This window comes from Sebastes fasciatus, chromosome 10 (genome assembly GCF_043250625.1).
Source record: "Sebastes fasciatus isolate fSebFas1 chromosome 10, fSebFas1.pri, whole genome shotgun sequence".
NCBI classification, from domain to species: Eukaryota; Metazoa; Chordata; class Actinopteri; order Perciformes; family Sebastidae; genus Sebastes; species Sebastes fasciatus.
Window position 1 is genome coordinate 263,988 of NC_133804.1, and position 288,358 is coordinate 552,345.

General features: G+C 39.2%; 1 protein-coding gene and 1 long non-coding RNA gene across 2 annotated transcripts; both read right to left on the reverse strand.

Annotated features, from left to right (window-relative positions):
* Window positions 1-60,267: 60,267 nt before the first annotated feature.
* Window positions 60,268-199,583, reverse strand: LOC141774782 (uncharacterized). Its single transcript, XR_012595453.1, has 3 exons — window positions 199,360-199,583; window positions 190,561-190,845; window positions 60,268-60,604 (listed from the first exon to the last, which is right to left on the reverse strand). It is a non-coding gene; the product is annotated as an uncharacterized LOC141774782 (long non-coding RNA).
* A 13,040-nt stretch (window positions 199,584-212,623) lies between these two features.
* Window positions 212,624-255,914, reverse strand: hdac3 (histone deacetylase 3). Its single transcript, XM_074647685.1, has 15 exons — window positions 255,725-255,914; window positions 254,043-254,125; window positions 251,132-251,274; window positions 246,101-246,182; window positions 244,350-244,406; window positions 244,191-244,246; window positions 243,946-244,079; window positions 223,789-223,869; window positions 223,580-223,653; window positions 223,286-223,350; window positions 217,739-217,828; window positions 217,586-217,644; window positions 216,890-216,969; window positions 215,911-216,068; window positions 212,624-214,288 (listed from the first exon to the last, which is right to left on the reverse strand). Exons 1-15 carry the CDS (start codon window positions 255,777-255,779, stop codon window positions 214,219-214,221), a joined length of 1,287 nt encoding a protein of 428 aa, XP_074503786.1. The 5' UTR covers window positions 255,780-255,914; the 3' UTR covers window positions 212,624-214,218.
* Between the last annotated feature and the right edge of the window lie 32,444 nt (window positions 255,915-288,358).

The window sequence follows — 288,358 nt, forward strand, 5'->3', positions numbered from 1 at the left end:
CATACCTTTAGGTACTCGGAATCTCATAAAATTTGGCAAAATGATAGACACCTGTGAACTTTATGTAACTGGATAGCCATTAGGCTCAGTTTGTTTTTATACGGCTCTATAGCGCCCCCTAACGCGTTGAAATTTTAACTTTGTCAAAGTTGATCCGATATTCATGAAATTTGGTATGCATATCCCACTCATCATTTGAAACATATTCCTCATTGGGTTTCATTAGCCCCGCCCACCCAGAAGTCGGCCATATTGGATTTTGATGTCATTTTTGCGTTTTATTGGCCGCGTACTTTAACGAACTCCTCCTACAGATTTGATCATATCGATTTGAAATTTGGTCAGGACCATCTCAAGACCTTGAAGATGAAAAGTTATTAAAATGGTGAGTGTTCACTTAACGAGCGGACCGTGGCGTGGCGGCCATTTTGAGCCATTCGCCATGAAACAGGGAGTTATTGTAACTCAACTGTACATAGTCCGATCTGCCCCAGATTTCTCAGGTATGATGGTGGTACAGTCTTGAGGACATGTATATGAAAAATTATACTCATAGCCCCGCCCCAAGACGTTAGCCCCGCCCCCTTTCATATCTCATGAACCGTTTGTCGTAGAGTCTTGCGGGAGGTGTCATATCACTCAGCAGAGAGTGCCTGTTTCATTGGTGAATGTTATGCCCGCCCCCTACACGTTAGCCCCGCCCCCTTTCATAACTCATGATCCGTTTGTAGTAGAGTCTTGTGGGAAGTGTCATATCACTCAGCAGAGAGTGCCTGTTTCATTGGTGAATGTTATGCCCGCCCCCTACACATTAGCCCCGCCCCCTTTCATAACTCATGATCCGTTTGTAGTAGAGTCTTGTGGGAAGTGTCATATCACTCAGCAGAGAGTTCCTGTTTCATTGGTAAATGTTATGCCCGCCGACTACACATTAGCCCCGCCCCCTTTCATATCTCATGAACCGTTTGTAGTAGAGTCTTGTGGGATGTGTCATATCACTCAGCAGAGAGTGCCTGTTTCATTGGTGAAGGTTATGCCCGCCCCCTACACATTAGCCCCGCCCCCTTTCATAACTCATGATCCGTTTGTCGTAGAGTCTTGTGGGAAGTGTCATATCAATCAGCAGAGAGTGCCTGTTTCATTGGTGAATGTTATGCCCGCCCCCTACACATTAGCCACGCCCCCCTTCATAACTCGTGAACCGCTTGTCGTAGAGCCTTGCGGCAGGCGTCGTGGCGCTCGTCAGAGTTTCGGTTTCGCGTCGGTCGGCGTCCCGCCAGCAACCCCGACCCGCGAGCAGGGGCGAGGGCCCTTTCATAGCTGCGTGCAGCTCTCGTTATTATTAGGGCCCGAGCACGAAAGTGCCAGGACCCAACGGTGTCCTGGCACGAAGTGCAAGGAACCTATTGTTTTTCTGCAGATTATTATTATTCTTTTTCTGCCACTAGATCGCGTTTTTGACGACCTTAGCCATCCCCAAAACTCACGAAAAGTGGAGTATGCGTCAGAACTGGTGGGAAATTCAATGTTCTGGAGTGACTGGGCTCGGGTGTCTCCAGGGGGCTCCATAGCGCCCCCTAGAGTACGCAGTTTTTCAGAGAAAGTTTCTTCGATCTTCACGAAATTCAAGTATGTCGTTGCTCGCGCCCTCATACCTGGATTAAATGATTTTGAGATTTCTTCGGCAAACAGGAAGTCAGCCATGTTGGACTTCCTGCGTGATTTTAGAATTTACGAACGCATATTTGAAGAATTTAGGATGCACAAAAATTTATGAAACTTTACACACACATCCAAACTGGTAATTACTTAATTTTAGTGGTGAAATTTTGCTTGGGCGTGGCATGTTGGCTCTCTAGCGCCCCCTTATGTCTTTCAGATTTTGAACATACCTTTAGGTGCTCGGAATCTCATAAAATTTGGCAAAATGATAGACACCTGTGAACTTTATGTAACTGCATAGCCATTAGGCTCAGTGTGTTTTTATTCGGCTCTATAGCGCCCCCTAACGCGTTGAAATTTTAACTTTGTCAAAGTTGATCCGATATTCACGAAATTTGGTATGCATATCCCACTCATCATTTGAAACATATTCCTCATTGGGTTTCATTAGCCCCGCCCACCCAGAAGTCGGCCATATTGGATTTTTATGTCATTTTTGCGTTTTATTGGCCGCGTACTTTAACGAACTCCTCCTACAGATTTGATCATATCGATTTGAAATTTGGTCAGGACCATCTCAAGACCTCGAGGATGAAAAGTTATTAAAATGGTGAGCGTTCACTTAACGAGCGGTCCGTGGCGTGGCGGCCATTTTGAGCCATTCGCCAGTTATTGTAACTCAACTGTACATAGTCCGATCTGCCCCAAATCTCTCAGGTATGATGTTGCTCCAGTACTGATGACATGTATATGAAAAAATATACTCATACTCAATGAGCTCCGCCCACCCAGAAGTCGGCCATATTGGATTTTATGTACGATTTTCCCAATTTTTGCGTTTTATTGGCCGCGTACTCTAACGAACTCCTCCTACAGGTTTGATCATATCGATTTGAAATTTGGTCAGGACCATCTCAAGACCTTGAGGATGAAAAGTTATTAAAATGGTGAGTGTTCACTTAACGAGCGGACCGTGGCGTGGCGGCCATTTTGAGCCATTCGGCAGTTATTGTAACTCAACTGTACATAGTCCGATCTGCCCCAGATTTCTCAGGTATGATGGTGGTACAGTCTTGAGGACATGTATATGAAAAATTATACTCATAGCCCCGCCCTAAGACGTTAGCCCCGCCCCCTTTCATAACTCATGAACCGTTTGTCGTACAGGCTTATGGGAGGTGTCATATCACTCAGCAGAGAGTGGGTTAACCCTAACTCAACTGTACATAGTCCGATCTGCCCCAGATTTCTCAGGTATGATGGTGGTACAGTCTTGAGGACATGTATATGAAAAATTATACTCATAGCCCCGCCCTAAGACGTTAGCCCCGCCCCCTTTCATATCTCATGAACCGTTTATAGTAGAGTCTTGTGGGAAGTGTCATATCACTCAGCAGAGAGTTCCTGTTTTATTTGTTAAGGGTAGCCCCGCCCCCTACACATTAGCCCCGCCCCCTTTCATAACTCATGAACCGTTTGTCGTAGAGTCTTGCGGGAGGTGTCATATCACTCAGCAGAGAGTGCCTGTTTCATTGGTAAATGTTATGCCCGCCCCCTACACATTAGCCCCGCCCCCTTTCATAACTCATGATCCGTTTGTAGTAGAGTCTTGTGGGAAGTGTCATATCACTCAGCAGAGAGTTCATGTTTCATTGGTAAATGTTATGCCCGCCCCCTACACATTAGCCCCGCCCCCTTTCATATCTCATGATCCGTTTGTAGTAGAGTCTTGCGGGAGGTGTTATATCACTCAGCAGAGAGTTCCTGTTTTATTGGTTAAGGGTAGCCCCGCCCCCTACACATTAGCCCCGCCCCCTTTCATAACTCATGAACCATTTGTCGTACAGGCTTATGGGAAGTGTCATATCACTCAGCAGAGAGTTCCTGTTTCATTGGTGAAGGTTATGCCCGCCCCCTACACATTAGCCCCGCCCCCTTTCACATCTCATGAATCGTTTGTCGTAGAGTCTTGTGGGAAGTGTCATATCACTCAGCAGAGAGTTCATGTTTCATTGGTAAATGTTATGCCCGCCCCCTACACATTAGCCCCGCCCCCTTTCATATCTCATGAACCGTTTGTCGTACAGGCTTATGGGAGGTGTCATATCACTCAGCAGAGAGTGCCTGTTTCATTGGTGAAGGTTATGCCCGCCCCCTACACATTAGCCCCGCCCCCTTTCATAACTCATGATCCGTTTGTCGTAGAGTCTTGTGGGAAGTGTCATATAACTCAGCAGAGAGTTCCTGTTTCATTGGTGAATGTTATGCCCGCCCCCTACACATTAGCCACGCCCCCCTTCATAACTCGTGAACCGCTTGTCGTAGAGCCTTGCGGCAGGCGTCGTGGCGCTCGTCAGAGTTTCGGTTTCGCGGTGCCCGGCCGCGTCGGTCGGCGTCCCGCCAGCAACCCCGACCCGTAGCGGGGGCGAGGGCCCTTTCATAGCTGCGTGCAGCTCTCGTTATTATTCTTTTTCTGCCACTAGATCGCGTTTTTGACGACCTTAGCCATCCCCAAAACTCACGAAAAGTGGAGTATGCGTCAGAACTGGTGGGAAATTCAATGTTCTGGAGTGACTGGGCTCGGGTGTCTCCAGGGGGCTCCATAGCGCCCCCTAGAGTACGCAGTTTTTCAGAGAAAGTTTCTTCGATCTTCACGAAATTCAAGTATGTCATTGCTCACGCCCTCATACCTGGATTAAATGATTTTGAGATTTCTCCGGCAAACAGGAAGTCAGCCATGTTGGACTTCCTGCGTGATTTTAGAATTTACGAACGCATATTTGAAGACTTTAGGATGCACAAAAATTTATGAAACTTTACACACACATCCAAACTAGTAATTACTTAATTTTAGTGGTGAAATTTTCCTTGGGCGTGGCATGTTGGCTCTCTAGCGCCCCCTTATGTCTTTCAGATTTTGAACATACCTTTAGGTACTCGGAATCTCATAAAATTTGGCAAAATGATAGACACCTGTGAACTTTATGTAACTGCATAGCCATTAGGCTCAGTTTGTTTTTATACGGCTCTATAGCGCCCCCTAACGCGTTGAAATTTTAACTTTGTCAAAGTTGATCCGATATTCATGAAATTTGGTATGCATATCCCACTCATCATTTGAAACATATTCCTCATTGGGTTTCATTAGCCCCGCCCACCCAGAAGTCGGCCATATTGGATTTTGATGTCATTTTTGCGTTTTATTGGCCGCGTACTTTAACGAACTCCTCCTACAGATTTGATCATATCGATTTGAAATTTGGTCAGGACCATCTCAAGACCTTGAAGATGAAAAGTTATTAAAATGGTGAGTGTTCACTTAACGAGCGGACCGTGGCGTGGCGGCCATTTTGAGCCATTCGCCATGAAACAGGGAGTTATTGTAACTCAACTGTACATAGTCCGATCTGCCCCAGATTTCTCAGGTATGATGGTGGTACAGTCTTGAGGACATGTATATGAAAAATTATACTCATAGCCCCGCCCTAAGACGTTAGCCCCGCCCCCTTTCATAACTCATGAACCGTTTGTCGTACAGGCTTATGGGAGGTGTCATATCACTCAGCAGAGAGTTCCTGTTTTATTCGTTAAGGGCAGCCCCGCCCCCTACACATTAGCCCCGCCCCCTTTCATAACTCATGAACCGTTTGTCGTAGAGTCTTGCGGGAGGTGTCATATCACTCAGCAGAGAGTGCCTGTTTCATTGGTAAATGTTATGCCCGCCCCCTACACATTAGCCCCGCCCCCTTTCATATCTCATGAACCGTTTGTAGTAGAGTCTTGAGGGAAGTGTCATATCACTCAGCAGAGAGTTCATGTTTCATTGGTAAATGTTATGCCCGCCCCCTACACATTAGCCCCGCCCCCTTTCATATCTCATGAACCGTTTGTAGTAGAGTCTTGTGGGATGTGTCATATCACTCAGCAGAGAGTGCCTGTTTCATTGGTGAAGGTTATGCCCGCCCCCTACACATTAGCCCCGCCCCCTTTCATAACTCGTGATCCGTTTGTCGTAGAGTCTTGTGGGAAGTGTCATATAACTCAGCAGAGAGTTCCTGTTTCATTGGTGAATGTTATGCCCGCCCCCTACACATTAGCCACGCCCCCCTTCATAACTCGTGAACCGCTTGTCGTAGAGCCTTGCGGCAGGCGTCGTGGCGCTCGTCAGAGTTTTGGTTTCGCGTCGGTCGGCGTCCCGCCAGCAACCCCGACCCGCGAGCGGGGGCGAGGGCCCTTTCATAGCTGCGTGCAGCTCTCGTTATTATTATTATTTTTCCGCTGCAAGAACGCGTTTTTGACGACCTTAGCCATCCCCAAAACTCACGAAAAGTGGAGTATGCGTCAGAACTGGTGGGAAATTCAATGTTCTGGAGTGACTGGGCTCGGGTGTCTCCAGGGGGCTCCATAGCGCCCCCTAACGTACGCAGTTTTTCCGAGAAAGTTTCTTCGATCTTCACGAAATTCAAGTATGTCGTTGCTCACGCCCTCATACCTGGATTAAATGATTTTGAGATTTCTTCGGCAAACAGGAAGTCAGCCATGTTGGACTTCCTGCGTGATTTTAGAATTTACGAACGCATATTTGAAGACTTTAGGATGCACAAAAATTTATGAAACTTTACACACACATCCAAACTAGTAATTACTTAATTTTAGTGGCGAAATTTTGCTTGGGCGTGGCATGTTGGCTCTCTAGCGCCCCCTTATGTCTTTCAGATTTTGAACATACCTTTAGGTACTCGGAATCTCATAAAATTTGGCAAAATGATAGACACCTGTGAACTTTATGTAACTGCATAGCCATTAGGCTCAGTGTGTTTTTATTCGGCTCTATAGCGCCCCCTAACGCGTTGAAATTTTAACTTTGTCAAAGTTGATCCGATATTCATGAAATTTGGTATGCATATCCCAGTCATCATTTGAAACATATTCCTCATTGGGTTTCATTAGCTCCGCCCACCCAGAAGTCGGCCATATTGGATTTTTATGTCATTTTTGCGTTTTATTGGCCGCGTACTTTAACAAACTCCTCCTACAGATTTGATCAGATCGAGTTGATATTTGGTCAGGACCATCTCAAGACCTCGAGGATGAAAAGTTATTAAAATGGTGAGCGTTCACTTAACGAGCGGACCGTGGCGTGGCGGCCATTTTGAGCCATTCGCCATGAAACAGGGAGTTATTGTAACTCAACTGTACATAGTCCGATCTGCCCCAGATTTCTCAGGTATGATGGTGGTACAGTCTTGAGGACATGTATATGAAAAATTATACTCATAGCCCCGCCCTAAGACGTTAGCCCCGCCCCCTTTCATATCTCATGAACCGTTTATAGTAGAGTCTTGTGGGATGTGTCATATCACTCAGCAGAGAGTGGGTTAACCCTAACTCAACTGTACATAGTTCGATCTGCCCCAGATTTCTCAGGTATGATGGTGCTCCAGTACTGATGGCATGTATATGAAAAATTATACTCATAGCCCCACCCTAAGACGTTAGCCCCGCCCCCTTTTATATCTCATGAACCGTTTATAGTAGAGTCTTGTGGGAAGTGTCATATCACTCAGCAGAGAGTTCATGATTCATTGGTAAATGTTATGCCCGCCCCCTACACATTAGCCCCGCCCCCTTTCATATCTCATGAACCGTTTGTCGTACAGGCTTATGGGAGGTGTCATATCACTCAGCAGAGAGTTCCTGTTTTATTCGTTAAGGGTAGCCCCGCCCCCTACACATTAGCCCCGCCCCCTTTCATAACTCATGAACCGTTTGTCGTAGAGTCTTGCGGGAGGTGTCATATCACTCAGCAGAGAGTGCCTGTTTCATTGGTTAAGGGTAGCCCCGCCCCCTACACATTAGCCCCGCCCCCTTTCATAAATCATGAACCGTTTGTCGTAGAGTCTTGCGGGAGGTGTCATATCACTCAGCAGAGAGTGCCTGTTTCATTGGTTACGGGTAGCCCCGCCCCCTACACATTAGCCCCGCCCCTTTTCATAACTCATGAACCGTTTGTCGTAGAGTCTTGCGGGAGGTGTCATATCACTCAGCAGAGAGTGCCTGTTTCATTGGTTAAGGGTAGCCCCGCCCCCTACACATTAGCCCCGCCCCCTTTCATAACTCATGAACCGTTTGTCGTAGAGTCTTGCGGGAGGTGTCATATCACTCAGCAGAGAGTGCCTGTTTCATTGCTTACGGGTAGCCCCGCCCCCTCCACATTAGCCCCGCCCCCTTTCATAACTCATGATCCGTTTGTAGTAGAGTCTTGTGGGAAGTGTCATATAACTCAGCAGAGAGTGCCTGTTTCATTGGTGAATGTTATGCCCGCCCCCTACACATTAGCCCCGCCCCCTTTCATAACTCGCGAACCGCTTGTCGTAGAGCCTTGCGGCAGGCGTCGTGGCGCTCGTCAGAGTTTTGGTTTCGCGTCGGTCGGCGTCCCGCCAGCAACCCCGACCCGTAGCGGGGGCGAGGGCCCTTTCATAGCTGCGTGCAGCTCTCGTTAGGGCCCGAGCACGAAAGTGCCAGGACCCAACGGTGTCCTGGCACGAAGTGCAAGGAACCTATTGTTTTTCTGCAGATTATTATTATTATTATTATTATTTTTCCGCTGCAAGAACGCGTTTTTGACGACCTTAGCCATCCCCAAAACTCACGAAAAGTGGAGTATGCGTCAGAACTGGTGGGAAATTCAATGTTCTGGAGTGACTGGGCTCGGGTGTCTCCAGGGGGCTCCATAGCGCCCCCTAACGTACGCAGTTTTTCCGAGAAAGTTTCTTCGATCTTCACGAAATTCAAGTATGTCGTTGCTCGCGCCCTCATACCTGGATTAAATGATTTTGAGATTTCTCCGGCAGACAGGAAGTCAGCCATGTTGGACTTCCTGCGTGATTTTAGAATTTACGAACGCATATTTGAAGACTTTAGGATGCACAAAAATTTATGAAACTTTGCACACACATCCAAACTAGTAATTACTTAATTTTAGTGGTGAAATTTTGCTCGGGCGTGGCATGTTGGCTCTCTAGCGCCCCCTTATGTCTTTCAGATTTTGAACATACCTTTAGGTGCTCGGAATCTCATAAAATTTGGCAAAATGATAGACACCTGTGAACTTTATGTAACTGCATAGCCATTAGGCCCAGTGTGTTTTTATTCGGCTCTATAGCGCCCCCTAACGCGTTGAAATTTTAACTTTGTCAAAGTTGATCCGATATTCATGAAATTTGGTATGCATATCCCACTCATCATTTGAAACATATTCCTCATTGGGTTTCATTAGCTCCGCCCACCCAGAAGACGGCCATATTGGATTTTTATGTCATTTTTGCGTTTTATTGACCGCGTACTTTAACAAACTCCTCCTACAGATTTGATCAGATCGAGTTGATATTTGGTCAGGACCATCTCAAGACCTCGAGGATGAAAAGTTATTAAAATGGTGAGCGTTCACTTAACGAGCGGACCGTGGCGTGGCGGCCATTTTGAGCCATTCGCCATGAAACAGGGAGTTATTGTAACTCAACTGTACATAGTCCGATCTGCCCCAGATTTCTCAGGTATGATGGTGGTACAGTCTTGAGGACATGTATATGAAAAATTATACTCATAGCCCCGCCCTAAGACGTTAGCCCCGCCCCCTTTCATATCTCATGAACCGTTTATAGTAGAGTCTTGTGGGATGTGTCATATCACTCAGCAGAGAGTGGGTTAACCCTAACTCAACTGTACATAGTTCGATCTGCCCCAGATTTCTCAGGTATGATGGTGCTCCAGTACTGATGGCATGTATATGAAAAATTATACTCATAGCCCCACCCTAAGACGTTAGCCCCGCCCCCTTTTATATCTCATGAACCGTTTATAGTAGAGTCTTGTGGGAAGTGTCATATCACTCAGCAGAGAGTTCATGATTCATTGGTAAATGTTATGCCCGCCCCCTACACATTAGCCCCGCCCCCTTTCATATCTCATGAACCGTTTGTCGTACAGGCTTATGGGAGGTGTCATATCACTCAGCAGAGAGTTCCTGTTTTATTCGTTAAGGGTAGCCCCGCCCCCTACACATTAGCCCCGCCCCCTTTCATAACTCATGAACCGTTTGTCGTAGAGTCTTGCGGGAGGTGTCATATCACTCAGCAGAGAGTGCCTGTTTCATTGGTTAAGGTTAGCCCCGCCCCCTACACATTAGCCCCGCCCCCTTTCATAAATCATGAACCGTTTGTCGTAGAGTCTTGCGGGAGGTGTCATATCACTCAGCAGAGAGTGCCTGTTTCATTGGTTACGGGTAGCCCCGCCCCCTACACATTAGCCCCGCCCCTTTTCATAACTCATGAACCGTTTGTCGTAGAGTCTTGCGGGAGGTGTCATATCACTCAGCAGAGAGTGCCTGTTTCATTGGTTAAGGGTAGCCCCGCCCCCTACACATTAGCCCCGCCCCCTTTCATAACTCATGAACCGTTTGTCGTAGAGTCTTGCGGGAGGTGTCATATCACTCAGCAGAGAGTGCCTGTTTCATTGCTTACGGGTAGCCCCGCCCCCTCCACATTAGCCCCACCCCCTTTCATAACTCATGATCCGTTTGTAGTAGAGTCTTGTGGGAAGTGTCATATCACTCAGCAGAGAGTGCCTGTTTCATTGCTTACGGGTAGCCCCGCCCCCTCCACATTAGCCCCGCCCCCTTTCATAACTCATGATCCGTTTGTAGTAGAGTCTTGTGGGAAGTGTCATATCACTCAGCAGAGAGTTCATGTTTCATTGGTAAATGTTATGCCCGCCCCCTACACATTAGCCCCGCCCCCTTTCATATCTCATGAACCGTTTGTAGTAGAGTCTTGTGGGAAGTGTCATATCACTCAGCAGAGAGTGCCTGTTTCATTGGTGAATGTTATGCCCGCCCCCTACACATTAGCCACGCCCCCCTTCATAACTCGTGAACTGCTTGTCGTAGAGCCTTGCGGCAGGCGTCGTGGCGCTCGTCAGAGTTTCGGTTTCGCGTCGGTCGGCGTCCCGCCAGCAACCCCGACCCGCGAGCAGGGGCGAGGGCCCTTTCATAGCTGCGTGCAGCTCTCGTTAGGGCCCGAGCACGAAAGTGCCAGGACCCAACGGTGTCCTGGCACGAAGTGCAAGGAACCTATTGTTTTTCTGCAGATTATTATTAGGGCCCGAGCACGAAAGTGCCAGGACCCAACGGTGTCCTGGCACGAAGTGCAAGGAACCTATTGTTTTTCTGCAGATTATTAGGGCCCGAGCACGAAAGTGCCAGGACCCAACGGTGTCCTGGCACGAAGTGCAAGGAACCTATTGTTTTTCTGCAGATTATTATTAGGGCCCGAGCACGAAAGTGCCAGGACCCAACGGTGTCCTGGCACGAAGTGCAAGGAACCTATTGTTTTTCTGCAGATTATTATTAGGGCCCGAGCACGAAAGTGCCAGGACCCAACGGTGTCCTGGCACGAAGTGCAAGGAACCTATTGTTTTTCTGCAGATTATTATTATTATTATTTTTCTGCTGCGAGATCGCGTTTTTGAGGCCTTTCCCATCCCCAAAAACTCCCGAAAATTGGAACATGCGTCGGGAGTGGCGAAAATTGCAATGTTCTGTAGTGTTTCGGAACGGGCGTCGCCAGCTGGCTCCATAGCGCCCCCTAGCGCGTTGAAATCGTAACTTTGTCAAAGTTCATCCGATACTCATGAAATTTGGTATGCATATCCCACTCATCATTTGAAACATATTCCAAATTGGGTTTCATTAGCTCCGCCCACCCAGAAGTCGGCCATATTGGATTTTTATGTCATTTTTGCGTTTTATTGGCCGCGTACTTTAACGAACTCCTCCTACAGATTTGATCATAACGATTTGAAATTTGGTCAGGACCATCTTAATACCTTGAGGATGAAAAGTTATTAAAATGGTGAGCGTTCAGTTAACGAGCGGACCGTGGCGTGGCGGCCATTTTGAGCCATTCGCCATGAAACAGGGAGTTATTGTAACTCAACTGTACATAGTCCGATCTGACCCAGATTTCTCAGGTATGATGGTGGTACAGTCTTGAGGACATGTATATGAAAAATTATACTCATAGCCCCGCCTTAAGACGTTAGCCCCGCCCCCTTTCATATCTCATGAACCGTTTATAGTAGAGTCTTGTGGGATGTGTCATATCACTCAGCAGAGAGTTCCTGTTTCATTGGTTAAGGGTAGCCCCGCCCCCTACACATTAGCCCCGCCCCCTTTCATATCTCATGATCCGTTTGTCGTAGAGTCTTGTGGGAAGTGTCATATCACTCAGCAGAGAGTGCCTGTTTCATTGGTAAATGTTATGCCCGCCCCCTACACATTAGCCCCGCCCCCTTTCATATCTCATGAACCGTTTGTCGTAGAGTCTTGCGGGATGTGTCATATCACTCAGCAGAGAGTGCCTGTTTCATTGGTGAATGTTATGCCCGCCCCCTACACATTAGCCACGCCCCCCTTCATAACTCGCGAACCGCTTGTCGTAGAGCCTTGCGGCAGGCGTCGTGGCGCTCGTCAGAGTTTCGGTTTCGCGTCGGTCGGCGTCCCGCCAGCAACCCCGACCCGCGAGCAGGGGCGAGGGCCCTTTCATAGCTGCGTGCAGCTCTCGTTATTATTCTTTTTCTGCTGCAAGAACGCGTTTTTGACGACCTTAGCCATCCCCAAAACTCACCAGAATTGGAATATGCGTCAGAAGTGGCGAAAATTGCAATATTCTGTAGTGATTGGGCTCGGGTGCACCAGCGGGCTCGATAGCGCCCCCTATAGAAAGCAGGTTTCCAGAAAAAGTTACTTCGATCTTCACGAAATTTAAGTATGTCATTGCTCACATCTTCAATGGCACATTAAATATTTTTGAGATTTTTTCGGCCAACAGGAAGTCAGCCACGTTGGACTTCCTGCGTGATTTTAAAATTTACGAACACATTTTTGAGGACTTTAGGATGCACCAAATCTCATGAAACTTTACACGCACATCCAAACTGGTAATCCCTTTGATTCAGTGGTGAAATTTTTTTTGGGCGTGGCATGTTGGCTCTCTAGCGCCCCCTTATGTCCTTTTTGCCTTTGAACATCCATTCGTATACCTTGGCATACTCGTAGACGCATGAAATTTGGCAACATGATAGACACCTGTGAACTTTATGTAACTGCATAGCCATTAGGCTCAGTTTGTTTTTATACGGCTCTATAGCGCCCCCTAACGCGTTGAAATTTTAACTTTGTCAAAGTTGATCCGATATTCACGAAATTTGGTATGCATATCCCACTCATCATTTGAAACATATTCCTCATTGGGTTTCATTAGCCCCGCCCACCCAGAAGTCGGCCATATTGGATTTTGATGTCATTTTTGCGTTTTATTGGCCGCGTACTTTAACGAACTCCTCCTACAGATTTGATCAGATCGAGTTGATATTTGGTCAGGACCATCTCAAGACCTTGAGGATGAAAAGTTATTAAAATGGTGAGCGTTCACTTAACGAGCGGACCGTGGCGTGGCGGCCATTTTGAGCCATTCGCCAGTTATTGTAACTCAACTGTACATAGTCCGATCTGCCCCAGATTTCTCAGGTATGATGGTGGTACAGTCTTGAGGACATGTATATGAAAAATTATACTCATAGCCCCGCCCTAAGACGTTAGCCCCGCCCCCTTTCATATCTCATGAACCGTTTATAGTAGAGTCTTGTGGGATGTGTCATATCACTCAGCAGAGAGTGGGTTAACCCTAACTCAACTGTACATAGTTCGATCTGCCCCAGATTTCTCAGGTATGATGGTGCTCCAGTACTGATGGCATGTATATGAAAAATTATACTCATAGCCCCACCCTAAGACGTTAGCCCCGCCCCCTTTTATATCTCATGAACCGTTTATAGTAGAGTCTTGTGGGAAGTGTCATATCACTCAGCAGAGAGTTCATGTTTCATTGGTAAATGTTATGCCCGCCCCCTACACATTAGCCCCGCCCCCTTTCATATCTCATGATCCGTTTGTCGTAGAGTCTTGTGGGAAGTGTCATATCACTCAGCAGAGAGTGCCTGTTTCATTGGTAAATGTTATGCCCGCCCCCTACACATTAGCCCCGCCCCCTTTCATATCTCATGAACCGTTTGTAGTAGAGTCTTGTGGGAAGTGTCATATCACTCAGCAGAGAGTTCATGTTTCATTGGTAAATGTTATGCCCGCCCCCTACACATTAGCCCCGCCCCCTTTCATAACTCATGATCCGTTTGTCGTAGAGTCTTGTGGGAAGTGTCATATAACTCAGCAGAGAGTTCCTGTTTCATTGGTGAATGTTATGCCCGCCCCCTACACATTAGCCACGCCCCCCTTCATAACTCGTGAACCGCTTGTCGTAGAGCCTTGCGGCAGGCGTCGTGGCGCTCGTCAGAGTTTCGGTTTCGCGTCGGTCGGCGTCCCGCCAGCAACCCCGACCCGCGAGCAGGGGCGAGGGCCCTTTCATAGCTGCGTGCAGCTCTCGTTATTATTCTTCTTCTGCTGCAAGAACGCGTTTTTGACGACCTTAGCCATCCCCAAAACTCACCAGAATTGGAATATGCGTCAGAAGTGGCGAAAATTGCAATATTCTGTAGTGATTGGGCTCGGGTGCACCAGCGGGCTCGATAGCGCCCCCTATAGAAAGCAGGTTTCCAGAAAAAGTTACTTCGATCTTCACGAAATTTAAGTATGTCATTGCTCACATCTTCAATGGCACATTAAATATTTTTGAGATTTTTTCGGCCAACAGGAAGTCAGCCACGTTGGACTTCCTGCGTGATTTTAAAATTTACGAACACATTTTTGAGGACTTTAGGATGCACCAAATCTCATGAAACTTTACACGCACATCCAAACAGGTAATCCCTTTGATTCAGTGGTGAAATTTTTTTTGGGCGTGGCATGTTGGCTCTCTAGCGCCCCCTTATGTCCTTTTTGCCTTTGAACATCCATTCGTATACCTTGGCATACTCGTAGACGCATGAAATTTGGCAACATGATAGACACCTGTGAACTTTATGTAACTGCATAGCCATTAGGCTCAGTTTGTTTTTATACGGCTCTATAGCGCCCCCTAACGCGTTGAAATTTTAACTTTGTCAAAGTTGATCCGATATTCATGAAATTTGGTATGCATATCCCACTCATCATTTGAAACATATTCCTCATTGGGTTTCATTAGCCCCGCCCACCCAGAAGTCGGCCATATTGGATTTTGATGTCATTTTTGCGTTTTATTGGCCGCGTACTTTAACGAACTCCTCCTACAGATTTGATCAGATCGAGTTGATATTTGGTCAGGACCATCTCAAGACCTTGAGGATGAAAAGTTATTAAAATGGTGAGCGTTCACTTAACGAGCGGACCGTGGCGTGGCGGCCATTTTGAGCCATTCGCCAGTTATTGTAACTCAACTGTACATAGTCCGATCTGCCCCAAATCTCTCAGGTATGATGTTGCTCCAGTACTGATGACATGTATATGAAAAAATATACTCATAGCCCCGCCCCAAGACGTTAGCCCCGCCCCCTTTCATATCTCATGAACCGTTTATAGTAGAGTCTTGTGGGATGTGTCATATCACTCAGCAGAGAGTGGGTAAACCCTAACTCAACTGTACATAGTCCGATCTGCCCCAGATTTCTCAGGTATGATGGTGGTACAGTCTTGAGGACATGTATATGAAAAATTATACTCATAGCCCCGCCCTAAGACGTTAGCCCCGCCCCCTTTCATAACTCATGAACCGTTTGTCGTACAGGCTTATGGGAGGTGTCATATCACTCAGCAGAGAGTTCCTGTTTTATTCGTTAAGGGCAGCCCCGCCCCCTACACATTAGCCCCGCCCCCTTTCATAACTCATGAACCGTTTGTCGTAGAGTCTTGCGGGAGGTGTCATATCACTCAGCAGAGAGTGCCTGTTTCATTGGTAAATGTTATGCCCGCCCCCTACACATTAGCCCCGCCCCCTTTCATATCTCATGAACCGTTTGTAGTAGAGTCTTGAGGGAAGTGTCATATCACTCAGCAGAGAGTTCATGTTTCATTGGTAAATGTTATGCCCGCCCCCTACACATTAGCCCCGCCCCCTTTCATATCTCATGAACCGTTTGTAGTAGAGTCTTGTGGGATGTGTCATATCACTCAGCAGAGAGTGCCTGTTTCATTGGTGAAGGTTATGCCCGCCCCCTACACATTAGCCCCGCCCCCTTTCATAACTCGTGATCCGTTTGTCGTAGAGTCTTGTGGGAAGTGTCATATAACTCAGCAGAGAGTTCCTGTTTCATTGGTGAATGTTATGCCCGCCCCCTACACATTAGCCACGCCCCCCTTCATAACTCGTGAACCGCTTGTCGTAGAGCCTTGCGGCAGGCGTCGTGGCGCTCGTCAGAGTTTTGGTTTCGCGTCGGTCGGCGTCCCGCCAGCAACCCCGACCCGCGAGCTGGGGCGAGGGCCCTTTCATAGCTGCGTGCAGCTCTCGTTAGGGCCCGAGCACGAAAGTGCCAGGACCCAACGGTGTCCTGGCACGAAGTGCAAGGAACCTATTGTTTTTCTGCAGATTATTATTAGGGCCCGAGCACGAAAGTGCCAGGACCCAACGGTGTCCTGGCACGAAGTGCAAGGAACCTATTGTTTTTGTCAGTATTATTATTATTATTTTTCCGCTGCAAGATCGCGTTTTTGACGACCTTAGCCATCCCCAAAACTCACGAAAAGTGGAGTATGCGTCAGAACTGGTGGGAAATTCAATGTTCTGGAGTGACTGGGCTCGGGTGTCTCCAGGGGGCTCTATAGCGCCCCCTAACGTACGCAGTTTTTCCGAGAAAGTTTCTTCGATCTTCACGAAATTCAAGTATGTCGTTGCTCGCGCCCTCATACCTGGATTAAATGATTTTGAGATTTCTCCGGCAAACAGGAAGTCAGCCATGTTGGACTTCCTGCGTGATTTTAGAATTTACGAACGCATATTTGAAGACTTTAGGATGCACAAAAATTTATGAAACTTTACACACACATCCAAACTAGTAATTACTTAATTTTAGTGGTGAAATTTTGCTTGGGCGTGGCATGTTGGCTCTCTAGCGCCCCCTTATGTCTTTCAGATTTTGAACATACCTTTAGGTACTCGGAATCTCATAAAATTTGGCAAAATGATAGACACCTGTGAACTTTATGTAACTGCATAGCCATTAGGCTCAGTGTGTTTTTATTCGGCTCTCTAGCGCCCCCTAACGCGTTGAAATTTTAACTTTGTCAAAGTTGATCCGATATTCATGAAATTTGGTATGCATATCCCACTCATCATTTGAAACATATTCCTCATTGGGTTTCATTAGCCCCGCCCACCCAGAAGTCGGCCATATTGGATTTTTATGTCATTTTTGCGTTTTATTGGCCGCGTACTTTAACGAACTCCTCCTACAGATTTGATCATATCGATTTGAAATTTGGTCAGGACCATCTCAAGACCTCGAGGATGAAAAGTTATTAAAATGGTGAGCGTTCACTTAACGAGCGGACCGTGGCGTGGCGGCCATTTTGAGCCATTCGCCAGTTATTGTAACTCAACTGTACATAGTCCGATCTGCCCCAAATCTCTCAGGTATGATGTTGCTCCAGTACTGATGACATGTATATGAAAAAATATACTCATACTCAATGAGCTCCGCCCACCCAGAAGTCGGCCATATTGGATTTTATGTACGATTTTCCCAATTTTTGCGTTTTATTGGCCGCGTACTCTAACGAACTCCTCCTACAGATTTGATCATATCGATTTGAAATTTGGTCAGGACCATCTCAAGACCTTGAGGATGAAAAGTTATTAAAATGGTGAGTGTTCACTTAACGAGCGGACCGTGGTGTGGCGGCCATTTTGAGCCATTCGCCATGAAACAGGGAGTTATTGTAACTCAACTGTACATAGTCCGATCTGACCCAGATTTCTCAGGTATGATGGTGGTACAGTCTTGAGGACATGTATATGAAAAATTATACTCATAGCCCCGCCCTAAGACGTTAGCTCCGCCCCCTTTCATATCTCATGAACCGTTTGTCGTACAGGCTTATGGGAGGTGTCATATCACTCAGCAGAGAGTTCCTGTTTTATTGGTTAAGGGTAGCCCCGCCCCCTACACATTCGCCCCGCCCCCTTTCATAACTCATGATCCGTTTGTCGTAGAGTCTTGTGGGAAGTGTCATATCACTCAGCACAGAGTGCCTGTTTCATTGGTAAATGTTATGCCCGCCCCCTACACATTAGCCCAACCCCCTTTCATAACTCATGATCCGTTTGTCGTAGAGTCTTGTGGGATGTGTCATATCACTCAGCAGAGAGTTCATGTTTCATTGGTGAATGTTATGCCCGCCCCCTACACATTAGCCCCGCCCCCTTTCATAACTCATGATCCGTTTGTCGTAGAGTCTTGCGGGATGTGTCATATCACTCAGCAGAGAGTGCCTGTTTCATTGGTGAATGTTATGCCCGCCCCCTACACATTAGCCCCACCCCCTTTCATATCTCATGAACCGTTTGTCGTAGAGTCTTGTGGGATGTGTCATATCACTCAGCAGAGAGTGCCTGTTTCATTGGTGAATGTTATGCCCGCCCCCTACACATTAGCCACGCCCCCCTTCATAACTCGCGAACCGCTTGTCGTAGAGCCTTGCGGCAGGCGTCGTGGCACTCGTCAGAGTTTCGGTTTCGCGTCGGTCGGCGTCCAGCCAGAAACCCCGACCCGCGAGCAGGGGCGAGGGCCCTTTCATAGCTGCGTGCAGCTCTCGTTATTATTATTATTTTTCCGCTGCAAGAACGCGTTTTTGACGACCTTAGCCATCCCCAAAACTCACGAAAAGTGGAGTATGCGTCAGAACTGGTGGGAAATTCAATGTTCTGGAGTGACTGGGCTCGGGTGTCTCCAGGGGGCTCCATAGCGCCCCCTAACGTACGCAGTTTTTCCGAGAAAGTTTCTTCGATCTTCACGAAATTCAAGTATGTCGTTGCTCACGCCCTCATACCTGGATTAAATGATTTTGAGATTTCTCCGGCAAACAGGAAGTCAGCCATGTTGGACTTCCTGCGTGATTTTAGAATTTACGAACGCATATTTGAAGACTTTAGGATGCACAAAAATTTATGAAACTTTACACACACATCCAAACTAGTAATTACTTAATTTCAGTGGTGAAATTTTGCTTGGGCGTGGCATGTTGGCTCTCTAGCGCCCCCTTATGTCTTTCAGATTTTGAACATACCTTTAGGTACTCGGAATCTCATAAAATTTGGCAAAATGATAGACACCTGTGAACTTTATGTAACTGCATAGCCATTAGGCCCAGTGTGTTTTTATTCGGCTCTATAGCGCCCCCTAACGCGTTGAAATTTTAACTTTGTCAAAGTTGATCCGATATTCATGAAATTTGGTATGCATATCCCACTCATCATTTGAAACATATTCCTCATTGGGTTTCATTAGCCCCGCCCACCCAGAAGTCGGCCATATTGGATTTTTATGTCATTTTTGCGTTTTATTGGCCGCGTACTTTAACGAACTCCTCCTACAGATTTGATCATATCGATTTGAAATTTGGTCAGGACCATCTCAAGACCTCGAGGATGAAAAGTTATTAAAATGGTGAGCGTTCACTTAACGAGCGGACCGTGGCGTGGCGGCCATTTTGAGCCATTCGCCATGAAACAGGGAGTTATTGTAACTCAACTGTACATAGTCCGATCTGCCCCAGATTTCTCAGGTATGATGGTGGTACAGTCTTGAGGACATGTATATGAAAAATTATACTCATAGCCCCGCCCTAAGACGGTAGCCCCGCCCCCTTTCATATCTCATGAACCGTTTGTCGTACAGGCTTATGGGAGGTGTCATATCACTCAGCAGAGAGTTCCTGTTTTATTCGTTAAGGGCAGCCCCGCCCCCTACACATTAGCCCCGCCCCCTTTCATAACTCATGAACCGTTTGTCGTAGAGTCTTGCGGGAGGTGTCATATCACTCAGCAGAGAGTTCCTGTTTTATTTGTTAAGGGTAGCCCCGCCCCCTACACATTAGCCCTGCCCCCTTTCATAACTCGCGAACCGCTTGTCGTAGAGCCTTGCGGCAGGCGTCGTGGCGCTCGTCAGAGTTTCGGTTTCGCGTCGGTCGGCGTCCCGCCAGCAACCCCGACCCGCGAGCGGGGGCGAGGGCCCTTTCATAGCTGCGTGCAGCTCTCGTTATTATTCTTTTTCTGCTGCGAGATCGCGTTTTTGGGACCTTTTCCATCCCCAAAAACTCATGAAAATTGGAATATGCGTCAGAAGTGGCGAAAATTGCAATATTCTGTAGTGATTGGGCTCGGGTGCACCAGCGGGCTCGATAGCGCCCCCTATAGAAAGCAGGTTTCCAGAAAAAGTTACTTCGATCTTCACGAAATTTAAGTATGTCATTGCTCACATCTTCAATGGCACATTAAATATTTTTGAGATTTTTTCGGCCAACAGGAAGTCAGCCACGTTGGACTTCCTGCGTGATTTTAAAATTTACGAACACATTTTTGAGGACTTTAGGATGCACCAAATCTCATGAAACTTTACACGCACATCCAAACAGGTAATCCCTTTGATTCAGTGGTGAATTTTTTTTTGGGCGTGGCATGTTGGCTCTCTAGCGCCCCCTTATGTCCTTTTTGCCTTTGAACATCCATTCGTATACCTTGGCATACTCGTAGACGCATGAAATTTGGCAACATGATAGACACCTGTGAACTTTATGTAACTGCATAGCCATTAGGCTCAGTTTGTTTTTATACGGCTCTATAGCGCCCCCTAACGCGTTGAAATTTTAACTTTGTCAAAGTTGATCCGATATTCACGAAATTTGGTATGCATATCCCACTCATCATTTGAAACATATTCCTCATTGGGTTTCATTAGCCCCGCCCACCCAGAAGTCGGCCATATTGGATTTTATGTACGATTTTCCCAATTTTTTCGTTTTATTGGCCGCGTACTTTAACGAACTCCTCCTACAGATTTGATCATATCGATTTGAAATTTGGTCAGGACCATCTCAAGACCTCGAGGATGAAAAGTTATTAAAATGGTGAGTGTTCACTTAACGAGCGGACCGTGGCGTGGCGGCCATTTTGAGCCATTCGCCAGTTATTGGAACTCAACTGTTCATAGTCCGATCTGCCCCAGATTTCTCAGGTATGATGGTGGTACAGTCTTGAGGACATGTATATGAAAAATTATACTCATAGCCCCGCCCTAAGACGTTAGCCCCGCCCCCTTTCATATCTCATGAACCGTTTATAGTAGAGTCTTGTGGGATGTATCATATCACTCAGCAGAGAGTGGGTTAACCCTAACTCAACTGTACATAGTCCGATCTGCCCCAGATTTCTCAGGTATGATGGTGGTACAGTCTTGAGGACATGTATATGAAAAATTATACTCATAGCCCCGCCCTAAGACGTTAGCCCCGCCCCCTTTCATATCTCATGAACCGTTTATAGTACAGGCTTATGGGAGGTGTCATATCACTCAGCAGAGAGTTCCTGTTTTATTCGTTAAGGGTAGCCCCGCCCCCTACACATTAGCCCCGCCCCCTTTCATAACTCATGAACCGTTTGTCGTAGAGTCTTGCGGGAGGTGTCATATCACTCAGCAGAGAGTTCCTGTTTTATTGGTTAAGGGTAGCCCCGCCCCCTACACATTAGCCCCGCCCCCTTTCATAACTCATGAACCGTTTGTCGTACAGGCTTATGGGGGGTGTTATATCACTCTGCAGAGAGTTCCTGTTTTATTGGTTAAGGGTAGCCCCGCCCCCTACACATTAGCTCCGCCCCCTTTCATAACTCATGAACCGTTTGTCGTAGAGTCTTGCGGGAGGTGTCATATCACTCAGCAGAGAGTGCCTGTTTCATTGGTAAATGTTATGCCCGCCCCCTACACATTAGCCCCGCCCCCTTTCATATCTCATGAACCGTTTGTAGTAGAGTCTTGTGGGATGTGTCATATCACTCAGCAGAGAGTGCCTGTTTCATTGGTGAATGTTATGCCCGCCCCCTACACATTAGCCACGCCCCCCTTCATAACTCGTGAACCGCTTGTCGTAGAGTCTTGTGGGAAGTGTCATATAACTCAGCAGAGAGTTCCTGTTTCATTGGTGAATGTTATGCCCGCCCCCTACACATTAGCCACGCCCCCCTTCATAACTCGTGAACCGCTTGTCGTAGAGCCTTGCGGCAGGCGTCGTGGCGCTCGTCAGAGTTTCGGTTTCGCGACGGTCGGCGTCCCGCCAGCAACCCCGACCCGCGAGCAGGGGCGAGGGCCCTTTCATAGCTGCGTGCAGCTCTCGTTATTATTCTTTTTCTGCCACTAGATCGCGTTTTTGACGACCTTAGCCATCCCCAAAACTCACGAAAAGTGGAGTATGCGTCAGAACTGGTGGGAAATTCAATGTTCTGGAGTGACTGGGCTCGGGTGTCTCCAGGGGGCTCCATAGCGCCCCCTAGAGTACGCAGTTTTTCAGAGAAAGTTTCTTCGATCTTCACGAAATTCAAGTATGTCATTGCTCACGCCCTCATACCTGGATTAAATGATTTTGAGATTTCTCCGGCAAACAGGAAGTCAGCCATGTTGGACTTCCTGCGTGATTTTAGAATTTACGAACGCATATTTGAAGACTTTAGGATGCACAAAAATTTATGAAACTTTACACACACATCCAAACTAGTAATTACTTAATTTTAGTGGTGAAATTTTCCTTGGGCGTGGCATGTTGGCTCTCTAGCGCCCCCTTATGTCTTTCAGATTTTGAACATACCTTTAGGTACTCGGAATCTCATAAAATTTGGCAAAATGATAGACACCTGTGAACTTTATGTAACTGCATAGCCATTAGGCTCAGTTTGTTTTTATACGGCTCTATAGCGCCCCCTAACGCGTTGAAATTTTAACTTTGTCAAAGTTGATCCGATATTCATGAAATTTGGTATGCATATCCCACTCATCATTTGAAACATATTCCTCATTGGGTTTCATTAGCCCCGCCCACCCAGAAGTCGGCCATATTGGATTTTGATGTCATTTTTGCGTTTTATTGGCCGCGTACTTTAACGAACTCCTCCTACAGATTTGATCATATCGATTTGAAATTTGGTCAGGACCATCTCAAGACCTTGAAGATGAAAAGTTATTAAAATGGTGAGTGTTCACTTAACGAGCGGACCGTGGCGTGGCGGCCATTTTGAGCCATTCGCCATGAAACAGGGAGTTATTGTAACTCAACTGTACATAGTCCGATCTGCCCCAGATTTCTCAGGTATGATGGTGGTACAGTCTTGAGGACATGTATATGAAAAATTATACTCATAGCCCCGCCCTAAGACGTTAGCCCCGCCCCCTTTCATAACTCATGAACCGTTTGTCGTACAGGCTTATGGGAGGTGTCATATCACTCAGCAGAGAGTTCCTGTTTTATTCGTTAAGGGCAGCCCCGCCCCCTACACATTAGCCCCGCCCCCTTTCATAACTCATGAACCGTTTGTCGTAGAGTCTTGCGGGAGGTGTCATATCACTCAGCAGAGAGTGCCTGTTTCATTGGTAAATGTTATGCCCGCCCCCTACACATTAGCCCCGCCCCCTTTCATATCTCATGAACCATTTGTAGTAGAGTCTTGAGGGAAGTGTCATATCACTCAGCAGAGAGTTCATGTTTCATTGGTAAATGTTATGCCCGCCCCCTACACATTAGCCCCGCCCCCTTTCATATCTCATGAACCATTTGTAGTAGAGTCTTGTGGGAAGTGTCATATCACTCAGCAGAGAGTTCCTGTTTCATTGGTGAATGTTATGCACGCCCCCTACACATTAGCCCCGCCCCCTTTCATAACTCATGATCCGTTTGTCGTAGAGTCTTGTGGGAAGTGTCATATCACTCAGCAGAGAGTTCATGTTTCATTGGTAAATGTTATGCCCGCCCCCTACACATTAGCCCCGCCCCCTTTCATATCTCATGAACCGTTTGTAGTAGAGTCTTGTGGGATGTGTCATATCACTCAGCAGAGAGTGCCTGTTTCATTGGTGAAGGTTATGCCCGCCCCCTACACATTAGCCCCGCCCCCTTTCATAACTCGTGATCCGTTTGTCGTAGAGTCTTGTGGGAAGTGTCATATAACTCAGCAGAGAGTTCCTGTTTCATTGGTGAATGTTATGCCCGCCCCCTACACATTAGCCACGCCCCCCTTCATAACTCGTGAACCGCTTGTCGTAGAGCCTTGCGGCAGGCGTCGTGGCGCTCGTCAGAGTTTTGGTTTCGCGTCGGTCGGCGTCCCGCCAGCAACCCCGACCCGCGAGCAGGGGCGAGGGCCCTTTCATAGCTGCGTGCAGCTCTCGTTATTATTATTATTTTTCCGCTGCAAGAACGCGTTTTTGACGACCTTAGCCATCCCCAAAACTCACGAAAAGTGGAGTATGCGTCAGAACTGGTGGGAAATTCAATGTTCTGGAGTGACTGGGCTCGGGTGTCTCCAGGGGGCTCCATAGCGCCCCCTAACGTACGCAGTTTTTCCGAGAAAGTTTCTTCGATCTTCACGAAATTCAAGTATGTCGTTGCTCACGCCCTCATACCTGGATTAAATGATTTTGAGATTTCTTCGGCAAACAGGAAGTCAGCCATGTTGGACTTCCTGCGTGATTTTAGAATTTACGAACGCATATTTGAAGACTTTAGGATGCACAAAAATTTATGAAACTTTACACACACATCCAAACTAGTAATTACTTAATTTTAGTGGTGAAATTTTGCTTGGGCGTGGCATGTTGGCTCTCTAGCGCCCCCTTATGTCTTTCAGATTTTGAACATACCTTTAGGTACTCGGAATCTCATAAAATTTGGCAAAATGATAGACACCTGTGAACTTTATGCAACTGCATAGCCATTAGGCTCAGTGTGTTTTTATTCGGCTCTATAGCGCCCCCTAACGCGTTGAAATTTTAACTTTGTCAAAGTTGATCCGATATTCACGAAATTTGGTATGCATATCCCACTCATCATTTGAAACATATTCCTCATTGGGTTTCATTAGCCCCGCCCACCCAGAAGTCGGCCATATTGGATTTTTATGTCATTTTTGCGTTTTATTGGCCGCGTACTTTAACGAACTCCTCCTACAGATTTGATCATATCGATTTGAAATTTGGTCAGGACCATCTCAAGACCTTGAGGATGAAAAGTTATTAAAATGATGAGTGTTCACTTAACGAGCGGACCGTGGCGTGGCGGCCATTTTGAGCCATTCGCCAGTTATTGTAACTCAACTGTACATAGTCAGATCTGCCCCAGATTTCTCAGGTATGATGGTGGTACAGTCTTGAGGACATGTATATGAAAAATTATACTCATAGCCCCGCCCTAAGACGTTAGCCCCGCCCCCTTTCATATCTCATGAACCGTTTATAGTAGAGTCTTGTGGGATGTGTCATATCACTCAGCAGAGAGTGGGTAAACCCTAACTCAACTGTACATAGTTCGATCTGCCCCAAATTATCATTTGAAACATATTCCTCATTGGGTTTCATTAGCCCCGCCCACCCAGAAGTCGGCCATATTGGATTTTTATGTCATTTTTGCGTTTTATTGGCCGCGTACTTTAACGAACTCCTCCTACAGATTTGATCAGATCGAGTTGATATTTGGTCAGGACCATCTCAAGACCATGAGGATGAAAAGTTATTAAAATGGTGAGCGTTCACTTAACGAGCGGACCGTGGCGTGGCGGCCATTTTGAGCCATTCGCCAGTTATTGTAACTCAACTGTACATAGTCCGATCTGCCCCAAATCTCTCAGGTATGATGTTGCTCCAGTACTGATGACATGTATATGAAAAAATATACTCATAGCCCCGCCCCAAGACGTTAGCCCCGCCCCCTTTCATATCTCATGAACCGTTTATAGTAGAGTCTTGTGGGATGTGTCATATCACTCAGCAGAGAGTGGGTTAACCCTAACTCAACTGTACAGAGTTCGATCTGCCCCAAATTATCATTTGAAACATATTCCTCATTGGGTTTCATTAGCCCCGCCCACCCAGAAGTCGGCCATATTGGATTTTATGTACGATTTTCCCAATTTTTTCGTTTTATTGGCCGCGTACTTTAACGAACTCCTCCTACAGATTTGATCATATCGATTTGAAATTTGGTCAGGACCATCTCAAGACCTCGAGGATGAAAAGTTATTAAAATGGTGAGTGTTCACTTAACGAGCGGACCGTGGCGTGGCGGCCATTTTGAGCCATTCGCCAGTTATTGTAACTCAACTGTTCATAGTCCGATCTGCCCCAGATTTCTCAGGTATGATGGTGGTACAGTCTTGAGGACATGTATATGAAAAATTATACTCTTAGCCCCGCCCTAAGACGTTAGCCCCGCCCCCTTTCATATCTCATGAACCGTTTATAGTAGAGTCTTGTGGGATGTGTCATATCACTCAGCAGAGAGTGGGTTAACCCTAACTCAACTGTACATAGTCCGATCTGCCCCAGATTTCTCAGGTATGATGGTGGTACAGTCTTGAGGACATGTATATGAAAAATTATACTCATAGCCCCGCCCTAAGACGTTAGCCCCGCCCCCTTTCATATCTCATGAACCGTTTATAGTAGAGTCTTGTGGGATGTGTCATATAACTCAGCAGAGAGTTCCTGTTTCATTGGTTAAGGGTAGCCCCGCCCCCTACACATAAGCCCCGCCCCCTTTCATAACTCATGAACCGTTTGTCGTAGAGTCTTGCGGGAGGTGTCATATCACTCAGCAGAGAGTGCCTGTTTCATTGGTTAAGGGTAGCCCCGCCCCCTACACATTAGCCCCGCCCCCTTTCATAACTCATGAACCGTTTGTCGTAGAGTCTTGCGGGAGGTGTCATATCACTCAGCAGAGAGTGCCTGTTTCATTGGTTAAGGGTAGCCCCGCCCCCTACACATTAGCCCCGCCCCCTTTCATAACTCATGAACCGTTTGTCGTAGAGTCTTGCGGGAGGTGTCATATCACTCAGCAGAGAGTGCCTGTTTCATTGCTTACGGGTAGCCCCGCCCCCTACACATTAGCCCCGCCCCCTTTCATAACTCATGATCCGTTTGTAGTAGAGTCTTGTGGGAAGTGTCATATAACTCAGCAGAGAGTGCCTGTTTCATTGGTGAATGTTATGCCCGCCCCCTACACATTAGCCCTGCCCCCTTTCATAACTCGCGAACCGCTTGTCGTAGAGCCTTGCGGCAGGCGTCGTGGCGCTCGTCAGAGTTTCGGTTTCGCGTCGGTCGGCGTCCCGCCAGCAACCCCGACCCGCGAGCGGGGGCGAGGGCCCTTTCATAGCTGCGTGCAGCTCTCGTTATTATTCTTTTTCTGCCACTAGATCGCGTTTTTGACGACCTTAGCCATCCCCAAAACTCACGAAAAGTGGAGTATGCGTCAGAACTGGTGGGAAATTCAATGTTCTGGAGTGACTGGGCTCGGGTGTCTCCAGGGGGCTCCATAGCGCCCCCTAGAGTACGCAGTTTTTCAGAGAAAGTTTCTTCGATCTTCACGAAATTCAAGTATGTCATTGCTCACGCCCTCATACCTGGATTAAATGATTTTGAGATTTCTCCGGCAAACAGGAAGTCAGCCATGTTGGACTTCCTGCGTGATTTTAGAATTTACGAACGCATATTTGAAGACTTTAGGATGCACAAAAATTTATGAAACTTTACACACACATCCAAACTAGTAATTACTTAATTTTAGTGGTGAAATTTTCCTTGGGCGTGGCATGTTGGCTCTCTAGCGCCCCCTTATGTCTTTCAGATTTTGAACATACCTTTAGGTACTCGGAATCTCATAAAATTTGGCAAAATGATAGACACCTGTGAACTTTATGTAACTGCATAGCCATTAGGCTCAGTTTGTTTTTATACGGCTCTATAGCGCCCCCTAACGCGTTGAAATTTTAACTTTGTCAAAGTTGATCCGATATTCATGAAATTTGGTATGCATATCCCACTCATCATTTGAAACATATTCCTCATTGGGTTTCATTAGCCCCGCCCACCCAGAAGTCGGCCATATTGGATTTTGATGTCATTTTTGCGTTTTATTGGCCGCGTACTTTAACGAACTCCTCCTACAGATTTGATCATATCGATTTGAAATTTGGTCAGGACCATCTCAAGACCTTGAAGATGAAAAGTTATTAAAATGGTGAGTGTTCACTTAACGAGCGGACCGTGGCGTGGCGGCCATTTTGAGCCATTCGCCAGTTATTGTAACTCAACTGTACATAGTCCGATCTGCCCCAAATCTCTCAGGTATGATGTTGCTCCAGTACTGATGACATGTATATGAAAAAATATACTCATACTCAATGAGCTCCGCCCACCCAGAAGTCGGCCATATTGGATTTTATGTACGATTTTCCCAATTTTTGCGTTTTATTGGCCGCGTACTCTAACGAACTCCTCCTACAGATTTGATCATATCGATTTGAAATTTGGTCAGGACCATCTCAAGACCTTGAGGATGAAAAGTTATTAAAATGGTGAGTGTTCACTTAACGAGCGGACCGTGGTGTGGCGGCCATTTTGAGCCATTCGCCATGAAACAGGGAGTTATTGTAACTCAACTGTACATAGTCCGATCTGCCCCAGATTTCTCAGGTATGATGGTGGTACAGTCTTGAGGACATGTATATGAAAAATTATACTCATAGCCCCGCCCTAAGACGTTAGCCCCGCCCCCTTTCATATCTCATGAACCGTTTGTCGTACAGGCTTATGGGAGGTGTCATATCACTCAGCAGAGAGTTCCTGTTTTATTGGTTAAGGGTAGCCCCGCCCCCTACACATTCGCCCCGCCCCCTTTCATAACTCATGATCCGTTTGTCGTAGAGTCTTGTGGGAAGTGTCATATCACTCAGCAGAGAGTTCATGTTTCATTGGTAAATGTTATGCCCGCCCCCTACACATTAGCCCCGCCCCCTTTCATATCTCATGAACCGTTTGTAGTAGAGTCTTGTGGGAAGTGTCATATCACTCAGCAGAGAGTTCATGTTTCATTGGTAAATGTTATGCCCGCCCCCTACACATTAGCCCCGCCCCCTTTCATAACTCATGATCCGTTTGTCGTAGAGTCTTGTGGGAAGTGTCATATAACTCAGCAGAGAGTTCCTGTTTCATTGGTGAATGTTATGCCCGCCCCCTACACATTAGCCACGCCCCCCTTCATAACTCGCGAACCGCTTGTCGTAGAGCCTTGCGGCAGGCGTCGTGGCGCTCGTCAGAGTTTCGGTTTCGCGTCGGTCGGCGTCCCGCCAGCAACCCCGACCCGCGAGCAGGGGCGAGGGCCCTTTCATAGCTGCGTGCAGCTCTCGTTATTATTCTTTTTCTGCCACTAGATCGCGTTTTTGACGACCTTAGCCATCCCCAAAACTCACGAAAAGTGGAGTATGCGTCAGAACTGGTGGGAAATTCAATGTTCTGGAGTGACTGGGCTCGGGTGTCTCCAGGGGGCTCCATAGCGCCCCCTAGAGTACGCAGTTTTTCAGAGAAAGTTTCTTCGATCTTCACGAAATTCAAGTATGTCATTGCTCACGCCCTCATACCTGGATTAAATGATTTTGAGATTTCTCCGGCAAACAGGAAGTCAGCCATGTTGGACTTCCTGCGTGATTTTAGAATTTACGAACGCATATTTGAAGACTTTAGGATGCACAAAAATTTATGAAACTTTACACACACATCCAAACTAGTAATTACTTAATTTTAGTGGTGAAATTTTCCTTGGGCGTGGCATGTTGGCTCTCTAGCGCCCCCTTATGTCTTTCAGATTTTGAACATACCTTTAGGTACTCGGAATCTCATAAAATTTGGCAAAATGATAGACACCTGTGAACTTTATGTAACTGCATAGCCATTAGGCTCAGTTTGTTTTTATACGGCTCTATAGCGCCCCCTAACGCGTTGAAATTTTAACTTTGTCAAAGTTGATCCGATATTCATGAAATTTGGTATGCATATCCCACTCATCATTTGAAACATATTCCTCATTGGGTTTCATTAGCCCCGCCCACCCAGAAGTCGGCCATATTGGATTTTGATGTCATTTTTGCGTTTTATTGGCCGCGTACTTTAACGAACTCCTCCTACAGATTTGATCATATCGATTTGAAATTTGGTCAGGACCATCTCAAGACCTTGAAGATGAAAAGTTATTAAAATGGTGAGTGTTCACTTAACGAGCGGACCGTGGCGTGGCGGCCATTTTGAGCCATTCGCCATGAAACAGGGAGTTATTGTAACTCAACTGTACATAGTCCGATCTGCCCCAGATTTCTCAGGTATGATGGTGGTACAGTCTTGAGGACATGTATATGAAAAATTATACTCATAGCCCCGCCCTAAGACGTTAGCCCCGCCCCCTTTCATAACTCATGAACCGTTTGTCGTACAGGCTTATGGGAGGTGTCATATCACTCAGCAGAGAGTTCCTGTTTTATTCGTTAAGGGCAGCCCCGCCCCCTACACATTAGCCCCGCCCCCTTTCATAACTCATGAACCGTTTGTCGTAGAGTCTTGCGGGAGGTGTCATATCACTCAGCAGAGAGTGCCTGTTTCATTGGTAAATGTTATGCCCGCCCCCTACACATTAGCCCCGCCCCCTTTCATATCTCATGAACCGTTTGTAGTAGAGTCTTGAGGGAAGTGTCATATCACTCAGCAGAGAGTTCATGTTTCATTGGTAAATGTTATGCCCGCCCCCTACACATTAGCCCCGCCCCCTTTCATATCTCATGAACCATTTGTAGTAGAGTCTTGTGGGAAGTGTCATATCACTCAGCAGAGAGTTCCTGTTTCATTGGTGAATGTTATGCACGCCCCCTACACATTAGCCCCGCCCCCTTTCATAACTCATGATCCGTTTGTCGTAGAGTCTTGTGGGAAGTGTCATATCACTCAGCAGAGAGTTCATGTTTCATTGGTAAATGTTATGCCCGCCCCCTACACATTAGCCCCGCCCCCTTTCATATCTCATGAACCGTTTGTAGTAGAGTCTTGTGGGATGTGTCATATCACTCAGCAGAGAGTGCCTGTTTCATTGGTGAAGGTTATGCCCGCCCCCTACACATTAGCCCCGCCCCCTTTCATAACTCGTGATCCGTTTGTCGTAGAGTCTTGTGGGAAGTGTCATATAACTCAGCAGAGAGTTCCTGTTTCATTGGTGAATGTTATGCCCGCCCCCTACACATTAGCCACGCCCCCCTTCATAACTCGTGAACCGCTTGTCGTAGAGCCTTGCGGCAGGCGTCGTGGCGCTCGTCAGAGTTTTGGTTTCGCGTCGGTCGGCGTCCCGCCAGCAACCCCGACCCGCGAGCAGGGGCGAGGGCCCTTTCATAGCTGCGTGCAGCTCTCGTTATTATTCTTTTTCTGCTGCAAGAACGCGTTTTTGACGACCTTAGCCATCCCCAAAACTCACCAGAATTGGAATATGCGTCAGAAGTGGCGAAAATTGCAATATTCTGTAGTGATTGGGCTCGGGTGCACCAGCGGGCTCGATAGCGCCCCCTATAGAAAGCAGGTTTCCAGAAAAAGTTACTTCGATCTTCACGAAATTTAAGTATGTCATTGCTCACATCTTCAATGGCACATTAAATATTTTTGAGATTTTTTCGGCCAACAGGAAGTCAGCCACGTTGGACTTCCTGCGTGATTTTAAAATTTACGAACACATTTTTGAGGACTTTAGGATTCACCAAATCTCATGAAACTTTACACGCACATCCAAACAGGTAATCCCTTTGATTCAGTGGTGAATTTTTTTTTGGGCGTGGCATGTTGGCTCTCTAGCGCCCCCTTATGTCCTTTTTGCCTTTGAACATCCATTCGTATACCTTGGCATACTCGTAGACGCATGAAATTTGGCAACATGATAGACACCTGTGAACTTTATGTAACTGCATAGCCATTAGGCTCAGTTTGTTTTTATACGGCTCTATAGCGCCCCCTAACGCGTTGAAATTTTAACTTTGTCAAAGTTGATCCGATATTCACGAAATTTGGTATGCATATCCCACTCATCATTTGAAACATATTCCTCATTGGGTTTCATTAGCCCCGCCCACCCAGAAGTCGGCCATATTGGATTTTATGTACGATTTTCCCAATTTTTTCGTTTTATTGGCCGCGTACTTTAACGAACTCCTCCTACAAATTTGATCATATCGATTTGAAATTTGGTCAGGACCATCTCAAGACCTCGAGGATGAAAAGTTATTAAAATGGTGAGTGTTCACTTAACGAGCGGACCGTGGCGTGGCGGCCATTTTGAGCCATTCGCCAGTTATTGTAACTCAACTGTACATAGTCCGATCTGCCCCAAATCTCTCAGGTATGATGTTGCTCCAGTACTGATGACATGTATATGAAAAAATATACTCATAGCCCCGCCCCAAGACGTTATTCCCGCCCCCTTTCATATCTCATGAACCGTTTATAGTAGAGTCTTGTGGGATGTGTCATATCACTCAGCAGAGAGTGGGTAAACCCTAACTCAACTGTACATAGTCCGATCTGCCCCAGATTTCTCAGGTATGATGGTGGTACAGTCTTGAGGACATGTATATGAAAAATTATACTCATAGCCCCGCCCTAAGACGTTAGCCCCGCCCCCTTTCATATCTCATGAACCGTTTGTCGTACAGGCTTATGGGAGGTGTCATATCACTCAGCAGAGAGTTCCTGTTTTATTCGTTAAGGGTAGCCCCGCCCCCTACACATTAGCCCCGCCCCCTTTCATAACTCATGAACCGTTTGTCGTAGAGTCTTGCGGGAGGTGTCATATCACTCAGCAGAGAGTGCCTGTTTCATTGGTTAAGGGTAGCCCCGCCCCCTACACATTAGCCCCGCCCCCTTTCATAAATCATGAACCGTTTGTCGTAGAGTCTTGCGGGAGGTGTCATATCACTCAGCAGAGAGTGCCTGTTTCATTGGTTACGGGTAGCCCCGCCCCCTACACATTAGCCCCGCCCCTTTCATAACTCATGAACCGTTTGTCGTAGAGTCTTGCGGGAGGTGTCATATCACTCAGCAGAGAGTGCCTGTTTCATTGGTTAAGGGTAGCCCCGCCCCCTACACATTAGCCCCGCCCCCTTTCATAACTCATGAACCGTTTGTCGTAGAGTCTTGCGGGAGGTGTCATATCACTCAGCAGAGAGTGCCTGTTTCATTGCTTACGGGTAGCCCCGCCCCCTCCACATTAGCCCCGCCCCCTTTCATAACTCATGATCCGTTTGTAGTAGAGTCTTGTGGGAAGTGTCATATAACTCAGCAGAGAGTGCCTGTTTCATTGGTGAATGTTATGCCCGCCCCCTACACATTAGCCCCGCCCCCTTTCATAACTCGCGAACCGCTTGTCGTAGAGCCTTGCGGCAGGCGTCGTGGCGCTCGTCAGAGTTTTGGTTTCGCGTCGGTCGGCGTCCCGCCAGCAACCCCGACCCGTAGCGGGGGCGAGGGCCCTTTCATAGCTGCGTGCAGCTCTCGTTATTATTCTTTTTCTGCTGCGAGATCGCGTTTTTGGGACCTTTTCCATCCCCAAAAACTCATGAAAATTGGAATATGCGTCAGAAGTGGCGAAAATTGCAATATTCTGTAGTGATTGGGCTCGGGTGCACCAGCGGGCTCGATAGCGCCCCCTATAGAAAGCAGGTTTCCAGAAAAAGTTACTTCGATCTTCACGAAATTTACGTATGTCATTGCTCAAATCTTCAATGGCACATTAAATATTTTTGAGATTTTTTCGGCCAACAGGAAGTCAGCCACGTTGGACTTCCTGCGTGATTTTAAAATTTACGAACACATTTTTGAGGACTTTAGGATGCACCAAATCTCATGAAACTTTACACGCACATCCAAACAGGTAATCCCTTTGATTCAGTGGTGAAATATTTTTTGGGCATGGCATGTTGGCTCTCTAGCGCCCCCTTATGTCCTTTTTGCCTTTGAACATCCATTCGTATGCCTTGGCATACTCGTAGACGCATGAAATTTGGCAACGTGATAGACACCTGTGAACTTTATGTAACTGCATAGCCATTAGGCTCAGTGTGTTTAGCCGGCTCTATAGCGCCCCCTAACGTGTTGAAATTTTAACTTTGTCAAAGTTGATCCGATATTCACGAAATTTGGTATGCATATCCCACTCATCATTTGAAACATATTCCTCATTGGGTTTCATTAGCCCCGCCCACCCAGAAGTCGGCCATATTGGATTTTATGTACGATTTTCCCAATTTTTTCGTTTTATTGGCCGCGTACTTTAACGAACTCCTCCTACAGATTTGATCATATCGATTTGAAATTTGGTCAGGACCATCTCAAGACCTCGAGGATGAAAAGTTATTAAAATGGTGAGCGTTCACTTAACGAGCGGACCGTGGCGTGGCGGCCATTTTGAGCCATTCGCCAGTTATTGTAACTCAACTGTACATAGTCCGATCTGCCCCAAATCTCTCAGGTATGATGTTGCTCCAGTACTGATGACATGTATATGAAAAAATATACTCATAGCCCCGCCCCAAGACGTTAGCCCCGCCCCCTTTCATATCTCATGAACCGTTTATAGTAGAGTCTTGCGGGAGGTGTCATATCACTCAGCAGAGAGTGCCTGTTTCATTGGTGAAAGTTATGCCTGCCCCCTACACATTAGCCCCGCCCCCTTTCATAACTCATGAACCGTTTGTCGTAGAGTCTTGTGGGATGTGTCATATCACTCAGCAGAGAGTTCATGTTTTATTGGTTAAGGGTAGCCCCACCCCCTACACATTAGCCCCGCCCCCTTTCATAACTCATGAACCGTTTGTCGTAGAGTCTTGTGGGATGTGTCATATCACTCAGCAGAGAGTGCCTGTTTCATTGCTTACGGGTAGCCCCGCCCCCTGCACATTAGCCCCGCCCCCTTTCATAACTCATGATCCGTTTGTAGTAGAGTCTTGTGGGAAGTGTCATATAACTCAGCAGAGAGTGCCTGTTTCATTGGTGAATGTTATGCCCGCCCCCTACACATTAGCCCCGCCCCCTTTCATAACTCGCGAACCGCTTGTCGTAGAGCCTTGCGGCAGGCGTCATGGCGCTCGTCAGAGTTTCGGTTTCGCGTCGGTCGGCGTCCCGCCAGCAACCCCGACCCGCGAGCGGGGGCGAGGGCCCTTTCATAGCTGCGTGCAGCTCTCGTTATTCTTATTATTCTTATTATTCATCCTTGTCTTTGCGCCTAAAAATGAGGTGCTTGGGATAATGAACGCGTTTTGAAATTTTGCACACGTGTCAGACGTGCGTGAAATAAATATCTGATATGGGTTTCGTGCTCGGGTGTGGCAAATTGGCTCGCTAGCGCCCCCTATTGAGTAGCCCCGACGACACGTTTCTCCTAAATTTACGAAATTTGGTAGGTAGATGTACCATGATGAGACGTAAATAAAACCCTCTTGGAGGTATACCGTAAACCCAACCGGAAGTCGGCCATATTGGATTTTATGGCGTTTTTTTACCATTTCCAGGGGCTGTACTTTAACGAACTCCTCCTAGAGATTTAACCCGATCAACTTCAAATTTGATCAGTAGTATCTTAAGACCTTTGGGATGAAAAGTTGCACAAAGATCAAAAAGTTATCGAACTATGTTGCCGTGGCGTGGCGGCGAATAAGCGCCTTTCGCCAAGAAACAGGAAGTTGTTGTAACTTTGTCGTACATTAACCTATATGCTCCAAATTTCTCATGCCTGATAAAGGTCCATGTCTGACAACATCCATATGCAAATTTTGACTCACAGTCATAGCGCCACCTAGTGGTAACAGGAAATATCATGTTTTACACATTGATGTACACTGCCTCAGAAATTAATCAGATCTACCTGAAACTTGGTCAGTAGTATCTTAAGACCTTTGGGATGAAAACTTATCAAAAGATCAAAAAGTTATCGAACCGTGTTGCCGTGGCGTGGCGGCGAAAAAGCTTCTTCGCCAAAAAACAGGAAGTTGTTGTAACTTTGTCGTACATAGTCCAATCTGCTCCAAACTTCACAAGCTGGATAATGGACCAGGCCTGAAGACATATATGTGGTATTATGCGTGATAGTCATAGCGCCCCCTACAGGAAACCGGAAATGGTTGTAACCCTCTCCTAAATTTATGAAATTTGGTGAAACAATGAAACAAAACACTGCCTGGGAAAAACTCTACATAAAAATACAATTTAAAATGAATATAATCTTTTCTTGTGGGTTAATCCGTGAGAAAAATACTAAGAACATATGAAGAAATACAAATCTTGTAACCTCCAATGATGAAAGAAATATTTTCCTTCGGCGGCTGGTTAGCTCAGCTTTAGCTCAGTCGGTAGAGCGAGCGTCTTAGACGCGGTGGATCGGGATTCGAATCCGGCCTGTGGTCCTTTCCTCATATCATTTCTCTCTCTCCCCCTTTCCAACACTCTATCCACTGTCCTACCAATAAAATACTTAAAAAATCACCCCAAAAAATAATAACTTTAAAACTTTTCCTTCTAACTTTTCCATATATATATATATATATATATATATATATATATAATATATACAATGTAAAGTTATATAAAAGTTAATGTCATGACGTTAATTGTAATATGTATAGTAAAAACACATCACGACAAGGACACATATTAGATTTGATATTAAAAGATCAAAAAGTTATCGAACCATGTTGCCGTGACGTGGCGGCGAAAAAGCTTCTTCGCCAAAAACCAGGAGGCTGTTGTTACTTGACTTTACATAGTCCAATCTGCTCCAAACTTCACAAGCTGGATAATGGACCAGGCCTGAAGACATATATGTGGTATTATGCGTGATAGTCATAGCGCCCCCTACAGGAAACAGGAAGTTGTTGTAAATTGGCTATACAATCTTCCCCAAATTTGACATGTTTTATAAGAGTCTTGCCCTGAAGACATGTACGTGCCCCGACGTGCGCGTTCCCCCGACGTGCGCGCATGGGCGAGGGCCCGATCATCGCTGCTTGCAGCTTTAATTATTATAATTATTATTCCTTGTCTTTGCGCGTTAAAATGAGGTGCTTGGGATAATGAACGCGTTTTCAAATTTTGCACACGTGTCAGACGTGCGTGAAATAAATATCTGATATGGGTTTCGTGCTTGGGTGTGGCAAATTGGCTCGCTAGCGCCCCCTATTGAGTAGCCCCGACGACACGTTTCTCCTAAATTTACGAAATTTGGTAGGTATATGTACCATGACGAGACGTAAATAAAACCCTCTTGGAGGTATACCGTAAACCCAACCGGAAGTCGGCCATATTGGATTTTATGGCGTTTTTTACCATTTCCAGCCGCTGTACTTTAACGAACTCCTCCTAGAGACTTAACCCGATCCACTTCAAATTTGGTCAGTAGTATCTTAAGACCTTTGGGATGAAAAATTGCTCAAAGATCAAAAAGTTATCGAACTATGTTGCCGTGGCGTGGCGGCGAATAAGCGCCTTTCGCCAAGAAACAGGAAGTTGTTGTAACTTTGGCGTACATTAACCTATATGCTCCAAATTTCTCATGCCTGATAAAGGTCCATGTCTGACAACATCCATATGCAAATTTTGACTCACAGTCATAGCGCCACCTAGTGGTAACAGGAAATATCATGTTTTACACATTGATGTACACTGCCTCAGAAATTAATCAGATCTACCTGAAACTTGGTCAGTAGTATCTTAAGACCTTTGGGATGAAAACTTATCAAAAGATCAAAAAGTTATCGAACCGTGTTGCCGTGGCGTGGCGGCGAAAAAGCTTCTTCGCCAAAAAACAGGAAGTTGTTGTAACTTTGTCGTACATAGTCCAATCTGCTCCAAACTTCACAAGCTGGATAATGGACCAGGCCTGAAGACATATATGTGGTATTATGCGTGATAGTCATAGCGCCCCCTACAGGAAACCGGAAATGGTTGTAACCCTCTCCTAAATTTATGAAATTTGGTGAAACAATGAAACAAAACACTGCCTGGGAAAAACTCTACATAAAAATACAATTTAAAATGAATATAATCTTTTCTTGTGGGTTAATCCGTGAGAAAAATACTAAGAACATATGAAGAAATACAAATCTTGTAACCTCCAATGATGAAACAAAAATTTTCCTTCGGCGGCTGGTTAGCTCAGCTTTAGCTCAGTCGGTAGAGCGAGCGTCTTAAGAGCGGTGGATCATAGATCGAATCCAGCCTGTCCTATCAATAAAATACTTAAAAAATCACCCCAAAAAATAATAACTTTAAAACTTTTCCTTCTAACTTTTCCATATATATATATATATATATATAATATATACAATGTAAAGTTATATAAAAGTTAATGTCATGACGTTAATTGTAATATGTATAGTAAAAACACATCACGACAAGGACACATATTAGATTTGATATTAAAAGATCAAAAAGTTATCGAACCATGTTGCCGTGGCGTGGCGGCGAAAAAGCTTCTTCGCCAAAAAACAGGAGGCTGTTGTTACTTGACTTTACATAGTCCAATCTGCTCCAAACTTCACAAGCTGGATAATGGACCAGGCCTGAAGACATATATGTGGTATTATGCGTGATAGTCATAGCGCCCCCTACAGGAAACAGGAAGTTGTTGTAAATTGGCTGTACATTGTCCAATCTTCCCCAAATTTGACATGTTTTATAAGAGTCTTGCCCTGAAGACATGTACGTGCCCCGACGTGCGCATTCCCCCGACGTGCGCGCATGGGCGAGGGCCCGATCATCGCTGCTTGCAGCTTTAATTATTCTTATTATTATTATTTGTTGTCTGCTGAATAGGCGCAATTTGCCGTGAGCTGGAATGAGCTAGAAACATGAAACTTGGCACACTAACTGGAAATGATGTGCAGCTGCTTCTCAAGAACTATGACCCCAATTGACCACATGGTGGCGCTGTAATTAACGCCCAAACATGCGATTTTGGCAAGGCCACGCCCCGCACACCGTAAGTCCGATTGACTTGAAACTTGACACACATGTGCAGCTCCGTCTGATCTACAATAAAGCCTCTGGGACCACTAAAGTCCGCCTAACTAGATTTTCCGCCATATTGGATTTTTTGAAAAACACATTTTTGACATCTCCTCCTAAACCGTTGGTCCGATTACTACCAAATTTTCTGCGGATCATCATTGGACTAATGTCATCTAACGTTGCATAAAGTGTGTTGATACCTCATTGCGTTATGAATCTGTTGACCAACGAACTTTTCAATGGGAGGAGCTTAGCAGGAAATTGGCCATAATTCATGGACCATTAATCCAATCATCACAAATCTTGGTAGATATCTTCAGTACGTGTTTGGGAATAGGCGTACTAAAGCATTTTCCGCTTGACCCATAGGGGGCGCCAAAACTGTCAAACATTTATAGCGCAAGATCCGGTGGACAGAATTTTATCAAATTTGATGCACATACTCTGGGGGCAAGTATTAACACAGACCTGAAGTGTGATATTGATCGGTGCATGTGGGCGTGGCCTATTCAGCATTTTATGCTAAATTATGCCTTTGCTCAATTTGCTGTGAGCTGGAACGAGCTAGAGTCATGAAACTTGGTACCATAACTGTACATGATGTCATAATTCTTCACATAAAATATGAAAACAATTGGCCACATGGTGGCGCTATAAAAATTTTCACGGGCAGCCCCCTCACACCATAAGTCCCATCGATTAGAAATTTGACAGACATGTGCTGCTGAATGTGATCTACAAAAAAGTCTCTTGAACCACGAAAGTCCACTGACAAGATTTTCCGCCATGTTGAATTCTTTGAAAAACACATTTTTGACATCTCCTCCTAAACCGTAGGTCTGATTGCTGGCATATTTTCTGCGAATCATTATTGGACCAGGCTCATCAAAAGTTGCATAAAGCTTGTTGATTTGTCATTGTGTTGTGAAGTTATTGACCAATTCATTTTTAAGGGGCGGGCTCAGCACATCAATAGACCTAACTTCCCAAGCCTTTGGCCCATCGTCTCTAAACTTGCAGCATACGTTCACAAGGAGAGCTGAAACATCCGCTGAAACGTTCATTTATATCGGCGACTAGGGGGGCGCTTTGAGCGCGAAAAGCTATAACCCGCGAAATGCCGCTTGCGGCTTTAATTATTATTATTATTATTTGTTGTCTTATGCCGCGGCTCAATTTGCCGTGAGCTGGAATGAGCGAGAAAAACGAAACTTTGCACACTAACTGGAAATGATGTGCATGTGCTTCTCAAGAACTATGACCCCAATCGGCCACATGGTGGCGCTGTAATTAACGCCCAAACATGCGATGTTTGCAAGGCCACGCCCCGCACACCGTAAGTCCGATTGACTTGAAACTTGACAGACATGTGCAGCTCCGCCTGATCTACAATAAAGCCTCTGGGACCACTAAAGTCCGCCTGGCATTATTTTCCGCCATATTGGATTTTTTGAAAAACACATTTTTGACATCTCCTCCTAAACCGTTGGTCCGATTTCTACCAAATTTTCTGAGGATCATTATTGGACTAATGTCATCTAATGTTGCATAAAGCGTGTTGATACCTCATTGCGTTATGAATCTGTTGACCAACGAACTTTTCAATGGGAGGAGCTTAGCAGGAAATTGGCCATAATTCATGGACCATTAATCCAATCATCACAAATCTTGGTAGATAGCTTCAATACGTGTTTGGGAATTGGCGTACTAAAGCATTTTCCGCTTGACCCATAGGGGGCGCCAAAACTGTCAAACATTTATAGCGCAAGATCCGGTGGACAGAATTTTATCAAATTTGGTGCATATACTCTGGGGGCAAGTATTAACACAGACCTGAAGTGTGATATTGATCGGTGCATGTGGGCGTGGCCTATTCAGCATTTTATGCTAAATTATGCCTTTGCTCAATTTGCTGTGAGCTGGAACGAGCTAGAGACATGAAACTTGGTACCATAACTGTACATGATGTCATAATGCTTCACATAAAATATGAAAACAATTGGCCACTTGGTGGCGCTATAAACATTTTCAAGGCCAGCCCCCTCACACCATAAGTCCCATCAATGAGAAATTTGACAGACATGTGCTGCTGATGGTGATCTACAAAAAAGTCTCTTGGACCACGAAAGTCCACTGACTAGATTTTCCGCCATGTTGAATTCTTTGAAAAACACATTTTTGACATCTCCTCCTAAACCGTAGGTCTGATTGCTGGCATATTTTCTGCGAATCATTATTGGACCAGGCTCATCAAAAGTTGCATAAAGCTTGTTGATTTGTCATTGTGTTGTGAAGTTATTGACCAATTCATTTTTAAGGGGCGGGCTCAGCACATCAATAGACCTAACTTCCCAAGCCTTTGGCCCATCGTCTCCAAACTTGCAGCATACGTTCACAAGGAGAGCTGAAACATCCGCTGAAACGTTCATTTATATCGGCGACTAGGGGGGTGCTTTGAGCGCGAAAAGCTATAACCCGCGAAATGCCGCTTGCGGCTTTAATTATTATTATTATTCGTTGTCTGCCGAATAGGCGCAATTTGCCGTGAGCTGGAATGAGCGAGAAACATGAAACTTGGCACACTAACTGGAAATGATGTGCAGCTGCTTCTCAAGAACTATGACCCCAATCGACCACATGGTGGCGCTGTAATTAACGCCCAAACATGCGATTTTGGCAAGGCCACGCCCCGCACACCGTAAGTCCGATTGACTTGAAACTTGACACACATGTGCAGCTCCGTGTGATCTACAATAAAGCCTCTGGGACCACTAAAGTCCGCCTAACATTATTTTCCGCCATATTGGATTTTTTGAAAAACACATTTTTGACATCTCCTCCTAAACCGTTGGTCCGATTTCTACCAAATTTTCTGAGGATCATTATTGGACTAATGTCATCTAACGTTGCATAAAGCGTGTTGAAACCTCATTGCGTTATGAATCTGTTGACCAACGAACTTTTCAATGGGAGGAGCTTAGCAGGAAATTGGCCATAATTCATGGACCATTAATCCAATCATCACAAATCTTGGTAGATATCTTCAATACGTGTTTGGGAATTGGCGTACTAAAGCATTTTCCGCTTGACCCATAGGGGGCGCCAAAACTGTCAAACATTTATAGCGCAAGATCCGGTGGACAGAATTTTATCAAATTTGGTGCATATACTCTGGGGGCAAGTATTAACACAGACCTGAAGTGTGATATTGATCGGTGCATGTGGGCGTGGCCTATTGGCCAATTATGCCTTTGCTCAATTTGCTGTGAGCTGGAACGAGCTAGAGACATGAAACTTGGTACCATAACTGTACATGATGTCATAATGCTTCACATAAAATATGAAAACAATTGGCCACATGGTGGCGCTATAAAATTTTTCACGGCCAGCCCCCTCACACCATAAGTCCCATCGATTAGAAATTTGACAGACATGTGCTGCTGAATGTGATCTACAAAAAAGTCTCTTGGACCACGAAAGTCCACTGACTAGATTTTCCGCCATGTTGAATTCTTTGAAAAACACATTTTTGACATCTCCTCCTAAACCGTAGGTCTGATTGCTGGCATATTTTCTGCGAATCATTATTGGACCAGGCTCATCAAAAGTTGCATAAAGCTTGTTGATATGTCATTGTGTTGTGAAGTTATTGACCAATTAATTTTTAAGGGGCGGGCTCAGCACATCAATAGACCTAACTTCCCAAGCCTTTGGCCCATCGTCTCCAAACTTGCAGCATATGTTCACAAGAGCAGCTGAAACATCCGCTGAAAGTTTCATTCAAATCGGCGACTAGGGGGGCGCTTTGAGCGCGAAAGGCTATAACCCGCGAAATGCCGCTTGCGGCTTTAATTAGGGCCCGAGCACGAAAGTGCCAGGACCCAACGGTGTCCTGGCACGAAGTGCAAGGAACCTATTGTTTTTCTGCAGATTATTATTCTTTTTCTGCTGCGAGATCGCGTTTTTGGTTCTTTTCCATCCCCAAAAACTCATGAAAATTGGAATATGCGTCAGAAGTGGCGAAAATTGCAATATTCTGTGGTGATTGGGCTCGGGTGCACCAGCGGGCTCGATAGCGCCCCCTATAGAAAGCAGGTTGCCAGAAAAAGTTACTTCGATCTTCACGAAATTTAAGTATGTCATTGCTCACATCTTCAATGGCACATTAAATATTTTTGAGATTTTTTCGGCCAACAGGAAGTCAGCCATGTTGGATTTCCTGCGTGATTTTAAAATTTACGAACACATTTTTGAGGACTTTAGGATGCACCAAATCTCATGAAACTTTACACGCACATCCAAACAGGTAATCCCTTTGATTCAGTGGTGAAATTTTGCTTGGGCGTGGCATGTTGGCTCTCTAGCGCCCCCTTATGTCCTTTTTGCCTTTGAACATCCATTTGTATACCTTGGCATACTCGTAGACGCATGAAATTTGGCAACATGATAGACACCTGTGAACTTTATGTAACTGCATAGCCATTAGGCTCAGTGTGTTTAGCCGGCTCTATAGCGCCCCCTAACGCGTTGAAATTTTAACTTTGTCAAAGTTGATCCGATATTCATGAAATTTGGTATGCATATCCCACTCATCATTTGAAACATATTCCTCATTGGGTTTCATTAGCCCCGCCCACCCAGAAGTCGGCCATATTGGATTTTTATGTCATTTTTACGTTTTATTGGCCGCGTACTTTAACGAACTCCTCCTACAGATTTGATCATATCGATTTGAAATTTGGTCAGGACCATCTCAAGACCTTGAGGATGAAAAGTTATTAAAATGATGAGCGTTCACTTAACGAGCGGACCGTGGCGTGGCGGCCATTTTGAGCCATTCGCCAGTTATTGTAACTCAACTGTACATAGTCCGATCTGCCCCAAATCTCTCAGGTATGATGTTGCTCCAGTACTGATGACATGTATATGAAAAAATATACTCATAGCCCCGCCCCAAGACGTTAGCCCCGCCCCCTTTCATATCTCATGAAACGTTTATAGTAGAGTCTTGTGGGATGTAACCCAGCAGAGAGTGGGTTAACCCTAACTCAACTGTACATAGTTCGATCTGCCCCAAATTATCATTTGAAACATATTCCTCATTGTGTTTCATTAGCTCCGCCCACCCAGAAGTCGGCCATATTGGATTTTATGTACGATTTTCCCAATTTTTGCGTTTTATTGGCCGCGTACTTTAACGAACTCCTCCTACAGATTTGATCATATCGATTTGAAATTTGGTCAGGACCATCTCAAGACCTCGAGGATGAAAAGTTATTAAAATGGTGAGCGTTCACTTAACGAGCGGACCGTGGCGTGGCGGCCATTTTGAGCCATTCGGCAGTTATTGTAACTCAACTGTACATAGTCCGATCTGCCCCAAATCTCTCAGGTATGATGGTGCTCCAGTACTGATGACATGTATATGAAAAAATATACTCATAGCCCCGCCCCAAGACGTTAGCCCCGCCCCCTTTCATATCTCATGAACCGTTTGTCGTACAGGCTTATGGGAGGTGTCATATCACTCAGCAGAGAGTTCCTGTTTTATTCGTTAAGGGTAGCCCCGCCCCCTACACATTAGCCCCGCCCCCTTTCATAACTCATGAACCGTTTGTCGTAGAGTCTTGCGGGATGTGTCATATCACTCAGCAGAGAGTGCCTGTTTCATTGGTGAAAGTTATGCCCGCCCCCTACACATTAGCCACGCCCCCTTTCATAACTCATGATCCGTTTGTCGTATAGGCTTATGGGAGGTGTCATATCACTCAGCAGAGAGTGCCTGTTTCATTGGTGAAAGTTATGCCCACCCCCTACACATTAGCCCCGCCCCCTTTCATAACTCATGATCCGTTTGTCGTAGAGTCTTGTGGGATGTGTCATATCACACAGCAGAGAGTGCCTGTTTCATTGGTGAATGTTATGCCCGCCCCCTACACATTAGCCACGCCCCCCTTCATAACTCGCGAACCGCTTGTCGTAGAGCCTTGCGGCAGGCGTCGTGGCACTCGTCAGAGTTTCGGTTTCGCGGTGCCCGGCCGCGTCGGTCGGCGTCCCGCCAGCAACCCCGACCCGCGAGCAGGGGCGAGGGCCCTTTCATAGCTGCGTGCAGCTCTCGTTATTCTTATTATTTGTTGTCTGCCGAATAGGCGCAATTTGCCGTGAGCTGGAATGAGCTAGAAACATGAAACTTGGCACACTAACTGGAAATGATGTGCAGCTGCTTCTCAAGAACTATGACCCCAATCGACCACATGGTGGCGCTGTAATTAACGCCCAAACATGCGATTTTGGCAAGGCCACGCCCCGCACACCGTAAGTCCGATTGACTTGAAACTTGACACACATGTGCAGCTCCGTGTGATCTACAATAAAGCCTCTGGGACCACTAAAGTCCGCCTAACATTATTTTCCGCCATATTGGATTTTTTGAAAAACACATTTTTGACATCTCCTCCTAAACCGTTGGTCCGATTTCTACCAAATTTTCTGAGGATCATTATTGGACTAATGTCATCTAACGTTGCATAAAGCGTGTTGATACCTCATTGCGTTATGAATCTGTTGACCAACGAACTTTTCAATGGGAGGAGCTTAGCAGGAAATTGGCCATAATTCATGGACCATTAATCCAATCATCACAAATCTTGGTAGATAGCTTCAATACGTGTTTGGGAATTGGCGTACTGAAGCATTTTCCGCTTGACCCATAGGGGGCGCCAAAACTGTCAAACATTTATAGCGCAAGATCCGGTGGACAGAATTTTATCAAATTTGGTGCATATACTCTGGGGGCAAGTATTAACACAGACCTGAAGTGTGATATTGATCGGTGCATGTGGGCGTGGCCTATTCAGCATTTTATGCTAAATTATGCCTTTGCTCAATTTGCTGTGAGCTGGAACGAGCTAGAGACATGAAACTTGGTACCATAACTGTACATGATGTCATAATTCTTCACATAAAATATGAAAACAATTGGCCACATGGTGGCGCTATAAAAATTTTCACGGCCAGCCCCCTCACACCATAAGTCCCATCGATTAGAAATTTGACAGACATGTGCTGCTGAATGTGATCTACAAAAAAGTCTCTTGGACCATGACAGTCCACTGACTAGATTTTCCGCCATGTTGAATTCTTTGAAAAACACATTTTTGACATCTCCTCCTAAACCGTAGGTCTGATTGCTGGCATATTTTCTGCGAATCATTATTGGACCAGGCTCATCAAAAGTTGCATAAAGTTTGTTGATATGTCATTGTGTTGTGAAGTTATTGACCAATTCATTTTTAAGGGGCGGGCTCAGCACATCAATAGACCTAACTTCCCAAGCCTTTGGCCCATCGTCTCCAAACTTGCAGCATATGTTCACAAGGGTAGCTGAAACATCCGCTGAAACTTTCATTCATATCGGCGACTAGGGGGGCGCTTTGAGCGCGAAAAGCTATAACCCGCGAAATGCCGCTTGCGGCTTTAATTATTATTATAATTATATCTGAAAAAAAGTCTGGAAAAAAAGCCCGAAAAAAAGTCTGAAAAATGTCGGACAAAAGAAGTCTGAAAAAAAAGATCTGAAAAAAAGATCTGAAAATTGTCGGACAAAAGAAGTCTGAAAAAAAAGATTTGAAAATGTCGGACAAAAAAAGTCGGGAAAGAATATCTGAAAAATGTCGGACAAAAGAAGTCTGAAAAAAATGCCCGAAAAAAAGTCTGAAAAAAATGATCTGAAAATTGTCGGACAAAAGAAGTCTGAAAAAACTGTCCGAAAAAAAAGATCTGAAAATGTCTGAAAAAAAAGTTCTGAAAATGTCGGACAAAAAAAGTCTGGAAAGAATATCTGAAAAATGTCGGACAAAAGAAGTCTGAAAAAACTGTCCGAAAAAAAAGATCTTAAAAAAAGTCTGGAAAAAAAGTTTTAAAAATGTCGGACAAAAGAAGTCTGAAAAATGTCGGACAAAAGAAGTCTGAAAAAACTGTCCGAAAAAAAAGATCTGAAAATGTCTGAAAAAAAAGTTCTGAAAAAAAGATCAGAAAAATGTCGGACAAAAAAATTCTGAAAAATGTTGGACAAAAGAAGTCTGAAAAAACTGTCCGAAGAAAATGTCTGAAAAAAAGATCTGAAAAAAAAGATCTGAAAAAAAGATCTGAAAAATGTCAGACAAAAAAAGTCTGGAAAAAAAATCTGAAAAATGTCGGACAATAGAAGTCTGAAAAAACTTCTATTGACTTTTGTTTTGGCCAATGATTCAGACTCATTGCCTCCACAAAGTACGGGCAGTGGAAGGTTTGAAAGTGGAAGTTTTACATGGAATTGAGGTCAGTGTGAAGGTTTGATGCAGAAAGGCCAACTATTATGTAAAAAAATTGTAAAAATATATTCCCTTTCATTTTCATCCTGTTTTGTATGTTTCCAATAAAAGAGATTTATTTTCTGAAGAAATCACATCATTTTCATATAAATGCACTTTTCAGTGTTTCTTGAGGAGAAATGCTTTTCTGTGTGTTTTTTTTTGAGAGAAAGAGATATTAACTGAGTTTAGTGATGAAAACAAGAGTTTTGCATAGAATTGAGCTCAGAATGAAGATTTGATACTGGGAAGCGAATTCTAATGTAAAATTTGAGAAAACAATGTTACTTTTCATATTCTGTCTCTTTTCTGTATGTTTCCAGAATAACAGATGTGTTTCTGTAAATAAATCACATATTCTTCATATAAATGCACGTTTCAGTGTTTCTTGAGGAGAAATGCGTTCCTGAGTGGTTTTGGATGAGAAAGACATATTAAGCGAGTTTAGTGATGAAAACAAGAGTTTTGCATAGAATTGAGCTCAGAATGAAGATTTGATACTTGGAAGCGAATTCTAATGTAAAATTTGAGAAAACAATGTTTCTTTTCATATTCTGTCTCTTTTTTGTATGTTTCCAGTATAACAGATGTGTTTCTGTAAATAAATCACATATTCTTCATATAAATGCACGTTTCAGTGTTTCTTGAGGAGAAATGCGTTCCTGAGTGGTTTTGGATGAGAAAGACATATTAAGCGAGTTTAGTGATGAAAACAAGAGTTTTGCATAGAATTGAGCTCAGAATGAAGATTTGATACTTGGAAGAGAATTCTAATGTAAAATTTGAGAAAACAATGTTTCTTTTCATATTCTGTCTCTTTTTTGTATGTTTCCAGTATAACAGATGTGTTTCTGTAAATAAATCACATATTCTTCATATAAATGCACGTTTCAGTGTTTCTTGAGGAGAAATGCGTTCCTGAGTGGTTTTGGATGAGAAAGACATATTAAGCGAGTTTAGTGATGAAAACAAGAGTTTTGCATAGAATTGAGCTCAGAATGAAGATTTGATACTGGGAAGCGAATTCTAATGTAAAATTTGAGAAAACAATGTTTCTTTTCATATTCTGTCTCTTTTTTGTATGTTTCCAGTATAACAGATGTGTTTCTGTAAATAAATCACATATTCTTCATATAAATGCACATTTCAGTGTTTCTTGAGGAGAAATGCGTTCCTGAGTGGTTTTGGGTGAGAAAGACATATTAAGCGAGTTTAGTGATGAAAACTAGCGTTTTACATGGAATTCAGCTCAGACTGACAGTTTGATGCCTGGAGTCCAAAACTATCATATTAGATTTTGGAAAACTGTGTTCCCTTTCATATTTATCCTTTTTTTGTGTGTTTCCAATGCAAGAAATGTTTTTCTGTGAAGAAATTTCACATTTTTCATATGAATCCACTTTTCAGTGTTTCTTGAGGAGAAATGCATTCTTTGGCTTAGTGATGAAAACTAAAGTTGTACATTGTGATCGTATAGTGGTACATTTCAACACAGGTTACAATTACATTGTAAAAGAATAAACATGAAATATATAAAACATATTTCCACATCCACATAGTTATATCAATTTAAAATGAATTAAAGCCGCAAGCGGCATTTCGCGGGTTATAGCCTTTATCGCTCAAAGCGCCCCCTAGTGGTCGATTTGAATGAAACTTTCAGCGGGTGTTTCAACTACTCTTGTGAACATATGCTGCAAGTTTGGAGATGATGGGCCAAAGGCTTGTGAAGTTAGGTCTATTGACGTGCTGAGCCCGCCCCTTAAAAATGAATTGGTCAATATCTTCACAACACAATAACATATCAACAAGCTTTATGCAACCTTTGATGAGCCTGGTCCAATAATGATTCGCAGAAAATATGCCAGCAATCAGACCTACGGTTTAGGAGGAGATGTCAAAAATGTGTTTTTCAAAAAATTCAACATGGCGGAAAATTTAGTTGGTGGACTTTCGTGGTCCAAGAGACTTTTTTGTAGATCACATTCAGCAGCACATGTCTGTCAAATTTCAAATTGATAGGACTTATGGTGTGAGGGGGCTGGCCTTGAAAATTGTTATAGCGCCACCATGTGGCCAATTCTTTTCATATTTTATGTGAAGCATTATGACATCATGTACAGTTATGGTACCAAGTCTCATGTCTCTAGCTCATTCCAGCTCACAGCAAATTGAGCAAAGGCATAATTTAGCATAAAATGCTAAATCCAATTTAGCCACGCCCACATGGCTAATGACACGTGTCAATATGACACTATAGATCTTGGTTAATACTTGCCCCCAGAGTGTGTGCACCAAATTTGATAAAATTCTGTCCACCGGATCTTGCGATACAAGTTTCTGATATTTGTGGCGCCCCCTATGTGTCAAGCGGAAAATGCTTTGGAACGCCTCAAGTTTGGAGACGATGGGCCAAAGGCTTGTGAAGTTAGGTCTACTGATGTGCTGAGCCCTGCCCTCTTAAAGTTCATTGGTCAACAGATTCATAACGCAATGAGGTATCAACACGCTTTATGCAACTTTAGATGACATTAGTCCAATAATGATCCATTGAAAATTTGGTAGCAATCAGACCAACGGCTTAGGAGATGTCAAAAATGTGTTTTTCAAAAAATCCAATATGGCGGAAAATATTTCCAGGTGCACTTTGGAGGTCCAAGAGGCTTTATTGTATATCACACGGAGTTGCACATATGGGTAACATTTCAAGTCAATCGGACTTACGGTTTGAGGGGCGTGGCCTTTCCAAAATCGCATGTTTGGGCGTTAATTACAGCGCCACCATGTGGCCGATTTGAATGAAACTTTCAGCAGATGTTTCAGCTACTCTTGTGAACATATGCTGCAAGTTTGGAGATGATGGGCCAAAGGCTTGTGAAGTTAGGTCTATTGATGTGCTGAGCCCGTCCCTTAAAAATGAATTGGTCAATATCTTCACAACACAATAACATATCAACAAGCTTTATGCAACCTTTGATGAGCCTGGTCCAATAATGATTCCAAAAAAAATCCAATATGGCGGAAAATCGAGTTAGGCGGACGTTAGTGGTCTGAGCAGCTTTTTTGTAGATCACACGGAGCTAGACATGTGTGTCGAGTTTCAAGTCAATCAGACTTACGGTGTGAGGGGCGTGGCCTTTCCAAAATCGCGTGTTTGGGCGTTAATTACAGCGCCATCATGTGGCCGATTGGGGTCATCATTTCCAGTTCCTATGCCAAGTTTCATGTTTCCATCTCATTCCAGCTCACGGCAAATTGCGATTATTCGGCAGACAACGAATAATAATAATAAATTCACAAAAATATGTATGTTACAAATATCCAACTGAGTAGAGAAGTCAAGTGTGAGTGTATTGTGGCAGCACGCTTCAATGTGTCTATCCAAACTAGCCTAATGTTCCAGAATGTGTGAAGACATCAAAGGACGATGACATCACATCAAAGGACGATGACATCACTGTAATACACAAAAGGATATGTATGAATATTCAAAATTACGTTTAGAAAACTAAATTTAAATGTCCAGAAAAGTTGGCAGTGTTGCTGTGCAGCAGTGTCTGATGTACGTTGTGAAGCTGTGTGTTGAGCAATGCGAGTTGCATCCAACTCATATTTACCTGGCATTGGAGATACATTGATCAAGTATTTTATGACAATAATTAGTTTTTAACGTTAAAAACAAATACAGATTAATACCAGCCATATTCTTGAAAAGAAGCATTATTTTGAAGAAAAAATGATGTATGTTACAAATATCCAACTGAGTAGAGATTGTCAACTGTGAGTGTATTGTAGCAGCACGCTTCAATGTGTCTACCCAAACTAGCCTAATGTTCCAGAATGTGTGACAACATCAAAGGACGATCACATCACATCAATACATAAAAGTATATGTATGAATATTTGAAAATACTTATGGAAAACTAAATTTAAATGTCCAGAAAAGTGGCAGTGTTGCTGTGCAGCAGTGTCTGGTGACTGTTGTGAAGCTGTGTGTTGAGCAAAGCGAGTTGCATACAACTTATATTTACCTGGCATGGGAGATACAATGATCAAGTATGTAGAGACAATAATTATTTTTTAAAGTTAAAAACAAATACAGATTAATACCATCCATATTCTTGAAATGAAGCATTATTTTGAAGAAAAAAATATGTTTGTTACAAATATCAAACTGAGTAGAGATGTCAATTGTGAGTATATTGTAGCAGCACGCTTCAAGTGTTTACCCAATCTAGCCTAATGTTCCAGAATGTGTGACAACATCAATGGACGATAACATCACATCAAAGTAAGATGACATCACATCAAAGGACGATGACATCACATCAAAGGACGATGACATCACATCAAAGGACGAAGACATAACATCAGAGGACGATGACATCACTGAAATAAATAAAAGGATATGTATGAATATTCTAAATGACGTATGGAAAACTAAATTTAAATGTCCAGAAAAGTGGCAGTTTTGCTGTGCTGCAGTGTCTGATATACGTTGTGAAGCTGTGTGTTGACCAATGCGAGTCGCATCAAACTCATATTTACCTGGCATTGGAGATACAATGATCAAGTATTTTATGACAATATTTTTTTTTAAAGTTAAAAACCAATACAGATTAATACCATCCATATTCTTGAAAAGAAGCATTATTTTGAAGAAAAAAATATGTATATTACAAATATCCAACTGAGTAGAGAAGTCAAGTGTGAGTGTATTGTGGCAGCACGCTTCAATGTGTCTATCCAAACTAGCCTAATGTTCCAGAATGTGTGAAGACATCAAAGGACGATGACATCACATCAAAGGACGATGACATCACTGTAATACACAAAAGGATATGTATGAATATTCAAAATGACGTATAGAAAACAAAATTTAAATGTCCAGAAAAGTTGGCAGTGTTGCTGTGCAGCAGTGTCTGGTGACTGTTGTGAAGCAGTGTGTTGAGCAATGCGAGTTACATCAAACTCATATTTACCTGGCATGGGAGATACAATGATCAAGTATGTTATGATAATAAATTTTTTTTAAAGTTAAAAACAAATACAGATCAATACCAGCCATATTCTTGAAAAGAAGCATTATTTTGAAGAAAAAAATATGTATGTTACAAATATCCAACTGAGTAGAGAAGTCAACTGTGAGTGTATTGTGGCAGCACGCTTCAATGTGTCTATCCAAACTAGCCTAATGTTCCAGAATTTGTTAAAACATCAAAGGACGATGACATCACATCAAAGGACGATGACATCACATCAAAGGACGAAGACATAACATCAGAGGACGATGACATCACTGAAATAAATAAAAGGATATGTATGAATATTCGAAATGACGTATGGAAAACTAAATTTAAATTTCCAGAAAAGTGGCAGTGTTGCTGTGCAGCAGTGTCTGATATACGTTGTGAAGCTGTGTGTTGACCAATGCGAGTCGCATCAAAATCTCATATTTACCTGGCATTGGAGATACATTGATCAAGTATTTTATGACAATAATTAGTTTTTAACGTTAAAAAACAAATACAGATTAATACCAGCCATATTCTTGAAAAGAAGCAATATTTTGAAGAAAAAATGATGTATGTTACAAATATCCAACTGAGTAGAGATGTCAATTGTGAGTATATTGTAGCAGCATGCTTCAAGTGTTTACCCAAACTAGCCTAATGTTCCAGAATATGTGACAACATCAATGGACGATAACATCACATCAAAATAAGATGACATCACATCAAAGGACGATGACATCACATCAAAGGACGATGACATCACTGTAATACACAAAAGGATATGTATGAATATTCAAAATGATGTATGGAAAACTAAATTTAAATGTCCAGAAAAGTGGCAGTGTTGCTGTGCAGCAGTGTCTGGTGACCGTTGTGAAGCTGTGTGTTGAGCAATGCGAGTTGCATCCAACTCATATTTACCTGGCATGGGAGATACAATGATCAAGTATGTTATGACAATACATTTTTTTTAAAGTTAAAAACAAATACAGATTAATTCCATCCATATTCTTGAAAAGAAGCATTATTTTGAAGAAAAAAATGTGTATGTTACAAATATCCAACTGAGTAGAGATTGTCAACTGTGAGTGTATTTTAGCAGCATGCTTCAAATGTCTACCCAAACTAGCCTAATGTTCCAGAATGTGTGAAAACATCAAAGGACATCACATCACATCAAAGGACGATGACATCACATCAAAGGACGAAGACATCACATCAAAGGATGATGACATCACTGTAACACATAAAAGGATATGTATGAATATTCTAAATGACGTATGGAAAACTAAATTTAAATGTCCAGAAAAGTGGCAGTTTTGCTGTGCTGCAGTGTCTGATGTACGTTGTGAAGCTGTGTGTTGACCAATGCGAGTCGCATCAAACTCATATTTACCTGGCATTGGAGATACAATGATCAAGTATTTTATGACAATATTTTTTTTTAAAGTTAAAAACCAATAAAGATTAATACCATCCATATTCTTGAAAAGAAGCATTATTTTGAAGAAAAAAATATGTATGTTACAAATATCCAACTGAGTAGAGATTGTCATCTGTGAGTGTATTGTGGCAGCACGCTTCAATGTGTCCATCCAAACTAGCCTAATGTTCCAGAATGTGTGAAGACATCAAAGGACGATGACATCACATCAAAGGACGATGACATCACTGTAACACATAAAAGGATATGTATGAATATTTTAAATGACGTATGGAAAACTAAATTTAAATTTCCAGAAAAGTGGCAGTGTTGCTGTGCAGCAGTGTCTGATGTACGTTGTGAAGCTGTGTGTTGACCAATGCGAGTCGCATCAATCTCATATTTACCTGGCATTGGAGATACATTGATCAAGTATTTTATGACAATAATTAGTTTTTAACGTTAAAAACAAATACAGATTAATACCAGCCATATTCTTGAAAAGAAGCATTATTTTGAAGAAAAAATGATGTATGTTACAAATATCCAACTGAGTAGAGATTGTCAACTGTGAGTGTATTGTAGCAGCACGCTTCAATGTGTCTACCCAAACTAGCCTAATGTTCCAGAATGTGTGACAACATCAAAGGACGATCACATCACATCAATACATAAAAGTATATGTATGAATATTTGAAAATACTTATGGAAAACTAAATTTAAATGTCCAGAAAAGTGGCAGTGTTGCTGTGCAGCAGTGTCTGGTGACTGTTGTGAAGCTGTGTGTTGAGCAATGCGAGTTGCATACAACTAATATTTACCTGGCATGGGAGATACAATGATCAAGTATGTAGAGACAATAATTATTTTTTAAAGTTAAAAACAAATACAGATTAATACCATCCATATTCTTGAAATGAAGCATTATGTTGAAGAAAAAAATATGTTTGTTACAAATATCAAACTGAGTAGAGATGTCAATTGTGAGTATATTGTAGCAGCACGCTTCAAGTGTTTACCCAATCTAGCCTAATGTTCCAGAATGTGTGACAACATCAATGGACGATAACATCCCATCAAAATAAGATGACATCACATCAAAGGACGAAGACATCACATCAAAGTACGATGACATCACTGTAATACATAAAAGGATATGTATGAATATTCAAAATGACGTATGGAAAACTAAATTTAAATGTCCAGAAAAGTGGCAGTGTTGCTGTGCAGCAGTGTCTGGTGACCGTTGTGAAGCTGTGTGTTGAGCAATGCGAGTTGCATCCAACTCATATTTATCTGGCATGGGAGATACAATGATCAAGTATGTTATGACAATTATTTTTTTTTAAAGTTATAAAGAAATACACATCAATACCAGCCATATTCTTGAAAAGAAGCATTATTTTGAAGAAAAAAATATGTATGTTACAAATATCCAACTGAGTAGAGATTGTCAACTGTGAGTGTATTTTAGCAGCATGCTTCAAATGTCTACCCAAACTAGCCTAATGTTCCAGAATGTGTGAAAACATCAAAGGACATCACATCACATCAAAGGACGATGACATCACATCAAAGGAAGAAGACATCACATCAAAGGATGATGACATCACTGTAACACATAAAAGGATATGTATGAATATTCAAAATGACGTATGGAAAACTAAATTTAAATGTCCAGAAAAGTGGCAGTGTTGCTGTGCAGCAGTGTATGGTGTACGTTGTGAAGCTGTGTGTTGAGCAATGCGAGTTGCATCCAACTCATATTTACCTGGCATTGAAAATACAATGATCAAGTATTTCATTACAATAATTTGATTTTAAAGCTAAAAACAAATACAGATTAATACCAGCCATATTCTTGAAAAGAAGCATTATTTTGAAGAAAAAAATATGTATGTTACAAATATCCAACTGAGTAGAGATGTCAATTGTGAGTATATTGTAGCAGCACGCTTCAAGTGTTTACCCAAACTAGCCTAATGTTCCAGAATGTGTGACAACATCAATGGACGATAACATCACATCAAAATAAGATGACATCACATCAACGGACGATGACATCACATCAAAGGACGATGACATCACATCAAAGAACGATGACATCACATCAAAGGACGAAGACATAACATCAGAGGACGATGACATCACTGAAATAAATAAAAGGATATGTATGAATATTCGAAATGACGTATGGAAAACTAAATTTAAATGTACAGAAAAGTGGCAGTGTTGCTGTGCAGCAGTTTCTGGTGTACGTTGTGAAACTGTGTGTTGAGGAATGCGAGTCGCATCCAACTCATATTTACCTGGCATGGGAGATACAATGATAAAGTATGTTATGACAATAATTTTTTTTTAAAGTTAAAAACAAATACAGATTAATTCCATCCATATTCTTGAAAAGAAGCATTATTTTGAAGAAAAAAATGTGTATGTTACAAATATCCAACTGAGTAGAGATTGTCATCTGTGAGTGTATTGTGGCAGCACGCTTCAATGTGTCCATCCAAACTAGCCTAATGTTCCAGAATGTGTGAAAACATCAAAGGACGATGACATCACATCAAAGGACGATGACATCACATCAAAGGACGATGACATCACTGTAATACAGAAAAGGATATGTATGAATATTCAAAATGATGTATGGAAAACTAAATTTAAATGTCCAGAAAAGTGGCAGTGTTGCTGTGCAGCAGTGTATGGTGTACGTTGTGAAGCTGTGTGTTGAGCAATGCGAGTTGCATCCAACTCATATTTACCTGGCATTGAAAATACAATGATCAAGTATTTCATTACAATAATTTGTTTTTAAAGTAAAAAACCAATACAGATTAATACCAGCCATATTCTTGAAAAGAAGCATTATTTTGAAGAAAAAAATATGTATGTTACTTATATCCAACTGAGTAGAGATTGTCAACTGTGAGTGTATTTTAGCAGCACGCTTCAAATGTCTACCCAAATTAGCCTAGTGTTCCAGAATATGTGAAAACATCAAAGGACGATAACATCACATCAATGGACGATGACATCACATCAAAGGACGATGACATCACTGTAATACATAAAAGGATATGTATGAATATTCGAAATGACGTATGGAAAGCTAAATTTAAATGTCCAGAAAAGTGGCATTTAAAGTGCAGCAGTGTCTGTGTCATTTAAAGTGCAGCAGTGTCTGGTGACCGTTGTGAAGCTGTGTGTTGAGCAATGCGAGTTGCATAAAACTCATATTTACCTGGCATGGGAGATACAATGATCAAGTATGTAAATGGTAAATGGTAAATGGACTTGGACTTATATAGCGCTTTTCTAGTCTTCCGACCACTCAAAGCGCTTTACACTACATGTCAGTATTCACCCATTCACACACACATTCATACACTGATGGCAGAGGCTACTAAGGTGCCAACTTTGCCCATCAGGATTTAATCTAAATACTCATTCATACACCGATGGCTATGCCTCCGGGAGCAATTTGGGGTTAAGTGTCTTGCTCAAGGACACATCGACATGTGACCCGGAGCAGCCGGGGATCGAACCACTGACCTTCCGATTCACAGCCACAGCCACCCTAATGTAGAGACAATAATTTTTTTTTAAAGTTAAAAAGAAATACAGATTAATACCATCCATATTCTTGAAAAGAAGCATTATTTTGAAGAAAACAATATGTATGTTACAAATATCCAACTGAGTAGAGAAGTCAAGTGTGAGTGTATTGTAGCAGCACGCTTCAATGTGTCTACCCAAACTAGCCTAATGTTCCAGAATGTGTGACAACATCAAAGGACGAAGACATCACATCAAAGGACGATGACATCACTGTAACACATAAAAGGATATGTATGAATATTCTAAATGACGTATGGAAAACTAAATTTAAATTTCCAGAAAAGTGGCAGTGTTGCTGTGCAGCAGTGTCTGATATACGTTGTGAAGCTGTGTGTTGACCAATGCGAGTCGCATCAAAATCTCATATTTACTTGGCATTGGAGATATATTGATCAAGTATTTTATGACAATAATTAGTTTTTAACGTTAAAAAACAAATACAGATTAATACCAGCCATATTCTTGAAAAGAAGCATTATTTTGAAGAAAAAATGATGTATGTTACAAATATCCAACTGAGTAGAGATTGTCAACTGTGAGTGTATTTTAGCAGCAAGCTTCAAATGTCTACCCAAATTAGCCTGATGTTCCAGAATGTGTGAAGACATCAAAGGACGATGACATCACATCAAAGGACGATGACATCACTGCAATACACAAAAGGATATGTATGAATATTCAAAATGATGTATGGAAAACTAAATTTAAATGTCCAGAAAAAAGTTGGCAGTGTTGCTGTGCAGCAGTGTGTGATGTACGTTGTGAAGCTGTGTGTTGAGCAATGCGAGTCGCATCCAACTAGTATTTACCTGGCATTGGAGATACGATGATCAAGTATGTTATGACAATCATTTTTTTAAAGTTATAATGAAATACAGATCAATACCAGCCATATTCTAGAAAAGAAGCATTATTTTGAAGAAAACAATATGTATGTTACAAATATCCAACTGAGTAGAGATTGTCAACTGTGAGTGTATTGTGGCAGCACGCTTCAATGTGTCTATCCAAACTAGCCTAATGATCCAGAATGTGTGAAAACATCAAAGGACGATGACATCACATCAAAGGACGATGACATCACATCAAGGGACGAAGACATCACATCAAAGGAAGATGACATCACTGTAATACATAAAAGTATATGTATGAATATTTGAAAATACTTATGGAAAACTAAATTTAAATGTCCAGAAAAGTGGCAGTGTTGCTGTGCAGCAGTGTCTGGTGACTGTTGTGAAGCTGTGTGTTGAGCAATGCGAGTTGCATACAACTAATATTTACCTGGCATGGGAGATACAATAATCAAGTATGTAGAGACAATAATTTTTTTTTAAAGTTAAAAACAAATACAGATTAATACCATCCATATTCTTGAAATGAAGCATTATTGTGAAGAAAAAAATATGTTTGTTACAAATATCCAACTGAGTAGAGATGTCAATTGTGAGTATATTGTAGCAGCACACTTCAAGTGTTTACCCAATCTAGCCTAATGTTCCAGAATGTGTGACAACATCAATGGACGATAACATCACATCAAAGTAAGATGACATCACATCAAAGGACGATGATATCACATCAAAGGACGATGACATTACATCAAAGGACGATGACATCACTGTAATACATAAAAGGATATGTATGAATATTCAAAATGACGAATGGAAAGCTAAATTTAAATGTCCAGAAAAGTGGCAGTGTTGCTGTGCAGCAGTGTCTGGTGACCGTTGTGAAGCTGTGTGTTGAGCAATGCGAGTTGCATAAAACTCATATTTACCTGGCATGGGAGATACAATGATCAAGTATGTATAGACAATAATTTTTTTTTTAAATTAAAAACAAATACAGATTAATACCATCCATATTCTTGAAAAGAAGCATTATTTTTAAGAAAACAATATGTATGTTACAAATATCCAACTGAGTAGAGAAGTCAAGTGTGAGTGTATTGTAGCAGCACGCTTCAATGTGTCTACCCAAACTAGCCTAATGTTCCAGAATGTGTGACAACATCAATGGACGAAGACATCACATCAAAGGACGATGACATCACTGTAACACATAAAAGGATATGTATGAATATTCTAAATGACGTATGGAAAACTAAATTTAAATTTCCAGAAAAGTGGCAGTGTTGCTGTGCAGCAGTGTCTGATATACGTTGTGAAGCTGTGTGTTGACCAATGCGAGTCGCATCAAAATCTCATATTTACCTGGCATTGGAGATACATTGATCAAGTATTTTATGACAATAATTAGTTTTTAACGTTAAAAAACAAATACAGATTAATACCAGCCATATTCTTGAAAAGAAGCATTATTTTGAAGAAAAAAATGTGTATGTTACAAATATCCAACTGAGTAGAGATTGTCAACTGTGAGTGTATTTTAGCAGCATGCTTCAAATGTCTACCCAAACTAGCCTAATGTTCCAGAATGTGTGAAAACATCAAAGGACATCACATCACATCAAAGGACGATGACATCACATCAAAGGACGAAGACATCACATCAAAGGATGATGACATCACTGTAACACATAAAAGGATATATATGAATATTCTAAATGACGTATGGAAAACTAAATTTAAATGTCCAGAAAAGTGGCAGTTTTGCTGTGCTGCAGTGTCTGATGTACGTTGTGAAGCTGTGTGTTGACCAATGCGAGTCGCATCAAACTCATATTTACCTGGCATTGGAGATACAATGATCAAGTATTTTATGACAATATTTTTTTTTAAAGTTAAAAACCAATACAGATTAATACCATCCATATTCTTGAAAAGAAGCATTATTTTGAAGAAAAAAATATGTATGTTACAAATATCCAACTGAGTAGAGAAGTCAAGTGTGAGTGTATTGTGGCAGCACGCTTCAATGTGTCTATCCAAACTAGCCTAATGTTCCAGAATGTGTGAAGACATCAAAGGACGATGACATCACATCAAAGGACGATGACATCACTGTAATACACAAAAGGATATGTATGAATATTCAAAATGACGTATAGAAAACAAAATTTAAATGTCCAGAAAAGTTGGCAGTGTTGCTGTGCAGCAGTGTCTGGTGACTGTTGTGAAGCAGTGTGTTGAGCAATGCGAGTTGCATCAAACTCATATTTACCTGGCATGGGAGATACAATGATCAAGTATGTTATGATAATATTTTTTTTTTAAAGTTAAAAACAAATACAGATCAATACCAGCCATATTCTTGAAAAGAAGCATTATTTTGAAGAAAAAAATATGTATGTTACAAATATCCAACTGAGTAGAGAAGTCAACTGTGAGTGTATTGTGGCAGCACGCTTCAATGTGTCTATCCAAACTAGCCTAATGTTCCAGAATTTGTGAAAACATCAAAGGACGATGACATCACATCAAAGGACGATGACATCACATCAAAGGACGAAGACATAACATCAGAGGACGATGACATCACTGAAATAAATAAAAGGATATGTATGAATATTCGAAATGACGTATGGAAAACTAAATTTAAATGTCCAGAAAAGTGGCAGTGTTGCTGTGCAGCAGTGTCTGATATACGTTGTGAAGCTGTGTGTTGACCAATGCGAGTCGCATCAAAATCTCATATTTACCTGGCATTGGAGATACATTGATCAAGTATTTTATGACAATAATTAGTTTTTAACGTTAAAAAACAAATACAGTTTAATACCAGCCATATTCTTGAAAAGAAGCATTATTTTGAAGAAAAAAATGTGTATGTTACAAATATCCAACTGAGTAGAGATTGTCAACTGTGAGTGTATTTTAGCAGCATGCTTCAAATGTCTACCCAAACTAGCCTAATGTTCCAGAATGTGTGAAAACATCAAAGGACATCACATCACATCAAAGGACGATGACATCACATCAAAGGACGATGACATCACATCAAAGGATGATGACATCACTGTAACACATAAAAGGATATGTATGAATATTCTAAATGACGTATGGAAAACTAAATTTAAATGTCCAGAAAAGTGGCAGTTTTGCTGTGTTGCAGTGTGTGATGTACGTTGTGAAGCTGTGTGTTGACCAATGCGAGTCGCATCAAACTCATATTTACCTGGCATTGGAGATACAATGATCAAGTATTTTATGACAATATTTTTTTTTAAAGTTAAAAACCAATACAGATTAATACCATCCATATTCTTGAAAAGAAGCATTATTTTGAAGAAAAAAATATGTATGTTACAAATATCCAACTGAGTAGAGAAGTCAAGTGTGAGTGTATTGTGGCAGCACGCTTCAATGTGTCTATCCAAACTAGCCTAAAGTTCCAGAATGTGTGAAGACATCAAAGGACGATGACATCACATCAAAGGACGATGACATCACTGTAATACACAAAAGGATATGTATGAATATTCAAAATGACGTATGGAAAACTAAATTTAAATGTCCAGAAAAAAGTTGGCAGTGTTGCTGTGCAGCAGTGTGTGATGTACGTTGTGAAGCTGTGTGTTGAGCAATGCGAGTCGCATCCAACTAGTATTTACCTGGCATTGGAGATACGATGATCAAGTATGTTATGACAATCATTTTTTTAAAGTTATAATGAAATACAGATCAATACCAGCCATATTCTAGAAAAGAAGCATTATTTTGAAGAAAACAATATGTATGTTACAAATATCCAACTGAGTAGAGATTGTCAACTCTGAGTGTATTGTGGCAGCACGCTTCAATGTGTCTATCCAAACTAGCCTAATGATCCAGAATGTGTGAAAACCTCAAAGGACGATAACATCACATCAAAGGACGATGAAATCACATCAAGGGACGAAGACATCACATCAAAGGACGATGACATCACTGTAATACATAAAAGTATATGTATGAATATTTGAAAATACTTATGGAAAACTAAATTTAAATGTCCTGAAAAGTGGCAGTGTTGCTGTCCAGCAGTGTCTGGTGACCGTTGTGAAGCTGTGTGTTGAGCAATGCGAGTTGCATAAAACTAATATTTACCTGGCATGGGAGATACAATGATCAAGTATTTTATGACAATAATTAGTTTTTTTAATGTTAAAAACAAATACAGATTAATACCATCCATATTCTTGAAAAGAAGCATTATTTTGAAGAAAAAATGATGTATGTTACAAATATCCAACTGAGTAGAGAAGTCAAGTGTGAGTGTATTGTAGCAGCACGCTTCAATGTGTCTACCCAAACTAGCCTAATGTTCCAGAATGTGTGACAACATCAAAGGACGAAGACATCACATCAAAGGACGATGACATCACTGTAACACATAAAAGGATATGTATGAATATTCTAAATGACGTATGGAAAACTAAATTTAAATTTCCAGAAAAGTGGCAGTGTTGCTGTGCAGCAGTGTCTGATGTACGTTGTGAAGCTGTGTGTTGACCAATGCGAGTCGCATCAAAATCTCATATTTACCTGGCATTGGAGATACATTGATCAAGTATTTTATGACAATAATTAGTTTTTAACGTTAAAAAACAAATACAGATTAATACCAGCCATATTCTTGAAAAGAAGCATTATTTTGAAGAAAAAATGATGTATGTTACAAATATCCAACTGAGTAGAGATGTCAATTGTGAGTATATTGTAGCAGCATGCTTCAAGTGTTTACCCAAACTAGCCTAATGTTCCAGAATGTGTGACAACATCAATGGACGATAACATCACATCAAAATAAGATGACATCACATCAAAGGACGAAGACATCACATCAAAGGACGATGACATCACTGTAACACATAAAAGGATTTGTATGAATATTCAAAATGACGTATGGAAAACTAAATTTAAATGTCCAGAAAAGTGGCAGTGTTGCTGTGCAGCAGTGTCTGGTGACCGTTGTGAAGCTGTGTGTTGAGCAATGCGAGTTGCATCCAACTCATATTTACCTGGCATTGGAGATACAATGATCAAGTATGTTATGACAATGCATTTTTTTTAAAGTTAAAAACAAATACAGATTAATACCATCCATATTCTTAAAAAGAAGCATTATTTTGAAGAAAAAAATATGTATGTTAAAAATATCCAACTGAGTAGAGATGTCAACTGTGAGTGTATTGTGGCAGCACGATTCAATGTGTCCATCCAAACTAGCCTAATGTTCCAGAATGTGTGAAAACATCAAAGGACGATGACATCACATCAAAGGACGATGACATCACATCAAAGGACGATGACATCACTGTAATACAGAAAAGGATATGTATGAATATTCAAAATGATGTATGGAAAACTAAATTTAAATGTCCAGAAAAGTGGCAGTGTTGCTGTGCAGCAGTGTATGGTGTACGTTGTGAAGCTGTGTGTTGAGCAATGCGAGTTGCATCCAACTCATATTTACCTGGCATTGAAAATACAATGATCAAGTATTTCATTACAATAATTTGTTTTTAAAGTAAAAAACCAATACAGATTAATACCAGCCATATTCTTGAAAAGAAGCATTATTTTGAAGAAAAAAATATGTATGTTACTTATATCCAACTGAGTAGAGATTGTCAACTGTGAGTGTATTTTAGCAGCACGCTTCAAATGTCTACCCAAATTAGCCTAGTGTTCCAGAATATGTGAAAACATCAAAGGACGATAACATCACATCAATGGACGATGACATCACATCAAAGGACGATGACATCACTGTAATACATAAAAGTTTATGTATGAATATTCGAAATGACGTATGGAAAACTAAATTTAAATGTCCAGAAAAGTGGCAGTGTTGCTGTGCAGCAGTGTCTGGTGACCGTTGTGAAGCTGTGTGTTGAGCAATGCGAGTTGCATACAACTAATATTTACCTGGCATGGGAGATACAATGATCAAGTATGTAGAGACAATAATTTTTTTTTAAAGTTAAAAACAAATACAGATTAATACCATCCATATTCTTGAAATGAAGCATTATTTTGAAGAAAAAAATATGTTTGTTACAAATATCCAACTGAGTAGAGCTGTCAATTGTGAGTATATTGTAGCAGCACGCTTCAAGTGTTTACCCAATCTAGCCTAATGTTCCAGAATGTGTGACAACATCAATGGACGATAACATCACATCAAAGTAAGATGACATCACATCAAAGGACGATGACATCACATCAAAGGACGATGACATCACATCAAAGGACTATGACATCACTGTATTACTTAAAAGGATATGTATGAATATTCGAAATGACGTATGGAAAGCTAAATTTAAATGTCCAGAAAAGTGGCAGTGTTGCTGTGCAGCAGTGTCTTGTGACCGTTGTGAAGCTGTGTGTTGAGCAATGCGAGTTGCATAAAACTCATATTTACCTGGCATGGGAGATACAATGATCAAGTATGTAGAGACAATATTTTTTTTTTAAAGTTAAAAACAAATACAGATTAATACCATCCATATTCTTGAAAAGAAGCATTATTTTGAAGAAAACAATATGTATGTTACAAATATCCAACTGAGTAGAGAAGTCAAGTGTGAGTGTATTGTAGCAGCACGCTTCAATGTGTCTACCCAAACTAGCCTAATGTTCCAGAATGTGTGACAACATCAAAGGACGAAGACATCACATCAAAGGACGATGACATCACTGTAACACATAAAAGGATATGTATGAATATTCTAAATGACGTATGGAAAACTAAATTTAAATTTCCAGAAAAGTGGCAGTGTTGCTGTGCAGCAGTGTCTGATGTACGTTGTGAAGCTGTGTGTTGACCAATGCGAGTCGCATCAAAATCTCATATTTACCTGGCATTGGAGATACATTGATCAAGTATTTTATGACAATAATTAGTTTTTAACGTTAAAAAACAAATACAGATTAATACCAGCCATATTCTTGAAAAGAAGCATTATTTTGAAGAAAAAATGATGGATGTTACAAATATCCAACTGAGTAGAGATGTCAATTGTGAGTATATTGTAGCAGCATGCTTCAAGTGTTTACCCAAATTAGCCTAATGTTCCAGAATGTGTGACAACATCAATGGACGATAACATCACATCAAAATAAGATGACATCACATCAAAGGACGAAGACATCACATCAAAGGACGATGACATCACTGTAATACATAAAAGGATATTTATGAATATTCAAAATGACGTATGGAAAACTAAATTTAAATGTCCAGAAAAGTGGCAGTGTTGCTGTGCAGCAGTGTCTGGTGACCATTGTGAAGCTGTGTGTTGAGCAATGCGAGTTGCATCCAACTCATATTTACCTGGCATTGGAGATACAATGATCAAGTATGTTATGACAATACATTTTTTTTAAAGTTAAAAACAAATACAGATTAATACCATCCATATTCTTGAAAAGAAGCATTATTTTGAAGAAAAAAATATGTATGTTAAAAATATCCAACTGAGTAGAGATGTCAACTGTGAGTGTATTGTGGCAGCACGATTCAATGTGTCCATTCAAACTAGCCTAATGTTCCAGAATGTGTGAAAACATCAAAGGACGATGACATCACATCAAAGGACGATGACATCACTGTATTACAGAAAAGGATATGTATGAATATTCAAAATGATGTATGGAAAACTAAATTTAAATGTCCAGAAAAGTGGCAGTGTTGCTGTGCAGCAGTGTCTGATGTACGTTGTGAAGCTGTGTGTTGACCAATGCGAGTCGCATCAAAATCATATTTACCTGGCATTGGAGATACTCCTTGCGTCGAAAGGAGCCAGTTGAGGCGGTTCGGGCATCTAGCACGGATGCCTCCTGGGCGCCTCCCTTGGGAGGTGTTCCAGGCACGACCAGCTGGGAGGAGACCACGGGGAAGACCCAGGACTAGGTGGAGAGATTATATCTCTACTCTGGCCTGGGAACGCCTCGGGATCCCCCAGTCAGAGCTGGATAATGTGGCCCGGGAAAGGGAAGTTTGGGGTCCCCTGCTGGAGCTATTGCCCCTGCGACCCGATCCCGGATAAGCGGTTGAAGATGGATGGATGGATGGAGATACAATGATCAAGTATTTTATGACAATAATTTTTTTTAAAGTTAAAAACAAATAAAGATTAATACCATCCATATTCTTGAAAAGAAGCATTATTTTGAAGAAAAAAATATATATGTTACAAATATCCAACTGAGTACAGATTGTCAACTGTGAGTGTATTGGGGCAGCACGCTTCAATGTGTCTATCCAAACTAGCCTAATGATCCAGAATGTGTGAAAACATCAAAGGACGAAGACATCACAAACAAAGGACGATGACATCACATCAAATCAAATCAAATCAAATCAATTTATTTTTGTATAGCGTCAAATCAAAACAGAAGTTATCTCAAGACGCTTTATGTCATCGCTTTATACATCAAAGGACGATGACATCACATCAATGGACGAAGACTTCACATCAAAGGACTATGACATCACTGTAATACATAAAAGGATATGTATGAATATTCAAAATGACGTATGGAAAACTAAATTTAAATGTCCAGAAAAGTGGCAGTGTTGCTGTGCAGCAGTGTCTGGTGTACGTTGTGAAGCTATGTGTTGAGCAATGCGAGTTGCATTCAACTCATATTTACCTGGCATGGAAGATACAATGATCAAGTATTTCATGACATTAATTTGTTTTTAAAGTTAAAAACAAATACAGATTAATACCATCCATATTCTTGAAAAGAAACATTATTTTGAAGAAAAAAATATGTATGTTACAAATATCCAACCAGGTAGAGATGTCTACTGTGAGTGTATTGTGGCAGCACGCTTCAATGTGTCTATCCAAACTAGCCTAATGTTCCAGAATGTGTGAAAACATCAAAGGACGATGTCATCACATCAAAGGACGATGACATCTCATCAAAGGAGGATGACATCACATCAAAGGACGATGACATCACTGTAATACATAAAAGGATATGTATGAATATTCAAAATGATGTATGGAAAACTAAATTTAAATGTTCAAAAAAGTGGCAGTGTTGCTGTGCAGCAGTGTCTGATGTACGTTGTGAAGCTGTGTGTTGACCAATGCGAGTCGCATCAAAATCATATTTACCTGGCATTGGAGATACTCCTTAGGTCGAAAGGAGCCAGTTGAGGCGGTTCGGGCATCTAGCACGGATGCCTCCTGGGCGCCTCCCTTGGGAGGTGTTCCAGGCACGACCAGCTGGGAGGAGACCACGGGGAAGACCCAGGACTAGGTGGAGAGATTATATCTCTACTCTGGCCTGGGAACGCCTCGGGATCCCCCAGTCAGAGCTGGTTAATGTGGCCCGGGAAAGGGAAGTTTGGGGTCCCCTGCTGGAGCTATTGCCCCTGCGACCCGATCCCGGATAAGCGGTTGAAGATGGATGGATGGATGGAGATACAATGATCAAGTATTTTATGACAATAATTTTTTTTAAAGTTAAAAACAAATAAAGATTAATACCATCCATATTCTTGAAAAGAAGCATTATTTTGAAGAAAAAAAAATATATGTTACAAATATCCAACTGAGTACAGATTGTCAACTGTGAGTGTATTGTGGCAGCACGCTTCAAATGTGTACCCAAACTAGCCTAATGTTCCAGAATGTGTGAAAACATCAAAAGGATGATGACATCACATCAAAGGACGATGAAATCACATCAAGGGACGAAGACATCACATCAAAGGACGATGACATCACTTTAATACATGAAAGTATATGTATGAATATTTGAAATGACGTATGGTAAACTAAATTTAAATGTCCAGAAAAGTGGCAGTGTTGCTGCAGCAGTGTCTGGTGACCATTGTGAAGCTGTGTGTTGAGCAATGCAAGTTGCATCCAACTCATATTTACCTGGCATTGGAGATTAGATGATCAAGTATGTTATGACAATATTTCGTTTTTAAAGTTAAAAACCAATACAGATTAATACCATCCATATTCTTGAAAAGAAGCATTATTTTGAAGAAAAAAATATGTATGTTACAAATATCCAACTGAGTAGAGATGTCAATTGTGAGTATATTGTAGCAGCACGCTTCAAGTGTTTACCCAAACTAGCCTAATGATCCAGAATGTGTGAAAACATCAAAGGACGAAGACATCACAAACAAAGGACGATGACATCACATCAAATCAAATCAAATCAAATCAATTTATTTTTGTATAGCGTCAAATCACAACAGAAGTTATCTCAAGACGCTTTATGTCATCGCTTTATACATCAAAGGACGATGACATCACAACAATGGACGAAGACATCACATCAAAGGACGATGACATCACTGTAATACATAAAAGGATATGTATGAATATTCAAAATGACGTATGGAAAACTAAATTTAAATGTCCAGAAAAATGGCAGTGTTGCTGTGCAGCAGTGTCTGGTGACTGTTGTGAAGCTGTGTGTTGAGCAATGCGAGTTGCATCCAACTCATATTTACCTGGCATGGAAGATACGATGATCAAGTATTTCATGACAATAATTTTTTTTTAAATTTAAAAACAAATACAGATTAATACCATCCATATTTTTGAAAAGAAGCATTATTTTGAAGAAAAAACATGTATGTTACAAATATCCAACTGAGTAGAGATGTCAACTGTGAGTGTATTGTGGCAGCACCTTTCAATGTGTCCATCCAAACTAGCCTAATGTTCAAGAATGTGTGAAAACATCAAAGGACGATGACATCACATCAAAGGACGATGACATCACTGTAATACATAAAAGGATATGTATGAATATTCAAGATGATGTATGGAAAACTAAATTTAAATGTTCAGAAAAGTGGCAGTGTTGCTGTGCAGCAGTGTCTGATGTACGTTGTGAAGCTGTGTGTTGAGCAATGCGAGTTGCATCCAACTCATATTTACCTGGCATTGGAGATTAGATGATCAAGTATGTTATGACAATAATTCGTTTTTAAAGTTAAAAACCAATACAGATTAATACCATCCATATTCTTGAAAAGAAGCATTATTTTGAAGAAAAAAATATGTTTGTTACAAATATCCAACTGAGTAGAGATGTCAATTGTGAGTATATTGTAGCAGCACGCTTCAAGTGTTTACCCAAACTAGCCTAATGTTCTAGAATGTGTGACAACATCAATGGACGATCACATCACATCAAAGGACGATGACATCACTGTAATACAGAAAAGGATATGTATGAATATTCAAAATGACGTATGGAAAACTAAATTTAAATGTCCAGAAAAGTGGCAGTGTTGCTGTGCAGCAGTGTATGGTGTACGTTGTGAAGCTGTGTGTTGAGCAATGCGAGTTGCATCCAACTCATATCTACCTGGCATTGAAAATACAATGATCAAGTATTTCATTACAATAATTTGTTTTTAAAGTTAAAAAACAAATACAGATTAATACCAGCCATATTATTGAAAAGAAGCATTATTTTGAAGAAAAAAATATATATGTTACAAATATCCAACTGAGTAGAGATTTCAATTGTGAGTATATTGTAGCAGCACGCTTCAAGTGTTTACCCAAACTAGCCTAATGATCCAGAATGTGTGAAAACATCAAAGGACGAAGACATCACAAACAAAGGACGATGACATCACATCAAATCAAATCAAATCAAATCAATTTATTTTTGTATAGCGTCAAATCACAACAGAAGTTATCTCAAGACGCTTTATGTCATCGCTTTATACAACAAAGGACGATGACATCACATCAATGGACGAAGACATCACATCAAAGGACGATGACATCACTGTAATACATAAAAGGATATGTATGAATATTCAAAATGACGTATGGAAAACTAAATTTAAATGTCCAGAAAAATGGCAGTGTTGCTGTGCAGCAGTGTCTGGTGACTGTTGTGAAGCTGTGTGTTGAGCAATGCGAGTTGCATCCAACTCATATTTACCTGGCATGGAAGATACGATGATCAAGTATTTCATGACAATAATTTTTTTTTAAATTTAAAAACAAATACAGATTAATACCATCCATATTTTTGAAAAGAAGCATTATTTTGAAGAAAAAACATGTATGTTACAAATATCCAACTGAGTAGAGATGTCAACTGTGAGTGTATTGTGGCAGCACCTTTCAATGTGTCCATCCAAACTAGCCTAATGTTCAAGAATGTGTGAAAACATCAAAGGACGATGACATCACATCAAAGGACGATGACATCACTGTAATACATAAAAGGATATGTATGAATATTCAAGATGATGTATGGAAAACTAAATTTAAATGTTCAGAAAAGTGGCAGTGTTGCTGTGCAGCAGTGTCTGATGTACGTTGTGAAGCTGTGTGTTGACCAATGCGAGTCGCATCAAACTCATATTTACCTGGCATTGGAGATACATTGATCAAGTATTTTATGACAATAATTAGTTTTTAACGTTAAAAACAAATACAGATTAATACATTCCATATTCTTGAAAAGAAGCATTATTTTGAAGAAAAAAATATGTATGTTACCAATATCAAACTGAGTAGAGAAGTCAACTGTGAGTGTATTGTGGCAGCACGCTTCAATGTGTCTATCCAAACTAGCCTAATGTTCCAGAATGTGTGAAAACATCAAAGGACGATGACATCACATCAAAGGACGATGACATCACTGTAATATTTAAAAGGATATGTATGAATACTCGAAATGACGTATGGAAAGCTAAATTTAAATGTCCAGAAAAGTGGCAGTGTTGCTGTGCAGCAGTGTCTGGTGTACCTTGTGAAACTGTGTGTTGAGCAATGCGAATCGCATCCAACTCATATTTACCTGGCATTGGAGATACAATGATCAAGTATTTTATGACAATAATTTTTTTTTAAAGTTAAAAACAAATACAGTTTAATTCCATCCATATTCTTGAAAAGAAGCATTATTTTGAAGAAAAAAATATGTATGTTACAAATAGCCAACTGAGTAGAGAAGTCAACTGTGAGTGTAATGTGGCAGCACGCTTCAATGTGTCTATCCAAACTAGCCTAATGTTCCAGAATGTGTGAAAACATCAAAAGGATGATGACATCACATCAAAGGACGATGAAATCACATCAAGGGACGAAGACATCACATCAAAGGACGATGACATCACTTTAATACATGAAAGTATATGTATGAATATTTGAAATGACGTATGGAAAACTAAATTTAAATGTCCAGAAAAGTGGCAGTGTTGCTGTGCAGCAGTGTCTGATGTACGTTGTGAAGCTGTGTGTTGAGCAATGCGAGTTGCATCCAACTCATATTTACCTGGCATTGGAGATTAGATGATCAAGTATGTTATGACAATAATTCGTTTTTAAAGTTAAAAACCAATACAGATTAATACCATCCATATTCTTGAAAAGAAGCATTATTTTGAAGAAAAAAATATGTTTGTTACAAATATCCAACTGAGTAGAGATGTCAATTGTGAGTATATTGTAGCAGCACGCTTCAAGTGTTTACCCAAACTAGCCTAATGTTCTAGAATGTGTGACAACATCAATGGACGATGACATCACATCAAAGGACGATGACATCACTGTAATATTTAAAAGGATATGTATGAATATTCGAAATGACGTATGGAAAGCTAAATTTAAATGTCCAGAAAAGTGGCATTGTTGCTGTGCAGCAGTGTCTGGTGTACCTTGTGAAACTGTGTGTTGAGCAATGCGAGTTGCATCCAACTCATATTTACCTGGCATTGGAGATACAATGATCAAGTATTTCATTACAATAATTTGTTTTTAAAGTTAAAAAACAAATACAGATTAATACCAGCCATTTTCTTGAAAAGAAGCATTATTTTGAAGAACAAAATATGTATGTTACAAATATCCAACTGAGTAGAGATTTCAATTGTGAGTATATTGTAGCAGCACGCTTCAAGTGTTTACCCAAACTAGCCTAATGTTCCAGAATGTGTGACAACATCAATGAACGATAACATCACATCAAAATAAGATGACATCACATCAAAGGACGATGACATCACTTCAAAGGACGATGACATCACTGTAATACTTAAAAGGATATGTATGAATATTCAAAATTACGTATGGAAAACTAAATTTAAATGTCCAGAAAAGTGGCAGTGTTGCTGTGCAGCAGTGTCTGATGTACGTTGTGAAGCTGTGTGTTGAGCAATGCGAGTTGCATCCAACTCATATTTACCTGGCATTGAAAATACAATGATCAAGTATTTCATTACAATAATTTGTTTTTAAAGTTAAAAAACAAATACAGATTAATACCAGCCATATTCTTGAAAAGGAGCATTATTTTGAAGAAAAAAATATATATGTTACAAATATCCAACTGAGTAGAGATTTCAATTGTGAGTATATTGTAGCAGCACGCTTCAAGTGTTTACCCAAACTAGCCTAATGATCCAGAATGTGTGAAAACATCAAAGGACGAAGACATCACAAACAAAGGACGATGACATCACATCAAATCAAATCAAATCAAATCAATTTATTTTTGTATAGCGTCAAATCACAACAGAAGTTATCTCAAGACGCTTTATCTCATCGCTTTATTCATCAAAGGACGATGACATCACATCAATGGACGAAGACATCACATCAAAGGACGATGACATCACTGTAATACATAAAAGGATATGTATGAATATTCAAAATGACGTATGGAAAACTAAATTTAAATGTCCAGAAAAGTGGCAGTGTTGCTGTGCAGCAGTGTCTGGTGAACCTTGTGAAACTGTGTGTTGAGCAATGCGAATCGCATCCAACTCATATTTACCTGGCATTGGAGATACAATGATCAAGTATTTTATGACAATAATTTTTTTTTAAAGTTAAAAACAAATACAGTTTAATTCCATCCATATTCTTGAAAAGAAGCATTATTTTGCAGAAAAAAATATGTATGTTACAAATATCCAACTGAGTAGAGAAGTCAACTGTGAGTGTATTGTGGCAGCACGCTTCAATGTGTCTATCCAAACTAGCCTAATGTTCCAGAATGTGTGAAAACATCAAAAGGATGATGACATCACATCAAAGGACGATGAAATCACATCAAGGGACGAAGACATCACATCAAAGGACGATGACATCACTTTAATACATGAAAGTATATGTATGAATATTTGAAATGACGTATGGTAAACTAAATTTAAATGTCCGGAAAAGTGGCAGTGTTGCTGCAACAGTGTCTGGTGACCATTGTGAAGCTGTGTGTTGAGCAATGCAAGTTGCATCCAACTCATATTTACCTGGCATTGGAGATTAGATGATCAAGTATGTTATGACAATATTTCGTTTTTAAAGTTAAAAACCAATACAGATTAATACCATCCATATTCTTGAAAAGAAGCATTATTTTGAAGAAAAAAATATGTATGTTACAAATATCCAACTGAGTAGAGATGTCAATTGTGAGTATATTGTAGCAGCACGCTTCAAGTGTTTACCCAAACTAGCCTAATGATCCAGAATGTGTGAAAACATCAAAGGACGAAGACATCACAAACAAAGGACGATGACATCACATCAAATCAAATCAAATCAAATCAATTTATTTTTGTATAGCGTCAAATCACAACAGAAGTTATCTCAAGACGCTTTATGTCATCGCTTTATACATCAAAGGACGATGACATCACAACAATGGACGAAGACATCACATCAAAGGATGATGACATCACTGTAATACATAAAAGGATATGTATGAATATTCAAAATGATGTATGGAAAACTAAATTTAAATGTCCAGAAAAATGGCAGTGTTGCTGTGCAGCAGTGTCTGGTGACTGTTGTGAAGCTGTGTGTTGAGCAATGCGAGTTGCATCCAACTCATATTTACCTGGCATGGAAGATACGATGATCAAGTATTTCATGACAATAATTTTTTTTTAAATTTAAAAACAAATACAGATTAATACCATCCATATTTTTTGAAAAGAAGCATTATTTTGAAGAAAAAACATGTATGTTACAAATATCCAACTGAGTAGAGATGTCAACTGTGAGTGTATTGTGGCAGCACCTTTCAATGTGTCCATCCAAACTAGCCTAATGTTCAAGAATGTGTGAAAACATCAAAGGACGATGACATCACATCAAAGGACGATGACATCACTGTAATACATAAAAGGATATGTATGAATATTCAAGATGATGTATGGAAAACTAAATTTAAATGTTCAGAAAAGTGGCAGTGTTGCTGTGCAGCAGTGTCTGATGTACGTTGTGAAGCTGTGTGTTGACCAATGCGAGTCGCATCAAACTCATATTTACCTGGCATTGGAGATACATTGATCAAGTATTTTATGACAATAATTAGTTTTTAACGTTAAAAACAAATACAGATTAATACCATCCATATTCTTGAAAAGAAGCATTATTTTGAAGAAAAAAATATGTATGTTACCAATATCAAACTGAGTAGAGAAGTCAACTGTGAGTGTATTGTGGCAGCACGCTTTAATGTGTCTATCCAAACTAGCCTAATGTTCCAGAATGTGTGAAAACATCAAAGGACGATGACATCACATCAAAGGACGATGACATCACTGTAATACAGAAAAGGATATGTATGAATATTCAAAATGACGTATGGAAAACTAAATTTAAATGTCCAGAAAAGTGGCAGTGTTGCTGTGCAGCAGTGTCTGATGTATGTTGTGAAGCTGTGTGTTGAGCAATGCGAGTTGCATCCAACTCATATTTACCTGGCATTGGAGATTAGATGATCAAGTATGTTATGACAATAATTCGTTTTTAAAGTTAAAAACCAATACAGATTAATACCATCCATTTTCTTGAAAAGAATCATTATTTTGAAGAAAAAAATATGTTTGTTACAAATATCCAACTGAGTAGAGATGTCAATTGTGAGTATATTGTAGCAGCACGCTTCAAGTGTTTACCCAAACTAGCCTAATGTTCAAGAATGTGTGACAACATCAATGGACGATCACATCACATCAAAGGACGATGACATCACTGTAATACAGAAAAGGATATGTATGAATATTCAAAATGACGTATGGAAAACTAAATTTAAATGTCCAGAAAAGTGGCAGTGTTGCTGTGCAGCAGTGTATGGTGTACGTTGTGAAGCTGTGTGTTGAGCAATGCGAGTTGCATCCAACTCATATTTACCTGGCATTGAAAATACAATGATCAAGTATTTCATTACAATAATTTGTTTTTAAAGTTAAAAAACAAATACAGATTAATACCAGCCATTTTCTTGAAAAGAAGCATTATTTTGAAGAACAAAATATGTATGTTACAAATATCCAACTGAGTAGAGATTTCAATTGTGAGTATATTGTAGCAGCACGCTTCAAGTGTTTACCCAAACTAGCCTAATGTTCCAGAATGTGTGACAACATCAATGGACGATAACATCAGATCAAAATAAGATGACATCACATCAAAGGACGATGACATCACTTCAAAGGACGATGACATCACTGTAATACTTAAAAGGATATGTATGAATATTCAAAATTACGTATGGAAAACTAAATTTAAATTTCCAGAAAAGTTGGCAGTGTTGCTGTGCAGCAGTGTCTGATGTACGTTGTGAAGCTGTGTGTTGACCAATGCGAGTCGCATCAAACTCATATTTACCTGGCATTGGAGATACATTGATCAAGTATTTTATGACAATAATTAGTTTTTAACGTTCAAAACAAATACAGATTAATACCAGCCATATTCTTGAAAAGAAGCATTATTTTGAAGAAAAAATGATGTATGTTACAAATATCCAACTGAGTAGAGATTGTCAACTGTGAGTGTATTGTAGCAGCACGCTTCAATGTGTCTACCCAAACTAGCCTAATGTTCCAGAATGTGTGACAACATCAAAGGACGATCACATCACATCAAAGGACGATGACATCACTGTAATACAGAAAAGGATATGTATGAATATTCAAAATGACGTATGGAAAACTAAATTTAAATGTCCAGAAAAGTGGCAGTGTTGCTGTGCAGCAGTGTATGGTGTACGTTGTGAGGCTGTGTGTTGAGCAATGCGAGTTGCATCCAACTCATATTTACCTGGCATTGAAAATACAATGATCAAGTATTTCATTACAATAATTTGTTTTTAAAGTTAAAAACAAATACAGATTAATACCAGCCATATTCTTGAAAAGAAGCATTATTTTGAAGAAAAAAATATGTATGTTACAAATATCCAACTGAGTAGAGATTTCAATTGTGAGTATATTGTAGCAGCACGCTTCAAGTGTTTACCCAAACTAGCCTAATGTTCCAGAATGTGTGACAACATCAATGGACGATAAGATCACATCAAAATAAGATGACATCACATCAAAGGACGATGACATCACTTCAAAGGACGATGACATCACTGTAATACTTAAAAGGATTTATATGAATATTCAAAATTACGTATGGAAAACTAAATTTAAATGTCCAGAAAAGTGGCAGTGTTGCTGTGCAGCAGTGTCTGATGTACGTTATGAAGCTGTGTGTTGAGCAATGCGAGTTGCATCCAACTCATATTTACCTGGCATGGGAGATACAATGATCAAGTATGTTATGACAATTATTTTTTTTAAAAGTTATAAAGAAATACACATCAATACCAGCCATATTCTTGAAAAGAAGCATTATTTTGAAGAAAAAAATATGTATGTTACAAATATCCAACTGAGTAGAGAAGTCAAGTGTGAGTGTATTGGGGCAGCACGCTTCAATGTGTCTATCCAAACTAGCCTAATGTTCCAGAATGTGTGAAGACATCAAAGGACGATGACATCACATCAAAGGACGATGACATCACTGTAATACTTAAAAGGATTTATATGAATATTCAAAATTACGTATGGAAAACTAAATTTAAATGTCCAGAAAAGTGGCAGTGTTGCTGTGCAGCAGTGTCTGATGTACGTTGTGAAGCTGTGTGTTGACCAATGCGAGTCGCATCAAACTCATATTTACCTGGCATTGGAGATACATTGATCAAGTATTTTATGACAATAATTAGTTTTTAACGTTAAAAACAAATACAGATTAATACCAGCCATATTCTTGAAAAGAAGCATTATTTTGAAGAAAAAATGATGTATGTTACAAATATCCAACTGAGTAGAGATTGTCAACTGTGAGTGTATTGTAGCAGCACTCTTCAATGTGTCTACCCAAACTAGCCTAATGTTCCAGAATGTGTGACAACATCAAAGGACGATGTCATCACATCAAAGGATGATGACATCACATCAAGGGACGAAGACATCACATCAAAGGACGATGACATTACTATAATACATAAAAGGATATGTATGAATATTTGAAATGATGTATGGAAAACTAAATTTAAATGTCCAGAAAAGTGGCAGTGTTGCTGTGCAGCAGTGTCTGGTGACCGTTGTGAAGCTGTGTGTTGAGCAATGCGAGTTGCATACAACTCATATTTACCTGGCATTGAAAATACAATGATCAAGTATTTCATTACAATAATTTGTTTTTAAAGTTAAAAACAAATACAGATTAATACCAGCCATATTCTTGAAAAGAAGCATTATTTTGAAGAAAAAAATATGTATGTTACAAATATCCAACTGAGTAGAGATTTCAATTGTGAGTATATTGTAGCAGCACGCTTCAAGTGTTTACCCAAACTAGCCTAATGTTCCAGAATGTGTGACAACATCAATGGACGATAACATCACATCAAAATAAGATGACATCACATCAAAGGACGATGACATCACTTCAAAGGACGATGACATCACTGTAATACTTAAAAGGATTTATATGAATATTCAAAATTACGTATGGAAAACTAAATTTAAATGTCCAGAAAAGTGGCAGTGTTGCTGTGCAGCAGTGTCTGATGTACGTTATGAAGCTGTGTGTTGAGCAATGCGAGTTGCATCCAACTCATATTTACCTGGCATGGGAGATACATTGATCAAGTATTTTATGACAATAATTAGTTTTTAACGTTAAAAACAAATACAGATTAATACCATCCATATTCTTGAAAAGAAGCATTATTTTGAAGAAAAAAATATGTATGTTACAAATATCAAACTGAGTAGAGAATTCAACTGTGAGTGTTTTGTGGCAGCACGCTTCAATGTGTCTATCCAAACTAGCCTAATGTTCCAGAATGTGTGAAAACATCAAAGGACGATGACATCACATCAAAGGACGATGACATCACTGTAATATTTAAAAGGATATGTATGAATATTCGAAATGATGTATGGAAAACTAAATTTAAATGTCCAGAAAAGTGGCAGTGTTGCTGTGCAGCAGTGTCTGATGTACGTTGTGAAGCTGTGTGTTGAGCAATGCGAGTTGCATCCAACTCATATTTACCTGGCATTGGAGATTAGATGATCAAGTATGTTATGACAATAATTCGTTTTTAAAGTTAAAAACCAATACAGATTAATACCATCCATATTCTTGAAAAGAATCATTATTTTGAAGAAAAAAATATGTTTGTTACAAATATCCAACTGAGTAGAGATGTCAATTGTGAGTATATTGTAGCAGCACGCTTCAAGTGTTTACCCAAACTAGCCTAATGTTCCAGAATGTGTGACAACATCAATGGACGATCACATCACATCAAAGGACGATGACATCACTGTAATACAGAAAAGGATATGTATGAATATTCAAAATGATGTATGGAAAACTAAATTTAAATGTCCAGAAAAGTGGCAGTGTTGCTGTGCAGCAGTGTATGGTGTACGTTGTGAAGCTGTGTGTTGAACAATGCGAGTTGCATCCAACTCATATTTACCTGGCATTGAAAATACAATGATCAAGTATTTCATTACAATAATTTGTTTTTAAAGTTAAAAAACAAATACAGATTAATACCAGCCATTTTCTTGAAAAGAAGCATTATTTTGAAGAAAAAAATATGTATGTTACAAATATCCAACTGAGTAGAGATTTCAATTGTGAGTATATTGTAGCAGCACGCTTCAAGTGTTTACCCAAACTAGCCTAATGTTCCAGAATGTGTGACAACATCAATGGACGATAACATCACATCAAAATAAGATGACATCACATCAAAGGACGATGACATCACTTCAAAGGACGATGACATCACTGTAATACTTAAAAGGATATGTATGAATATTCAAAATTACGTATGGAAAACTAAATTTAAATTTCCAGAAAAGTGGCAGTGTTGCTGTGCAGCAGTGTCTGATGTACGTTGTGAAGCTGTGTGTTGACCAATGCGAGTCGCATCAAACTCATATTTACCTGGCATTGGAGATACATTGATCAAGTATTTTATGACAATAATTAGTTTTTAACGTTCAAAACAAATACAGATTAATACCAGCCATATTCTTGAAAAGAAGCATTATTTTGAAGAAAAAATGATGTATGTTACAAATATCCAACTGAGTAGAGATTGTCAACTGTGAGTGTATTGTAGCAGCACGCTTCAATGTGTCTACCCAAACTAGCCTAATGTTCCAGAATGTGTGACAACATCAAAGGACGATCACATCACATCAAAGGACGATGACATCACTGTAATACAGAAAAGGATATGTATGAATATTCAAAATGATGTATGGAAAACTAAATTTAAATGTCCAGAAAAGTGGCAGTGTTGCTGTGCAGCAGTGTATGGTGTACGTTGTGAGGCTGTGTGTTGAGCAATGCGAGTTGCATCCAACTCATATTTACCTGGCATTGAAAATACAATGATCAAGTATTTCATTACAATAATTTGTTTTTAAAGTTAAAAACAAATACAGATTAATACCAGCCATATTCTTGAAAAGAAGCATTATTTTGAAGAAAAAAATATGTATGTTACAAATATCCAACTGAGTAGAGATTTCAATTGTGAGTATATTGTAGCAGCACGCTTCAAGTGTTTACCCAAACTAGCCTAATGTTCCAGAATGTGTGACAACATCAATGGACGATAACATCACATCAAAATAAGATGACATCACATCAAAGGACGATGACATCACTTCAAAGGACGATGACATCACTGTAATACTTAAAAGGATTTATATGAATATTCAAAATTACGTATGGAAAACTAAATTTAAATGTCCAGAAAAGTGGCAGTGTTGCTGTGCAGCAGTGTCTGATGTACGGTATGAAGCTGTGTGTTGAGCAATGCGAGTTGCATCCAACTCATATTTACCTGGCATGGGAGATACAATGATCAAGTATGTTATGACAATTATTTTTTTTAAAAGTTATAAAGAAATACACATCAATACCAGCCATATTCTTGAAAAGAAGCATTATTTTGAAGAAAAAAATATGTATGTTACAAATATCCAACTGAGTAGAGAAGTCAAGTGTGAGTGTATTGTGGCAGCACGCTTCAATGTGTCTATCCAAACTAGCCTAATGTTCCAGAATGTGTGAAGACATCAAAGGACGATGACATCACATCAAAGGACGATGACATCACTGTAATACACAAAAGGATATGTATGAATATTCAAAATGACGTATAGAAAACTAAATTTAAATGTCAAGAAAAGTTGGCAGTGTTGCTGTGCAGCAGTGTCTGGTGACTGTTGTGAAGCTGTGTGTTGAGCAATGCGAGTTGCATCAAACTCATATTTACCTGGCATGGGAGATACAATGATCAAGTATGTTATGACAATAATTCGTTTTTAAAGTTAAAAACCAATACAGATTAATACCATCAATATTCTTGAAAAGAAGCATTATTTTGAAGAAAAAAATATGTATGTTACAAATATCCAACTGAGTAGAGATGTCAATTGTGAGTATATTGTAGCAGCACGCTTCAAGTGTTTACCCAAACTAGCCTAATGTTCCAGAATGTGTGACAACATCAATGGACGATAACATCACATTAAAAGTACGATGACATCACATCAAAGGACGATGACTTCACATCAAAGGACGATGACATCACTGTAATACTTAAAAGGATATGTATGAATATTCGAAATGATGTATGGAAAACTAAATTTAAATGTCCAGAAAAGTGGCAGTGTTGCTGTGCAGCAGTGTCTGGTGACCGTTGTGAAGCTGTGTGTTGAGCAATGCGAGTTGCATACAACTCATATTTACCTGGCATGGGAGATACAATGATCAAGTATGTTATGACAATCATTTTTTTTAAAGTTATAAATAAATACAGATCAATAACAACCATATTCTTGAAAAGAACCATTATTTTGAACAAAAAAATATGTATGTTACAAATATCCAACTGAGTAGAGATTGTCAACTGTGAGTGTATTGTGGCAGCACGCTTCAATGTGTCTATCCAAACTAGCCTAATGTTCCAGAATGTGTGACAACATCAATGGACGATAACATCACATCAAAGTACGATGACATAACATCAAAGGACGAAGACATCACATCAAAGGACGATGACATCACTGTAACACATAAAAGGATATATATGAATATTCTAAATGACGTATTGAAAACTAAATTTAAATTTCCAGAAAAGTGGCAGTGTTGCTGTACAGCAGTGTCTGATGTACGTTGTGAAGCTGTGTGTTGACCAATGCGAGTCGCATCAAACTCATATTTACCTGGCATTGGAGATACATTGATCAAGTATTTTATGACAATAATTAGTTTTTAACGTTAAAAACAAATACAGATTAATACCAGCCATATTCTTGAAAAGAAGCATTATTTTGAAGAAAAAATGATGTATGTTACAAATATCCAACTGAGTAGAGATTGTCAACTGTGAGTGTATTGTAGCAGCACGCTTCAATGTGTCTACCCAAACTAGCCTAATGTTCCAGAATGTGTGACAACATCAAAGGACGATCACATCACATCAAAGGACGATGACATCACATCAAAGGACGAAGACATCACATAAAAAGGACGATGACATCACTGTAATACATAAAAGGATATGTATGAATATTCAAAATGACGTATGGAAAACTAAATTTAAATGTCCAGAAAAGTTGGCAGTGTTGCTGTGCAGCAGTGTCTGATGTACTTTGTGAAGCTGTGTGTTGAGCAAGGCGAGTTGCATCCAACTCATATTTACCTGGCATGGGAGATACAATGATCAAGTATGTTATGACAATTATTTTTTTTAAAGTTAAAAACCAATGCAGATTAATACCATCCATATTCTTGAAAAGAAGCATTATTTTGAAAAAAAAAATATGTATGTTACAAATATCCAACTGAGTAGAGATGTCAATTGTGAGTATATTGTAGCAGCACGCTTCAAGTGTTTACTCAAACTAGCCTAATGTTCCAGAATGTGTGGAAACATCAAAGGACGATGTCATCACATCAAAGGATGATGACATCACATCAAGGGACGAAGACATCACATCAAAGGACGATGACATCACTATAATACATAAAAGGATATGTATGAATATTTGAAATGATGTATGGAAAACTAAATTTAAATGTCCAGAAAAGTGGCAGTGTTGCTGTGCAGCAGTGTCTGGTGACCGTTGTGAAGCTGTGTGTTGAGCAATGCGAGTTGCATACAACTCATATTTACCTGGCATTGAAAATACAATGATCAAGTATTTCATTACAATAATTTGTTTTTAAAGTTAAAAACAAATACAGATTAATACCAGCCATATTCTTGAAAAGAAGCATTATTTTGAAGAAAAAAATATGTATGTTACAAATATCCAACTGAGTAGAGATTTCAATTGTGAGTATATTGTAGCAGCACGCTTCAAGTGTTTACCCAAACTAGCCTAATGTTCCAGAATGTGTGACAACATCAATGGACGATAACATCACATCAAAATAAGATGACATCACATCAAAGGACGATGACATCACTTCAAAGGACGATGACATCACTGTAATACTTAAAAGGATTTATATGAATATTCAAAATTACGTATGGAAAACTAAATTTAAATGTCCAGAAAAGTGGCAGTGTTGCTGTGCAGCAGTGTCTGATGTACGTTATGAAGCTGTGTGTTGAGCAATGCGAGTTGCATCCAACTCATATTTACCTGGCATGGGAGATACAATGATCAAGTATGTTATGACAATTATTTTTTTTAAAAGTTATAAAGAAATACACATCAATACCAGCCATATTCTTGAAAAGAAGCATTATTTTGAAGAAAAAAATATGTATGTTACAAATATCCAACTGAGTAGAGAAGTCAAGTGTGAGTGTATTGTGGCAGCACGCTTCAATGTGTCTATCCAAACTAGCCTAATGTTCCAGAATGTGTGAAGACATCAAAGGACGATGACATCACATCAAAGGACGATGACATCACTGTAATACACAAAAGGATATGTATGAATATTCAAAATGACGTATAGAAAACTAAATTTAAATGTCAAGAAAAGTTGGCAGTGTTGCTGTGCAGCAGTGTCTGGTGACTGTTGTGAAGCTGTGTGTTGAGCAATGCGAGTTGTATCAAACTCATATTTACCTGGCATGGGAGATACAATGATCAAGTATGTTATGACAATAATTCGTTTTTAAAGTTAAAAACCAATACAGATTAATACCATCAATATTCTTGAAAAGAAGCATTATTTTGAAGAAAAAAATATGTATGTTACAAATATCCAACTGAGTAGAGATGTCAATTGTGAGTATATTGTAGCAGCACGCTTCAAGTGTTTACCCAAACTAGCCTAATGTTCCAGAATGTGTGACAACATCAATGGACGATAACATCACATTAAAAGTACGATGACATCACATCAAAGGACGATGACTTCACATCAAAGTACGATGACATCACTGTAATACTTAAAAGGATATGTATGAATATTCGAAATGACGTATGGAAAACTAAATTTAAATGTCCAGAAAAGTGGCAGTGTTGCTGTGCAGCAGTGTCTGGTGACCGTTGTGAAGCTGTGTGTTGAGCAATTCGAGTTGCATACAACTCATATTTACCTGCCATGGGAGATACAATGATCAAGTATGTTATGACAATCATTTTTTTTAAAGTTATAAATAAATACAGATCAATAACAGCCATATTCTTGAAAAGAACCATTATTTTGAACAAAAAAATATGTATGTTACAAATATCCAACTGAGTAGAGATTGTCAACTGTGAGTGTATTGTGGCAGCACGCTTCAATGTGTCTATCCAAACTAGCCTAATGTTACAGAATGTGTGACAACATCAATGGACGATAACATCACATCAAAGTACGATGACATAACATCAAAGGACGAAGACATCACATCAAAGGACGATGACATCACTGTAACACATAAAAGGATATATATGAATATTCTAAATTACGTATTGAAAACTAAATTTAAATTTCCAGAAAAGTGGCAGTGTTGCTGTGCAGCAGTGTCTGATGTACGTTGTGAAGCTGTGTGTTGACCAATGCGAGTCGCATCAAACTCATATTTACCTGGCATTGGAGATACATTGATCAAGTATTTTATGACAATAATTAGTTTTTAACGTTAAAAACAAATACAGATTAATACCAGCCATATTCTTGAAAAGAAGCATTATTTTGAAGAAAAAATGATGTATGTTACAAATATCCAACTGAGTAGAGATTGTCAACTGTGAGTGTATTGTAGCAGCACGCTTCAATGTGTCTACCCAAACTAGCCTAATGTTCCAGAATGTGTGACAACATCAAAGGACGATCACATCACATCAAAGGACGATGACATCACATCAAAGGACGAAGACATCACATAAAAAGGACGATGACATCACTGTAATACATAAAAGGATATGTATGAATATTCAAAATGACGTATGGAAAACTAAATTTAAATGTCCAGAAAAGTTGGCAGTGTTGCTGTGCAGCAGTGTCTGATGTACTTTGTGAAGCTGTGTGTTGAGCAAGGCGAGTTGCATCCAACTCATATTTACCTGGCATGGGAGATACAATGATCAAGTATGTTATGACAATTATTTTTTTTAAAGTTAAAAACCAATGCAGATTAATACCATCCATATTCTTGAAAAGAAGCATTATTTTGAAAAAAAAAATATGTATGTTACAAATATCCAACTGAGTAGAGATGTCAATTGTGAGTATATTGTAGCAGCACGCTTCAAGTGTTTACTCAAACTAGCCTAATGTTCCAGAATGTGTGGAAACATCAAAGGACGATGTCATCACATCAAAGGATGATGACATCACATCAAGGGACGAAGACATCACATCAAAGGACGATGACATCACTATAATACATAAAAGGATATGTATGAATATTTGAAATGATGTATGGAAAACTAAATTTAAATGTCCAGAAAAGTGGCAGTGTTGCTGTGCAGCAGTGTCTGGTGACCGTTGTGAAGCTGTGTGTTGAGCAATGCGAGTTGCATAGAACTCATATTTACCTGGCATTGGAGATACAATGATCAAGTATTTTATGACAATAATTAGTTTTTTAATGTTAAAAACAAATACAGATTAATACCAGCCATATTCTTGAAAAGAAGCATTATTTTGAAGAAAAAATTATGTATGTTACAAATATCCAACTGAGTAGAGATTGTCAACTGTGAGTGTATTGTAGCAGCACGCTTCAAGTGTCTACCCAAACTAGCCTAATGTTCCAGAATGTGTGATAACATCAAAGGACGATCACATCACATCAAAGGACAATGACATCACATCAAAGGACGAAGACATCACATAAAAAGGACGATGACATCACTGTAATACATAAAAGGATATGTATGAATATTCAAAATGACGTATGGAAAACTAAATTTAAATTTCCAGAAAAGTGGCAGTGTTGCTCTGCAGCAGTGTCTGATGTATGTTGTGAAGCTGTGTGTTGACCAATGCGAGTCGCATCAAACTCATATTTACCTGGCATTGGAGATACAATGATCAAGTATTTTACGACAATAATTAGTTTTTAAAGTTAAAAACAAATACAGATTAATACCAGCCATATTCTTGAAAAGAAGCATTATTTTGAAGAAAAAATGATGTATGTTACAAATATCCAACTGAGTAGAGATTGTCAACTGTGAGTGTATTGTAGCAGCACGCTTCAATGTGTCTACCCAAACTAGCCTAATGTTCCAGAATGTGTGACAACATCAAAGGACGATCACATCACATCAAAGGACGATGACATCACATCAAAGGACGAAGACATCACATAAAAAGGACGATGACATCACTGTAATACATAAAAGGATATGTATGAATATTCAAAATGACGTATGGAAAACTAAATTTAAATGTCCAGAAAAGTTGGCAGTGTTGCTGTGCAGCAGTGTCTGATGTACTTTGTGAAGCTGTGTGTTGAGCAAGGCGAGTTGCATCCAACTCATATTTACCTGGCATGGGAGATACAATGATCAAGTATGTTATGACAATTATTTTTTTTAAAGTTAAAAACCAATGCAGATTAATACCATCCATATTCTTGAAAAGAAGCATTATTTTGAAAAAAAAAATATGTATGTTACAAATATCCAACTGAGTAGAGATGTCAATTGTGAGTATATTGTAGCAGCACGCTTCAAGTGTTTACTCAAACTAGCCTAATGTTCCAGAATGTGTGGAAACATCAAAGGACGATGTCATCACATCAAAGGATGATGACATCACATCAAGGGACGAAGACATCACATCAAAGGACGATGACATCACTATAATACATAAAAGGATATGTATGAATATTTGAAATGATGTATGGAAAACTAAATTTAAATGTCCAGAAAAGTGGCAGTGTTGCTGTGCAGCAGTGTCTGGTGATCGTTGTGAAGCTGTGTGTTGAGCAATGCGAGTTGCATAGAACTCATATTTACCTGGCATTGGAGATACAATGATCAAGTATTTTATGACAATAATTAGTTTTTTAATGTTAAAAACAAATACAGATTAATACCAGCCATATTCTTGAAAAGAAGCATTATTTTGAAGAAAAAATTATGTATGTTACAAATATCCAACTGAGTAGAGATTGTCAACTGTGAGTGTATTGTAGCAGCACGCTTCAAGTGTCTACCCAAACTAGCCTAATGTTCCAGAATGTGTGATAACATCAAAGGACGATCACATCACATCAAAGGACAATGACATCACATCAAAGGACGAAGACATCACATAAAAAGGACGATGACATCACTGTAATACATAAAAGGATATGTATGAATATTCAAAATGACGTATGGAAAACTAAATTTAAATTTCCAGAAAAGTGGCAGTGTTGCTCTGCAGCAGTGTCTGATGTACGTTGTGAAGCTGTGTGTTGACCAATGCGAGTCGCATCAAACTCATATTTACCTGGCATTGGAGATACAATGATCAAGTATTTTACGACAATAATTAGTTTTTAAAGTTAAAAACAAATACAGATTAATACCAGCCATATTCTTGAAAAGAAGCATTATTTTGAAGAAAAAATTATGTATGTTACAAATATCCAACTGAGTAGAGATTGTCAACTGTGAGTGTATTGTTGCAGCACGCTTCAAGTGTCTACCCTAACTAGCCTAATGTTCCAGAATGTGTGATAACATCAAAGGACGATCACATCACATTAAAGGACGATGACATCACATCAAAGGACGAAGACATCACATCAAAGGACGATGACATCACTGTAATACATAAAAGGATATGTATGAATATTCAAAATGACGTATGGAAAACTAAATTTAAATTTCCAGAAAAGTGGCAGTGTTGCTCTGCAGCAGTGTCTGATGTACGTTGTGAAGCTGTGTGTTGACCAATGCGAGTCGCATCAAACTCATATTTACCTGGCATTGGAGATACAATGATCAAGTATTTTACGACAATAATTAGTTTTTAAAGTTAAAAACAAATACAGATTAATACCAGCCATATTCTTGAAAAGAAACATTATTTTGAAGAAAAAAATATGTATGTTACAAATATCCAACTGAGTAGAGATGTCAATTGTGAGTATATTGTAGCAGCACGCTTCAAGTGTCTACCCAAACTAGCCTAATGTTCCAGAATGTGTGACAACATCAAAGGACAATGACATCACATCAAAGGACGATGACATCACATCAAAGGACGATGACATCACTGTAATACATAAAAGGATATGTATGAATATTCAAAATGACGTATGGAAAACTAAATTTAAATTTCCAGAAAAGTGGCAGTGTTGCTCTGCAGCAGTGTCTGATGTACGTTGTGAAGCTGTGTGTTGACCAATGCGAGTCGCATCAAACTCATATTTACCTGGCATTGGAGATACAATGATCAAGTATTTTACGACAATAATTAGTTTTTAAAGTTAAAAACAAATACAGAATAATACCAGCCATATTCTTGAAAAGAAGCATTATTTTGAAGAAAAAATTATGTATGTTACAAATATCCAACTGAGTAGAGATTGTCAACTGTGAGTGTATTGTAGCAGCACCCTTCAAGTGTCTACCCAAACTAGCCTAATGTTCCAGAATGTGTGATAACATCAAAGGACGATCACATCACATCAAAGGACGATGACATCACATCAAAGGACGAAGACATCACATCAAAGGACGATGACATCACTGTAATACATAAAAGGATATGTATGAATATTCAAAATGACGTATGGAAAACTAAATTTAAATTTCCAGAAAAGTGGCAGTAGTAGTATAGAGGGGGTGCGTTTGCGCGTGCATGTGAAATGCGCGTGCACGTGAGCGTGCGTGTGTGTGCGCGCGCGCGCGCGTGCGTGTGTGTTTGTGGGGATACAGGTGAACCCTTGGTGACCCTGTTGACCTTTTTGTAACCCTAGGGCTGATGTTAATTATTGGTAGTTGTCCAAAGGTGTCTGCTGTATGTGTTATCAGTTGCTCCACAACAAAAAAGAAGACCCCATCCTGTGGATCCTGATGCAGATAAAAAATACAGGTGTATACCAATATGTGTCTTTATTACCGTATCATTAAAAGTTCAAACAAACCCTGGTCCCTGTGACCAAATGTTTTTGCTTTTTGGTGTTTCCACAGAAGACCCATACTGTTGATCCTGAGTCAGATAAAAAAAAAAAGTCGGTTGTATCCAAGATGTTATCAGTTGCTCAGTAAACAAAAGAAGACCCCCTCCTGTGGATACTGGTTCAGTGAACAAAACACAGTTGTATCCCTATATGTGAACTCCGTTGTATCCAAGAGGTGTCTTTTTTATTACAGTATCATTAAAAGTTCAAACAAAGCCTAGTGTGCTGTGGTCAAAATGTTTATGGCTTTTGATGCTGTGGTGGTTGGTACTGTTTGCAGGCTATAGCAGCATGGATCCTGTAACCATATGTTTGTTTGTGAGAGGGTGTATGGATTAGCGTTGTTCGTAGTCGATATTAACATGTATCCAGGACAAATGGTGTGAGAAGGGAAGTATGTCATCTCCTTCATGTCATCTCCTAAAATTCTTTATGAGATGTATCTGTGAGAGGGGGTGGGGTATGGGGTGGTATTGTTTGTAATAGATATCAGCATGTATCCAGGGACAAATGGGGTGGATGTGAGCGGGATGGGGGTCATCTCTTGTATGCCATCTCCTAAAATTCTTTAGGAGATGTATCTGTGCTGTAATGATTTGTTAACATTTTAAATTGGTAGATGTGTGTTAGTACACCACTAATTTTGCTTGTAGTCATCTCCCAAAAAAAAAAAAAGCGGTGCAATGTCGGTAGAGTTACAATATAGTGGGTTTTTAAAAAAAAAAAAAAAATGTATGTAGTGTGAATGGGGCAACCTCAAGGCCTGTCAACCATGCGTATTCATGAGATGTCACTAGCTCCATCTTTTACCTACACTTTGTGTATATAGTCAGCATTCAGCTGAGGTCGTGTTTACCAAACTTCACAACTTTTGAAGAGGACGCTTTTCCTAACGCCACTCTTGCATTTTGCACATTAGGTACAGTGTTCTTTTCTTTGGATGCTTCATTTTTGGCGTCTGTGAACATAGAGCTGATGTGACTTGCCAAAAAGCCCCAGTTTTGTCTCATCTGTCCAAAAGACATTCTCCAAGAAGCTTTGTGGCTTGTCAATATGCATTTTGGCATATTCCAGTCTCACTTTTTTATGATTTGGTGTCCTCCGGGGTTGTCTGCCATTAAGTCCACTTTGGCTCAAACAGGAGAAAATGGCTCATGGACTACTACTAAAACACTATGAATACTATAGAACTAACTAGCATTGTTAGAAAAATAATTATTAATGGGACAAATTTCTTGGGTATTTTAGCGTGCGATCAACTGCCTAAACACATCAGGCTGCTTGGAGATGGTCTTATAGCTTTTACCTTTAACATGCTTGTCTATAATTTTCTTTCTAATCTCCTGAGACAACTCTCTCCTTAGCTTTCTGTGGTCCATGTTCAGTGTGGTACACACCATGATACCAATGTTTAATGTGCCCCTATGGTCAAATTATTTTCAATCTTTTCTAGGGGTACCATCATTTTGTCCAGGCCAGCTTCATTAGTTTTTTTTTTTTTAAATGATTCTGAACCAAAATTCAAAAACATTAGCTGATTTTCATTAGTTCATTTTCAATACATTTTTATTTATTATTACTTTTTTGTCAGTTTCAAGTTATTTCGGTGACCATTGTTTTTTTTATTCTTTCTTTAACGGAAGGGTACCAACAATTTTGACTATGTGTGTAGATACACACACACACACACACACACACACACACATACAGTATATACATATGTCTATATCCACACCCGCTTACATATAGATAGCCACTTAGACACAGCCAATGTTTAATGTGCCCCTATGGTCAAATTATTTTCAATCTTTTCTAGGGGTACCATCATTTTGTCCAGGCCAGCTTCATTAGTTTTTTTTTTTTAAATGATTCTGAACCAAAATTCAAAAACATTAGCTGATTTTCATTAGTTCATTTTCAATACATTTTTATTTATTATTACTTTTTTGTCAGTTTCAAGTTATTTCAGTGACCATTGTTTTTTTTTATTCTTTCTTTAACGGAAGGGTACCAACAATTTTGACTATGTGTGTAGATACACACAAACACACACACACACACACACACATACAGTATATACATATGTCTATATCCACACCCGCTTACATATAGATATCCACTTAGACACAGCCAATGTTTAATGTGCCCCTATGGTCAAATTATTTTCAATCTTTTCTAGGGGTACCATCATTTTGTCCAGGCCAGCTTCATTAGTTTGTTTTTTTAAATGATTCTGAACCAAAATTCAAAAACATTAGCTGATTTTCATTAGTTCATTTTCAATAAATTTTTATTATTACTTTTTGTCAGTTTCAAGTTATTTCAGTGACCATTTTTTTTTTTTTATTCTTTCTTTTAACGGAAGGGTACCAACAATTTTGACTATGTGTGTAGATACACACACACACACATATAGTATATACATATGTCTATATCCACACCCGCTTACATATAGATATCCACTTAGACACATTCGCTTACACAGTTATCTATTCTATTTTACAGACAAAAAAAAAAAAAAGGACATATTTACATCCCTTTAGTTGACCTTTTTGTCGACATTACTTATTAATTAATTTTGTTTAACTCCAATCCTCACCCTGACTCAAAGTAGCCCACCCATGATCAAAAATGATATTCTGTTCTTTTATTTCTATTAACATCCCTCTCAAGAACCCACTGATGTTTCAAAAACATTTTGAAATGTTCAGTGTTTCTTTTTATAGCTTTAAATATAAATGCTTTCCCCATCGTAATGATGATGTTGTTCAGGTCTTTTCCTTTTTTTTTTTTCATCACCCCTTAAATCACCAAACATTATAGATAAAGGACAACTATAGAAATTTGATTTTGTAGACTGAGATCCACTTTTTTCAACGTTAATCCAAAATAATGCAACTTCCTTACAATACCAAAAATAAATGAATGTCTGACTCCTCTTCCTCCTCACACAATCTACATATGTCACCTTGTTGGATGCCCCATTTTAATTTTTTTTAGCATTCTCTTAGTAGGCAAGAATTTGTAGATTAGTTTTAGTTGTAAAATTCTAATGGAGACATCAAAAGAAGTTGTGTAAATACATGCATATACTTTCCTCCATGGGATACATTTGTCTAACAAATCCTCCCATTTTGACTGGATAGCTACTGGTGCAGCAGAAATGTGTTTAAGTTGCATGTATAACTGATATATTTTCTTGTTTATTTTTGTCTTATTCATCCATGTTGTGTCCTTAATGTAGGGGTAACATGCCACTTGTTTTGTACATAATAATAGCTTCCTTTTCCAGATCTGAGGTATAGCTGCACAGAGTTGATTAAATGTAAAAAGGTCACAAACATTACCGTATACTATTTTAAATTCATCATAAGTCTTGATTTCGCCCCCACTATTCAAGAGGTCATTTATAAATAATATTCCTTTTTTCAAACATTGATTCAATAAAGATACGGTGATCATTAATCAAAATATTTCTATTATACCACAACACTTGGCTCTGGATTTCATAACTTAACTCTGGTTGATGATATTGGTATTGAAACCAACTGACTATGGCCTCGTCCAAAAAGCCGGATAAGTATGGAAATGACTTTCTCTTTAATATAGTGAACTGAAAAGCAGTTAACTGGAGGTAAGGATAGAGTTCTTTGTGGAACAGAGGATGAGCAGACCTCAATCATTTTGCTGAAAACCACTGCAGATTTAAGATACATTTTGGTATAAGGGATGCTTTTAGTGCAAAGTTGAGTGCCTTAAGGTTTAACAATTTAAGTCCACAGTGTTTGTAATCATTATACAGATAAGCTCTTTTAATTTTGTCAGGCTTCCAACCCCATATGAAATTGAACACATTTTGCTCATATTTTTTAAACAGCTCCTCTCCTGGGGTAGGTAATGACATGAGGATATAGATAAACTGAGGAATCACTAAGGAATTTATCACGGTTATTTTTTTCCATATAAAGTTAAGTTAGTCATTCCCCAAACTTTTTAATTTTCTGTCTAATGTATGTAGCTTTCTATCAAAGTTTTCCTTCGTGATAAGGTCCATGTCTTTAGGGATATGTATACCAATGACATCTATTGGGCCATCTGACCATTTTAGTGGGCAGATTACTATAGATATTAAAATTTGTACCTTTCAGAGATCCAATTCGCAGCACAGTACATTTATCATAGTTAGGTTTTAGTCAGGAAATTACTGAGAAGTTATTCAACTCTTTAACTAATGCAGTAAAGGATGCAACATTTGGTTGATTTTGAAAGTTTACATCGTCCGCATACATTGATATTTTTGATTCCAAACTATTTATTCTCAAACCTTCTATGTTGTTATTCATTCTTACTTTTTGTGCTAAGATTTCTATAGCTATAATAAATAGATACGCAGACAGTGGACATCCTTCTTTCAATCTTCTATATTGCTTAATTGTTTCAGAAAAAAAACATTGTTTATTATTTTACACTTTGGATTACTATACATTACTTTTTATCCAACTAATTAAAGAGTCTCCAAAGTTAAAATATTCTAAACATTTATAAATAAAATCCAAACGTACTTTATCGAAAGCTTTCTCAAAGGCAGCAAAAAAAAAAAAAAAAATGAAAGCAGAGGTTTTTGTTGAGTCATAATATTCAATTATTTCAATTATTTGTCTAATACTGTCACTGATAGATCGACACTGTAAGAAGCCACACTGATCTGGATGAATAATATTGGGCAGTACTAGTTTTAATCTGTTTGCAAGACATTTGGCTAATATTTTAGCATCGTTACATTGTAGTGTGATTGGCCTCCAATTCTTTAGAGTAGTGGGATCTTTATACCTTCCACCTGAATCTTGTTTCAATAATAGTGAGATTAAACCTTCCTGTTGAGTTTCTGTAAGTTGTTTTTTGCTATATGACCAGTTGAAGGTGTTCAGCAAAGGTGTTTTAACAGACTCATAGAAGGTTTGATAAAAGTTTACAGGTATGCCATCGGCTCCTGGACTTTTTACCTTTTTCAAAGGAGTTAATAGCTGGATGTAATTCCATCCAGCGTAATAAGTCCCTCACAAGATTTTTTTCTTTCTCTGTTAACTTTACGGTATTATCGTCTTGAGAATTGGGGCTAGTATTTTGAGGCAATAAATCCTCTGGTGGGCTCTGAAAGGAGTACAATTTTGAAAAATAATTATGTTGTACCAGCAAAATTTCCCTTGGTTTTTTCAATGATTTTATTTCCTACTACAAGCTTCAAAACATTTTTCTTTACAGTGTTTTTATACTGCAGATTTAAAAAATATTTGGTTGATCTCTCCCGATTTTTCCAGCCATTCTATTCTATTTCTCAAATATGATACGTTGGCTTTCTCTGCATAGTCTTTCTAACTCTCTTTCCTTGTGCTCAAGATTGTCCAGTAGAGCTTGTGACACATTTGTATTATTGTCTACCCGTTCTGTTAAATCTTCTATCTCAGCTATCAATATTTTTTCTGTCTCCAAACGATTTTTATTTTTCCTTGAGCTGTATTGAATGCAGTGTCCCCTTAAGGTGTATTTTAAAAGCATCCCATATAATCAAAGGATCCGCTGTATCATTATTCACTACAAAGAAATCTTTTATGAATTTGTTTGTTGTATCTATAAACTCTTTATCCTTCAATAGCTTCTGATTTAATTTCCAGTATCCTGGACCCCTATGAAACGTTGTGGTACAAATGCTCAAGGTTATAAGATGATGATCTGACCTAAATCTCTCTTTAATCTCGACTTTATTCATTTTTGGAGTCAAAGAAAATGATGTTAAGAAATAATCTATTCTGCTAGCCTGATTTCCTCGTCTCCATGTATATCTTGTTTGCTTTGGATTTCGCAATCGCCATATGTCAATTAAATCTAGTGAGGTCATGAGGCCAGAAATAGCATTATATGCTCTAGAATGATAATTCTTAGTTTGTATGCCTTTTCGATCCAGATCTACATCCAACACAGTGTTGTAGTCTCCTGTCATTATCAAATTTTTTATCATGTAGTTTTTCTTTTCTTGCAACATGTTGAATATATCTTGAAAGAAGAGTGGATCATCAGAATGAGGTGCATACAGATTTACTAATACAAATTCTAGGCTATCCACCAATATATCTTGTATAATATATCTACCTGCTTGATGTATTATTGTATCTTTGACCACAATATCTACTTCCCTTTTATACATTATCATTACAACTTTAGAATTTGAGCATCCGTGTGAAAAGTATATGTTATCCCCTCCACTCTGTTTTCCATTTAATCTCATACAGTTGGGTAGAGTGAGTCTCTTGTAAACAAAATATATCATAGTTTTTATCCGTAAGCCAACTAATAAAGTGTCCCCTTTTCTTCCTATCAGCTAAACCGTTACAGTTGAAGCTTGATATTACTAACTTAGACATATTTGATCTTCAGTGGATTCTATACTTTCATGATTCTTGAAAAAAAAAAAGGATGGAAATAATAATAGTGACACCAAAACAACGGGAAGGGGCTGAAAATATTTCCTGTTTCTTCCATCCTCTGATGATATATTTTCTATTGTCATATTTCTCTCCCTTTTTAAATAGCGTCTAAGAGAAACATTTTACTATAACAAAACATCCAATCCCAATTTATGAGCGCAAAACTAAGAACAAAAGATCATCAATGCAGAAAATAAAAAAATGATGATCTTTTGTTCTTAGTTTTGCGCTCATAAATTGGGATTGGATGTTTTGTTATAGTAAAATGTTTCTCTTAGACGCTATTTAAAAAGGGAGAGAAATATGACAATAGAAAATATATCATCAGAGGATGGAAGAAACAGGAAATATTTTCAGCCCCTTCCCGTTGTTTTGGTGTCACTATTATTATTTCCATCCTTTTTTTTTTTCAAGAATCATGAAAGTATAGAATCCACTGAAGATCAAATATGTCTAAGTTAGTAATATCAAGCTTCAACTGTAACGGTTTAGCTGATAGGAAGAAAAGGGGACACTTTATTAGTTGGCTTACGGATAAAAACTATGATATATTTTGTTTACAAGAGACTCACTCTACCCAACTGTATGAGATTAAATGGAAAACAGAGTGGAGGGGATAACATATACTTTTCACACGGATGCTCAAATTCTAAAGTTGTAATGATAATGTATAAAAGGGAAGTAGATATTGTGGTCAAAGATACAATAATACATCAAGCAGGTAGATATATTATACAAGATATATTGGTGGATAGCCTAGAATTTGTATTAGTAAATCTGTATGCACCTCATTCTGATGATCCACTCTTCTTTCAAGATATATTCAACATGTTGCAAGAAAAGAAAAACTACATGATAAAAAATTTGATAATGACAGGAGACTACAACACTGTGTTGGATGTAGATCTGGATCGAAAAGGCATACAAACTAAGAATTATCATTCTAGAGCATATAATGCTATTTCTGGCCTCATGACCTCACTAGATTTAATTGACATATGGCGATTGCGAAATCCAAAGCAAACAAGATATACATGGAGACGAGGAAATCAGGCTAGCAGAATAGATTATTTCTTAACATCATTTTCTTTGACTCCAAAAATGAATAAAGTCGAGATTAAAGAGAGATTTAGGTCAGATCATCATCTTATAACCTTGAGCATTTGTACCACAACGTTTCATAGGGGTCCAGGATACTGGAAATTAAATCAGAAGCTATTGAAGGATAAAGAGTTTATAGATACAACAAACAAATTCATAAAAGATTTCTTTGTAGTGAATAATGATACAGCGGATCCTTTGATTATATGGGATGCTTTTAAAATACACCTTAAGGGGACACTGCATTCAATACAGCTCAAGGAAAAATAAAAATCGTTTGGAGACAGAAAAAATATTGATAGCTGAGATAGAAGATTTAACAGAACGGGTAGACAATAATACAAATGTGTCACAAGCTCTACTGGACAATCTTGAGCACAAGGAAAGAGAGTTAGAAAGACTATGCAGAGAAAGCCAACGTATCATATTTGAGAAATAGAATAGAATGGCTGGAAAAATCGGGAGAGATCAACCAAATATTTTTTAAATCTGCAGTATAAAAACACTGTAAAGAAAAATGTTTTGAAGCTTGTAGTAGGAAATAAAATCATTGAAAAAACCAAGGGAAATTTTGCTGGTACAACATAATTATTTTTCAAAATTGTACTCCTTTCAGAGCCCACCAGAGGATTTATTGCCTCAAAATACTAGCCCCAATTCTCAAGACGATAATACCGTAAAGTTAACAGAGAAAGAAAAAAATCTTGTGAGGGACTTATTACGCTGGATGGAATTACATCCAGCTATTAACTCCTTTGAAAAAGGTAAAAAGTCCAGGAGCCGATGGCATACCTGTAAACTTTTATCAAACCTTCTATGAGTCTGTTAAAACACCTTTGCTGAACACCTTCAACTGGTCATATAGCAAAAAACAACTTACAGAAACTCAACAGGAAGGTTTAATCTCACTATTATTGAAACAAGATTCAGGTGGAAGGTATAAAGATCCCACTACTCTAAAGAATTGGAGGCCAATCACACTACAATGTAACGATGCTAAAATATTAGCCAAATGTCTTGCAAACAGATTAAAACTAGTACTGCCCAATATTATTCATCCAGATCAGTGTGGCTTCTTACAGTGTCGATCTATCAGTGACAGTATTAGACAAATAATTGAAATAATTGAATATTATGACTCAACAAAAACCTCTGCTTTCATTTTTTTTTTTTTTTTTGCTGCCTTTGAGAAAGCTTTCGATAAAGTACGTTTGGATTTTATTTATAAATGTTTAGAATATTTTAACTTTGGAGACTCTTTAATTAGTTGGATAAAAAGTAATGTATAGTAATCCAAAGTGTAAAATAATAAACAATGTTTTTTTTCTGAAACAATTAAGCAATATAGAAGATTGAAAGAAGGATGTCCACTGTCTGCGTATCTATTTATTATAGCTATAGAAATCTTAGCACAAAAAGTAAGAATGAATAACAACATAGAAGGTTTGAGAATAAATAGTTTGGAATCAAAAATATCAATGTATGCGGACGATGTAAACTTTCAAAATCAACCAAATGTTGCATCCTTTACTGCATTAGTTAAAGAGTTGAATAACTTCTCAGTAATTTCCTGACTAAAACCTAACTATGATAAATGTACTGTGCTGCGAATTGGATCTCTGAAAGGTACAAATTTTAATATCTATAGTAATCTGCCCACTAAAATGGTCAGATGGCCCAATAGATGTCATTGGTATACATATCCCTAAAGACATGGACCTTATCACGAAGGAAAACTTTGATAGAAAGCTACATACATTAGACAGAAAATTAAAAAGTTTGGGGAATGACTAACTTAACTTTATATGGAAAAAAATAACCGTGATAAATTCCTTAGTGATTCCTCAGTTTATCTATATCCTCATGTCATTACCTACCCCAGGAGAGGAGCTGTTTAAAAAATATGAGCAAAATGTGTTCAATTTCATATGGGGTTGGAAGCCTGACAAAATTAAAAGAGCTTATCTGTATAATGATTACAAACACTGTGGACTTAAATTGTTAAACCTTAAGGCACTCAACTTTGCACTAAAAGCATCCCTTATACCAAAATGTATCTTAAATCTGCAGTGGTTTTCAGCAAAATGATTGAGGTCTGCTCATCCTCTGTTCCACAAAGAACTCTATCCTTACCTCCAGTTAACTGCTTTTCAGTTCACTATATTAAAGAGAAAGTCATTTCCATACTTATCCGGCTTTTTGGACGAGGCCATAGTCAGTTGGTTTCAATACCAATATCATCAACCAGAGTTAAGTTATGAAATCCAGAGCCAAGTGTTGTGGTATAATAGAAATATTTTGATTAATGATCACCGTATCTTTATTGAATCAATGTTTGAAAAAAGGAATATTATTTATAAATGACCTCTTGAATAGTGGGGGCGAAATCAAGACTTATGATGAATTTAAAATAGTATACGGTAATGTTTGTGACCTTTTTACATTTAATCAACTCTGTGCAGCTATACCTCAGATCTGGAAAAGGAAGCTATTATTATGTACAAAACAAGTGGCATGTTACCCCTACATTAAGGACACAACATGGATGAATAAGACAAAAATAAACAAGAAAATATATCAGTTATACATGCAACTTAAACACATTTCTGCTGCACCAGTAGCTATCCAGTCAAAATGGGAGGATTTGTTAGACAAATGTATCCCATGGAGGAAAGTATATGCATGTATTTACACAACTTCTTTTGATGTCTCCATTAGAATTTTACAACTAAAACTAATCTACAAATTCTTGCCTACTAAGAGAATGCTAAAAAAAATTAAAATGGGGCATCCAACAAGGTGACATATGTAGATTGTGTGAGGAGGAAGAGGAGTCAGACATTCATTTATTTTTGGTATTGTAAGGAAGTTGCATTATTTTGGATTAACGTTGAAAAAAGTGGATCTCAGTCTACAAAATCAAATTTCTATAGTTGTCCTTTATCTATAATGTTTGGTGATTTAAGGGGTGATGAAAAAAAAAAAAGGAAAAGACCTGAACAACATCATCATTACGATGGGGAAAGCATTTATATTTAAAGCTATAAAAAGAAACACTGAACATTTCAAAATGTTTTTGAAACATCAGTGGGTTCTTGAGAGGGATGTTAATAGAAATAAAAGAACAGAATATCATTTTTGATCATGGGTGGGCTACTTTGAGTCAGGGTGAGGATTGGAGTTAAACAAAATTAATTAATAAGTAATGTCGACAAAAAGGTCAACTAAAGGGATGTAAATATGTCCTTTTTTTTTTTTTTGTCTGTAAAATAGAATAGATAACTGTGTAAGCGAATGTGTCTAAGTGGATATCTATATGTAAGCGGGTGTGGATATAGACATATGTATATACTATATGTGTGTGTGTGTGTATCTACACACATAGTCAAAATTGTTGGTACCCTTCCGTTAAAAGAAAGAATAAAAAAAAAAAAATGGTCACTGAAATAACTTGAAACTGACAAAAAGTAATAATAAAAATTTATTGAAAATGAACTAATGAAAATCAGCTAATGTTTTTGAATTTTGGTTCAGAATCATTTAAAAAAACAAACTAATGAAGCTGGCCTGGACAAAATGATGGTACCCCTAGAAAAGATTGAAAATAATTTGACCATAGGGGCACATTAAACATTGGCTGTGTCTAAGTGGATATCTATATGTAAGCGGGTGTGGATATAGACATATGTATATACTGTATGTGTGTGTGTGTGTGTGTGTGTTTGTGTGTATCTACACACATAGTCAAAATTGTTGGTACCCTTCCGTTAAAGAAAGAATAAAAAAAAACAATGGTCACTGAAATAACTTGAAACTGACAAAAAAGTAATAATAAATAAAAATGTATTGAAAATGAACTAATGAAAATCAGCTAATGTTTTTGAATTTTGGTTCAGAATCATTTAAAAAAAAAAAACTAATGAAGCTGGCCTGGACAAAATGATGGTACCCCTAGAAAAGATTGAAAATAATTTGACCATAGGGGCACATTAAACATTGGCTGTGTCTAAGTGGCTATCTATATGTAAGCGGGTGTGGATATAGACATATGTATATACTGTATGTGTGTGTGTGTGTGTGTGTGTGTGTGTGTATCTACACACATAGTCAAAATTGTTGGTACCCTTCCGTTAAAGAAAGAATAAAAAAAACAATGGTCACCGAAATAACTTGAAACTGACAAAAAAGTAATAATAAATAAAAATGTATTGAAAATGAACTAATGAAAATCAGCTAATGTTTTTGAATTTTGGTTCAGAATCATTTAAAAAAAAAAAAACTAATGAAGCTGGCCTGGACAAAATGATGGTACCCCTAGAAAAGATTGAAAATAATTTGACCATAGGGGCACATTAAACATTGGTATCATGGTGTGTACCACACTGAACATGGACCACAGAAAGCTAAGGAGAGAGTTGTCTCAGGAGATTAGAAAGAAAATTATAGACAAGCATGTTAAAGGTAAAAGCTATAAGACCATCTCCAAGCAGCCTGATGTGTTTAGGCAGTTGATCGCACGCTAAAATACCCAAGAAATTTGTCCCATTAATAATTATTTTTCTAACAATGCTAGTTAGTTCTATAGTATTCATAGTGTTTTAGTAGTAGTCCATGAGCCATTTTCTCCTGTTTGAGCCAAAGTGGACTTAATGGCAGACAACCCCGGAGGACACCAAATCATAAAAAAGTGAGACTGGAATATGCCAAAATGCATATTGACAAGCCACAAAGCTTCTTGGAGAATGTCTTTTGGACAGATGAGACAAAACTGGGGCTTTTTGGCAAGTCACATCAGCTCTATGTTCACAGACGCCAAAAATGAAGCATCCAAAGAAAAGAACACTGTACCTAATGTGCAAAATGCAAGAGTGGCGTTAGGAAAAGCGTCCTCTTCAAAAGTTGTGAAGTTTGGTAAACACGACCTCAGCTGAATGCTGACTATATACACAAAGTGTAGGTAAAAGATGGAGCTAGTGACATCTCATGAATACGCATGGTTGACAGGCCTTGAGGTTGCCCCATTCACACTACATACATTTTTTTTTTTTTTTTAAAAACCCACTATATTGTAACTCTACCGACATTGCACCGCTTTTTTTTTTTTTGGGAGATGACTACAAGCAAAATTAGTGGTGTACTAACACACATCTACCAATTTAAAATGTTAACAAATCATTACAGCACAGATACATCTCCTAAAGAATTTTAGGAGATGGCATACAAGAGATGACCCCCATCCCGCTCACATCCACCCCATTTGTCCCTGGATACATGCTGATATCTATTACAAACAATACCACCCCATACCCCACCCCCTCTCACAGATACATCTCATAAAGAATTTTAGGAGATGACATGAAGGAGATGACATACTTCCCTTCTCACACCATTTGTCCTGGATACATGTTAATATCGACTACGAACAACGCTAATCCATACACCCTCTCACAAACAAACATATGGTTACAGGATCCATGCTGCTATAGCCTGCAAACAGTACCAACCACCACAGCATCAAAAGCCATAAACATTTTGACCACAGCACACTAGGCTTTGTTTGAACTTTTAATGATACTGTAATAAAAAAGACACCTCTTGGATACAACGGAGTTCACATATAGGGATACAACTGTGTTTTGTTCACTGAACCAGTATCCACAGGAGGGGGTCTTCTTTTGTTTACTGAGCAACTGATAACATCTTGGATACAACCGACTTTTTTTTTTTATCTGACTCAGGATCAACAGTATGGGTCTTCTGTGGAAACACCAAAAAGCAAAAACATTTGGTCACAGGGACCAGGGTTTGTTTGAACTTTTAATGATACGGTAATAAAGACACATATTGGTATACACCTGTATTTTTTATCTGCATCAGGATCCACAGGATGGGGTCTTCTTTTTTGTTGTGGAGCAACTGATAACACATACAGCAGACACCTTTGGACAACTACCAATAATTAACATCAGCCCTAGGGTTACAAAAAGGTCAACAGGGTCACCAAGGGTTCACCTGTATCCCCACAAACACACACGCACGCGCGCGCGCGCGCACACACACGCACGCTCACGTGCACGCGCATTTCACATGCACGCGCAAACGCACCCCCTCTATACTACTGGCAGTGTTGCTCTGCAGCAGTGTCTGATGTACGTTGGGAAGCTGTGTGTTGACCAATGCGAGTCGCATCAAACTCATATTTACCTGGCATTGGAGATACAATGATCAAGTATTTTACGACAATAATTAGTTTTTAAAGTTAAAAACAAATACAGATTAATACCAGCCATATTCTTGAAAAGAAACATTATTTTGAAGAAAAAAATATGTATGTTACAAATATCCAACTGAGTAGAGATGTCAATTGTGAGTATATTGTAGCAGCACGCTTCAAGTGTCTACCCAAACTAGCCTAATGTTCCAGAATGTGTGACAACATCAAAGGACGATGACATCACATCAAAGGACAATGACATCACATCAAAGGACGATGACATCACATCAAAGGACGATGACATCACTGTAATACATAAAAGGATATGTATGAATATTCAAAATGACGTATGGAAAACTAAATTTAAATTTCCAGAAAAGTGGCAGTGTTGCTCTGCAGCAGTGTCTGATGTACGTTGTGAAGCTGTGTGTTGACCAATGCGAGTCGCATCAAACTCATATTTACCTGGCATTGGAGATACAATGATCAAGTATTTTACGACAATAATTAGTTTTTAAAGTTAAAAACAAATACAGATTAATACCAGCCATATTCTTGAAAAGAAACATTATTTTGAAGAAAAAAATATGTATGTTACAAATATCCAACTGAGTAGAGATGTCAATTGTGAGTATATTGTAGCAGCACGCTTCAAGTGTCTACCCAAACTAGCCTAATGTTCCAGAATGTGTGACAACATCAAAGGACAATGACATCACATCAAAGGACGATGACATCACATCAAAGGACGATGACATCACTGTAATACATAAAAGGATATGTATGAATATTCAAAATGACGTATGGAAAACTAAATTTAAATTTCCAGAAAAGTGGCAGTGTTGCTCTGCAGCAGTGTCTGATGTACGTTGTGAAGCTGTGTGTTGACCAATGCGAGTCGCATCAAACTCATATTTACCTGGCATTGGAGATACAATGATCAAGTATTTTACGACAATAATTAGTTTTTAAAGTTAAAAACAAATACAGATTAATACCAGCCATATTCTTGAAAAGAAGCATTATTTTGAAGAAAAAATTATGTATGTTACAAATATCCAACTGAGTAGAGATTGTCAACTGTGAGTGTATTGTAGCAGCACCCTTCAAGTGTCTACCCAAACTAGCCTAATGTTCCAGAATGTGTGATAACATCAAAGGACGATCACATCACATCAAAGGACGATGACATCACATCAAAGGACGAAGACATCACATCAAAGGACGATGACATCACTGTAATACATAAAAGGATATGTATGAATATTCAAAATGACGTATGGAAAACTAAATTTAAATTTCCAGAAAAGTGGCAGTGTTGCTCTGCAGCAGTGTCTGATGTACGTTGGGAAGCTGTGTGTTGACCAATGCGAGTCGCATCAAACTCATATTTACCTGGCATTGGAGATACAATGATCAAGTATTTTACGACAATAATTAGTTTTTAAAGTTAAAAACAAATACAGATTAATACCAGCCATATTCTTGAAAAGAAACATTATTTTGAAGAAAAAAATATGTATGTTACAAATATCCAACTGAGTAGAGATGTCAATTGTGAGTATATTGTAGCAGCACGCTTCAAGTGTCTACCCAAACTAGCCTAATGTTCCAGAATGTGTGACAACATCAAAGGACGATGACATCACATCAAAGGACAATGACATCACATCAAAGGACGATGACATCACATCAAAGGACGATGACATCACTGTAATACATAAAAGGATATGTATGAATATTCAAAATGACGTATGGAAAACTAAATTTAAATTTCCAGAAAAGTGGCAGTGTTGCTCTGCAGCAGTGTCTGATGTACGTTGTGAAGCTGTGTGTTGACCAATGCGAGTCGCATCAAACTCATATTTACCTGGCATTGGAGATACAATGATCAAGTATTTTACGACAATAATTAGTTTTTAAAGTTAAAAACAAATACAGATTAATACCAGCCATATTCTTGAAAAGAAACATTATTTTGAAGAAAAAAATATGTATGTTACAAATATCCAACTGAGTAGAGATGTCAATTGTGAGTATATTGTAGCAGCACGCTTCAAGTGTCTACCCAAACTAGCCTAATGTTCCAGAATGTGTGACAACATCAAAGGACAATGACATCACATCAAAGGACGATGACATCACATCAAAGGACGATGACATCACTGTAATACATAAAAGGATATGTATGAATATTCAAAATGACGTATGGAAAACTAAATTTAAATTTCCAGAAAAGTGGCAGTGTTGCTCTGCAGCAGTGTCTGATGTACGTTGTGAAGCTGTGTGTTGACCAATGCGAGTCGCATCAAACTCATATTTACCTGGCATTGGAGATACAATGATCAAGTATTTTACGACAATAATTAGTTTTTAAAGTTAAAAACAAATACAGATTAATACCAGCCATATTCTTGAAAAGAAGCATTATTTTGAAGAAAAAATTATGTATGTTACAAATATCCAACTGAGTAGAGATTGTCAACTGTGAGTGTATTGTAGCAGCACCCTTCAAGTGTCTACCCAAACTAGCCTAATGTTCCAGAATGTGTGATAACATCAAAGGACGATCACATCACATCAAAGGACGATGACATCACATCAAAGGACGAAGACATCACATCAAAGGACGATGACATCACTGTAATACATAAAAGGATATGTATGAATATTCAAAATGACGTATGGAAAACTAAATTTAAATTTCCAGAAAAGTGGCAGTGTTGCTCTGCAGCAGTGTCTGATGTACGTTGGGAAGCTGTGTGTTGACCAATGCGAGTCGCATCAAACTCATATTTACCTGGCATTGGAGATACAATGATCAAGTATTTTACGACAATAATTAGTTTTTAAAGTTAAAAACAAATACAGATTAATACCAGCCATATTCTTGAAAAGAAACATTATTTTGAAGAAAAAAATATGTATGTTACAAATATCCAACTGAGTAGAGATGTCAATTGTGAGTATATTGTAGCAGCACGCTTCAAGTGTCTACCCAAACTAGCCTAATGTTCCAGAATGTGTGACAACATCAAAGGACGATGACATCACATCAAAGGACAATGACATCACATCAAAGGACGATGACATCACATCAAAGGACGATGACATCACTGTAATACATAAAAGGATATGTATGAATATTCAAAATGACGTATGGAAAACTAAATTTAAATTTCCAGAAAAGTGGCAGTGTTGCTCTGCAGCAGTGTCTGATGTACGTTGTGAAGCTGTGTGTTGACCAATGCGAGTCGCATCAAACTCATATTTACCTGGCATTGGAGATACAATGATCAAGTATTTTACGACAATAATTAGTTTTTAAAGTTAAAAACAAATACAGATTAATACCAGCCATATTCTTGAAAAGAAACATTATTTTGAAGAAAAAAATATGTATGTTACAAATATCCAACTGAGTAGAGATGTCAATTGTGAGTATATTGTAGCAGCACGCTTCAAGTGTCTACCCAAACTAGCCTAATGTTCCAGAATGTGTGACAACATCAAAGGACAATGACATCACATCAAAGGACGATGACATCACATCAAAGGACGATGACATCACTGTAATACATAAAAGGATATGTATGAATATTCAAAATGACGTATGGAAAACTAAATTTAAATTTCCAGAAAAGTGGCAGTGTTGCTCTGCAGCAGTGTCTGATGTACGTTGTGAAGCTGTGTGTTGACCAATGCGAGTCGTATCAAACTCATATTTACCTGGCATTGGAGATACAATGATCAAGTATTTTACGACAATAATTAGTTTTTAAAGTTAAAAACAAATACAGATTAATACCAGCCATATTCTTGAAAAGAAGCATTATTTTGAAGAAAAAATTATGTATGTTAAAAATATCCAACTGAGTAGAGATTGTCAACTGTGAGTGTATTGTAGCAGCACGCTTCAAGTGTCTACCCAAACTAGCCTAATGTTCCAGAATGTGTGATAACATCAAAGGACGATCACATCACATCAAAGGACGATGACATCACATCAAAGGACGAAGACATCACATCAAAGGACGATGACATCACTGTAATACATAAAAGGATATGTATGAATATTCAAAATGACGTATGGAAAACTAAATTTAAATTTCCAGAAAAGTGGCAGTGTTGCTCTGCAGCAGTGTCTGATGTACGTTGTGAAGCTGTGTGTTGACCAATGCGAGTCGCATCAAACTCATATTTACCTGGCATTGGAGATACAATGATCAAGTATTTTACGACAATAATTAGTTTTTAAAGTTAAAAACAAATACAGATTAATACCAGCCATATTCTTGAAAAGAAAAATTATTTTGAAGAAAAAAATATGTATGTTACAAATATCCAACTGAGTAGAGATGTCAATTGTGAGTATATTGTAGCAGCACGCTTCAAGTGTCTACCCAAACTAGCCTAATGTTCCAGAATGTGTGATAACATCAAAGGACGATCACATCACATCAAAGGACGATGACATCACATCAAAGGACGAAGACATCACATCAAAGGACGATGACATCACTGTAATACATAAAAGGATATGTATGAATATTCAAAATGACGTATGGAAAACTAAATTTAAATTTCCAGAAAAGTGGCAGTGTTGCTCTGCAGCAGTGTCTGATGTACGTTGTGAAGCTGTGTGTTGACCAATGCGAGTCGCATCAAACTCATATTTACCTGGCATTGGAGATACAATGATCAAGTATTTTACGACAATAATTAGTTTTTAAAGTTAAAAACAAATACAGATTAATACCAGCCATATTCTTGAAAAGAAACATTATTTTGAAGAAAAAAATATGTATGTTACAAATATCCAACTGAGTAGAGATGTCAATTGTGAGTATATTGTAGCAGCACGCTTCAAGTGTCTACCCAAACTAGCCTAATGTTCCAGAATGTGTGACAACATCAAAGGACAATGACATCACATCAAAGGACGATGACATCACATCAAAGGACGATGACATCACTGTAATACATAAAAGGATATGTATGAATATTCAAAATGACGTATGGAAAACTAAATTTAAATTTCCAGAAAAGTGGCAGTGTTGCTCTGCAGCAGTGTCTGATGTACGTTGTGAAGCTGTGTGTTGAACAATGCGAGTCGCATCAAACTCATATTTACCTGGCATTGGAGATACAATGATCAAGTATTTTACGACAATAATTAGTTTTTAAAGTTAAAAACAAATACAGATTAATACCAGCCATATTCTTGAAAAGAAGCATTATTTTGAAGAAAAAATTATGTATCTTACAAATATCCAACTGAGTAGAGATTGTCAACTGTGAGTGTATTGTAGCAGCACGCTTCAAGTGTCTACCCAAACTAGCCTAATGTTCCAGAATGTGTGATAACATCAAAGGACGATCACATCACATCAAAGGACGATGACATCACATCAAAGGACGAAGACATCACATCAAAGGACGATGACATCACTGTAATACATAAAAGGATATGTATGAATATTCAAAATGACGTATGGAAAACTAAATTTAAATTTCCAGAAAAGTGGCAGTGTTGCTCTGCAGCAGTGTCTGATGTACGTTGTGAAGCTGTGTGTTGACCAATGCGAGTCGCATCAAACTCATATTTACCTGGCATTGGAGATACAATGATCAAGTATTTTACGACAATAATTAGTTTTTAAAGTTAAAAACAAAAACAGATTAATACCAGCCATATTCTTGAAAAGAAACATTATTTTGAAGAAAAAAATATGTATGTTACAAATATCCAACTGAGTAGAGATGTCAATTGTGAGTATATTGTAGCAGCACGCTTCAAGTGTCTACCCAAACTAGCCTAATGTTCCAGAATGTGTGACAACATCAAAGGACAATGACATCACATCAAAGGACGATGACATCACATCAAAGGACGATGACATCACTGTAATACATAAAAGGATATGTATGAATATTCAAAATGACGTATGGAAAACTAAATTTAAATTTCCAGAAAAGTGGCAGTGTTGCTCTGCAGCAGTGTCTGATGTACGTTGTGAAGCTGTGTGTTGACCAATGCGAGTCGCATCAAACTCATATTTACCTGGCATTGGAGATACAATGATCAAGTATTTTACGACAATAATTAGTTTTTAAAGTTAAAAACAAATACAGATTAATACCAGCCATATTCTTGAAAAGAAGCATTATTTTGAAGAAAAAATTATGTATGTTACAAATATCCAACTGAGTAGAGATTGTCAACTGTGAGTGTATTGTAGCAGCACCCTTCAAGTGTCTACCCAAACTAGCCTAATGTTCCAGAATGTGTGATAACATCAAAGGACGATCACATCACATCAAAGGACGATGACATCACATCAAAGGACGAAGACATCACATCAAAGGACGATGACATCACTGTAATACATAAAAGGATATGTATGAATATTCAAAATGATGTATGGAAAACTAAATTTAAATTTCCAGAAAAGTGGCAGTGTTGCTCTGCAGCAGTGTCTGATGTACGTTGGGAAGCTGTGTGTTGACCAATGCGAGTCGCATCAAACTCATACTTACCTGGCATTGGAGATACAATGATCAAGTATTTTACGACAATAATTAGTTTTTAAAGTTAAAAACAAATACAGATTAATACCAGCCATATTCTTGAAAAGAAACATTATTTTGAAGAAAAAAATATGTATGTTACAAATATCCAACTGAGTAGAGATGTCAATTGTGAGTATATTGTAGCAGCACGCTTCAAGTGTCTACCCAAACTAGCCTAATGTTCCAGAATGTGTGACAACATCAAAGGACGATGACATCACATCAAAGGACAATGACATCACATCAAAGGACGATGACATCACATCAAAGGACGATGACATCACTTTAATACATAAAAGGATATGTATGAATATTCAAAATGACGTATGGAAAACTAAATTTAAATTTCCAGAAAAGTGGCAGTGTTGCTCTGCAGCAGTGTCTGATGTACGTTGTGAAGCTGTGTGTTGACCAATGCGAGTCGCATCAAACTCATATTTACCTGGCATTGGAGATACAATGATCAAGTATTTTACGACAATAATTAGTTTTTAAAGTTAAAAACAAATACAGATTAATACCAGCCATATTCTTGAAAAGAAGCATTATTTTGAAGAAAAAGTTATGTATGTTACAAATATCCAACTGAGTAGAGATTGTCAACTGTGAGTGTATTGTAGCAGCACGCTTCAAGTGTCTACCCAAACTAGCCTAATGTTCCAGAATGTGTGATAACATCAAAGGACGATCACATCACATCAAAGGACGATGACATCACATCAAAGGACGAAGACATCACATCAAAGGACGATGACATCACTGTAATACATAAAAGGATATGTATGAAAATTCAAAATGATGTATGGAAAACTAAACTTAAATGTCCAGAAAAGTTGGCAGTGTTGCTGTGCAGCAGTGTCTGATGTACTTTGTGAAGCTGTGTGTTGAGCAATGCGAGTTGCATACAACTCATATTTACCTGGCATTGGAGATACAATGATCAAGTATTTTATGACAATAATTAGTTTTTTTAATGTTAAAAACAAATACAGATTAATACCAGCCATATTCTTGAAAAGAAGCATTATTTTGAAGAAAAAAATATGTATGTTACAAATATCAAACTGAGTAGGGAAGTCAACTGTGAATGTATTGTGGCACCACGCTTCAATGTGTCTATCCAAACTAGCCTAATGTTCCAGAATGTGTGATAACATCAAAGGACGATCACATCACATCAAAGGACGATGACATCACAACAAAGGACGAAGACATCACATCAAAGGACGATGACATCACTGTAATACATAAAAGGATATGTATGAATATTCAAAATGACGTATGGAAAACTAAATTTAAATGTCCAGAAAAGTTGGCAGTGTTGCTGTGCAGCAGTGTCTGATGTACTTTGTGAAGCTGTGTGTTGAGCAAGGCGAGTTGCATCCAACTCATATTTACCTGGCATGGGAGATACAATGATCAAGTATGTTATGACAATAATTTTTTTTAAAGTTAAAAACCAATACAGATTAATACCATCCATATTCTTGAAAAGAAGCATTATTTTGAAAAAAAAAATATGTATGTTACAAATATCCAACTGAGTAGAGATGTCAATTGTGAGTATATTGTAGCAGCACGCTTCAAGTGTTTACTCAAACTAGCCTAATGTTCCAGAATGTGTGGAAACATCAAAGGACGATGTCATCACATAAAAGGATGATGACATCACATCAAAGGACGATGACATCACTGTAATACATAAAAGGATATGTATGAATATTCAAAATGACGTATGGAAAACTAAATTTAAATTTCCAGAAAAGTGGCAGTGTTGCTCTGCAGCAGTGTCTGATGTACGTTGTGAAGCTGTGTGTTGACCAATGCGAGTCGCATCAAACTCATATTTACCTGGCATTGGAGATACAATGATCAAGTATTTTACGACAATAATTAGTTTTTAAAGTTAAAAACAAATACAGATTAATACCAGCCATATTCTTGAAAAGAAGCATTATTTTGAAGAAAAAATTATGTATGTTACAAATATCCAACTGAGTAGAGATTGTCAACTGTGAGTGTATTGTAGCAGCACGCTTCAAGTGTCTACCCAAACTAGCCTAATGTTCCAGAATGTGTGATAACATCAAAGGACGATCACATCACATCAAAGGACGATGACATCACATCAAAGGACGAAGACATCACATCAAAGGACGATGACATCACTGTAATACATAAAAGGATATGTATGAATATTCAAAATGACGTATGGAAAACTAAATTTAAATTTCCAGAAAAGTGGCAGTGTTGCTCTGCAGCAGTGTCTGATGTACGTTGTGAAGCTGTGTGTTGACCAATGCGAGTCGCATCAAACTCATATTTACCTGGCATTGGAGATACAATGATCAAGTATTTTACGACAATAATTAGTTTTTAAAGTTAAAAACAAATACAGATTAATACCAGCCATATTCTTGAAAAGAAACATTATTTTGAAGAAAAAAATATGTATGTTACAAATATCCAACTGAGTAGAGATGTCAATTGTGAGTATATTGTAGCAGCACGCTTCAAGTGTCTACCCAAACTAGCCTAATGTTCCAGAATGTGTGATAACATCAAAGGACGATCACATCACATCAAAGGACGATGACATCACATCAAAGGACGAAGACATCACATAAAAAGGACGATGACATCACTGTAATACATAAAAGGATATGTATGAATATTCAAAATGACGTATGGAAAACTAAATTTAAATTTCCAGAAAAGTGGCAGTGTTGCTCTGCAGCAGTGTCTGATGTACGTTGTGAAGCTGTGTGTTGACCAATGCGAGTCGCATCAAACTCATTTTTACCTGGCATTGGAGATACAATGATCAAGTATTTTACGACAATAATTAGTTTTTAAAGTTAAAAACAAATACAGATTAATACCAGCCATATTCTTGAAAAGAAACATTATTTTGAAGAAAAAAATATGTATGTTACAAATATCCAACTGAGTAGAGATGTCAATTGTGAGTATATTGTAGCAGCACGCTTCAAGTGTCTACCCAAACTAGCCTAATGTTCCAGAATGTGTGACAACATCAAAGGACAATGACATCACATCAAAGGACGATGACATCACATCAAAGGACGATGACATCACTGTAATACATAAAAGGATATGTATGAATATTCAAAATGATGTATGGAAAACTAAATTTAAATTTCCAGAAAAGTGGCAGTGTTGCTCTGCAGCAGTGTCTGATGTACGTTGTGAAGCTGTGTGTTGACCAATGCGAGTCGCATCAAACTCATATTTACCTGGCATTGGAGATACAATGATCAAGTATTTTACGACAATAATTAGTTTTTAAAGTTAAAAACAAATACAGATTAATACCAGCCATATTCTTGAAAAGAAGCATTATTTTGAAGAAAAAATTATGTATGTTACAAATATCCAACTGAGTAGAGATTGTCAACTGTGAGTGTATTGTAGCAGCACGCTTCAAGTGTCTACCCAAACTAGCCTAATGTTCCAGAATGTGTGATAACATCAAAGGACGATCACATCACATCAAAGGACGATGACATCACATCAAAGGACGAAGACATCACATCAAAGGACGATGACATCACTGTAATACATAAAAGGATATGTATGAATATTCAAAATGACGTATGGAAAACTAAATTTAAATTTCCAGAAAAGTGGCAGTGTTGCTCTGCAGCAGTGTCTGATGTACGTTGTGAAGCTGTGTGTTGACCAATGCGAGTCGCATCAAACTCATATTTACCTGGCATTGGAGATACAATGATCAAGTATTTTACGACAATAATTAGTTTTTAAAGTTAAAAACAAATACAGATTAATACCAGCCATATTCTTGAAAAGAAGCATTATTTTGAAGAAAAAGTTATGTATGTTACAAATATCCAACTGAGTAGAGATTGTCAACTGTGAGTGTATTGTAGCAGCACGCTTCAAGTGTCTACCCAAACTAGCCTAATGTTCCAGAATGTGTGATAACATCAAAGGACGATCACATCACATCAAAGGACGATGACATCACATCAAAGGACGAAGACATCACATCAAAGGACGATGACATCACTGTAATACATAAAAGGATATGTATGAATATTCAAAATGACGTATGGAAAACTAAATTTAAATTTCCAGAAAAGTGGCAGTGTTGCTCTGCAGCAGTGTCTGATGTACGTTGTGAAGCTGTGTGTTGACCAATGCGAGTCGCATCAAACTCATATTTACCTGGCATTGGAGATACAATGATCAAGTATTTTACGACAATAATTAGTTTTTAAAGTTAAAAACAAATACAGATTAATACCAGCCATATTCTTGAAAAGAAACATTATTTTGAAGAAAAAAATATGTATGTTACAAATATCCAACTGAGTAGAGATGTCAATTGTGAGTATATTGTAGCAGCACGCTTCAAGTGTCTACCCAAACTAGCCTAATGTTCCAGAATGTGTGACAACATCAAAGGACGATGACATCACATCAAAGGACAATGACATCACATCAAAGGACGATGACATCACATCAAAGGACGATGACATCACTGTAATACATAAAAGGATATGTATGAATATTCAAAATGACGTATGGAAAACTAAATTTAAATTTCCAGAAAAGTGGCAGTGTTGCTCTGCAGCAGTGTCTGATGTACGTTGTGAAGCTGTGTGTTGACCAATGCGAGTCGCATCAAACTCATATTTACCTGGCATTGGAGATACAATGATCAAGTATTTTACGACAATAATTAGTTTTTAAAGTTAAAAACAAATACAGATTAATACCAGCCATATTCTTGAAAAGAAGCATTATTTTGAAGAAAAAGTTATGTATGTTACAAATATCCAACTGAGTAGAGATTGTCAACTGTGAGTGTATTGTAGCAGCACGCTTCAAGTGTCTACCCAAACTAGCCTAATGTTCCAGAATGTGTGATAACATCAAAGGACGATCACATCACATCAAAGGACGATGACATCACTGTAATACATAAAAGGATATGTATGAATATTCAAAATGACGTATGGAAAACTAAATTTAAATTTCCAGAAAAGTGGCAGTGTTGCTCTGCAGCAGTGTCTGATGTACGTTGTGAAGCTGTGTGTTGACCAATGCGAGTCGCATCAAACTCATATTTACCTGGCATTGGAGATACAATGATCAAGCATTTTACGACAATAATTAGTTTTTAAAGTTTAAAACAAATACAGATTAATACCAGCCATATTCTTGAAAAGAAACATTATTTTGAAGAAAAAAATATGTATGTTACAAATATCCAACTGAGTAGAGATGTCAATTGTGAGTATATTGTAGCAGCACGCTTCAAGTGTCTACCCAAACTAGCCTAATGTTCCAGAATGTGTGACAACATCAAAGGACAATGACATCACATCAAAGGACGATGACATCACATCAAAGGATGATGACATCACATCAAAGGACTATGACATCACTGTAATACTTAAAAGGATATGTATGAATATTCGAAATGACGTATGGAAAATCTAAATTTAAATGTCCAGAAAAGTGGCAGTGTTGCTGTGCAGCAGTGTCTGGTGTACGTTGTGAAACTGTGTGTTGAGCAATTCGAGTCGCATCCAACTTATATTTACCTGGCATTGGAGATACAATGATCAAGTATTTTACGAATATAATAAGTTTTTAAAGTTAAAAACAAGTACAGATTAATACCAGCCATATTCTTGAAAAGAAACATTATTTTGAAGAAAAAAATATGTATGTTACAAATATCCAACTGAGTAGAGATGTCAATTGTGAGTATATTGTAGCAGCACGCTTCAAGTGTCTACCCAAACTAGCCTAATGTTCCAGAATGTGTGACAACATCAAAGGACAATGACATCACATCAAAGGACGATGACATCACATCAAAGGACGATGACATCACTGTAATACATACAAGGATATGTATGAATATTCAAAATGACGTATGGAAAACTAAATTTAAATTTCCAGAAAAGTGGCAGTGTTGCTCTGCAGCAGTGTCTGATGTACGTTGTGAAGCTGTGTGTTGACCAATGCGAGTCGCATCAAACTCATATTTACCTGGCATTGGAGATACAATGATCAAGTATTTTACGACAATAATTAGTTTTTAAAGTTAAAAACAAATACAGATTAATACCAGCCATATTCTTGAAAAGGAGCATTATTTTGAAGAAAAAATTATGTATGTTACAAATATCCAACTGAGTAGAGATGTCAATTGTGAGTATATTGTAGCAGCACGCTTCAAGTGTATACCCAAACTAGCCTAATGTTCCAGAATGTGTGATAACATCAAAGGACGATCACATCACATCAAAGGACGATGACATCACATCAAAGGACGATGACATCACTGTAATACATAAAAGGATATGTATGAATATTCAAAATGATGTATGGAAAACTAAATTCAAATGTCCAGAAAAGTTGGCAGTGTTGCTGTGCAGCAGTGTCTGATGTACTTTGTGAAGCTGTGTGTTGAGCAAGGCGAGTTGCATCCAACTCATATTTACCTGGCATGGGAGATACAATGATCAAGTATGTTATGACAATAATTTTTTTTAAAGTTAAAAACCAATGCAGATTAATACCATCCATATTCTTGAAAAGAAGCATTATTTTGAAAAAAAAAATATGTATGTTACAAATATCCAACTGAGTAGAGATGTCAATTGTGAGTTTATTGTAGCAGCACGCTTCAAGTGTTTACTCAAACTAGCCTAATGTTCCAGAATGTGTGGAAACATCAAAGGACGATGTCATCACATCAAAGGATGATGACATCACATCAAGGGACGAAGACATCACATCAAAGGACGATGACATCACTATAATACATAAAAGGATATGTATGAATATTTGAAATGATGTATGGAAAACTAAATTTAAATGTCCAGAAAAGTGGCAGTGTTGCTGTGCAGCAGTGTCTGGTGACCGTTGTGAAGCTGTGTGTTGAGCAATGCGAGTTGCATACAACTCATATTTACCTGGCATTGGAGATACAATGATCAAGTATTTTATGACAATAATTAGTTTTTTTAATGTTAAAAACAAATACAGATTAATACCAGCCATATTCTTGAAAAGAAGCATTATTTTGAAGAAAAAAATATGTATGTTTCAAATATCAAACTGAGTAGGGAAGTCAACTGTGAGTGTATTGTGGCAGCACGCTTCAATGTGTCTATCCAAACTAGCCTAATGTTCCAGAATGTGTGAAAACATCAAAGGACGATGACATCACATCAAAGGACGATGACATCACATCAAAGGATGATGACATCACATCAAAGGACTATGACATCAGTGTAATACTTAAAAGGATATGTATGAATATTCGAAATGACGTATGGAAAATCTAAATTTAAATGTCCAGAAAAGTGGCAGTGTTGCTGTGCAGCAGTGTCTGGTGTACGTTGTGAAACTGTGTGTTGAGCAATTCGAGTCGCATCCAACTAATATTTACCTGGCATTGGAGATACAATGATCAAGTATTTTACGAATATAATAAGTTTTTAAAGTTAAAAACAAATACAGATTAATACCAGCCATATTCTTGAAAAGAAACATTATTTTGAAGAAAAAAATATGTATGTTACAAATATCCAACTGAGTAGAGATGTCAATTGTGAGTTTATTGTAGCAGCACGCTTCAAGTGTTTACTCAAACTAGCCTAATGTTCCAGAATGTGTGGAAACATCAAAGGACGATGTCATCACATCAAAGGATGATGACATCACATCAAGGGACGAAGACATCACATCAAAGGACGATGACATCACTATAATACATAAAAGGATATGTATGAATATTTGAAATGATGTATGGAAAACTAAATTTAAATGTCCAGAAAAGTGGCAGTGTTGCTGTGCAGCAGTGTCTGGTGACCGTTGTGAAGCTGTGTGTTGAGCAATGCGAGTTGCATACAACTCATATTTACCTGGCATTGGAGATACAATGATCAAGTATTTTATGACAATAATTAGTTTTTTTAATGTTAAAAACAAATACAGATTAATACCAGCCATATTCTTGAAAAGAAGCATTATTTTGAAGAAAAAAATATGTATGTTTCAAATATCAAACTGAGTAGGGAAGTCAACTGTGAGTGTATTGTGGCAGCACGCTTCAATGTGTCTATCCAAACTAGCCTAATGTTCCAGAATGTGTGAAAACATCAAAGGACGATGACATCACATCAAAGGACGATGACATCACATCAAAGGATGATGACATCACATCAAAGGACTATGACATCAGTGTAATACTTAAAAGGATATGTATGAATATTCGAAATGACGTATGGAAAATCTAAATTTAAATGTCCAGAAAAGTGGCAGTGTTGCTGTGCAGCAGTGTCTGGTGTACGTTGTGAAACTGTGTGTTGAGCAATTCGAGTCGCATCCAACTAATATTTACCTGGCATTGGAGATACAATGATCAAGTATTTTACGAATATAATACGTTTTTAAAGTTAAAAACAAATACAGATTAATACCATCCATATTCTTGAAAAGAAGCATTATTTTGAAGAAAAAAAATATATGTTACAAATATCCAACTGAGTAGAGATGTCAATTGTGAGTATATTGTAGCAGCACGCTTCAAGTGTCTACCCAAACTAGCCTAATGTTCCAGAATGTGTGACAACATCAAAGGACAATGACATCACATCAAAGGACGATGACATCACATCAAAGGACGATGACATCACTGTAATACATAAAAGGATATGTACGAATATTCAAAATGACGTATGGAAAACTAAATTTTAAATTTGTGAATGTATTGTAGCAGCACGCTTCAAGTGTCTACCCAAACTAGCCTAATGTTCCAGAATGTGTGATAACATCAAAGGACGATCACATCACATCAAAGGACGATGACATCACATCAAAGGACGAAGACATCACATCAAAGGACGATGACATCACTGTAATACATAAAAGGATATGTATGAATATTCAAAATGACGTATGGAAAACTAAATTTAAATTTCCAGAAAAGTTGGCAGTGTTGCTGTGCAGCAGTGTCTGATGTACGTTGTGAAGCTGTGTGTTGACCAATGCGAGTCGCATCAAACTCATATTTACCTGGCATTGGAGATACAATGATCAAGTATGTTATGAGAATAATTTTTTTTAAAGTTAAAAACCAATGCAGATTAATACCATCCATATTCTTGAAAAGAAGCATTATTTTGAAAAAAAAAATATGTATGTTACAAATATCCAACTGAGTAGAGATGTCAATTGTGAGTATATTGTAGCAGCACGCTTCAAGTGTTTACTCAAACTAGCCTAATGTTCCAGAATGTGTGGAAACATCAAAGGACGATGTCATCACATCAAAGGATGATGACATCACATCAAGGGACGAAGACATCACATCAAAAGACGATGACATCACTATAATACATAAAAGGATATGTATGAATATTTGAAATGATGTATGGAAAACTAAATTTAAATGTCCAGAAAAGTGGCAGTGTTGCTGTGCAGCAGTGTCTGGTGACCGTTGTGAAGCTGTGTGTTGAGCAATGCGAGTTGCATACAACTCATATTTACCTGGCATTGGAGATACAATGATCAAGTATTTTATGACAATAATTAGTTTTTTAATGTTAAAAACAAATACAGATTAATACCAGCCATATTCTTGAAAAGAAGCATTATTTTGAAGAAAAAAATATGTATGTTACAAATATCAAACTGAGTAGAGAAGTCAACTGTGTGTGTATTGTGGCAGCACGCTTCAATGTGTCTATCCAAACTAGCCTAATGTTCCAGAATGTGTGAAAACATCAAAGGACGATGTCATCACATCAAAGGACGATGACATCTCATCAAAGGAGGATGACATCACATCAAAGGACGATGACATCACTGTAATACATAAAAGGATATGTATGAATATTTGAAATGACGTATGGAAAACTAAATATAAATGTCCAGAGAAGTGGTAGTGTTGCTGTGCAGCAGTGTCTGGTGACCGTTGTGAAGCTGTGTGTTGAGCAATGCGAGTTGCATACAACTCATATTTACCTGGCATGGGAGATACAATGATCAAGTATGTAGAGACAATATTTTGTTTTTTAAAGTTAAAAACAAATACAGATTAATACCAGCCACATTCTTGAAAAGAAGCATTATTTTGAAGAAAAAAATATGTATGTTACACATATCCAACTGAGTAGAGAAGTCAACTGTGTGTGTATTGTGGCAGCACGCTTCAATGTGTCTATCCAAACTAGCCTAATGTTCCAGAATGTGTGAAAACATCAAAGGACGATGTCATCACATCAAAGGACGATGACATCTCATCAAAGGAGGATGACATCACATCAAAGGACGATGACATCACTGTAATACATAAAAGGATATGTATGAATATTCAAGATGATGTATGGAAAACTAAATTTAAATGTTCAGAAAAGTGGCAGTGTTGCTGTGCATTAGTGTCTGATGTACGTTGTGAAGCTGTGTGTTGACCAATGCGAGTCGTATCAAAATCATATTTACCTGGCATTGGAGATACAATGATCAAGTATTTTATGACAATAATTAGTTTTTTTAATGTTAAAAACAAATACAGATTAATACCAGCCATATTCTTGAAAAGAAGCATTATTTTGAAGAAAAAAATATGTATGTTTCAAATATCAAACTGAGTAGGGAAGTCAACTGTGAGTGTATTGTGGCAGCACGCTTCAATGTGTCTATCCAAACTAGCCTAATGTTCCAGAATGTGTGAAAACATCAAAGGACGATGACATCACATCAAAGGACGATGACATCACATCAAAGGATGATGACATCACATCAAAGGACTATGACATCAGTGTAATACTTAAAAGGATATGTATGAATATTCGAAATGACGTATGGAAAATCTAAATTTAAATGTCCAGAAAAGTGGCAGTGTTGCTGTGCAGCAGTGTCTGGTGTACGTTGTGAAACTGTGTGTTGAGCAATTCGAGTCGCATCCAACTAATATTTACCTGGCATTGGAGATACAATGATCAAGTATTTTACGAATATAATAAGTTTTTAAAGTTAAAAACAAATACAGATTAATACCAGCCATATTCTTGAAAAGAAACATTATTTTGAAGAAAAAAATATGTATGTTACAAATATCCAACTGAGTAGAGATGTCAATTGTGAGTTTATTGTAGCAGCACGCTTCAAGTGTTTACTCAAACTAGCCTAATGTTCCAGAATGTGTGGAAACATCAAAGGACGATGTCATCACATCAAAGGATGATGACATCACATCAAGGGACGAAGACATCACATCAAAGGACGATGACATCACTATAATACATAAAAGGATATGTATGAATATTTGAAATGATGTATGGAAAACTAAATTTAAATGTCCAGAAAAGTGGCAGTGTTGCTGTGCAGCAGTGTCTGGTGACCGTTGTGAAGCTGTGTGTTGAGCAATGCGAGTTGCATACAACTCATATTTACCTGGCATTGGAGATACAATGATCAAGTATTTTATGACAATAATTAGTTTTTTTAATGTTAAAAACAAATACAGATTAATACCAGCCATATTCTTGAAAAGAAGCATTATTTTGAAGAAAAAAATATGTATGTTTCAAATATCAAACTGAGTAGGGAAGTCAACTGTGAGTGTATTGTGGCAGCACGCTTCAATGTGTCTATCCAAACTAGCCTAATGTTCCAGAATGTGTGAAAACATCAAAGGACGATGACATCACATCAAAGGACGATGACATCACATCAAAGGATGATGACATCACATCAAAGGACTATGACATCAGTGTAATACTTAAAAGGATATGTATGAATATTCGAAATGACGTATGGAAAATCTAAATTTAAATGTCCAGAAAAGTGGCAGTGTTGCTGTGCAGCAGTGTCTGGTGTACGTTGTGAAACTGTGTGTTGAGCAATTCGAGTCGCATCCAACTAATATTTACCTGGCATTGGAGATACAATGATCAAGTATTTTACGAATATAATACGTTTTTAAAGTTAAAAACAAATACAGATTAATACCATCCATATTCTTGAAAAGAAGCATTATTTTGAAGAAAAAAAATATATGTTACAAATATCCAACTGAGTAGAGATGTCAATTGTGAGTATATTGTAGCAGCACGCTTCAAGTGTCTACCCAAACTAGCCTAATGTTCCAGAATGTGTGACAACATCAAAGGACAATGACATCACATCAAAGGACGATGACATCACATCAAAGGACGATGACATCACTGTAATACATAAAAGGATATGTACGAATATTCAAAATGACGTATGGAAAACTAAATTTTAAATTTGTGAATGTATTGTAGCAGCACGCTTCAAGTGTCTACCCAAACTAGCCTAATGTTCCAGAATGTGTGATAACATCAAAGGACGATCACATCACATCAAAGGACGATGACATCACATCAAAGGACGAAGACATCACATCAAAGGACGATGACATCACTGTAATACATAAAAGGATATGTATGAATATTCAAAATGACGTATGGAAAACTAAATTTAAATTTCCAGAAAAGTTGGCAGTGTTGCTGTGCAGCAGTGTCTGATGTACGTTGTGAAGCTGTGTGTTGACCAATGCGAGTCGCATCAAACTCATATTTACCTGGCATTGGAGATACAATGATCAAGTATGTTATGAGAATAATTTTTTTTAAAGTTAAAAACCAATGCAGATTAATACCATCCATATTCTTGAAAAGAAGCATTATTTTGAAAAAAAAAATATGTATGTTACAAATATCCAACTGAGTAGAGATGTCAATTGTGAGTATATTGTAGCAGCACGCTTCAAGTGTTTACTCAAACTAGCCTAATGTTCCAGAATGTGTGGAAACATCAAAGGACGATGTCATCACATCAAAGGATGATGACATCACATCAAGGGACGAAGACATCACATCAAAAGACGATGACATCACTATAATACATAAAAGGATATGTATGAATATTTGAAATGATGTATGGAAAACTAAATTTAAATGTCCAGAAAAGTGGCAGTGTTGCTGTGCAGCAGTGTCTGGTGACCGTTGTGAAGCTGTGTGTTGAGCAATGCGAGTTGCATACAACTCATATTTACCTGGCATTGGAGATACAATGATCAAGTATTTTATGACAATAATTAGTTTTTTAATGTTAAAAACAAATACAGATTAATACCAGCCATATTCTTGAAAAGAAGCATTATTTTGAAGAAAAAAATATGTATGTTACAAATATCAAACTGAGTAGAGAAGTCAACTGTGTGTGTATTGTGGCAGCACGCTTCAATGTGTCTATCCAAACTAGCCTAATGTTCCAGAATGTGTGAAAACATCAAAGGACGATGTCATCACATCAAAGGACGATGACATCTCATCAAAGGAGGATGACATCACATCAAAGGACGATGACATCACTGTAATACATAAAAGGATATGTATGAATATTTGAAATGACGTATGGAAAACTAAATATAAATGTCCAGAGAAGTGGTAGTGTTGCTGTGCAGCAGTGTCTGGTGACCGTTGTGAAGCTGTGTGTTGAGCAATGCGAGTTGCATACAACTCATATTTACCTGGCATGGGAGATACAATGATCAAGTATGTAGAGACAATATTTTGTTTTTTAAAGTTAAAAACAAATACAGATTAATACCAGCCACATTCTTGAAAAGAAGCATTATTTTGAAGAAAAAAATATGTATGTTACACATATCCAACTGAGTAGAGAAGTCAACTGTGTGTGTATTGTGGCAGCACGCTTCAATGTGTCTATCCAAACTAGCCTAATGTTCCAGAATGTGTGAAAACATCAAAGGACGATGTCATCACATCAAAGGACGATGACATCTCATCAAAGGAGGATGACATCACATCAAAGGACGATGACATCACTGTAATACATAAAAGGATATGTATGAATATTCAAGATGATGTATGGAAAACTAAATTTAAATGTTCAGAAAAGTGGCAGTGTTGCTGTGCATTAGTGTCTGATGTACGTTGTGAAGCTGTGTGTTGACCAATGCGAGTCGTATCAAAATCATATTTACCTGGCATTGGAGATACAATGATCAAGTATTTTATGACAATAATTAGTTTTTTTAATGTTAAAAACAAATACAGATTAATACCAGCCATATTCTTGAAAAGAAGCATTATTTTGAAGAAAAAAATATGTATGTTTCAAATATCAAACTGAGTAGGGAAGTCAACTGTGAGTGTATTGTGGCAGCACGCTTCAATGTGTCTATCCAAACTAGCCTAATGTTCCAGAATGTGTGAAAACATCAAAGGACGATGACATCACATCAAAGGACGATGACATCACATCAAAGGATGATGACATCACATCAAAGGACTATGACATCAGTGTAATACTTAAAAGGATATGTATGAATATTCGAAATGACGTATGGAAAATCTAAATTTAAATGTCCAGAAAAGTGGCAGTGTTGCTGTGCAGCAGTGTCTGGTGTACGTTGTGAAACTGTGTGTTGAGCAATTCGAGTCGCATCCAACTAATATTTACCTGGCATTGGAGATACAATGATCAAGTATTTTACGAATATAATAAGTTTTTAAAGTTAAAAACAAATACAGATTAATACCAGCCATATTCTTGAAAAGAAACATTATTTTGAAGAAAAAAATATGTATGTTACAAATATCCAACTGAGTAGAGATGTCAATTGTGAGTTTATTGTAGCAGCACGCTTCAAGTGTTTACTCAAACTAGCCTAATGTTCCAGAATGTGTGGAAACATCAAAGGACGATGTCATCACATCAAAGGATGATGACATCACATCAAGGGACGAAGACATCACATCAAAGGACGATGACATCACTATAATACATAAAAGGATATGTATGAATATTTGAAATGATGTATGGAAAACTAAATTTAAATGTCCAGAAAAGTGGCAGTGTTGCTGTGCAGCAGTGTCTGGTGACCGTTGTGAAGCTGTGTGTTGAGCAATGCGAGTTGCATACAACTCATATTTACCTGGCATTGGAGATACAATGATCAAGTATTTTATGACAATAATTAGTTTTTTTAATGTTAAAAACAAATACAGATTAATACCAGCCATATTCTTGAAAAGAAGCATTATTTTGAAGAAAAAAATATGTATGTTTCAAATATCAAACTGAGTAGGGAAGTCAACTGTGAGTGTATTGTGGCAGCACGCTTCAATGTGTCTATCCAAACTAGCCTAATGTTCCAGAATGTGTGAAAACATCAAAGGACGATGACATCACATCAAAGGACGATGACATCACATCAAAGGATGATGACATCACATCAAAGGACTATGACATCAGTGTAATACTTAAAAGGATATGTATGAATATTCGAAATGACGTATGGAAAATCTAAATTTAAATGTCCAGAAAAGTGGCAGTGTTGCTGTGCAGCAGTGTCTGGTGTACGTTGTGAAACTGTGTGTTGAGCAATTCGAGTCGCATCCAACTAATATTTACCTGGCATTGGAGATACAATGATCAAGTATTTTACGAATATAATACGTTTTTAAAGTTAAAAACAAATACAGATTAATACCATCCATATTCTTGAAAAGAAGCATTATTTTGAAGAAAAAAAATATATGTTACAAATATCCAACTGAGTAGAGATGTCAATTGTGAGTATATTGTAGCAGCACGCTTCAAGTGTCTACCCAAACTAGCCTAATGTTCCAGAATGTGTGACAACATCAAAGGACAATGACATCACATCAAAGGACGATGACATCACATCAAAGGACGATGACATCACTGTAATACATAAAAGGATATGTACGAATATTCAAAATGACGTATGGAAAACTAAATTTTAAATTTGTGAATGTATTGTAGCAGCACGCTTCAAGTGTCTACCCAAACTAGCCTAATGTTCCAGAATGTGTGATAACATCAAAGGACGATCACATCACATCAAAGGACGATGACATCACATCAAAGGACGAAGACATCACATCAAAGGACGATGACATCACTGTAATACATAAAAGGATATGTATGAATATTCAAAATGACGTATGGAAAACTAAATTTAAATTTCCAGAAAAGTTGGCAGTGTTGCTGTGCAGCAGTGTCTGATGTACGTTGTGAAGCTGTGTGTTGACCAATGCGAGTCGCATCAAACTCATATTTACCTGGCATTGGAGATACAATGATCAAGTATGTTATGAGAATAATTTTTTTTAAAGTTAAAAACCAATGCAGATTAATACCATCCATATTCTTGAAAAGAAGCATTATTTTGAAAAAAAAAATATGTATGTTACAAATATCCAACTGAGTAGAGATGTCAATTGTGAGTATATTGTAGCAGCACGCTTCAAGTGTTTACTCAAACTAGCCTAATGTTCCAGAATGTGTGGAAACATCAAAGGACGATGTCATCACATCAAAGGATGATGACATCACATCAAGGGACGAAGACATCACATCAAAAGACGATGACATCACTATAATACATAAAAGGATATGTATGAATATTTGAAATGATGTATGGAAAACTAAATTTAAATGTCCAGAAAAGTGGCAGTGTTGCTGTGCAGCAGTGTCTGGTGACCGTTGTGAAGCTGTGTGTTGAGCAATGCGAGTTGCATACAACTCATATTTACCTGGCATTGGAGATACAATGATCAAGTATTTTATGACAATAATTAGTTTTTTAATGTTAAAAACAAATACAGATTAATACCAGCCATATTCTTGAAAAGAAGCATTATTTTGAAGAAAAAAATATGTATGTTACAAATATCAAACTGAGTAGAGAAGTCAACTGTGTGTGTATTGTGGCAGCACGCTTCAATGTGTCTATCCAAACTAGCCTAATGTTCCAGAATGTGTGAAAACATCAAAGGACGATGTCATCACATCAAAGGACGATGACATCTCATCAAAGGAGGATGACATCACATCAAAGGACGATGACATCACTGTAATACATAAAAGGATATGTATGAATATTTGAAATGACGTATGGAAAACTAAATATAAATGTCCAGAGAAGTGGTAGTGTTGCTGTGCAGCAGTGTCTGGTGACCGTTGTGAAGCTGTGTGTTGAGCAATGCGAGTTGCATACAACTCATATTTACCTGGCATGGGAGATACAATGATCAAGTATGTAGAGACAATATTTTGTTTTTTAAAGTTAAAAACAAATACAGATTAATACCAGCCACATTCTTGAAAAGAAGCATTATTTTGAAGAAAAAAATATGTATGTTACACATATCCAACTGAGTAGAGAAGTCAACTGTGTGTGTATTGTGGCAGCACGCTTCAATGTGTCTATCCAAACTAGCCTAATGTTCCAGAATGTGTGAAAACATCAAAGGACGATGTCATCACATCAAAGGACGATGACATCTCATCAAAGGAGGATGACATCACATCAAAGGACGATGACATCACTGTAATACATAAAAGGATATGTATGAATATTCAAGATGATGTATGGAAAACTAAATTTAAATGTTCAGAAAAGTGGCAGTGTTGCTGTGCATTAGTGTCTGATGTACGTTGTGAAGCTGTGTGTTGACCAATGCGAGTCGTATCAAAATCATATTTACCTGGCATTGGAGATACAATGATCAAGTATTTTATGACAATAATTTTTTTTTAAAGTTAAAAACAAATACAGTTTAATTCCATCCATATTCTTGAAAAGAAGCATTATTTTGAAGAAAAAAATATGTATGTTACAAATATCCAACTGAGTAGAGAAGTCAACTGTGAGTGTATTGTGGCAGCACGCTTCAATGTGTCTATCCAAACTAGCCTAATGTTCCAGAATGTGTGAAAACATCAAAAGGATGATGACATCACATCAAAGGACGATGAAATCACATCAAGGGACGAAGACATCACATCAAAGGACGATGACATCACTTTAATACATGAAAGTATATGTATGAATATTTGAAATGACGTATGGTAAACTAAATTTAAATGTCCGGAAAAGTGGCAGTGTTGCTGCAACAGTGTCTGGTGACCATTGTGAAGCTGTGTGTTGAGCAATGCAAGTTGCATCCAACTCATATTTACCTGGCATTGGAGATTAGATGATCAAGTATGTTATGACAATATTTCGTTTTTAAAGTTAAAAACCAATACAGATTAATACCATCCATATTCTTGAAAAGAAGCATTATTTTGAAGAAAAAAATATGTATGTTACAAATATCCAACTGAGTAGAGATGTCAATTGTGAGTATATTGTAGCAGCACGCTTCAAGTGTTTACCCAAACTAGCCTAATGATCCAGAATGTGTGAAAACATCAAAGGACGAAGACATCACAAACAAAGGACGATGACATCACATCAAATCAAATCAAATCAAATCAATTTATTTTTGTATAGCGTCAAATCACAACAGAAGTTATCTCAAGACGCTTTATGTCATCGCTTTATACATCAAAGGACGATGACATCACAACAATGGACGAAGACATCACATCAAAGGATGATGACATCACTATAATACATAAAAGGATATGTATGAATATTCAAAATGATGTATGGAAAACTAAATTTAAATGTCCAGAAAAATGGCAGTGTTGCTGTGCAGCAGTGTCTGGTGACTGTTGTGAAGCTGTGTGTTGAGCAATGCGAGTTGCATCCAACTCATATTTACCTGGCATGGAAGATACGATGATCAAGTATTTCATGACAATAATTTTTTTTTAAATTTAAAAACAAATACAGATTAATACCATCCATATTTTTTGAAAAGAAGCATTATTTTGAAGAAAAAACATGTATGTTACAAATATCCAACTGAGTAGAGATGTCAACTGTGAGTGTATTGTGGCAGCACCTTTCAATGTGTCCATCCAAACTAGCCTAATGTTCAAGAATGTGTGAAAACATCAAAGGACGATGACATCACATCAAAGGACGATGACATCACTGTAATACATAAAAGGATATGTATGAATATTCAAGATGATGTATGGAAAACTAAATTTAAATGTTCAGAAAAGTGGCAGTGTTGCTGTGCAGCAGTGTCTGATGTACGTTGTGAAGCTGTGTGTTGACCAATGCGAGTCGCATCAAACTCATATTTACCTGGCATTGGAGATACATTGATCAAGTATTTTATGACAATAATTAGTTTTTAACGTTAAAAACAAATACAGATTAATACATTCCATATTCTTGAAAAGAAGCATTATTTTGAAGAAAAAAATATGTATGTTACCAATATCAAACTGAGTAGAGAAGTCAACTGTGAGTGTATTGTGGCAGCACGCTTCAATGTGTCTATCCAAACTAGCCTAATGTTCCAGAATGTGTGAAAACATCAAAGGACGATGACATCACATCAAAGGACGATGACATCACTGTAATACAGAAAAGGATATGTATGAATATTCAAAATGACGTATGGAAAACTAAATTTAAATGTCCAGAAAAGTGGCAGTGTTGCTGTGCAGCAGTGTCTGATGTATGTTGTGAAGCTGTGTGTTGAGCAATGCGAGTTGCATCCAACTCATATTTACCTGGCATTGGAGATTAGATGATCAAGTATGTTATGACAATAATTCGTTTTTAAAGTTAAAAACCAATACAGATTAATACCATCCATTTTCTTGAAAAGAATCATTATTTTGAAGAAAAAAATATGTTTGTTACAAATATCCAACTGAGTAGAGATTTCAATTGTGAGTATATTGTAGCAGCACGCTTCAAGTGTTTACCCAAACTAGCCTAATGTTCCAGAATGTGTGACAACATCAATGGACGATCACATCACATCAAAGGACGATGACATCACTGTAATACAGAAAAGGATATGTATGAATATTCAAAATGACGTATGGAAAACTAAATTTAAATGTCCAGAAAAGTGGCAGTGTTGCTGTGCAGCAGTGTATGGTGTACGTTGTGAAGCTGTGTGTTGAGCAATGCGAGTTGCATCCAACTCATATTTACCTGGCATTGAAAATACAATGATCAAGTATTTCATTACAATAATTTGTTTTTAAAGTTAAAAAACAAATACAGATTAATACCAGCCATTTTCTTGAAAAGAAGCATTATTTTGAAGAACAAAATATGTATGTTACAAATATCCAACTGAGTAGAGATTTCAATTGTGAGTATATTGTAGCAGCACGCTTCAAGTGTTTACCCAAACTAGCCTAATGTTCCAGAATGTGTGACAACATCAATGGACGATAACATCAGATCAAAATAAGATGACATCACATCAAAGGACGATGACATCACTTCAAAGGACGATGACATCACTGTAATACTTAAAAGGATATGTATGAATATTCAAAATTACGTATGGAAAACTAAATTTAAATTTCCAGAAAAGTTGGCAGTGTTGCTGTGCAGCAGTGTCTGATGTACGTTGTGAAGCTGTGTGTTGACCAATGCGAGTCGCATCAAACTCATATTTACCTGGCATTGGAGATACATTGATCAAGTATTTTATGACAATAATTAGTTTTTAACGTTCAAAACAAATACAGATTAATACCAGCCATATTCTTGAAAAGAAGCATTATTTTGAAGAAAAAATGATGTATGTTACAAATATCCAACTGAGTAGAGATTGTCAACTGTGAGTGTATTGTAGCAGCACGCTTCAATGTGTCTACCCAAACTAGCCTAATGTTCCAGAATGTGTGACAACATCAAAGGACGATCACATCACATCAAAGGACGATGACATCACTGTAATACAGAAAAGGATATGTATGAATATTCAAAATGACGTATGGAAAACTAAATTTAAATGTCCAGAAAAGTGGCAGTGTTGCTGTGCAGCAGTGTATGGTGTACGTTGTGAGGCTGTGTGTTGAGCAATGCGAGTTGCATCCAACTCATATTTACCTGGCATTGAAAATACAATGATCAAGTATTTCATTACAATAATTTGTTTTTAAAGTTAAAAACAAATACAGATTAATACCAGCCATATTCTTGAAAAGAAGCATTATTTTGAAGAAAAAAATATGTATGTTACAAATATCCAACTGAGTAGAGATTTCAATTGTGAGTATATTGTAGCAGCACGCTTCAAGTGTTTACCCAAACTAGCCTAATGTTCCAGAATGTGTGACAACATCAATGGACGATAAGATCACATCAAAATAAGATGACATCACATCAAAGGACGATGACATCACTTCAAAGGACGATGACATCACTGTAATACTTAAAAGGATTTATATGAATATTCAAAATTACGTATGGAAAACTAAATTTAAATGTCCAGAAAAGTGGCAGTGTTGCTGTGCAGCAGTGTCTGATGTACGTTATGAAGCTGTGTGTTGAGCAATGCGAGTTGCATCCAACTCATATTTACCTGGCATGGGAGATACAATGATCAAGTATGTTATGACAATTATTTTTTTAAAAGTTATAAAGAAATACACATCAATACCAGCCATATTCTTGAAAAGAAGCATTATTTTGAAGAAAAAAATATGTATGTTACAAATATCCAACTGAGTAGAGAAGTCAAGTGTGAGTGTATTGGGGCAGCACGCTTCAATGTGTCTATCCAAACTAGCCTAATGTTCCAGAATGTGTGAAGACATCAAAGGACGATGACATCACATCAAAGGACGATGACATCACTGTAATACTTAAAAGGATTTATATGAATATTCAAAATTACGTATGGAAAACTAAATTTAAATGTCCAGAAAAGTGGCAGTGTAGCTGTGCAGCAGTGTCTGATGTACGTTGTGAAGCTGTGTGTTGACCAATGCGAGTCGCATCAAACTCATATTTACCTGGCATTGGAGATACATTGATCAAGTATTTTATGACAATAATTAGTTTTTAACGTTAAAAACAAATACAGATTAATACCAGCCATATTCTTGAAAAGAAGCATTATTTTGAAGAAAAAATGATGTATGTTACAAATATCCAACTGAGTAGAGATTGTCAACTGTGAGTGTATTGTAGCAGCACGCTTCAATGTGTCTACCCAAACTAGCCTAATGTTCCAGAATGTGTGACAACATCAAAGGACGATGTCATCACATCAAAGGATGATGACATCACATCAAGGGACGAAGACATCACATCAAAGGACGATGACATTACTATAATACATAAAAGGATATGTATGAATATTTGAAATGATGTATGGAAAACTAAATTTAAATGTCCAGAAAAGTGGCAGTGTTGCTGTGCAGCAGTGTCTGGTGACCGTTGTGAAGCTGTGTGTTGAGCAATGCGAGTTGCATACAACTCATATTTACCTGGCATTGAAAATACAATGATCAAGTATTTCATTACAATAATTTGTTTTTAAAGTTAAAAACAAATACAGATTAATACCAGCCATATTCTTGAAAAGAAGCATTATTTTGAAGAAAAAAATATGTATGTTACAAATATCCAACTGAGTAGAGATTTCAATTGTGAGTATATTGTAGCAGCACGCTTCAAGTGTTTACCCAAACTAGCCTAATGTTCCAGAATGTGTGACAACATCAATGGACGATAACATCACATCAAAGTACGATGACATAACATCAAAGGACGAAGACATCACATCAAAGGACGATGACATCACTGTAACACATAAAAGGATATATATGAATATTCTAAATGACGTATTGAAAACTAAATTTAAATTTCCAGAAAAGTGGCAGTGTTGCTGTACAGCAGTGTCTGATGTACGTTGTGAAGCTGTGTGTTGACCAATGCGAGTCGCATCAAACTCATATTTACCTGGCATTGGAGATACATTGATCAAGTATTTTATGACAATAATTAGTTTTTAACGTTAAAAACAAATACAGATTAATACCAGCCATATTCTTGAAAAGAAGCATTATTTTGAAGAAAAAATGATGTATGTTACAAATATCCAACTGAGTAGAGATTGTCAACTGTGAGTGTATTGTAGCAGCACGCTTCAATGTGTCTACCCAAACTAGCCTAATGTTCCAGAATGTGTGACAACATCAAAGGACGATCACATCACATCAAAGGACGATGACATCACATCAAAGGACGAAGACATCACATAAAAAGGACGATGACATCACTGTAATACATAAAAGGATATGTATGAATATTCAAAATGACGTATGGAAAACTAAATTTAAATGTCCAGAAAAGTTGGCAGTGTTGCTGTGCAGCAGTGTCTGATGTACTTTGTGAAGCTGTGTGTTGAGCAAGGCGAGTTGCATCCAACTCATATTTACCTGGCATGGGAGATACAATGATCAAGTATGTTATGACAATTATTTTTTTTAAAGTTAAAAACCAATGCAGATTAATACCATCCATATTCTTGAAAAGAAGCATTATTTTGAAAAAAAAAATATGTATGTTACAAATATCCAACTGAGTAGAGATGTCAATTGTGAGTATATTGTAGCAGCACGCTTCAAGTGTTTACTCAAACTAGCCTAATGTTCCAGAATGTGTGGAAACATCAAAGGACGATGTCATCACATCAAAGGATGATGACATCACATCAAGGGACGAAGACATCACATCAAAGGACGATGACATCACTATAATACATAAAAGGATATGTATGAATATTTGAAATGATGTATGGAAAACTAAATTTAAATGTCCAGAAAAGTGGCAGTGTTGCTGTGCAGCAGTGTCTGGTGACCGTTGTGAAGCTGTGTGTTGAGCAATGCGAGTTGCATACAACTCATATTTACCTGGCATTGAAAATACAATGATCAAGTATTTCATTACAATAATTTGTTTTTAAAGTTAAAAACAAATACAGATTAATACCAGCCATATTCTTGAAAAGAAGCATTATTTTGAAGAAAAAAATATGTATGTTACAAATATCCAACTGAGTAGAGATTTCAATTGTGAGTATATTGTAGCAGCACGCTTCAAGTGTTTACCCAAACTAGCCTAATGTTCCAGAATGTGTGACAACATCAATGGACGATAACATCACATCAAAATAAGATGACATCACATCAAAGGACGATGACATCACTTCAAAGGACGATGACATCACTGTAATACTTAAAAGGATTTATATGAATATTCAAAATTACGTATGGAAAACTAAATTTAAATGTCCAGAAAAGTGGCAGTGTTGCTGTGCAGCAGTGTCTGATGTACGTTATGAAGCTGTGTGTTGAGCAATGCGAGTTGCATCCAACTCATATTTACCTGGCATGGGAGATACAATGATCAAGTATGTTATGACAATTATTTTTTTTAAAAGTTATAAAGAAATACACATCAATACCAGCCATATTCTTGAAAAGAAGCATTATTTTGAAGAAAAAAATATGTATGTTACAAATATCCAACTGAGTAGAGAAGTCAAGTGTGAGTGTATTGTGGCAGCACGCTTCAATGTGTCTATCCAAACTAGCCTAATGTTCCAGAATGTGTGAAGACATCAAAGGACGATGACATCACATCAAAGGACGATGACATCACTGTAATACACAAAAGGATATGTATGAATATTCAAAATGACGTATAGAAAACTAAATTTAAATGTCAAGAAAAGTTGGCAGTGTTGCTGTGCAGCAGTGTCTGGTGACTGTTGTGAAGCTGTGTGTTGAGCAATGCGAGTTGTATCAAACTCATATTTACCTGGCATGGGAGATACAATGATCAAGTATGTTATGACAATAATTCGTTTTTAAAGTTAAAAACCAATACAGATTAATACCATCAATATTCTTGAAAAGAAGCATTATTTTGAAGAAAAAAATATGTATGTTACAAATATCCAACTGAGTAGAGATGTCAATTGTGAGTATATTGTAGCAGCACGCTTCAAGTGTTTACCCAAACTAGCCTAATGTTCCAGAATGTGTGACAACATCAATGGACGATAACATCACATTAAAAGTACGATGACATCACATCAAAGGACGATGACTTCACATCAAAGTACGATGACATCACTGTAATACTTAAAAGGATATGTATGAATATTCGAAATGACGTATGGAAAACTAAATTTAAATGTCCAGAAAAGTGGCAGTGTTGCTGTGCAGCAGTGTCTGGTGACCGTTGTGAAGCTGTGTGTTGAGCAATTCGAGTTGCATACAACTCATATTTACCTGCCATGGGAGATACAATGATCAAGTATGTTATGACAATCATTTTTTTTAAAGTTATAAATAAATACAGATCAATAACAGCCATATTCTTGAAAAGAACCATTATTTTGAACAAAAAAATATGTATGTTACAAATATCCAACTGAGTAGAGATTGTCAACTGTGAGTGTATTGTGGCAGCACGCTTCAATGTGTCTATCCAAACTAGCCTAATGTTCCAGAATGTGTGACAACATCAATGGACGATAACATCACATCAAAGTACGATGACATAACATCAAAGGACGAAGACATCACATCAAAGGACGATGACATCACTGTAACACATAAAAGGATATATATGAATATTCTAAATTACGTATTGAAAACTAAATTTAAATTTCCAGAAAAGTGGCAGTGTTGCTGTGCAGCAGTGTCTGATGTACGTTGTGAAGCTGTGTGTTGACCAATGCGAGTCGCATCAAACTCATATTTACCTGGCATTGGAGATACATTGATCAAGTATTTTATGACAATAATTAGTTTTTAACGTTAAAAACAAATACAGATTAATACCAGCCATATTCTTGAAAAGAAGCATTATTTTGAAGAAAAAATGATGTATGTTACAAATATCCAACTGAGTAGAGATTGTCAACTGTGAGTGTATTGTAGCAGCACGCTTCAATGTGTCTACCCAAACTAGCCTAATGTTCCAGAATGTGTGACAACATCAAAGGACGATCACATCACATCAAAGGACGATGACATCACATCAAAGGACGAAGACATCACATAAAAAGGACGATGACATCACTGTAATACATAAAAGGATATGTATGAATATTCAAAATGACGTATGGAAAACTAAATTTAAATGTCCAGAAAAGTTGGCAGTGTTGCTGTGCAGCAGTGTCTGATGTACTTTGTGAAGCTGTGTGTTGAGCAAGGCGAGTTGCATCCAACTCATATTTACCTGGCATGGGAGATACAATGATCAAGTATGTTATGACAATTATTTTTTTTAAAGTTAAAAACCAATGCAGATTAATACCATCCATATTCTTGAAAAGAAGCATTATTTTGAAAAAAAAAATATGTATGTTACAAATATCCAACTGAGTAGAGATGTCAATTGTGAGTATATTGTAGCAGCACGCTTCAAGTGTTTACTCAAACTAGCCTAATGTTCCAGAATGTGTGGAAACATCAAAGGACGATGTCATCACATCAAAGGATGATGACATCACATCAAGGGACGAAGACATCACATCAAAGGACGATGACATCACTATAATACATAAAAGGATATGTATGAATATTTGAAATGATGTATGGAAAACTAAATTTAAATGTCCAGAAAAGTGGCAGTGTTGCTGTGCAGCAGTGTCTGGTGACCGTTGTGAAGCTGTGTGTTGAGCAATGCGAGTTGCATAGAACTCATATTTACCTGGCATTGGAGATACAATGATCAAGTATTTTATGACAATAATTAGTTTTTTAATGTTAAAAACAAATACAGATTAATACCAGCCATATTCTTGAAAAGAAGCATTATTTTGAAGAAAAAATTATGTATGTTACAAATATCCAACTGAGTAGAGATTGTCAACTGTGAGTGTATTGTAGCAGCACGCTTCAAGTGTCTACCCAAACTAGCCTAATGTTCCAGAATGTGTGATAACATCAAAGGACGATCACATCACATCAAAGGACAATGACATCACATCAAAGGACGAAGACATCACATAAAAAGGACGATGACATCACTGTAATACATAAAAGGATATGTATGAATATTCAAAATGACGTATGGAAAACTAAATTTAAATTTCCAGAAAAGTGGCAGTGTTGCTCTGCAGCAGTGTCTGATGTATGTTGTGAAGCTGTGTGTTGACCAATGCGAGTCGCATCAAACTCATATTTACCTGGCATTGGAGATACAATGATCAAGTATTTTACGACAATAATTAGTTTTTAAAGTTAAAAACAAATACAGATTAATACCAGCCATATTCTTGAAAAGAAGCATTATTTTGAAGAAAAAATGATGTATGTTACAAATATCCAACTGAGTAGAGATTGTCAACTGTGAGTGTATTGTAGCAGCACGCTTCAATGTGTCTACCCAAACTAGCCTAATGTTCCAGAATGTGTGACAACATCAAAGGACGATCACATCACATCAAAGGACGATGACATCACATCAAAGGACGAAGACATCACATAAAAAGGACGATGACATCACTGTAATACATAAAAGGATATGTATGAATATTCAAAATGACGTATGGAAAACTAAATTTAAATGTCCAGAAAAGTTGGCAGTGTTGCTGTGCAGCAGTGTCTGATGTACTTTGTGAAGCTGTGTGTTGAGCAAGGCGAGTTGCATCCAACTCATATTTACCTGGCATGGGAGATACAATGATCAAGTATGTTATGACAATTATTTTTTTTAAAGTTAAAAACCAATGCAGATTAATACCATCCATATTCTTGAAAAGAAGCATTATTTTGAAAAAAAAAATATGTATGTTACAAATATCCAACTGAGTAGAGATGTCAATTGTGAGTATATTGTAGCAGCACGCTTCAAGTGTTTACTCAAACTAGCCTAATGTTCCAGAATGTGTGGAAACATCAAAGGACGATGTCATCACATCAAAGGATGATGACATCACATCAAGGGACGAAGACATCACATCAAAGGACGATGACATCACTATAATACATAAAAGGATATGTATGAATATTTGAAATGATGTATGGAAAACTAAATTTAAATGTCCAGAAAAGTGGCAGTGTTGCTGTGCAGCAGTGTCTGGTGACCGTTGTGAAGCTGTGTGTTGAGCAATGCGAGTTGCATAGAACTCATATTTACCTGGCATTGGAGATACAATGATCAAGTATTTTATGACAATAATTAGTTTTTTAATGTTAAAAACAAATACAGATTAATACCAGCCATATTCTTGAAAAGAAGCATTATTTTGAAGAAAAAATTATGTATGTTACAAATATCCAACTGAGTAGAGATTGTCAACTGTGAGTGTATTGTAGCAGCACGCTTCAAGTGTCTACCCAAACTAGCCTAATGTTCCAGAATGTGTGATAACATCAAAGGACGATCACATCACATCAAAGGACAATGACATCACATCAAAGGACGAAGACATCACATAAAAAGGACGATGACATCACTGTAATACATAAAAGGATATGTATGAATATTCAAAATGACGTATGGAAAACTAAATTTAAATTTCCAGAAAAGTGGCAGTGTTGCTCTGCAGCAGTGTCTGATGTACGTTGTGAAGCTGTGTGTTGACCAATGCGAGTCGCATCAAACTCATATTTACCTGGCATTGGAGATACAATGATCAAGTATTTTACGACAATAATTAGTTTTTAAAGTTAAAAACAAATACAGATTAATACCAGCCATATTCTTGAAAAGAAGCATTATTTTGAAGAAAAAATTATGTATGTTACAAATATCCAACTGAGTAGAGATTGTCAACTGTGAGTGTATTGTTGCAGCACGCTTCAAGTGTCTACCCTAACTAGCCTAATGTTCCAGAATGTGTGATAACATCAAAGGACGATCACATCACATTAAAGGACGATGACATCACATCAAAGGACGAAGACATCACATCAAAGGACGATGACATCACTGTAATACATAAAAGGATATGTATGAATATTCAAAATGACGTATGGAAAACTAAATTTAAATTTCCAGAAAAGTGGCAGTGTTGCTCTGCAGCAGTGTCTGATGTACGTTGTGAAGCTGTGTGTTGACCAATGCGAGTCGCATCAAACTCATATTTACCTGGCATTGGAGATACAATGATCAAGTATTTTACGACAATAATTAGTTTTTAAAGTTAAAAACAAATACAGATTAATACCAGCCATATTCTTGAAAAGAAACATTATTTTGAAGAAAAAAATATGTATGTTACAAATATCCAACTGAGTAGAGATGTCAATTGTGAGTATATTGTAGCAGCACGCTTCAAGTGTCTACCCAAACTAGCCTAATGTTCCAGAATGTGTGACAACATCAAAGGACAATGACATCACATCAAAGGACGATGACATCACATCAAAGGACGATGACATCACTGTAATACATAAAAGGATATGTATGAATATTCAAAATGACGTATGGAAAACTAAATTTAAATTTCCAGAAAAGTGGCAGTGTTGCTCTGCAGCAGTGTCTGATGTACGTTGTGAAGCTGTGTGTTGACCAATGCGAGTCGCATCAAACTCATATTTACCTGGCATTGGAGATACAATGATCAAGTATTTTACGACAATAATTAGTTTTTAAAGTTAAAAACAAATACAGAATAATACCAGCCATATTCTTGAAAAGAAGCATTATTTTGAAGAAAAAATTATGTATGTTACAAATATCCAACTGAGTAGAGATTGTCAACTGTGAGTGTATTGTAGCAGCACCCTTCAAGTGTCTACCCAAACTAGCCTAATGTTCCAGAATGTGTGATAACATCAAAGGACGATCACATCACATCAAAGGACGATGACATCACATCAAAGGACGAAGACATCACATCAAAGGACGATGACATCACTGTAATACATAAAAGGATATGTATGAATATTCAAAATGACGTATGGAAAACTAAATTTAAATTTCCAGAAAAGTGGCAGTAGTAGTATAGAGGGGGTGCGTTTGCGCGTGCATGTGAAATGCGCGTGCACGTGAGCGTGCGTGTGTGTGCGCGCGCGCGCGCGTGCGTGTGTGTTTGTGGGGATACAGGTGAACCCTTGGTGACCCTGTTGACCTTTTTGTAACCCTAGGGCTGATGTTAATTATTGGTAGTTGTCCAAAGGTGTCTGCTGTATGTGTTATCAGTTGCTCCACAACAAAAAAGAAGACCCCATCCTGTGGATCCTGATGCAGATAAAAAATACAGGTGTATACCAATATGTGTCTTTATTACCGTATCATTAAAAGTTCAAACAAACCCTGGTCCCTGTGACCAAATGTTTTTGCTTTTTGGTGTTTCCACAGAAGACCCATACTGTTGATCCTGAGTCAGATAAAAAAAAAAAGTCGGTTGTATCCAAGATGTTATCAGTTGCTCAGTAAACAAAAGAAGACCCCCTCCTGTGGATACTGGTTCAGTGAACAAAACACAGTTGTATCCCTATATGTGAACTCCGTTGTATCCAAGAGGTGTCTTTTTTATTACAGTATCATTAAAAGTTCAAACAAAGCCTAGTGTGCTGTGGTCAAAATGTTTATGGCTTTTGATGCTGTGGTGGTTGGTACTGTTTGCAGGCTATAGCAGCATGGATCCTGTAACCATATGTTTGTTTGTGAGAGGGTGTATGGATTAGCGTTGTTCGTAGTCGATATTAACATGTATCCAGGACAAATGGTGTGAGAAGGGAAGTATGTCATCTCCTTCATGTCATCTCCTAAAATTCTTTATGAGATGTATCTGTGAGAGGGGGTGGGGTATGGGGTGGTATTGTTTGTAATAGATATCAGCATGTATCCAGGGACAAATGGGGTGGATGTGAGCGGGATGGGGGTCATCTCTTGTATGCCATCTCCTAAAATTCTTTAGGAGATGTATCTGTGCTGTAATGATTTGTTAACATTTTAAATTGGTAGATGTGTGTTAGTACACCACTAATTTTGCTTGTAGTCATCTCCCAAAAAAAAAAAAAGCGGTGCAATGTCGGTAGAGTTACAATATAGTGGGTTTTTAAAAAAAAAAAAAAAATGTATGTAGTGTGAATGGGGCAACCTCAAGGCCTGTCAACCATGCGTATTCATGAGATGTCACTAGCTCCATCTTTTACCTACACTTTGTGTATATAGTCAGCATTCAGCTGAGGTCGTGTTTACCAAACTTCACAACTTTTGAAGAGGACGCTTTTCCTAACGCCACTCTTGCATTTTGCACATTAGGTACAGTGTTCTTTTCTTTGGATGCTTCATTTTTGGCGTCTGTGAACATAGAGCTGATGTGACTTGCCAAAAAGCCCCAGTTTTGTCTCATCTGTCCAAAAGACATTCTCCAAGAAGCTTTGTGGCTTGTCAATATGCATTTTGGCATATTCCAGTCTCACTTTTTTATGATTTGGTGTCCTCCGGGGTTGTCTGCCATTAAGTCCACTTTGGCTCAAACAGGAGAAAATGGCTCATGGACTACTACTAAAACACTATGAATACTATAGAACTAACTAGCATTGTTAGAAAAATAATTATTAATGGGACAAATTTCTTGGGTATTTTAGCGTGCGATCAACTGCCTAAACACATCAGGCTGCTTGGAGATGGTCTTATAGCTTTTACCTTTAACATGCTTGTCTATAATTTTCTTTCTAATCTCCTGAGACAACTCTCTCCTTAGCTTTCTGTGGTCCATGTTCAGTGTGGTACACACCATGATACCAATGTTTAATGTGCCCCTATGGTCAAATTATTTTCAATCTTTTCTAGGGGTACCATCATTTTGTCCAGGCCAGCTTCATTAGTTTTTTTTTTTTTAAATGATTCTGAACCAAAATTCAAAAACATTAGCTGATTTTCATTAGTTCATTTTCAATACATTTTTATTTATTATTACTTTTTTGTCAGTTTCAAGTTATTTCGGTGACCATTGTTTTTTTTATTCTTTCTTTAACGGAAGGGTACCAACAATTTTGACTATGTGTGTAGATACACACACACACACACACACACACACACACATACAGTATATACATATGTCTATATCCACACCCGCTTACATATAGATAGCCACTTAGACACAGCCAATGTTTAATGTGCCCCTATGGTCAAATTATTTTCAATCTTTTCTAGGGGTACCATCATTTTGTCCAGGCCAGCTTCATTAGTTTTTTTTTTTTAAATGATTCTGAACCAAAATTCAAAAACATTAGCTGATTTTCATTAGTTCATTTTCAATACATTTTTATTTATTATTACTTTTTTGTCAGTTTCAAGTTATTTCAGTGACCATTGTTTTTTTTTATTCTTTCTTTAACGGAAGGGTACCAACAATTTTGACTATGTGTGTAGATACACACAAACACACACACACACACACACACATACAGTATATACATATGTCTATATCCACACCCGCTTACATATAGATATCCACTTAGACACAGCCAATGTTTAATGTGCCCCTATGGTCAAATTATTTTCAATCTTTTCTAGGGGTACCATCATTTTGTCCAGGCCAGCTTCATTAGTTTGTTTTTTTAAATGATTCTGAACCAAAATTCAAAAACATTAGCTGATTTTCATTAGTTCATTTTCAATAAATTTTTATTATTACTTTTTGTCAGTTTCAAGTTATTTCAGTGACCATTTTTTTTTTTTTATTCTTTCTTTTAACGGAAGGGTACCAACAATTTTGACTATGTGTGTAGATACACACACACACACATATAGTATATACATATGTCTATATCCACACCCGCTTACATATAGATATCCACTTAGACACATTCGCTTACACAGTTATCTATTCTATTTTACAGACAAAAAAAAAAAAAAGGACATATTTACATCCCTTTAGTTGACCTTTTTGTCGACATTACTTATTAATTAATTTTGTTTAACTCCAATCCTCACCCTGACTCAAAGTAGCCCACCCATGATCAAAAATGATATTCTGTTCTTTTATTTCTATTAACATCCCTCTCAAGAACCCACTGATGTTTCAAAAACATTTTGAAATGTTCAGTGTTTCTTTTTATAGCTTTAAATATAAATGCTTTCCCCATCGTAATGATGATGTTGTTCAGGTCTTTTCCTTTTTTTTTTTTCATCACCCCTTAAATCACCAAACATTATAGATAAAGGACAACTATAGAAATTTGATTTTGTAGACTGAGATCCACTTTTTTCAACGTTAATCCAAAATAATGCAACTTCCTTACAATACCAAAAATAAATGAATGTCTGACTCCTCTTCCTCCTCACACAATCTACATATGTCACCTTGTTGGATGCCCCATTTTAATTTTTTTTAGCATTCTCTTAGTAGGCAAGAATTTGTAGATTAGTTTTAGTTGTAAAATTCTAATGGAGACATCAAAAGAAGTTGTGTAAATACATGCATATACTTTCCTCCATGGGATACATTTGTCTAACAAATCCTCCCATTTTGACTGGATAGCTACTGGTGCAGCAGAAATGTGTTTAAGTTGCATGTATAACTGATATATTTTCTTGTTTATTTTTGTCTTATTCATCCATGTTGTGTCCTTAATGTAGGGGTAACATGCCACTTGTTTTGTACATAATAATAGCTTCCTTTTCCAGATCTGAGGTATAGCTGCACAGAGTTGATTAAATGTAAAAAGGTCACAAACATTACCGTATACTATTTTAAATTCATCATAAGTCTTGATTTCGCCCCCACTATTCAAGAGGTCATTTATAAATAATATTCCTTTTTTCAAACATTGATTCAATAAAGATACGGTGATCATTAATCAAAATATTTCTATTATACCACAACACTTGGCTCTGGATTTCATAACTTAACTCTGGTTGATGATATTGGTATTGAAACCAACTGACTATGGCCTCGTCCAAAAAGCCGGATAAGTATGGAAATGACTTTCTCTTTAATATAGTGAACTGAAAAGCAGTTAACTGGAGGTAAGGATAGAGTTCTTTGTGGAACAGAGGATGAGCAGACCTCAATCATTTTGCTGAAAACCACTGCAGATTTAAGATACATTTTGGTATAAGGGATGCTTTTAGTGCAAAGTTGAGTGCCTTAAGGTTTAACAATTTAAGTCCACAGTGTTTGTAATCATTATACAGATAAGCTCTTTTAATTTTGTCAGGCTTCCAACCCCATATGAAATTGAACACATTTTGCTCATATTTTTTAAACAGCTCCTCTCCTGGGGTAGGTAATGACATGAGGATATAGATAAACTGAGGAATCACTAAGGAATTTATCACGGTTATTTTTTTCCATATAAAGTTAAGTTAGTCATTCCCCAAACTTTTTAATTTTCTGTCTAATGTATGTAGCTTTCTATCAAAGTTTTCCTTCGTGATAAGGTCCATGTCTTTAGGGATATGTATACCAATGACATCTATTGGGCCATCTGACCATTTTAGTGGGCAGATTACTATAGATATTAAAATTTGTACCTTTCAGAGATCCAATTCGCAGCACAGTACATTTATCATAGTTAGGTTTTAGTCAGGAAATTACTGAGAAGTTATTCAACTCTTTAACTAATGCAGTAAAGGATGCAACATTTGGTTGATTTTGAAAGTTTACATCGTCCGCATACATTGATATTTTTGATTCCAAACTATTTATTCTCAAACCTTCTATGTTGTTATTCATTCTTACTTTTTGTGCTAAGATTTCTATAGCTATAATAAATAGATACGCAGACAGTGGACATCCTTCTTTCAATCTTCTATATTGCTTAATTGTTTCAGAAAAAAAACATTGTTTATTATTTTACACTTTGGATTACTATACATTACTTTTTATCCAACTAATTAAAGAGTCTCCAAAGTTAAAATATTCTAAACATTTATAAATAAAATCCAAACGTACTTTATCGAAAGCTTTCTCAAAGGCAGCAAAAAAAAAAAAAAAAATGAAAGCAGAGGTTTTTGTTGAGTCATAATATTCAATTATTTCAATTATTTGTCTAATACTGTCACTGATAGATCGACACTGTAAGAAGCCACACTGATCTGGATGAATAATATTGGGCAGTACTAGTTTTAATCTGTTTGCAAGACATTTGGCTAATATTTTAGCATCGTTACATTGTAGTGTGATTGGCCTCCAATTCTTTAGAGTAGTGGGATCTTTATACCTTCCACCTGAATCTTGTTTCAATAATAGTGAGATTAAACCTTCCTGTTGAGTTTCTGTAAGTTGTTTTTTGCTATATGACCAGTTGAAGGTGTTCAGCAAAGGTGTTTTAACAGACTCATAGAAGGTTTGATAAAAGTTTACAGGTATGCCATCGGCTCCTGGACTTTTTACCTTTTTCAAAGGAGTTAATAGCTGGATGTAATTCCATCCAGCGTAATAAGTCCCTCACAAGATTTTTTTCTTTCTCTGTTAACTTTACGGTATTATCGTCTTGAGAATTGGGGCTAGTATTTTGAGGCAATAAATCCTCTGGTGGGCTCTGAAAGGAGTACAATTTTGAAAAATAATTATGTTGTACCAGCAAAATTTCCCTTGGTTTTTTCAATGATTTTATTTCCTACTACAAGCTTCAAAACATTTTTCTTTACAGTGTTTTTATACTGCAGATTTAAAAAATATTTGGTTGATCTCTCCCGATTTTTCCAGCCATTCTATTCTATTTCTCAAATATGATACGTTGGCTTTCTCTGCATAGTCTTTCTAACTCTCTTTCCTTGTGCTCAAGATTGTCCAGTAGAGCTTGTGACACATTTGTATTATTGTCTACCCGTTCTGTTAAATCTTCTATCTCAGCTATCAATATTTTTTCTGTCTCCAAACGATTTTTATTTTTCCTTGAGCTGTATTGAATGCAGTGTCCCCTTAAGGTGTATTTTAAAAGCATCCCATATAATCAAAGGATCCGCTGTATCATTATTCACTACAAAGAAATCTTTTATGAATTTGTTTGTTGTATCTATAAACTCTTTATCCTTCAATAGCTTCTGATTTAATTTCCAGTATCCTGGACCCCTATGAAACGTTGGATGTTTTGTTATAGTAAAATGTTTCTCTTAGACGCTATTTAAAAAGGGAGAGAAATATGACAATAGAAAATATATCATCAGAGGATGGAAGAAACAGGAAATATTTTCAGCCCCTTCCCGTTGTTTTGGTGTCACTATTATTATTTCCATCCATCCATCCATCTGCAACCGCTTATCCCGTTAGGGGTCGCGGGGGGGCTGGAGCCGATCCCAGCCGACATTGGGCGAAGGCAGGGTACACCCTGGACAGGTCGCCAGTCCATCGCAGGGCTGACACATAGAGACAGACAACCATTCACGCTCACATTCACACCTACGGGCAATTTTAGAGTCCACAATTAACCTAACCTGCATGTCTTTGGACTGTGGGAGGAAACCGGAGTACCCGGAGAAAACCCACGCTCACACGGGGAGAACATGCAAACTCCACACAGAAGGGTCCCAAGCCGGATTCGAACCTGCAACCCTCTAGCTGTGAGGCGCCAGTGCTAACCACTGCACCACCGTGCAGCCTATTATTATTTCCATCCTTTTTTTTTTTCAAGAATCATGAAAGTATAGAATCCACTGAAGATCAAATATGTCTAAGTTAGTAATATCAAGCTTCAACTGTAACGGTTTAGCTGATAGGAAGAAAAGGGGACACTTTATTAGTTGGCTTACGGATAAAAACTATGATATATTTTGTTTACAAGAGACTCACTCTACCCAACTGTATGAGATTAAATGGAAAACAGAGTGGAGGGGATAACATATACTTTTCACACGGATGCTCAAATTCTAAAGTTGTAATGATAATGTATAAAAGGGAAGTAGATATTGTGGTCAAAGATACAATAATACATCAAGCAGGTAGATATATTATACAAGATATATTGGTGGATAGCCTAGAATTTGTATTAGTAAATCTGTATGCACCTCATTCTGATGATCCACTCTTCTTTCAAGATATATTCAACATGTTGCAAGAAAAGAAAAACTACATGATAAAAAATTTGATAATGACAGGAGACTACAACACTGTGTTGGATGTAGATCTGGATCGAAAAGGCATACAAACTAAGAATTATCATTCTAGAGCATATAATGCTATTTCTGGCCTCATGACCTCACTAGATTTAATTGACATATGGCGATTGCGAAATCCAAAGCAAACAAGATATACATGGAGACGAGGAAATCAGGCTAGCAGAATAGATTATTTCTTAACATCATTTTCTTTGACTCCAAAAATGAATAAAGTCGAGATTAAAGAGAGATTTAGGTCAGATCATCATCTTATAACCTTGAGCATTTGTACCACAACGTTTCATAGGGGTCCAGGATACTGGAAATTAAATCAGAAGCTATTGAAGGATAAAGAGTTTATAGATACAACAAACAAATTCATAAAAGATTTCTTTGTAGTGAATAATGATACAGCGGATCCTTTGATTATATGGGATGCTTTTAAAATACACCTTAAGGGGACACTGCATTCAATACAGCTCAAGGAAAAATAAAAATCGTTTGGAGACAGAAAAAATATTGATAGCTGAGATAGAAGATTTAACAGAACGGGTAGACAATAATACAAATGTGTCACAAGCTCTACTGGACAATCTTGAGCACAAGGAAAGAGAGTTAGAAAGACTATGCAGAGAAAGCCAACGTATCATATTTGAGAAATAGAATAGAATGGCTGGAAAAATCGGGAGAGATCAACCAAATATTTTTTAAATCTGCAGTATAAAAACACTGTAAAGAAAAATGTTTTGAAGCTTGTAGTAGGAAATAAAATCATTGAAAAAACCAAGGGAAATTTTGCTGGTACAACATAATTATTTTTCAAAATTGTACTCCTTTCAGAGCCCACCAGAGGATTTATTGCCTCAAAATACTAGCCCCAATTCTCAAGACGATAATACCGTAAAGTTAACAGAGAAAGAAAAAAATCTTGTGAGGGACTTATTACGCTGGATGGAATTACATCCAGCTATTAACTCCTTTGAAAAAGGTAAAAAGTCCAGGAGCCGATGGCATACCTGTAAACTTTTATCAAACCTTCTATGAGTCTGTTAAAACACCTTTGCTGAACACCTTCAACTGGTCATATAGCAAAAAACAACTTACAGAAACTCAACAGGAAGGTTTAATCTCACTATTATTGAAACAAGATTCAGGTGGAAGGTATAAAGATCCCACTACTCTAAAGAATTGGAGGCCAATCACACTACAATGTAACGATGCTAAAATATTAGCCAAATGTCTTGCAAACAGATTAAAACTAGTACTGCCCAATATTATTCATCCAGATCAGTGTGGCTTCTTACAGTGTCGATCTATCAGTGACAGTATTAGACAAATAATTGAAATAATTGAATATTATGACTCAACAAAAACCTCTGCTTTCATTTTTTTTTTTTTTTTTGCTGCCTTTGAGAAAGCTTTCGATAAAGTACGTTTGGATTTTATTTATAAATGTTTAGAATATTTTAACTTTGGAGACTCTTTAATTAGTTGGATAAAAAGTAATGTATAGTAATCCAAAGTGTAAAATAATAAACAATGTTTTTTTTCTGAAACAATTAAGCAATATAGAAGATTGAAAGAAGGATGTCCACTGTCTGCGTATCTATTTATTATAGCTATAGAAATCTTAGCACAAAAAGTAAGAATGAATAACAACATAGAAGGTTTGAGAATAAATAGTTTGGAATCAAAAATATCAATGTATGCGGACGATGTAAACTTTCAAAATCAACCAAATGTTGCATCCTTTACTGCATTAGTTAAAGAGTTGAATAACTTCTCAGTAATTTCCTGACTAAAACCTAACTATGATAAATGTACTGTGCTGCGAATTGGATCTCTGAAAGGTACAAATTTTAATATCTATAGTAATCTGCCCACTAAAATGGTCAGATGGCCCAATAGATGTCATTGGTATACATATCCCTAAAGACATGGACCTTATCACGAAGGAAAACTTTGATAGAAAGCTACATACATTAGACAGAAAATTAAAAAGTTTGGGGAATGACTAACTTAACTTTATATGGAAAAAAATAACCGTGATAAATTCCTTAGTGATTCCTCAGTTTATCTATATCCTCATGTCATTACCTACCCCAGGAGAGGAGCTGTTTAAAAAATATGAGCAAAATGTGTTCAATTTCATATGGGGTTGGAAGCCTGACAAAATTAAAAGAGCTTATCTGTATAATGATTACAAACACTGTGGACTTAAATTGTTAAACCTTAAGGCACTCAACTTTGCACTAAAAGCATCCCTTATACCAAAATGTATCTTAAATCTGCAGTGGTTTTCAGCAAAATGATTGAGGTCTGCTCATCCTCTGTTCCACAAAGAACTCTATCCTTACCTCCAGTTAACTGCTTTTCAGTTCACTATATTAAAGAGAAAGTCATTTCCATACTTATCCGGCTTTTTGGACGAGGCCATAGTCAGTTGGTTTCAATACCAATATCATCAACCAGAGTTAAGTTATGAAATCCAGAGCCAAGTGTTGTGGTATAATAGAAATATTTTGATTAATGATCACCGTATCTTTATTGAATCAATGTTTGAAAAAAGGAATATTATTTATAAATGACCTCTTGAATAGTGGGGGCGAAATCAAGACTTATGATGAATTTAAAATAGTATACGGTAATGTTTGTGACCTTTTTACATTTAATCAACTCTGTGCAGCTATACCTCAGATCTGGAAAAGGAAGCTATTATTATGTACAAAACAAGTGGCATGTTACCCCTACATTAAGGACACAACATGGATGAATAAGACAAAAATAAACAAGAAAATATATCAGTTATACATGCAACTTAAACACATTTCTGCTGCACCAGTAGCTATCCAGTCAAAATGGGAGGATTTGTTAGACAAATGTATCCCATGGAGGAAAGTATATGCATGTATTTACACAACTTCTTTTGATGTCTCCATTAGAATTTTACAACTAAAACTAATCTACAAATTCTTGCCTACTAAGAGAATGCTAAAAAAAATTAAAATGGGGCATCCAACAAGGTGACATATGTAGATTGTGTGAGGAGGAAGAGGAGTCAGACATTCATTTATTTTTGGTATTGTAAGGAAGTTGCATTATTTTGGATTAACGTTGAAAAAAGTGGATCTCAGTCTACAAAATCAAATTTCTATAGTTGTCCTTTATCTATAATGTTTGGTGATTTAAGGGGTGATGAAAAAAAAAAAAGGAAAAGACCTGAACAACATCATCATTACGATGGGGAAAGCATTTATATTTAAAGCTATAAAAAGAAACACTGAACATTTCAAAATGTTTTTGAAACATCAGTGGGTTCTTGAGAGGGATGTTAATAGAAATAAAAGAACAGAATATCATTTTTGATCATGGGTGGGCTACTTTGAGTCAGGGTGAGGATTGGAGTTAAACAAAATTAATTAATAAGTAATGTCGACAAAAAGGTCAACTAAAGGGATGTAAATATGTCCTTTTTTTTTTTTTTGTCTGTAAAATAGAATAGATAACTGTGTAAGCGAATGTGTCTAAGTGGATATCTATATGTAAGCGGGTGTGGATATAGACATATGTATATACTATATGTGTGTGTGTGTGTATCTACACACATAGTCAAAATTGTTGGTACCCTTCCGTTAAAAGAAAGAATAAAAAAAAAAAAATGGTCACTGAAATAACTTGAAACTGACAAAAAGTAATAATAAAAATTTATTGAAAATGAACTAATGAAAATCAGCTAATGTTTTTGAATTTTGGTTCAGAATCATTTAAAAAAACAAACTAATGAAGCTGGCCTGGACAAAATGATGGTACCCCTAGAAAAGATTGAAAATAATTTGACCATAGGGGCACATTAAACATTGGCTGTGTCTAAGTGGATATCTATATGTAAGCGGGTGTGGATATAGACATATGTATATACTGTATGTGTGTGTGTGTGTGTGTGTGTTTGTGTGTATCTACACACATAGTCAAAATTGTTGGTACCCTTCCGTTAAAGAAAGAATAAAAAAAAACAATGGTCACTGAAATAACTTGAAACTGACAAAAAAGTAATAATAAATAAAAATGTATTGAAAATGAACTAATGAAAATCAGCTAATGTTTTTGAATTTTGGTTCAGAATCATTTAAAAAAAAAAAACTAATGAAGCTGGCCTGGACAAAATGATGGTACCCCTAGAAAAGATTGAAAATAATTTGACCATAGGGGCACATTAAACATTGGCTGTGTCTAAGTGGCTATCTATATGTAAGCGGGTGTGGATATAGACATATGTATATACTGTATGTGTGTGTGTGTGTGTGTGTGTGTGTGTGTATCTACACACATAGTCAAAATTGTTGGTACCCTTCCGTTAAAGAAAGAATAAAAAAAACAATGGTCACCGAAATAACTTGAAACTGACAAAAAAGTAATAATAAATAAAAATGTATTGAAAATGAACTAATGAAAATCAGCTAATGTTTTTGAATTTTGGTTCAGAATCATTTAAAAAAAAAAAAACTAATGAAGCTGGCCTGGACAAAATGATGGTACCCCTAGAAAAGATTGAAAATAATTTGACCATAGGGGCACATTAAACATTGGTATCATGGTGTGTACCACACTGAACATGGACCACAGAAAGCTAAGGAGAGAGTTGTCTCAGGAGATTAGAAAGAAAATTATAGACAAGCATGTTAAAGGTAAAAGCTATAAGACCATCTCCAAGCAGCCTGATGTGTTTAGGCAGTTGATCGCACGCTAAAATACCCAAGAAATTTGTCCCATTAATAATTATTTTTCTAACAATGCTAGTTAGTTCTATAGTATTCATAGTGTTTTAGTAGTAGTCCATGAGCCATTTTCTCCTGTTTGAGCCAAAGTGGACTTAATGGCAGACAACCCCGGAGGACACCAAATCATAAAAAAGTGAGACTGGAATATGCCAAAATGCATATTGACAAGCCACAAAGCTTCTTGGAGAATGTCTTTTGGACAGATGAGACAAAACTGGGGCTTTTTGGCAAGTCACATCAGCTCTATGTTCACAGACGCCAAAAATGAAGCATCCAAAGAAAAGAACACTGTACCTAATGTGCAAAATGCAAGAGTGGCGTTAGGAAAAGCGTCCTCTTCAAAAGTTGTGAAGTTTGGTAAACACGACCTCAGCTGAATGCTGACTATATACACAAAGTGTAGGTAAAAGATGGAGCTAGTGACATCTCATGAATACGCATGGTTGACAGGCCTTGAGGTTGCCCCATTCACACTACATACATTTTTTTTTTTTTTTTAAAAACCCACTATATTGTAACTCTACCGACATTGCACCGCTTTTTTTTTTTTTGGGAGATGACTACAAGCAAAATTAGTGGTGTACTAACACACATCTACCAATTTAAAATGTTAACAAATCATTACAGCACAGATACATCTCCTAAAGAATTTTAGGAGATGGCATACAAGAGATGACCCCCATCCCGCTCACATCCACCCCATTTGTCCCTGGATACATGCTGATATCTATTACAAACAATACCACCCCATACCCCACCCCCTCTCACAGATACATCTCATAAAGAATTTTAGGAGATGACATGAAGGAGATGACATACTTCCCTTCTCACACCATTTGTCCTGGATACATGTTAATATCGACTACGAACAACGCTAATCCATACACCCTCTCACAAACAAACATATGGTTACAGGATCCATGCTGCTATAGCCTGCAAACAGTACCAACCACCACAGCATCAAAAGCCATAAACATTTTGACCACAGCACACTAGGCTTTGTTTGAACTTTTAATGATACTGTAATAAAAAAGACACCTCTTGGATACAACGGAGTTCACATATAGGGATACAACTGTGTTTTGTTCACTGAACCAGTATCCACAGGAGGGGGTCTTCTTTTGTTTACTGAGCAACTGATAACATCTTGGATACAACCGACTTTTTTTTTTTATCTGACTCAGGATCAACAGTATGGGTCTTCTGTGGAAACACCAAAAAGCAAAAACATTTGGTCACAGGGACCAGGGTTTGTTTGAACTTTTAATGATACGGTAATAAAGACACATATTGGTATACACCTGTATTTTTTATCTGCATCAGGATCCACAGGATGGGGTCTTCTTTTTTGTTGTGGAGCAACTGATAACACATACAGCAGACACCTTTGGACAACTACCAATAATTAACATCAGCCCTAGGGTTACAAAAAGGTCAACAGGGTCACCAAGGGTTCACCTGTATCCCCACAAACACACACGCACGCGCGCGCGCGCGCACACACACGCACGCTCACGTGCACGCGCATTTCACATGCACGCGCAAACGCACCCCCTCTATACTACTGGCAGTGTTGCTCTGCAGCAGTGTCTGATGTACGTTGGGAAGCTGTGTGTTGACCAATGCGAGTCGCATCAAACTCATATTTACCTGGCATTGGAGATACAATGATCAAGTATTTTACGACAATAATTAGTTTTTAAAGTTAAAAACAAATACAGATTAATACCAGCCATATTCTTGAAAAGAAACATTATTTTGAAGAAAAAAATATGTATGTTACAAATATCCAACTGAGTAGAGATGTCAATTGTGAGTATATTGTAGCAGCACGCTTCAAGTGTCTACCCAAACTAGCCTAATGTTCCAGAATGTGTGACAACATCAAAGGACGATGACATCACATCAAAGGACAATGACATCACATCAAAGGACGATGACATCACATCAAAGGACGATGACATCACTGTAATACATAAAAGGATATGTATGAATATTCAAAATGACGTATGGAAAACTAAATTTAAATTTCCAGAAAAGTGGCAGTGTTGCTCTGCAGCAGTGTCTGATGTACGTTGTGAAGCTGTGTGTTGACCAATGCGAGTCGCATCAAACTCATATTTACCTGGCATTGGAGATACAATGATCAAGTATTTTACGACAATAATTAGTTTTTAAAGTTAAAAACAAATACAGATTAATACCAGCCATATTCTTGAAAAGAAACATTATTTTGAAGAAAAAAATATGTATGTTACAAATATCCAACTGAGTAGAGATGTCAATTGTGAGTATATTGTAGCAGCACGCTTCAAGTGTCTACCCAAACTAGCCTAATGTTCCAGAATGTGTGACAACATCAAAGGACAATGACATCACATCAAAGGACGATGACATCACATCAAAGGACGATGACATCACTGTAATACATAAAAGGATATGTATGAATATTCAAAATGACGTATGGAAAACTAAATTTAAATTTCCAGAAAAGTGGCAGTGTTGCTCTGCAGCAGTGTCTGATGTACGTTGTGAAGCTGTGTGTTGACCAATGCGAGTCGCATCAAACTCATATTTACCTGGCATTGGAGATACAATGATCAAGTATTTTACGACAATAATTAGTTTTTAAAGTTAAAAACAAATACAGATTAATACCAGCCATATTCTTGAAAAGAAGCATTATTTTGAAGAAAAAATTATGTATGTTACAAATATCCAACTGAGTAGAGATTGTCAACTGTGAGTGTATTGTAGCAGCACCCTTCAAGTGTCTACCCAAACTAGCCTAATGTTCCAGAATGTGTGATAACATCAAAGGACGATCACATCACATCAAAGGACGATGACATCACATCAAAGGACGAAGACATCACATCAAAGGACGATGACATCACTGTAATACATAAAAGGATATGTATGAATATTCAAAATGACGTATGGAAAACTAAATTTAAATTTCCAGAAAAGTGGCAGTGTTGCTCTGCAGCAGTGTCTGATGTACGTTGGGAAGCTGTGTGTTGACCAATGCGAGTCGCATCAAACTCATATTTACCTGGCATTGGAGATACAATGATCAAGTATTTTACGACAATAATTAGTTTTTAAAGTTAAAAACAAATACAGATTAATACCAGCCATATTCTTGAAAAGAAACATTATTTTGAAGAAAAAAATATGTATGTTACAAATATCCAACTGAGTAGAGATGTCAATTGTGAGTATATTGTAGCAGCACGCTTCAAGTGTCTACCCAAACTAGCCTAATGTTCCAGAATGTGTGACAACATCAAAGGACGATGACATCACATCAAAGGACAATGACATCACATCAAAGGACGATGACATCACATCAAAGGACGATGACATCACTGTAATACATAAAAGGATATGTATGAATATTCAAAATGACGTATGGAAAACTAAATTTAAATTTCCAGAAAAGTGGCAGTGTTGCTCTGCAGCAGTGTCTGATGTACGTTGTGAAGCTGTGTGTTGACCAATGCGAGTCGCATCAAACTCATATTTACCTGGCATTGGAGATACAATGATCAAGTATTTTACGACAATAATTAGTTTTTAAAGTTAAAAACAAATACAGATTAATACCAGCCATATTCTTGAAAAGAAACATTATTTTGAAGAAAAAAATATGTATGTTACAAATATCCAACTGAGTAGAGATGTCAATTGTGAGTATATTGTAGCAGCACGCTTCAAGTGTCTACCCAAACTAGCCTAATGTTCCAGAATGTGTGACAACATCAAAGGACAATGACATCACATCAAAGGACGATGACATCACATCAAAGGACGATGACATCACTGTAATACATAAAAGGATATGTATGAATATTCAAAATGACGTATGGAAAACTAAATTTAAATTTCCAGAAAAGTGGCAGTGTTGCTCTGCAGCAGTGTCTGATGTACGTTGTGAAGCTGTGTGTTGACCAATGCGAGTCGCATCAAACTCATATTTACCTGGCATTGGAGATACAATGATCAAGTATTTTACGACAATAATTAGTTTTTAAAGTTAAAAACAAATACAGATTAATACCAGCCATATTCTTGAAAAGAAGCATTATTTTGAAGAAAAAATTATGTATGTTACAAATATCCAACTGAGTAGAGATTGTCAACTGTGAGTGTATTGTAGCAGCACCCTTCAAGTGTCTACCCAAACTAGCCTAATGTTCCAGAATGTGTGATAACATCAAAGGACGATCACATCACATCAAAGGACGATGACATCACATCAAAGGACGAAGACATCACATCAAAGGACGATGACATCACTGTAATACATAAAAGGATATGTATGAATATTCAAAATGACGTATGGAAAACTAAATTTAAATTTCCAGAAAAGTGGCAGTGTTGCTCTGCAGCAGTGTCTGATGTACGTTGGGAAGCTGTGTGTTGACCAATGCGAGTCGCATCAAACTCATATTTACCTGGCATTGGAGATACAATGATCAAGTATTTTACGACAATAATTAGTTTTTAAAGTTAAAAACAAATACAGATTAATACCAGCCATATTCTTGAAAAGAAACATTATTTTGAAGAACAAAATATGTATGTTACAAATATCCAACTGAGTAGAGATGTCAATTGTGAGTATATTGTAGCAGCACGCTTCAAGTGTCTACCCAAACTAGCCTAATGTTCCAGAATGTGTGACAACATCAAAGGACGATGACATCACATCAAAGGACAATGACATCACATCAAAGGACGATGACATCACATCAAAGGACGATGACATCACTGTAATACATAAAAGGATATGTATGAATATTCAAAATGACGTATGGAAAACTAAATTTAAATTTCCAGAAAAGTGGCAGTGTTGCTCTGCAGCAGTGTCTGATGTACGTTGTGAAGCTGTGTGTTGACCAATGCGAGTCGCATCAAACTCATATTTACCTGGCATTGGAGATACAATGATCAAGTATTTTACGACAATAATTAGTTTTTAAAGTTAAAAACAAATACAGATTAATACCAGCCATATTCTTGAAAAGAAACATTATTTTGAAGAAAAAAATATGTATGTTACAAATATCCAACTGAGTAGAGATGTCAATTGTGAGTATATTGTAGCAGCACGCTTCAAGTGTCTACCCAAACTAGCCTAATGTTCCAGAATGTGTGACAACATCAAAGGACAATGACATCACATCAAAGGACGATGACATCACATCAAAGGACGATGACATCATTGTAATACATAAAAGGATATGTATGAATATTCAAAATGACGTATGGAAAACTAAATTTAAATTTCCAGAAAAGTGGCAGTGTTGCTCTGCAGCAGTGTCTGATGTACGTTGTGAAGCTGTGTGTTGACCAATGCGAGTCGTATCAAACTCATATTTACCTGGCATTGGAGATACAATGATCAAGTATTTTACGACAATAATTAGTTTTTAAAGTTAAAAACAAATACAGATTAATACCAGCCATATTCTTGAAAAGAAGCATTATTTTGAAGAAAAAATTATGTATGTTAAAAATATCCAACTGAGTAGAGATTGTCAACTGTGAGTGTATTGTAGCAGCACGCTTCAAGTGTCTACCCAAACTAGCCTAATGTTCCAGAATGTGTGATAACATCAAAGGACGATCACATCACATCAAAGGACGATGACATCACATCAAAGGACGAAGACATCACATCAAAGGACGATGACATCACTGTAATACATAAAAGGATATGTATGAATATTCAAAATGACGTATGGAAAACTAAATTTAAATTTCCAGAAAAGTGGCAGTGTTGCTCTGCAGCAGTGTCTGATGTACGTTGTGAAGCTGTGTGTTGACCAATGCGAGTCGCATCAAACTCATATTTACCTGGCATTGGAGATACAATGATCAAGTATTTTACGACAATAATTAGTTTTTAAAGTTAAAAACAAATACAGATTAATACCAGCCATATTCTTGAAAAGAAAAATTATTTTGAAGAAAAAAATATGTATGTTACAAATATCCAACTGAGTAGAGATGTCAATTGTGAGTATATTGTAGCAGCACGCTTCAAGTGTCTACCCAAACTAGCCTAATGTTCCAGAATGTGTGATAACATCAAAGGACGATCACATCACATCAAAGGACGATGACATCACATCAAAGGACGAAGACATCACATTAAAGGACGATGACATCACTGTAATACATAAAAGGATATGTATGAATATTCAAAATGACGTATGGAAAACTAAATTTAAATTTCCAGAAAAGTGGCAGTGTTGCTCTGCAGCAGTGTCTGATGTACGTTGTGAAGCTGTGTGTTGACCAATGCGAGTCGCATCAAACTCATATTTACCTGGCATTGGAGATACAATGATCAAGTATTTTACGACAATAATTAGTTTTTAAAGTTAAAAACAAATACAGATTAATACCAGCCATATTCTTGAAAAGAAACATTATTTTGAAGAAAAAAATATGTATGTTACAAATATCCAACTGAGTAGAGATGTCAATTGTGAGTATATTGTAGCAGCACGCTTCAAGTGTCTACCCAAACTAGCCTAATGTTCCAGAATGTGTGACAACATCAAAGGACAATGACATCACATCAAAGGACGATGACATCACATCAAAGGACGATGACATCACTGTAATACATAAAAGGATATGTATGAATATTCAAAATGACGTATGGAAAATTAAATTTAAATTTCCAGAAAAGTGGCAGTGTTGCTCTGCAGCAGTGTCTGATGTACGTTGTGAAGCTGTGTGTTGAACAATGCGAGTCGCATCAAACTCATATTTACCTGGCATTGGAGATACAATGATCAAGTATTTTACGACAATAATTAGTTTTTAAAGTTAAAAACAAATACAGATTAATACCAGCCATATTCTTGAAAAGAAGCATTATTTTGAAGAAAAAATTATGTATGTTACAAATATCCAACTGAGTAGAGATTGTCAACTGTGAGTGTATTGTAGCAGCACGCTTCAAGTGTCTACCCAAACTAGCCTAATGTTCCAGAATGTGTGATAACATCAAAGGACGATCACATCACATCAAAGGACGATGACATCACATCAAAGGACGAAGACATCACATCAAAGGACGATGACATCACTGTAATACATAAAAGGATATGTATGAATATTCAAAATGACGTATGGAAAACTAAATTTAAATTTCCAGAAAAGTGGCAGTGTTGCTCTGCAGCAGTGTCTGATGTACGTTGTGAAGCTGTGTGTTGACCAATGCGAGTCGCATCCAACTCATATTTACCTGGCATGGGAGATACAATGATCAAGTATGTTATGACAATAATTTTTTTTAAAGTTAAAAACCAATGCAGATTAATACCATCCATATTCTTGAAAAGAAGCATTATTTTGAAAAAAAAAATATGTATGTTACAAATATCCAACTGAGTAGAGATGTCAATTGTGAGTATATTGTAGCAGCACGCTTCAAGTGTCTACCCAAACTAGCCTAATGTTCCAGAATGTGTGACAACATCAAAGGACAATGACATCACATCAAAGGACGATGACATCACATCAAAGGACGATGACATCACTGTAATACATAAAAGGATATGTATGAATATTCAAAATGATGTATGGAAAACTAAATTTAAATTTCCAGAAAAGTGGCAGTGTTGCTCTGCAGCAGTGTCTGATGTACGTTGTGAAGCTGTGTGTTGACCAATGCGAGTCGCATCAAACTCATATTTACCTGGCATTGGAGATACAATGATCAAGTATTTTACGACAATAATTAGTTTTTAAAGTTAAAAACAAATACAGATTAATACCAGCCATATTCTTGAAAAGAAGCATTATTTTGAAGAAAAAATTATGTATGTTACAAATATCCAACTGAGTAGAGATTGTCAACTGTGAGTGTATTGTAGCAGCACGCTTCAAGTGTCTACCCAAACTAGCCTAATGTTCCAGAATGTGTGATAACATCAAAGGACGATCACATCACATCAAAGGACGATGACATCACATCAAAGGACGAAGACATCACATCAAAGGACGATGACATCACTGTAATACATAAAAGGATATGTATGAATATTCAAAATGACGTATGGAAAACTAAATTTAAATTTCCAGAAAAGTGGCAGTGTTGCTCTGCAGCAGTGTCTGATGTACGTTGTGAAGCTGTGTGTTGACCAATGCGAGTCGCATCAAACTCATATTTACCTGGCATTGGAGATACAATGATCAAGTATTTTACGACAATAATTAGTTTTTAAAGTTAAAAACAAATACAGATTAATACCAGCCATATTCTTGAAAAGAAGCATTATTTTGAAGAAAAAGTTATGTATGTTACAAATATCCAACTGAGTAGAGATTGTCAACTGTGAGTGTATTGTAGCAGCACGCTTCAAGTGTCTACCCAAACTAGCCTAATGTTCCAGAATGTGTGATAACATCAAAGGACGATCACATCACATCAAAGGACGATGACATCACATCAAAGGACGAAGACATCACATCAAAGGACGATGACATCACTGTAATACATAAAAGGATATGTATGAATATTCAAAATGACGTATGGAAAACTAAATTTAAATTTCCAGAAAAGTGGCAGTGTTGCTCTGCAGCAGTGTCTGATGTACGTTGTGAAGCTGTGTGTTGACCAATGCGAGTCGCATCAAACTCATATTTACCTGGCATTGGAGATACAATGATCAAGTATTTTACGACAATAATTAGTTTTTAAAGTTAAAAACAAATACAGATTAATACCAGCCATATTCTTGAAAAGAAACATTATTTTGAAGAAAAAAATATGTATGTTACAAATATCCAACTGAGTAGAGATGTCAATTGTGAGTATATTGTAGCAGCACGCTTCAAGTGTCTACCCAAACTAGCCTAATGTTCCAGAATGTGTGACAACATCAAAGGACGATGACATCACATCAAAGGACAATGACATCACATCAAAGGACGATGACATCACATCAAAGGACGATGACATCACTGTAATACATAAAAGGATATGTATGAATATTCAAAATGACGTATGGAAAACTAAATTTAAATTTCCAGAAAAGTGGCAGTGTTGCTCTGCAGCAGTGTCTGATGTACGTTGTGAAGCTGTGTGTTGACCAATGCGAGTCGCATCAAACTCATATTTACCTGGCATTGGAGATACAATGATCAAGTATTTTACGACAATAATTAGTTTTTAAAGTTAAAAACAAATACAGATTAATACCAGCCATATTCTTGAAAAGAAGCATTATTTTGAAGAAAAAGTTATGTATGTTACAAATATCCAACTGAGTAGAGATTGTCAACTGTGAGTGTATTGTAGCAGCACGCTTCAAGTGTCTACCCAAACTAGCCTAATGTTCCAGAATGTGTGATAACATCAAAGGACGATCACATCACATCAAAGGACGATGACATCACTGTAATACATAAAAGGATATGTATGAATATTCAAAATGACGTATGGAAAACTAAATTTAAATTTCCAGAAAAGTGGCAGTGTTGCTCTGCAGCAGTGTCTGATGTACGTTGTGAAGCTGTGTGTTGACCAATGCGAGTCGCATCAAACTCATATTTACCTGGCATTGGAGATACAATGATCAAGCATTTTACGACAATAATTAGTTTTTAAAGTTTAAAACAAATACAGATTAATACCAGCCATATTCTTGAAAAGAAACATTATTTTGAAGAAAAAAATATGTATGTTACAAATATCCAACTGAGTAGAGATGTCAATTGTGAGTATATTGTAGCAGCACGCTTCAAGTGTCTACCCAAACTAGCCTAATGTTCCAGAATGTGTGACAACATCAAAGGACAATGACATCACATCAAAGGACGATGACATCACATCAAAGGATGATGACATCACATCAAAGGACTATGACATCACTGTAATACTTAAAAGGATATGTATGAATATTCGAAATGACGTATGGAAAATCTAAATTTAAATGTCCAGAAAAGTGGCAGTGTTGCTGTGCAGCAGTGTCTGGTGTACGTTGTGAAACTGTGTGTTGAGCAATTCGAGTCGCATCCAACTTATATTTACCTGGCATTGGAGATACAATGATCAAGTATTTTACGAATATAATAAGTTTTTAAAGTTAAAAACAAGTACAGATTAATACCAGCCATATTCTTGAAAAGAAACATTATTTTGAAGAAAAAAATATGTATGTTACAAATATCCAACTGAGTAGAGATGTCAATTGTGAGTATATTGTAGCAGCACGCTTCAAGTGTCTACCCAAACTAGCCTAATGTTCCAGAATGTGTGACAACATCAAAGGACAATGACATCACATCAAAGGACGATGACATCACATCAAAGGACGATGACATCACTGTAATACATACAAGGATATGTATGAATATTCAAAATGACGTATGGAAAACTAAATTTAAATTTCCAGAAAAGTGGCAGTGTTGCTCTGCAGCAGTGTCTGATGTACGTTGTGAAGCTGTGTGTTGACCAATGCGAGTCGCATCAAACTCATATTTACCTGGCATTGGAGATACAATGATCAAGTATTTTACGACAATAATTAGTTTTTAAAGTTAAAAACAAATACAGATTAATACCAGCCATATTCTTGAAAAGAAGCATTATTTTGAAGAAAAAATTATGTATGTTACAAATATCCAACTGAGTAGAGATTGTCAACTGTGAGTGTATTGTAGCAGCACGCTTCAAGTGTCTACCCAAACTAGCCTAATGTTCCAGAATGTGTGATAACATCAAAGGACGATCACATCACATCACATCAAAGGACGATGACATCACATCAAAGGACGAAGACATCACATCAAAGGACGATGACATCACTATAATACATAAAAGGATATGTATGAATATTTGAAATGATGTATGGAAAACTAAATTTAAATGTCCATAAAAGTGGCAGTGTTGCTGTGCAGCAGTGTCTGGTGACCGTTGTGAAGCTGTGTGTTGAGCAATGCGAGTTGCATACAACTCATATTTACCTGGCATTGGAGATACAATGATCAAGTATTTTATGACAATAATTAGTTTTTTTAATGTTAAAAACAAATACAGATTAATACCAGCCATATTCTTGAAAAGAAGCATTATTTTGAAGAAAAAAATATGTATGTTACAAATATCAAACTGAGTAGGGAAGTCAACTGTGAGTGTATTGTGGCAGCACGCTTCAATGTGTCTATCCAAACTAGCCTAATGTTCCAGAATGTGTGAAAACATCAAAGGACGAGGACATCACATCAAAGGACGATGACATCACATCAAAGGATGATGACATCACATCAAAGGACGATGACATCACTGTAATACATAAAAGGATATGTATGAATATTCAAAATGACGTATGGAAAACTAAATTTAAATTTCCAGAAAAGTGGCAGTGTTGCTCTGCAGCAGTGTCTGATGTACGTTGTGAAGCTGTGTGTTGACCAATGCGAGTCGCATCAAACTCATATTTACCTGGCATTGGAGATACAATGATCAAGCATTTTACGACAATAATTAGTTTTTAAAGTTTAAAACAAATACAGATTAATACCAGCCATATTCTTGAAAAGAAACATTATTTTGAAGAAAAAAATATGTATGTTACAAATATCCAACTGAGTAGAGATGTCAATTGTGAGTATATTGTAGCAGCACGCTTCAAGTGTCTACCCAAACTAGCCTAATGTTCCAGAATGTGTGACAACATCAAAGGACAATGACATCACATCAAAGGACGATGACATCACATCAAAGGACGATGACATCACTGTAATACATAAAAGGATATGTATGAATATTCAAAATGATGTATGGAAAACTAAATTTAAATTTCCAGAAAAGTGGCAGTGTTGCTCTGCAGCAGTGTCTGATGTACATTGTGAAGCTGTGTGTTGACCAATGCGAGTCGCATCAAACTCATATTTACCTGGCATTGGAGATACAATGATCAAGTATTTTACGACAATAATTAGTTTTTAAAGTTAAAAACAAATACAGATTAATACCAGCCATATTCTTGAAAAGAAGTATTATTTTGAAGAAAAAATTATGTATGTTACAAATATCCAACTGAGTAAAGATTGTCAACTGTGAGAGTATTGTAGCAGCACGCTTCAAGTGTCTACCCAAACTAGCCTAATGTTCCAGAATGTGTGATAACATCAAAGGACGATCACATCACATCAAAGGACGATGACATCACATCAAAGGACGAAGACATCACATCAAAGGACGATGACATCACTGTAATACATAAAAGGATATGTATGAATATTCAAAATGACGTATGGAAAACTAAATTTAAATTTCCAGAAAAGTGGCAGTGTTGCTCTGCAGCAGTGTCTGATGTACGTTGTGAAGCTGTGTGTTGACCAATGCGAGTCGCATCAAACTCATATTTACCTGGCATTGGAGATACAATGATCAAGTATTTTACGACAATATTTAGTTTTTAAAGTTAAAAACAAATACAGATTAATACCAGCCATATTCTTGAAAAGAAACATTATTTTGAAGAAAAAAATATGTATGTTACAAATATCCAACTGAGTAGAGATGTCAATTGTGAGTATATTGTAGCAGCACGCTTCAAGTGTCTACCCAAACTAGCCTAATGTTCCAGAATGTGTGACAACATCAAAGGACGATGACATCACATCAAAGGACAATGACATCACATCAAAGGACGATGACATCACTGTAATACATAAAAGGATATGTATGAATATTCAAAATGACGTATGGAAAACTAAATTTAAATTTCCAGAAAAGTGGCAGTGTTGCTCTGCAGCAGTGTCTGATGTACGTTGTGAAGCTGTGTGTTGACCAATGCGAGTCGCATCAAACTCATATTTACCTGGCATTGGAGATACAATGATCAAGTATTTTACGACAATAATTAGTTTTTAAAGTTAAAAACAAATACAGATTAATACCAGCCATATTCTTGAAAAGAAGCATTATTTTGAAGAAAAAATTATGTATGTTACAAATATCCAACTGAGTAGAGATTGTCAACTGTGAGTGTATTGTAGCAGCACGCTTCAAGTGTCTACCCAAACTAGCCTAATGTTCCAGAATGTGTGATAACATCAAAGGACGATCACATCACATCAAAGGACGATGACATCACATCAAAGGACGAAGACATCACATCAAAGGACGATGACATCACTGTAATACATAAAAGGATATGTATGAATATTCAAAATGATGTATGGAAAACTAAATTCAAATGTCCAGAAAAGTTGGCAGTGTTGCTGTGCAGCAGTGTCTGATGTACTTTGTGAAGCTGTGTGTTGAGCAAGGCGAGTTGCATCCAACTCATATTTACCTGGCATGGGAGATACAATGATCAAGTATGTTATGACAATAATTTTTTTTAAAGTTAAAAACCAATGCAGATTAATACCATCCATATTCTTGAAAAGAAGCATTATTTTGAAAAAAAAAATATGTATGTTACAAATATCCAACTGAGTAGAGATGTCAATTGTGAGTTTATTGTAGCAGCACGCTTCAAGTGTTTACTCAAACTAGCCTAATGTTCCAGAATGTGTGGAAACATCAAAGGACGATGTCATCACATCAAAGGATGATGACATCACATCAAGGGACGAAGACATCACATCAAAGGACGATGACATCACTATAATACATAAAAGGATATGTATGAATATTTGAAATGATGTATGGAAAACTAAATTTAAATGTCCAGAAAAGTGGCAGTGTTGCTGTGCAGCAGTGTCTGGTGACCGTTGTGAAGCTGTGTGTTGAGCAATGCGAGTTGCATACAACTCATATTTACCTGGCATTGGAGATACAATGATCAAGTATTTTATGACAATAATTAGTTTTTTTAATGTTAAAAACAAATACAGATTAATACCAGCCATATTCTTGAAAAGAAGCATTATTTTGAAGAAAAAAATATGTATGTTTCAAATATCAAACTGAGTAGGGAAGTCAACTGTGAGTGTATTGTGGCAGCACGCTTCAATGTGTCTATCCAAACTAGCCTAATGTTCCAGAATGTGTGAAAACATCAAAGGACGATGACATCACATCAAAGGACGATGACATCACATCAAAGGATGATGACATCACATCAAAGGACTATGACATCAGTGTAATACTTAAAAGGATATGTATGAATATTCGAAATGACGTATGGAAAATCTAAATTTAAATGTCCAGAAAAGTGGCAGTGTTGCTGTGCAGCAGTGTCTGGTGTACGTTGTGAAACTGTGTGTTGAGCAATTCGAGTCGCATCCAACTAATATTTACCTGGCATTGGAGATACAATGATCAAGTATTTTACGAATATAATAAGTTTTTAAAGTTAAAAACAAATACAGATTAATACCAGCCATATTCTTGAAAAGAAACATTATTTTGAAGAAAAAAATATGTATGTTACAAATATCCAACTGAGTAGAGATGTCAATTGTGAGTTTATTGTAGCAGCACGCTTCAAGTGTTTACTCAAACTAGCCTAATGTTCCAGAATGTGTGGAAACATCAAAGGACGATGTCATCACATCAAAGGATGATGACATCACATCAAGGGACGAAGACATCACATCAAAGGACGATGACATCACTATAATACATAAAAGGATATGTATGAATATTTGAAATGATGTATGGAAAACTAAATTTAAATGTCCAGAAAAGTGGCAGTGTTGCTGTGCAGCAGTGTCTGGTGACCGTTGTGAAGCTGTGTGTTGAGCAATGCGAGTTGCATACAACTCATATTTACCTGGCATTGGAGATACAATGATCAAGTATTTTATGACAATAATTAGTTTTTTTAATGTTAAAAACAAATACAGATTAATACCAGCCATATTCTTGAAAAGAAGCATTATTTTGAAGAAAAAAATATGTATGTTTCAAATATCAAACTGAGTAGGGAAGTCAACTGTGAGTGTATTGTGGCAGCACGCTTCAATGTGTCTATCCAAACTAGCCTAATGTTCCAGAATGTGTGAAAACATCAAAGGACGATGACATCACATCAAAGGACGATGACATCACATCAAAGGATGATGACATCACATCAAAGGACTATGACATCAGTGTAATACTTAAAAGGATATGTATGAATATTCGAAATGACGTATGGAAAATCTAAATTTAAATGTCCAGAAAAGTGGCAGTGTTGCTGTGCAGCAGTGTCTGGTGTACGTTGTGAAACTGTGTGTTGAGCAATTCGAGTCGCATCCAACTAATATTTACCTGGCATTGGAGATACAATGATCAAGTATTTTACGAATATAATACGTTTTTAAAGTTAAAAACAAATACAGATTAATACCATCCATATTCTTGAAAAGAAGCATTATTTTGAAGAAAAAAAATATATGTTACAAATATCCAACTGAGTAGAGATGTCAATTGTGAGTATATTGTAGCAGCACGCTTCAAGTGTCTACCCAAACTAGCCTAATGTTCCAGAATGTGTGACAACATCAAAGGACAATGACATCACATCAAAGGACGATGACATCACATCAAAGGACGATGACATCACTGTAATACATAAAAGGATATGTACGAATATTCAAAATGACGTATGGAAAACTAAATTTTAAATTTGTGAATGTATTGTAGCAGCACGCTTCAAGTGTCTACCCAAACTAGCCTAATGTTCCAGAATGTGTGATAACATCAAAGGACGATCACATCACATCAAAGGACGATGACATCACATCAAAGGACGAAGACATCACATCAAAGGACGATGACATCACTGTAATACATAAAAGGATATGTATGAATATTCAAAATGACGTATGGAAAACTAAATTTAAATTTCCAGAAAAGTTGGCAGTGTTGCTGTGCAGCAGTGTCTGATGTACGTTGTGAAGCTGTGTGTTGACCAATGCGAGTCGCATCAAACTCATATTTACCTGGCATTGGAGATACAATGATCAAGTATGTTATGAGAATAATTTTTTTTAAAGTTAAAAACCAATGCAGATTAATACCATCCATATTCTTGAAAAGAAGCATTATTTTGAAAAAAAAAATATGTATGTTACAAATATCCAACTGAGTAGAGATGTCAATTGTGAGTATATTGTAGCAGCACGCTTCAAGTGTTTACTCAAACTAGCCTAATGTTCCAGAATGTGTGGAAACATCAAAGGACGATGTCATCACATCAAAGGATGATGACATCACATCAAGGGACGAAGACATCACATCAAAAGACGATGACATCACTATAATACATAAAAGGATATGTATGAATATTTGAAATGATGTATGGAAAACTAAATTTAAATGTCCAGAAAAGTGGCAGTGTTGCTGTGCAGCAGTGTCTGGTGACCGTTGTGAAGCTGTGTGTTGAGCAATGCGAGTTGCATACAACTCATATTTACCTGGCATTGGAGATACAATGATCAAGTATTTTATGACAATAATTAGTTTTTTAATGTTAAAAACAAATACAGATTAATACCAGCCATATTCTTGAAAAGAAGCATTATTTTGAAGAAAAAAATATGTATGTTACAAATATCAAACTGAGTAGAGAAGTCAACTGTGTGTGTATTGTGGCAGCACGCTTCAATGTGTCTATCCAAACTAGCCTAATGTTCCAGAATGTGTGAAAACATCAAAGGACGATGTCATCACATCAAAGGACGATGACATCTCATCAAAGGAGGATGACATCACATCAAAGGACGATGACATCACTGTAATACATAAAAGGATATGTATGAATATTTGAAATGACGTATGGAAAACTAAATATAAATGTCCAGAGAAGTGGTAGTGTTGCTGTGCAGCAGTGTCTGGTGACCGTTGTGAAGCTGTGTGTTGAGCAATGCGAGTTGCATACAACTCATATTTACCTGGCATGGGAGATACAATGATCAAGTATGTAGAGACAATATTTTGTTTTTTAAAGTTAAAAACAAATACAGATTAATACCAGCCACATTCTTGAAAAGAAGCATTATTTTGAAGAAAAAAATATGTATGTTACACATATCCAACTGAGTAGAGAAGTCAACTGTGTGTGTATTGTGGCAGCACGCTTCAATGTGTCTATCCAAACTAGCCTAATGTTCCAGAATGTGTGAAAACATCAAAGGACGATGTCATCACATCAAAGGACGATGACATCTCATCAAAGGAGGATGACATCACATCAAAGGACGATGACATCACTGTAATACATAAAAGGATATGTATGAATATTCAAGATGATGTATGGAAAACTAAATTTAAATGTTCAGAAAAGTGGCAGTGTTGCTGTGCATTAGTGTCTGATGTACGTTGTGAAGCTGTGTGTTGACCAATGCGAGTCGTATCAAAATCATATTTACCTGGCATTGGAGATACAATGATCAAGTATTTTATGACAATAATTTTTTTTAAAGTTAAAAACAAATACAGATTAATACCATCCATATTCTTGAAAAGAAGCATTATTTTGAAGAAAAAAAAATATATGTTACTAATATCCAACTGAGTAGAGATGTCAATTGTGAGTATATTATAGCAGCACGCTTCAAGTGTTTACCCAAACTAGCCTAATGTTCCAGAATGTGTGACAACATCAATGGACGATAACATCACATCAAAGTAAGATGACATCACATCAAAGGATGATGACATCTAATCAAAGGATGATGACATCACTGTAATACTTAAAAGGATATGTATGAATATTCAAAATGACGCATGGAAAACTAAATTTAAATGTCCAGAAAAGTGGCAGTGTTGCTGCGCAGCAGTGTCTGGTGACCGTTGTGAAGCTGTGTGTTGAGCAATGCGAGTTGCATACAACTCATATTTACCTGGCATGGGAGATACAATGATCAAGTATGTACAGACAATAATTTTTTCTTAAATTTAAAAACAAATACAGATTAATACCAGCCACATTCTTCGAAAAGAAGCATTATTTTGAAGAAAAAAAAATATATGTTACAAATATCCAACTTAGTAGAGAAGTCAAGTGTGAGTGTATTGTGGCAGCACGCTTCAATGTGTCTATCCAAACTAGCCTAATGTTCCAGAATGTGTGAAGACATCAAAGGACGATGACAACACATCAAAGGACGATGACATCACTGTAATACACAAAAGGATATGTATGAATATTCAAAATGACGTATGGAAAACTAAATTTAAATGTCCAGAAAAAAGTTGGCAGTGTTGCTGTGCAGCAGTGTCTGATGTACGTTGTGAAGCTGTGTGTTGAGCAATGCGAGTCGCATCCAACTCATATTTACCTGGCATTGGAGATACATTGATCAAGTATTTTATGACAATAATTAGTTTTTAACGTTATGAAGAAATACAGATCAATACCAGCCATATTCTTGAAAAGAGGCATTATTTTTTGAGAAAAATATATGTATGTTACTAATATCCAAATGAGTATAGATGTATACTGTGAGTGTATTGTGGCAGCACGCTTCAATGTGTCTATCCAAACTAGCCTAAAGTTCCAGAATGTGTGAAAACATCAAAGGACGATGTCATCACATCAAAGGACGATGACATCACATCAAGGGACTAAGACATCACATCAAAGGACGATGACATCACTGTAATACATAAAAGGATATGTATGAATATTTGAAATGACGTATGGAAAACTAAATATAAATGTCCAGAGAAGTGGTAGTGTTGCTGTGCACCAGTGTCTGGTGACCGTTGTGAAGCTGTGTGTTGAGCAATGCGAGTTGCATACAACTCATATTTACCTGGCATGGGAGATACAATGATCAAGTATGTAGAGACAATATTTTTTTTTTAAAGTTAAAAACAAATACAGATTAATACCAGCCACATTCTTGAAAAGAAGCATTATTTTGAAGAAAAAAATATGTATGTTACAAATATCCAACTGAGTAGAGAAGTCAACTGTGTGTGTATTGTGGCAGCACGCTTCAATGTGTCTATCCAAACTAGCCTAATGTTCCAGAATGTGTGAAAACATCAAAGGACGATGTCATCACATCAAAGGACGATGACATCTCATCAAAGGAGGATGACATCACATCAAAGGACGATGACATCACTGTAATACATAAAAGGATATGTATGAATATTCAAGATGATGTATGGAAAACTAAATTTAAATGTTCAGAAAAGTGGCAGTGTTGCTGTGCATTAGTGTCTGATGTACGTTGTGAAGCTGTGTGTTGACCAATGCGAGTCGTATCAAAATCATATTTACCTGGCATTGGAGATACAATGATCAAGTATTTTATGACAATAATTTTTTTTAAAGTTAAAAACAAATACAGATTAATACCATCCATATTCTTGAAAAGAAGCATTATTTTGAAGAAAAAAAAATATATGTTACAAATATCCAACTGAGTAGAGATGTCAATTGTGAGTATATTGTAGCATCACGCTTCAAGTGTTTACCCAAACTAGCCTAATGTTCCAGACTGTGTGACAACATCAATGGACGATAACATCACATTAAAAGTACGATGACATCACATCAAAGGACGATGACATCTAATCAAAGGATGATGACATCACTGTAATACTTAAAAGGATATGTATGAATATTCAAAATGACGTATGGAAAACTAAATTTAAATGTCCAGAAAAGTGGCAGTGTTGCTGCGCAGCAGTGTCTGGTGACCGTTGTGAAGCTGTGTGTTGAGCAATGCGAGTTGCATACAACTCATATTTACCTGGCATGGGAGATACAATGATCAAGTATGTACAGACAATAATTTTTTCTTAAATTTAAAAACAAATACAGATTAATACCAGCCACATTCATGAAAAGAAGCATTATTTTGAAGAAAAAAAAATATATGTTACAAATATCCAACTTAGTAGAGAAGTCAAGTGTGAGTGTATTGTGGCAGCACGCTTCAATGTGTCTATCCAAACTAGCCTAATGTTCCAGAATGTGTGAAGACATCAAAGGACGATGACAACACATCAAAGGACGATGACATCACTGTAATACACAAAAGGATATGTATGAATATTCAAAATGACGTATGGAAAACTAAATTTAAATGTCCAGAAAAAAGTTGGCAGTGTTGCTGTGCAGCAGTGTCTGATGTACGTTGTGAAGCTGTGTGTTGAGCAATGCGAGTCGCATCCAACTCATATTTACCTGGCATTGGAGATACGATGATCAAGTATGTTATGACAATCATTTTTTTAAAGTTATAATGAAATACAGATCAATACTGGTATTGATCTGTATTTCATTATAACTTTAAAAAAATATTCTAGAAAAGAAGCATTATTTTGAAGAAAACAATATGTATGTTACAAATATCCAACTGAGTAGAGATTGTCAACTGTGAGTGTATTGTGGCAGCACGCTTCAATGTGTCTATCCAAACTAGCCTAATGATCCAGAATGTGTGAAAACATCAAAGGACGATGACATCACATCAAAGGACGATGACATCACATCAAGGGACGAAGACATCACATCAAAGGACGATGACATCACTGTAATACATAAAAGTATATGTATGAATATTTGAAAATACTTATGGAAAACTAAATTTAAATGTCCAGAAAAGTGGCAGTGTTGCTGTGCAGCAGTGTCTGGTGACCGTTGTGAAGCTGTGTGTTGAGCAATGCGAGTTGCATACAACTAATATTTACCTGGCATGGGAGATACAATGATCAAGTATGTACAGACAATAATTTTTTCTTAAATTTAAAAACAAATACAGATTAATACCAGCCACATTCTTGAAAAGAAGCATTATTTTGAAGAAAAAAAAATATATGTTACAAATATCCAACTGAGTAGAGAAGTCAAGTGTGAGTGTATTGTGGCAGCACGCTTCAATGTGTCTATCCAAACTAGCCTAATGTTCCAGAATGTGTGAAAACATCAAAGGAAGATGACATCACTGTAATACATAAAAGGATATGTATGAATATTCTAAATGACGTATGGAAAACTAAATTTAAATTTCCAGAAAAGTGGCAGTGTTGCTGTGCAGCAGTGTCTGATGTACGTTGTGAAGCTGTGTGTTGACCAATGCGAGTCGCATCAAAATCTCATATTTACCTGGCATTGGAGATACATTGATCAAGTATTTTATGACAATAATTAGTTTTTAACGTTAAAAACAAATACAGATTAATACCAGCCATATTCTTGAAAAGAAGCATTATTTTGAAGAAAAAAAAATATATGTTACAAATATCCAACTGAGTAGAGATGTCAATTGTGAGTATATTGTAGCAGCACGCTTCAAGTGTTTACCCAAACTAGCCTAATGTTCCAGAATGTGTGACAACATCAATGGACGATAACATCACATTAAAAGTACGATGACATCACATCAAAGGACGATGACATCTAATCAAAGGATGATGACATCACTGTAATACTTAAAAGGATATGTATGAATATTCAAAATGACGCATGGAAAACTAAATTTAAATGTCCAGAAAAGTGGCAGTGTTGCTGCGCAGCAGTGTCTGGTGACCGTTGTGAAGCTGTGTGTTGAGCAATGCGAGTTGCATACAACTCATATTTACCGGGCATGGGAGATACAATGATCAAGTATGTACAGACAATAATTTTTTTTTAAAGTTAAAAACAAATACAGATTAATACCAGCCACATTCTTGAAAAGAAGCATTATTTTGAAGAAAAAAATATGTATGTTACAAATATCCAACTGAGTAGAGAAGTCAACTGTGTGTGTATTGTGGCAGCACGCTTCAATGTGTCTATCCAAACTAGCCTAATGTTCCAGAATGTGTGAAAACATCAAAGGACGATGTCATCACATCAAAGGACGATGACATCTCATCAAAGGAGGATGACATCACATCAAAGGACGATGACATCACTGTAATACATAAAAGGATATGTATGAATATTCAAGATGATGTATGGAAAACTAAATTTAAATGTTCAGAAAAGTGGCAGTGTTGCTGTGCATTAGTGTCTGATGTACGTTGTGAAGCTGTGTGTTGACCAATGCGAGTCGTATCAAAATCATATTTACCTGGCATTGGAGATACAATGATCAAGTATTTTATGACAATAATTTTTTTTAAAGTTAAAAACAAATACAGATTAATACCATCCATATTCTTGAAAAGAAGCATTATTTTGAAGAAAAAAAAATATATGTTACAAATATCCAACTGACTAGAGATGTCAATTGTGAGTATATTGTAGCATCACGCTTCAAGTGTTTACCCAAACTAGCCTAATGTTCCAGAATGTGTGACAACATCAATGGACGATAACATCACATTAAAAGTACGATGACATCACATCAAAGGACGATGACATCTAATCAAAGGATGATGACATCACTGTAATACTTAAAAGGATATGTATGAATATTCAAAATGACGTATGGAAAACTAAATTTAAATGTCCAGAAAAGTGGCAGTGTTGCTGCGCAGCAGTGTCTGGTGACCGTTGTGAAGCTGTGTGTTGAGCAATGCGAGTTGCATACAACTCATATTTACCTGGCATGGGAGATACAATGATCAAGTATGTACAGACAATAATTTTTTCTTAAATTTAAAAACAAATACAGATTAATACCAGCCACATTCTTGAAAAGAAGCATTATTTTGAAGAAAAAAAAATATGTGTTACAAATATCCAACTTAGTAGAGAAGTCAAGTGTGAGTGTATTGTGGCAGCACGCTTCAATGTGTCTATCCAAACTAGCCTAATGTTCCAGAATGTGTGAAGACATCAAAGGACGATGACAACACATCAAAGGACGATGACATCACTGTAATACACAAAAGGATATGTATGAATATTCAAAATGACGTATGGAAAACTAAATTTAAATGTCCAGAAAAAAGTTGGCAGTGTTGCTGTGCAGCAGTGTCTGATGTACGTTGTGAAGCTGTGTGTTGAGCAATGCGAGTCGCATCCAACTCATATTTACCTGGCATTGGAGATACGATGATCAAGTATGTTATGACAATCATTTTTTTAAAGTTATAATGAAATACAGATCAATACTGGTATTGATCTGTATTTCATTATAACTTTAAAAAAATATTCTAGAAAAGAAGCATTATTTTGAAGAAAACAATATGTATGTTACAAATATCCAACTGAGTAGAGATTGTCAACTGTGAGTGTATTGTGGCAGCACGCTTCAATGTGTCTATCCAAACTAGCCTAATGATCCAGAATGTGTGAAAACATCAAAGGACGATGACATCACATCAAAGGACGATGACATCACATCAAGGGACGAAGACATCACATCAAAGGACGATGACATCACTGTAATACATAAAAGTATATGTATGAATATTTGAAAATACTTATGGAAAACTAAATTTAAATGTCCAGAAAAGTGGCAGTGTTGCTGTGCAGCAGTGTCTGGTGACCGTTGTGAAGCTGTGTGTTGAGCAATGCGAGTTGCATACAACTAATATTTACCTGGCATGGGAGATACAATGATCAAGTATGTACAGACAATAATTTTTTCTTAAATTTAAAAACAAATACAGATTAATACCAGCCACATTCTTGAAAAGAAGCATTATTTTGAAGAAAAAAAAATATATGTTACAAATATCCAACTGAGTAGAGAAGTCAAGTGTGAGTGTATTGTGGCAGCACGCTTCAATGTGTCTATCCAAACTAGCCTAATGTTCCAGAATGTGTGAAAACATCAAAGGAAGATGACATCACTGTAATACATAAAAGGATATGTATGAATATTCTAAATGACGTATGGAAAACTAAATTTAAATTTCCAGAAAAGTGGCAGTGTTGCTGTGCAGCAGTGTCTGATGTACGTTGTGAAGCTGTGTGTTGACCAATGCGAGTCGCATCAAAATCTCATATTTACCTGGCATTGGAGATACATTGATCAAGTATTTTATGACAATAATTAGTTTTTAACGTTAAAAACAAATACAGATTAATACCAGCCATATTCTTGAAAAGAAGCATTATTTTGAAGAAAAAATTATGTGTGTTACAAATATCCAACTGAGTAGAGATGTCAATTGTGAGTATATTGTAGCAGCACGCTTCAAGTGTTTACCCAAACTAGCCTAATGATCCAGAATGTGTGAAAACATCAAAGGACGAAGACATCATAAACAAAGGACGAAGACATCACATCAAATCAAATCAAATCAAATCAAATCAAATCAATTTATTTTTGTATAGCGTCAAATCACAACAGAAGTTATCTCAAGACGCTTTATGTCATCGCTTTATACATCAAAGGACGATGACATCACATCAATTGACGAAGACATCACATCAAAGGACGACGACATCACTGTAATACATAAAAGGATATGTATGAATATTCAAAATGATGTATGGAAAACTAAATTTAAATGTCCAGAAAAGTGGCAGTGTTGCTGTGCAGCAGTGTCTGGTGACCGTTGTGAAGCTGTGTGTTGAGCAATGCGAGTTGCATACAACTCATATTTACCTGGCATGGGAGATACAATGATCAAGAATTTTATGACAATACTTTTTTTTGAAGTTAAAAACCAATAGAGATTAATACCATCCATATTCTTGAAATGAAGCATTATTTTGAAGAAAAAAATATGTATGTTACAAATATCCAACTGAGTAGAGATGTCTACTGTGAGTGTATTGTGGCAGTATGCTTCAATGCGTCTATCCAAACTAGCCTAATGTTCCAGAATGTGTGAAAACATCAAAGGAAGATGACATTACTGTAATACATAAAAGGATATGTATGAATATTCAAAATGACTTATGGAAAACTAAATTTAATTGTCCAGAAAAGTTGGCAGTGTTGCTGTGCAGCAGTGTCTGATGTACGTTGTGAAGCTGTGTGTTGAGCAATGTGAGTTGCATCCAACTCATATTTACCTGGCATTGGAGATACAATGATCAAGTATGTTATGACAATCATTTTTTTAAAGTTATAATGAAATACAGATCAATACTGGTATTGATCTGTATTTCATTATAACTTTAAAAAAATATTCTAGAAAAGGAGCATTATTTTGAAGAAAATAATATGTATGTTACAAATATCCAACTGAGTAGAGATTGTCAACTGTGAGTGTATTGTGGCAGCACGCTTCAATGTGTCTATCCAAACTAGCCTAATGATCCAGAATGTGTGAAAACATCAAAGGACGATGACATCACATCAAAGGACGATGACATCACATCAAGGGACGAAGACATCACATCAAAGGACGATGACATCACTGTAATACATAAAAGTATATGTATGAATATTTGAAAATACTTATGGAAAACTAAATTTAAATGTCCAGAAAAGTGGCAGTGTTGCTGTGCAGCAGTGTCTGGTGACCGTTGTGAAGCTGTGTGTTGAGCAATGCGAGTTGCATACAACTAATATTTACCTGGCATGGGAGATACAATGATCAAGTATGTAGAGACAATACATTTTTTTTAAAGTTTAAACAAATACAGATTAATACCATCCATATTCTTGAAATGAAGCATTATTTTGAAGAAAAAAATAAGTATGTTACAAATATCCAACTGAGTAGAGATGTCAATTGTGAGTATATTGTAGCAGCACGCTTCAAGTGTTTACCCAAACTAGCGTAATGTTCCAGAATGTGTGACAACATCAATGGACAATAACATCACATCAAAGTAAGATGACATCACATCAAAGGACGATGACATCACATCAAAGGACGATGACATCACTGTAACACATAAAAGGATATGTATGAATATTCTAAATGACGTATGGAAAACTAAATTTAAATTTCCAGAAAAGTGGCAGTGTTGCTGTGCAGCAGTGTCTGATGTACGTTGTGAAGCTGTGTGTTGACCAATGCGAGTCGCATCAAAATCTCATATTTACCTGGCATTGGAGATACATTGATCAAGTATTTTATGACAATAATTAGTTTTTAACGTTAAAAACAAATACAGATTAATACCAGCCATATTCTTGAAAAGAAGCATTATTTTGAAGAAAAAATGATGTGTGTTACAAATATCCAACTGAGTAGAGATGTCAATTGTGAGTATATTGTAGCAGCACGCTTCAAGTGTTTACCCAAACTAGCCTAATGATCCAGAATGTGTGAAAACATCAAAGGACCTTCGTCCTTTGATGTTTGTGATGTCTTCACATCACAAACAAAGGACGATGACATCACATCAAAGGACGAAGACATCACATCAAATCAAATCAAATCAAATCAATTTATTTTTGTATAGCGTCAAATCACAACAGAAGTTATCTCAAGACGCTTTATGTCATCGCTTTATACATCAAAGGACGATGACATCACATCAATGGACGAAGACATCACATCAAAGGACGACGACATCACTGTAATACATAAAAGGATATGTATGAATATTCAAAAAAACGTATAGAAAACTAAATTTAAATGTCCAGAAAAGTGGCAGTGTTGCTGTGCAGCAGTGTCTGGTGACCGTTGTGAAGCTGTGTGTTGAGCAATGCGAGTTGCATACAACTCATATTTACCTGGCATGGAAGATACAATGATCAAGTATGTTATGACAATAATTAGTTTTTAAAGTTAAAAACAAATACAGATTAATACCATCCATATTCTTGAAAAGAAGCATTATTTTGAAGAAAAAAATATGTATGTTACAAATATCCAACTGAGTAGAGATGTCAACTGTGAGTGTATTGTGGCAGCACGATTCAATGTGTCTATCCAAACTAGCCTAATGTTCCAGAATGTGTGATAACATCAAAGGACGATGATATCACATCAAAGGACGATGACATCACTGTAATACATGAAAGGATATGTATGAATATTCAAAATGACGTATGGAAAACTAAATTTAAATGTCCAGAAAAGTGGCAGTGTTGCTGTGCAGCAGTGTCTGGTGACCGTTGTGAAGCTGTGTGTTGAGCAATGCGAGTTGCATACAACTCATATTTACCTGGCATGGGAGATACAATGATCAAGTATGTTATGACAATCATTTTTTTTAAAGTTATAAAGAAATACAGATCAATACCAGCCATATTCTAGAAAAGAAGCATTATTTTTAACAAAACAACATGTCAAATCAAATCAAATCAAATCAACTTATTTTTGTATAGCGTCAAATCACAACAGAAGTTATCTCAAGACGCTTTATATATAGAGCAGGTCTATGACCGTACACCATAGTTTAGAGACCCAACAGGATCCACCAAGCGCACTGTGGCCAGGAAAAACTCCCCGATTACTGGGAAGAAACCTGGAGCAGAACCGGGCGCAGGGCGGGCGGCCATCTGCCGAGACCGGCTGGGGGGATAGATAGATAGAGAGAGAGTGAGAGAGAGAGAGAGAGAGAGAGAGAGAGAGATAGATAGAGAGAGAGAGATAGAGAAGTAGCCACAGTAGCAGTCTAGCAGCTGTAATAGCTAATACAAGTAGGATTGATAACACAAAACCAATAGTGGTGGATGGAAAGAGTGATAATACAACTATCGGAAAGCCAGCACTGTCCAGCATCTCTCCTCAGTACGTCCATGTGTATTGGTGTGGGACGTCCCTGCGATCGATGCCCGTGCGTTGGTTCCTGCAGCATCAGCATGCTTGCTGGGAGCTCTTGATGTCTTTGGCAGTGATTGAGAAGTGTTATTCTCCAGGCTGCCACATTGTCACTAGGTGTTGGAAATCCCTTGTTAGCATTGGTAGTCCCTCGTACAGACGTAGTTAATTAGGGATGGTAGCAGTTGGTGTCAAGCAGGCACCGACGCGGCAGCAGATGCAGCCACAATACCGGAGACCACCAAGATCCAGGTGAAACCCTGCTCCAAGTGTACCCATGCTCCAGGTATAACCTCGCTCCCGGTGTGATCCCGCTCCAGGTATGACCTCACTCCAGGTGTGACCCCGCTCCATGGTTAGCTGCGAGACAAGGAGGCACAAGGACTCCCGGGAAGGAATGAAGTTAGTAACAACATGGACATGGACATGGGACATGAGTATATACAGAAGGAGAGGGGAGCTCAGTGTGTCATAGGAAGTTCCTTATGACAGTGTGTCATAGGAAGTCCCCCGGCAGTCTATGCCTATAGCAGCTTAAGTATAAGCGTTATCAAAGAGGAAAGTCTTTAGCCTACTCTTAAATGTAGAGACGGTGTCTGCCTCCCGGACTGAAACTGGGAGCTGGTTCCAGAGAAGAGGAGCTTGATAGCTGTAGTGGCTATCTTTAGTCTTCATATTTCTATCTTCGTCTTAACTTACTTTCTGTCATTAACCACACTTCAAGGACGACATCACAATGTTTTATGCGTTGAGTCGGCCCGGTAGCAACGGCAACGCCAACGGCAACGGTAAAACAACCGTGTTGCTCCGCCGGTAACTCATTTATTTACAACTGAACCTTTTCACAATAAAAGTCATTTCACAATAAAAGTTCACTTCCTGTCCCTAAGTCACGTGTGTACGGAAGCCTCACAGGACTAAACTCAAATTCACAGTGGTAAACATACAGGAAGGAATCACCATATATAGTCATAATATTCTCTCACATTTAACTGAAATATATTTCTCACTGAACTTCAGCAAATAATATTATCAAAACAATAAATATAAACTTGGCACTAGTAAATGGCGCTTACATTCCGGCCCCTAATTGTTACTGCTGAGGCATAACAATTACACATTAACACATTAAAGCGTCATGTAAGTTAAAACTCAGGATTTATATGACTGACTCATTTAAACATGAACTTATATTCATCTCCTAAACAGTACATTTCAAATCCACATTTAATTGAATACAAAATTTACTCAAATGCAGTATGTAGCATAAACCTCATGCTTTAAGCACAAGTATATCATACATGAAATATGAACATCTACATTTGGTCATCCATTTCAAGCAACAGACATAACTTATCTGTTGGCCTTTCCAAAAGACTAGTTTTAGTTTTCACAAAAACACGTCTGACAAGTCCGTTTGAATCAGATATTGTCCTTTCAACTTTTGCCATCAACCAGGAGCTTCTTGATGCACTGTCATCAACTATGAGGACGATATCTCCTGGTTTCAGATTTCTCCCGTTGCAACATCTTCAACAGTGAACAGTGAGCAGAGATCCCTGATCTGAACTTATGCATTTGTCTTGTAACAATCTCAGTTTTCTTCTCATGACTCCAAGTGTCACTTGCCTGTGAGATGAGAAACTTACGATGTGTGCTCAGCTTATGAAGCAGTTGTTTGAATCTCATCATCTTTGTTAAATGGAATCCTCCACTCTCACACAGTGCTGTAAAGTCCTTGACCATAGCACACGCTTGGGTTTCATCTGATACTGACTGTAGACAATCATCTACATAAAAATTGTTCAGAACTGCTTTAACTGCAGCAGGTGTCATTTTGTCTTTAGCATCTTCAGCTGTCCTCCTCAGTGCAAAGTTGGCACAGCTGGGGGAGGAAGTCGCCCCAAACAAGTGTACAACCATTTTGTATTCTTGCAGAGGTTCGTTCAAGTCTCCATTCGGCCACCATAGAAAAACGCAGAAGGTCACTGTCCTCTGGTGGTACTCTCACTTGGTGATACATAGCCTCTATGTCTGACATTAAGGCAATGTGGTCATGTCTGAATCGTGTCAACACTCCAACAACTGAGTTTGTTAAATCTGGACCTTGCAAAAGTTCTCCATTTAATGACTTGCCTTGATATGTTACTGCACAGTCAAAAACTACACGGAGCTTCCCTTTTTGGGGGTGGTACACCCCACGATGAGGTATGTACCAAACTCTCTCATCTTCAGACACAGTCTCTTCATTTGGTACTGGAACTGCGTAACCTTTAATCAACAGGTCAGACATGAAGCTTTGATATTCTCTGTGAAACTCCTTGTTTTTGGTAAGTTTCCTTTTCAGGTTTTCTGTTCTCTGCACAACTACACTGCGGTTGTTAGGCATTTTGACAGCCTTGTTTCTTAAAGGAAGACGTATACTGTAGTGTCCATCAACCACTTTAACTGTTTCATTGACAGAGTCCATAAACTGAATGTCTTCTTGTGACATTTCCTGTTTTTCTTCACTTGCCTTTTCTGGAAAATCGTGGTTGAATTGTTGCATCAGCATGTCTTCTACCCTTGCAATAGAGATGCGATTTACAGAAACACTTAGTCCACTTTCAGGTGGCGTAGTACAATCATCTCTCCTGAGAGGACCGTTGATGACCCATCCTAGGATTGTGCGAACTGCATATGGACCGTCATCCTCACTGTGAATGACTCCCATGGCTCCATAGCCTTGTAAACATCACATCCTATCAACAGTCCAATGTCTGCATCTATGTGTGGCAGCTCGATTCTCTGAAGGTGTGGCCACTGTTCCAAATCTTCCTGCATTGGAATGTTGTCTTTGGACACTGGAATGTCTTTGTGGGTGTAAATGTCAGGTAAGTCAACATAAATGTTCTCTTTCAAACCACACACCTCTAATCCTGAAAGATGGTAGCTTGACTCTAACTTTTCCTGACCCATAGTGCGAAGCAGAATCTGAGTTTTCTTGCCTTCAGTCTCAAGCTGTTTGACATGACTTTTATTTCATGATTTTCGACATTTCGACAGCATGACTTTTTATTTGTTTTTGACATGACTTGTATTTTATTATTTTCGACATTTCGACGGCATGACTTTCATTTGTTTTTGACATGACTTGTATTTTATGATTTTCGACATTTCGACGGAATGACCCTTATTTGTTTTTGACATGACTTGTATTTTATGATTTTTGACATGCCGCGGCATGACTTTTTATTTGTTTTTGACATGACTTGTACTTTATGATTTTCGACATTTCGATGGCATGACTTTTTATTTGTTTTTGACATGACTTGTATTTTATGATTTTTGACATGCCGCAGCATGACCTTTTATTTAATTTTGACATGACTTTCTTTTAATGATTTTCGACATGCCGTGGCATGACTTTTTATTTGTTTTTGACATGACTTTTATGATTTTCGGCAAGAATTTTTTTTTATTGATTTTTTAAATGCTGTGGCATGACTTTTTATTTGTTTTTCACATAACTTGTATGTTATCACTTTCGATATGCCAAAGCATGACTTTTTCTTTCTTTTTGACATGACTTTCTTTTCATGATTTTCAACATACCGTGAAAATGCATGACTTTTTATTTGATTTTGACATGACTTTCTTTTAATGATTTCCGACAAGCCGTGGCATGACTTTTTTGTTTGTTTTTGACATGGCTTTTTTTATTATTTTCCACATGACTTGTATTTTTGATTTTCGACATGACGCGGCATAACTTTTTATTAGTTTTTCATCACTTGTATTTTATGACTTTTGACATGCCGCGGCATGACTTTTTATTTGTTTTTGACATGACTTGTATTTTATGATTTTCGACATGACTTTCTTTTAATGATTTTCAACATGCCGCGGCATGACATTTTATTTGATTTTGAAGTTACTTTTTTTATGATTTTCGACATGACTTTTTATTTGTTTTTGACATGACTTTCTTTTAATGATTTTCGACATGGCGCGGCATGAGTTTTTTATGATTTTCAACATGGTTTTCTATTAATGATTTTCAACATGCCGCGGCATGACTTTTTATTTGATTTTGACCTTGCTTTTTTTTCTGATTTTCGACATGCCGTGGCATGAGTCTTTTCTGATTTTCGACATGGTTTTCTTTTAATGATTTTCAACATGCCACGGCATGACTTTTTATTTGATTTTGACCTTGCTTTTTTTTATGATTTTCGACATGCCGCGGCATGACCTTTTATTTGTTTTTGACATGACTTTCTTTTAATGATTTTCGACATACTGTGGCATGACTTTTTATTTGTTTTTGACATGACTTTCATGATTTTTGGCAAGTATTTTTTTTTTTGATTTTTGAACTGTTGTGGCATGACTTTTCATTTGTTTTTGACATGACTTGTATTTTATGATTTTCGATATGACTTTTTTTTGAGAGATGCCAAAGCATGACTTTTTTATTATTTTCTACATGACTTTCTTTTAATGATTTTCGACATGCCGTGAAAATGCATGACTTTTTATTTGATTTTGACATGACTTTCTTTTAATGATTTTCGACATGCCGTGGCATGACCTTTTATTTGTTTTTGACATGACTTTCTTTTAATGATTTTCGACATGCCGTGGCATGACTTTTTATTTGTTTTTGACATGACTTTCTTTTAATGATTTTCAACATGCCGTGAAAATGCATGACTTTTTATTTGATTTTGACATGACTTTCTTTTAATGATTTTCGACATGCCGTGGCATTACCTTTTATTTGTTTTTGACATGACTTTCTTTTAATGATTTTCGACATGCCGTGGCATGACTTTTTATTTCTTTCTGACATGACTTTCTTTTAATGATTTTCAACATGCCGTGAAAATGCATGACTTTTTATTTGATTTTGACATGACTTTCTTTTAATGATTTTCGACATGCCGTGGCATGACCTTTTATTTAATTTTGACATGACTTTCTTTTAATGATTTTCGACATGCCGTGGCATGACTTTTTATTTGTTTTTGACATGACTTTTATGATTTTCGGCAAGAATTTTTTTTTATTGATTTTTTAAATGCTGTGGCATGACTTTTTATTTGTTTTTCACATAACTTGTATGTTATCACTTTCGATATGCCAAAGCATGACTTTTTCTTTCTTTTTGACATGACTTTCTTTTCATGATTTTCAACATACCGTGAAAATGCATGACTTTTTATTTGATTTTGACATGACTTTCTTTTAATGATTTCCGACAAGCCGTGGCATGACTTTTTTGTTTGTTTTTGACATGGCTTTTTTTATTATTTTCCACATGACTTGTATTTTTGATTTTCGACATGACGCGGCATAACTTTTTATTAGTTTTTCATCACTTGTATTTTATGACTTTTGACATGCCGCGGCATGACTTTTTATTTGTTTTTGACATGACTTGTATTTTATGATTTTCGACATGACTTTCTTTTAATGATTTTCAACATGCCGCGGCATGACATTTTATTTGATTTTGAAGTTACTTTTTTTATGATTTTCGACATGACTTTTTATTTGTTTTTGACATGACTTTCTTTTAATGATTTTCGACATGGCGCGGCATGAGTTTTTTATGATTTTCAACATGGTTTTCTATTAATGATTTTCAACATGCCGCGGCATGACTTTTTATTTGATTTTGACCTTGCTTTTTTTTCTGATTTTCGACATGCCGTGGCATGAGTCTTTTCTGATTTTCGACATGGTTTTCTTTTAATGATTTTCAACATGCCACGGCATGACTTTTTATTTGATTTTGACCTTGCTTTTTTTTATGATTTTCGACATGCCGCGGCATGACCTTTTATTTGTTTTTGACATGACTTTCTTTTAATGATTTTCGACATACTGTGGCATGACTTTTTATTTGTTTTTGACATGACTTTCATGATTTTTGGCAAGTATTTTTTTTTTTGATTTTTGAACTGTTGTGGCATGACTTTTCATTTGTTTTTGACATGACTTGTATTTTATGATTTTCGATATGACTTTTTTTTGAGAGATGCCAAAGCATGACTTTTTTATTATTTTCTACATGACTTTCTTTTAATGATTTTCGACATGCCGTGAAAATGCATGACTTTTTATTTGATTTTGACATGACTTTCTTTTAATGATTTTCGACATGCCGTGGCATGACCTTTTATTTGTTTTTGACATGACTTTCTTTTAATGATTTTCGACATGCCGTGGCATGACTTTTTATTTGTTTTTGACATGACTTTCTTTTAATGATTTTCAACATGCCGTGAAAATGCATGACTTTTTATTTGATTTTGACATGACTTTCTTTTAATGATTTTCGACATGCCGTGGCATTACCTTTTATTTGTTTTTGACATGACTTTCTTTTAATGATTTTCGACATGCCGTGGCATGACTTTTTATTTCTTTCTGACATGACTTTCTTTTAATGATTTTCAACATGCCGTGAAAATGCATGACTTTTTATTTGATTTTGACATGACTTTCTTTTAATGATTTTCGACATGCCGTGGCATGACCTTTTATTTGTTTTTGACATGACTTTCTTTTAATGATTTTCGACATGCCGTAGCATGACTTTTTATTTGTTTTTATCATGAATTTTTTATGATTTTCGACATGACTATCTTTTTTAGGATTTTCGACATGCCGCGGCATGACTTTTTATTTGTTTTTGCCATTAATTTTTTTTCATGATTTTCGACATGACGCGGCATGACTTTTTATTTGTTTTTTACATAACTTTCTTTTAATGATTTTCGACATGACTTTTTATTTGTTTTTGACATGACTTGTATTTTATGATTTTCGACTTGACTTTCTTTTAATGATTTTCAACATGCCGCATTATGACTTTTTATTTGATTTTGACATTGCTTTTTTTATGATTTTCGGCATGCTGCGGCATGACTTTTTTTTGTTTTTATGAAAAGGATATGTATGAATATTCAAAATGACGTATGGAAAACTAAATTTAAATGTCCAGAAAAGTGGCAGTGTTGCTGTGCAGCAGTGTATGGTGTACGTTGTGAAGCTGTGTGTTGAGCAATGCGAGTTGCATCCAACTCATATTTACCTGGCATTGAAAATACAATGATCAAGTATTTCATTACAATAATTTGTTTTTAAAGTTAAAAACAAATACAGATTAATACCAGCCTTATTCTTGAAAAGAAGCATTATTTTGAAGAAAAAAATATGTATGTTACAAATATCCAACTGAGTAGAGATGTCAATTGTGAGTATATTGTAGCAGCACGCTCAAGTGTTTACCCAAACTAGCCTAATGTTCCAGAATGTGTGACAACATCAATGGACGATAACATCACATCAAAATAAGATGACATCACATCAAAGGACGATGACATCACTTCAAAGGACGATGACATCACTGTAATACTTAAAAGGATATGTATGAATATTCAAAATGACGTATGGAAAACTAAATTTAAATGTCCAGAAAAGTGGCAGTGTTGCTGTGCAGCAGTGTCTGATGTACGTTGTGAAGCTGTGTGTTGAGCAATGCGAGTTGTATCCAACTCATATTTACCTGGCATGGGAGATACAATGATCAAGTATGTTATGACAATTATTTTTTTTTAAAGTTATAAAGAAATACACATCAATACCATCCATATTCTTGAAAAGAAGCATTATTTTGAAGAAAAAAATATGTATGTTACAAATATCCAACTGAGTAGAGATTGTCAACTGTGAGTGTATTTTAGCAGCATGCTTCAAATGTCTACCCAAACTAGCCTAATGTTTCAGAATGTGTGAAGACATCAAAGGACGATGACATCACATCAAAGGACGATGACATCACATCAAAGGACGATGACATCACTGTAATACATAAAAGTTTATGTATGAATATTCGAAATGACGTATGGAAAACTAAATTTAAATGTCCAGAAAAGTGGCAGTGTTGCTGTGCAGCAGTGTCTGATGTACGTTGTGAAGCTGTGTGTTGAGCAATGCGAGTTGCATCCAACTCATATTTACCTGGCATTGAAAATACAATGATCAAGTATTTCATTACAATAATTTGTTTTTAAAGCTAAAAACAAATACAGATTAATACCAGCCATATTCTTGAAAAGAAGCATTATTTTGAAGAAAAAAATATGTATGTTACAAATATCCAACTGAGTAGAGATGTCAATTGTGAGTCTATTGTAGCAGCACGCTTCAAGTGTTTACCCAAACTAGCCTAATGTTCCAGAATGTGTGACAACATCAATGGACGATAACATCACATCAAAATAAGATGACATCACATCAAAGGACGATGACATCACTTCAAAGGACGATGACATCACTGTAATACATAAAAATTTATGTATGAATATTCGAAATGACGTATGGAAAACTAAATTTAAATGTCCAGAAAAGTGGCAGTGTTGCTGTGCAGCAGTGTCTGGTGACCGTTGTGAAGCTGTGTGTTGAGCAATGCGAGTTGCATCCAACTCATATTTACCTGGCATTGAAAATACAATGATCAAGTTTTTCATTACAATAATTTGTTTTTAAAGTTAAAAACAAATACAGATTAATACCAGCCATATTCTTGAAAAGAAGCATTATTTTAAAGAAAAAAATATGTATGTTACTAATATCCAACTGAGTAGAGATTGTCAACTGTGAGTGTATTTTAGCAGCAAGCTTCAAATGTCTACCCAAATTAACCTGATGTTCCAGAATATGTGAAAACATCAAAGGACGATAACATCACATCAATGGACAATGACATCACATCAAAGGACGATGACATCACTGTAATACATAAAAGTTTATGTATGAATATTCGAAATGACGTATGGAAAACTAAATTTAAATGTCCAGAAAAGTGGCAGTGTTGCTGTGCAGCTGTGTCTGGTGACCGTTGTGAAGCTGTGTGTTGAGCAATGCGAGTTGTATCCAACTCATATTTACCTGGCATGGGAGATACAATGATCAAGTATGTTATGACAATTATTTTTTTTTAAAGTTATAAAGAAATACACATCAATACCATCCATATTCTTGAAAAGAAGCATTATTTTGAAGAAAAAAATATGTATGTTACAAATATCCAACTGAGTAGAGATTGTCAACTGTGAGTGTATTTTAGCAGCATGCTTCAAATGTCTACCCAAACTAGCCTAATGTTTCAGAATGTGTGAAGACATCAAAGGACGATGACATCACATCAAAGGACGATGACATCACATCAAAGGACGATGACATCACTGTAATACATAAAAGTTTATGTATGAATATTCGAAATGACGTATGGAAAACTAAATTTAAATGTCCAGAAAAGTGGCAGTGTTGCTGTGCAGCAGTGTCTGATGTACGTTGTGAAGCTGTGTGTTGAGCAATGCGAGTTGCATCCAACTCATATTTACCTGGCATTGAAAATACAATGATCAAGTATTTCATTACAATAATTTGTTTTTAAAGCTAAAAACAAATACAGATTAATACCAGCCATATTCTTGAAAAGAAGCATTATTTTGAAGAAAAAAATATGTATGTTACAAATATCCAACTGAGTAGAGATGTCAATTGTGAGTCTATTGTAGCAGCACGCTTCAAGTGTTTACCCAAACTAGCCTAATGTTCCAGAATGTGTGACAACATCAATGGACGATAACATCACATCAAAATAAGATGACATCACATCAAAGGACGATGACATCACTTCAAAGGACGATGACATCACTGTAATACATAAAAATTTATGTATGAATATTCGAAATGACGTATGGAAAACTAAATTTAAATGTCCAGAAAAGTGGCAGTGTTGCTGTGCAGCAGTGTCTGGTGACCGTTGTGAAGCTGTGTGTTGAGCAATGCGAGTTGCATCCAACTCATATTTACCTGGCATTGAAAATACAATGATCAAGTTTTTCATTACAATAATTTGTTTTTAAAGTTAAAAACAAATACAGATTAATACCAGCCATATTCTTGAAAAGAAGCATTATTTTAAAGAAAAAAATATGTATGTTACTAATATCCAACTGAGTAGAGATTGTCAACTGTGAGTGTATTTTAGCAGCAAGCTTCAAATGTCTACCCAAATTAACCTGATGTTCCAGAATATGTGAAAACATCAAAGGACGATAACATCACATCAATGGACAATGACATCACATCAAAGGACGATGACATCACTGTAATACATAAAAGTTTATGTATGAATATTCGAAATGACGTATGGAAAACTAAATTTAAATGTCCAGAAAAGTGGCAGTGTTGCTGTGCAGCTGTGTCTGGTGACCGTTGTGAAGCTGTGTGTTGAGCAATGCGAGTTGCATCCAACTCATATTTACCTGGCATGGAAGATACAATGATCAAGTATTTCATGACAATAATTTTTTTTTAAATTTAAAAACAAATACAGATTAATACCATCCATATTCTTGAAAAGAAGCATTATTTTGAAGAAAAAACATATGAATGCTACAAATATCCAACTGAGTAGAGATGTCAACTGTGAGTGTATTGTGGCAGCACCTTTCAATGTGTCCATCCAAACTAGCCTAATGTTCCAGAATGTGTGAAAACATCAAAGGACGATGACATCACATCAAAGGACGATGACATCACTGTAATACTTAAAAGGATATGTATGAATATTCAAAATGACGTATGGAAAACTAAATTTAAATGTCCAGAAAAGTTGGCAGTGTTGCTGTGCAGCAGTGTCTGATGTACGTTGTGAAGCTGTGTGTTGAGCAATGAGAGTTGCATCCAACTCATTTTTACCTGGCATTGGAGATTAGATGATCAAGTATGTTATGACAATAATTCGTTTTTAAAGTTAAAAACCAATACAGATTAATACCATCCATATTCTTGAAAAGAAGCATTATTTTGAAGAAAAAAATATGTATGTTACAAATATCCAACTGAGTAGAGATGTATACTGTGAGTGTATTGTGGCAGTACGCTTCAATGTGTCTATCCAAACTAGCCTAAAGTTCCAGAATGTGTGAAAACATCAAAGGACAATGTCATCACATCAAAGGACGATGACATCACATCAAGGGACTAAGACATCACATCAAAGGACGATGACATCACTGTAATACATAAAAGGATATGTATGAATATATGAAATGACGTATGGAAAACTAAATTTAAATGTCCAGAGAAGTGGCAGTGTTGCTGTGCAGCAGTGTCTGATGTACGTTGTGAAGCTGTGTGTTGAGCAATGCGAGTTGCATCAAACTCATATTTACCTGGCATGGGAGATACAATGATCAAGTATGTTATGACAATAATTTTTTTTTAAAGTTAAAAACAAATACAGATCAATACCAGCCATATTCTTGAAAAGAAGCATTATTTTGAAGAAAAAAATATGTATGTTACAAATAACCAACTGAGTAGAGAAGTCAACTGTGAGTGTATTGTGGCAGCACGCTTCAATGTGTCTATCCAAACTAGCCTAACTTTCCAGAATGTGTGACAACATCAATGGACGATAACATCACATCAAAGTAAGATGACATCACATCAAAGTACGATGACATCACATCAAAGGATGATGACATCACATCAAAGGATGATGACATCACTGTAATACTTAAAAGGATATTTATTAATATTCAAAATGACGCATGGAAAACTAAATTTAAATGTCCAGAAAAGTGGCAGTGTTGCTGCGCAGCAGTCTCTGGTGACCGTTGTGAAGCTGTGTGTTGAGCAATGCGAGTTTCATCCAACACATATTTACCTGGCCTGGGAGATACAATGATCAAGTATGTTATGACAATAATCTTTTTTAAAGTTATGAAGAAATACAGATCAATACCAGCCATATTCTTGAAAAGAAGCATTATTTTTTAAAGAAAAATATATGTATGTTACTAATATCCAACTGAGTAGAGATTGTCAACTGTGAGTGTATTGTGGCAGCATGCTTCAATGTGTCTATCCAAACTAGCCTAATGTTCCAGAATGTGTGACAACATCAAAGGACGATGACATCACATCGAAGGACGATGACATCACTATAATACATAAAATATTATGTATGAATATTCGAAATGACGAATGGAAAACTAAATTTAAATGTCCAGAAAAGTGGCAGTGTCTGGTGTACGTTGTGAACCTGTGTGTTGAGCAATGCGAGTTGCATCCAGCTCGTATTTACCTGGCATGGGAGATACAATGATCAAGTACTTCATGACAATAATTTGTTTTTAAAGTTAAAAACCAATACAGATTAATACCATCCATATTCTTGAAAAGAAGCATTATTTTGAAGAAAAAAATATGTATGTTACAAATATCCATCTGAGTAGAGATGTATACTGTGAGTGCATTGTGGCAGCACGCTTCAATGTGTCTATCCAAACTAGCCGAAAGTTCCAGAATGTGTGAAAACATCAAAGGACGATGTCATCACATCAAAGGACGATGACATCACATCAAGGGACTAAGACATCACATCAAAGGACGATGACATCACTGTAATACATAAAAGGATATGTATGAATATTTGAAATGACGTATGGAAAACTAAATTTAAATGTCCAGAGAAGTGGCAGTGTTGCTGTGCAGCAGTGTCTGGTGACCGTTGTGAAGCTGTGTGTTGAGCAATGCGAGTTGCATACAACTCATATTTACCTGGCATGGGAGATACAATGATCAAGTATGTAGAGACAATAATTTTTTCTTAAATTTAAAAACAAATACAGATTAATACCAGCTACATTCTTGAAAAGAAGCATTATTTTGAAGAAAAAAATATATATGTTACAAATATCCAACTGAGTAGAGATTGTCAACTGTGAGTGTATTGTGACAGCACGCTTCAATGTGTCTATCCAAACTAACTAATGTTCCAGAATGTATGAAAAAATCAAAGGACGATGACATCACATCAAAGGACGATGACATCTCATCAAAGGACGATGATATCAATGTAGTACATGAAAAGGCATGTATGAATATTCAAAATGACGTATGGAAAACTACATTTAAATGTCCAGAAAAGTGGCAGTGTTGCTGCGCAGCAGTGTCTGGTGACTGTTGTGAAGCTGTGTGTTGAGCAATGCAAGTTTCATCCAACACATATTTACCTGGCCTGGGAGATACAATGATCAAGTATGTTATGACAATAATCTTTTTTAAAGTTATGAAGAAATACAGATCAATACCAGCCATATTCTTGAAAAGAAGCATTATTTTTTAAAGAAAAATATATGTATGTTACTAATATCCAACTGAGTAGAGATTGTCAACTGTGAGTGTATTGTGGCAGCATGCTTCAATGTGTCTATCCAAACTATCCTAATGTTCCAGAATGTGTGAAAACATCAAAAGACGATGACATCACATCGAAGGACGATGACATCATATCAAATCAAATCAAATCAATTTATTTTTGTATAGCGTCAAATCACAACAGAAGTTATCTCAAGACGCTTTATGTCATCGCTTTATACATCAAAGGACGATGACATCACATCAATGGACGAAGACATTACATCAAAGGACGATGACATCACTGTAATACATAAAAGGATATGTATAAATATTCAAAATGATGTATGGAAAACTAAATTTAAATGTTCAGAAAAGTGGCAGTGTTGCTGTGCAGCAGTGTCTGATGTACGTTGTGAAGCTGTATGTTGACCAATGCGAGTCGCATCAAAATCATATTTACCTGGCATTGGAGATACAATGATCAAGTATTTTATGACAATAAAAAATTTTAAAGTTAAAAACCAATACAGATTAATACCATCCATATTCTTGAAAAGAAGCATTATTTTGAAGAAAAAAAAATATATGTTACAAATATCCAACTGAGTACAGATTGTCAACTGTGAGTGTATTGTGGCAGCACGCTTCATTGTGTCTATCCAAACTAGCCTAATGATCCAGAATGTGTGAAAACATCAAAGGACGAAGACATCACAAACAAAGGACGATGACTTAATCAAACGACGAAGACATCACATCAAATCAAATCAAATCAAATCAATTTATTTTTGTATAGCGTCAAATCACAACAGAAGTTATCTCAAGACGCTTTATGTCATCGCTTTATACATCAAAGGACGATGACATCACATCAATGGACGAAGACATCACATCAAAGGACGATGACATCACTGTAATACATAAAAGGATATGTATGAATATTCAAAATGACGTATGGAAAACTAAATTTAAATGTCCAGAAAAGTGGCAGTGTTGCTGTTGTAAGGGATTTACAAATGGAACAGGTTTGGTTATTAGCTAATTTAATAAATAATATTCATAGAATTATTATTATTAATAATACTTATTAATCAACATTAATAATGAACGGGGCACCACCCTGGAATCAGGGACCAATAACCAAAACGTTAATCCAGTCTCATAAGGGGATTGTTCACTCCAAATGCCAGTATTTAAACACTACTTTACATTTAGGAGATGAACGGTGAAGGCACTAACTCTCATAACCAGCCGCTATTACAATATGAATGCACAATAAACACAGACAACTGCTATTTAAAATAAGACCATTTATTTTAAATATAGTGATCTCAATCAACAATAAAAACTCTAACAACATTAATCTAAATCAATAGTTATTACAGCAGTAATTACTAATTAACAACACTTTTAATAAACAAATGGATGTTCTACAATGCAGCTCTAAGCACTAAACTAGAATGAAACAAAACACAAAGTGAGAGAGAGAGGATGTGTGTGTGTGTGTGTGTGTGTGTGTGTGTGTGTGTGTGTGTGAGTATGAGAGGAGGTGTGAAATGGGAGTGTGTGTGTGGAGGAGGAGCAAAGGACGCTCGAGGTGGCGTCACCACGTAAGTGGCTACGTCACGCGAGGGAGGGGTTGCTCGAACGTTACAGACCACACCCAAACGGGATGTGAAAGTCCCGCGTGATCAGGAAGGTGGGAACGTGTGTGGGAGGAGCAAGGGAAACCTCGAGGTGGCGTCACCACGTAAGTGGTTACTTCACGAGGGAGGAGTTGCTCGAACGTTACAGATCACGCCCAAACGGGATGTGAAAGTCCCGCGTGATCAGTAAGGTGGGAACGTGAGGAGGCGTATCTACGTGTGTGCGTGTGTGGGAGGAGCAAGGGAAACCCCGAGGCGGTGTCACCACGTAAGTGGTTACGTCACGTGAGGGAGGAGTTAGGGAAACCCAGAGGCGGCGTCACCACGTAAGTGGTTACGTCACGAGGGAGGAGTTACTCTGGTGGCGGAGGCGCCACGGAAATCACCGACTGCGTACGAACGGGAGGTTTAAGTCCCACGCGGTCGATGAAAGAGAAAGAGAAAGAGTGTGTAGGAGTGGGGTTTGCTCTGGTGGCGGAGGCGCCACGGAAGTCACCGACTGCGTACGAACGGGAGGTTTAAGTCCCACGCGGTCGATGAAAGTGTTTGTTTGTGTGTGGTAGAAGTGGAGGGAAAGAAAGGCGGGGAGCGCCTTAAAACAGTATCACAGTCAAAACAGTAAACACCGCAGCAGCAGGAATCCTAACTGATACTGCGAGAGATGTAATAGCTGGGTTATTATTACTCAGATGCTGGGCAGGCAAACTCACGTTTGTCAGCCGTGCACTGGTCTTTTAATAATAACTACAGCTACAGATCTTCACGTTTGGCAGAAGCTAACACAAGGAGCACACAGTAATCAGACAGTCAAAAACAGTAAACAAAGCAAAATAAACAAGCAAAGCAGAGCAAAGCAAGTAAAATAAACAAAGCAAACAGACGGACTCGGCGGTCCGTATGTTTAGTATAAATCAACAGTAGTTATTAACTTATTGGAATATACAATTTCACTAGTCTCTGCCCAGACACAAGCCTCTTACTTGAATCGCTTCTTCGGAGCGATAGTGGAGTATATCGTCGTTAATTGGTCCGGCGGCGTCGCACAGGCTCGGACAATAACGGGCCGTTATGGTGCTCGTCAGCTGATGAACGGCAGGCTGGACCTCCGTGTGGCAGCGGAGGGGAAAGCAGCAGGAAATGAAGGAAAAGGCGGTGCGCTCGTTTCCTTTGATGAAGAACGGTTGTCCTCGGCTTCCTTGGTGAAGCCGGGCTGTATTCTTCCTTCTGCAGGGATGTGGATCAAAGTCTGATGGACACAACAATTTCTTAGACTCGTCCAGCGAGGTCAGGAAATTGTGGCTCGAGTCTTAAGGTGAACGCCGCAGCGTTGGGTACCTCCTGTAGCAACTGAAGTTGCAGTGGAAAAGGGAATGAGATTCAGGTGAGCGTGCCTATATCTCCCGTGAGAATAGTGGGCGTTTCACCGGAAAGACCCCACATTTCCTGTTAGCCTCATCCAATGGGAGTCCTTGTTTTGGATTCAACATGAAATCTCGCATGTAGGTGAGAGATTTTCACAGCCGGCCGCTGTGATCAGGCTTCTGGTTTCCCATGTAGGCCAAGGCTCTTTGTCTCGTGAGCTCCCCAGCAGTGTCTGGTGACTGTTGTGAAGCTGTGTGTTGAGCAATGCGAGTTGCATCAAACTCATATTTACCTGGCATGGGAGATACAATGATCAAGTATGTTATGACAATAATTTTTTTTTAAAGTTAAAAACAAATACAGATCAATACCAGCCATATTCTTGAAAAGAAGCATTATTTTGAAGAAAAAAATATGTATGTTACAAATATCCAACTGAGTAGAGAAGTCAACTGTGAGTGTATTGTGGCAGCACGCTTCAATGTGTCTATCCAAACTAGCCTAATGTTCCAGAATGTGTGAAAACATCAAAGGACGATGACATAACATCAAAGGACGATGACATCACTGTAATACATAAAAGGATATGTATGAATATTCAAAATGACGTATGGAAAACTACATTTAATTGTCCAGAAAAGTTGGCAGTGTTGCTGTGCAGCAGTGTCTGATGTACGTTGTGAAGCTGTGTGTTGAGCAATGCGAGTTGCATCCAACTCATATTTACCTGGCATTGGAGATACAATGATCAAGTATTTTATGACAATAATTTTTTTTAAAGTTAAAAACCAATACAGATTAATACCATCCATATTCTTGAAATGAAGCATTATTTTGAAGAAAAAAATATGTATGTTACAAATATCCAATTGAGTAGAGATGTCAATTGTGAGTATATTGTAGCAGCACGCTTCAAGTGTTTACCCAAACTAGCCTAATGATCCAGAATGTGTGACAACATCAATGGACGATAACATCACATCAAAGTACGATGACATCACATCAAAGGACGATGACATCACATCAAAGGACGATGACATCATATCAAAGGACGAAAACATCACATCAAATCAAATCAAATCAAATCAATTTATTTTTGTATAGCGTGAAATCACAACAGAAGTTATCTCAAGACGCTTTATGTCATCGCTTTATACATCAAAGGAAGATGACATCACATCAATGGACGAAGACATCACATCAAAGGACGATGACATCACTATAATACATAAAAGGATATGTATGAATATTTGAAATGATGTATGGAAAACTAAATTTAAATGTCCAGAAAAGTGGCAGTGTTGCTGTGCAGCAGTGTCTGGTGACCGTTGTGAAGCTGTGTGTTGAGCAATGCGAGTTGCATACAACTCATATTTACCTGGCATGGGAGATACAATGATCAAGTATGTAGAGACAATAATTTTTTTTTAAAGTTAAAAACAAATACAGATTAATACCAGTCACATTCTTGAAAAGAAGCATTATTTTGAAGAAAAAAATATGTATGTTACAAATATCAAACTGAGTAGAGAAGTCAACTGTGAGTGTATTGTGGCAGCATGCTTCAATGTGTCCATCCAAACTAGCCTAATGTTCCAGAATGTGTGAAAACATCAAAGGATGATGACATCACATCAAAGGACGATGACATCACTGTAATAAATAAAAGGATTTGTATGAATATTCAAAATGATGTATGGAAAATTAAATTTAAATGTCCAGAAAAGTTGGCAGTGTTGCTGTGCAGCAGTGTCTGATGTACGTTGTGAAGCTGTGTGTTGAGCAATGCGAGTTGCATCCAACTCATATTTACCTGGCATGGGAGTTTAGATGATCAAGTATGTTATGACAATAATTTTTTTTAAAGTTAAAAACCAATACAGATTAATACCATCCATATTCTTGAAATGAAGCATTATTTTGAAGAAAACAATATGTATGTTACAAAAATCCAACTGAGTAGAGAAGTCAACTGTGAGTGTATTGTGGCAGTACGCTTCAATGTGTCTATCCAAACTAGCCTAATGATCCAGAATGTGTGAAAACATCAATGGACGATGACATCACATCAAAGGACGATGACATCACATCAAGGGACGAAGACATCACATCAAAGGACGATGACATCACTGTAATTCATAAAAGTATATGTATGAATATTCTAAATGACGTATGGAAAACTAAATTTAAATTTCCAGAAAAGTGGCAGTGTTGCTGTGCAGCAGTGTCTGATGTACGTTGTGAAGCTATGTGTTGAGCAATGCGAGTCGCATCCAACTCATATTTACCTGGCATTGGAGATACAATGATCAAGTATTTTATGACAATACATTTTTTTTAAAGTTAAAAACAAATACAGATTAATACCATCCATATTCTTGAAAAGAAGCATTATTTTGAAGAAAAAAATATGTATGTTACAAATATCCAACTGAGTAGAGATGTCAACTGTGAGTGTATTGTGGCAGCACGATTCAATGTGTCTATCCAAACTAGCCTAATGTTCCAGAATGTGTGATAACATCAAAGGACGATGATATCACATCAAGGGACGAAGACATCACATCAAAGGACGATGACATCACTGTAATTCATAAAAGTATATGTATGAATATTCTAAATGACGTATGGAAAACTAAATTTAAATTTCCAGAAAAGTGGCAGTGTTGCTGTGCAGCAGTGTCTGATGTACGTTGTGAAGCTGTGTGTTGAGCAATGCGAGTCGCATCCAACTCATATTTACCTGGCATTGGAGATATAATGATCAAGTATTTTATGACAATACATTTTTTTTAAAGTTAAAAACAAATACACATTAATACCATCCATATTCTTGAAAAGAAGCATTATTTTGAAGAAAAAAATATGTATGTTACAAATATCCAACTGAGTAGAGATGTCAACTGTGAGTGTATTGTGGCAGCACGATTCAATGTGTCTATCCAAACTAGCCTAATGTTCCAGAATGTGTGATAACATCAAAGGGCGATGATATCACATCAAAGGATGATGACATCACTGTAATACATAAAAGGATATGTATGAATATTCAAAAAAACTTATGTATGTTACAAATATCCAACTGAGTAGAGATTGTCAACTGTGAGTGTATTGTGGCAGCACGCTTCAATTCCATCCAAACTAGCCTAATGTTCCAGAATGTGTGACAACATCAATGGACGATAACATCAAAGTACGATGACATCACATCAAAGGACGATGACATCTGTAGGGACCCAGTATCTGGCTTGTTTCAAGTGACCTCATGAACTCAGTAACATGATCCTTGACCACAGGACTCAGCTCAGTTCTCATTGGCTACAGTAACATTTCACACAGAGGTGTGAAATTCAGCCAGAACAATACCAGAGGAATGTCCTTTGTTCCCTTTCTTTCCTCTTCACCTCCTCAACCAAGAGGTGAGCCACAGTTCTCTTTCTACTCATTCTCCTCAACAAGCTGACCTGCTTGAGGTGAGATGCTGCGCTCCAGACCGGAAGCAGCTCTGCTCTTTGATTCTATGTTCTGTTAGGAAACAGTCATAGCAACATAAGGAACCAAAAATGAAAGACGCAAGCTCCTGCCATCTCACAGTTAGCACCAAGCTAACCAATCTGCACAGCAAAGACGACATCTTTGATTTGGAACCACAACTTCAACACATGGAATTACAAACCCTGTTCTTCCATAGGGTAACGTACTGGGCTTACCGTTGCATTAGCAATCGCACATGGCTGTGCAAGACGGTCCAACTTTGATTTCTAGAATGTACTTGTATTGATTTGGTTTAATATTATTCATTGAGTTTGACTGTGTTGATTTATCTGTATTTGATATCTGGGTAGGTGGCTTCGCCACATCTGATGTGTTTAGTTTATGCTTCACATAGACAAGTTCTTGCATGCAAACTAACCATCTTTTCTAACCCACTGCATATCTAACATGCATTAAGATCACATACATAAACTTTGAATTAGTTAAACATAAACATACAGCTTCAGATAATCTTAACCCCCACATCACCCTCCCCCCCCCCCCCCATTTGACCTTCTTGAGCACATGTGCTCAGAAGAACAAAGAGGTCATGTGATGACATGCTGACGGCCATCTCTGATTCCGCCATCTTTGATTCCGCCATCTTTGATTCAGCCATCTTTGTAGTTTTACAGTGCTCGCCATTTTGTTTGTAGGCCATACAGACATTTTGAGACAAGAACCCATCTTGTTTCCCCCCCACCCTATCTCTCACACACACACACACACACACACACACACACACACACACACACACATTGTGTTTGGTTTGTTTAGTTTAGTTATTTAGTTAGATTAATATTGTGTTTAAAACCTTTATTATCTTGTAAATAAATGTTTGTGGAATATACATGCTGGTCTCTTTAATGTTGCACAAGAGTGAATAATGCCAAACTCTGCTATGTCAAGAACTCCGATATCCTTCAACCTTTACTATCTATTTTATTTATAGTTATTAATTTAATTATTAATCAACATTCCAAATTGATAGTTTAGCATATATAATGAGACTATATTAACGTTTTGGTCATTGGTCCCTGATTCCAGGGTGGTGCCCCGTTTATTATTGATGTTTATTGATAATCTTTATTAATATTAATAATTCTATTATTATTTATTAATTAATTTTCTAATAACCAAAACCTACTAAGTAGAATTCCTACACATCACATCAAAGGACGATGACATCACTGTAATACTTAAAAGGATATGTATGAATATTCAAAATGACGTATGGAAAACTACATTTAAATGTCCAGAAAAGTTGCAGTGTTGCTGTGCAGCAGTGTCTGGTAACCGTTGTGAAGCTGTGTGTTGAGCAATGCGAGTTGCATCCAACTCCTGTTTACCTGGCATGGGAGATACAATGATCAAGTATTTTACGACAATAATTAGTTTTTAAAGTTAAAAACAAATACAGATTAATACCAGCCATATTCTTGAAAAGAAGCATTATTTTGAAGAAAAAATGATGTATGTTACTAATATCCAACTGAGTAGAGATTGTCAACTGTGAGTGTATTGTAGCAGCACGCTTCAAGTGTTTACTCAAACTAGCCTAATGTTCCAGAATGTGTGAAAACATCAAAGGACGATGTCATCACATCAAAGGACGATGACATCACATCAAAGGACGATGACATCACTGTAATACTTAAAAGGATATGTATGAATATTCAAAATGACATATGGAAAACTAAATTTAAATGTCCAGAAAAGTGGCAGTGTTGCTGCGCAGCAGTGTCTGGTGACCGTTGTGAAGCTGTGTGTTGAGCAATGCGAGTTGCATCCAACTCATATTTACCTGGCATGGGAGATACAATGATCAAGTATGTTATGACAATCATTTTTTTTTAAGTTATAAAGAAATACAGATCAATACCAGCCATATTCTTGAAAAGAAGCATTATTTTGAAGAAAAATATATGTATGTTACAAATATCCAACTGAGTAGAAATTGCCAACTGTGAGTTTATTTTGGCGGCACGCTTCATCGTGTCTATCCAAACCAGCTTAATGTTCCAGAATGTGTGAAAACATCAAAGGACGATGACATCACATCAAAGGACGATGACATCACATCAAAGGACGATGACATCACTGTAATACATAAAAGTTTATGTATGAATATTCGAAATGACGTATGGAAAACTAAATTTAAATGTCCAGAAAAGTGGCAGTGTTGCTGTGCAGCAGTGTCTGGTGACCGTTGTGAAGCTGTGTGTTGAGCAATGCGAGTTGCATCCAACTCATATTTACCTGGCATGGAAGATACAATGATCAAGTATTTCTTGACAATAATTTTTTTTTAAAGTTAAAAACAAATACAGATTAATACCATCCATATTCTTGAAAAGAAGCATTATTTTGAAGAAAAAACATATGTATGTTACAAATATCCAACTGAGTAGAGATGTCAACTGTGAGTGTATTGTGGCAGCGCCTTTCAATGTGTCCATCCAAACTAGCCTAATGTTCCAGAATGTGTGAAAACATCAAAGGACGATGACATCACATCAAAGGACGATGACATCACATCAAGGGACGAAGACATCACATCAAAGGACGATGACATCACTGTAATACATAAAAGTATATGTATGAATATTCTAAATGACGTATGGAAAACTACATTTTGTCATGTGTTCATCTTGGCAGCTTAGTGTTTCCTTGTGTTTCCTTTGTTTCCCTGCCCTGTTGTCTCCTGTGTGTTTTTCCCTGTTTGTCTAGTATGTCAGTGTGTTGGGAGGTGTGGTCCTCCTCCTCCGCCTCAGCCACTCAGAGAATCACCTGTTCCCCCACCTGAACCATATGCCGGTGATTTGGGAAGATGTAAAGGATTCCAGCTCCAATGTTCTCTGGTTTTTTCCCGACAACCAGTCACCTTCACCACAGACCAAGCCAAGGTAGCGTATGTTACAGGACTGTTAAGAGGGAGAGCACTGGACTGGGCTGAAGCAATGTTGGGAAGAGGAGGGATAAATTCTGTGTCCTATGATTGTTTCATGAGTGAAATGAAGAAAGTGTTTGATCACCCTGTCTGTATTGGAGATGCTGCTAAACGGTTGCTTAACCTACGACAGAATCAAAGAAGTGTGGCGGATTATTCTGTGGAGTTCCGGATTCTGGCTGCGGAGGCTGGATGGAATGACGAGGCATTAAAAGGAGTTTTTCTACACGGGTTGTGTGAGCAGTTAAAGGATGAACTTGCTGTCCGTGATGAAACTAACTCCCTTGATGCTCTTATTGATCTGTCTATAAGACTGGACAACCGTATGCGGGAGAGACGCCGGGAGAAGAACTACAAATCCCACACTCCCGTGAACTCCTTTAAGGAGACTCACGGCTCCGGCCCCAGCTCCTCTGCTCACTCTGAGGAACCCATGCAGGTGGGTCGGGCTAATCTCACTCCCGCTGAACGTCAGAGACGGATCCGAGCGGGTGAGTGTATCTACTGTGGTCAAGTCGGACATTTCCTTGCTGCATGTCCTCTCCGCCCAAAAGAGCGGGCTCACCAGTAGCTGTGGGGAGACTGGTGAGTAAAACTGATGTCCCCACCAACACTAAACCTCGAACTCAAATTCCTGCTAAACTGTGTATGAGTACAATGTCCTTGCCCCTGTTAGCATTGATTGACTCCGGTGCAGAGCAGAGTTTTTTAGATGCTGAGTTAGTCTCTCAGGCTGGCATCAGCATTGAACCCCTTGAGACTCCTGTCAGAGTTTGTGCTTTAGACGGCAAGTCTTTAGCATTAGTAACTCACCGCACTGAACCTCTGTCTCTAATTCTGTCTGGAAACCACCGTGAGCTAATACAGTTTTTTGTTTTCTCTGCCCCTAAGACTCCTCTTGTTCTCGGACACCCGTGGTTAAAGCTACACAACCCCCAGATCGACTGGTCGACCAGTAAGATTATGGGCTGGAGTAGTTTTTGTCATTCCTCGTGCTTGCAGTCGGCTTTACCACCTGTAGAGATCAGTGTTACTTCTCCGCCCTGTGTTCCTCCTGACCTGTCTACTGTGCCTAGTGAATATCATGATGTCGGGGAGGTTTTCAGTAAGGAGAGAGCCTTATCTTTGCCTCCTCATCGTCCATATGATTGTGCTATTGAGCTGCTACCTGGTACCACTCTGCCTTCAAGCCACCTGTACAATCTGTCACGTCCTGAGAGAGGCACTATGGAAACCTACATTAATGACTCTCTGGCTGCAGGCATCATCAGACCTTCCTCTTCGCCTCTAGGGGCAGGATTCTTTTTTGTTAGCAAGAAAGACAAGACTCTCCGCCCGTGTATTGATTTTCGAGGGTTAAACAATATCACGGTAAAGAACAAGTACCCTCTGCCATTAATCAGTTCTGCTTTTGAACCACTACAGGGAGCCACTGTCTTCAGCAAGCTGGATCTGCAAAACGCGTACCATCTGGTACGGATTCGGGAAGGAGATGAATGGAAGACAGCATTCAACACACCACTGGGTCACTTCGAGTACTTAGTGATGCCTTTTGGACTGACTAACGCTCCTGCAGTGTTTCAAGCACTGGTTAATGATGTTTTGAGAGATTTTTTGGACCGGTTTGTGTTTGTCTACCTGGATGACATTTTGATTTTTTCCTCTGATCTCGCAGAACATCAGCTTCATGTGCGCCAAGTGCTCCAGAGACTACTGGAGAACAAGCTGTTCGTGAAGGCTGAGAAGTGCGAGTTTCACGTAAGTTCTGTTGGATTCCTTGGTTACATCATTGAGAGTGGGCAGGTGAAGACGGATCCGGACAAGATCAAGGCGGTGGCAGAGTGGCCTGAACCATCCTCCAGAAAGCTCTTACAACGCTTCCTTGGATTCGCCAACTTCTACCGCCGGTTCATCCGAGATTACAGCAGAATTGCTGCACCACTGACCAAGCTCACATCCCTCGCTGTTCCTTTTCGCTGGACTCCTGAGGCAGACCAGGCGTTTGCCTTATTAAAGGACCGCTTTACGTCCGCACCTATCCTGGTGCAACCTGACTCTTCTCTTCAGTTTGTTGTGGAGGTTGATGCCTCGGACATTGGTGTGGGGGCTGTTCTCTCCCAACGCTCCAGACCAGATAAGAAGTTACATCCCTGTGCTTTCTTCTCTCGACGCCTGTCTCCAGCTGAGAGCAACTACGACGTGGGAAATCGTGAGCTGTTAGCAGTGAAGTTGGCCCTGGAGGAGTGGAGACACTGGTTGGAGGGTTCGGAGATCCCGTTTATTGTATGGACTGATCACAAGAATCTTGCTTACATCCAGTCAGCCAAACGACTGAATTCCCGCCAGGCTCGGTGGGCTTTATTCTTTGGTCGATTCGACTTCACCCTTACTTACCGTCCTGGTTCCAAGAACATCAAGCCTGACGCGTTATCCCGGCAGTTTTCATCAGTGGAGTTACCAAGTGTTTCAGACACCATTCTGCCGGCAGCCTTGGTGGTGGGGACGTTAACCTGGGAGGTTGAGTCAGCGGTTCGGGAGGCTCAACGTAAAGAACCGGATCCAGGTACTGGCCCCGCTAATCGAATGTTTGTTCCTGTGTCAGTTCGCTCCCAGGTCCTGCAGTGGGGACACGTTTCCCGGTTCGCTTGCCATCCTGGGATGAGTAGGACTTTGTCACTCCTCAGACGACACTTCTGGTGGGCCACAATGGAGAGGGACGTCAAGGAATACGTCCTCGCCTGCACAGTCTGTGCCCGGGGAAAGACATCTCATCGGCCGCCTGTGGGGCTGCTCCGCCCATTACCCATACCTGGTCGTCCTTGGTCCCACATCGCATTGGACTTTGTCACTGGTCTTCCTCCTTCTAATGGTAAGACAGTGATACTTACCATTGTTGATCGGTTCTCCAAGGCCGTTCATTTCATTGGTCTTCCCAAGCTGCCTTCAGCACATGAGACAGCTGATCTCTTGACTAACCATGTTTTTCGTCTGCATGGTATTCCTGTGGACATCGTCTCAGACCGTGGTCCTCAGTTCATCTCTCAGGTTTGGAAGTCTTTTTGTCAAGCCCTTGGAGCCACTGTCAGCCTGTCTTCTGGTTTCCATCCTCAGACGAATGGACAGTCTGAGAGGGCTAATCAGGATTTGGAATCCGCCATACGTTGTGTTGCTGCTACTAATCCCTCTTCTTGGAGTACACAGTTAGTTTGGATTGAATATGCGCATAATTCTCTCTCTTCTGCTGCCACTGGGGTATCTCCTTTTGAGGCCTCATTAGGTTACCAGCCCCCACTGTTTCCAGCACAAGAAGAGGAGTTGGCTGTGCCATCTGTGCAACACCACCTTCAACGCTGCCGCAAGGTTTGGAAGGACACTATGGCTGCCTTGCTTCGGACAGCGGAGAGAAACAAGAGGATCGCGGATCGTCACAGGACCCCTGCTCCCGTCTACATCCCAGGTCAGAGAGTTTGGTTGTCCTCCAGAGACATTCCGTTGAAAACTGACTCCAGAAAACTGGCTCCCCGTTTCATCGGACCGTTTGAGATTGAGAAAATTATTAACCCTTCCACTGTCAGACTCATCCTGCCTAAATCTCAAAGGATTCATCCATCGTTTCACGTTTCCCAGCTGAAACCGGTCCTCACCAGTCCTCTGGTCCCTCCAACCAATCCCCCTCCTCCCGCCCGGATCATTGACAACCAGCCAGCGTATACGGTCAGACGATTACTGGATGTTAGACGGCGAGGCCGCGGCTTTCAGTATCTGGTGGACTGGGAGGGATACGGTCCAGAGGAGAGGTCCTGGGTACCTCGTTCCCGCATCCTGGATGCTGAGCTGGTCCGGGATTTTCATAAGGCGCACCCTGACAAGCCTGGAAAATCGCCTGGAGGCTCTCGTTGAGGGGGAGGTACTGTCATGTGTTCATCTTGGCAGCTTAGTGTTTCCTTGTGTTTCCTTTGTTTCCCTGCCCTGTTGTCTCCTGTGTGTTTTTCCCTGTTTGTCTAGTATGTCAGTGTGTTGGGAGGTGTGGCCTTCCTCCTCCGCCTCCTCCTCTGGGCGGGCATTGGGAGCAGCTGAAATCAATCATTCACAATCACCAGCAGTATATCTACCCCGGTCTTCCTGCAACTCATCGCCAGATCGTCCGTTACTCACAGTGGTACATTACGTATTCAGGCTCCTTTGTATTTTGGCTTTTTCGACTTGCTCATGTTCACAGTTCCATTTATATTTATGTTTATTTGTAATAAATTAGATTTGTTACAAATTCAAGAGACTAGTGTTTTTGTGCCTGCTATTGAGTCCACGCTTTCTTTGGTAAACAAGATCATAACACATTTAAATTTCCAGAAAAGTGGCAGTGTTGCTGTGCAGCAGAGTCTGATGTATGTTGTGAAGCTGTGTGTTGACCAATGCGAGTCGCATCAAACTCATATTTACCTGGCAATGGAGATCCAATGATCAAGTATTTTATGACAATCATTTTTTTTTTAAAGTTAAAAACAAATACAGATTAATACCATCCATATTCTTGAAAAGAAGCATTATTTTGAAGAAAAAAATATGTATGTTACAAATATCCAACTGAGTAGAGATGTCTACTGTGAGTGTATTGTGGCAGCACGCTTCAATGTGTCTATCCAAACTAGCCTAATGTTCCAGAATGTGTGAAAACATCAAAGGACGATGTCATCACATCAAAGGACGATGACATCTCATCAAAGGACGATGACATCACATCAAAGGACGATGACATCACTGTAATACTTAAAAGGATATGTATGAATATTCGAAATGACGTATGGAAAACTAAATTTAAATGTCCAGAAAAATGGCAGTGTTGCTGTGCAGCAGTGTCTGGTGTACGCTGTGAAACTGTGTGTTGAGCAATGCGAGTCGCATCCAACTCATATTTACCTGGCATGGGAGATACAATGATCAAGTGTGTTATGACAATAATTTTTTTTTAAAGTTAAAGACAAATAAAGATTAATTCCATCCATATACTGGAAAAGAAGCATTATTTTGAAGAAAAAAATATGTATGTTACAAATATCCAACTGAGTAGAGAAGTCAACTGTGAGTGTATTGTGGCAGCACGCTTCAATGTGTCTATCCAAACTAGCCTAATGTTCCAGAATGTGTGAAAACATCAAAGGACGATGACATCACATCAAAGGACGATGACATCACATCAAAGGACGATGACATCACTGTAATACATAAAAGGATATGTATGAATATTCAAAATGACGTATGGAAAACTAAATTTAAATGTCCAGAAAAGTGTCAGTGTTGCTGCGCAGCAGTGTCTGGTGACCGTTGTAAAGCTGTGTGTTGAGCAATGCGAGTTGCATCCAACTCATATTTACCTGGCATGGGAGATACAATGATCAAGTATGTTATGACAATCATTTTTTTTAAAGTTATAAAGAAATACAGATCAATACCAGCCATATTCTAGAAAAGAAGCATTATTTTTAACAAAACAACATGTCAAATCAAATCAAATCAATTTATTTTTGTATAGCGTCAAATCACAACAGAAGTTATCTCAAGACGCTTTATATATAGAGCAGGTCTATGACCGTACACCATAGTTTAGAGACCCAACAGGATCCACCAAGCGCACTGTGGCCAGGAAAAACTCCCCGATTACTGGGAAGAAACCTGGAGCAGAACCGGGCGCAGGGCGGGCAGCCATCTGCCGAGACCGGCTGGGGGGATAGATAGTGTGAGAGAGAGAGAGAGAGAGAGAGAGAGAGAGATAGAGAGAGAGAGAGAGAGAGATAGAGAAGCAGCCACAATAGCAGTCTAGCAGCTGTAATAGCTAATACAAGTAGGATTGATAACACAAAACCAATAGTGGTGGATGGAAAGAGTGATAATACAACTATCGGAAAGCCAGCACTGTCCAGCATCTCTCCTCAGTACGTCCATGTGTATTGGTGTGGGACGTCCCTGCGATCGATGCCCGTGCGTTGGTTCCTGCAGCATCAGCATGCTTGCTGGGAGCTCTTGATGTCTTTGGCAGTGATTGAGAAGTGTTATTCTCCAGGCTGCCACATTGTCACTAGGTGTTGGAAATCCCTCGTTAGCATTGGTAGTCCCTCGTACAGACGTAGTTAATTAGGGATGGTAGCAGTTGGTGTCAAGCAGGCACCGACGCGGCAGCAGATGCAGCCACAATACCGGAGACCACCAAGATCCAGGTGAAACCCTGCTCCAAGTGTACCCATGCTCCAGGTATAACCTCGCTCCCGGTGTGATCCCGCTCCAGGTATGACCTCACTCCAGGTGTGACCCCGCTCCACGGTTAGCTGCGAGACAAGGAGGCACAAGGACTCCCGGGAAGGAATGAAGTTAGTAACAACATGGACATGGGACATGAGTATATACAGAAGGAGAGGGGAGCTCAGTGTGTCATAGGAAGTTCCTTATGACAGTGTGTCATAGGAAGTCCCCCGGCAGTCTATGCCTATAGCAGCTTAAGTATAAGCGTTATCAAAGAGGAAAGTCTTTAGCCTACTCTTAAATGTAGAGACGGTGTCTGCCTCCCGGACTGAAACTGGGAGCTGGTTCCAGAGAAGAGGAGCTTGATAGCTGTAGTGGCTATCTTTATTCTTCATACTTCTATCTTCGTCTTAACTTACTTTCTGTCATTAACCACACTTCAAGGACGACATCACAATGTTTTATGCGTTGAGTCGGCCCGGTAGCAACGGCAACGCCAACGCCAACGTCAACGGCAACGGTAAAACAACCGTGTTGCTCCGCCGGTAACTCATTTATTTACAACTGAACCTTTTCACAATAAAAGTCATTTCACAATAAAAGTTCACTTCCTGTCCCTAAGTCACGTGTGTACGGAAGCCTCACAGGACTAAACTCAAATTCACAGTGGTAAACATACAGGAAGGAATCACCATATATAGTCATAATATTCTCTCACATTTAACTGAAATATATTTCTCACTGAACTTCAGCAAATAATATTATCAAAACAATAAACATAAACTTGGCACTAGTAAATGGCGCTTACATTCCGGCCCCTAATTGTTACTGCTAAGGCATAACAATTACACATTAACACATTAAAGCGTCATGTAACTTAAAACTCAGGATTTATATGACTGACTCATTTAAACATGAACTTATATTCATCTCCTAAACAGTACATTTCAAATCCACATTTAATTGAATACAAAATTTACTCAAATGCAGTATGTAGCATAAACCTCATGCTTTAAGCACAAGTATATCATACATGAAATATGAACATCTACATTTGGTCATCCATTTTAAGCAACAGACATAACTTATCTGTTGGCCTTTCCAAAAGACTAGTTTTAGTTTTCACAAAAACACGTCTGACAAGTCCGTTTGAATCAGATATTGTCCTTTCAACTTTTGCCATCAACCAGGAGCTTCTTGATGCACTGCCATCAACTATGAGGACGATATCTCCTGGTTTCAGATTTCTCCCGTTGCAACATCTTCAACAGTGAACAGTGAGCAGAGATCCCTGATCTGAACTTATGCATTTGTCTTGTAACAATCTCAGCTTCCCTTTTTGGGGGTGGTACACCCCATGATGAGGTATGTACCAAACTCTCTCATCTTCAGACACAGTCTCTTCATTTGGTACTGGAACTGCGTAACCTTTAATCAACAGGTCAGACATGAAGCTTTGATATTCTCTGTGAAACTCCTTGTTTTTGGTAAGTTTCCTTTTCAGGTTTTCTGTTCTCTGCACAACTACACTGCGGTTGTTAGGCATTTTGACAGCCTTGTTTCTTAAAGGAAGACGTATACTGTAGTGTCCATCAACCACTTTAACTGTTTCATTGACAGAGTCCATAAACTGAATGTCTTCTTGTGACATTTCCTGTTTTTCTTCACTTGCCTTTTCTGGAAAATCGTGGTTGAATTGTTGCATCAGCATGTCTTCTACCCTTGCAATAGAGATGCGATTTACAGAAACACTTAGTCCACTTTCAGGTGGCGTAGTACAATCATCTCTCCTGAGAGGACCGTTGATGACCCATCCTAGGATTGTGCGAACTGCATATGGACCGTCATCCTCACTGTGAATGACTCCCATGGCTCCATAGCCTTGTAAACATCACATCCTATCAACAGTCCAATGTCTGCATCTATGTGTGGCAGCTCGATTCTCTGAAGGTGTGGCCACTGTTCCAAATCTTCCTGCATTGGAATGTTGTCTTTGGACACTGGAATGTCTTTGTGGGTGTAAATGTCAGGTAAGTCAACATAAATGTTCTCTTTCAAACCACACACCTCTAATCCTGAAAGATGGTAGCTTGACTCTAACTTTTCCTGACCCATAGTGCGAAGCAGAATCTGAGTTTTCTTGCCTTCAGTCTCAAGCTGTTTGACATGACTTTTATTTCATGATTTTCGACATTTCGACAGCATGACTTTTTATTTGTTTTTGACATGACTTGTATTTTATTATTTTCGACATTTCGACGGCATGACTTTCATTTGTTTTTGACATGACTTGTATTTTATGATTTTCGACATTTCGACGGAATGACCCTTATTTGTTTTTGACATGACTTGTATTTTATGATTTTTGACATGCCGCGGCATGACTTTTTATTTGTTTTTGACATGACTTGTATTTTATGATTTTTGACATGCCGCAGCATGACCTTTTATTTAATTTTGACATGACTTTCTTTTAATGATTTTCGACATGCCGTGGCATAACTTTTTATTTGTTTTTGACATGACTTTTATGATTTTCGGCAAGAATTTTTTTTTATTGATTTTTTAAATGCTGTGGCATGACTTTTTATTTGTTTTTCACATAACTTGTATGTTATCACTTTCGATATGCCAAAGCATGACTTTTTTATTATTTTCTTTCTTTTAATGATTTTCGACATGACTTAAGGCTGCACGGTGGTGCAGTGGTTAGCACTGGCGCCTCACAGCTAGAGGGTTGCAGGTTCGAATCCGGCTTGGGACCCTTCTGTGTGGAGTTTGCATGTTAGCGTGGGTTTTCACCGGGTACTCCGGTTTCCTCCCACAGTCCAAAGACATGCAGGTTAGGTTAATTGTGGACTCTAAAAATTGCCCGTAGGTGTGAATGTGAGCGTGAATGGTTGTCTGTCTCTATGTGTCAGCCCTGCGATGGACTGGCGACCTGTCCAGGGTGTACCCTGCCTTCGCCCAATGTCGGCTGGGATCGGCTCCAGCCCCCCCGCGACCCCTAACGGGATAAGCGGTTGCAGATGGATGGATGGACATGACGCAGCATAACTTTTTATGTTTTTTACATGACTTTCTTTTAATGATTTTCGGCATGACTTTTTATTTGTTTTTGACATGACTTTTTTTATGATTTTCGAAATGACTTCTTTTAATGATTTTCGACATACATGACTTTTTATTTGTTTTTATCATGAATTTTTTATTATTTTCCACATGACTTGTATTTTTGATTTTCGACATGCTGTAGCATGACTTTTTATTTGTTTTTGACATGACTTATATTTTATGATTTTCGACATGCTGCAGCATGACTTTTTATTTGTTTTTGACATGACTTCTATTTCATGATTTTCTACATTTCGACGGCATGACTTTTTATTTGTTTTCGACTTGACTTGTATTTTATGATTTTCGACATTTCGACGGCATGACTTTTTATTTGTTTTCGACTTGACTTGTATTTTATGATTTTCGACATTTCGACGGCATGACTTTTTATTTGTTTTTGACATGACTTTTTTTTATGATTTTCGACATGCCGCGGCATGACTTTTTATTTGTTTTTTACATGACTTTTTTTTATGATTTTCGACATGACTTTCTTTTAATGACCACTTTTTAATTGTTTTTGACATGACTGTTTTTAATGATTTTCGACATGCCGTGGCATGAGTTTTTTATGATTTTCGACATGACTTGCTTTTAATGATTTTCGACATGCCGCGGCATGACTTTTTATTTGTTTTTGACATGACTTTCTTTTAATGATTTTCGACATGCTGCAGCATGACTTTTTATTTGTTTTTGACATGACTTATATTTTATGATTTTCGACATGCTGCAGCATGACTTTTTATTTGTTTTTGACATGACTTCTATTTCATGATTTTCTACATTTCGACGGCATGACTTTTTATTTGTTTTCGACTTGACTTGTATTTTATGATTTTCGACATTTCGACGGCATGACTTTTTTATTATTTTCGACTCGACTTTCTTTTAATGATTTTCGACATGCCGCGGCATGACTTATTTGTTTTTATCATGAATTTTTTATGATTTTCAACATGACTCTCTTTTTTAGGATTTTCGACATGACTTTTTATTTGTTTTTGCCATTAATTTTTTTTTATGATTTTCGACATGACGCGGCATGATTTTTTATTTGTTTTTTACATGACTTTCTTTTAATGATTTTCGACATGGTTAGGGTTATGATTTTCGACATGACGCGGCATGACTTTTTATGTTTTTTACATGACTTTCTTTTAATGATTTTCGGCATGACTTTTTATTTGTTTTTGACATGACTTTTTTTATGATTTTCGAAATGACTTCTTTTAATGATTTTCGACATACCGTGGCATGACTTTTTATTTGTTTTTGACATCACTTTCATGATTTTTGGCAAGTATTTTTTTTTTTGGATTTTTGAACTGTTGTGGCATGACTTTTTATTTGTTTTTCACATGACTTGTATGTTATCACTTTCGACATGCCGCGGCATGACTTTTCATTTGTTTTTGACGTTACTTTTTTTTATGATTTTCGACATGCTGCAGCATGACTTTTTATTTGTTTTTGACATGACTTATATTTTATGATTTTCGACATGCTGCAGCATGACTTTTTATTTGTTTTTGACATGACTTCTATTCCATGATTTTCTACATTTCGACGGCATGACTTTTTATTTGTTTTCGACTTGACTTCTATTTTATGATTTTCGACATTTCGACGGCATGACTTTTTATTTGTTTTTGACTTGACTTGTATTTTATGATTTTCGACATTTCGACGGCATGACTTTTTATTTGTTTTTGACATGACTTGTATTTTATGATTTTCGACATGACTTTCTTAATGATTTTCAACATGCCGCATTATGACTTTTTATTTGTTTTTTACATGACTTTTTTTATGATTTTCGACATGCCGCAGCATGACTTTTCATTTGTTTTTATCATGAATTTTTCATGATTTTCGACATGACTCTTTTAATGATTTCCGACATGAGTTTTTTATGATTTTCGACATGACTTTCTTAATGATTTTCAACATGCCGCATTATGACTTTTTATTTGTTTTTGACATGACTTTTTTTTATGATTTTCGACTTTATCAACATACTATATACTATGATTTTAATGCCAGGTCTGAACACGGCCAAAATAACTTTCACTATCATTGCCACCTTGTTGCAACCCGGTGGTGTTGTTCAAAACCTGCTGATGAAGATCTGGCTTTAAAATACTTTCATATTACGTGCATTGGATTCAATTTATTTTTATTAAAAAGTAGACAATATCAAAAATCACAAACTTTCAGGCTAAAAGAGGTCTGGAGGTGGCAGATGGTAGAACATATATCTACTGTGAATTCAAACAGTTTTATTACCACTAATATACACCTGAGCCCACTTTAGTAAAGCGTTAGTAATGAGCCCGTTTTAATTAAGTTGCACAGTGAAGTTCAGTGAATGTCAGCACTCTGATCACTGAACCAACTTCCTGCTTCAGTACAAAATGTTTACAACAAAACTACCAGTCATCACCACAGTTGTCCTCTTCTACATTATGAACACACTCACAGTTCATACATTTATACGTGTATATATACAGTAATGAGCAGAGAATCCAGGAGAAAAGAGAAAGGAATGAAAAGACAGGAGAATAATGGATCAGCTCAAGTCCAGTTGCCTCATTTACAGATGTTCCCTTGAAGAAATTCAAATTAATGTCGAGTTAGATGGGAAGTTGATATGAAAGTGCCCAGCTCTACACCAATTCTTGACTTGTCAGAGCTGTAAGGCACATGAATAATGCTGGGAGGATTTAAACAGAATTCAGCTACACGGGGACTGTAAAATAAGAAAAGTGAGGAACTAAAATAGTGGTTGATTCGGTCTAAAACAGTTAAAGCGTGGTTTTAAAAATCTGAACTGGCTAATGTGTGACTAATGTATCATGGCAGGCACTCGAACGGCTTCTCGCATGTCTTGTAAGATGAAATAACTCCTCGCGTCTTTCCATGACACCCGGTGGGTGATTTTTAAGTGTTTTTTCAATGAGTGCCTTCACATGTACACTGAACTCTGTCACACAGGCCTCCAAATTAACTGCTCTTAAATCTCAGGGGGTTAACATTTGTAATGCGCAAAACATTGTTCTTTAGTCTACTTCAGGTGTGGGAAAACATACATTGATTAGGCTGTGTCCTAAATCCAAACAAATTGCTGCTTACAAGTTCAATTCAGTTGATTAAAATACTTTGAAAATTTGTTGCAGATTAAATTTTCTTCTTTCAAAAGTCAATTACATCAAAATAACGCAAACAAGATTACAAGTAAAAAAAAAAAAAAATTAAAGACAAAGAATGATCAAAATCTGGATGTATGACTTCATGTGCACATATAGAAAATATGCTGTTTCTTTATAAATTCAAAACAATAAGGAACATCACATCTGTAATCTTTTACATTACACTGTATGTATGTTTGAGTGTACAGTATTACTAAAGTATGTGTAATTTGGGCTCACAATATTTGTGAAATAAAATAAAAAATTGGAATACTGCTGTGTGTGGAGGTGTACTCACTGACATTATGTACAAGGCTCCGGTGCTGACATCGCGTCTGTTCATGTGAGTTACAGTGGTGGAACAACCACGATGTCAGTGTGAAAGGCAGCTGAATGAGGACTTTTAGAAAAAGAACCTACTGAGTAAAAGAGCAGAGCTTGGGAGTCTTTTCAGTCCTTCCAGAAATGTTTGATTTTCTGTTAAATCTGCAGTGATGATGTGATGTTTGGAGACGATGAAACCGAATGCTGCAAAGAAAAAGCTCCACTCCTTTCATCCTCTTTGGTCAAATTTCTACATCACTCTCTTTGTCGTTGTCGTGGTCACCATCGTAGAACTCATTGGCGGCCTCCGGCCTGAGGAAGTGACATTATTATAACAGCCAGTTAGGTACAAGAAGTTTTGAAGATTTTAAATATTTAAGAGAGCGGTAATGCAGTCAAAATATTTTAATTAACCCCTTAACACTCTGACGGCCCACTGGCAGGCCTGGCCGCTATTCTGTCTTTCAGAGGTTGTAGCGAGCTCAGTTTTCAAGGTAGAGTGAAATTACGGGTGATGTATATGGCATCATATGAAACTAAAAAACCTAAGGAATCATGTCATGCTAACTTGTTGGAAAGAACGCAAAATAACGCTACTAACTTGCGCTAAATTTTGGCGAGGAGAAACGGGCCAATTTCAAAGGGTTCCCTTGACCTCTGACCTCAAGCTATGTAACTGAAAAAAATGATGATCACATGTAGTTTTGGACAAAAAACATGCAGCAAATGTGTTATTTTCGCCTATTCAAAAATTATGTATTTGAATATTTCTGCATACTGGGGTCCCTAGACAGTCTTGGAAATACATAACTTACGTATCTCTGTAAAGCTGAGACCAGCTGAGACCAGCTGATCCAATCAGCCCAACTATATTCATGTGTGATGATGTTAGTCCCCATAGTAACAATTTTATTGTAGTGAGACCATTTTTTTTAAACTTGACCTCACTGTATAAAATGACCTGTGGTGACCTCTAGGATAATCACAGCCTCATGAAACTTTACAGCCACAAACTAGAGACCTAGAGCATTCAGAGGATGGATGGATCAAACTAGAGACCTAGAGCATTCAGAGGATGGATGGATCAAACTAGAGACCTAGAGCATTCAGAGGATGGATGGGTCAGACTAGAGTCCTAGAGCATTCAGAGGATGGATGGATCAAACTAGAGACCTAGAGCATTCAGAGGATGGATGGATCAAACTAGAGACCTAGAGCATTCAGAGGATGGATGGATCAAACTAGAGACCTAGAGCATTCAGAGGATGGATGGATCAAACTAGAGAACTAGAGCATTCAGAGGATGGATGGATCAAACTAGAGACCTAGAGCATTCAGAGGATGGATGGATCAAACTAGAGACCTAGAGCATTCAGAGGATGGATGGATCAGACTACAGAATAAGGGGGTTTTCTGAGCAGTTTCCAGAACAGAAAAGCTCACCATCCAATTACTGAAAAGACTAATTCTTGCAGAAATCTCCAAATGTCAAAAGTGTTTGAAACCAAATCACAGCATGTTTTTTTCTATGGTGTTCCTCAAGGTCTTGGTGTCATAATGTGGTATTTTGGAGGGATTATTGATCATTTTTTTATCAATTCTCGAAGTGGTATTAATGGTTCAATTTAGCACCAAATCTGTGTAACAAATGGTATCAACCCAAATATTGCTCCAACAACTTATGAGACATAAGAAGAGCATGGGAATGGCCATCATATACTTCTATCATCATGTTTTAAACCTTTATACACTTTCACAATTTATTTAAATTAATGAATTCGTTAATTTCCACTTCTCTGTTACATGTACTGTTGACTATTTAACTACCCCTGAACATCCCCTATCCTTCACCCCTACCCCTGTAAAAGAAGAGGGCGGAATGGTAAGGGGTAAAACGTGTTGTACTCATTTTAGCCCCGTGCAGGTGTACCGACCTGGTGTAGTTTTCCTCGCCCCCCCTCTCGTCAGGGTCGGGCTCGTCAGTGCGTTCGTAGCTCAGCATGTCGGAGGGAACGTCGTGGATCTGAACGCTGGGTGCGTGGTTCAACATCTTCAAGTTCTCGAACACCGTCTGACGGATCTGCTCCAAGTACTGCGACAACATGTACACAGTTAGACAGACTGCTCAGTGGATTATGTCCTCAACAAACAACATTTGGAAGAAGGGAATACCATTTACGGGCTGTGGTGCAGTTCACCTCAAAATCTAAAATACACATATTTCCTCTTACTTGTAGTGCTATTTATCAATCTAGATAGTTTTGATGTGAGTTAGCGAGAGTTGGAGATATCGGCCATAGAGATATTTGTCTTCTCTCCAATATAATGGAACTAGATGACACTCAGCTTATGGTGCTCAAAGTGCCAAAAAATACATTTTACTTAAGATTATCCATTGGTCTGATACTGTCAGCTCACCTAGCACCACTGAGCTAGCTAACGTTACAGCTCAGCCAGGGAGGACGTCACTAATGTTTACATCTCGTGCTGTCAGGAGCGCGACCTTCTCGTCCATGAGTAGATGTACCCTTCCTTCTGCGCGGTGAAACGGTTTGCGGGTGTAGTTCGCCTAATATCTCCAACCTTCAGCAACTCACACCAAAACAATCTAGATTGATAAATAGCACTACAGGTAAGAGGAAATATGTTTTTTTGATTTTGGGGTTCACTGTCCCTTTAAGCATTGTTAAAGCACTTTAAATATAGGTAATGCATCTCAACACTTTCTCACAGGGCCGGCTTAAGGCATAGGCTAAAGGCGGTCGGCTAGGGCGCCACCTTCGGAGCTCCAAATCCGAATTTTGCCTTAGGCACCAAAAGGGCTAGAGCCGGCCATGCTTTCTCAGGTCCTGCAGACACACTATACTATTATAACACTGTAACACTAATTAGTCTGGTGGGAGGACATTTCACCTGTCTGGAGTTCTGGTTTTCTATCCTGGTGCTGACATCAGGATGCAGTGTGAAGTCTGGAGCAAAGTACTCAAAATACTCTGCGGAGGACAGAAACAAGAGGAGGAGGAGGAGGAAGAGGAGGAGGAGGAGGAGGAGGAGGAGGGGGAGGAGGAGGAGGAGGACAGACAGAATTCAGGGAGGTTTTCTGTTTAAACTGTATGTAAACAAGGCAAAAGTGAGCATGGCTCACCTACCCCCGTTCACTGCTTGACCCCTACTAAAGTAGAGCCAAAGGTTTTGCCCTTTTAGAAAAATTTCAAACATTTTGGGCATCCTGGACTTCTAACCCCCAAAAGGCAAAACCACACTGTCAACCATCATACCAAATTTGAAGACGGACAGACAGATGGACACGCAAAGCACTATATACCCCCAACTACGTTGTCGCGGGGTATAATAAAAATTATCTCTATTTCTATTGAATTCTCACTCCTTCAAAAAGCATGTACTCAGATGTATATTCAAATCATTTCCAACAGATGGCGCTAAAGGATGAAAATGCTCAATATTAATCTCTACCCCACAAAAACATAACAGGACTCTGATACTGAAGCCGTTTTGGGCAACAAGAAAACAAAAACGCACTGAGGTGTAGTGTAGGTACATAATCCTAATTAGTGAAGGCTTGAGATTTAGTATATGTGGTGAACTCACCGCTATAAGGCAGCTCATCACTGATGGATTCATCCAATAACAGAGATGTCTCAAAGGTCCTACAACAGAACAAAACAAAAAACCCACATCATGGCTGAACTCAGAACATGTAACCTCCATAACACCATATTTTGTGTAAAGAACCAAACTCACCAGCAGCGGGCCACGTTCCTCACTGTGTACCCTCCTCCTCCCAGCACCAACAGAGGAATCTTGAAACTCTTTACAAACTCCACACACTCACTGAAAGACAGAGAACAAAGCATGCACACATTAACACACGTACACGGTAAAAAAATGCCCATCATTATTACTATGTTAAACTCTACACAATACCTAAATGTAATGTATTGGCACTGTAAGTGTCAAAAGGAGTCGAATCACTTCAGTGTTTATAACACGTCACATAATACATACTAATAGCTGAGATGAATCTATCACATGCTGTTAATGAGAGAGAGAAGAAAAGAGGAATGATTATGGTTTGAGCTGGGTCGGGTCTGTACCACCAAGTGAGATTAGTGGATTAGCCAGCTATCGTTGGGCTTAACTCTGGGTTTCCAGTATCACCAAACTGGCTCACTTTTAACCGTGGTAGATCACTAGAGCAGTACGGCTGTAACCATACGTTTTACGATACGATACAAGACAATTTCCATGGTTCCGATACGATTCAAGACGATATTTAGTCATCTAGAGCAATACGATACGATACAATTCAATGATTTGAAATGGATTCAGTAACTTTTTTTGCCAAAGATTCAATCAGTGTGACTGTGAAATAAATATGTGATACTGGACAGAGCAGGTCAGGATTCCTCAAAGTTTTTCTTGTGAGGGAATCAGGGATAAATGAATTATGGTTATAAACAAGTAAACAACGATTAATGGCAAATACATACAGCTTTTATTAGAAAATAATAAAAAGTGCAACTGCAGGACCTGCTGATTCAGTTCTCAAGATACAAGGCAGTGCAATATTTAACACTACATATAATAAACCAACTTCTATTCAAGTTAAATGAACAGTGGTTTAACCTGCTGCTTCTCTCCTCATTTTCAATATAAACGGTAGATCAATAATACAGAGATCAACCGCTGATAGGGATCAAACCGCTGATAGGGATCAAACAGCTGATAGGGATCAAACAGCTTGGGACAGAATCATTCCTACAAACGCTGTTTAACTAATCTGCTGATAGTAATCCAGTAGTCCACCTACAGGGTTCATTTGGGCTCTTTTCACACATGAAAACATCTGGAAAAACATTGTACTATATTTTACTATTTTCTGTTTTGTTTATTTACTTTACTCCCGTCGTGATAATTCGCCTCGCGGACCGTCTGCTCTCCGGCTGGATACGTGAGAATGATGCTGCGTGCACGTAGATATCATGACGGGGAAAGGAAAGTCCTTTTCTCTGAATGAAAAAACTACAGCGCACAGGGAAAGCTCCTATGGATGAAGCCGCCCTCGTCAAGTGGATTGATAGCGCCTGCTCATGCAATCCCCCAAAATCAAACTCCGTTGACCGGCTCCTCGGCACCGCAGCACCAGCAGCTCATGCAGACCGGTGCCCATCTCCCTCCACGGCGTTACCGGGTGAGGAGTCGCGCTGCAGAGGGCAGAGCTGGCAAGCTGCGCATGTCTGGAGAGTGAACCGGAGTAACGTTTATATTTCTTTAATAATAAAAGAGCTAAAAAACACTTTCATATAACGTTTGTCGTCCTTAAATACAAGGTGCAAATTCTTAGTATCCATACAATAGATCTTTGCGTTTCAGATCGTTTTTATATCGATATACGTCTCCCGTGAAGGACAACTTGCTGAGTACCTATCGATGTAGTTGGATCGTAGGAATATAAATCGATACATCGATGCAGTAGATGAATCGTTACACCCCTAGAGAGCAGGTTAGCCATTAGATCAAAGCCTGCCAACAGCCCTGCTACTGACCAATCAGATCCGGTGGGAATAATGACTCAGTTTAGTCTTACCGGATCCCTACATAAACAAGAGTTTACAATAAAGTTACAAATAATAAAGAGCAATAGAATTTCAACTCTGATTTTAAAGAGGGCCTATTTTGCCTTTCCCTTTCCTTTAGGTGTGCTATATAGTTTCTTGTGTATGTAAAAGGTCTGCAAAGCTACAAAGCCCAAAGTCCACGCCAAAGGGAGTTCCTCTCCCCCACAGAAACACTGCTCCTGAACTGCCTGAAACACCTTGCTTCAAGTCCCGCCTTTTCTTCCGTAACGTGGTGATGTCACCAAGTAACACACTTTCATAATACCTGCCTAGCGGCTAGTTTGGCAGGCCCTCAAACAAAGCTGGTTAAAGCGGAGCTGGAGCGGTATCTGAAGAGTTTGGTTCAGTTGACCAATCACAACAGAGAGGGCCAGCTGACCAATCAGAACAGACTTTCAAAAGTGGTGCTGCAGGGCAGCCGGGTTGAGAAAATAAAGCATTTTTTAAACATTAAAGCATGTAAACATGTTTTAGTAATAGTATGAACCAGGAAAAGAGCATAATAGTTCCTCTTTAAAACAGAGCTTTTAACAAACAGAAGTATAAATACACTAAATACATAATGACGATTATAGCTGCAGTTTCTTTCATTCCAGAAGGCACTCCTGACTGTGTCAATGCTTTTACACAGCTCAGAATCCCATGAGGCCAGTTTGGGATGATAATTGGAAATAAAACATTTACCCTTTGTTGTTTCTATTAGAAAAATAATCTGCACACCATTAAGGACCTCCCATGATTATAACAATGCAACATTTCAAACAGCAGAAACAGTCTCTGCATTAATGTTAACTTTATTATGTGCATCACATATTCATAATAGTTTGTTCATCGTCAGAAAAAAAAATAAAAATACTCACACTATACTAAAGACACATATAATTAAAGCTGCAAGCAGCGATGATCGGGCCCTCGCCCACGCGCGCACGTCGGGGGAACGCGCACGTCGGGGCACGTACATGTCTTCAGGGCAAGACTCTTATAAAACATGTCAAATTTGGGGAAGATTGGACAATGTATAGCCAATTTACAACAACTTCCTGTTTCCTGTAGGGGGCGCTATGACTATCACGCATAATACCACATATATGTCTTCAGGCCTGGTCCATTATCCAGCTTGTGAAGTTTGGAGCAGATTGGACTATGTAAAGTCAAGTAACAACAGCCTCCTGTTTTTTGGCGAAGAAGCTTTTTCGCCGCCACGCCACGGCAACATGGTCCGATAACTTTTTGATCTTTTGATAAGTTTTCATCCCAAAGGTCTTAAGACCTGACCAAGTTTGAGGTAGATGTGATTAATTTCTGAGGCAGAGTACATCAACGTGTAAAACATGATATTTCCTGTTACCACTAGGTGGCGCTATGACTGAGTCAAAATTTGCATATGGATGGTGTCAGAGAGGGACTTTTATCAGGCATGAGAAATTTGGAGCATATAGGTTAATGTACGACAAAGTTACAACAACTTCCTGTTTCTTGGCGAAAGGCGCTTATTCGCCGCCACGCCACGGCAACATAGTTCGATAACTTTTTGATCTTTGAGTAACTTTTCATCCCAAAGGTCTTAAGATACTACTGACCAAATTTGAAGTTGATCGGGTTAAATCTCTAGGAGGAGTTCGTTAAAGTACAGCGCCTGGATATGGAGAAAAACGCCATAAAATCCAATATGGCCGACTTCCGGTTGGGTTTACGGTATACCTCCAAGAGGGTTTTATTTACGTCTCGTCATGGTACATATACCTACCAAATTTCGTAAATTTAGGGGAAACGTGTCGTCGGGGCTACTCAATAGGGGGCGCTAGCGAGCCAATTTGCCACACCCGAGCAGGTTTATTCAACTTCAACTATTTCTTCCGTACGTTTTTTGGCCTTTAACTAGTCGTGCATACTTTCAGATACAGAAACCATTCAACTATCAAAATATTCAGCTCTTTAAGGACATTAGTGCTATATCTTGACTTGTTTCAACTATTTATACTTTTTAAAATATTAAGCTTTTTCCCCATTTTTTTTTACAATGTAACTCAATGGAGAAAATCTTCAAATCCTCTTAAACCTACTCCACTTTGAAATGCTACTGCTTCCGCATACTTTCAGCTACAGACTTCATTTAAACTTTAAACGGGTTACAAGTCTTTGAACTATTACGCTATGATTCAGCTTTTTGATAACTTTTACAGTTTTTCATTTATCCCAGTTTACGTTTTATGAAATTTTCAGACCATTTCAGATTTTATAATGGGTGTGTATTGCGTGGGTCGTTAAGGGCTTGAGTGTGAGACATCATCGTTAAGAGTGCGGGAAAGCTTTGAAATCTTTTGAAAATTTTCCAAACAAATTGCTCCGTAGCCCACAATTATCACTCTTCATAGATCATTTTTTCATCAAATTGTAGGAAATGTTGTGCCGGTCGCAGTCGTGTAGCTATGGAATCAGTCGGACTTACACATTTGTCTCTAGGGTCCCAAAAGTGAGAGTAAGTCCATCAAGCTGCTCCATAGAAAGCAATGTTAAATCAGACAGGAAATGTCTGACAGAAAGTTGACAATGGCACTTTTCTAACCTGCTCCCATGATCCCATTTTTGACTCCACACACAAAAAAAACGACATCAATGCGTTCGGCAGAGACGCTTCTCTCTGATGATGACATTATTATGCCGATTGGACTCACGTTTTTTGTCTGAGAGACACTTTTATGACATGTATGTCTCTGGTTAACTCCTATTATAAACTGTCTCTCTGAGGGTGCAGTGGAGATCGCCACAGCAACGTTTAATTGCTACTAGACAGCTGATTCACATTAGCCAATCACACGCACGCTTACACACTTTGTTTGGTTTGTTTAGTTTAGTTATTTAGTTAGATTAATGTGTTTTAAACCTTTATTATCTTGTAAATAAATGTTTGTGGAATATACATGCTGGTCTCTTTAATGTTGTACAAGAGTGAATAATGCCAACCTCTGCTGTGTCAAAAACTCCGATATCCTTCAACCTTTACTATCTATTTTGGTTATAGTTATTAATTTAATTATTAATCAACGTTCCAAATTGATAGTTTAGCATATATAATGAGACTATATTAATGTTTTGGTTATTGGTCCCTGATTCCAGGGGGGTGCCCCGTTTATTATTAATGTTTATTGATAATCTTTATTAATATTAATAATTCTATTATTATTTATTAATTAATTTGCTAATAACCAAACCTGTTACTGCCAAATCCCTACATCAGCAATGCTTTGCAATAAATTTCAGCTGTCAGCATTCCCACGCATTTTCAGCAGGAAATGCCTTTTCTAGTTGAATATCACATTTTGCTGTCGCTTTAACCCAATTTCCCCACGGGTTTATCACCGTTTCATTTTATTTCATTGTCAGTACTTCATTAATGGTTCTGATGATGTTGCTTGTACTGTAAGTAAAAACTCTGCCTTTCTTACATGGACCGGTTCTTGGATTGATTGAAAAACCCCAGAGTTGAGAGCCAACTCATGATACTGGTTATCCAGGATCACCAGTCTCAGACTCAATGAAGCCAGGTAACCCCAAGAGAGCAAGACTAAGTTGAACTTGCTTTTTGATAAAGGCCACTGATCAAAACCAGGAGCCGGTTGACAGTGTTTCACTTTCACCTTATCTAGGATTTAAAATAAGTCTGTCTCACCCATGTCCTCGTATACTGAGGTTGAAGCAGCCCAGTCTGTCGCAGCCCAGAGAATCTGCTCCACACTGGAAGGAGAATAACACACAGACTTCAAATGTGCCAATCATCCTACAATTACATGCTGCCTTTTAATCTGATAACGGGAAACGTTTACTTTATCTGGCCCTGATCACACTGAAACATCTGTCATTTTCTCACACACAGACTAAATGATCCATGATCCATTAGCTGAGATGACAAGTGTTAATTAAACAGATGTATCCTGCATTAAAAAATTCAGAGTTACAGGCTGACCTGTAGGACGATGCAGGTGGGCTGGTAGAAATCCACCACCTGTTTAATAACCGGCTGGAACAGCTGCCTGTAGCCTGAAAAACACAAACACAGATGTTGGCCGTGGCTCACATGATGAAGTTCACAGCAGTATGAATCTTAATCTTAATGTGTTATTTTATACAGTAGGTGTTACATTTCAATAATGAAATTAGTGCAAGTGAACTCACTCTGGTCATCGATGCCGTCTCTGAGAGGAACATTGAGGCAGTAGTACCGGCCGCTCTCTGCTCCCACCTCATACATGTCACCTGCAGCAAAAGCACACGCACACACACAATATCAATACACACTTGTACACAGACAACACAGTATTTACATACTGTTAATCATTCAATACTATGACTTTATTTGGACATAGTATATTATAATTTTTTATGACACTTTTTATGGCATATGACACATATGACATACTAGATTTATGGCATACTATACTATTAATACTTTTATGACATACTTTTTGATGGCAAATCATACTATGACATTTTTTATGGCATATTTTAATATGACTTTTTTATGACACTTTTTAATGACATACTAAACTATTAATCTTTTTAATGGCATACTATACTATGGCATTTTTATGACATTATATATATATATATATATATATATATATATATATATATATATAAGATATATTTATGCAATTTATTTTTTATGATACTTTTTATGGCAATATATACTATGACTTTTTAGGAACATTTTTACGACATACTATACTATTAATATTTCATGGAATACTATAGTATAACTTTTATGGCATATTATACTATGACATTATGACTATTTAATGACATATTATGATTTCTTTACAACACTTTTTATGGCATACTATACTATGACTTTCCTATGACATTTTAATGCCATACTATGCCATAACATGTTTATGGCATACTATACTATTCATCTTTTTTATGGCACACTATACTAATATTTGCGGGAATGCTGATTCAGCATTCCCAGTGTTGTTCTTCGAATCTTTATTGTGGGAATGCTAATTCAGCATTCCCAGTATTGTTCTTCGAATCTTTAATCAACTTCAACTATTTCTTCCATACATTTTTTTGGCCTTTAACTAGTCCTGCATACTTTCAGCTACAGAAACCGTTCAACTATCAAAATATTCAGCTCTTTAAGGACATTAGTGCTATATCTTGACTTGTTTCAACCATTTATACTTTTTAAAATATTAAGCTTTTTCCACATTTGTTTTACAATGTAACTCAATGGAGAAAATCTTCAAATCATCTTAAACCTTCTCCACTTTGAAATGCTACTGCTTCTGCATACTTTCAGCTACAGACTTCATTTAAACTTTAAACGGGTTACAAGTCTTTGAACTATTAGGCTATGATTCAGATTTTTGATAACTTTTACAGTTTTTCATTTATCACAGTTTACGTTTTATGAAACTTTCAGAACCATTTCAGATTTTATAATGGGTGTGTATTGTGTGGATCGTTAAAAGCTAGAGCGCGTGACATCAGTCAGTTTGGGAATTATCTCCTTCAAAGCACCAAGAGATCCCTTCCTCTCTCTCATCCGCTGCAATGTTAATTCACCTCTAAAAGTCTTGAACAAAAACTCAACTGTGGAGACTTTTTAAACTGCCAGTTCTCAGTCATTTTTAACTTTATCCACACAAATGACACATCTACATCTTCACCAAAGTGTTGAGGTGCTCAAACTGAAGATATTTCAGCAATACAATGTATAGTTTTTAACTGAGGGGGTCTTTTTCAGGTATTACCTTCTCTGTGTTTTCACCAGTCATTCCCAACCATGATTCAGCACTTTCAGACACAAACAGGTGTTTCTCCATCAGTCTCTGATTGGCTGATTAGCGCTCCATCAGTCTCTGATTGGTGCATTGCTCTTAAGCTCTTTTTATACTGTAAAAGTTTAATTTCCTCTAAGCCTATCTAGTTACTATCAGTCTCTGCCTCTCTGATTTAAAAGTACCTGTCTCTCTGACACACACACACACACACACACACACACACACACACACACTCTTAACAGGGAACTCAGGACAAGTTTTTTTTCAAAATAAAATCTCTATAGAGTAACTATTATATTTTGTTTAACGACTACTCCTTCTGCTACTACTACTACTACAGCTGCTGCTCCTTCTGCTACTACTACTACAGCTCCTTCTGCTACTACTACTACAGCTGCTGCTGCTGCTGCTTCTGCTACTACTACTACTACTGCTGCTTTTGCTATTAATATTACTATTACGGCTACTGTTACTGCTACTACTACTACCAGAGATGTTACTGCTACCACTACTGTTACTATTAATACTGCTCCTGCTGCTGTTCCTACTGACTCTACTACTACTACTACTCATGCTCTTTCTGCTACTACTACTACTGTTATTACTACAACTACTACTGCTACCTTCCACCCAAATACCACTTTCTGTGTAAAAACTTAGATTTTAAAGGTTAATTCAGTGAAAATACTATTTCTGTCCAAGCACATACTACTCTCTCTCTCTCTCTGTGTCTCTCTTTGTGTTTAGCAATGCAGTTCATCTGTCTGATATACATACAAAGCATTTCTTCTTTCCGCCTATTCAGGAAAATTTAAATTGACCACTTTTGACAGTATTACAGTTTAGCTTCCAGCTTTTCTAACAATGTATTTCAGCTCTTAGCTTCTTTAGGTAATGCAGTTCAGCTTCCAACTCTGCCAGTTGTACATTTCATCTTCTAGGGTTTTCAGCAGTGCAGTGCAATGCAGGGCTTTAAACTAACTTTTCCACTGGTAGCACTGGTGCTACCAACTTTCTCAGTTAATCGCACAGCACATGATTTGGTCACACCCTTTTTTTCGGTTAGAGCATGGTATTAATCAAGGACCATGCATGCTAATAAATAGTTGTCTTAATTTACATACCCCAGTGAAACATTGACAATGCCTCGAAACTTGATATTTGCATTTTAACTAACAAGTTCAGAGTTGCCTGCAACGGACGGACCACATTGCCTAGAATAAACACACAGCACAGTGTTCCCCTGGTAACGTAACCACGGGTACTGTGTTAGCCATTGTGGCTGAAAGTGGTACTTCTGTTTCTTCACTTGTCTGTCATCCAGTCTCTCCATGCCTGTTTCATCACCGTTGGTGTCTGAGTCGCCACCTCTGTTAGACTCTCCCTCACCACCAGCTTCCTCCTTTCTCTCCTCATTTGTTTTTTTAAAATAATCAGCGATAGGCCGCTTCATTTTGGGGAACAGTGAAACTTTGGCGCTCTGCAGTGTGTGATGCGCGTGAGCAGGGTCTGAAATTAACTTTTTTCCATTAACTGTGGTTTGTTATTGCCATCTGTAGTGGTTATTTGCATAAAAACAATTATTAATTGTGATTATTTAAATATAATATGTATAATCATAATTCCCTTTCTATGATTGGTTACCATGGCGCCGTAGGGACAGGGCGACATGCCATGAGCTCCGTACCTGTTTAGGTTATTTTTGTGTTTTTTTTTAAAGATTAATTTGTATTCTTAGGCCAGTTTTATGTTATTTTGTTAAGTTTTGCTAGTTTTATGTCTCGTGATAGTTTCAGGCTCTATAGTATCAGTTAAGTAAAGCAACGTCAAAGAATGGACGACGGCGACAATAACAACAACAACAACAATAACAAAGCCCCCAGGATCAGTTACAACAGAGAGACACTTCTGAACATCAGAGAGGGGAGCACTCACCACATTCCTCACTCCGGATCTAACTCTCTTTCCTGAACTGAGGAGGACAGACAGGCGAGCCGGGGTCCGACCGAAGTCCGGGTCCCAACAGAGAAGGAGAGGCCGGCGAGCCGGGGTCCTGGTTCGGCTGAGACGGCGCGCTCATCGCCCCCCCACTCCCCACCATGTTACTGGCAAACGTGCAGTCTCTCGACAACAAACTGTGCGAGCTGCGGGCGCGGATATGTTTCCAGCCGGACATCAGAAACTGTAACGTTATCTGCCTCACGGAGACCTAGCTGTCAGCTGAGGTACCGGACCACGCCATCGAGCCCCGATGGTCACCGTCCATCGGGCGGACAGAGACCAGGAGCTCTCCGGGAAAACAAGGGGCGGAGGGGTATGTCTGATGGTTAACCGGACTCGGTGTGTCCAACAGAACATCAGGACCATCGGCACCTTCTGCTCCGCTGACTTGGAGTACCTCATGCTGCAGTGTCGGCCTTGTTGGCTCCCCAGGGAGTTTACATCAGTTACCATCGCCGGTGTTTATATTCCCCCCCCAGGCCGACACGGACAGAGCGCTCTGGGAGTTACACAGGGCAGTTAACGTGCAGGAGACCGCGCACCCGAGGACTGCACTCATTGTTGCGGGGAACTTCAACCGGGCCAATCTGAAGAACATTTCCCCAAAACTGTATCAACACATTGACTTCAACACACGGGGAGACAACACACTGGACCACTGCTACACCCCCATCCACAACGGCTACAAAGCCCTCCCCCGCCCACCTTTCAGCAAATCGGATCACTCCTCCATCCTCCTTCTCCCCGCCTATAGGCAGAGACTGAAACGTGAAGCCCCCGCCTACAGGACCGTTCACGGCTGGTCAGACCAATCAGACGCCATCCTTCAGGATTGTTTTGATCACGTGGACTGGGGGATGTTCAGGACCGCAAACGACAGCATCAGTGGCTTCACAGACACAGTCACCAGCTTCATCAGGACATGCACGGAGGACGTAGTCCCCACAAAAACTATATAGACAAAGCCAAATCAAAAGCCCTGGATAAACTGTGATGTCCGTGCAGCCCTCAATGCACGGAACACAGCCTTCATCTCAGGCTCACCAGACGACTACAAACATTCACGTTACTCTTTAAGGACAGTAATCAAACAGGCAAAGAGAGACTTCAGACAACGGGTGGAGTCCAAGCTCACTTCCAACAACCCAAGGCACTTGCAGCAAGGACTCCAAACCATGACAGACTTTAAAGGACACCTATGTGAGGATGCTGTTCGTGGATTACAGCTCAGCGTTCAACACCATAGTGCCCTCCAGGCTCGTCAGTAAGCTTAAGGATCTGGGCCTGAACACACCACTGTGTGACTGGATCCTGGACTTCCTGACGGGACGCCCCCAGGTGGTGAGAATCGACAACCTCACCTCGACTTCACTGACTCTCAGCACGGGAGCGCCACAGGGCTGTGTTCTCAGCCCCCTCCTGTACTCCCTCTACACCCACGACTGTGTGGCAACAAGAGCTTCAAACACCATCGTGAAGTTTGCGGACGACACAGCAGTTGTGGGGTTGATCTCCCATGGCGACGAGACGGCTTACAGGGAGGAGGTGACCACCCTGGAACAGTGGTGTCAGAACAACCACCTCTCCCTGAACATCTCAAAGACCAAGGAGGTCATCGTGGATTACAGGAGGGGGGTTTGCACTCACCCCCCAGTCACCATTAACGGCACAGCGGTGGAGAGGGTGGACACCTTTAAATACCTGGGTGTCAATATCCATAAGGACTTGACATGGGCCACCCACACCACCGCTGTAGTCAGGAAAGCCCAGCAGAGACTGTACGCTCTGAGGCGACTCAAGACTCTCTGACTGAAACCACAAATCTTCAGGGACATAGAGAGCCTCCTGACAGGCTGCTTCACCACCTGGTACGGCAGCTGCACCAACGTGGACCGTAAGGCGCTGGAAAGGGTGGTGCGCTTGGCCCAACACATCACCGGGTGCGAGCTGCCCAGCCTGCAGGAGCTTTACACACAGTGGTGCCTCAGGAAGTCCCTGACGGTCATTAAGGACAACACACCCCCACAACAGCCTGTTCTCCCTCCTGCCCTCTGGTAGAAGATACAGGACCCCCAGGACTGAGAAACAGTTTTTTCCCCCAGGCCATCAGACTTTTAAATCTATAATTCATTCGACACATTCTTACACAAAAATATATCCTATACTGTATATACTGTATATATTCTTAATACATATGTTCTTAATATGCCTGTATATGTTCTTAATATGCCCTTGTATAAAGTATTTCCTTTTATAATTGTAATGTAAATGTAAAATAATTTATTATTTTAATGGAGCTTCCCAGCAAAAAGTATTTCACACGTTTGTACCTGTACAACCGGCGTGACAATAAACATCTTGAATCTTGAATGATCTATTTTATATTGCTGTGAAAAAAATAGCATTTGGTCGAAAAACAAGATTTTGCAAAGGGCCCCCAAAAAGTTAGGACAGGCCCTGCTAGCTGCTCCTAAAGTTGGAGGAGCTGCTGGAGATGCTCCTGTCATGAGGAGAGACGCAGCATGTTGGTACAGACACAATTCATTCATTGCAGTCTTATTACCCAAAGAGGACAAAGAGAGGAGTAAGTACGTAAATAAGTGGTTAACATTAGTAACATGATCTGAGCTGTGGCGGAGTTTTGACTCCTCATAGTTAACGTCACGTTATCGTCAACTCACTCACTGTAAATACAAACGTCAGCTGCCAGCTCGTTAACGAGCTGTAACTCGCACACTCCCAAAAAAAGGTTGCATATGCGATCATTTTGGTCGCAGTCTAGAGCCCTGCAATGCATTTGAGCTTTAACATTTTTAGGCAAGTCATTTCACATTTCTGCATTTTCAGCAATGCTTTGCATAAATTTAAGCCGTCAGCATTCCCACTCATTTTCGGCGGGAAATGCATTTTCTAGTTCTTTATGGCATACTATAGTATGACTTTTTAATAGCATACAACGCTATAAATCTATTTTATTGGCATAAAATACTAATATTTTCATGGCACTATTTATCTTTTTTATGGCATACTATACTATTAATATTTTATAGTATACTATAGTATGAGTTTTTATGGCATACTAAACTAAAACATTTTATAACTTTATATGGCATACTATACTATGACTTTTATTATGGCATACTACTGTATACTATGACTTTTTTATGGCATACTATACTATGACTTTTCTATGACATTTTAATGCCATAACATTTTTGTGACATACTAAACTATGACTTTTTTATGACATTTTTGTGGCATATTATAACATGACTTTTTATGGTATACTATACTATATACTTTTTTGTGACATACTACTATACCAGAGGTTCATAAAATTTTAGGTGTCATTTTAGGAAACCAGCATATAATTGAAGGCCACACAGGAAAATTACACACATAAAACTAAATATCTTTTCCATCTCATTTCCACATTCAACTGCCAAGTTGTCCACCGAACTCGCTAAAAACGTTAGCTAACAGCATTAGCATTAGCATTGATGACAGATCATAATTCCTGAAACACTCTCGATGTGCCACTTGTTGCCATGCAACCAGTATCTTTCTATAACTTGTCATTCTCTCTATCTCGCATTTATGTTCACATGCCATGATGGGTATTTGTTAAGAGGGAGCTCCTTCATGCCGTGTGTGTGTGTGTATGTTATATGGATAAAGATTGTATTTCTAGCTCTCGTGTATAATTGATAACAATATATCTGATAACATCTTTCTAATAAATCTTGCATTGTGTTAGTCATAGGGTTGTGACGATTCACTCAGCTCACGATACTATACGATACACGATATTGGGTTCACGATCTCGATACGATACAATATTATAACAATAATTTTAACAAAACTTGAATGATGAAAATATATTACTGAAAAAGTAGCCTTTTATTCAAAAGACACAAAATGCAAAACAATGCTGTAGTTTGCCATATAGTTAAATTTGTTATGGTATCAGTCCTTCCTTCTGTCCTCTGTCCTCCTCCATCAGTCAGTATCAGCAGGGCTCTAGACTAACTTTTCCACTGGTAGCACTGGTGCTACCAACTTTCTCAGTTGGTCGCAAAGCACATGATTTGGTCACACCCTTTTTTTTGGGTTACAGCATGGTATTAATCAATGACCTTGCATGCTAATAAATAGCTGTCTTAATTTACATACCCGAGTGAAACATTGACAATACCTCAAAACTTGATATTTGCTAAATATTTTAATCTGAATATTAAGTTTCTCTGCCACAAACAGTGATTAACAAAATAGGTCATCTTCTATAACATCAGAAGAAAACACAACAAAAATGTTGTTATGTTTTTAACAACAGAATGTTTGTTTGCACTTAACTTAAATTAACATAACTTCAATTAAATTAACTTAACACAACATTCCTTCAAACCCTGCAATTCAGAGGAGCCTGCTCTTAAACTTGGGCCTCCTAACCCTCTTTCCCTGGGAGAGCCACTGCTTGACATCCTGCCTGGCATCAGTCCATCAGCTCTGGCCCCTAAACACTGATTCTGATGTAGGGTGACCATATTTTTAACCCCCAAACCGGGACACTTAAATGTACTGCACGTTCAAGCACGCGCACGTTCATGCATGCCCATCCTCGCGCACTCGGGCACGCGCTAATATGCACACACCATAGGCGTTCTCATCAGGATGGCTAACTTGGCACACCTGTGGCGCATTTGAGCACAGAGTGGGATCAGAAAGAAGGCATTATTATAGGGGGGGTGCATTAGAGGCTGTGAGTGACAATCATGACTTATCACATTCACTACTTTCTCCCCCTTTAATCACATGGCTGTCCCCGTCATGACGCACTGACAGTTTGCGAGTCCTGTAGAGTTTCCCTCAGAGGAAACGTATTGTTGTCTGGGCCTACGTACATTATTTTTCAACTTGTTTCGTCTCAGGCTATTATAATGCCATGAGGAAGAGGGACCGCTGGCAAGCTGCTGCCGCGCCTCCTCCGTGATTTGTTTGTTTATTTGATTGTTTTGCTTCAACTCGTCTGTTGCATACTGCTTAGATTGTCTGGTTCTTTGCTGAAGTAGTTCAACAGTCTGGTTGTCCCTGTGTGTTTGGCGCTACTGTGTTTAACTTTACACTCGGTAGCCTGGAGCTAATTTCGCCGGTAAAAGGGCTCACCTGTATGGGACTGTCGGGTCTCCTCTGTGCTCACTGTGGCTGGATTGCCTGATCTGACATGCCTACAAACGCCTCATCGAAGCTGTCTGCCGTCTATCCTGCCTGCTCTACAGGGTTCCAAGTGATTCCTGTGGTTTACAGCACAGTGCGTGGTCTCGCCCACCGGCTAACCTACTAACCTGCTAGCCTGCTAACCGGCCAACCTGCTGTACATCCCAGCAGCGTTTTTTGGTCTTCTTGCCCGGGTGTAGCCTGCAGCTCTGCAGCTACAGCCAACACGCTCGACCCCTCCACCTCTACCTGGCTGGCTTCGTGGCCTCATCATCATCATCATCTGGATTACAAAACTGTTGGATTATAGTGTTTTAGAACTCTCCACACCATCATGTTGGTCATCAAACTCCTCATCTGGATCACTCTGTGTTTCACCGTCACAAAATACAGAAATACTCTGCAACAGAGCTGTTGTCTCTCCGATCCCACTACACGATCCGTCCAGCTCTGCTTTCTCATCGTGACATCCTCAAACGACCCAGATATGTGCATCGTGGATCACGTCGGAACTTTCAGTTCACCAAGCACAACAACAACAACAACAACACGAGCATTCCCTCCTTCTGGTCCACTGAGCCCCGCCCCCCTCGCACTGCCACCCGTCCTGTCAATCACAGTGTGTTGTCCCCCCTGCACAAAGCAGCCACCTATGCACCAATTGTCTGTTTAAAACTGGCTCTTTTTAACATCAGATCCCTCACTAGCAAGGGTTTGCTGGTCAATGAGTTTATAATGGACAACAAACTGGACTTTTTATGCCTCACTGAGACCTGGCAACAGCCAAATGATTTCTCCCAGCTCAATGAAGCTGCCCAACCTGGTTTTAAATACACTAGTAAACCCCGTGCTTCAGGGAGGGGGGGTGGTCTTGCTGTGCTCTATCGTGAGAGCATCAAAGTCTGTACAGTCACCGTCCCCCATCATTCCACTTTTGAATGTTTAGCTATAAAACTCACAGGCTCCACACCCATCATCATTATCACCATCTACAGACCACCAAAGCCCTCTGCCCTCTTTCTCACTAAACTATCACCACTATTAACATCTGTGTGTGCCATGTCCCCTCCTGTCATCCTTTTGGGTGACTTCAACATCCACATTGACAACTCTTCCATTGGTTTTACAAATGATTTCACCTCACTCCTTGAATGTCTCAATATCACACAATATGTCAACTTCCCAACCCATAACAAAGGTCACATACTTGATTTAATCTACTGCACTGGTATCACCCCTCATAACCTCACTGATGCTGACCTCCCCATCTCTGACAACTAAGTCATCTTATTTGAGGTCCACCCCCCCTATCTAAAATAAAAGAGCAACGGACCATCTCCTTCAGAAACATTAAATGCATCAACCCCACAGATCTCATCACCCTTATTAACTCCTCCCCCAGTCCTCCCCCATCCTCCTCCCCTGCTGAACTGGTGAATCATTACAACAACTGTCTCTCCTCTTCCCTGGATACCATGGCTCCCCTGATAACCCACACAGTCTCCTTCACCCACACCGCTCCCTGGTACACCGCTGACCTCCGTCATCTTCAATCAACCGTTCGTTAACTTGAGCGGCTGTGCAAAAAGACTGGACTTTCAGTGCACATCCAACAATACACAGAACACTTACACCGTTACAAGAACGCTCGCTCCACCGCCAAATCCTCCTACTACTCCAACCTCATCAATACCGGTCAAGGTAACACCAGAACCCTCTTGTCAACAGTCAACCACCTTCTTCAGCCTCCAAGAACCCTCCCCCCAAATACCTCCACTGATCACTGCACTGCCTTTCTGCAATTCTTTGATAACAAAATCAACACCATCCACCAACAGCTGGCCTCATCCTGCACCTCCCCATGTGACCCACTCTGGATGGTTACCTCCTGCCAACCACTCATCAGCACCCTCTCTAACTTCCCACCAACAACAGAATTAACCATCACTGAGCTCATCCATAAAGCCAAACCCATTACCTGTCAGCTCGATCCCCTCCCCACTATCCTCGTCAAAGCCTGCCTGCCCTCCATCTCCCCCATGATCACAAGAATCATCAACTCATCCCTCACCACCGGTATTGTACCCCCCACCCTCAAAACTGCTGCAATTACACCAACTCTCAAAAAACCCGGTGCTGACCCAGCTGATCTAAACCACTACAGGCCAATCGCCAACCTCACCTTCATCTCCAAAACTCTTGAGAGAGTGGCTGCCGCCCAACTTCAGTCCCACCTCGACTCAAATAATCTCCATGAACCCTTCCAATCTGGTTTCCGCCCCAAACACAGTACTGACACAGCCCTGGTCAAAATCACAAATGACCTCCTCCGTGCAGCTGACTATGGACTGCTCACAATCCTCATCCTCCTCGATCTCACTGCTGCCTTTGACACCATCACCCACCCACTACTCATCAAACGTCTGGCTGATATTGGTATCACTGGTGTTGCACTCACAAGGTTTTCCTTATATCTCACCGACAGACAACAATTTGTACAACTGGGCAACCACAGGTCAAGGTGTTCTACTGTTTCAGTGGGTGTCCCCCAGGGGTCAGTATTGGGTCCACTCCTATTTATCATCTACCTCCTTCCTCTTGGCACTATCCTCCGTCATCACAAAGTCCTTTTTCACTGCTATGCCGACGACAAACAGCTCTACATTTCAACAAAACCCACCGCTGCCCTGCCACCCACCTCCCTCACCACCTGCCTACAACACATCAGGAGCTGGATGAGCAGGAACTTTTTAAAACTCAATGGCAATAAAACAGAGGCCCTGCTCATCGGCTCCAAAAACACCATCTACAAAGCACAACACACCACTGCTCCACACCTCATCATTGATGGCTTCTCTGTTCCGTTCTCCACCCACGTCAAGAGCCTTGGGGTCACCCTAAACAGCACCCTCTCCTTTGCACCTCATATAAAAAACGTCACCCGGACTGCTTTCTTCCACCAACGCAACATGTCCAGACTCCGCCCATCCCTGTCTCACTCCAGCACAGAAATCTTGGTCCACGCATTTGTCACATTTACTACTGCAACGCTGTCCTCTCTGGCCTTCCCATCAAACTGCTGAACAGACTTCAAATCATTCAGAACTCTGCTGCCCGGATCATCACCCTTACCAAATCCTCCGACCACATCACCCCCATCCTCATCCAACTGCACTGGCTCCCTGTTAAATACCAGATCGACTACAAAAACCTCCTGCTCACCTACAAAGCCCTCCACAACCTTGCCCCCACCTACCTCACTGACCTCCTTCAGGAGTACACACCCTCCCGTTCCCTCCTCTCATCATCAGCTGGTCTTCTGACCACCCCCACCTCACGCCTCAGCACCATGGGAGCTGGTGCGTTCAGCTGCCCTGCTCCCAGGCTATGAAACCGCATCACAGGTATATTCAAACTTTTAATCAGTCAGTCTGCCTATTTAAAGGGTCAAAAGAAGTCACTGTGCTGTTTGGTATCATGGTGTGTACCACACTGAACATGGACCACAGAAAGCTAAGGAGAGAGTTGTCTCGGGAGGTTAGAAGGACAATTATAGACAAGCATGTTAAAGGTAAAGGCTATAAGACCATCTCCAAGCAGCTTGATGTTCCTGTGACTACAGTTGGACATATTATTCAGAAGTTTAAGGTCCATGGGACTGTAGCCAACCTCCCTGGACGTGGCCGCAAGATGAAAATTGATGACAAATCGAAGAGACGGATAACACGAATGGTAACCAAAGAACCCAGAACAACTTCCAAAGAGATTAGAGGTGAACTCCAAGGTCAAGGTACATCAGTGTCATATTGCACCATCCGTCGCTGTTTGAGCCAAAGTAGACTTAATGGAAGACAACCGAGGAGGACGCAAATCATAAAAAAGCGAGACTGGAATTTGCCAAAATGCATATTGACAAGCCACAAAGCTTCTGGGAGAATGTCCTTTGGACAGATGAGACAAAACTGGAGCTTTTTGGCAAGTCACATCAACTCTATGTTCACAGACGCAAAAATGAAGCATACAAAGAAAAGAACACTGTACCTAATGTGAAACATGGAGGAGGCTAGGTTATGTTCTGGGGCTGCTTTGCTGCATCTGACACAGGGTGTCTTGAATCTGTGCAGGGTACAATGAAATCTGAACACAATCAAGGCATTCTGGAGCGAAATGTGCTGCCCAGTGTCAGAAAGCTTGGTCTCAGTTGCAGGTCATGGGTCCTCAAACAGGATAATGACCCAAAACACAGCTAAAAACACCCAAGAATGAAACATTGGACTATTCTGAAGTGGCCTTCTATGAGCCCTGATCTAAATCCTATTGAACATCTGTGGAAGGAGCTGAAACATGCATTCGGAGAAGGCACCCTTCAAACCTGAGACAGCTAGAGCCATCAAGGGTTAAGGGTACCATCATTTTTGTCCAGGCCAGTTTCATTAGTTTGTTTTTTAAAATGATTCTGTTGAACCACAATTCAAAAGCAATATCTGATTTTCATTAGTTAATTTTCAGTGAATTTTTATTTATTATTACTTTTGTCAGTTTCAAGTTATTTCAGTGACCATTGTGGGTTTTTCTTTCTTTAACGTAAGGGTACCAACAATTTTGCCTATGTGTGTATATGTCAGGACACGGGACACGTCAGCTTGTTACCTACTGCGCATGTGTTACCTACTGCGCATGTGTTGTGTATTACTTTGACGTTGTGTCGATGTGTTGGCAGTGGCCACTGTTGAGTAAAGTCTAACTATGCAAAGTTATCGTTGTAATTATTGAGTTAACATTGGTAGCAGAGGATGTCCGCTGGCAATTACAAAGTTCCGCCGGCGTTTGACGAGAAGAAGTCCTACGACAGTTGGAAAAATGAGGTCGAAATCTGGAGGCTCGTTACCGACCTGGAGAAGAAGAAGCAGGCTTTGGCAGTTGCCTTGTCGCTAACGGGAAGAGCGAGGGACAGTGCGCTGGAAATCGCCGCAGTGGATTTAAACAAAGACGACGACAATGACTACACTTCTCACGAAACTGGATTCCGTGTTTTTGAAAGAGGAAAAAGATCGCCAGTATGACGCCTACACGGAGTTTGACCGCGTCACGAGAGAAAATGGCGCCTCTATGATTGATTACATTGTCGAATTTGAACGGAAATACAACAGAATAACTCAGTTTAAAATGGAGCTTCCAGATGCTGTGTTAGCTTTCAAGCTACTAGATACTGCTGGACTTAATGTTAAAGACAAACAGTTGGCGCTTACGGCCTGTTCAAGCCTCTTGTTTGTTAACATGAAGTCAGCCTTGAAGAGGATCTTTGGCGATAATACGCCACTAGAGGGTGCTCGTGAGCTGCGTGTGAGAGGGGATGCTGCTGATTCTGCCTACTACACACGCTTCACCGGCAGGCGTAAAAGCAAGCTAGCTTCACACTTTCCTGTGGCTGTTCAGGGCACAAATCCACTCGACAGATATGGAAAAAGATCAAGATGTGCAGTTTGCCAAAGCACATATCACTGGGCAAAGGACTGTCCACACAAAAATGAACATGCAAAATTGACTGAGGATGAGAAACTGACAGATGTTGAAGAATGCAACATTACTTTGTTGTCAAAAGAATCATTGTCTGACACAGAGATCTTCATGGTGGAATCCTTAGGATCAGCTGTTATTGATACAGCTTGCACCAGAACTGTGTGTGGAGAAAAATGGCTTGATGATTACGTCAGTGGACTAACAAAGAGTGAGTTATTGAAAATGAAGGACACAAAGAGTAAGATCATTCAAGTTTGGTGATGGGAGAATTGTTCATTCTACAAAAAAAGTCAAAATTCCAGCAATGATAGGACAGACTAAATGTAAAATTGAAACAGAAGTTGTCCCAGTAGATATCCCATTGCTTTTAAGCAAAACTTCACTGAAAAGAGCAGGTGCTGTTTTGGACATTGAAAATGACAAAGCCACTATGTTTAAGCAACCAGTGAAACTTGAACTGACATCTTCAGGACATTATTGTTTGAGCTTAAGAGATGAGAGTAACACAGATGAAAACAAGATCCAAACTGAGGATGACATTCTCACTGTGACAGACAACATGACAACAAAGGAAAAACAGAAAGTTCTGTTGAAACTACACAAACAGTTTGGACATGCTTCAGCCGACAGACTGAAAAAACTACTGGTCTGTTCAGGTAATGATGATGATGAATGCACCACAATTCTCCAGGACATTGTAAACAAATGTGAGACATGCATCAGATATAGGAAACCAAAGCAAAAGCCGGCAGTAGGCTTGCCTATGGCCTCAACCTACAATGAAACTGTAGCTGTGGACTTACATGAGCTAGAGACAGGAGTGTGGTACCTGCACGCCATTGACCACTTCACACGCTTCAGTGCAGGGAGCATTGTCACCACTAAGAAACCCAGGGAGATTGTGAAACACTTTATTCATTGCTGGATAAGTGTTCATGGTCCTCCACGCAGACTGTTCAGTGACAATGGGGGGGAATTCAACAACGAAGAAATGAGAAACATGGCTGAAAGCTTCAACATTGAAGTGAAGACAACTGCAGCTTATAGCCCATGGAGCAATGGGCTTTTGGAAAGGCATAATCAAACCCTCACTGAAATCCTGTTGAAAGTGAAAAGAGACAATGGATGTGACTGGAAGACAGCCCTAGACTGGGCATTAATGGCAAAAAATTCTATGCACAATGTGCATGGCTATAGTCCTTACCAGCTGGTGTTCGGACAGAACCCAAATCTGCCTTCAGTTCTCACTGATAAGCCACCAGCTCTAGAGGGTACTAATATGAATACCTGGCTAGCCCAGCACACCGCAGCATTACATGCTGCAAGAAGAGCATTTACAGAAGCTGAATGCTCTGAGAGGATCCGAAGAGCACTTCGGAAACAACTGCGGCCCATTGATGACCGATACGAGACAGGCGACAAAGTCTACTACAAACGGATGGATTGTACAGAATGGAAAGGTCCAGGTGTGGTCATCGGCCAAGATGGTGTGGTGATATTTGTGAGGCATGGAGGCACCTATGTTCGCGTACATCACTCCAGGCTTCGAAAGATAGATGGCTCACAAGCAGGGCCGGGAGAAATGGACAATCAGCTGGAAGTGACTGAAAATCATATCGCCTCACCAGAATCTGGGCCAAATGGTAATAACTATGACACTGAAAATTAAAGTGAAATGAATCTCTTGATGCTGAGGATAACAGTGAGCCCACTCACACACCAATACAGCCTGAAGAGGGTAATCATGGTCAATCTGACGCCTCACAGACACACCCAATCTCGACTTGTGAAGGAATTAGGCTGAAAATTGGACAGTTAGTTACATATGCAGATAGTGAAAGTGGCCAAGCACACACTGCAAAAATCCTCAGCCGCGCAGGAAAAGCCACTGGAACATACAAAAACTGGTACAACTTGCAGTACACTGAGCCTGAAGAAATTTCTGGCACAACAGGGTCAGTTGACCTAGGACAAGTAGAAGATCCTCAGGTGCTTCCATCTGAGCATGCCCAGTTATGCGCTGACTGCCATGAAGATGACATACTTATTGTGAATGATGATGCCTTCATGTCTGCCAAACACGCTGAACTCAGCAACTGGACAAAGAATGAAGTGTTTGAGGAGGTGACAGATGAAGGCCAGAAATGTATCTCTACAAGGTGGGTGTGCACACTCAAGGAGACACCTGATGGTGTTGTACCTAAAGCTAGATTAGTTGCAAGGGGCTTTGAAGAAATTAACACTCAGGAGCTCCCAAAAGACTCACCTACATGCGCCTCAGAGTCTCTGAACATGATCATGGCTGTAATATGTCAAAAGAAATGGCAGCTGAACTCCATGGACATTAAAGCAGCCTTTTTACAGGGTAAAGAGTTAACCCGTAATGTTTATATCCGTCCTCCTCAACAAGCTCAGAGCACAGGAACTCTATGGAAGTTGAAGAAGTGTGTTTATGGATTAGCAGATGCTTCTTTGTATTGGTACAACAGAGTGAAAGACACCATGCAGCAGTTGGGAGCTACTGTGTCACAAGTTGATCCAGCAGTGTTCTACTGGCTGGATGACTCCTGTAATGTGATGGGAGTTCTTGCCTGTCATGTCGATGATTTCATCTGGGGTGGTTCAGAAACGTTCACAGCAGTCATCCCTCACTTGAAAGCTGCTCTCCAAGTTGGACGTGAAGAACACAATAGCTTCAGCTACATTGGAATGGAGGTTCACTCATTGGAGGATGAGATAAAGGTGCAACAAAGTATGTACATAAAGAATCTGCAACCATTCCTGTGGACCCCACCAGAGCCACACAGCGAGAGGCTCCTCTAACAGACAATGAAACTGACATGCTAAAGTCAAAGATTGGACAAATATTGTGGGTAGCAAGACAGAGTATACCCGACATAATGTGTGACATATCTATCTTGGCATCCAGTACAAAGAATGCTACTGTTCAGACTCTGCACTGGGCAAACAAACTTATTAGAAAACTGAAATCAGAAGAGGTGACCTTGAGGTTTCAGGACTTGGGAAAAGACAGCTCCCTTAAACTGGTGGTGTTCAGTGATTCCTCAATGGGAAACCTTCCAGACGGAGGCACTCAAGGCGGACACCTGGTCATGCTGATGGGAGAGAATGGAAGATTCTCACCTATATGCTGGCAGTCAAAGAGGATCAGGAGAGTTGTCCGAAGTACTTTAGCAGGAGAAACTTTGGCACTTGCAGATGGCATCGACAGTGCAGTTTTCTTAGCTACTCTCTACTCAGAAGTTACCACAGGTGATTGCACACGTAACAATTTGCCCATTGTGTGTGTAACAGATAATCACTCTCTTCTTGATACTGTTAAGTCCACTAAATCAGTCACCGAAAAGAGACTTCGACTCGAAATCAGCAGTGTCAAGGAGCTCATCCACTCAGGGACTATCCAGCAGATCATGTGGTCAGCTACCAAGGAGCAGCTTGCTGACTGCTTGACTAAGACATCAGCACTTGTTCTACTGAGGGCTCTCAGTGAAGGTGTATACCGACTTAAAGACTGAATGGACTATACAACAAAAAAACCTTCTACCCCCTCAAACTGTTGTCGTTAAAGTTGCAGCTTTAAACCTGTGCATATGTTGAAGGTTTTAAATAACAGTAATGTTTGTTTTTCTTTAAAGAAAAAGGGGAGTTTGTTAAGTGCTTAGTTACCTACTGCGCATGTGTTGTGTATTACTTTGACGTTGTGTCGATGTGTTGGCAGTGGCCACTGTTGAGTAAAGTCCAACTATGCAAAGTTATCGTTGTAATTATTGAGTTAACACTGATGAGGTCTTCCACAGTATCAGTGTGCAGACTTGCCCTAACATCTGACTTAATCCTTTTTTTGTGATGAGAAGCCTCTCTCATAGAGTGAAGCCTCACTCTTAAACTGTGTTGAGCCACTAACAAGTTTAGAATTGCCTGCAACGGACGGACCACATTGCCTACAATAAACACACAGCATAGTGTTCCCCTTTGGTGCCCTTTAGTGTGTGATGCGCGTGAGGTAGGGGCGGCGTATGTGCACACGCAAAGATTTACACAGAACAGAGCTTTGATCTGCAATATCCAACGCTCTTATCGTGTTACCAAAATAGTAATGATCATGAACTCGCACAAATGCGACTAGGTAAAAATTGAGCTCGCACACTCCCAAAAAAAGGTTGCATATGCGATCATTTTGGTCGCAGTCCAGAGCCTTGATCAGTCCTTCCCCCTGTCCTCCATCAGTCAGTATCAGTCCTTCCTCCTGTCCTCTGTCCTTCATCCATCAGTATCAGTCCTTCCTCCTGTCCTCTGTCCTCCATCAGTCAGTATCAGTCCTTCTTCCTGTCCTCCATCAGCCAGTATCAGTCCTTCCTCCTGTACCCCTCCTTCAGTCAGTATCAGTCCGTTCTCCTGTCCTCCATTAGTCAGTAACAGGCCTTCCTCCTGTCCTCTGTCCTCCAGTCAGTAACAGTCCTTCCTCATGTCCTCTGTCCTCTATCAGTCAGTAACAGTCCTTCCTCCTGTCCTCCATCAGTCAGTTTCAGTCCTTCCTCCTGTCCTCTGTCCTCCATCAGTCAGTATCAGTCCTTCCTCCTGTCATCCATCAGTCAGTATCAGTCCTTCCTCCTGTCCTCTGTCCTCCATCAGTCAGTAACAGTCCTTCCTCCTGTCCTCTGCTGATGTCACTCACTGCTGCAGGTAACGTTAGGGCTGGGGGGGTGCTTTGTTTCAGCCAGCTGATCAGTTTACCAGTAAGATAAAAGACAAACTTACCTTAACAGTCAGACTACACAGCCTACAGCCAACTTTAGTTTCAGTCTTGTGTAGCCAAGGGTTACGCTGCTCCTATACTTTATGAAGATAATAAATTAATACCACGGAGCCTCCATAGTCTGCAGCCTCGTTAATAACAGCGCATCACCGCTACACGTCTTCCGTTCCTCCCTTCACAATAAACTCCCCGGACACTGAAACACAGCTTACTAGAGGGAACTAAAGTCATTCACAACTCCACTAGATAACTTACGCGTGTTTACAGTTAGCTGTTAGCCGATGAGCTAACGCGCTCTGGTTGTGTAAACAGCAGCGATGGACGACAGACTGCAGACAGAGCAGATTGAAACGTTGCTTTCCTACATGTTTAACCGTTTCATCTTGTTTATGCTTGTTCGACAGGTGTAATAACGTATCTTGGCTTTATACTTGCAAAGTTTTATTGCACTTACTAACAGTAACGAGTGTACCTCTCTGATCAGCTGTTCACTGACCTCCGCTGTCTGTGTTGATGTGTGTGGAGCTCCGACACAGAGAAGCAAGACCTATGGAAAGGAGGCTGGGTCACGGGCGGACATGGCTCTGGGGTTATAACACATGCTCAGTGTAACTGAAGCTGCGGCCGTGCGTTACGATTGGTTCAATTTCGGCGAGAGCAGACCAGATTTTCACACCAGGTACCTATAGATATGACGCGTACTCAGCCTCCTTCCAAAGGCCTCGCAGAGCAGCAGGTACGTAGTACCCATTATGTCCTGATATCGCGACTCAGTTTTTCATCTTGACGATGCATATCGTCATGTTTTTATATCCTAGTTAGTCTTTAGATGTCCTATATTTAAAAAACAAAAGAATGGCTGAACAAATAAATCTGAATCTAAAATTTGTCTTTGTAGTGATTATAAGCCAAAGTAAAATTGCCATGCAGATGAAGAGTACTTTCAGAATATGTGCAGAAATATCCAGACTGCAATCTAAACAAAGTATTTGATCAACAAAACATTTGTTAGATGCTTAAAGTAGCTCGTACCTGTTCCTGGAAAAAAGTAGTTCCCATATTTGTGGAAGGACACAGTCATGACGCGGTCAGTCAGGTAAAAGGCTTCCTGTACACCGTCACCATGGTGAATGTCTATGTCTATGTACAGAACCCTAGGGTGGTATCTGTAACACACCACACACACGCACACACACACACACACACACACAGTTGTAAAGAGAGAAATGGACACAGCAAACACTTGATAAATGTTATTTAGAGGAGTATCCTCTTACTTGAGTAGCTCCAGTATACTGATGACGATGTCATTGACGTAACAAAACCCAGACGCCTGCAAACACAGAAAGAGCATTTTATTCCTTTAACCATTTACAGCTAAATGTAATGAGCGTAGCAGAAAGTAATGACAACAATATACAGCACTTTGTTCAGACCTCAAATTTCTTGGCATGATGCAAACCTCCGGCCCAGTTGATGGCAATGTCACAGATCTGGGAAACAAAGTAAAATCACTATCAATTAAGCTCTTCCACACCTTGAGGGCGCAGACTTTACTTTTTTCAGAGGCTGTAGCAGGCTCAGTTTTGAAACTAGAAAACCTAAGGAATCCGCTGGTACCAGCCATGTCATTCCTGCATGTCGGGAAGAACGCTAAAATAACGCTACGAGGTTATGCAAAATTTTGGTGAGGAAAAACTGCCATGGCGATTTTCAAAGCGGTCCCTTGACATCTGACCTCAAGACATCGGAATGAAAATGAGTTCTATGCGTACCCACGAGTATCCCCTTTACAGACATGCCCACTTTATGATAATCACATGCAGTTTTTTGAATGCAGTACAAATGTGTTATTTTCGCCTGTTAAAATGGTGTGTTTGAATATTTCTGCATACTGGGGTCCCTAAACAGTGTTGAATTACATAAATTGGGTATGACTGTAAAGCTGAGACTCTTGTGGATCCGATGAGCCCAACTGTACTCATGTGTGATGATATTAGTCCCCAGAGGAGACATTTCATTGTAGTGAGACCATTTTTTTCAAACTTGATCTCATCGTAAAAAATGACCTGTGGATAACCAGTCTTGTGAAACTTTACAACAACAAAATAGAGACCTCGCATTCAGAGGATGGATGGATCAAACTAGAGACCTAGAGCATTCAGAGGATGAATCAGACTAGAGACCTAGAGCATTCAAAGGATGGATGGATCAAACTAGAGACCTAGAGCATTCAGAGGATGGATGGCTTTCCTAGGTATCCTGACAATAAGGGGGTTTCTGAGCAGTTTCCAGAACCGAAGTGCTCGCCATTCAATTGCCGAAAAATGCAATTCTTGCAGAAATCTCCAAATGACAAACATTTTTGAAACCAAATCACAGCATGACTTTTTCTATGGTGTTTCTCAAGGGCTTGGTTGGTGTCTTAATGTGGTATTTTGGAGGGTTTATTGATAATTTTTTTATCAATTCTCAAAGTGGTAAGAAATGGTTAAAATTAGCACCAAATCTGTGTAAAAAACGGCATCGACCCAAAGATCTCTGCAACAATTTATGAGACATAATAGAGCATGGGAATGGCCATCATATACTTCTATCATAATGTTCTAAACCCTTATACCCTTTCACAATTTATTTTAATTAATTAATCTCTAATTTATGACTAGAACAACTTGTCAGACAGTGCTTAGCGGCATCTCAAATTAATCTTCAGGTTTCCAGCTTTCAGATGATGTACACCACTTCTATGTGGCATCTACTGCTGACCTGCTATCTCCACCTAAAGACCCCCGTCTCTCTCCCTAAAAAGACAAAAATGGGTCTATTGTAAAGAGGAGTGGAGTGGAAAAGGTCACACAATCGCCATGAGTTTGTGGTCCTGACCAGACTATCAGTAGTGCAGCAGTTGTGTTGCAGTTAAACAAAGTGTTAATACTGTCTGAGTGATGTCCAGTGATTAATGCATCATCTGCTACACACATGTTCATCTATAATCATCACCAGCTCAGCAGTAGCCTCAGAGCAGAACAGGAAGTTAGCCTGGCTGCACCTGAAATAATAATATGCATTAACTCAGTGCCTGTGATGCTTGTGACAAGGGAACTGCCTAAATGGCACAGACTACTGATATCCACTGTGGGAATACTGACTTCAGTTGGGTAGGTGCGTGTTTGCATGTGTGTCTTACCTTGTGGTTGAGCTGTGTTGCTCCCTGTAAGGAGGCTCCTGTGTATCTCGAGCAAAACTCGAAAAGACCTGGAAACACAGGACTGAAACAAAAACACACAGGCACAACATGTTTTAGTTATGGTTTAGTCAGACCTCGAAAAACAGTGATCTGCAATCTGCTTATGAGGTGGAGAATCATGCATCTAACACTCTAAACTACCGGAATTCTATAACTACTAGAATGGCCATATCGGTCAGAGCGGTTCATACATTATTCTCAAATAATTTTAATAATCAACATATAATCTAAGAATAAATGGATCTGTAATGCTAGGATAGGTAATAATAAACATCAGAACTCAAAATTGGGGGAAAAATTGACTTTTTTATCCGATTGCTGATGAATGTTATTATTAAAATATGCTCTACTTTGGGTCTGATGCAGCTGCCTCTCTCTGTCTGTAGTCATCGCTCTCTAGTCATACTCAATGTCCCGCCCACAGCACTATCTGATTGGTTACACATCACGAGTAATAGCCTATCAACACTGAAGGCTAGTATTGTCAAAGCTTCTCCGGAGAGCGAGCGGAGCTGTGTGTTGAACGGAAGACAGCAGTTATTGATAAAGTTGCAATAAAACACCACTGAATGTCACAGAAATATACACAGTAGGGATGGAACGGTTCAGTTAAAAAATCTGAACCGTTCGGTTCGCTAGTCACGGTTCTCTAGTCATGGTTCGGACGTGTATGAATTGTTCGGTTCATTTGAAATAAGTTATGAGGCCGATTGTGTATTTTTTCATGTAGAGTTCGGCTCCCGTACATTGTCACACTAGAAATCAAGGCCTATTGAAGGAGGCTGGGACACGGGCGGACATGGGCTTGATGTACGGGGTTTAACACATGCGCAGTGTAACTGAAGCTGCGGTCGTGCGTTGCTATTGGCTCAATTTCGGGGAGTGCAGACCAGATTTTACTGCGCATGTGTTGATGAAGCGTGACCCAGCCTCCTTCACGGATGAAGTGAAGAGTGCGGCTGTCAGTCAGTTTAGGAAATGGCGAGGGGACAAGATAAAGTCCAATTAGAGGATCCACCAGCATCGTTTGGCTCTGCTGTATGGGAGCATTACGGATTTAGTGTGACCATGGAAATGACGGAACAAAAATGATGGATAAAACGGCGACTGTGTGAGCACTGTGCAACACGTGAGTTATGCTAGCGGCAACACTTCGGATAGGAAAGAGCAGCTCCTCCCCGCAGTATTTAAACAGCCTCTACATGCAGACTCAGACAGGGTAAAAACACAACTACAGCATCGGGGAGGTTTATAGTGAAAGATATGCTGCCTTATGCAGTCATGGAGGACGCTGGATATAAGCATATGATTAACGTAACGTTACTTGTGCTATAATATTCTCTCACGCCGACACTTAAGCAACACAGTAATTCCATCAGCACAATCCCTGTCATGTGTTTTATATTTATTCATTATTTTTAAATAACACGGTGGCACCAATCCAACCGTATTCCTCCAAATACTGCACTTTGTGAGTGGAAAAACTAATCTTTCATTAAGAGCTGATAATCAGGGAATTGAGACATATGTTAAACTGTTCTTTTTTTTAAGTATAGTTCTGCTTGTGTTGAGCTTATGCTTCAATTTATGTTGATGGCCTTAGTCTATAATTACATCATATTTATATGAAAATAACAAAGCTGCATTTTTTGTTTGCACTAATGACTCTAGAACATCCATCCATCCATCCATCTTCAACCGCTTATCCGGGATCGGGTCGCGGGGGCAACAGCTCCAGCAGGGGACCCCAAACTTCCCTTTCCCGGGCCACATTAACCAGCTCTGACTGGGGGATCCCGAGGCGTTCCCAGGCCAGAGTAGAGATATAGTCTCTCCATCTAGTCCTGGGTCTTCCCCGTGGTCTCCTCCCAGCTGGTCGTGCCTGGAACACCTCCCAAGGGAGGCGCCCAGGAGGCATCCGTGCTAGATGCCCGAACCACCTCAACTGGCTCCTTTCGACGCAAAGGAGCAAGGACTCTACTCCGAGTCCCTCACGGATGACTGAGCTTCTTACCCTATCTCTAAGGGAGACGCCAGCCACCCTCCTGAGGAAACCCATTTCGGCCGCTTGCACCCGCGACCTCGTTCTTTCGGTCATGACCCAACCCTCATGACCATAGGTGAGAGTAGGAACGAAGATTGAACGGTAGATCGAGAGCTTTGCCTTCCGGCTCAGCTCTCTTTTCGTCACAACGGTGCGGTAAAGCGAATGCAATACCGCCCCTGCTGCTCCGATTCTCCGACCAATCTCACGTTCCATCGTCCCCTCACTCGCGAACAAGACCCCGAGATACTTAAACTCCTTCACTTGGGGTAAGGACTCATTCCCTACCCGGAGTAGGCAAACCACCGGTTTCCTGCTGAGAACCATGGCCTCAGATTTAGAGGTGCTGATTCTCATCCCGACTGCGTCACACTCGGCTGCGAACCGATCCAGTGAGTGCTGGAGGTCGCAGACCGATGATGCCAACAGGACCACATCATCTGCAAAAAGCAGCGATGAGATCCTCAGCACACCGATCTGCAAACCCTCCTCCACCCGACTACGCCTCGATATCCTGTCCATGAATATCACGAACAGGATTGGTGACAAAGCGCAGCCCTGGCGGAGGCCAACCCCCACCGGAAACGAGTCCGACTTATTGCCGAGGATCCGAACACAGCTCTCGCTTTGGGCGTACAGGGATTGGATGGCCCTGAGAAGTGCCCCCCTCACCCCATACTCCCGCAGCACCCCCCACAGTATCTCCCGGGGGACCCGGTCATATGCCTTCTCCAAGTCCACAAAACACATGTAGACTGGATGGGCATACTCCCAGGCCCCCTCCAGGATCCTTGCGAGAGTGAAAAGCTGGTCCGTTGTTCCACGGCCAGGACGGAATCCGCATTGTTCCTCTTCGATCTGAGGTTCGACTCTAGAACAGCTATTCATTATTACCTTCTTCAAAATCCGACGGCCGCCATTATGTTTTTCAGAGGTTAGCAGGCGGGTTTTAAAGCTAGAGGAAGGATATTGGAATGATATGAAACTAAAAATCTTAATGAATCCCTTGATCCCAACCATGCCATGCTAGCTTTTCAGGAAGGATGATAAATAACACTTCAAAAGTACGCTAAATTTTGGAGAGGAAAAACTGGCATGGCCATTTTCAAAGGGGTCCCTTGACCTCTGACCTCAAGATATGTGAATAAAAATGGGTTCTATGGGTACCCACGAGTCTCCCCTTTACAGATATATACTGTATGTCTCGGATGCAAAATGGAGCATTTTTTAAAATGAAAAGTGATGCAGGAGACAACCCTGCATCAGTAAAAGCTCCAAAGCGTGTGCTGAGGAAATATGACCCTGAATAGTTTGGATTCATAATAGCAGGGAGTGATGGGTGAGGGTAAGCTGAATATTTGGATCATTACACCTGACAGTAGCATAACACATATTTATAGCCAAGTTTGTAATTTATTTGGGAAGGTGGTCCTCGGAATTATCTTAACAATCAGAAGTGGGCCTCAAGTTTCAAAAGGTTGAGAACCCCTGCTGTAGAAGACCTATTCTTTCAATAAAGATTTGACAATGAAGAAGTGTTGATGTTCTTTATGGAAGCCATACTTTTGTTCAGGCAAACATTTGTTAACTTATTTTTGCAAAATAAATGAAAAGCATGTTGAAATCAGAACATGGCCTCCTCGCTGTACCATAAATGTACCGAACCGAACCCAAAACCGTGACCCCAAAACCGTGATATGAACCCAACCGTGAATTTTGTGAACCGCTCCACCCCTAATACACAGTAAGAGTAATTCAAACACACAGTGTTTCCGCTGGTACCGTTTCCCTGTCACAGTAAAAAAAGAAAAAGTGGATATTCAGTGCTATAAGGCAGCCTAAGAGAAAGGCAAGAAGAGGAGGAGAGAATAAGACGGCGCCGGGACACGGTCGAGAGATGTGACCCATGACCAGATTATTTTATGTTTATAAAAATGCAGCACAGTGAGGATAGAGACATTTCATACATCAATGGGCCCGATGGGCATTCAACCCGTGCTGGACCCGTTCAGAGACGCCAGTCTGCAGTGTAGTTCATACACTTCACTGATAAACCAGAGAACTGTGCAGTAACAATGAGTTTCGTGATCAATGAAAGGTTTTCATCACATCTACACTTTAGTTCTTTCTCTCTCTCTCTCTATCTTATACCTGGGCGTCTATGTGGGAAACAGTGATATTGCATACGGTCAATATGACCGCTAGCCATTCAAGGCAGAAATACTCATAACTATTTTGTGTTTTGAAATTTAAACACATAGGAAAAGTTACATGGGTTTTGTTTCAACCAAGTTCAGCTTGAAAATTTCGAGATATCAAAATGTCCTGGTTACAAAGGAAATGAGACAAATAAGACCTGATATTTCATGACTATGAAACCATGGGGATTTTGAATAGCCCCCACCACAACTCTGACTCCAACACAAACTCCATGGAAACACAAAAAAAAAAGTTATATCTAGTGGGGCTTCACTAGATATAAAACAGTCTTGCAATACAGACATGTGACCATCCTCGGGGGGAACACTAAGATTGACATGGCCAGGCCTTTGGTTCATGGAGGAACCTCGTTTGGTTTTGGGTATAAAAACGGACCCCGAGCTGCCAAACTTCCTATTGAACAGGTAAGCTTAAATTACTGCTAAGCATGTGAATTATTACATAGTGATATTGTGGTTTTAGCTGTCGGTCACAGTCTCGTGTGTCGCCTCACTGTTTTCACCAATGCTTGTTCGCATCTACATAGTGCAAGCTCAAGCGTGAGCGCGAGCAACAGGACGCTGACTGTCGCTGACTTAACGGACACTGGTGTCACTGTTAACAAGCAATTTCTGATTCTCACAGAGAGTTACAATTTTACAGGCATGAAAAATACAGGCATAAAAAATTCTAAAACAAACCATTTTTATGAAAAGACATGTACTCACCAGTCATCTCCAACATTGAATGTGTTGAGGCTCTTAGTGAAGCCCTGCATGTTATTGGGGCTGACCTTCTGTAGGAAGTCTATGTAGTCTTCAGAGTGGAACCGACACATGTCGTGCTGAGACGCTTTGTATGGTTTGAACACCTAAATAAAAAAGCAAATTTGATAAAGTACAGTATGACATTTTGTGTTAGTTTACAATCCTGATTTTAGTGTTTTCCATTTTGAATCAAAAGAGTGAGCAAATGTTATTTCAATGACAAAGGCATCAGCAGGGTCTGAATTAGGGCTAAAAGATTTTGAAAAGAATATCTAATTTAGGGACGCACCGATCTGACTTTTTCGGTCCCGATAGCGATACCTGGGCTTTGGGTATCGGCCGATACCGAGTACGATCCGATACCGATGTTTAATTAATAAGTTGTATGTCTCACTGTGTGGAAGTGACTGGATCCTTCTTTTATGTGTAAGGCAACATCAGGCTGGACTTAAAGGTCTCATATTATGCTCATTTCCAGGTTCATAGATGTACTTTAATGTTGCACTAGAACATTTTTACATGCTGCAATGTTCAAAAAAACCTTTATTCTTCTCATACTGTAGCCTGAGTCTACCTGCCTCAGAGCCTAATTCAGCCTCTGTCTGCCTGATTCAAAGCCTGTCTCCTCCCACTCTGCTCTGATTGGTCAGCGTTTTCTGTCAATCAAACGTCCTCAACAACACAGCATCACAGCGTCACAGTGCTCACAGTCTGAGTGCAAGGAGAGAGAAGCAGAAGAGTAAAATAAACTACTTTAAAGTTTATAAACCAGAAACTTCACCCAGCGCACGTTACCGGAGGAATCTGATCAGAAATCGGCGACACATGATGAACATCTGCGGTCCAGATTCCAGGTTTTCCTGACGGTTTTTCTCAGGTAAATAATGCTATTTATAGCTCTGTTAGTTAGCTCAGTGTTTACCTTATGCATCAACTCTGTAAACCGTAAACACACACTCTGTTTTACGTGTGTCTTTACAGATCCATCTGTGAGAAATGACCGATAGAATCATCCCAGAGGAGAGCAGATAGCTGAGAGCAGATAGCTGTGAGCAGATAGCTGAGAGCAGATAGCTGTGAGCAGATGGGAGATACAGAGCTAACCCGTTAGCATGTAGCTAGTTCATTATTTATGGTAAAAGACACCTGATAAATGTATGGAAGATCAGAGTAATGGTATATTATTTACAGTAGAAGCTGTCTCTGTGTTATCATGACTACAGACCACCGGAGCTTAGTTTACTGTAGTTTACCAGAGCTGAAGACTTTCTCCTGTACCATGTCACATAACTAACTAACTAACAGGTGAGATGATTACAAATGCTGTGAATAATTAATATTGTCATCTGTCTACTCAAATAAAGTTTGACTGTGAAACAGAAATGTGTTGTGTTGATTACAGTCACTACTACCTGTACTCTTCTACATGCATGACATCAAATATATATAATATATAAATATCAGCTGTTTAAACATTGTAATTACATAAAGCCTTTGTGAAAGAACATGTTATATTTAGATGATGGGAGTACATGAAGCCTGTTCTGCTGGTTCTTGCAGACTAACAGTAGGAGCTACGTTGCTCAAGTTCGGTTGAGGAGGAGAGACAGTGACGCGCTGTGGGGCGGGGTCAGCTACTGAAGGTTCTCTCTGGTTCGACCAGGAAACCCTTACATGGCTTGCAATTCTCTAATGACATCAGAAGAGAAGGAAAAAAAGCGAATTGATTTTCTACACCCATTTCCGGACAAACGGAGCAGGAGAAAAAGAGAGAGGATGGTCTTTTATGATACTATGGTGGCCTGTAGACACACTGGGGACAGATATTGATGTTTAAAAGACATGGAAAAGTGCATTTTGCATAATAGGTGACCTTTAAATATTGTTTTCCTAACTCTGTAAAACAAAATGTAACAAATAAAAAGGTAGATGTAAATTTACTGAATTCTTATGTATTATTAAAATAATAAATTTTACATGGATATGTCATCTATGGTGTACGGTCGAAGACCTGTTCCATATATAAAGTGTCTCGAGATAACTTCTGTTATGGTTTGACGCTATATCAAAATAAATTTAATTGAATCTCACCAATATACATATTGTATTTTATATTGTATTATCTTATATATTTTTTATATTTATATTGTATTCTCTTTTTTTATTGTATTATCTTTTCATTAGCACCTATGGGGCTGTCACAATCTAATTTTGTTGTACTACACAATGACAATAAAGGGCTTGAATCCAAATCATATAACAGTAACTTGGTAAAAAATCCTCAAAATGAACCGGAATTACAATTCAAGTATAAACCTTTTTATTACAGCAACAAATTGGTCACAACTTAAACAGGAATTCAAATTCCAGTATATAATATACAGTATATAGTGTATACATAAAGAATTGAATTAAACAGGACGATTCCATTGTCACCGATACCCGATCCAGCTATTTGAGTCAGTATCGACCCAATATCCGATCCGGTATCGGTGCATCCCGAATCTAATTGCAATTATTTTTTACTGATATTGCAATTGCGATATGATTTGCAATATTAGAGGGAATAATATTGTTTACATCATTATTCTCATTTTCATTAAAAAACATTAAAATGATTATGGTGTGAATTTTGCAGGGATCTGTACCAAACAAAGATGTTTTCTTAAGTCTGTAGAATATGATGTGTAGACCAGGACATCTCTGCAGTATGACAATATTTACTTCAAAATGGTATTTTGACTCACATTTCAACTTTAACAAATATTCTGCTTCCTGCGATTTGAAATGCAGTAGGTCAATTTCAATAAAATTTTGATTAATTGTGCAACCCTAGTCTGAATCTGTAACACCATCTCTCTGTACTGCTCACCATCATTTTCTTGTAGAGTCCATAATGCAACACCAGACTGTGAGTCAGAGACAGACGGTGAGGCTTCATGGGGTGGCCGGCACCTGGCAGAGACATACAGTTTCAATATTATAGTACAGATAATTCACTAATGCATTCAGAGTGTATTAGAGTGACTTCCATGACACCAAATATTGAAATAAGTCATCTGGATTTCATATATACACTAAGCAGACTAATAATGGTTAAATCACTACTGACAGAACGACATGGTTGTATTTGTTACACTTATAACAAATAGGATTACGACCAGTGGTGGAAAGTAAGTAAGTACATTTACTCAAGTACTATACTTAAGTACAATTTAAGATACTTGTACTTGACTTGAGCATTCTCATGTTCGACTACTTCTACTTCTACTACATCTCAGATTTTTACTCCAACACATTTATCTGATACCTTTCTGACAGATTCATATTTTACAAACAAATGTGATTAGTTTATAAAATATGATACTGTACTACTATCCAACAGTTCATAAAATAGTTTAAATTTGCTCAACCTCCACCAGCTGTCACATTAAAATGCTGCTTAAAGCAGCTGCTTAAAGCATGATGCTACAAAGCATCAGTAATAATATTCAGATAATATGATATATAATAATCTAAACTCCCTGAAAGGGACAATTCTGCCCAACAAGTACTTTTACTTTAATACTTTAAGTATATTTTGATGCTAATACTTTTGTACTTTTACTTAAGAAAGATTTTGATTGCAGGAATTTTATTTGTAACAGAGCATTTCTAAACTGTGGTATTAGTACTTTTACTTAAGTAAAAGCTCTGAATACTTCTTCCACCACTGACTACGACAAAATTAAAATGCACAACGCATCTACATTTCAGGCTATTTTTATGGATAGTGTGCAGTTATACGACTATAAGATACGTTCTCTCTTTAAAAAGAATCAATATCAAGTGAATGTGCAAAAACAGCAGAAAGTATGTCGTGTGTGTATGCTGTTGACTTCTTTGAAATATTCTTCAGGTCTGATGTTTTCTATATTGTTTATCCTATGAGCATTTCAGTTTGAAGTTCCAAAGCAAGTGTCGTCGCGGTGCATACTGTCGGAGATAACACAAGGTGTTATTCGATATTATTATAATAAGGTGCGATCTTCTTTGATTTCACTTCATCTGTCTGACGTTACAAGCAATGCTCCTTTAATGGAAGGCAACCTGCAATTACTATGAACGCACCATTGTAAAGCGTTAAAGTTACTGTGGGAACTACCAAGACAGCTCAGGCAGATATGTGCAAACTGTCTACCGGAACATTTAATAATATATATAATAAATGACAATACAGATAAGAACATTTAATAATATATATAATAAATGACAATACAGATAAGAACATTTAATATTATATATAATAAATGACTATACAGAGAACAAGTAGCTGACGCTAGCTAGCTAAGCTAACCAGATGCATTGACATTTGTACAAAATGTAGCGATAAATAGGAAATTGTGCTATGGTAAAAACATGCCCAACAGACGTCCACATGCACAAAGAGCGCGTGAAATGCTTCAAATTAAATATTTGAGCCCATCTCTGAAGTGATTAGCATGTAGCATGTAGCCAGCTTGCATTAGCACCATTCCCCTGTGTAGGCCGGTTCGCTCCGATAACCAAACTCACCATAATGAAAGTTGCCCACGTCTGGGTCATAAAAATACGATGTTCTATTGTTCATTCTGAAAGAAATATCTTCGGACTTTTTTTGCAAAACTATGACTGTTCTTGCAGCTATAAAACCCACATTGTTCTTTCAATTAGCAGATAGCCGCCATGCTAAACAGCGACCTGGCTACGTCATCAGACGGGGACAGCAATGACAGAGAGGGAGGGGGGGCGAGGAGGAGGAGGAGGAGGAGGAAAAAAGAACGTTGACTTTTATGAATTGATATGAAATAAGAGATAAACTGATAGAACTTTTAGTACCCGGCCCGGGTTGGATTTGTTTTTCATTTTTTTGATTCAGAAACCAAAAACGACAAAACGGACGTTTTTCGTTTTTGAATTCCAAACGAATTACGGATTATCCGATGATACCCAGACCTTCGAGGGACAAGCCAGGGTTTATGGAAAAATGTATTGAGAGCAACAAAAGTATGGGGACAGCTGGTCCTTCAGGGGCAGCATATTACACAAGTGCATTTCTCAGTACTATTCATTTACATATAAAGTACAGAATAAACACATATTTAGGCTACATGTCAGAAACAGATATCTGTTGGCAAAAAACTGCCTTTAAACTGCTGCCTGATTTTGTAAAATCCAATACAGCCAGGGATAGACAAGTCTACGTAAGCCTGACCTTTATCATGAATGTTTACTGTAAACACAGGTGAAATAAACTAAAGTGCTTCATATTTCTTTTAATGGCATATTGCCTGTTTATATGAATTATAAATGCCTACGTTTGTCGTTGTGAAATGATAAAAGTGTTACGATCAGTGTAGTTTTGGACCCAAATGCAGACACAGACGATGGTGGCAGTTGGAACAAAAAGGCTTTATTGCCAAAAAGCAGGAATATTTGGCAGAATGAATGAATAGGTGACGAGGCGGGCCTGAGCAGGCAGGCAGGCAGGCAGGCGGTGATCCTAGGCACAGGAGAACAAACATTAGAGGCATGAACGAGATCAAAAAGACTATGAACAAGATTTCTAGCAAGAACAAACTAAGAGGCCGAGGCGAAACTACCACTTGGGTTGAGTCAACGATCTGGCGCTGAACGTCTGGAGGTCCGGGGTATTTCAGCTGAGGTGGATGAATGGATGAACTGCAGCTGCGCAGGTTGATCAGGTGCATTGATTACATCAGTGCGGGAGAGAGGCCAGAGGCTGTTTTCGAAACCGCATACTGCATACTACTGAGGAGCGCAGTATGCAGTATACAGTACATACTGTATACTGCGTTCCTCAGTAGTATGCAGTATGTGACAGTTAAAGTGATGTATTTAGCAGTATGCTAGACGAGGCTTAAGCCTTCAAACCAGCTCTTAAGGCACAGGACAAAAAAACTAACTTGTACCACTATTACAATATTATCAAAAAATACAACTTTGATTTTGTTGTTTATGTTGTGCTTGTTTACTTTATAAGATACTGCAGGTTTAAACTATTTATTCTGACAGCTCATAAAGAAGTCCGACAAACAGGATCATCAACGAGGAGAGACGGGAAATATAAAACATTCATCCACAACGTTTACTTTACTCAAACTGCTTTTTCAGTTACAGCAAAAGGACTGATTTCCCTCCAGATATTAGAGAAATGTTAAAAAAGTGTCATGTTGTCTCAGCAGTAATCTCTCTGCCCCGTCAGAAGCTGCTCTTTCCCTCTCCTCTTCTCTCTCCTCTTCCTCTCCTCTCATCTTCTCTCGCCACTCTGCTGCTCTGCAGCCGCTCTGTGAGCGTCACTGGCCGGCTCTCCAGCGAGCTACGCCCGCGGGTGATTGTGGAGCTTTTTAACTCGAAAAAAGGCAAATAAACACAGGTTCCTGTTAATTTATAATGGACATCTGTGTTGTGATATTTAAACAAACTATCCGTCAACAAGGAAATCAAAGCCTCTCGTCTACAGACCGGTCTCTAGAGAGCTCCAGCAGCTCATAGCGGTCTCTGAGCGTGACTACCCGGCTTGCTGGCAGCGACCCGGGCAGGCGCTCGCTGGCTGTCACGGTATTCTGTGGAGCTTCTAAACTCCGACAACGGTGGAACAAATGTTCGATTCGCCATCTATCTTCGTAAAACTGCCGATATTAATTATCTACACAGTTGATTTCTCGCCTCAAAAACGTTCAGAAGTGAATTTAGTGTTGAAATGGCTACAGAAAACGTAAAAAAAGAGCAGCTTTTGGCTGCTGTTTTTATACCCGTAGCCTGTGCTGTTCCGCCGCTTTGCATTGTGGGATACAGTAGGCGAGATAGACTGGTCTGATGCATACTGGAGAATTTTTCCAAATCAGTACGTCATCCGGGTATTTCTGGCATACTGGAGATTTTGCTTTTGTTCGCATACTGCATACTACATACTACATTTTGGCCAAATCAGTACGTACTACTAGTATAGTATGCGGTTTCGAAAACAGCCAGAGACTGCCCGGGAGAAAACTCACACACCCACTCATACTGCTAGACACACCCACACAAGACTGACAGGGAACTGGGCACATAGGGAAAAAGGGAAGAGACACGCTAGGAAGGCTGAGGTCATGAGTGGAATCATGACATTAACCCCCTCCCCCTCCCCTCATATACATATGGTGCAATGTATCGGGGTGTTAGCACTGCGCTCACAGACACCCTCTCCACATTTAAGAGTAGGCAAAAGACTTTCCTCTTTGATAACGCTTATAGTTAGGGCTGTCTTTGACCAGCCCTTAGTTAAGCTGCTATAGGCCTAGACTGCCGGGGGACTTCCTATGACACACTGAGCTCCTCTCTCCTTCTGTATATATTCATGTCCTATTCATTGTTACTAACTTAATTTCTTCCCGGAGTCCTTGTGCTTTCTTGTCTCGCAGGTAACCATGGAGCGGGGTTACACATGGAGCGAGGTTATACCTGGAGCCGGGGTACACTTGGAGCGGGGTTTCACCTGGATCTGAATGTCACCTGGATTATGGCTGCATCTGCTGCCGCGTCTGCTGCCTGCTTGACACCAACTGCTACCATCATTAATTAATTCCGTCTGTACGAGGGACTACCAAGGCTCACGAGGGACTACCAAGGTTTAGTGACAAAGTGGCAGCCTGGAGAATGAGACTTCTCGGTCACTGCCAAAGACATCAAGAACTCCCAGCAAGCATGCTGGTGCTTCGGGAACCAACGCACGGGCATCGATCACAGGGACGTCCCACACCAACATACATGGACATACTGAGGAGAGATGCTGGACAGTGCTGGCGAGCTAGCCAGATGTATAGTGGACTGAGATAGCTGGAAGCTCCGCTTGAAAGCCTATCTGAGGACGACCCAATGATATCAATTCCGATAGTTGTATTATTACTCTTTTACATCCACTACTATTGGTTTTGTGTTATTAGTCCTACTTGTATTAGTTATTACAGCTGCTGTGCTATTATTTTGGTTGCTTCTCTCTCTCTCTCTCACTCTCGCTCTCGCTCTCTCTCTCTCCCCCCAGCCGGTCTCGGCAGATGGCTGCCCACCCAGAGCCCGGTTCGGCTTCAGGTTTCTTCCCACTAAACGGGGAGTTTTTCCTGGCCACAGCGCGCTTGGTGGATCTTGTTGGGTCTCTAAACTATGGTGTACGGTCTAAGACCTGCTTTATATATAAAGCGTCTTGAGATAACTTCTGTTGTGATTTGACGCTATATAAAAATAAATTGAATTTAATTGAATTAACTTCTTGGATTCAGTTTGTAATGGGATATCTTTTGAAGAAAGCCAAACTTTCTGACCTGATTGAAACAGAGGTGCAGGGGTCCGATGACGATCCGCAAGGAGCTGGTTGCGCTCGTTGGAACGGAGAAGAGCGGATCGGGTATCCTTCCAGATCCTTCGACAGCGGCAAAGGTGGGCCTGAACGGATGGAACCGCAATCTCCTCTTCTTGGGATGGAAACAGCGGAGATTGGTATCCCAGAGAGCATTCCAATGGCGACATCCCTGTGGCTGCACTCGACAAACAGTTGTGAGCATACTCCATCCATGGTAGATGTTTGCTCCAAGAAGAGGGATTCCTGGAGGTCACACTGCGGAGTGCAGCTCCAAGGTCCTGGTTTGCCTGCTCCGTCTGTCCATTAGTCTGAGGATGATAACCAGAGGAAAGACTAACAGATGCTCCCAAAGCACGACAGAAAGCCTTCCATACCTGCGACGTGAACTGTGGTCCTCTGTCCGAAACTATATCCGTGGGTATTCCATGAAGCCGAACCACATTCTGTACCAGGAGATCCGCTGTTTCAGATGCTATGGGGAGTTTGGACAGAGGCACAAAATGCACGGCTTTAGAGAATCTGTCAATAATGGTAAGTATGGTAGTAGAGACCAATCAAGCCCAATGTGGCTCCAGGGCCGACCAGGGACTGGAAGAGGCCGCAGTAACCCCGTGGGAGGCTGATGAGAGGACTTGCTGCGGGCACAGATCTCACAAGCAAGCACAAAAGCATCCTCCTTCATTGATGGCCACCAGAAGTGCTGTTGCAACAGCGTCAGAGTGCGATTGATGCCTGGATGACCAGCGAAGCGTGAAGTGTGAATCCATGAGAGTACCTGCGAGCAAACGGAGTCTGGGACGAATAATGGGCTGGATTGTTACCAGGATCCGGTTGCTCCTTCTGAGCACCTCTCACCAGGCTCTCAATCTCCCACGTGAGGGCAACAACAATGCAGGTTGGGGACAGAATGGGATCCGGAACAAGTGAACTGTGAAGAGTCAGAATCGGCTTGCCTGGACAGAGCATTGGGCTTCAGGTTCCTAGCACCAGGACGGTAAGTTAAAGTAAAGTTGAATCTTCCGAAAAACAATGCCCAGCGGGCTTGGCGAGAGTTAAGTCTTTTAGCGGTCTGTATGTAAGCCAAGTTTTTGTGGTCGGTCCAAACGATGAATGGATGCTCTGCCCCCTCCAGCAAATGCCTCCACTCCTCCAATGCCAGTTTCACCACCAGCAACTCTCTGTTCCCAACATCGTAATTTCGCTCCGCAGGTAACAGTCTTTGGGAGAAAAAAGCACAAGGATGCATCTTGTGATCAGACACTGACCGCTGTGAAAGCAACGCTCCAACTCCTGTATCCGATGCATCGACTTCCACAATGAACTGAAGAGCTGTGTCAGGATGAATGAGAACAGGTGCTGAAGTGAAGCGCCTCTTTAACTCCGCGAAAGCAGCCTCAGCCTCCGGAGTCCATGCAAAAAGCGTGGTGGTAGAGGTGAAGCGAGAGAGAGGAGCAGCCACTCGACTATAGTCTCTGATAAACCTTCTGTAAAAGTTAGCGAATCCTAGGAACTGTTAAAGCTGTTTCCTGGTTGAAGGAGTGGGCCACTCTGCCACTGCTTGGACTTTACTTGGGTCCGTCTTCACCTGCCCTTGCTCAATGATGTATTCCAGAAAGTCCACTGAATCCACGTGGAACTTGCACTTTTCTGCCTTCACAAAGAGCTTGTTTTCCAACAGTCTCTGGAGAACCTGCTGCATGTGTTGAGTGTGCTCCTCCAGAGATTAAGAAAAAATCTAAATGTCATCCAGGTAGACAAAAACAGAGTGGTTGAGGTAATCTCGAAAGATGTCATTCACCAGGGCCTGGAAATCAGCGGGGGCGTTAGTGAGTCCAAATGGCATGACTAGGTACTCGAAGTGACCAAGAGGGGTGTTAAACGCTGTTTTCCATTCTTCCCCCTCGCAGATACGAACCAAATGGTAGGTGTTCCTGAGATCAAGCTTGGAGAAGACACTGGCGCCATGCAGTGGTTTGAATGCGGAATTGATGAGTGGAAGCGGGTATTTGTTTCTCACAGTGATGCTGTTGAGTCCTCGGCAGTCAATACAGGGACGTAGGGATCCATCCTTTTTACACACAAAAAAGAAACCCGCTCCAACTGGAGAAGATGATTGTCTGATGATTCCTGCAGTTACCGACTCCCGAATGTACTTCTCCATTGTCTCCTGCTCCGGACAAGACAAGTTATACAGGCGACTGGACGGAAGGGAGGCACCTGTGAGGAGTTCGATAGCGCATCATAATGGCGGTGGGGAGGTAGAGAGAGGGCCTGCTGCTTACTGAAAACCTCCGCTAAACCATGTTACACTGACAGGACAGGTCTGGAGGATCAGGTTCCTTTCCATCAGGAGAAGCATGGAGAGACGCAAGGAAACCATGCGAAGACAGAGGAAACAAGGAAATACGTTTTAAGAGAAATGAGACGTCGTTTCCTCTGAAGCGTCACGTGAAGCGACGTCTGTTTCTGATGACAGTGGCACAGCTGGATCCGCTGACAGCCGTGTTAACTGTTCCATGTTCACTCACAAAAGATAGCCACCGCCAACTGTTGACTCTGTTTGACACATTTGCATGTGTTTACATTTCTGTCATTAATTGCAGACCGAAAGAAGTGTATAAATGAAGAGTTAATTTGCAAAAACAGATAAAAGACTTTTATAATGAATAAGCCAATTTCATCAAGATATATTTTCAAAACAACCCATGACCAGTTTGATTAATATTCCCTCGATTGCACACAAAAAACAATTTAGGAAAATAAAAACAGATCAGTTCTTGCAAATGACCCCTTCAAATTCCATTCAATGGTATCACTGCCATTCAGCACCCACATTTAGGGTAATTTAGGGTAATCCCTGCCAGGATTACCTCAACAGAAAGCTCTTCCCATCCATACAATTGCAGGAAGTATGTGATGGGAAGGGCCTTTTCATTAACACATTTGTGGGGTATCCTGGCTCTGTCCATGACACCAGAGTCCTGAAGAACAGCAGGATCTACAAAGAGGCTCTGTACCCCCCCTCAGGTGAGGCTAAATAAGTTGTCAATGCATAAATATTCATCAATTACTATAAATATATTAATTTATGGTTTCCCATTGTCTGCAGGATACTATATATTGGGTGATGGTGGCTACCCCTGCATGGAAAGACCTTTGGCCATCATCACCCCGTATAGAGAACCACTGTGAGGGAGGGTGCAGAGCCGCTTCAACCAGCATCATGCCAAGGCCCGTTCCATTATCCTTTGGCATGATGAAGAAGTTGGAGATTGCTGTTCTTCAGGGCTCTGGAGGTGGACCACACCTTTGTCCCCTCCATCGTCACCGCCTGTGCAGTGCTCCACAATATCTGCCTCACAGCGGGGGACATCCTTGAGCCCATCGAGGATGCTGGGGACATTGGTGCGGTTCCACCACATCCTGTGAGGGGGGAACGATGCGGACATGGCCAGCGAGACCGACTGGCAGGGCTGCTCTCCGCTCCACGTGTGCACCCTGTGGAGCTGCAAGAGCATGACTATCTGTAAACTTTGGGGACATGAAGTCCTAGGACATGGGCCACCACACTTTATGATAAGCCGTGTGCCTTAAAGCGATTTTTCTTTTAGTTATGTATATTCTTAAGTTGCCTTTAAGTTTGAGTTCTGTTGTGCCATTAGGAAATAAATGAACATGTGTTTTGTGCAGTAAACAAGTTGTCATTCCAGTTTGTTCCCAACATCTCACTACCAGCTTACTTATATCTTGTATTGTCTGCTTGCTTTTATTTGTATAGTAGAGTGAAGATGGTTTTCACAACTTAAAATGTTTATGAGTCTGAAAGGACAAATTATATTTGGCAACAAATTAAATATTTCCCACTTAAGACTAAATCAATAAATAATGCTTAACTTAAAGATCTTTATAATATTAAATAAATAAATAAAAATCATGACTTTCGGACCAACTCCTTAAACAAATCTAAAAAAACGATGGTGATGCTAGCACACAGGTAATCGAGTAATGTAGACACTGTCGTCACAAACTATTTATGTTGATAAATACACACTAAAGGCCACATGCTGGATCTGGTGTGCTCCACTGGCACAACTCCCTCCCATCTGCAGTGCCTGGACCTCGCCGTTTCAGACCATCTCACTGTTCTTTGCACTGTTCCTGTCACCCTGCCCAGGCAGCGCACAAAACGTACCATCTCATACAGGAACATCAAGAAAGTGAGTACACCAGCTCTGAACAACCTGATAGTGACCCATCTGGCCTCAGATCCTCACGACACCTCTGCTGATGGGCTGGTTGCCCACTACAACGCCACTATATCCGGCAGCCTTGACTCCCTTGCCCCCCTCAAAACCCGGACTATCTCCTACACCCTTCTCGCCCCCTGGTTCACCATTGAACTCCGCACCCAAAAGACCACCAGCCATCAACTGGAGAGGCTCTACAAAAGATCTGGCCTCACTGTCCACCTTGAGGCCTATAAAGAGCATGTGAGGGCCTATAAAGTAGTTTTTTCACAGGCCAAAACACAGTACTACTCCACCCTCATTGCCAACCAACAAAACCACCACAGAATGCTGTTCACCACCATCAACAGGCCCAATATACTTCGCCCCCTCGATCCCACCCTCCCCTCAGGTGCCCCCGACCTCTGCTCTAAGTTCCTGGACTTTTTCCAGGATAAAATTGACTCCATCCATCAGCAGCTCTTGGCGCCTGCCCCCCTCCCTCCACACACACCTCAGCAACTGGGCGTGGCTCCCTTGGCTGTTCGCCTGAGTCAGTGCTCCTTCTCCTCCTTCTCCCCCTGTATGTGCTCCTCAGGTCGCCAAGTTAGTCACTAAGGCCAAAGCCTCCACCTGTTCTCGGGACCCCATGCCCACAGCCTTGGTAAAGGCTTGCTTACCTGCCCTGTGCCCCATTATGGTGAACATCATCAACTCCTTCTTGGCATCTGGTTTGGTACCCTACAGCCTCAAGATGGCCTCAGTCATTCCCATCCTCAAAAAGCCAGGTCTGGACCGGGATGACTGCAACAGCTACCGACCGATCTCCAACCTTCCTTTCCTGAGCAAAATCCTGGAAAGAGCAGATGCCACCCAACTCCATCAACATATGGCCAACCATGAGCTCTATGAAACCTTTCAATCTGGCTTCAGACCACACCACAGCATGGAGACCACCCTCATCAAAGTCACGAATGACCTTCTCATCGCTGCTGATTCTGGTCACATCAGCATCCTCATCCTCCTGGACCTCTCAGCCGCCTTTGACAAAGTCTCTCACACCATCCTCCTCACCCGCCTATCTGACTACCTTGGCCTCACCGGTTCAGCTCTCTCCTGGTTTCAGTCCTACCTCACAAACAGAAAACAGTTTGTCAACATCAGAGACTCCAGTTCCACCCCGGCCCCAGTCAACCATGGTGTACCTCAGGGCTCTGTGCTGGGACCCCTCCTCTTCACCATCTACATGCTCCCCTTTGGTCAGATCATCCGACACCACGGTCTCAGCTTTCACTCATATGCTGACAACACTCAACTGTATCTTAGCACCAAACCATCCACCCAGCTCCCCCCACAGTCACTTGTAAACTGCCTGCATGCAATAAAAATCTGGATGTCATCTACTTCCTAAAACTCAACAGCAACAAAACAGAGCTCATGGTAGTGGCTCCCAAGGCCCTGCTCCGGAAGGTTGGAGATCTACATCGTGACGTTGACGGCTGTTCTTTCTCCCCATCCTCGGAAGTCCGCAACCTGGGTGTCATCCTGGACCCAACTCTGTCATTCCAGTCTCACATCAAGTTCATCACCAAATCCGCTTTCTTCCATCTAAAAAACACCTCTCGTCTCCGGCAATCACTCTCTGACTCCGTGGCAGAAACCCTCATCCAGGCCTTCGTCACCTCCCGTTTGGACTACTGCAATGGAGTTCTGTCCGGGGTTCCCAGCAAAGCCCTGGACAGGCTCCAGTATGTGCAAAACTCAGCTGCCAGGGTTCTCACTCGCACAAAGCCCTGGCAGCACATCACCCCCACCCTCATCCACCTCCATTGCCTCCCGGTCAAATCCTGCATCACCTACAAAATCCTCCTCCTCACCTACAAATCCCTCAATGCCCTGGCTCCTCAGTACCTATCTGACCTCCTCCACCCATACACACAGTCCCGGAACCTGAGATCATCAGGCACGGGTCAGCTCTCCATCCCCCCCACATACCTGCAAACTTTTGGTGACCGAGCTTTCAGTGTGACAGCCCCAACCCTCTGGAACTCTCTCCCCATAGAGCTCCGCAACGCCCCATCTCTGGACAGCTTCAAAAGACTTCTTAAAACCCACCTCTTCACCGAGGCCTATGGCCTCTAGCTACTGCTATGGTCCGTTATTGTGTCTTTATGTCTTTGTTAAGCGTCCTTGGGTTTCTTGAAAGGCGCTAGATAAATCCAAGTTATTATTATTTATTATTATTGATGGAAAGAACAGAGCTAACCTAACAGAGACCTTTCAGAGGCCTGTACTACGAAGCAGGATTTGGAGTTAGCGAGGTAATTTCAGGTTTAACACCTTCAGGGTTTTCTGTCCTACGACAGTGTTTCACTTCTTACCGGGTAATGCCCTGAACACCTAACGTGTTCCGGAGCAGAGTATGTTCCAGATAAGAGATCAACTCGTATAAAAGTACCGCCTAATGACCAATCAAAGCTCGGTGCACAGATTGTATGATAATATTACACAAAGATGAAAAAAATTAAAGTAATAATTCAGACTAAAAGCAACCCAGTTTAAACTGACAAGTGCAGAAAGGACAGCTGGCTGTATCTTGTGGGTGTTTACCGCTTTGAATTATGTTTTTAGGGCCTGAGCGCCGACAACGTCGGTCCGAGGACCTATAGAAATTCTAATGAATATTAGGGCCCGAGCACCGACAACGTCGGTCCGAGGACCTATTGAAATTCGAACAATTATTAGGGCCCAAGCACCGAAATGGGGTCGGCGAGGCCCTATTGAAATTGCTCCGTTTATTATTATTTACGCAAATGAATTTTTGAGGGGCTAAAGGTGTTCAGAAACTAACCAAATTTGGCACATGTATCAGGACTGGTGAAAAAGCCAGGTGCTTGGGCTACTCAACTTTTTTTCGAGTGTAGCAAATTGGCATTTGGTATGTATATATAACATGAAAATTTTAATGTAAAAAAAGCCATGCAGAGGTATACCGTAAACCCAAAAGGGAGTTGGACTTTTTGAATTTAGGCCATTTTTTTTTTTACCATTTCTGTACTTTAACGAACTCCTCCTAGAGATTTAACCCAATCAACTTCAAATTTGGTCAGTGTGGTATCTTAAGACCTTTGTGATGAAAAGTTTTTCAAAGCTTCAGTTTTTATGGAACTATGTTGCTGTGGCGTGGCGGCAAAAAGCGCCTTTCACGAAAAAAAGAAAGTTGTCATAACTTCGGTGTACATTTTGCAATCTGCTACAAATTTCTCATGCGTGATAAAAGTTCCTGCCGACGACATTCATACACAAATTTGGGCTGCCAGTTTTTTCACATTGATGTACTCTGCCTCACAAATTAATCAGATTTGCCTCAAATTACGTCAGAAAAGCCTTAAGACCTTGATGATGCTTCCTGTTGAAAATTATGAGTTTTTATCAAACAATGGCGCCGTGGCGGCATGGTGAATTTCGATGAGTAGTAATGAACAAACAAACCGCTGTAACTCGACTCCAGCTGTTCAGATCTTTTCCAAATTTCAACCATTTGATGAGTGTCCCGGCCTGAAGACATCTATAGGCCAATTTTGAATCATACTCATAACGCCACCTAGTGGCAACAGGAAGTTACAGTTGCTATATTTTGGCGTACTACTCTTAGCAGGTTAACCAGATCCACTTCAAATTTGGTCACAAAAATTATAAGACCTTCATGATGCCAGACAGCAAGGTTTTGAGTTTCTGTGGAATGCTGTTGCCATGGCGACGCATTGTAAGCCATGAAACAGGAAGTTTTTTTTGAGGAGTTAGGGTTGCTTAAAAACAAATGAAACTTGGCACACTCATTAAAAGTACTGAAATGTGTTAACGGATATGGTTTTTGTGTTTGGGTGGACCAAGGGAGCTAGCGCCCTCTACTAAATTTTGAAGTGCTATATTAACATGTTATTTATACTGAGGTCAAGCTTTGGTTTTGAACATAAAGAATAGTTTGTTCCTATTACAACACTAGTTGTTTTAGACACATTCAAAATAAGTTAATTACTGTTGATCCAATCTACAACCAACTTCAACTCCCGATCTAAATTTATATTTAAAGCACTAATTGTTGCTTCGGCTAAATATATTGTGTAGTCATCAGCATACATCGAGATGTGTACCTTTTGTAATAATAAAGGAAGATCATTTGTAAAAAATTGTGTACAAAAGTGGCCCAAGACAACTTCCCTGAGGCACCTCATGTTTCACATGTTTAACATCTGAATAATTTCCATTAAAGTACACCATTTGCCTTCTATCGCTCAAATAACTATTTAGCCACAATAATGCAGACTGAGAAAAACCATAACATTTAAATTTTTTCAACATTAACTCATGATCCATGATGTCAAAAGCTGCTGAAAATCAAGCAAAGCTACTCCTATAATTTCCCTCTCTTCTATTTCCTTAAACCAGTCATCAACCATTTGAGTCAAGTCAGTGGCTGTCGAATATTTTTCTCTATATGCATGTTGGAAATTGGTGATTAAATTATTATTGGTCAAATAAGACTGAATCTGTTCGTACACAATTCTTTCCATTACTTTAATCAAAATTGGTAATAAACTTATAGGTCGACTATTGGATTCAGAAAACTGCAACTTTTTATTTTTTGGTAATGGCACTACTTTGGATATTTTCCATGCTTGTGGACATACATTTTCATTGAAACATTGATTAATAATATGTGTGATCATCAGAGCAATTAGTAGAGCTATGGGCTTGAGCAGCTTGCTATATAGATCGGCAACCCCAGGTGGTTTATCCTTACAAGTCATTAACATTAATTCAACTTTAGCAACACTCACTTTCTTCAATTCAAAGCTACACTGTTTGCCTTCAATAATATGATCTATTAATATATATGATAAATCTGTATTATTTCGCTATACAGTGCTTTTTAACTTATCTATCTTTGTTATTAAATAACTATTTAGATGATTTGCCATGTCTTTTGGCTTAGTAAAGAATTCTTCTCCAATTTCTAAATAAGACGGGGTGGACTTAGTATTTCCTCTCAATAGATAATTCAAAGTATTCCATAATTGTTTACTATCATGTTTGATTTGGTCTGTAACAACATCCTAATAATATCAGTTTAAGATGTTTCAAACAAACTTGTAGCTAGAGTACTTTCAATATCTGATGACATTAGATCCTGCCTAAGTTTAACAGGTATATGACTTTGAATATAGAAAGCAACTCCTCCTCCATGTTCATTCCTGTCTTTTCTAAAAATATTATATCCATGTATCATCAGTGATGTATCCTCAAATGTAGACTCTAAATGAGTCTCTGATACTGCCAATATGTGTAAATTATTTAATAATAGTACATCTGCTACTTCAGCTAATTTATTCCTGATACTATATATGTTTATGGGCTATTTTAAGACCTTTCTTGGGCAGTTTATGTGACATTTAGCAAAGACTTTTCTTTTTGTTTTCTTTTGATAAACTCAATATCGGAGCAACACCAATAACAGTTAGTAACTGCATTTAAACATATACACATACATACATTCATATACACAAATTCACACATACATTTGTTGTATTGCCACTCTAGCTGTCTTGATTGCAATCCTAAGTAAGCTAAACACCTTTTTTTTAAATTCTTATTTCTTCTTATTTAACTCAGTGACTCTAAAGCTGTTATAAAATTTAATTAAATATTATTTAGAGTTGTATTGTTTAATTTTTAACAAAAATCCCTTCTTTGGTATAAACAACATAAAACATCATAACTGTATTAAGTAGGCCTACTTGTGCTCTACCATTTTTAATTTGCCACAAAATACAGTACAACTAAAGGTTTCATTTTGAGATAATGTGTTACAATTTTTAATAGAACCCATTGGCCTTTATGAAATATACATGTAGACTTAAGTTCTACATTTTAATTCACATACCACAAAGCAAAGAAAAATGACGCCACTATGTTTTGAAATTAAATATTGTACTTTTATAAATGCAGAGGCATCTTTCAACATTTCTAACTCAAACTTTTTAAACTCTATTATACCTTGTTCAATCTATATTTATCGATAACCCATGTCCTCATTATATGTGTCCTCTTTACTAGTTTGAGGCATTTAGTCCAGTTCAGTTCAGTTCAGTTCATTTTCACATGCAGTCGTTTTCATTTTTATATTTATTTCCTACCACTGCTGACCACTTATTGTTTCTTCGACCTTCGTCCTTCTTTTGAGGTATTTAGTCCAATTCAGTTCATTTTCATATGCAGTCGTTTTCATTTTTATAGTTATTTCTTACTACCGCTGACTACTTACTGGTCCGTCGCAGTTCTCTTATTGCGTATCTCCTCACCTCTCTTTTACAGACCGACAGTGTTGGTCTAATTTCTTAATTGAAGAAGGTTTCCGCTGATCTATGATCCTGGAAATATTTTGTCTCTCTATTAAAAGTTATGATGAGTGTTGCTGGATGGATCAGACCGTGTTTTATCTCTGCCTGATGTAATTGCATCCTGATATCTTTGAACTGTGCTCTTCTTTTGGACATCTCCGTTGTTAAATCTGGGAAGATTTTCACTTTCACCCCCCTGAAATGCAGCACTCTCTCTTTCTTTGCTATTTGTAAAATAGCGTCTTTGGCCAAGTATCTCTGCATTCTAACAATTATCGGCCCTGGCCCCGATTTTGTTGCAGGCCCCACTCTGTGTGCGATTTCCACTTCAGGTTGGCAAGGAAGATTTTTATCTTTAAACACCTCTTCAAAGAAAGATGCCATGAATTCCGTAGGAATGTTTGGTCTCTTTGTCGAGGCCAAACACTCTGATGTTGAATCTGCGGCAGAAATTTTCCAACCTTTCAGTTTTTTCTCTCAGTTCTTTGTTTTCTCTTTGGAGCACGTTACAAACTTTATCCACCTCATTCATTCTTTCTTGAGTGCCCGAAAGCGCCAGTTCGACATCAACTAGTTTGTCTTTGAACTCCTTCAGTCCGACTTTTAAGAAATCCAGTTGAGGCTGCAATTTCTCAATTGCTTCATTTATTTCCTCTCGTATTATTGAGCGGATTAGTGCAGCAAATTCAGGTTGATTACCCCACTGTGAAGCGTCGGCTTCCATGCTGGTTCTCTCAGGTGTAACAGGTGAGGCAATTGGCTTCTTGTTATATTGCTTTAGGAGTTCAGCGCCCTCAGCGTCCCTCGCAGTCACTCACCCACTGCAACCGGACATGACGTTGTGTCATGTGTGGTAGGCACATGTAGACTTAAAAAAAAGTCTCCTAGGGCCATGCTCTAAACCCAACAGGATGTCAGGAATTTCGATTTTTGTGTGAATTTTTTGTATATTTTTGGCCATTTCCAGGCTCTGTACTTTAACGAACTTCACCAACAGATTTAACCTGATTGACTTCAGATTTGGTCAGTACAATCTTAAGACCTTTGCCATGAAAAGTTGTTCAAATCGTGAGTTTTCGCCATTAAACGACAAACTGTTGTAACTCGACTGTACTTTGTCCAATCTGCCCCAAACTTGACCTACTTCATAGCAGTTCAGGCCTAAGGACATCTACATGGCAATACTGACTCATAGTCATAGCACCACCTACTGGCAACAGGAAGTCAGCGTTATGTCATTGTGTGATCTACACTTGATATAGACCAACAAAATGCATTTTTAGCGCGTGTTCTCTAGCACCACATAGCGGACACAGGAAGTGGTGAAAAATTTGCAACACGTTATTTCCTGTGACACTCAATCCACGCAGGAAATAACGTTTAACTTCAAGTCTGTTTCACACCACCGGAGTCAGGGACAGAGCTGAAAGAAGGCTAAAATAGTCATTGTTACACCCCACCCTTGGGCAGCCCTATTGGGGCGAACAACACTCCAACACTGACCCAAACCAACCACAAAAGACACCTTTAAAACTCTCAAAATCCATTGGATCTATTAACAAAGACATATAAAAAAACAATATAAAGTCACAAACTGAGAGGCAGCAGAGGCAGCAGAACCAGCAGTCCCCACACCAGAAGCCTCTCTCTTCTGCTGCTGGCACAGGAGCTTTTAAGCACCTCCTTCCCAGCCTCGTTGAGCAAATGCAGCACATCTGGGCACCTCGTTGAGGAGTGCAGCACACCTTGGCAGAGATACTGGAAAGGGAAAAGGGACAACAGCACAGGAAACACATACAGCCGTTACACCCCCACCCTTAAAACAATGAATAAATAGTCTGTCACGTTGTCTCTCAATCACACACAGTAGTACAAAAACATTTAAAGTTTTGCAGGGCACTAATATAATACACATGAGTTCACCGTGACAGATTACCACCATACTATTTATTCACTGAAATGAAGTGTACTTGGTACTTAAAATGGGTGCTACTTAAGGCTGCATGTTAGCGTAAAACATTTTTTTTTTTTTCCACAATATTTTTATTATGCTTTTAAACACAAACACCGACAAAACCAACAATAAATCAGCACACATTGGTCACAATAACTAAACACCAGATTTAGATCCCTAACACACAGTATACATAGCACCTAATATACTCAAAGAGATGATTTTACACAATCACATATGTATTTGAAAAATCAAAGCATCTATGTATGTATATAAATAGGGATAAGGAGGCGCTCAGTCCGTTACAATTTATCGCAATCGACACTGATGCAACAAAACATTTTAAGAAAAATAAGAAAACGAAACAAAATAAATAAGTCAACAAATAAATATCTCGCCCTACGAACCAAAAATGGCCCTTTGGCAAATTTTCAATATTGCAATCTATCAGACCCTTTAGTTCAAGTTTTTCACCAACATATTTAAAAAAGGATATCCAAGTCTTAAAGAAATCACCCATTTTACATTTAAATCTGTATGTTAGATATTCCATTGATATTAGCTCAAATATCAGTTTATATCACTCCACAACTGTTGGTGTTTTGTTTTTTTGTTGTTCTTTTTTACACTAATATGTTCATTGGGTTTTCCTATTTTCACAAACACAATAAGGATAAAGGAAAAAGAGAAAAAAAAACAACAACAACAACAACAACAACAAAAAAAAACACTGGTACAGCTCAGGTAAAAAAAAAAAATTAAAAAAAAATGTATATAGGAGGTCATAGGAAATAGTCCATAGTGCAGGGAAGTCACAGGATATATGAGGTAGTGTTTAAGAGACTCCTTGTAAGATAATGGAAGAGAGTTCGGGTTCAATATAATTCAGATAGGGTTGCCAGATATTATGGAACTGATCTACTTTGGTATGTAGAATATTTGTCAGATATTCCAAAGGGACCATCTCAAATATCACTTTTCGCCAGCCTTGTACAGAGGGTTTCTTATCACTGATCCACTGTAGTAGTATATTTTTTCTAGCAGCAAATGTAAGAATGTTATATAACCTTTTGTTGGCTGCAGTAATTATATTTGTACTTGGGATTCCTAAAATCAAAGACATTGGATTCATTTCTAAATCCTTATCAAATATCTTTTCCATTTGACATAATATTTCAGACCAGTACTTCTGTAATTTATGACACGACCAAAGGCAATGGGTTAAGGTACCTATTTCTATTTTACATTTGAGACACAGAGGAGAAAGTGAGGGGTCAAAGAAATGCCTGCGATTAGGGGATATATGTATTCTATGTATAATTTTGAATTGGATTGCTTTCATCCGGGTACAGATAGATATCTTTTTGGCATGACTCCAAATATCGTCCCATGTCTCATCATTAATAGTCACTGACAATTCCTTCTCCCACACACTCCTAATCCTTTGTGTATTTGTAGTATACTTGCCATTCATTACATTATATAGCAAACTCAGAGACACCTTCGTTGGTCGTTGAAACAGCATTTTCTCAACAGCAGACACCTCAGGATGATCTATAATGGTTGTACTCTTAGTGATATAATGCCTTATTTGTAAAAACCGAAAGAAATCTTGTTTTGGGAGTTGGTATTCCCTTATCAATTGTTCAAATGACATGAGACTATTATCTGAAAGTAAGTCTCCCAATTTTGTAATATTTTTATTGTTCCATTGTCGGAAACCAGAATCCAATATCCCTGGCAAAAATTCAGGGTTGTTTATTATTGGGGTAAATGTGGAAGTTAATTTGGACCTCCCCTCCAGACGACGGACTGATCGCCATGCCTTTAAAGCATTGATTGTTATTGGATTTATACAATTATTTCTTATGTCCTTAAAATTCTTAAAAAATAATAAATCCTGTAGTCTACGCTGGGACAATGATGCTTCAATATTCAGCCAAGCAGAAGATGCCTCATCTTTCACCCATTCAGATATAAATCTCAAGTGAGCACACAGCTGGTATACTTTGATATTTGGCAGGTCTAAACCACCCATTGAACCTGGCAATTGTAGAACTGACATTTTGAGTCTAGGTCTACGTTTGCTCCATATGAAAGAGCTGAGCCAGCTATTCAAATCTTTAAGAACCCTATTCGAAAACAATATGGGAATCATTTGAATGGGATAAAGTAGCCTAGGTAACACATTCATCTTTATCAGGGCTATACGTCCTAACCAAGAAACAGGAAGTGAGTTCCAACGCTCTAAATCTTGCCTTATTTTACCAAATAAAGGGATAAAGTTGGCTTTATACAACTGATTAAATGATGGGGTAATAAAAATACCTAAATAGACTAAACCTGCAGGGGACCATTTGAAAGGGAAGGATGGGACCGTATTAGGTATAGTAGTTAGAGTACCCAGGGGCATAGCTTCTGATTTGTTTAAATTAATCTTATACCCAGAGAATTTGCTAAACATGTTAATCACCTTAATGAGGGCTGAAACAGATGTCTCTGGGTCAGTTAGAAAAACTAGGACGTCGTCAGCATACAATGTTATCTTATGGCATATCTCTCCGACCTGCAGACCACATATAGAGGGCTCTCTTCTAATGGCCTCAGCCAGTGGCTCAATGGCCAATGCAAACAGGAGAGGCGATAGAGGGCAGCCCTGTCTAGTTCCTCTATGTGTACTAAAATACTCTGATCTAAGTCCATTAGTCATAACCGCAGCTTGAGGATCATTATAAATGATTTCAACCCATTTCACAAAATTATTACCAAGACCAAATTTTTCTAATGTGTAAATTAAAAAAGGCCACTCAATTCGGTCAAATGCCTTCTCTGCGTCCAGAGAAAGCACCAGACCATCTATAGATTTTTGTTTAAAGGCCTGAATAACAACGTAAAACATAGTTAAAATGCACAGATCAGAAGCACAGAGTCCACAAGACTTAACACCTCACTACCTGAGCATATAGCCAAATCTAAACTGCACAGTCTGGAACATAATGTTAGCGGCCAACACAACAGCAGCGAGCGAAGAGGGAAGATCCCAGCACCAAATCACCGTCTGATGGGCGGATTGGGGAAATGGGGCCTGAGTCCTTCTGATTGAAGCTCAGCCCGTGGACGGTGTGAGGCCGGTAACGGCCCCCGTCGCACAGTCTGCCCGGCGGATTCTACTCGGCGGGTTAGGGATGGCCACTCGGTGTTGGCAGATCCCCTCGCGGATCTCCTCTCCCCAGTGCTGGCTGGCCCCCGCCGGGCGCATTTCATTCGATGCGGTCGGTTGGTCGGCTTGGAAAGGCTCGGGGCGAGGGTGGATCGCAAGGGTAGCTCGTGGCTATCTTTACAACGCCACCCGGCCGGACCTCGTCAGCGGGTCCGTGGACAAATTGCTTGCTTTTGTGGTCCTGGTAGTCTCAAAGACATTCGTGGCCCTGGTGCGCAATACTGACTATTAATTTTTAGTTTAGTTAGTTTACAGAAAAAGAATAAATATACATAGGACATGGGATGAATTACAATCATGAAAATACAATACAAAACAAAATCAGTGATGAAAATGCCAATGCCTAAAAGTGGGACTTGAACCCATGATCACATCAAAGGAAGACTCATGCTCTAACGACTGATCTAACCGACATAACCTTTGATGGCACCTGGGTTTGTATTTTCTCTTTCAAAAACCACGTTTGTAAAGATGGGTGGAGTTATGTTAAGGATGGCTCGAGTGTGTCATCGAGCCAGGATTTCAGCCCCGCCTAAAAAATCCTGAACACAAAACTGGCCAAAAACAGTTTAACGGTCTAACTCCACAATCCAGTACTACAATGTTCACAGTCTTTGCACATGTTTTCAGTCATTATTTTCCAACATTTATAATGTGTTTAGAAATAAAACTCTGAATTTCCTTTACACGGCCTTTAAGTCACACAACAGATTGGGACTACTGCTGACAAAAAGGTGCCAACTTGGGTCAAATGTGGAACAAACAAGATTTTATCACACATGAAAGGGCCAACTAAGGTGCTGTCATAGTGTTTAAGAATGAGCAGCAAGCACACAAGTAGCCAAATCAGTGGGTGCCCTTCCCACAAGGTACAAAATGGCTACCACCATGAGGTGTAAAACAAAACCACAATACCAAACAAAGTTACTGCGTTTACCAACACAAAAACAGTAACACAGGTGACCAACACAAAAGTGGAGTGCAACAGCCACAAACCAAACGGATCAGGATTCAACAAATGTTAACTGCCACTACCACAACACGAAATGGACACCATGTGGTCGTCCAACCACATACACAAGTTACTGTGATGGATGTAGGAAATCAGCAACACAAACTGACCTGATGAACAGGGCATAGTAACACCCACCACTCTAAGATCCAATGATCTGTGGAGTGAGCACATCCCAAACAGGTCACAACACAACTCATTTGCTACAATTAAATACACAACAGCAGTAACACACAAGTGACCACACCAAAAGTGGACTGCAACAACCACAACACAAAATGGTGACACTGTAGTCAACCACTACACACAAATGTTGGCAACTTACACCTAAGCAGCAACTCACAAGTGACCCAACAAATGTGGAGTGCAGTTACCAGAACCAAAAGGTCACAAACCACAAGTTACTGCCCGCAGGTATTTATTACAGCTACACAAAACAAAATGGCCTAAAAGTAGAGTCACAAACAAATAGCTGTGCAAAGTGCAAACTGGGGAAACAAGCTTTAGAGAGACACCCAACCCGCCTACAGAGATGGCTAATTAACCTAGCTAGTCTTCAGTGGCTTGCCGAGCTCGAGGCAACTTTAAACGCTGAACTCAGTGCATCACCGAAGACCAAAGATGTAGCCAACTGTAATACACTGAAACGTACCCCCACTCAAGACAACAGCACAGAAAACACATACAGCCGTAACAGTCATAAACGCCACAACCTTGTCAAAGGCCATAATGAAGTGTAATCAATTAATCTATTACACTTCTATAGCTATTTACACAGCAAAATCGGAAGTGTGAATTCAACTCGCATAGTGTTAAAACTAACACTTTGCCAGTGTTTATATAATTCTCACAGATTACGAGTTAAATTTACACTTTCGATAGTGTTAATATTTTAACTCTAATAGTGTTAAATATCTGACGCTCAGTGTTGTTTTATGACACATGTAAGTGTATTTTTAACACTATATGGTGTTCTTCCCTTTCACTAGTAGTGTTAATTTCTAATATTCACAGTGTTGTTTTATGACATCTGAAAGTGTATTTTTTAAGCGTTTACAACCATATGTACCATATGCACCATTAATGTACAGTATGCAACTACACTCCCACCATGAATGTTTTCACCAAAACTGAAAATGCTGCTAGACTCAACTGTAAGGCTTGAAAAACAGTACTGACAATATCAAGCTGTAAATCTGTTTACCTAAATTAAATCATTGAAACAAACTAATATTTTCTTTCTATTTATTCATAAAAAAAATATTCCAAGCACCATGGGCACAACCTAAATACATATGGACATTTACAAAGAAATAACGGTACAATATATAGGCTCTCATCTCCACCATTAGCACTTTGTAGGTCAAAGGGCTTATAAATTACAAGACTGTTTGCTTTGATAACATCTTTCTCATCACTTTCACAAATTTGGTAGGCATGAAAATGCTCACTGAAATGGTCAACATCAAGCTTGTTGACTAGGAAGTAGATAACACTGTCAACCAAAAGTATATTTTTGATTCTGCAAAACCCAGGCATATCTTGTTCAATATCACTGCAAATGATCAGTCCTGCCCTGCACTCTGTCCCACTGATTTTAACCCAGTTGGTAGAGAAGATGTCTTTCGGTACAGCAGCATGCAGGGCTCGGGCAAACATTGCACTATTAAATTACTTCAATGGTCCATACTCATACACGGTGGTGCAGTGGTTAGCACTGGCGCCTCACAGCTAGAGGGTTGCAGGTTCGAATCCGGCTTGGGACCCTTCTGTGTGGAGTTTGCATGTTCTCCCCGTGTGAGCGTGGGTTTTCTCCGGGTACTCCGGTTTCCTCCCACAGTCCAAAGACATGCAGGTTAGGTTAATTGTGGACTCTAAAATTGCCCGTAGGTGTGAATGTGAGCGTGAATGGTTGTCTGTCTCTATGTGTCAGCCCTGCGATGGACTGGCGACCTGTCCAGGGTGTACCCTGCCTTCGCCCAATGTCGGCTGGGATCGGCTCCAGCCCCCCCCCGCGACCCCTAACGGGATAAGCGGTTGCAGATGGATGGATGGATGGTCCATACTCAGTAGGATTCAAAGGTGATGTCTCCCAATGATATCCTATGGACATCTGATGTTTTTTTGCAAGTGATCTAGTGATGTTCTTGAAGGTTTTAAGAGTGTTTTTGAAAGCCTTGTGTTTTGCCTCAAATCTCATGCTCCACATATGTATTAGGGGTCCTATTTTTCTCATGCAGGCTTGGTAGTGTATCATAAAGTGATGTTTTGGTATCAGGTTTCTATGTGGATACAACTGTTTGAACAAGTCATGATGTTCCATTATTAAATGCTTTAAATGTACAGCCATGCCTAGTGTAACAGATGGAGAAAATATGATGTTGATTATCTGCAGTAAAAGCAGCAGCAAAGTCCAGTTTTGGTTTCCTTCTGGCACAATGTCACCAAAAAGCAAAGGAATGTTTCGCACAAGACAAAGAGTTTGATTGGAATTGAGTCCTATATTATTGCCACTACCATCCAAGTTAATCCTTGTAGGACGCTTTTTGCGCTCTAAGTACCCATAGTCAAAAGCATAAATTCTAGAAAACAGATCAGGTTTTGACAAAACATTTTCTGAGAGATACTCCAACAGTAACTTTATCTCATACTGAACCACGCCTTCAAGAATGTCGTGCTTTATGTCCAAAGAAAAATTGTGGCAAACATGAAAGAACTGTAAGCTGTTAAGAGTTGAATTCTTCTTCAAAACCAAACACAGATAACTTTTGTGGGTCTGATTGCAACTCATTGCAGTGCATTTCAAAAAGCCCTTTTTCACGCAAGATTATCTTGGGGTCATCCTCACTGTAAACACTCAGCCATCAGGTTTTTCAATCAAACACAAACAACAGAAATAATGTCCACTAAAAGACTCTGTAAAACCCAGTATTGCGTACATCCCTAAGTTGTCCCCAGTTATCTGACATATAGTTCCATGGACTTTTTAGTGGAGAAAGGCAAATCAATGCCATGACTCTCCAGTGTTTTGATGTCATTAATCAGAGGCTGTAGAATAGGATCAAAGTCATACTTTTCCACATCTTCAGTATGAAACAGTGCAACCAAATGAATGTTCATCAAAGCAAAGTTCAACTTTGGTGGCAGATTTCTGAGGACAAAATAGAGAGCACCTATTTTGTGAACACCACGTTTTGAACCCAGTGGGTTTGCAGTTTCAAAGTCATCATAGTAAAACTGAATTTGTAAAGAGGTCTGTTGTTGTGAGAACAATGGATGGGTCTTAAAATAACTTCCATCGCAAAAGTCCTCATATCTGTCGGTTTTTGATACACAATGTTCCCCAAGCAGTTTACAAATATCAGAATTGCGGCAAATAAATTTGATTGTTTCCAAAATTGGAATGTAAACAAAAGTGTCATTCACTTGGACTTAATCATAAGTACCTGTTTGTTTATTTCGCCTGGTATCAAATCGAACTCCTAACTTTACTTCTACTGGCTCCACAACCCCCCATTTCTCATTGAAATACTTCATTCTTTTAGTTTCAGTATTAAAGTTGACAAATGGGTTTTCAAAATTCTCAAGACCTTCTTCTAATGTAGCTCTTACAGGATCATCTTTAGGCACAGCAGACAGTATTTCATGCTTAACTTGGGAGTGCAGTCCAGTAGCAAGTTCTTCCAAATCATTAACAATTGTTGAAACAACACTATTTGCCATACCACTTCCTTGGAGTTTAGCAATAATGACACTTGTCCCACCACCAACTTCTGTAGTATCTTGTAGACTGGGAAAATTAGCTTGAGATGACTCTGAGTTTGCTGCATCACCACTTTGACAAAAATCCTTCTCATGAACACTAATTAAATGTTTTTTTAAACCTGAATATGTTGAAAACTGACGCCTACAACAATCTTGTGCACAAACCAACTTAAACTTGGTGCTAGGATAGAAACTGTGATCAATTCTTAAATGGGTTATCAAGGTCTGACAGGCCGTGTGAACAGTTTGACAAATGAAACACTTGAAAAAATGTCAAACTTAGTTGAAGACTTTTGCCCGTAACTCACGGAATCTTGGAGATTCATCTGTTTTTGTGACGTCGATGTTGTAGACTGTTGTTTGCACGAAAGTGTAGAGCTGGACCAGGGACTCATCATAGGAAAGGTTGAACACGTAGTGGGATTTAAACAGTTCATCAAACGCACCCAACGAGCTGGTGGCTTGGCAGGGGATGAGCTGATTGTCCACGACGATGTGGTAAGTGTCAATTCTGTTCTGGGTTCGGCCAACAGCAAGTATGTATGGTTGTTGCCCCTCTCTTCCCTGCAGGTGTTTGTCAATACTGCAGCATGACTGAAAAACAGAACATGAATATATTAGAGTGATAGTTCAGATTCTTACCAATGCAGTGGTATTTGCTGCTCCACGCGAGTGTTAAAGATCCTCCAGCTTGATCAGTCAAGTGCTCCAGTGTCGCAAGAATGTGCGGTTTACAGGGATAATGTTACTCCCAAATGAATTGGGAGATACTGACCTGTATTTCCCCATTCATTTGAAAGAAACACACTCCCAGGGAAGTGCGTGTAAAAATCTAAATCATCACTTTAAAGCAGCACAGGCGAAGAAAGAGTTAGCAAGTTTTCAACTGCTCACTGCATACTTGGGTCTATAGGACAGCAGAAAAGTTGAGTTGCTGTGTGTGTGTGTGTGTACAGTATGTGTGTGTCCATGTGTCCCTTAGAGGTCCTCGCTGTTGAGGAATTGCTGTCAAGTTAGCAATATTAAGACGTACATATTAATCCTTTTGTTTTTTACAAACTTGCATCTCTTTCTAACAGAGTTAATATAACTGAAATACTGGCTCGTGGGATTTTACCAGATGAGACATAAAGTACTGTATATACCTTGTGAAAGTGCAACATTTTTCCCACTGCATCACTGGGACTTATTTTGATCCTCTTCCGTCCAGCTGCGGGTGGCAAGAGATGGAGAAGTACAGTATCAGCAAAGAAGCCATGTAACTTTCCCAGTGTATCAGGAGGAAACAAACTAGGTCCTGGCGATGTTGTAAGGTCATCTTCATCTTCTGAAACACACTTGCTTCATCAGGAGAGTGAACAAGAAATGGTATAGCCTCCCTGCAGGCATCTCCATCAAGCTGCTGAGGCACTGTGGTTGCCGATCTTCGGCGGTTTGGTCCCTGTGCTTGAGGCTCTGTGGCTGCCATGACTGGCCGTTGATATTTATTTCTGGACATGGTCTTGAGGCGCCATGCTAAATATCCTGTGCCTTTTTCCCCATCATAGAAGTGTTCCTGTTAAGTTATTTTCAAAAAATAGAATTACAAAGGTCACACTAATTACAAAGGTCACAAATCAAACTAATGGGGCTGCTTGTCATGTTCTGGCTGTGCCAGTCTCTTGTTATTATTTACTTTTGTGATTTTGGATTTGGTGTCTTCTATATTATTCTGGTGTTTCCTGTTTTATTTTGTAGTTCACTCCTCCTGTGTCTTGTCTGGTTTTACTTCCCTCCTTTGTTTGTTTTCCCGCCTTTTGTTGATTGTCTGATCAACTTGATTTGTTTCACCTGTGTGTAATCATGTCTTGTATTTAAGCCTGTGTGTTCCCCTCTGCCCTTGTCGGTTCGTTTGTCTCTCCAGCCCCGTCTACCTTGTCCTCCGTGTTACTTGTTACCTCCTGCCCTGATCCTGGTGTTCCTCGTGTTTCCCTGGTTTGTGATTTTTGGTTTTGTCCTCTGTTTGGTTTTTGTTGTTTGTTTCTATTTGTTCTTTTGTACTTTGTTCCCCTCCCTGCATTTTTGTTTTTTCTTGATGCCTGGTGTTTTTTCTGTTGTTCGGATTATTTCAGCTTGATTTATTAAAGCTCGCTTTTATTTAAAAACTACCTGTTCTGTCTGTAGCTCTGCGTTTGGGTTCAATGTTAAATGTAAACTCCCCACACGACAGAACGAACCGACCCTAATGACCCCAGCAGAGAGCTTTTATGCCTTTTTGGGCATCCGGATTCGGCCCGAGCATCAGCCTCAGCCCCGGCCTGTTGGCTTCCTGCAGGATTGCCGTCTGGGGGCTGGAGTCCCTGGAGCGAGGCATGGATATCGGAGAAGGAAATCTAGGCTGCCCAGTGTCTCAGCCGAATCCAGGCCTGCTCCTGTGTCGGGGGTTCAGCCTACCCCTTCTCCATGTCTCCTGTCGGCGGTCCGGCCGACCTCTGCTCCAAGCGTCTTGTCGGCGGTCCGGTCGACCTCTGCTCCAAGCGTCCTGTCGGAGGTCCGGTCGACCTCTGCTCCAAGCGTCCTGTCGGAGGTCCGGTCGACCTCTGCTCCAAGTGTCCTGTCGGAGGTCCGGTCGACCTCTGCTCCAAGCGTCCTGTCGGAGGTCCGGTCGACCTCTGCTCCTAGCGTCCTGTCGGAGGTCCGGTCGACCCCTGCTCCAAGTGTCCTGTCGGAGGTCCGGTCGACCTCTGCTCCAAGCGTCCTGTCGGAGGTCCGGTCGACCTCTGCTCCAAGCGTCCTGTCGGAGGTCCGGTCGACCTCTGCTCCAGGCGTCCTGTCGGCGGTCCGGTCGACTCCTGTTCCAAGTGTTCTGTCGGCGGTCCGGCCGACTCCTGTTCTACGTGTCCTGTCGGCGGTCCGGCCGACTCCTGTTCCACGTGTCCTGCCGGCGGTCCGGCCGACTCCTGTTCCACGTGTCCTGTCGGCGGTCCGGCCGACTCCTGTTCCACGTGTCCTGTCGGCGGTCCGGCCGACTCCTGTTCCACGTGTCCTGCCGGCGGTCCGGCCGACTCCTGTTCCACGTGTCCTGTCGGCGGTCCGGCCGACTCCTGTTCCACGTGTCCTGTCGGCGGTCCGGCCGACTCCTGTTCCACGTGTCCTGTCGGCGGTCCGGCCGACTCCTGTTCCACGTGTCCTGTCGGCGGTCCGGCCGACTCCTGTTCCACGTGTCCTGTCGGCGGTCCGGCCGACTCCTGTTCCACGTGTCCTGTCGGCGGTCCGGCCGACTCCTGTTCCAAGTGTCCTGCCGGCGGTACGGCCGACTCCTGCTCCACGTGTCCTGTCGGCGGCCCGGCCGACGGCCCGGCCGACTCCTGGTCCACGTGTCCTGTCGGCGGTCCGGCCGACTCCTGCTCCACGTGTCCTGTCGGCGGTCCGGCCGACTCCTGTTCCAAGTGTCCTGTCGGCGGTCCGGCCGACTCCTGTTCCAAGTGTCCTGTCGGCGGTCCGGCCGACTCCTGTTCCAAGTGTCCTGTCGGCGGTCCGGCCGACTCCTGTTCCAAGTGTCCTGTCGGCGGTCCGGCCGACTCCTGCTCCACGTGTCCTGTCGGCGGTCCGGCCGACTCCTGCTCCAAGTGTCCTGTCGGCGGTCCGGCCGACTCCTGTTCCAAGTGTCCTGTCGGCGGTCCGGCCGACTCCTGTTCCAAGTGTCCTGTCGGCGGTCCGGCCGACTCCTGTTCCAAGTGTCCTGCCGGCGGTTCGGCCGACTCCTGTTCCAGGTGTCCTGTCGGGGGTCTGGCCGACCTCCGTTCCACGTCTCCTGTCGGGGATCTGGTCGACCTCCGTTTCGGTTGGGCCGCAGCCGTCACCTGCTGTTCCGGTTGGGCCGCAGCCGTCGCCTGCTGTTCCGGTTGGGCCGCAGCCGTCGCCTGCTGTTCCGGTTGGGCCGCAACCGCCGCCTGCTTTTCCGGTTGGGCCGCAACCTCCGCCTGCTGTTCCGGTTGGGCCGCAACCGCCCCCTGCTTTACCGGTTGGGCCGCAACCGCCACCTGCTGTTCCGGCTGGGCCGCAACCGCCCCCTGCTTTACCGGTTGGGCCGCAACCGCCACCTGCTGTTCCGGTTGGGCCGCAGCCGTCACCTGTTTTTCCGGTTGGGCCGCAACTGTCACCTCCTGTTCCGTCTGGTTCGCCGGTTGGGCCGCAACCGTCACCTCCTGTTTCTCCTGGGTTTCAGCCCAAAAACCTTGTTCCTGTGACTGCTGGGCCACAGTTCCAAGACCCCGAGTTTCCCGGCTCTGGCTCTGCCCTGCCCCCGGGCCGTCCGCCCGAGTTCCCCGGCTCTGACTCTGCCCTGCCCCCGGGCCGTCCGCCCGAGTTCCCAGACTCTGTGCCGGTTCTGCCCCCGGGCCGTCCGCCCGAGTTCTGCCCCCGGGTCATCCACCGGAGTTTCCCGGCTCTGACTCTGCCTTAAACCGGGGCATCCACCGGAGTTTCCCGGCTCTGTCTCTGCCCTGCCCCCGGGCCGTCCGCCAGAGTTCCCCGGCTCTGTCCCGGTTTTGCCCTCGGGCCGTCCGCCTGAGATAATCGGTGCCCACTGTTCCTGGAGTCCCTCCTCCGGACCCCCCTCCGGACCCCCTCCGCCCACCCGGTTCTGTTTGTGGAACGTCTGGGATCCGTCCCTTGAGGGGGAGGCTCTGTCATGTTCTGGCTGTGCCAGTCTCTTGATTTTGGATTTGGTGTCTTCTATATTATTCTGGTGTTTCCTGTTTTATTTTGTAGTTCACTCCTCGTGTGTCTTGTCTGGTTTTACTTCCCTCCTTTGTTTGTTTTCCCGCCTTTTGTTGATTGTCTGCCCCGCCCTGATTTGTTTCACCTTTGTGTAATCATGTCTTGTATTTAAGCCTGTGTGTTCCCCTCTGCCCTTGTCGGTTCGTTTGTCTCTCCAGCCCCGTCTACCTTGTCCTCCGTGTTACTTGTTACCTCCTGCCCTGATCCTGGTGTTCCTCGTGTTTCCCTGGTTTGTGATTTTTGGTTTTGTCCTCTGTTTGGTTTTTGTTGTTTGTTTCTATTTGTTCTTTTGTACTTTGTTCCCCTCCCTGCATTTTTGTTTTTTCTTGATGCCTGGTGTTTTTTCTGTTGTTCGAATTATTTCAGCTTGATTTATTAAAGCTCGCTTTTATTTAAACTACCTGTTCTGTCTGTAACTCTGCGTTTGGGTTCAATGTTAAATGTAAACTCCCCACACGACACTGCTAGGAATGGATGATAAAAGTGAAAGACCCAGAAACTAAAGGACCACCACTTGAAAATGTATTTTCACGGTTTACCAATGCACAGGCACGCAGGATTCTGTGTGCCTGTGTGAAGTGTTCATTTATCTCTTGTTATATACCAAATATGTAAAAAAAAAAAAAAAATCAGTATCAAGCTACTTTTACATCAAAATCTGATCAAAACAAAATCCCTGTCTTTTCTCTTTCTGTAAAGGGTTTCAAATGTTGCTGCAGCGTGGCAGTACATGTAGATGAACGGCAAAAGACTGCTGGATGATGATGCGAGATGGACTTTTGCAGGTGCTGTTCATCTGCATGTACTGCCTACACTGCAGTGACACACAGAAAGTTTTCCTTCCATCTTTCTCTCGTCATCCTCCCAATCTAACAGGTGAGGGACATGTGTGTGTGGAGCAAACAGTCCCCTGTAGCTCTGTATCAAGCTAAAGTGTAAACCTGCACACTTTTTAGCAGTCCAATTAAATGCAAAGGATATGATTTAAATCCCTCTTGTAACTGTACACCGCTCAGATATTCCATTTCAGTGTGAGATGCATCACAGTACAGAAGATGCTCTAACTTCTGTTTCAGAGGGACTTTAAGTAATAGGTTTGCCGTTTTCAAATTCATGTGTAATATCCTATTAACCCAAATTCATTGTGATTATCACTTGTAGCACTTTCACTGATGTGATGGTTGTTTTAATGGTTGTTAATTTGCATCTACATGACTATCTTCATGGTCAGAACCTTGTAGCATACGGCCTGCCATAATTTAGGTCGCTATCAAAGAAAATAAACCAAATACAGGAATGTTGAAATCTTACCACTTTTTATAAGTAACTGGTTCATTCAATTCAATTCATTTTTGTATAGCGTCAAATCACAACAGAAGTTATCGCAAGACGCTTTATATATAGAGCAGGTCTTAGACCGTACACCATAGTTTAGAGACCCAACAGTATCCACCAAGCGCGCTGTGGCCAGGAAAAACTCCCCGATTACTGGGAAGAAACCTGGAGCAGAACCGGGCGCAGGGCGGGCGGCCATCTGCCGAGACCGGCTGGGGGGATAGATAGATAGATAGATAGAGAGAGAGAGAGAGAGAGAGAGAGAGAGGGAAGCAGCCACAATAATAGCCTGGCAGCTGTAATAGCTAATACAAGTAGGACTGATAACACAAAACCAATAGTGGTGGATGGAAAGAGTGATAGTACAACTATCGGAATTGATGTCATTGGGTCGTCCTCAGACGGGCTTTTCAAGTGGAGCTTTCAGCTGTCTCAGTCAACCATACATCTGGCTAGCTCGCCAGCACTGTCCAGCATCTCTCCTCAGTATGTCCATGTGTGTTGGTGTGGGACGTCCCTGTGATCGATGCCCGTGCATTGGTTCCCGCAGCATCAGCATGCTTGCTGGGAGTTCTTGATGTCTTTGGCAGTGACCGAGAAGTGTTATTCTCCAGGGTGCCACTTTGTCACTAAGTGTTGGTAATCCCTCGTTAGCCTTGGTAGTCCCTCATACAGACGTAGTTAATTAATGATGGTGGCAGTTGGTGTCAAGCAGGCACCGGACGCGGTAGCAGATGCAGCCACAATACCGGAGACTTCCAGATCCAGGTGAATCCCCGCTCCAAGTGTACCCCTGCTCCAGGTATAACCTTGCATTCAACCATGTAAACTAAAACCCCAAAGCTTTAAAGGTCACATATTATGCAAAATGCACTTTTCCATGTCTTTTAAACATCAATATCTGTCCCCAGTGTGCCTACAGGCCACCATAGTATCATAAAAGACCATCCTCTCTCTTTTTCTCCTCCTCCGTTTGTCCGGAAATGGGTGCAGAAATAAAAATTCGCTTTTTTCCTAGTCTTCTGACGTCATTAGGCAGAAATGCAAGCCATGTAAGGCTTTCCTGTTTCCAGTGAAACAGAACAGCACCCCCCTCACCCCATACCCCAGCTTGGTAACCCCGCCCACGGAGTAGCCGGCTCAGCAAGCTGCGTCCGCCATTGTTATTTCGACTGTTTACTAGTAAACATGCTGAAAGGAAAACCCGCTTGTTCTGTTGTTGGCTGCAATACTCCACACAAAAGCTTGCACCATGTACCCACTTCGGATCCTCTGAAGACCCAGTGGATGGACTTTATTTTCGCTGGTGCTGTGCCCAGGTTTATAAACTTTATTCTAGCTGCTATCTCTCCACTCGTCTCTCAGAGAGAGAAAGAGAGAGAGAGAGAGAGAGCTGCTCCGGGAGGGAGGGGGAGGGTGACGCTGTTGTTGTTGAGGAAGTTTGATTGACAGAAAACGCTGACCAATCAGAGCAGAGTGGGAGGAGACAGGCTGTGAATCAGTGGTTTTCAGACAGAGGCTGAATTAGGCTCTGAGGCAGGCAGACTCAGGCTGCAGTATGAGAAGAATAAAGGGTTTTTTGAACATTGCAGCATGTAAACATGTTCTAGTGCAACATTAAAATACATCTATGAACCTGGAAATGAGCATAATATGTGACCTTTAAAACCGATGTGTACTCTGGATGTAATCCTTTTTAAAAACTTACATAGACCTTTGGAGAAAATGGATCCTTCAGCGAAGGAAAGAGTGTAATGATTCCCAGGGCATACTTCTCCTTCTGGTTACGGAAAGAAATCCTCCTTTAGAGTAAAAACAATACAAAAAACATAAAATCAAAATGCCCCATGCAAAATGCCTTAATATAAACCCTTTCAGTTTGAAATGGTTTGAAATGAACAATTTATTTCAGAAACACTTACCCATGCATCTCAGTCATATGGCTTGCCAATATGTTGACAAGCTGTCTCCGGGTGCGGTGCTTCAGCGAATTGTCTGACTTGTACTCCTCAAGGACATCCTCTAATGACCACCAGTGTTCAGCCTGATGACCACCAGTGTCCAGCCTGATGATCACCAGTGTTCAGCCTGATGACCACCAGTATTCGGCCTGATAACCACCAGTGTTCAGCCT

Bases quoted from the DNA above. Each gene is read 5' to 3' on its own strand.
- hdac3 (XM_074647685.1), bottom strand. From the start codon at position 255,779: ATGAACAATAGAACATCGTATTTTTATGACCCAGACGTGGGCAACTTT. The intron at 223,870-243,945 runs GTACGAGCTACT...CTTTTGCTGCAG, and splicing joins CTACTTTTTTCCAGGAACAG to GTGACATGTATGAGGTGGGA. The intron at 223,654-223,788 runs GTGAGTTCACTT...TGTGTTTTTCAG, and splicing joins AGACGGCATCGATGACCAGA to GCTACAGGCAGCTGTTCCAG.